The 288,358-nt window shown below is 41.1% G+C and overlaps 3 protein-coding genes and 1 long non-coding RNA gene across 5 annotated transcripts; 1 reads left to right on the top strand and 3 right to left on the bottom strand.

The window, feature by feature from the left end:
• Positions 1 to 12,602: 12,602 nt before the first annotated feature.
• ABCD2 (ATP binding cassette subfamily D member 2) lies at positions 12,603 to 61,685 on the bottom strand. Its single transcript, XM_062638311.1, has 10 exons — positions 60,189 to 61,685; positions 58,640 to 58,820; positions 54,204 to 54,325; positions 50,883 to 51,051; positions 47,682 to 47,776; positions 46,171 to 46,316; positions 28,413 to 28,558; positions 20,044 to 20,128; positions 19,193 to 19,318; positions 12,603 to 16,948 (listed from the first exon to the last, which is right to left on the bottom strand). Exons 1-10 carry the CDS (start codon positions 61,122 to 61,124, stop codon positions 16,738 to 16,740), a joined length of 2,217 nt encoding a protein of 738 aa, XP_062494295.1. The 5' UTR covers positions 61,125 to 61,685; the 3' UTR covers positions 12,603 to 16,737.
• An 8,084-nt stretch (positions 61,686 to 69,769) lies between these two features.
• On the top strand, positions 69,770 to 87,602 carry REDIC1 (regulator of DNA class I crossover intermediates 1). Its single transcript, XM_062638309.1, has 13 exons — positions 69,770 to 70,981; positions 73,167 to 73,206; positions 75,272 to 75,407; positions 76,249 to 76,381; positions 76,862 to 76,928; positions 77,925 to 78,125; positions 80,100 to 80,206; positions 82,731 to 83,263; positions 83,506 to 83,578; positions 84,243 to 84,300; positions 84,862 to 84,922; positions 85,967 to 86,049; positions 86,912 to 87,602. The coding sequence occupies exons 1-13, from the start codon at positions 70,959 to 70,961 to the stop codon at positions 87,497 to 87,499; spliced, it is 2,103 nt and encodes a 700-aa protein (XP_062494293.1). The 5' UTR covers positions 69,770 to 70,958; the 3' UTR covers positions 87,500 to 87,602.
• An 8,219-nt stretch (positions 87,603 to 95,821) lies between these two features.
• Positions 95,822 to 259,587, bottom strand: SLC2A13 (solute carrier family 2 member 13). Of its 2 annotated transcripts, XM_062638327.1 has the most exons (11): positions 258,810 to 259,587; positions 227,962 to 228,121; positions 221,164 to 221,372; positions 184,907 to 185,015; positions 141,657 to 141,820; positions 136,875 to 136,995; positions 125,519 to 125,644; positions 103,561 to 103,682; positions 103,275 to 103,427; positions 102,054 to 102,182; positions 95,822 to 99,417 (listed from the first exon to the last, which is right to left on the bottom strand). In XM_062638327.1, exons 1-11 carry the CDS (start codon positions 259,357 to 259,359, stop codon positions 99,398 to 99,400), a joined length of 1,863 nt encoding a protein of 620 aa, XP_062494311.1. In that variant the 5' UTR covers positions 259,360 to 259,587; the 3' UTR covers positions 95,822 to 99,397. The 2 variants fall into 2 exon arrangements, with proteins under 2 accessions (XP_062494311.1, XP_062494310.1); XM_062638326.1 differs by having other exon boundaries at positions 95,822 to 102,182.
• Positions 259,588 to 278,140: 18,553 nt separating this feature from the next.
• LOC134173888 (uncharacterized) lies at positions 278,141 to 287,804 on the bottom strand. Its single transcript, XR_009968434.1, has 2 exons — positions 285,576 to 287,804; positions 278,141 to 278,616 (listed from the first exon to the last, which is right to left on the bottom strand). It is a non-coding gene; the product is annotated as an uncharacterized LOC134173888 (long non-coding RNA).
• Between the last annotated feature and the right edge of the window lie 554 nt (positions 287,805 to 288,358).

Here is a 288,358-nt window from a genome sequence, read left to right as displayed (position 1 = left end):
CAAATACAGTATTGCAACTACACTAAATTAAATAGCCTGTGTACTTCTGGCTGGCAGTTATGAGTCCATGCTTGTTCTCCTCAGGAAACAAACAAACTCCTGAGAAATAAAACCAAAGCCAGCAATTCAAAGCAAATTTATACTTCACTATGATTAAACCAGGAGCAATAAGAGACTCTGGCAACTACACAAAGATCAGGTTTATGGCCTCATGGAAGGAGGAGAGTGTGTATCCATAAGCAGGTAAGATTGCTGCTGGCACCAAGGGCCTTCTGCTCTGCTCTCCCCAGTCTGGCACCTTGTTTTTCTGTTTTAAAAGGAAGCAGAAGTCACCAGCCCTACCCATCAAACTGACTAGTGCTGGGCTTCCTTTGCACCAATGCAAGGAGAGAGAAAGCTTCACTCAGCTCCACCTGGCAGCTCTTCAAGCCTTCTCCACCTGCTTGCCCCACACATCAAACCAGAGATGTCACCAGGGTCTAGGGAAGCAAACCCCCGCCTATTGGAAAATAGAGCTGTATTACTGCCAGTTTGGGAGGGTCAGGTTTCCCCCAGGGACCTCTTTCTATTCCCACACCACCTTGTCGCTTTGCCCACTCTTGGGAAAGTTTGGCAACCATGGGGCTAGTTGCGGGCAAGACACAGGAGTCCAGCTGTGTTTAAGGATGGCTTGTGCAGGAGCAAACAAATGGCATCTATTTAAAAACTGTTAGAGACCAAAAATTATTTTTCCCAGACTACTTGTTTCTAGTTATGGTTTTGTTCTGTGTTTTCAGCAAGCATATAATTACCATGAATTATATAGAACAGGGTGTGTATAAGGCACACCTTGAGCAAGCTGGTTCTCATTGGCTTGAGCAATGGTTTGAAAGGTGCTGTTTCCCAAGCACAGCTTCCAAACCCACAGTCTGTGAGACCTGTGCAGAAAGCTGGCTTGATTTAAAACTAAAAAATTACTTATAGTTGCTCCTGCAGTGATACAGCACTCTGGACTGGATTAACTAACCATAGCCAGCACCACCCCCCCCCACCACCCCCAATAAGAAACAGGAACATTAATGATTAATGTTCACAGATTAGAATTGTATTAATGCAGATAGAGAAATTCACTGTCAATCATCTTTAGGAGATGTCTAATAAATCCTTCTTTTCATGTTTGGGCAGGGAAAAGTACCCATCTTGCAGATTTTGAGCCATTGCCATATTTCAGTTTAGCCCTTAAGATTATTCACAGAATCACAGAACAGTTTGGGTTGGAAGGGACCTTGGAAGGAAGCTCATCCAGTTCCAACCCCCTGTCTTGGGCAGGGACACCTTCCACTAGACCGGGTTACTCCAAGCCCTGTCTTTGAACGCTGCCAGGGATGGGGCAGCCACAGCTTCTCTGAGCAACCTGTGCCACTATCTCACCACTCTCATAATGAAGAATTTCTTCCTAATATCTGTATTTCCCCTCTGTCTCATCTTAAAGCCATTCTCCCTTGTCCTAGCACTACATTCCCTCATAAAAAGTCCTTTTCCAGCTTTCTTGTAGACCCCCTTTAGTGGCTGGAAGACTGTGGTAAGGTCTCCCCTGAGCCTTCTCTTCTCTGGAGAAAAACAAGCCCACCTTCTTTGGGCTGAACAAGCCCAGCTCTCTCAGCCTGTCTCCATAGCAGAGGTGCTCCAGCCCCCTGATCATCTTCATGGCACTCCTTTGAACTCACTCAAGCAGGTCCATGTCCCTCTTGGTTTGGGACAGAGCTCAACACAGTACTGCAAGTGGGGTCTCACGAGAGTGGAGCAGAGGGGCAGAATCACCCCCCTCGACCTGCTGGTCACACTTCTCTTGATGCAGTCCAGCACACACTTGGTTTCTGTGCTGCAAATGCACACTGAAGCTGTCTCATGTTGAGCTTCTCATCAATCATCATCCCCAACTCCTTCTCCTCAGGGCTGCTCAATCCATTCTCTGCCCAGCCTTTTTTTGTGCTTGGGATTGCTCTGACCTAGGTGCAGGACCTTGCATTTGGCATGGTTAAACTTCATGAGGTTTGCACAGGACCACCTCTTCAGCCTGTCCAGGTTTCCCTGGATGGCATCCCTGCCCTCCAGAATGTCAGCTGCACCACACAGCTTGGTGTCATCGGCAGACTTGCTGAGGGTGCCCTCAGTCCCACTGCCCATGTTACTGACTAAGATGTTAAACAGTGTTGGTCCCAGTACCAACCCCTGAGGAACACCACTCATCACTGGTGTCCGCTTAAGATGTCAAGCTGTTGACCGCAGTCCTTGAATTCTTTGCCCCCAAGACAAAAGGGATGAAAACCTGCTCAAGCAAGTCCAGAGGAGGGCCACGAACATGAGCACCACTCCTATGAAGACATACTGGGAGAACTGGGCTCTATAATCCTACTTGATACTCCTGTTACTGATTCTGTTATAAAAGTCTTTCATGAAGGCATCCTGAAGGCTTCAACATGCAAGGTGGTTTTAAAATAATGATGCTATAGAAAACTAAAGTGAAGAGCAAATCATTAACCACATGCTTGGTAGCAGAGCGTGCTGATAGGCTGAGCTCACCTGACTGGAAATCAGTGCTGCGCAAGCCAAAGTAAGAGGTAATTAATTGATTGTTGTTATATCATTATATAGGCACAGAACTAAAATTTATGGGGAATATATGTTGATTCTTAGTCCTCCTCTGTACTTATTTCTGCATAGCCCTGCTCAATCTAATTCCCCAGTTAGACTGATACAGAAGTGATTTAAAAATTTGTCAGAGAACGTGTTAGAGTTACTATTTGTGCTCCCTGCCGACAAAGCAAAATGCAGTAAATTGAACCTGCTGCCTACGCAGTGGTTAGCTTGAGTGATAGGTGGGGACGGGATACGAAGACGCTCAGGGCTGTTTACAAAATATCTGTAGATTCATTTCAATGTCAGTACCTTTCACTACTGGAGTTAAGGTTTTCAAATTGAAGACCTGAAGACAGTTTTTGTGCTCTGAATTAGCGTATTTAACTGGTAAAACAATGACCACATTTTACTGCATGATGAACTGTGGGACAAAGTCCTACCTCGCTTTCCATTTTGTTCAAGCTGAAGTGCATGATGTACACACACGCCTGGAAATGGGAAATGTGTCCCAAGTGAACTGTGACACTCCCAGTCACAAGATAACCTCAGACCAAAACCCCAGTGATACTCAGAAGAGACCAAGACCTTTCAGTGCCCTTGTGCAAGGTGCTCCTTCAGTTGTACAAGCAGCCAAGTGGTGCTAGTGGCCTGTACTTTGCTATGCAAAGTGATAATTAACAATGATAAATAAACCTTTCACATACCAAAGTCCAAGCCACGTAATGAATTACTGGGATTAGAGGAAGCTGCCCTTATAAGCAAATTTTCACATAACTGTCCACTGCGAGCGCCTGTCCATGCAGCTCCAAGCTGGCTTTCAGATTCAGCCATACCACTCAGATGACCGGTTCAATGCAGCAGCTCATTCACCTGTCAAACCCTCTTGAGATCCACAAAAAGTCTGGTCTGCAGTTGAGTCAAACCCAAAGGAATTGACATAATACTGCTTTTATCATAGGAGACAATTTCTGCCTCACCTTGCCCAGGCAGAGATGTGGGCAGTCGTTTCATTAGAAAGACAAGACTTGTCATGAAACCTTTTGTGCTGCCTTTTCCCTCAGACGCCTAAGTTAGGAAGCAATAAGAATAATCAATGAGTTCTGCCTAAGACCCATAGACGAGGAATCCAGCTGCATACTGATACATCCTTACATTCATCACTATCTAGTTCACCATTCTGTCTTTAGCATAACTACATGTATTTCTCTAGAATGCTCAATTAAACATCCTTGATTATACAGGTTTTCCTGTATATTTTCTAACTGAAAACTTACAGCAAGTCAGTTTTACATAGAACTACTATTTACAGTATCTTTTAACCTGTGGATCAGGTTCTTTCAAATGAATCTGAACTTTAACCTGTGTTATTATCACCAGCCAAATGCTGAGCTGTCTTCAGTTACCCAATATGCTGTATAAACTGATTTTTGGGTAGCAAATGCATGATTTATGTACTATGACACAAACCGCTTTTTATTTACTACATAAAGTCTTGTGACACTTTTTCGGAAGGGACTGAAATTTTCCAGGCTTGACTCCCTTCAAAGGTATATGCATAAAAGAGAAAAATAACCTTTTGGTTTTGGTTTGGTTTGGTTTGGTTTGGTTGGATGACACAGATAAAGACAAAAGATAGATATTTTTTAATTTTATAAAAGTTTTTGCCAGTTTTTGTGATTTTATCAAGAATTTCAAAGATTTGAAGTTTTCCAGAAAGCCCAAGCTCCTGCACACCTATAATTATGCAAGTTTGCCAGATTAATAAGAAAGTATCCAGCATTCATATTCACAACGGAAACAGAAAAACTTAAATTAGCTGTGTCCCAAAGGCTCAGAAAACAGAAACACAAAGATAAGAACAATCCAGTAAATGTTTTGTAAAAATATCTCTATTTTGAAGCAAAGCTTAAGGTGAGGTGTGGCATTAGTGAACATGAAACCTTGCTCCATTCTTCTTCATGCAAGTAGCAGAAAAGTTTGAACTCCATCGTTGGAAACAGATTGTGCAAGTCGTCCCCAGCGCGCAGCACCTAGTTTTGAAGCGTGAAGAAACAGGTTTTAAATCACTGAGGAGGTGGTACTGAAATATCTCTTGACAAGAACATGACGGGAAGCATTTCATCACATCTGTAACTTGTAGGTCCAGTTGGCTGTGGCATGTGCACTCCTCAGAAAACAAATTTCCTCATCTATTCACACAACACATGTGGAATGACTTGACAGCCATATCTAGGCAGTGTCCACTGGGTGCAGAGAGAAGACTATGGTGAAAAGGCACAAACACCATAAATCTTTATCCATGTGTTTCCCAGGCTGCAGCAACCAGCAGTTTAAGAACATTCAGGTCTTGCCATCGCATCCAGGACACATGTTTAATAATCACCAGGGGAAACACCTAAAGATCTGATGGGTGCAGCTCGGTACTGGCAACATTGAGTGGTGCTTGCATCCACGTGAGGCTCTCAAAAGTCTTGATTATAGTGGAAATAAAGAGTAATTTCACATCCATGCCAGCTGGCTGGTGATCCACCAAGAAGCTTCACACACTGCTTTGTGTCACACACACAGCAGCTGCTCACTGTGTTCTACTCTGGGAACACAGTCCCCTCCTCAGGGCAATGGGAGCTGTTTGCTGTGGGTACTTGTGTCAGTGTATGCCACACACAAAGCATGAGGTGGCCCTTGCAGTCTGCCTTGTTTCCCACATGCTCATCACACTTACCACTGGTGGGTGGCCAGGGATGAATGCCTTCTAGCATGACAAGGATACTGGTGTCCAAGCAGAGAAACCACACCATGCAAGAAAGGCATTCCCTTGGTCATGGTTGGATGTGACCAGAGGTTCCTGAAGGTGTCTGGTGTCCCATAAGGACCAGAGGTAGAAAGATGCCCTACAAACGGGTTTAAAAAAAGCAGCATTTCAATGTAATTTGGCCCAGGCAATGCTGCCTTCCATCCTGCGGTCCAGGGGCTTGAAGTCAGTCTGGGCCTAACAATTCACTAGAGGTGGGCAGCAACTCTCCTGGCTGTAGGCAGTCTCTTCTGGGGTGGGAATTGGTCTCTGCAGTGGGAGGAGTGGTTTTCCAGCTGCACCACCTCACCCTTGCGATTGGGTAGGGAGCGGGTTTCTGGCTGGCAGTCCCACCCCACTGCTACAGCTGAGGAGCAGCTCCTCAGTCTCATTCTTGGTTGACTTCATGGCAGCCCTTGCACAACCGCTGGAACGATTGCCAGGCATCTCTGTTATGTGAACACCCCAGAGCTCTTACATACTCAGCTTGAAACAGACTTCAAAGATGCGCTGCTTCTGGCCTTCAAAAGCAAGTTGCTGCTGCCCCCAGAGGGGAAGCATTCCCTGGCTCCCCTCCGCCCTGCTTTCCCTTTCATCCACTACACTGCTTGCCTTTCTCTCCTCTGAAGCACAGCTGCCCTTTCAGCCTCCAAGCCTTTAACCTCACTCACCTCACAAGCATGAGATAGGCACTGATGTATTCCTCCTTCCCAGTCATTCCCACTACGGCAGAGGGGTTTCGCAGAGAGACAGGGGCACTGCAAGGTTTCTTCACCCAGGGCACCCCACTATTGCTGCTGGCCTGAGCCCTGCTCCTTTGCTGGGGCCAGGAGGATACAGCGTCTAGGGAAGCCAGGCTGGCAACTGTGTTTGCAATACAGAACAGAGCTGGAAGGGGTTGGGGACTGAGCTGTTTTCTTGATAAAGCCAATTCTCACCCTTTTTAGTGCAAATCTCCCAGCAGTTTGATTCCCCCCTGCCCAGGGTGTTCCAGTTCTGTGGAGGTATTCCAGTCAAGGAGGGAAACCCACAGCTTCTTTAAAAAATAAATAAATAAATGAACCCCCAACCTGTTTCTGGCATCACAGCCAGAGAGTAAAGCCTGAAAACATGAACCACAAGCAAAGCCAAATGTGAAGCAGTGCCATGGGTACACACACGGGTGGGGTACTGCCAGCACTGTGTCCCAGGGACAGACAGGCAGCACCAGTGATCCCTGCAGTGGAAACCTGTTTGCAAGTGAGCTCTGACAGTGTCAGATCTGCTTTCTCAGGAAGCCTTTCCGGGCTGCACTCTTCAAAGTGCAGGAGGGAAGTGCCATCTGCCTCCCAGATCACAGGGAGAATGGATGAGATTTAATTAAGATGATTTTGCCCTCCAGTCAGGTTGTTTAAAACATAATTGTAGCTCTCCTACCCCTTCCATTGAACTCATAAAATATAGGGAGCAGTACACCCTGAAATATTGAATCTGCCTCTCCGATGGCAGTGACCTACATTTGTGGGTGCTCAGCCCATGGGCCAGTGCCCAGATTGTTGTTGCCCCGCTGCACTGCACACAGGAGGAAGGATCAAGGTGCTGCTTTGGAGTAGAGGCAGAGTTTGATGTGAATCCTTTAATTTATTTTAAATGCACCATGATTCATTATCTCAGGCAGGATCCCATATCAGGTGCATGAAGAAAGCTTTGTGAGAGACAAGCTGAGGTTGTTTGATCAAAGCTGTGCCCTAGGCAATGTGAGAGCACTTCCCAGCCTACTACAGCTGGTTTCTGTAAAAGCAGACAGCACCAGTTCCAGTGCTGGAATTGACTGAAAGGAAACTTGGACATATTCCATTTTTTTCCCCAGTATTTCCCCACCTCAGCTTATCAGCCATGTCAGTCCTACCCGACAAGGAATAACTGAAGGCCAAATTCGATTCGGCTTTCATCTACACCTGCAAAGCTTACATCATCTTCACCGAAGGCTTCTTGAGTGTGGCAGATGAGTATTTGGCTAGCAGGATGTCAGAGATAAAGCCATGAAACTCTTGGGAAATGCTGTGGTTACTGAGCCCTGCCCATGGCAGCACCGATTCGGATGCAGATCTGCTCCAATTAAGTCCTGCAGCATGCAAACAATGAGGAAAAGAATTCAGGAAGGAATTTAGGACCTGTGAATAATTTTGACTTCAACTCTCACCAATTACATGTTCCATGGTGCATTGCATAGTTAGTCACTCCCAAGAACTGCTGAGCACCTGAAAATTATACTAAGGCGAAACAAACCCTTAAGTGCCTTCATAATGTTAAGGGTCATGATGCAGGTGCTGGTTTATGTGCTCTGCTGGAAAGTAATGCAATTTCTTAGCCTGCTAACAGCAAAAGGAGTTGCATTTGTCGTCATCAGAAGATACTCATTATCAATAATCTTTACAGGAGATGCTTGCCAAAAGAATTACTCCAGCTCCCCTGCAAAGGAAGCAAGCCGGGCCCAGGAGCAACCCTTGACAAGGTGTGCTGATAGGAGCCTGCAAACTCAGCAGTAATGTGGGTTCTCGCAAGATCCTCTCTAATAATCTAATCAGTGTCATTAAGGAAACCTTTTAAGAACAGCTAGAGGTGCCTGGTGACTCTGAGCTTCACAGACCAAGCGTTTGTCTTAGTCAGTTTCCCTGACATGCCCTGTGTTTCACTGGCAATGCATTTGCCTTAACTACCTAGCATGGTGCTCAATTCAGCTCACCTTTCTTCCCTACCAGAAGCCCACTGGACTGGAGCTTTGGCAGCACTTTGCAAACAGGATTCCTGAGGTTTAGCACTACACATGGAACAGGAAATCCAAGCCTATACATCTGCACAAAAGCTTGTGTATTTGTGCCTGAGCCTGGTGCTCAGCCAGCTGCAGGAGAAACCCTTGCGGTAAATGGAGCAAGACATAGGTGGTGAAGAGCTCTCCCAGGTCTTAAGTATTGCTGCATGCTGATGAAGTGCATTTGTAGTGAAACCCTGAGACTGAAAGGTCTCCAAGGCACTTGGCTGAGCTGTGTTCTCACCCCCACCCAAGCCCACTGTGAGGACACAGATTCAAGTGCAGCAAAGCAAACAGCATTTGCTCACACACACCTCATTCATCAGGACAGCGGGCACCGTGCCTTTGGCCTCCACCCACAAGAAATCCAAAACCCTTGAAAAGATCATGCCAGTCAGATGGGATTAGAGCACAAACCCAGATTATGGCCAGCGTGTGGCCTGTTTGGGCAGGTGGATGCAGACAGCAGAGGGCTTCTGCCTATGCTCCAGGCTGGCACGGCAGGAGCCTGCTCTACTCTGGAGGCAGCTTAGTGCTGCTGCCTTCAGTGCAGCCTGGCATCACATTCAGCCCAGCTCTGGGAAATGCAGGGCACCTCCTGAATGAAGAAATAAATGCCTTTTCAGGGTGGGCAACGCTGGCTAAACATGCTTTTATGGGTGCAGGGCAGGGCAGCTTGGGTCTGTCTGTACTTGCCCACCTACAAATGCAGGGAAAGAGCAGGAGAGACTCGTTCTTCATGGCTCCAGGTCCTCAGTCCTTTCCTCCCAAACACACAAGGAGCTTCTCTGTGCAGTGGAGCTCAGCTTGGTGGCTGAGGTGTCTGTGAAAGCACAGGACCCTGGAGCCCTGTGTACTCCAGCAGCACTGCAGTTCCCACTTCATGATCTCCCATTGGCCAGGAGGGGCTGTTTTGGCACTGCACAACACAGCAGCAGATGCCATCAAACAATGCCCTCTGCTAAACAGGCACTTTCTGCTGGAGCACCCCAGCACCCATCAGAAGTCAAACCTGTCCTGGCTTCAGCTGAGCCTGAGTTTACCCACTTCCAACTTCTGCATCTCACTTACGCCTTTTGCAGCAGCAAAGATTAGCAAAGTAACCACGCATCTTTAAGCTTTAACAAACCAAACCCAAATGCTTCCATGGTGTCCTGCAGGGAGCAGGGCACACGGCCCTTGCCAGCATGGCTCCATCCTCATGGACCAGCCCAGCATCAGAGCAGGACAAGCAAGTCACAGGAGACTGACAAACCCAGATCAGGCTGATGGCGCGAACACCAGGCCCATTTTTTAGAATCAGACATTTTTAAATATCTTTAAAACCGAGGATGCCACTGGGGTTTTTCCTGGTTATTAATTAAAACCTCTCCAGACAGAAATCTTCAGCCCATGACTTGAAAGAGGAAGAAATTGAACCTCCCTTCAGAAGTCCCTGGAAGTAAGTCCTAGCAAAAGCAGCACAGGCATTCTCCCAGGCTGGCATACCTTGACTTCGCTTTCATCTTGGCATGAAGTGCATTAATCGCTCTTTTTTTCACCCATAATAATCTAAGCAAGTCGAGTCTAATTAACAGAGTCCTCATCCTCTGATGCTCAGCAATCAGCCATATGGCACACATGTAAGGGAACATTAGCGATTAGACAGGGGTTGGTCTCTCCATAACATGATTACGGTATGAAAACAGGCTACCGAGAGTCTGCAGCAGCACCTCCTTGTATGCTTGGTTTGCACTAGCAAGGAAATGGGGATTTTTGCAGTTTTGCTTCTGTGGCTGCTGTTTCACCCTGGTTATAAAGGGATTTCTCATTGAACAGCATTGCTTAGACAAGGCACATCACTATTTAAGAATGGATTCTATTTATGGGTTACCTAGAAATACTCCAAAGCACATTATGGAAGGCAGTTGTGTGATTCTGTGGCCACTTGCTAGGATTAAAAGAGGCTACTTGTTTTCCACAACCATAAGCTGTGTACCTTTTGAATCACCCTGGATTGCAGCGATACGGATGTTTGCTCAGTGCATGAGTGTCCTATTACTGTGCGTATGCATCTGGCAGAGCCCAGCTGTATCACCACTAGCTGTTGCACTCCAGCACCTCGCACTAGCACCTTGTCAGCTACTGATGTTATTTCTTAAGGCTTTTCCTACAAGTATTTGCTGACTGCCTATAACAAAGCAGATGCATTTGACAGTACCCACCCCCTCCACTTGCACTCTTCCACCACTTGCCCCCGTGGTTCCAGCCCATGAGGACGTGGTCTCTCTTGCTGGGAAGCATCTGCAGAGTCTGTCTGTGCCGTGCTTGGAGACCTCTCTGCTCACACACGTTTGTGCAGTGAATTTGCCTCGGGGGGAAGGCACCAGCACCCCTATGTCCCAGCACTCCACCCAGCCTGCTGGGGACAGAAAGTGAGCCAAGAGTGGGAAGGAAGACTTAGTTCAACCCATACAGTAGAGATAGAGGTCTCCAAACACACCAGCACAGGGAACACTGATAGAGGAGTCTCTCATAAACACCATATATTTATAGCACAGTGTGCCTATAGTGGAGGAGAACATTTTAACTGAGCTACAAAGGACAAGAATATTCGAACTATTGAATGCAATTTTTTTGTTGCTTAAATATTAAATAGGTTGTGTTTGCTTCACTATCTTGCTTATCATTTATGGTTTCTACTTCCCAAAGACCCAAATCTTTAGGAAAAGCATTATGAATCGGATCTATTTGAAACGTAGCTCTAAATCACAACAAGTGTAAAATGTCTTTCAAAGATACTTCAATCTAAACAACTGTCATGACAATTTCATGCTAAAATTGATCAATAAATGAACATTTTGTTTCTCTTCTCTGTGCTACCCCACAAATGCTGTGTCAGGGCCAGCTTGTCTCTGTATGTTTGATGAAAAGAGAAGCAATGTGCTACTGTATAATTACTTTATGTCCAGGACAGGTTTCATTCTTCCCTTTTTCCAACGCCCGCTCCTCCCATGGTCTCTGTTGGACTGGTTTTTCCCAGGCCTTACCCCTGGTTTCTCACTGGGGACTCAGCCCTGCACCATCACAAGCTCTTTCTCCCGTTTGTAATTACCTGTTTAAAACCAGCTCGTTCACTGGGTGGGTGCAGTGTTTTCACCATGTCCCTGTTACCCTCTCATAGATGGTCTCACATGAGGTTAAAGTCACTAATTTAAAATACACAAAGCAGGTGCTGCAGAATAAGCCATAGTCAGAAATGAGGCCACAGAGAGACAGCAGCAGGTGTTCTTCCAGATACACCCCATCTACTAGAAAATTCAACCCGTGGGAAGTCTTTAAACACCTCTGCTCCCAATGTTTCCAAAGTCCTTTTTCCTCCCATGATACGAGCCCTGCTGTCCCATCTCTTTTGGGAGCACTTAACCCTTGAGCAGAGGCTCCAGCACTTCATGGTGCCAGTCCTCTGGTGACCTGGTCAGAAAGCAGGAATGCTCTCCACAGAGCTGACACCAAAGCACTTCTTACCAAAGAAAGTGAAACTCAAATGCAACCTCTCAGCTCACCTCCTGCTCCTACAGTATAGCCTTTCTCCTCCTGGTCTGATGCAGGAGCCCCAGCATGGTCCTACAACCCTCCAGAGACCCCCAAAAATGCATTTCTCATGGCTCATGTCCTGCTCTGTCGGTGTTCTGCCTCTGAGTGGGTGAGTGAACTGAAGGGAGGCACTGGGACAAACCTTCCGTCACCCGTAAGGATCTAATTATCAAGTGACCACCGTTGCCGTGGGCTCCTCAACTGCATAATCCAGGTCCTGTTCCACCACCCAGTACCTCTGCCACACAGCTGGAAAGGGGCTAGACACAAGCCAGCTCTGGGTGCCAAGGAGTCAACCAATACGCTCATACTCCTGGTAGTCTGAAGGGCTAAAGAAATTGAGGTTTTTATCCCAATCCCTAACAAAAACCCCTCTCCATTTCTAGGCCAACATGGGCACTTGCCTGCAGTATTTGTGACACTGGTGCTTTACTCATAACTTTATCTTACAAAGACCATAGTAACAACCTTTGGGAGTGATGTTGCTGAGGCCACCTGACGTTGCACTGCTGACACTGTTCTCCGGCACACTGCTTGGTACCCAGTCTCTCTGCAGAGCTCCCCCACAACTGGTGGCAGCTCTTGTCACCCTCCTGTCATGAATCAGGTCCATGCTGAAGTGGAAGGGCACAAGACAGAAGAAAACAGCAGCCTTTGGCAGCAGCCTGATCTAGGAATGAAGCACTTGTTTTAACCTGCAAATATGCAACATCCACCCCAAGCTTTCCTACCTCACTGAAGAAAGGAGGGATGGGAAGGGGTTCCCAGAGCACATGCAGGCAGGTCCTGACTGCTTTGTGAATAAGGAACACAAGAAACTCAAAGTAAATGCAACATGTTTTATTTGAGGTTGGAATAAATTACAACTGTAAAGCATAATTTATTGCTTTATAAATTGTCTGCTCTTAAAAGGCATTAATATCAAACATAAAACAAAGACACATTCAATTAGCAGTTCAGTTCTCTTAAGCTTCATGAACAGCTCAGTAGGGGGATTTCTATATACAATTCAAATCCCTGATCACAGGCTCATAAACTTCACTTTGACATGCATTATCATCATTCAGACGTATTGAAGGGAATGTAGATGTGTTCATTTGCTTTAGGATATAATTCTTACTGCAATTTTCCCTAAAATATCCCATTGAATACCCAGTCCTTCATTTCTCACTCAGCTACAAATCTCACTGATTTAAAAAAACTCTTTTAAAAGATATGTGGGCTTTTCTACCCCTGCAGAAGGAGGACTTCCAGGTCTAAAGCAGGAATGAGTCTGGTCCCAAAACTAACTGAAAAACAAACTCCTCCTAGATTAAAATACTGAAATCCCACTCACAAAAATGTCCTCCCATTTTTGCAAAAAATCCCAGCATTATCTGAAAAACAAAGTGGATAAGTCATATTTTTACTGTACAGTACTCCATGCCGAGACTGAATGTTGCTCAGCACCTGTACTCCTCCAGGATTTAGACCCAGGCAAGTCCAGTCCGCACTGAGTCCTGGGGATGGATGAGAGGGTGCTCAGAGGAGGCTACATGCACAGGGCACTTTGCAGGATCCAGCTCTGAACGCAGATGCTGTGACATGATGAGCTGGATCTGACTGGCTCTAGCTAGATAGGACAGGCAGAAGGAAGCTCAAAAAGTCACTTCCTCAGCCCCGGGGGAATCACAGCTCCTGAATGCCAGAAAGGGAATAGACATTGATGGGGAGCTCTCAATGCACGATGGAAAAGGATTGCACCAAGGCGTCCTGCCCTGCTCTGACCCGCCCACACCGCAAGGACCAAGCGCTCTTTGCACCTTGACTCCAGAACAGCATCTCCCTGAGCTATTCCCTGAGCAGGGAGCGTGCACCTCTGCTTTGCTTTCCCAGCTGGGTCCAAAGCAGCACAAAATGAGCTGGCTTATGCCTTGTATTACATGAGAGATAGAACTCTCCGGAAACAGAACCAGAGACTCCTGTCTCAATGAGCCCTTGGAACAACTCGGGAAGCCTTGCAGAGAACATCTCCAGGGCAGCTTCTCTTCTAGTCACAAATCTAACTTCAAATATAATGATCCACCAGTGCAGAAAATCCTTCCAAGACTGGCCTGGTATTACTCAGGAAGTTCCTATTTGGAGAAGGGTTTCTTCTCACACCAGCCTCTAGTGTTCTTGTCACACCTACAAGAATGTAAACAGCTGAGTGAGGTGCTAGGATAATTTACACTACATTACTGAATGGGAACGGGCAAGTCTATTACTGGATCCAGGAAATACATATCAAACTTGAAGAAAAATACCATTACATTGATCGTGGTGCGATTTCAGTTTTCATTAAAATTTCATCAGTAACGTACGTATCTTCTGTATGTTTTATACATAATCTCATGAAAGAAAAAAAAACAGCAAACAAACTTTCTTCTACTAAGCATGATTCCCTCAGAAAATGTGTTTCTGTGTGCTGTGGCCAGCTGCAATCTCTGTACTGCGTGTGCTCATAATAGCTCCCAACAAGCCAAGTGCCACGGCAGAGCTCTGGTGGGAGGCTGGGCCATACCTGGCGCTGTGCTGAACTGGGCCAGTTGTTCAGCACTTTTCAGTGTCCTTCTCACTCAGGGACTGGACAACCCAGGTTTAGCTCCCAGCCACATGGTAAAGTGCTTAATGGAGGGGTGGGGAACAGTAATGGCTCTTCCCCCACCTCAGCTCCTGCCTTGGCAGAGGCTCTTGGCTAGCTGACTTTGTGGGCGCTTCGCATTAGCAGAAGGATACACTGCAGCTGGGACAAGGGCATGCCTGATTCACCGTCATTCTTAACTCAGAAATGTGCAAGCCTTTAAAACCATCAGTCATCTCATTCATGCTCACCGAGAACAGATTCTTGGCTGACTTCTTTTTTTCCTTAGCAGTTCTGAACTTTGCTTTGAAGATGAGAAGGAAGAAACAGCCTTTGGGGAGAGGGACAAGCAGAGACTCTTGCAAATCAAACTGCAGGCACATGTCATCCACCGCAGCAGTGACCTCCAGATTGCACTTTACAGCACAACATCTTATTATCTTGAACCTTAATTTCTCATCCCTTTCAAAAGCTCCCAAGAGCATTCCTTTCTGTATTAGTGAGATGTCCCATGGGACTCTACAGAGAAAACTCAGTCACCAGGACAAGTTACAGGTTTACACTCAAGCACAGACTCTGAAGAGCAGGCCAAGGAGCAGACTTACTCCATTTTCTGGTGCAAGTGCTGTACCAAGCAGCAAGACGAGCACAGAAGAAGGAATGAAGAAGAAGTGAGAAGGAAGATGGACTAATGGTTAGTGCACTGGGCTGGGATTTGGCAGATGGAGTTAATTCACCTTCCCTTGTTCATGAAACAATCAAAAAAAGGGAACAGTTTATACTAACTTCAGGTTCCTCAAACATTCCCAGCTCATCAAATACCACCAAAATATTTCTCCTCTTTTAACAGTTCTTAACAGCTCTTACACATTGCCCCTCTCGGATCAAGCACACCAGGCAGAAATGTCCTAAGCAATCACACTTCTAGGAAAAAAAGGATCAATAAACTTCAAGATTGCTACATCTCAGCTAAGGCTCATTTACTCATCTGCAAAGCCTCTTATCCCTCCTGAGCTGCCCATTTGCTGGGCACTTGCAGTCAGAGAGAGCAGATCAGGACGTCTTCAGTCCATTCACATCTTATTTCTCATTCATTCTTGCCTCTGGCAAGGCACTGAGGCCAGCACTATCTTCAGGGTTTCTGTTTAAAGCACCTTCTGACTGAGTGGGACCAGGTTCCTACTGAACGGAAAAGCAGATGGGACAATCAGTGAGTGCATCTGAAAGCACACTAGTTAACTGGTGTGTTTGTTCATGAGTGTTCAGCCACTCTACCAAAATATCACAGGCATATTAATTAGTGGTTACAAAATGCTCTGACTTTTCACAGACCTTTATAAGTGCTGAGCATTTGAATTGGCAGAACAGCCATGCCTGAGAGTTCAGTGCATTGTTAGAAACTGCCGTTTTCCTCTCCTTCAGTCCTTCCCCTCACAAAGTGTCTCATGGAACAAACAAGTGTCTATACTGTGGTTTTACCAAGGGAGGAACTGGGTCACAGATGGATGTCAGCTGGATCAGACCCATGGAGCAGATGAATGACTTAGTCAAGTGAAAACTAAGTAATTTGAGGCCTGGCCCAGTGCTCCATGCCCCCTACCAGAGGTTACTAACTAGGGGACATAAATAATCCCCCAGAGGAACTCATGTATCATGAAGGGCAAAGAGCCTCTGAAGCTATGCATAATGTCATAAAGTACAGCACAAGTATATTACATATTTAGCTCTATCACTCCTTCTCTGTCACGAGGCAGTGGGTTGCTCTGACAGTTGTCTTCTGGTCAGCCTATTATGTTATTTCCTATGGAAATGCAGGTAAAGGTGTGTATACGATTCAGTAGTAGAAGAGGAGTTGGGTTTTACATGGGCTGAAAGAATGTTTCTTGTACCCAAATGAGATTTTTGCATGCATCTGCATACTCACCCAGATGCTGCCTCTGCAGCGCTCCATGCCTGAGTTTCATGCCAGGTTTGCTCTGCGTAGCAGGCATATCATACACACACAGTGACCCGGTACAAGAGCACATTCTGCAGGCCAAATCTCAGGCAAAAACCCACCTACAAAACCTACGTTTGTTGGGAGTTCTTTGCAGTGAATTGGGCTTTCACTAGGAATTAACATAAGCTGCAATGACGAATCTTATACTCTGTGCACTTGCTTATTTTCTTTTCACAGTTCAACCACTTTCTGCCTTAATACTAAATCACTAAAGCCTTACATAGCATTCAGAGCATTATTTTCTGCTGGCTGTGTTTCTCTATGCTCTAAGCCTCTATCACAATGCATGCAAAGGATAATGGCTGAAGTCATAATGCTTTTAACTAAAAAAATACTTTTAAAAAATAAACATAAATTATTTATTCCTCTTCGTCCACTGTTTTAAGCACTGAGTCTTCTCCCAAGATTTTACACAGTTCATTCAGTCTCTGCTGCATTTTAGGAATTCCTGCAAGCTGGGATTCCAGTCTCTGTTTTTCCTCACTCAGTGTTAAGCGGATAGCAGTGTCCAACTGCTCGAAACGCCAGCCGCCTTGTCCATCAAACTGCAGCAAGTGACTGTGGTACTTCCTGCATTAGAAATTAAAACATTAGTGATGGCTCAGTGAACAGATGGTTCATTTTTGCACACACAAATTTGGATGCGTGTGTCTCTTTTCAATGGTGCCTCTTGGGAAGCTGAGAGTTGTCCAGTTTTGCATCACTGGCTAAGACATTTTCAGTGACTCATAATCCCAGGACACTCTTTCCTAACAGTACTGGGTATGTCAAGCCTATCACCAGGACCCCCCTGTGGCTACAGCTGACTCCACCAGACTCCTTTTTCTCCAGGAGTTTAAACAGCAGCAGCAGACAGGGCTCCCTTTTCCCCCAGGAATGCTAGCCCCTAGTCTGAGTTTATTTTACTTACTTTGCTTTATGAGAGATGTTTTACCTCCACAGCAGAAAATACATTCAGGCAGGCACAGTGCACCTGATGCTACTGATAAAACTCTAATTAGTTCAAATTACATCTCAGTTTGTTCCCCCGCATCTCATAAGGTTGGATAAAGAAACCTCCAAGTCCTAAAATACAGCTCAGTTTGCAAGCGGGCAAACTAAAAAAGTCTGTGTAGGAGTCAGTATGAGGGTGTGTGCATTGAAAATATTCAAAGGTGTACACGTGGGGTTTGCCTAGGCCTGACAAGACATTTATCAGGAGGTACAAGAGGAAGAGCAAAGAGTTCCCTCAGTGTAATTTATCACTATAAATTATGGAAGATGAGACACATCATAAAACAGTGATTATAAATCCCATCCAGGGAATGTGACAGTTTAATAAACTCAATAGCTTATGACATGGGGCTCAACAGAGATTCAACTCCAGGCTTATATTCATCACTTCTTGCATATTATTCTTTGTGACACCAAAAGCTTAACCTTCCCCTCTAAAGTAGCCAGTATTATGATTAAAAGAGCAACTATTTCCTGGTATAATTCTGAGGAAAACAGCCCATGAACCTGGTTTTTGTCTATGTAGTGCACTGTCTGCAGAAGCATACCCGAGTTAAAGGCATTTAATGCTTATTTCTAAAGGCTCAGCACTTCTGTTTACTTCTCCAGATCCCTATAATTCCAGTAATACTGTGGAGTTTACAAGAACAATCCCAAACCTTTCTGAATAGCACTGGTACTATGAAACAAGAACTACTGGTAGGAAACTGAACGCAAAAGGTCTTTCTCACAAGTTCTTCAGTGCAACTTCCCTCTGCACCACCATTATCTATAGGTGAGGTGCTCTTAAATACCTGTGTCCTTGAGCAATGGTTTTAAGAATAATGCCAAAATTTAAAAAATGTAAATGCTACCTTTTTTTTTTTAAAGGGCAATTTAAATTATTTTCAAACCAAATGTCTATGTGACTTTTGTCCTACCAGAATACATTTTTTTTCTTAACATTTAGGTCTTGATCCAGCAAAAGCTATTTCCACTGTCACCCTCTACACAGAGGAAGGAGGAATGCTGGGGAAAACATTTTTTTCAGCGAAGCAGACACTGATACAATGTCTTTCTTTTGAGGCAATGGATGATAAAGGATTTTTTTGTCACCAGTTTAAAAAAAAAACAATAATTGGACAGTAAAGATCAAGGAGTTCAGAACAAACAGTCCCTGCTAAAGTTAATTCACACCTTCTTGATCTCCATTTGTCCTTTAAAGTATTTCGTTGTTTTATGTGTTCAGTAACTACATTTATTTCCTTTGAGGGACTCTTCTAGATGATTCTCCTACATCCCTCACTAGAATGATGTCTCTCAGGATTCCAATATTTGCTTTTTTAATAGACAATCAGATTTTGAAAGCTCTCAAACCTTGCAGAGGACACAACTGAAGTTAAACCACCAAATGTGCTATTCCTATGGAAGAAAAAACAGTAGTTTAACCACTTGCCATGTTTCCCATTGTCTCCCTGCACTGATAAAATTCCCCAGGACAGCTCCTGGATCTTGTCACCGTTACAGAATAATGTGGTGATATCAGTTGTGGCTGTGGTGTGATGGGCTCATTAATTGCTCTTAGGTATCTGCATGTTGCTATTAATACTTAATCACTGGAATACATTTTAAAAAAAACAAGAGGGAGGAACAAATACATGTCAAAGAATGAAAAAGATCAATACCAAATGCATTTACATCACTATTACTGTAGACAAGTTATCTTAGAAAGAGCAGTAGATACTGATTAAACAACTGCCCTCACACGAAGAGTAAAGGCCAATCCATTGCCTGTCAGAAAGCTATAAGCAAGGACCATGATTAGCCCCTGAACATACTTACCAAAGAGAAGGTCTGTGTGTAATAGAAAGCAGGGATATCCCAGCAGCTTTTGCAGCTTGGAATATTTTTCCTTCAACATCAATGCTTACAGCACTCGTGCATTCATCCAGCAATGCGTATTTTGGCCTTTCAAAAGCAGATAAAAACCATTACTCTTCTATGATTTTTATTTTCATGTACGATGTTTAATTGAAAGAACAACAGAAAGGAGAGATCTTTTTTTGCCAGACAGCTGTCTCTCATTTACAGCTGTAAGCTGGCTAGCAACAACATAAAGTTTCCATGTACTATTCAGGTGCAGAGACAGCTTCCAGGAAAAATGGATTTTATTTCTTGGTCCATTTGAGTACACAGTGATCTAACTTTAGTGCTCTAGTTTGACCTAGTTTTATTCTGTCCTGTCATCAAGTCATGCAGTAGCTCAGCCAACTCAGAAACTTTCTATCCACTGCTATGTATGGATTAGGCTGCCTTTGTGTGCTTGCAGTCTCCAAGACCAAAACGGTTTGGAGCCTGGCTTTCACACTTCCACAGCCTCTGCAACAGTCCACAAGACTTCTGCAGTATTAGTAGGACAAATGCAGGGAAGATGTTTGTGCCTGAGATATTAAAGAAAGGAACATCTGGAAAGTGTATGCTATGTTGCCAAAAGCAAAGCTGAAGTAAGAAGCATTGCTCCAACTAAAAGCTTGTATGAATAAACAACAAGACCTGCGGTCCCATGCGACCATCTAGCTGTACTGCATATTGCATGGAGATTAAAGTCTGCTACTGGTCAAACTACAACTGGAAACCCACAAATCTCTTTCTCCTTTTCAGATGCTACTTAGAGAACAAATTGAAATGCTTACTTATGGTAAAACATCCGAGCCATGCCCATCCTTTGTTTTTCTCCTCCTGATAAGACATCTTTCCAATCCATGACAGCATCCCAGCCTTTAAAAAAAAAAAAGCAAACAAAACCCATCAGGACAATGTAAGGTTATGGAGAAAATGCAGCTTCACTTGCAATATCTCTGCAACCAAAATCACAAAGGGCATTGTCACTGCAGAAGAGACAGCTCAGTGATCTGAATCACATCTTCTGAAATACCTTAGTGCCTTTCTATGGGCACACAATTGGAAAAATGTCCCAAACATCATCTCAATTCCAAAAGTAGAATTTAACCTTTTTGGCCATGTAGGAATTGTCAAAAACACTTTACTTCTTTACTTACGATCTCTTTGGAAAACCATCTTTTACCTCTGTATAACTAAGGAATTCATTCTGTCATGTCATTCAAATGAAAAAAGAGGCTTATAAAAAGTGGAAGCAAGGACAGGCGGCCTGGGAAGAGTACAGGGACGTTATCTGGGAAGTTAGGGACCAGGTTAGGAAAGCTAAGGCCCAGTTAGAATTAAACTTCGCTAGGGATATTAAAGATAACAGGAAGGGATTCTACAGGTACATAGCAAATAAAAAACAGACTAGGGAGAATGTGGGCCCCCTCAGGAAGCTCTCGGGAGAACTGGCTACACAGGATTTGGAGAAGGCTGAGGTTCTGAATGACTTCTTTGCCTTGGTCTTCACTGCCAAAGGCTCTGACCACACCACCCAAGTCTCGGAAGGCAGATGCAGGGACTGTGAGAATGAAGACCTTGGGCCCACTGTAGGAGAGGAACTGGTTGGAGACCATCTTAAAAATCTGAACGTGCACAAGTCCATGGGACCTGATGAAATCCATCCGCAGGTCCTGAAGGAGCTGGCAAATGAAGTTGCGAAGCCGCTGGCCATCATATTTGAGAAATCATGGCAGTCAGGTGAAGTTCCTGACGACTGGAAAAAGGGAAATATAGCCCCCATTTTCAAGAAGGGGAAAATGGATGACCCGGGTAATTACAGACCAGTCAGTCTCACCTCTGTGCCTGGCAAAATCTTGGAGCAGATTCTCCTGGCAGGCGTGCTAAGGCACATGAAAATCAACAAGGTGCTTGGTGACAGCCAGCATGGCTTCACTAAGGGGAAATCCTGCCTGACCAATTTGGTGGCCTTCTATGATGGGGCTACAGAACTGATGGACAGGGGTAGAGCAGTTGATGTCATCTACCTGGACTTGTGCAAAGCGTTCGACACTGTCCTGCACGACATCCTTGTCTCTAAATTGCAGAGACATCAATTTGATGGATGGACCACTCGGTGGATAAAGAACTGGCTGGATGGCTGCACACAAAAAGTTGTGGTCAATGGCTCAATGTCCGGCTGGAGACCAGCAACGAGTGGTGTCCCTCAGGGATCAGTGTTGGGACCAGCCTTGTTTAACCGTCCTGTTGGACGAGGCCTCGCGTGACAACGGTTTAGTGTGAGGTGTCCCTGCCCATGGCAGGGGGGCTGGAACTTGATGATCTTAAGGTCCTTTCCAACCCTAACTATTCTATGATTCTATGTTTGTTTTACAGAGCAATTTGCTATTCTTTCTTGAAAGGTGTGAGTGAGAATGATAACAAATTCAGAGAAATAAAGCATAAAATCCCATAAAGAGCACTGCCAGACTCCACTCACTACTTCAGGCAAAGAGTAACTGTCATCAAATTCAACAGAACAGAGGGATGTGTTCTGTGTGCACAGGCAAGTAGCTGGCATACAAAACTGCATACAGACAGGAGGGTTTTCTACACAAAGTTCCCACTACCTTGCATTTAGAAATGACCCACAACTGTTGTAACCCTGGCTATCCTTATTGAATATTCTGCACAGAATCTAACTGATTTTTTTCTTGATTGCTTTCAGATACATGCAACAGAAGTGTGATGCATTCTGTCTGTGATCTGGTACTCCTGTGAGAACTCTTGTATGATTGATGCCCACTACTAATGAAAAACTTCAAATACCAAATTACCCTACTGAAAACTAGCTTTCAATCTAACTCCATCCAGATGGATGGAGTAGCAAAATGAGTTTTGAAAGGGAAAGCGTGGAGGTAGAGAAAATCTGGTAAGACATTTCTCTAATACAGCATCTATTTATGATGCAGCTGGAGCAGGCATGAGAAAGTAAAAAACCAGTTTCCAAATCAGCCCAGAAACACTATAGCTAAAAAATCAACAACACAACCTGCGGCTCTGCCACTGCCCAACTGAAAATAAACATTTGCCAGAAAAAAACTATTAGCAAGGTAAAGCAAGGAGGGTTGGCTGTGTCATTTCTGGTATCTGAACAAAGGTGAGACAAGTGGGGCTTGTGAGGGTGCAGGGGATTGGGGAGTGCTCTGCCCATGCTTGGTTGCTACACCAGGGCTTGGTAAGTCTGAGCAAAACCTCAGTGAAGCACCTGGTGAGAGGCTGTGTGACTGAAAACAGGAATTGATAATGCTAGACACTGAATTCCAAGGATTTTCTCTATGTAAAATTGTAAAATACAATGTAATGACTTTTTAATATCTGTGTACATAGTTAAGATTTAAAAAAACATGCATGCACACTGCAGAAAGACATCACCTTTAGTGATCCTATTGTTTTTCCCTAGTTTCTTTCCATTCTTGCTTAAGGATCCCAGTGGGCACCCCCTTGGAAGCACATGCTTTCTATCAGGAGGCTCCTAGCAAAGAAGGAGTTGGGTAAGGGTTAACTGAATCACCAGCTGGATGAATGCTGGTAAAGGGAACAGATAAAGAGGGGCTGCTGCTGAGCAGTCCCAGTGCTGGGACCACACAGTGAGCTGGAGTGATGCTCTAGTCGACACTTTCAGCTTCCAAAAAAGGACTGTAAAATACCTGGAGCACCCCTTTTTGGCAAAAGGTTCTAGGGACAAGAGATGGGAATGTCCTTCAAGAAAGCCATAGAAACAATGATGCTTCTGAAGACAGGCTACTGATCATATTCTGTTGTTTTTAAGCTGAGAATATAGATGAACTGAAGGGATCTGGATCTGAGCTAGAGTGTGGGTTGGTGTGCATGTGAGCACATGTGCCTGAGAAACGGCACAGGCATTCATAGTTTTTTCCAGATAAGCTGGTTTAAAAGACCAAAAGAGAATGAAGTTCAAGAAGAAGCATCGTATTGTCAGCAAAATCATTCTATTACTTCCCTAAAGGTATAAGATTAAGCCTCCATTTACCGGCATACAATGATCATCTCTGTGGTCACTTCTTACATTCTGAGTATTAGTAGTGCATCTTGTCTCTTCCTGCCTAGCTCCCTCTTTTAATTTTCCTATTTGTCACTTGGAATGTCTCAAACAACAGATAAGGAAGAATCCATTTTAATACTGTAACTTTTTAAAATATATTTTCTAATGTCTGAACAATTTCCTCTGAACACTTGGGCACAAGAAACTGACTCCCTACTGTGCGTTAACAATAATGCACCTACAAGTGTTTCTCTTTTCTTCCTGTTGACATGGCATATGTTAGTGAAGGTCACCAGTGTTCTAAAAATATCAGCCGAGTCAGTGGCTTATGTCACCCATAGCTACATCCACTTCACAGATGAAGAACTGAAACAGCTTGTCCATGAATGCAGAACAAACGAAATGGCTTGTGAATGAACACAGCACAAACTTCTCAGTAGGTACAAACATAATCTTGGCTTTCAGAGTCCAAAGTCCTTGCCCAGCTTCTTGTTACACATAGCCTTTGGTTGCACGTGACATGATGTAGATGTGACAAACACTGGATGTCACAGAAATGCCTTTTGCAACCAATAAGACAAAGACCATGTGCAATGTGTTAGGGCAGAGCAACAGCAGTAGAAATATATATAGCTGTCAGCAGAAATTAGTGATAGCCTCGTGATAGCAGCATTTCATTTTCTTGCATGGCTTCTTTTACAATTCTTTTTACCTCCATTTTCTCAAGGGAAAAGCAAGCTAAAGTTGACAACAACAACAAAGGGCTACATTTGGGGTCTGTGGCACAGTGTATCCTTCATCCTTGTAAATCCTCACACTTCGCATGCAAGACAGTGTTCAGCTGCCAAAACAAGATAAAAGTTCTTTTCCAGATCTACACTGCAGTGTCATCAGACATGGGCTGGAGTCTTACAGCTTCATGACAGAAGAAAGGCTACCACAGCGAAGTACAGCCAGAGAGTCCTCCCCTGGTGAGTTTTTTAACATGGAGGCCTCTTGCACAGCCTATGTCCCCAGGCAGCTGTCAAAATGGAAGAGAGCAGAGCCCGGGAGCTGTACAGGATGAATATGCAAGGACAATCCTTAGCTGAGGGAGGAACAAAGAGATCATCAATTGCATGAGCCCCAGCTCAGCATGACACTGCAGGGATTGTGTCTCTGGATTTCAGAGCCACTGGAAAAGCCAGCAGAGCATTCCAGAGTTCCTGCTGGTGCCGTAACAAAAGCAAATCCAGAGCTAAAATGCTCAGATGAAAAAATTTGGGAGAGAGGAAATGTGCTTGTCTGTGTGTTTATACGTGGCCTAGCACAAAGGTTCCCTGGACAAGACCCAAAGATATGACAAATGTGCAAAATAATGAGGAATAATTATAATCTGGGGTGCTGAGAAACCATGAACAGGTTGAACTTGTTTAGTAATGTCATCAGCTCCAACCTGACAGGTCTGGTCATGCACTGAGCGTGCTGCTACACGTACCCATGGCTCCTCTCATGTGACAGACTATTAGGAGCCCAAGGCTGCATCCCCATTGACACTTGTTAAATAAATATACACAGATTTTCAAAGCAGGTTAAAAAGGAACCCCTTTACGCATATCTACTGCATATCTCCATGCCATTACCCACAATTTCTGGACATGCCTTTTCATCACCCATGCTGAAGACAGCCTTCTTTGCTATCCTCATTTTGTATGAAATTATTTTTCTGGTAGAGTTAGCAACTCAGCAGGTGTTGATGGGGGCTCCTTATCGATAATGTAAAGGTAAGTAACAAAATGCATTCCTGTAATATCCAGCAGGTGAGAAAAACATTGGTGTGGGCCTCAGTGGGAAGGAAATTCTGCCCCCACCAGCAAAGAGGGCTACTATCAATAGCAATTGTACTGGGTTCTTCTAGGGCTTCAGCTCAGGGACATCTGGAACAGTGATGGTGGTGGAGAGAGGGACAGTTATTCTGGTGATTTTGATGTACTCTGTTGCTACCAACTGAAAAAAGTTTCATGAAGATAACACAGAAGCTAAATGCCAAACTGGGCTAATTATTCTTCTAACCATTCTATTTACTTCTAACTGGGTCAAACCTTATTGCTAGAAAACTGGAGGAATTTCTGCCATTGGCAGCAACAAGAACATCAGGCTCTTGTTGGCTACTTAACACTTGGAATCTGGTGACCCTTGTACTGACGCAATGTGGAAGTAGTTCAGTCAAAGACAAGAAAGCTATGCCAGGACAAATAAACTGAGTCAGAGTTGCGCACTTCTGGCTCCATCTGGCTTTGTCATGACTGCCCACAGGGAGCAGAACACAAAACTGCAAAGCATCATATTATACACACATGACATTCTTGGTCAATTAAAGCACAACTGGGTCATGCCCTAAGGAGCCTGCTGTCTAGTAGAGGCTTAATACTGCAGGGGATAGGTGAAAGGGGATGAGACAGAAGTAAGCTTCTGAAGGAATGAGACAGAAGTAAGCCTCTGAAGGAGAAGAGGCTCTACAGACAAAAATACTGAAGAGCTATGTTAGATTTCTATAACGCAATGACTGACAGATAGTTAGCTCCATTCTTAGGATGGTTTATGGAATCAGTTCAAAATAGTGTGGACATACCTGCTATACCCACAATAACTGGAATAACTAAAAATGGTTTCATTGATTTTTTTTAGATGTATTAAATTTCCAGAAGCTGTATATAGCATATAATAGAAACTGCCTGGGAATTTTTCAGCAAAACTTCTTTTCTATTGGAAAATGCCAAGGTTTGTCAATCATCAAAGCAGTCTGCAAGGAAGAAAAAGATGGCTTGGGGCAAGCCCCTTTTTCTACAAGCTTTATATGGAATTTTTCATTATTTTGCAAAGAAAAAGATCCATAAAAATTATTTTATCTCAAAAGTCTGATTTTAAGAATAAAATAAAATTCAAATTAAAAAATAATTCAGCTACCTATAAAAAAGATTTTCAACTGCTCACTTTCAACAAGTATTTCACTGGCTTGCTGATTCAAAAAGAACAGAATATGAGTCTTTGTCCCAGACTGGGAGAGCTCTAATGAATATGTAATCATATGAAATCCACGTAACGTGTCCAATCATATGTCATGGATTTTGTCTCTGCTCCTACCTCGTCACTTGCCTCCTGCAAATGCCCAAGGGGAAAAGAAAACAAGTAAGTGTATTACAGACCTAAAAACTATCCTGGTATGTGGTAATCTCTTCCCTGTTTTCCAGCTTTGCCCACTTCTGTCATTTTAGATCGGCAAGTACCCAAGACACTTTTTTGGTAACATTTGTGCAGACTTTTGCACAGTGTGTCCTTATCCCGACTGGAGTTTCAATAACGCACAAGTGAACATTAACAGTTTTTTATAGATTGTGTGTGTCTCACATACAGTCAGACAGGCAGAAGAGCAACAATGGGGTCAGCAATAAATACCTTCTTTGGCTCAGAAAGTAGAGTGAGACTGATCCAAACCCTGGGGGTTCAGTTTGGCAATACAGAACACTGACCCCAGACAACGGTACCTCTTGTGTGGAGCACAGTAACTGCCCCATCACCAGTTACGTGCTCCAGCTGCAGGGCTATAAACCACAACTATGCACATTCAGAGACTGCTGGGGATATGGTTTTGGCCGCTGAGGGTCATGTGTTAACGAGTACATCTACAAGTACCAGCACGCTATGAATGCACACTTCACAGTGGCTTCTTGCCACAGACAATTTAACTGCTCCTCCTTTTCCAGCTCCCCATTCTAACACATCTTCTTGTTCTTCTGAAATCTGCAAAGTGACTCAGGAATACTGGCAGGAATAGGTACAATGTCAGTGTAGGAGTAGAGGCCTTCTCTGCAATTATTCCAGTCACTGAGTTTAGCTCTCTGCCCACTTTTTCAATCCTTGTGTCATAGTAGCAGATCTGAATAATTATCTGAATCAGAATAATGGCAGATTCTTATTTTCTCATGGAACTTGAGGCCCAGCTTGAGTCATTCTTAACAAAAAAGCTTTAACCCTGAGAAAGGTAAGAGTCTCTTAACAGGATTGTGAGGTGGAGAAGTATGTGTAGGTATACAACTGCTGCTGTAAATGCTTACTACTCCCCACTTTAAAATGTGCAGAAAAGACAGCAGATGAGTCTCCGTGCAGGCTTAAAAAAATTAACAAAGCAACAGGCTGCCATCCAGGAATGGGAATTTAGACATTGCCTTGGGATACCCAGTGGCTAAAGTCCTACTTTTTGCTGACAGAATGATCCTGAGAGACACCAACCACACATATCACAAGGCAACACACCTGAAATACCCTCTCTAAAAGTAGAACTGACAACTGGCAGAGAGACTCGGGGTACAAGCTCTCTGTTACCAACTTTGTCCTATGTCTGTTTTAAAAGCATAATGGTGGGGAGGAAATACAAACTAGAGATCAGTGGCTGGTGGGAACAAAAGGACAAAAATTATTGCTTTGCTTGGGAAGAAAAAGCCAGGAAATGCTCCAATTTCTTAGACACAAAAGAAGCCTTTAGCATCTTGACATTTACTGTGCTGGTGTATTTACACTGTCCCCTACTCTTAGGACAAACAACGGTGAGAACACATGGCAACTTAAACTGTAAACGGTAGCTGGTAACAGATCTACTGCCAGCCATTGTCCTTTGGTTATTTTTGACTTGCTCACTCTGGTGGTGTGGTATCAGACACTCCTCATGACATATAGTTCTGCTGATCCCATTATCCAGGGGGGTGAAAGAAGACCTAGCTCTCCTGTTCGCATGCTTTTGAGTTGATGCAGTCAGTGACATTATAGGGTTTTAAGACAGGTTACGTTTTCTAAGAAGATGAAGGAAGGTCAGTGATCTCTCAATACCACAAAAAGACTGGCCATTACAAGAGAACAAGGTTGCTCAGCGTGGACATGGATTTACTGGGGAGAAGAGGAACACTTCGCTCTTCTACCTCCGTTAGCATCAGAAGCAACAATGATGTGGTTGAGCAGCTCCCACGACCACAGAAAGTCTGGATCCAGTTTTGCCAGTTGCGTAAGTAAAGCTCAGTCACACTGAGACACACACGTAAGGAATAGGTTTTGTAAAGCTTTTTACAGAACTATGCAATTTACCTCCTTCTCTTTGAACTATGTGGTACAGATGAACCATGTGCAGGATAGACTCCAGATCTCGATCTTGGTAGCCTTTCTCATGCATGTCATCCACTGTGTCTGGATAGATGACTTGATCACGTAGCGTTCCAATGGACATGTAGGGCCTGAGAAATACAGAGAAATCAGTCAATCTGGAGCTGGCTCCAAGCGCGTGCATCTTGCTGATACTCTGTAAGCAGAGTACAATGCTTTAAACACTATGTTGCTAAAACTAGATTTATCTGTGGGTGCATTGTGGGAAAACATTTTTCTTAACTTCCCTTAAGGACAATGTATTGTTTCCATAATAGCTGATGACAGGGTAGCACCAGGGGCAGTATCATGCATGAAAACAAAATGATAGGTCAGGCAGAATAAACATCCACTTCATAGCCCCTTCTCACTGCTTTCACTTGGAACTGGGGAAACTCTATGCTGTGTTCAAGGTTTGGTACGCTTAGAGATTACACACTGAATTAAACACTCACATGTTAAAATCAAATGGTAACAAAAATGTTGCAGCTCAAACTTGGGTAAAATTTCCTTAGTGCAGCAGGAGATGCCCAAGTAAGGCAAAAGAGCACTGAAAGCCTCCTTTGCACACTATTAATTTGGACTGCAGTACTGGGACTGGGTGTAACTTATCTGGCTCCAGAAGGCAGTGTAACACTTCTGAATTGCAAAAAAGCACACATTAGACAAGCTGATCAGCTTAAACCTCCCAGTGCCAGCCTCCCTCTGCCAAGCACAAGGCTGAGCTGTATGTGAAGCAGCTTCTGAATCACCACATTCCCAGACAAGGTAATCCCATCCATTTTACTAAAACAAGCTGTGTCCACCTTGGAGCCAGAGTCCGCAATCATGGCCATGTCCCTGCAATGGCTATGGACGGTCTCCACAATGTCACAAGCTGTTCCCGGCCTCTGGTACAGCCCAGACCCCATAAATCCTCGTAGTCTCTAAACAAAGTCAGCTCAAAGAACAATTGTACACCTCTCTAAAAGACACCAAGCCATTCAGGCTACGATGGCAAAGGCAGCCTAAGAAACACTTATTTGACCATCTCTTTTGCTGCTCTTCTTCTAAGGATTTCTTGTGAAGGACAACTATCTATCCAGTCCCACAGACCCTGCTGATACTCTTGGAAGCTGGAAACACCCTGGGGATGATCTGTAAGATTCTGAGTTTGGAAGAGAAGGCCAGAGCTGAAGAACGGTCAGGTTCCAGACTCTGTTCTGCTTTCTGAGCCAAGAGCTACATTAACATCCTCTGAGTTCACCCCCCAAAACAATGCTAATCTTATTAAAGCTGTGGTACCAGGGGATGATGACAGAGAGGAGCAGTTAAAATTGGGCCAGCAATGAAGAGGTTTCCAAGAAGCTTGCCCTTACCACAGAGAAATGCTTCCAACAACTTCACAGTGTGTTGATGAGGGGTCAGTTTTCTTCCCTGACAAGCTCTGGACCTGTGTGGTGGGAAGGTCTCAGCCATGATGAGGTTTTCCCTGACAGGTATGTGTAATACCTTAGCAGATTTCTTCTGTTCCCTTGGAAGTTTCTCTGCAGAAGGGGTGGCTCTACCCATTGTTATTCTGAGAGTCCCCAAAATACACCACAGAGTACTTTGAAGGAATTCATAATGCAACAGATGTAGAATTATAGAAGTAAAGCTGCAACATGAACTGAAAGTCACATTCAAGCTGGCATCAGAGGCATTGGTTTTAGTGCTGCAGAAATCCATGGTAAGCCCATCTGTAACTGCCTGAACTACTTTCATCCCCAGTTAGGTGAGGGTGGGAAGGGCAGGGGATCTGAACTGCTAGCAAATATCGGCCATCTCCCTGCTGTGGGCAGGCACCAAGATGGAGCCAAACCAGAACTGCAAATCAAATACAAGCACTGCTGCTCCTCTTCGCTCATTGTTCTGCTTTCTGTTAATTGTGGGAAGAGTGCTGCTCTGGGCTGCTGCATGAACACTAGCATCAAGTGCAGTGAACCATTTACATTAATGGGGATATTGCAAAATATCAACTCTAAACATTATGTAACTTCATGAAATAATGATATATTACATTTCCATGGTGCTCTCCATCCAAAATCCCAAAGGCCTTTACTGCTTGCATATGTGGAAATTATTTCACTCACTCCAGGCTGCTGCCATCTCTGGGACGGAAGACAGCAACTCCACCTGAGCTCAGAGAATCATAGAATCAAAGAATAGTTAGGGCTGGAAAGGACCTTAAGATCATCTAGTTCCAACCCCCCTGCCACGGACAGGGACACCTCACACCAAACCATGCCACCCAAGGCTTTGTCCAACATGGCCTTAAACACCGCCAAGGATGGAGCATTCACAGCTTCCCTGGGAAGTTTAAATCAGGCTGGGCTTAAGACTGTAATACAGGTGAAGCTGCAGGTAAGGGCAAGGAGGACAGAGTTACCTATCATATAATTTGGCTGGGGTTTAATACTTCACTCTTGTGAAGCGTGATCCTGTAACGACTACCAGCTCCTACCTCACAACTTGGAAGACAATGCTCACAACAACTGTGCCAGGACACTTGTTGCCATGCCATTTACTGAGTCACCAGCACCACTCCCTGGTACAACTGGATTTGCCTTGTGGCTTCCCATCTAAATCCACCAGTACTACCAAGAACACCTCCCCACACCTAGTTTGTAAAAATTAAAGAAAAGCCCAGCCTGCAGTGGAATAGCAAACCCCATCAATTACTGACTAACCAGCAGGCAGGAAGAATGGCTTATGGTTATGGGCCTGTCTAGGGAGATGGGAGAGCACATTCTGCTTTACCCATCCTACAGGGAGCCATTCGTGTCCCTGAAGGAACACATCATCTTGTCTGGCATGTGATGTCTTGTTTGGGGCTCCATCTCTTGACAACAAAGAGGCATCTCTGTGGTTGGTTTATCCCATTTATTTTAGGGTGGGGATGGATTGCCTCCTGGGGGTGTCTTGTCCCTCAGTGGGGGTTAGAGCTCAGACAACTAACTTAGCTAACTTCTAAAGTGCTAAAGTTAGATGAGATCTCATCTAACTCACACTCTCAAAAACTCATAGTAAACCAGACTTCTCTGTCTTGAAGACAGTAACCTCCTTACATACCACAGGTGCCACAAATTCTAATGCACTAAAACCTATTAAACACCAGATGTTATTGTAATTACAGTTACTTGTGTGTGATAGTTAGGCATAAAGTGGTAAGAAGTAACTGGATGCAGGAACAATGAAATTTTGGCTTTGACAGTAAGCTCCTTGTTAGAATACTGTTTTCATTAAATTCTTAGTTCAAACAACAAAACCAGTCTTTTTGTCCTGAAGTAGTACTCCAGTTTAACTGGCCTTGGTTGATTTCTGATGGAGTTTTTATACTCGGCCAGTGTCTGGGTTCCAGTCTCAAAGAAAGCACTCTTACAGACTCTGAAAGCAACATGTCTGCTGTGTGGAGGTCATGTCTTCGATGGTAAGAGCTCAGCAATTGTATTCTTTCTCTGCTCTCTGAAAAAAGATTCCTACAGTGGTTTTGAGAGACAGGATTTAAGATCAGTGATCCCTTTTTAAAGCTTTGGTATCAGACTTCCAGAAACCTAAGAAAACTTACTGATTCTTGCCTGGTTTTCTGGAATTTCAAGACATTTATTGGAAGAGACACTTTCATTTCTCAGGAACTGATCATTTTTTCAGGCAGTTTGACAGTTTTATTGTATCACCAATTTGTGTTTGGTGCTTCATTTTGCAGTGTTGTAACTTCATCCTGCTAGTAACAAGCCATCATCCCTAAGGCTTTCAGCTTCCTCCTTGTACCACAGGCTTTAAAGAAAAATGATATAAAGACATGCTGCAATCTGAAGCCTGTGGTACAGACAATTCCCCAGTGCCCTATTGACACATGACATTGTGTACAATGCTGGCAAATTACTGGGGAAATTATACTGGGAGGAAGAGCGAGCGTGGCCAATGATACAGCTTCTTTATTGTGCTTTGCTTTGGGAGGGAGGTGCTACAAAACATAGAATCATAGAATAGTTAGGGTTGGAAAGGACCTTAAGATCGTCTAGTTCCAACCCCCCTGCTGTGGGCAGGGACACCTTATGCATATTGGAGTACACATCAGTAACTTGTCTTTCCAAACAGAGGGCTTACACGCTGAAGCTGTTAGGCATAAGAGGGGTACAATGCCAATTCAAAGGTTTTGTAGATTAACACATCACACTGTTAATGAGGCAGTGTTAGCTATAACTAACACTTAGTAATTCTCTGATATCTTGAAGAGCAGAGGGCTTCACTCTTCTGGGTAGCTAGTTAAGGGAAGATGATTTGCTTAGATGTCAGTAAATTTGTGTTCCCAAACCAGAACAAGCCATATCCACTTGAAATGTTTACAAATGAATGTATTCAAAGGTGTTTTCATCTTCCATGTAAAATAAATTGTGCTGACAGAACTGATAACCTGTTCTGACATCCATAATAATATTTTAAAGAATTATAGCAACTAACCAATACGCACTTTGAGAGGCTATAAAGCAATCAGAATGGCCAGAGTCTTAATTAGAAGCACTCTGGAATAAGAAAGGGACCAAAAACATATCTTAATTAAGAGCTGACATCAGAAGTTATGGAATATTAGTCCAGTGTAAGTGCCCAAGAAACAGCTTCCAGGTACAGGCTGTGATTAATACTTCCTCCATGAAGGGTAAAGTCTAAAAACATGCGGCTTGTGATTCTGGAACCCCAGAATCCCATCTGGATGTCCCCAAGTGAGCAATCAGGACCTGACTTGCCATTTGATGTCCAAGTGTATTTGCAATTATTATTGCACTATTATTCTCACAGTCATGCAAAGTTATGTGGGAAAATTATGTGTAATGCGACTATAAATTCTTGACTGATCCATCCTTTAAGTTTCTGTCTCTGGCTGACAAAATGCCTCTCTAATATATCCAAGTGGGAGAGAGAAAGGAGAACACTACACCTAGAATTCTCCTTTTAATATAAAATGCAGTTTGCATTTTCAAAGGAAATTGGGATGGTTTCAGAGTGCAATTCAGAGTGCTTCCTTTGACATCTAAATAAAATGTATTCCAAATTTAAGCACCTCTATTTAAGAAGATGATTCTGGAGCCCAAACTCCAGCCATGGAGGTGTCTTCCAAGAAAACCTGGAAGATTATAAGGAGTCAGTGCTTGCACTGAAGAATCTCCAGTCCAGAAAGCCAAGAGCACTGCTCATACCTACAACTGTGCTCAAATGCTAATTCCCCAGAAGGTCCAGTGCAGCATGGAATACAAAACCAGCATCTTTAAGTCCAGCACAAAACACTGCAGCTACTAGAGATGCAAGAGGAAGGACTGTATGACAAGCTAATGGTTAGCTAGAGTCCAGGCTAAAGAGGAGTCAAAGGGAGGGCACATTCTGATCTTCCCACTGAAACAAGGAAACTCCTGCTAAGAGACAGGAATAGTGTGTCAGAAGAGAGTTACTGGAAAGAGCCTAATGATAACTACACTAGTGAGAGTCTTCAACTGGAAAGAGGGAGACTTTAGTACTAGTTCCTTGTGACATGTTATTTATGCTATTCCTTTTCCTCCCAATGCTCTTTAATATAAAAAACAATAACTACCCTAATCCCTCAGAAGCACTGTAAAAATATATTAAAGGGGGTTCTAATCTTATTTAGGTGCCTGGTGTCAGGAGAGAGCTTGTTATAGATTAACAGTTTAATGTTTAGTACTCAGTTTGGCACCCAAACTTCAGTAAAAGGCCGAAGTTCAGGTATACATTTATATTTAGAGATTCCTACGGATTAACTCTAGGTGGCTCCCTTTACCTACTACTTTTCCTTTTTTTTTTTTTTTTTTTTTTTGGCTCGTTTTCCCAAAGCCCTAAACCTGTGCTTGATTATCTCGGGGCTCCACCTATACTTACAACTTTCCATCACCTTGCTGGTGACAAGATCATCACTTTCAGGTGCTGTAATACCTTGGCTGGAATCACCTCAGCAGAACTCCAACACTTGCCAGGTCAATAGTAAAACCTCCATAGTTTTCAACAGCAGCCAAGCTTGATGAACAGTGATGCTCAAGAAACGCCAACCTCCACTAAGTGTTCTGGGTTCCTCATAGTTCTTTGATATCAGCAAGAAAATAAACAGCAAGAAAATAATGACGGCACCACCTCAACAACTTTCAGAAAATAAAAGGTCTTGAAGAAATAAGAATTAAGTGCTCTTCTTAACTAGCATTGTAGCTCTCATAAGAGCATTAAGTAGCTCTCACACAGAAGGTGGTAGTACCAGACAGTTAAAAAATAATAAATAATATAATATTTAGCAAAATGTTAAAAAATCCGCAAGCTCAGGTTACCGTGCTGTATCTAGTTCAAGGGATTTTAGGGCCCGCTAAAGTTACAGCAATCCTTCTAAAGATATAAATAATTGATCTTTCTTTAAAATACCCTACATTGAACTCTCCTCTACACTCACACAGAACTAGCCATGATCATCCTCTAAATATTTCAGACAGATCAATTACCAGAGTGGAATTCAATCAGCTTATTATAGCCATTAACTTAGTTAACAAGAAATGAAATGCACAGAATGAAAGGCTGAATTCTCAATGCACATAATTAGAATCTAATATCAAAGGCTGAAAAAAACCACCACTGTGGTTTCCTTTGCAAAGAAGCCATGCACATCTCTGCAAGAAAATAATCTGGGAGGAAATAAGAACCAGAAGGGTAAAAGAAACCTTTAATTTAAAGCTCTCCTCATGCTCAGGTATCATCTCAGCTCATGATTTACTTATTCACCATTACCAACATGACTTATAATAAAATTAGAACTGGTAAAATTGCGTAAAAGTTTAAGGTGAACAATTCACAAAATTATTCAGTTCAGTCAATTTGTATCTTGTGATAGACAGACAACAGAAAAGACCAGAGGAACATATATATAATGAAAAACAAATCCCAGAATATTTCTACAAAATACAAGCAGCTAATGGAATCTGAAATAATTATATGTGCTGCAATGAATCAAATCAACCAGGCAGACAAGTAAAGGAAATATACTCTCCTTTTCTTAAACATCTGACTTTTTCAGGCCCGGCCTTTCCATACCTGTGGCAGTCCTGATGATAAAAGGATTATTTGGATGGATGATCATTAAGATTAATGAAATGCAAAAAAAGAACAATGAGCTGCTCCGGACAAGAGCGCAGCCTGCCAGTCCCACCAGGCATACCCCAGCCTAAGAGGTGTTCCTGACTTTTATCACAACAATCTAACACAGTGAGCAAGGAAGTTTCCCTCTTTTAGAAAGATCCCAAATTATTTATGGTTTTGCAGATGAGAAGTGACTCCTTACTTCACAGGGAAGAGGAAGTGCAGACAGTGAAACCTCTACAGCTGAGGCTGCTTTTGCTCCAGGTTTCTGTAATGCTTAGTTGTCCATGGCATAGTTTTTTTTCCCATGCACTGCCATATGAATATGCAAGTAATACTGGGACAATAGCGTGTCTCCAGCGAAACACCCTGACAACAAGTGAGAACTCACACACTGCACTCACTTCCCTCCCTGATCCTCTGTGAAACAACGCGTTACACAGGACAGAACATGACAGTGCAGAACACAAAGACACACCATGTATATGGATACATGGAATATTATTACAGCCATTTTACAAGCATTATAGGTACCTGGAGTCGCCATAAGAGAGCTGTAGTAATCTCTAGCAGAAACTAAAATTGATAGGGTATAATTAATGCAAAACATTAGGCAGATAAACAAGCCTGGAAGACTCTTTCCTCCTGGGAAAGACATGCTTCCATCTAAATTAGGCTACATGCTGAACTGCAGAAAATATTCACCTGCTACATGCTCCCATGAGACCATCATATAATTAATGACTCAAGAACAAAGAACTGAAAATTTAGTGTTCTCAGGACTACTCAGCATTATTTGCAGAAGAGACTCATCTCACCTAAAAGCTACTCATCCGAGTCTGAGTTAATCACCCCAGACTCTCTTTGTAGTCAACAGAGTCCTCTATTAAACTGGTACCTCTAGTAGGTCCCATGTATCTTAGATGTTTGTCCTAGGACACAGGATGTACAACTGCAGTGATCTGAACTGGAAGACTATTGTGTATTGAGGGGTTAGGGATCCACAGAACAGTTGACCTGAGTGGGCATGGGCATGTGCTATACTTTGCTGCACTGTGTTGAGCTGTGCTGCACATATAACTTGGCCTTCATGCCAGTGCTCTGCTGTACTTATCACTTGGCTGCAGAATAAATTTTGCCAGCTAATCACAACGAGGGAGCCTGCAAGCAGCTCCCACTTGGCACCAGCAATTACACCACCTGTGTGTGCTTGTCTTTATCTTGAACCAAAGCAGCATGTTCTCATGCTAACATCCTTTGTTTGACAGTGGAAATGATAAATGGAACTGTTTACTGCTAAGAAAATCCTATCAGAGTGCTAAAGACCATAATGCCAATGAACTTTAGTACAGACGGAATAAAGTGCAGCCTGCCATGTTCTGACTAGAGGTCTGTCTGGTGCTGCACAATGCTGGGCTCCTAGCATCTGATGAGACATAATTGCCACAAAGGTGATAAAGGCACTGGCACATCTCTCCTATGAGGGAAGGCTGAGAAAGCTGGGACTTCTCATCAATGTATATAAACATTGGAATGAAGGGTGTAAAGAGGAAAGAGCCAGGCCCTTTTCAGTGGTGCCCAGAGGCAATGGGCACAAACTGAAACACAGGAGGTTCCCTCTGAACATCAGGAAACAATTTTTCACTGTAAGAGTGATAAAAGCATTGAAATAAGTTGCCCAGAGAGGCTGTGGTGTCTCAATTCTTGGAGATACTCAAAAGTTGTCTGGACATGGTCCTGGGCAAACAGCTCTAGGTGGCCTTGCTTGAGCACAGCGGTTGGACAAGATGATCTTCAGAGGTTTCTTCAACCTCAGCCATTCTGTGATTTTGTGATTATCTACACTATCAACTTATTCCTTATCTCCAATAAAAGGAATTTTAATTAATGCATTACACAGTTTGAATACCTTTCTTACTGGCATCAACAAAGAATGTCTAATTTTTAACTGCCTAAATGAACAAAGACAAATTCTACTTTTAGTGTAAGAGTTGATGGCTTATTGCTTTAACTTGATGTGTGATGATGGAACACTTGCATAAAAAATGGCTAAGTCTTCTCCCTGGAAGGTGAGCAGTTACTATGAACACTGCTTTGTCTCCAAGAAATGCAGAACAGAATCACCATGCTGAATAAAATTTACATTTCCTTTTGAAACCACAGTGAGTTGGAGGAGGGAGGCAAACATAAGACTAGACCCTAAGAAACATGTCTGAGTGAGCAGACCATGCAGAGGCTGGGAGAGTACTGAAGGTCCAGTTCACCCTGGAGCTGGGACACGGTTCTGGAGCCCAGGACACAGGGGCAGGCAAAAGGCAGAGCCTATACTTCATGGGAAGGACTACCACCTTCTCATCAAGCGGGAAGCGTTGGCTATGCCTATTATTTGGATATTTAAAAGCATAGAGCACTGTAATAAGAGTTTCTGATTGAAAACTATATTAAGGAGGAGGAGAAAGGACTTCTTTCCAGAGAAAATGGTACAGTTCTTATAAGTTATCAGAAGTTTGAGCTGACCTGCTCTCACAAAAGCCAGCATCCTTTCAGTCTTTTCATACCAAGCTTTTTCATGTCAGGCAGGTTTTGTAGTTTACTTTTCCTAGTGTTAAATATCCAAGGTGTTTCTCATAATTTGACACAAAGCTTCTGAAGCATGTTTTCCCAAGTAAAACTTTACTGAAATAGTAAACATTTGCCATCCTGCTCATCTGTCAAAGATCCTTTGTTGCACAGCTGGAATGTAGGGCATTAAGCTTGGAGGTAACTCCCCAAGCTGGACACAGTAATGGCACATCTCTGCAGAAACCAGGTCATATAAACACAACCACCAGATTACTCCCTAACATGCAAGTTTGTCCATACCACTGCTAAGTTACACAGCGGTCTCAGTGGACCTGGAGGTGAATTTGTTCCCTTGGCACTGCTATCACAACTAAATTTTAAAGGCAAGAGAGCTGTTTGTCTCAGCAAAATGAACCTAGAACAGATTAAATGGACTGTCAAGTTGCTTTGCTGGATGCATCCTATAAATACCAGCCACATATTCAGTGCTTATAATCTATTTAGTGACTTCACATTTATAAAATGTGAAGCTTAACCTGACAGTGTATTTAAAAAAAAAACAACTTCAAAGCCTACTTTTACCAGCTTTTAAATGAAGTTCCATAAATAGTCTGGCACATACATGGATGCCTGGAAAGGTGGTACAGGCAACATGTAATTATTGGTGCTAAGAACTTTTGATATTCAAAATCCTATCAAAAGAAGTAAGTGGGGGGTGGAGGCATTGCAAGCTCATGCTAGCAAGAACATGGTGTCCAAAATATATTATGAAACATGGAGCAGCTGATTGCCAGAGATCCTAGGAGAAATATTCCTGCAACTGGACATCCTCACAGACAGAAGTTTAGCTCTTGAGGAAAACATCTCAAAGGAACATAAATGGAGGAATTAGTGCCAGAACTGAAACAAGATTTACATGCTTAGTACTGAAGCAGTACACAAAATAGGAAGGATGCTGCTTTGATTACAGGAACGGATTTCACTTTTTAGTGGCATATACATCAAGGTATTTAATCAGACATGCAACTGATGGCACTTCACATTATATTTCTGTGTATCTTCGTAGGAATGCAATGAATTAGGGAGTGGACATTAATCCTTTGAATGATCAAGTTCTTATATGGATCCCAAACAAAAGGGGCTTGTCTTGTATCAAATTAAGTGACCACATTGTGCTTTAAGTGAGACATCTTCATGAGAGAGAATGACACCTCTCCATCCATTTATACAGAAAGTGATAATAAGAGAACCTGCTTCAACTGGAAAGGCCACCAGTAAGTAAGAGACAATACTGAAATCTCTGTACCAAATCAAGCCTGGACTTCCCTGGTGATTCAAACTTGTCAACAAGGGTCCGTTTGTAACAAGTGTAGTACTGGCTTCTGTGCTTCAGAAAACTGACCTCTAGGAAATGCACTAGTCTCTATATGGAGTAAAAGCTGAATATGTATTAACACATCTCAAATCCTCACCCCTGTTTAGACATGGTATCTCCCACGGCCATAACATGCTGCAGACATGACACCAGTCTGAAGGGACTGAGGGACCACAATGCCAGAGCATGCTGAAATTCTTCACAAACATCAATTTAGCTGCAGCATTTCAAATTGGCACTGGATTTATGTAAATACATTTTAAATCTAAACTGAACTCCAATGAAGCAAGCTGAGTAAAGCTTCGGTCTGGGATTTCTGCAACACTTTTCCTAATAACAGAAAATATGTGTAAGCTGTGCATGAATTACCTGACTCTTCTGTCTGGCTGGTAAGGAAGGCACCTGGCTTGAGAGGCAGTAGCAGCTAATCAACAAAGCTATTTTCTGTCTCTGACTATAAGCGTAGGTTAATCTTGTTCATAATCTGCTACCAAGAGGTACTGTCAATACCTGTGATCAGTCAGCACACAGACCTAGTGAAAAACCTTCAAACTTTAGAGCTGTGAGTAAGCCTTCAGTGGAAAAGGAGAGGTCTCTCAGTGATCCTGCCAGGCAAAGCTTCAGCTAACCTGCAGGGCAGCAAGACAAGAACTTTTCTGTTCTAGGTGAGACAAGACAGGACTTCCTTCAGTCAGGAAGAAGTGCAAGCATTTCTAGACAAGTCCCAGTAAGATGAATCAGGAAAAGCTGTGCCCTGGCTGAGAGGATAGCCTAACAGCCCCGTCAGATGCCAGGCCACACTTTTCAATGAACACAGAATACTGAGTTAACCTGTCTTGAACTGATTCATTTTAAAAAAAGAAAAATGAAGATACAAGTAGCAAGCCATTTGTTAAAGCCAACCTACATCAAAACAGTATGTGCAACTGAAGCATGGTATATTTTGTGATAACAGTCTACCACATACCTTTTTCTCACCTATCAGATAAGTGGTGAACTTTGGAAATAAACATATTTAAAAGGAACTCGATAACAGTAAGTATGACAGATAGATGCAGTGTGCAAGGGAGTAGATATCTATATAGCACAATATGAACTGTATGAACTGATGGCAAAGTACTGAAGGAACAAGTCAATGTGGTGGTGTACTATCAGCAAAGTGCTGAAGGGCAGTGATAATGCTAGTGCGGTGTTGGCATGAGCAGAGTACAGTTTTACTCTAGCTGACCCAACTAAAGGGATCATAGATAAAGACAGGGCAGTATGAGCTGACAAGAAATTAGGATGTGCAAAATAAACATATCACAGACACATCTGAGCCAATTTAAATGGGATGAGGCAAAAGAACTCACACGGGCCTATTTGCCTGGAACTTAATTTGGGCTACCCCTCTAACCGACCACAAGCTAACGAAAAAGTAGTGTAGTACAGAAGAATCATATATATACACCTACTGCACATGCACATACTTTTAGATATCCTGTATTACATATGAAAGTAACACAACTATATTGCAAGATTAAATTGTTTAGGTAAGCAAGAATTGTCTTAGGAAACAATCGTATTTTAATGACAGTGACCACTACTAAACTACCTTAATGCTTAAGATAACATTTGAATCATGCTATAATCTTCAAAGTTTCATGTGTTTAGAATGTAAAAATTGTTTTTATCTTATCACTTTATTATTTATATCACTTAGAACCAAAATGCTCTTGCTTGGTTTCATTCACATGATGAACATTCTTGGACTACTTGAGACAAACAAGCTTCAGACATTTGGATTACCCAGTAGAGTTAAGGAGAGGAACTATATTTTCATAGCTGATGCAATTTTGCTTAGTAGCCAAGGATATTTTTAGAATACAGAAGGAAAAACACCAGACAGGAAGAGACTTGTAAAGGAACCCCAGATAAAATACCAGAAATAGAGCTGATGTATGCAAAACCAAAGAGCTTAGGTGGGCCAGATAAACCCTTAAACTGTTATGTTCCATACTGTCCTAGCATTAATAAAGGGCAGCAAGGCATAGTTAAATAAGTCTTAAATGATGAAGAACTGATACTAGTGCAACTTCAGTTGCCTCCATTTTAGAGCACATAAGCATGGTGTTGGAGGAAAGAAATATTAGGGATCTACTTGAATGAGCAATACAGAGAAAGAGAGAATACAGAATTGGACCACCACTATGACCACTGAGAAAGTGTTCAGGGCTGGTCTTCTATTAAAATGGCACACAGAATTACAGAGAAAGTATGCATACTACTGGAGAAACACACCTCTCACAAAAATACCCAAATTACAGTAGAAACAAGCTAGAGAGAAAAAACAGTAACAATGGACCAGGAGAAAGAAGTACAGTGGGTTCAAAATTACTCTGAGCTCTTTGAAAGTGAATCAATGAATCAGTCCTCAAGAAAGACAGAAAGAATTCTGGGAGACATTTTAGATTTGTGCTGTGCTAGGAAGACTCCAGCTGTGATAGAAAGTTCTGGAACCAACAGAGATTGCACAAGACATTCCTCCACACAGACAGTAAGACAGAGCTGCCAGAAAACAATTAATAATTTATATCAATAACCCAGTGGTGATTACAGCTTTACTGTAGTTTTATGGTGAAGAGACATTAAGGAGTATTCCTGTGGTGTTGCCAAGGTAACCTGCAAGTATGTAAGTGTGCAATTCTGCTTGGGTTTACATCAAACAACAGACAACTAAGGAAATGAGAGCCAACATGTGCAGAATCTGTGTTTCCTTACAACTCAAAAAGCTGAGACTTTCTGTTGGAGAACAAGAAGAGCTGGGGTGTTAGAAGAAATTGTATGCTAGAGCTCATTAAATCATCAGAGATGGAGTGTCCTTTCATGTTTAAGACCAACCAAGGAGGAACAGGACAGGAGATAGCAGGCTACCTTCAGATACACTGCTGATACACTGCGAAAGGATTGACTGCTTCTTTAATTCCGTAAGTGCAACATATGAATCTTGTGGTCACATCTTTAGCACCAGTACTCATGCTACTCACATCATGGTTTTGTTATTCATTATTTAAAAAGATGTTTCTGAATTCTGATTTAAATCATGATTAGTTACAAAGTACAGCACCCACAAACATTTCTTTTTTTCATTTATGCTACCTTCTTGGCCAGTTAATTAAAAGAGGAATGCAAAGAAGTGGTTGATGAATTTTACTTTGCAAAAGAGGGACAGAGAAGTAGAAGGTGCAAGAGCACACACTCTGCCAGTCACTGAGGCTCCAGTGAGATGCAACAACTTGCTGAGCTGTGATAAGTTCCTAGCAGTGACCCATCCCTTCAAACAAGCTGCTTCTGGCACCAATATGATGCTGGACTGTTTAAAGCCTCTTAAAGCACCCTCCTCTTTTACAGGCCTGAACAGACAGTGGCAGAGCCACACTTGGAGAAGAAATCCCTGGGCTTCTCTCTCCCTGCCCCCAAAAGGGCAGTTTGTCCCATCAGCATCCACCAGAACTGTGACTGATTAAGGACAAATTCTTCACGGCCTGGCACTACATAAGGGGAGAAAAACGAAATCTCACATTGATTCAAATAAAATCTAAAAAAACCCTAACATAATGATGCTAAGCAATCAAAAAGCATAAAAAGATAGATATGCCTAAGGCTCTGTTTTAAAGCCTACATACTGCCTACATGCTGCTAAATAAAGCTAACTATAAAGCATTTGCAGTGCTGATGAGATTTGGAGTATACAATGAGATAATTCACTTTTGATAACTCATACTTTTGTGTGTAGCTTTTCAGCTTGGCAAGGACACAGTATTTCCCCCACATTTCTGGAATACTACGCCAGAACATTACAAACAGAGATGAAAAAAATAATCTTTTCAGTGAGCTCCCATTTACTGTGGGGTATTTTGTTACTTAGTAGTCACAGTATTCTTCACCATTCACTGTGTGCATATGAAGTTCCTACATTTGACTCAGAGAGGACTGATGCAGAATTCGATGCAGCCACAGGCATGCAGGAGTAAGCTCTTACCAGGCTCAATGGTAACTGTCCACTCAGAGAGCTGTCTACTATGTTCTTAGACCAAAGACATAATGTACAAACTTAAACACAGTGATGTCATTCTAACTGACTGCTCTGATGGACATCCACCAATTCAAGATCCTTCTGCTATACCACAGTTTTCACCTAACCTACTACAAAAGGGTAAGGTGGGTTGAATCCAGGTGATACTGTCCTACCACCTCCCAGATCTTCTCAGTCCAGAATGTAAGTTTACCCTAAAGTTATGTTGAAATACATATATGATGAAAGGTAGGCAGGGCCCTGCCTTTTCACCTGAAGTTTTAGACTTATGTCTAAAACCAAGCAAACAGAAAGTGATTCTGACCAAGCAGCAATTTGCACAGGGTTAATAAGCAAAATGGTTGCAGCAGTTCATTTTCGAACTTCAGAACAATTTACAAACCACTACAGAAATTCCAAATCTATTCTAGGCCAGCAACAGACAAAAAACCCCAACTGAATGTGTAATGCATTTAGCCCATAAATGAATGAACTGTTAAAACACTCAGAAGTGGAACACAGGCAGAAAATAAAATGCCTGGACCACGTAAGGCAAAACACACAAAAGCCCTAAAAATCCAACAGATCAGTTATAAATCAGGTCCAGAAATATATAAAATTCAATTTTAAACTGGATCTCTTTCAAGTCATTTTTAGTGCCTCAGATACTCATCTAAGACTGTAAGCCAAAAGAACAAATGTATTGGGCAAAAAAGCAAATCAGGATCCACCACAAGGACATTCTAACAAACAAATCTGATTGATTGCTGTCCTGAATCAACCCCTTCAGGCATGTTCACCCACAAATCCCAACAAGAAGCAGTCTCACAGTCCCTTTCCAAATACAAGACACTCACTGCTGACAGGCCACACTTCCAAACCTACAGAACCCATACTGACACAGGTAAACTGTCTCCAAAAGCAGATTTCAAAATCTTCAGCCACATTCAAATTCTAATGCAGTTTTGCATTAGTGCTCTGTGTCACACTGTTGTCCCATTTACCCAGACTCTGCTCTGCCCCTTGGGAAGGGAATACCTCTGTGCTGCCTTAAAAACCCTTCAGGAGCACAGAGCTCACACAGAGCCACAGAGCCAAGCAATGGCTACATATCTTAGAGGTCCCAAAGACATCTCTGCAGCACCCTTTATCCTGGGAAAAGCTATTAGGATGGACTGCATATGAGTGATACTTTCAAGGTACACTGCAAAGATGATATGCCAACCCTTACATGGCTTTGGTCACAGAGGGTTGCAAAGACACTGGCTGAATCTCAGACTCTGACCAAAAGATTTGAAATATTCCAAAGAAGAAGTCTGTTGGACAATCTCCCTCAGCTCTGCAACATTAGGAGAAACAGCTAACAAAGAACTATGTTTATGGAAATGAAAACTCAGCAGATGTGATTCAATCCCCCCAACAAGCACTCTGGCAAATCTGCCTGAATGCAATACGAGCCTGTTCACTTTACCAGAATAAAGGGACATAAGTAAAGAGGAAGGGCTGTAGACAATCCAGCCTCCAATGTGGAGCTGAGAAGGGGTTGGGATCACACAGAAGACAGAAGTGGCTGAAACTCAAGATTTTCTGCAAGAAAAAGATTCAGAATAGCTTTTGTTCTGCCAAAGAACAAAACTGATTCTAAGAATGTTCCGCACAATGGGAATTCTGAAATGCTCTTTTGAAAAACATTTAATAAAGCATTTTGCTCCAAATTCCTGAATGGAACCATTGAGTAGCTCAGAAAAATGACAATGGCCAGCAATAAATTATACATATATTTGAAAAGATTACAGATTAATATTCTGTATTACCTTCATCTGTAGCAAGGAAAATCTACTCATCAGTTAATATTTTCCATTCAGCTTAACAGCGTGTACTTTTTAAACACAACTACAAACTGTACCATGAACTTTTCTTTTGCCCATGGGATGCAACAAACTATAGAAAGCAATCAAAGATCCTCAGTGTTTGAATTTGCTTTTGCAAAACAGCCTAGTTAGAAGTCTCTAAGGAGATACTCCAGAATCAATTGCACTAAATGATGTTCTGATACTCCAACAGCAGGTCAGAATACAAACGAAGCACAAAAAAGCCATGCTTCCCTTAGTGAAAAGAGGACACATTATTAAAATGGCAATCTGTAGTTAATATTGAATTAGATTTTGTTCTTGTAGTGTAAAAGTTGAAGTTCTGAAAATTATTTTGTATAATTTAGCATTTAGAAATCAAAGCACTCTCACTTGTTTTGATCTTTAAAGTGAAGTCAGAATAAAGATCTATTAGCTCTACTTAAAATTTCTATCAGATTCTAGTCCATCCCCATGATCCCAATCATCCATCAGGGAAGCATAGGCTCCACCTCAAGTGTGAGCAAGCCATTCCCAATGACTGAAGATTGGATCAGGGGATGTAAAGAAAGTATTTTTTCTTTAGCACTCTCCACACACCTCAGGTTGTGCTTAACACCTTTTAACTTGGCTGTACGTATTACAGATGGAAAATGAGAGAAGCAGGGTCAAAATTCATATATAACCAAAAAATATCATCTTGAGCAAAACACATACCTTTGCGGTATATAAAACATATGCTGTGGAGGGGGTTTGTAGAGAACTCCTCCATACACAGGCCACAGACCACTTAAAATTCTGAAGAGCGAACTCTTTCCACAGCCATTGGGTCCAGTGATTAAAAGGTTCATCCCCTCCTCAACCTACAGTACCAACGAAAACACAAACATGTTACCATGCTGTGTATGTGGCACAAGGTAGTTTAAGACCCCTAGAGGGAGTTACAAGTCCATTTGTATCAAATTATCAACCCATTTCGTTAATTACCTGCATATATTTATGCAGCTATTCTAGAAACAGTGGCATCAGATGTGGGTTGAAATAATGAAAATCATTTCTATAATGTCTGAGTATTTCTATAAAATACACTGATTATATCACAATGTTCATAAACCACAGTCAGAATCAAATATTCTAATGCAAATTAGGTCCAAGGGTGTTAACAGCATACAAAGCATGCTATTCCCATCAGTGCCATTAATTCAAGCAATGGGAGACAAATCAAACTATTCGGAAAATTTACTTCACTTTGCCCTTTCCTGCTTAATCACAAGTGTTATTTCGGCTGCAATGGCCTTGGTTTTACTCACTGGAATATTACCCTGTTTATATATGTGTGCATATTTATGCAAAATCACAATCTCATTGTCCATGCTTTACATAACTATATTGACTGTTATATTTTCTGTTGGTTATGTCCCTTGAGCAAAAATTCATAAATATTTCTGCCTCTTTGACCATACAGTTGTAACTTTACAAATTTGAAATCCCTCACTGAAGCCACTGCAAGTTTTGCCAGAGCTAGGACCCTGTCCTCCTGGTTGCTCACTCTTATACCAACAGAGGGGGCAAGAGGAACACTCCATTCTAGCTAAATTAAGGGACCTGCTAGAAGTACGCATGTTAAGTGTTGTGATAACTCCAACTCTTTTTTAAAGTGATATCATCTGCACTGATACATAAGATTAGGATATATATGTGAGTAATTCAGTAAAGGTGAGCCAGCAAAATTGTGAGCAGGGACCGAGTGGTATCTGGAATAGCTTTTTAAAAACAGTGCAAGTTTTTACTGAGTAAAGACTCCACAGTTAGGCTTGTGAACTATGCTGTCAACTGTTAGTTAGTACTGCTCTTTGTGGTGGCAAAGCAAAACTACAGATTCATTTTTTTTCACCAGTGCTGTGAATGCAGACTTTTAAAGGAGCCTGTGTGAGTAAAGCATCCAAATTTCATTGAAATTAAGAATAGATGGATGCAGACTCCCATATGCACCTCTGAAAATCACAGGTCAGTTTTCCCTTAGTCACAGCACCAGAAGTCCTCTCTTCTCTTTCTTTGAGCAGGATAAACTACATATGTCTGCCTCTGTTGAGATACTATGCCTACCTTTCTGGACTTGCCCTTCTATCCATATGCTTCTCCAAGTACTTAACATAAGGTACATGAATTCTGGGCTGTTTATGTTAATGTGATGGCAACAATCAGAAGATTCCTGCATATCATCTTACTTTGAAGTTCAGTCTGGAAACCACCACATCGCCATTCGGAGTAATAATAGGAACATTTTCACAAATAATGCCATGATCAACATCAATAACTTGCCCTAGAAAGGACAAAAAAAATAGTTTGTGAAACCCTTCATTAAGCAACAATATGTGACAGTCTCAGTGCATAGCTGAGAAGTATAACTTGGTGAGTTTCAAGCCACTCTTTCATGTGCTCCAGGTTCCCCTAGTGGAAAATCTGGATAATAAATCTCAGCTACTCAGAAAGACACTGCCAGCAGTAGCCAAGAGTGTGCAATGAATTCTAAATTTGACCAAAATATAATGCACAGTAGGCATCATAAATACAAAATGCACTATAAAGACATGTTTATTCACAATCTACCTGTATTTACTGTATTTTGTTCTTAATAGATAGTTAATATCAACCAGTAAAAAAGTTCAAGGATAGCCTAGCCACAGGCAGACCAGTTTACTTTCTCTTGAGGATTTAATTAGAAAATGCAATCTACTTTTACTAGCAGGTCTCAAACTTGGAGCCCAGCTCAGTCTCCTTCAGCAACGAGAGCAAAGGAGAAAACATTTAATGGCTCACTTCCATGTCTTTTTGAAGCCACAGACACTGTAGACATGTCTTGCAAGTATTTGTGGAAACCCATATAACATTTCACTGTAGTAGCTACACTTACTATTTGGATTTCTGGCCAATTTAAATGTACAATCTCCAGCAGACATTTGGATACTTTGTAACATAAAGACTTTGAAATAAATGCTTCTGGAACAGAAAAAAAAAAGAAAAAGAAGGCAACTCTTCGCCTGTTAATGGGCTTTTCTAAGAGAAACCAAACAGCCAGGCTCCTAGATGAGTATCAGAAATTACCTTTACAGACGAGATGCAAACAAAAGAAATTTCTCTTTGTATTAGAAGGCAGCTTCTTTTATAACTTAGATTAATCTGAACAAATAAAATGGAGCTACGGAAAAGTTGAGTTTATTACAAAAGCATATGGTAGCATTTCCTTCAGTTAAGGCTAGTTTTACATTTTCCATTAAAAGGCTCTCTGTTTAATTGCTTCTGACTTTGCCAAACTATAACAACCTGGCAAAAATTTCTGTGCCATGTATGAGCCCAAGCATTCCTTTATTCCTAAATCAAGTTCTATTTAAAACAGTTCTGTGGTGTCCCACATGAGATTATGGGAAACAAGACAGTTTTGCTGTTAAAAAAAAATAAAAAAAATATTTGGATACAGTGCAGAAATTCCAGTTAAAATAAATCTATGAGAAAAAATATTAAGCTAAGTAAGTATTAGCTAAACTTAATTCTCATTTCCTAATTGCACAGTGTCTGAATGCATTTAAAGCATATTTATGTGTAATCAGAAATACAATTTGGCAGTATTTGTACAAGATGTACAAAATTCTATTTCAACTTTAAAATTTGGAATTATTAGATACACCATGTAAAAGGCAATAATATTATCTGTTAAAAATATTCTAGTTTTCATATTTTCACAATGCTGTTATTGACAACAGTAAATGCAAGGCACAAAATAAATATCCCTCAGTTACATAAACTCATAGTGGATATTGTCCCGGTATCAGCACCATGACAATGATCCAAAAGCAAGTAAGTAGTATGCTTTCAAAGAGCCTTTGGGGAAGCTGAATATTAAGATTTTTATTTTCTAACAATGTGGACACATACATATATGTGAGCACATGTACTTTTATCCACATACAAATCCACTTTGCAGGGATTTCTCAAATATCAAGACCAAAAGACAATGGAACTTGTCACAGAAAGTGTGCAGCCTGTGGCCTAGATTCATCTGGCCTAAATTCTACTTAAGTCCATGTGCACAATGCTTGAGCTTGGCTGGCTGCCTCTGAGAGCCTACAACCACTCAGGAACAAATGCTAGTCACCATGACTTAGAAGGAATTCAGGCTGAATGAAATGAGTGACTGTAGTAGAATCAAGTCTTGGGAAAAGGCTGCAAAATAAAAAGGAATGGGGTATATGTATACTAGACCCAAAGGGAACATGAACAGTATGCTTACATAGCTGAACTGTATTCGGTTTTGTTTCCAAGTCAAATACAGTTCAGATACGCAAGCGTTTCTAAAAAGAGCCCCCAGATTACTTTGTTGCTCCAGGAACCGCAGACTTCGTTTCTTATACATGACAAAATGTAACAGCTAGAAAATGCCATTTCTTTTAATGTCAGCCAAATATTACCAAGATCTACAAGATTAAGACATCAGCTATTTCCACAGCTAACCACCATGATGCAGTCAAATTGTTTGTTATGAAGAACCTTTGACAAATCTAAACTGAAGGGCAGGACTGTTGAAATTGCTGAAAAAAAGTTATTTCATAAAGAGCACTTTGGTGCCTTCAACTCTACTGAGGTTTAAGTTTTCAGAAGAGTTTTTTCAAAACCACAGAGGGAAGAAGCAGAAGGGATCTGTTGGGAAAATTAGGAAAAGCCCACTGCAAAAGCTGCCTTTAAGGACTTCACATTGGACGCAAAAGGAAGACAGAGGTGACACATAACAGAGCACAATAAGGAACGGATGTACACAGAAAATGCTTTGGGTAGGGTAGAGACAAATATTAGCATCAGAAAGATACAGGACAGGGACAGCAAGGATAAGGTATGTATTAATCAGATCATTTGAGTGGTATGGGGAAGTGTAAAGTTGTTAGACTTTCATTTTCAGTTGAAAATTCCCACTTAATCATGAAAAAATGAGCACTGGCTGATTTTTAGTCACTGAAAACAAAGTCATATTTTTGTCAGAAACTGCTGAACCAATGTGTTTTTCCCTCCTATCCCAAAGTAATGAGGTGTTTGAAGACGAAGATCTTACAGTCTCACTTTCTGAAAAAAAAAAAGAGGTGTCTGAGAAAAGCAGGCACTGTCCATGTAAGAATAATATCACCACCAACTACAGTATAGTTGAAATGCCTTTTTCACTGAAAGATTTATAGAAAACACTTGAGCAATTTTGTGTATTAGAGAAGCACTGCATAAACAGAGTTACGAAATAGCAGGAGGTTAAAATGGAAGGCCACATGGTCTCTGGGGTATTAAGCCTGAGAGGCTGATTTGCTGCAGAAACAAAACCTCTGTTCACCTCCTGTCCCACTGCACAGGCCCCACACACAGGGAAATGCACACAAATATGAATTAATTACCTTTGATTTCTAAGGGCCCTTCAATGTACAATTCTGCTTTATCTTCATTCTTGCTGTTGTTTTCAGACTCTTGAATAACAGCATTTCTTCTGTAAATGCCTCTCTTCACCTCATCAAAAACTGAAAACATGTTGTAGACACGGGCAGTGTAGCCTGCTAGCTCAGTAACCTGAGAAAGAGCAAATGCCTCATTTCAGTTATACTTCAAAATTCTGGAAATTAAATTTTTGGCCAAGGATTCATGGAAAACATTCCTAGCTACTCTGTGGTGACAATTCTCAAATGCTGTTCTGGAATGATCAATGATATGTCTTTGGACACCTCTTTTCATTCCTTGAGATTCTGTGTTAAACCATTTCCCACTCACAGCTCCTGCCAGCCTGAAGACAGAGACAGTTTAAAGGGGACAGATTTCAGCCAATGTAAGCTATGACAGCTCTAGTAAATGAGGAGGTTGCAGTGGCTGCTCTTTTCCATGGATCAGTAGAGACTTCAACAAGAGAACAGCTGCTAGCATATCTAAAAAGAGAGAGCCTATCATACATGAGAAAAACAAATCTCTGCATTTCCCAGAAAAATAAAGGTCCACAGAAGAAAAAATGGCATCTATAATTATTTCTTTGCTTCTCTGTATTCATGAAACCTTCTGTGAGAAAGGTGTGCTTCTCTGTGTAAAGCATGGCATACCAGAGCATCCTAATCTAAAATATGGAACAAAAAAGCAATTACTCTTCAGTCAACTGCGCGCCACAGTACCCGAGCTACATCTGAGATGTCAGATTAGAACAGGGCATTTTTAAGAAGGTAAGGCCTCTTAAAAGGCTTTCTCCCCTTTATTTTTTGGTCCTTTTGTCACAACTTCCACTTGGTAAAGACAGAAGCAAGAGACCTATGGACCCGATAACTTCCTGTTCATGGGCAGTGACACCACCAGGAGTTCCCAGAGAACTGCCTCCATCCACTAGCAGGAAAGAATTAAACCCTGGCATCTTATTTATTATACATTATTATGTTTTTATTATTATTTTTATCATGTATTATTAGATGTTTTTTAAAGGATGAATTTTTACACTAAATGCAGACAGCAAGACAAGAGGAGCAGAGTGTAAGATTATAAAATTATTAGGTTGCTGTGGTTAAACACATACAGCTCATGACTGGTTCACCTGTGGTGGCATACTTAATTCCAATATAAAATCCTAAATAAATTTCACTAGTTGTGCCAGATTTAGAAGTGAGTGCTGGTTCTGGTCACATGGTCATCATGCCACTGGAGGTTAACAAATATGAAACATACTGAAAAACTCAGTTAAAAAAGGGTAGTCACTCAATGCTTCAACTTCATCAGCTGTACACTGTTTTGCATTATTGGTAATTGCATTAACCTCTGTGAAAAGTATAGAGCTAACACCACTTGAGGCAGCAGGTAGCATACAGGAGCTGTAACATCATTCTCCACACTGGAGTCTTCCTATCCGTTTCAGCAGGAGCTCGTGCTAAGACTGAGTCCTTTGCACAACATCAGCATTAGCATTTGATGGAGAGAATCCTGCATGTGATGGACAAAACATGTACCACTGTGACCCAGAAGAAACATAACTTGTAAAAAGCTTCTAAACCACGACCCTACAAACTCACTTTGTCAAAACACTAAATATTACCACCTGTGAAAAAAAGTTGAGCCCACCTCATCTGCATGCTGAATTACACTGACTGGAAGAAGGCTGCTTTGGTGGGTCAGGTGAGGAAGAACTGGAAATTCACTGCCATTTGAAGTGGATTGAAGTACACTGACCTTTGGAAACTGCCTGAATCAAGAGATATGAATAACAGAGTGGTAAAAGTACCACACTGTCCCTTGAAGGGAAGTATATATGTAAAATTAAGATGGAAATTCACAGAACCGGTCTTTGATCTCATGCCGTCTGGATTAAAATCTCACTATGTGAGATTCTACATCTCACAAAGTGAATTTGTTCAGTTGTTTCTACTTCTTTGTGGGTATTTTTATTTCCAAAAATAAAACCACAGTGTTTGCAAGTCCTCATGTACATTATATAAATTACGTCAATGTTGAAAATAAAACAGAAATTGCATCACTGTATAATAGGTTATCTGGCAGTATCTTGAGAGCAGAAGCCAAGCAGGGGAACAGCAAAAGAAGCATAGGTCTAAATCACAATCCATTAGAACTCCTTGAAAAAAAACTACTGTGGCTTTGTGAGAGTGAGTCCATACCTGAAGGTGCCAAACTACCCCTCCTCCTCCAATTTACAAAGTTGTAGCTATCATGGCTGGACTCCAAGTAACAAAATCCATAGATTTTTATTAGCTGCCTAAGCTAATGTGTGCCTCCTTGCACTGCACTGGGAAAAGGAGTCACCACCAAAGGGACAAGCATAAACCAAATAAAAAAATGCATAAACAAGATTCAGAAGGAAATGTTGAGGAGAGTAACAGCACTGCCTCACTTTTCTTTTGCTTAACAGCCAGCACTGAGAGAAACCCCAAGGAGAGACCACAGATGAAAGCCCAGCGTTACTGCCATTTGGGTAAGGACCTGAAACAACATCTCTGATGTTCCAGATTAACTTCTTGTACTTACAGACTATTTGCTGTCCTAAGGTGGATTTTATTTTTTTACTGAAATTTCTCTACTTTCCAAAATTACTTACAGTTTAACAGGTTCGCAGGATACTGAACAGGCCCTGTAGTTTAGATGGCCAGAAATAAGTATTCAATTCTCTTTTTGTTTCATACAAAACATGACTGGAACATGTTGCCCAGAGAGGTGGTAGATGCCCCAGCCGTGGTAACATTCAAGGTCACGTTGGACCGGGCTGAGCAACCTCATCTAGTGGAAGATATCCCTGCTCAGTGCAGAGAGGTTTGGAACTAGGTGATATTTAAAGGCCCCTTCCAACTCAAACCATTCTGTGACACTTCCAACAGAAGATTACCCAAACATTGTAGGCAGACAGTCTGAATTCAGGTCTGTGCTCCAAACAGAGGAATTTGAACCTTCATCATTCACATTCCAGGAACTTCTATTGCTCTCTGATGGTATCTGAACACAGGTATTAAAAATTATACTTACATGTTGCACCATGATGGCAGCTGTGCACTTTAGACTTTTGTCAACTTAGCTCTAAAAATCAAACTACCTCAAACTATTCAAAGATCTCCATGGATTTAATTGTAATGGAATCTGCCTTTAAAAACAGCAAATTCTATTGGGCTATTTTACATTCTATATTAAATGTAAATTCTTTTTTACTTTTTTTTTTCTCTTCTCTTTCATGTCTGACAGTTGTACAGTACCTCTTTGTATGAAGACATAATCCTTTCAATAGCATCTGCTGCAGAAATCAGCAAGTTTCGGGATGTAGTAAAAGCTTCTGTTCTTTCACTAACCATTGCCTGTTTCTGGCCATCTTCCAATTCTGAAAGTAAAAAAAGTTTTCTGTTAAAATATTAATTTTAAAATTATCTCTACAAATTAAATTATGATTCGAATGTGAGCCAGCATAGAGCAGCTTTTCAATTAAGAAAAGGTTATCTCTACAAAGACAACCTTTCAAAAAGAATTGGTGAATGTAACTAGCATAGATAGCTTAGTTACAAAGAATAAGTGGGAGGATGTGCAATTCATCTTCTTATGCAAAAGATCTAATCCTTTTATAATATTTGTCTACCTAGATAATTTTCTTTTTAATATATCATTAGTCAACCTGAATTTTTCAAAATAAGAAAAAAGTGAAACCTAAGCAATGATCTAAAGAAGACTTTTAATATCATTTTGACTGTTTTCACCATTATTCATTTTCAGCCTTACTTATTTACTGACTTCATCTAAAAGGAAACACTCATACTGATAGAAATTTGGCACCGTGATTATATTTCTATAACAAGCAATAAGCTCTTTTATTATCAAAGGCATGGTTTAAGTGGGATGCATCTCTCCCACAGCACAGTTTCTCTTTTCATCTGACCCCAGAATAAAGTTATGATGGTTTGTTTATGACATTGTATCCTATTAGCAAGAAAACTCTTGTTTTAAAGAAAGGAGCTGTCCCATAAGAACATGTCAGCAGCATCAGAGAAGCAGAAAAGCACAGAAATTATAGAAGATACATGTGAAATAAATACAATTCCTTTTAACATATATATATGTACTCTTGCTACCATGTGACCTACAGATTTATACAACATAGCTAACTTGCAAGGTTTGCTTCTTGAACTAATCAAGATTTAGAAGTGTCTGAATATTTTAAGAATGATTTAGAATTAAGTGTCTGAATATTTTAAGACTGAATGTTGTTTAAGTGTTAATAGTTGCATCTACAAAAATGAAGAAAACAATGTGTAGTAAACAACTCTTACAGATTTTTCACATGCAATATTTAAAATGAAAGGTCCCAAGGGTCTTCTGCATCACATGACTTCAGACATATCTTTGTATCTTGCTCAAGTCTGTTGCAGAACAGGGTCTGGATTTTTTTTTTTTTCCTTACGTTTGTAAAGTTTTTTTAAGTTTTTGAGGGTTTTTTTACACTAAATTGCTGCTAGGCACCAAGCTAGGCAAGGTAATAGGTGGATCCAGTGTTGCACCTCCTGTATTATTATATATTAATATCCTCTGTGATGTTTGCACAATGCTGCTGGTTAAGAAAATCTGTGAGGAATTCCCTGCAGGTGTAAAGCAATTGTGAATTTTATGGGTTAGATCAAGCAATGCAAGAGTATAGCAAATGGTACTTTTTTATTTGGTGAGTGACTGTTCCAACTCCCTGATAAGATTAGATTCTAGAAAACTGTTGTCTATAAATCTACATGCAGTATCAAAGCCAGATGTATCTGTCTTTATTATTTAAATCTAAATGTTATGCTGTTTTCAGTTACACACCCATAAAGGTAGCCCTACATAATTACATCTGAATTGCTGAACTATACTATGGATAATTTAGGAAAAGCTTTTTTTATTAAAAAAAAAATCTTACATCATGTTACTCTTTCTGGCCTCATATGGGTTTTTTTACAACAATTTTAATGAACTGACTCTACATCAGTACACTGTCAACTGGTTGTATGCAGTCTAGCCACCCGAGACACAGTGAGATGCATGAGTTAAAAAACAAAACAAGAAAAGACAGAAAGCCTTTTGCAAAGAGATTACAAAGTTCTTGCTTGTGTAGTTCCCACTTATTTAAAAAAAAAATCATTTCCAATCCAAGAAGAATAAAGTTTGAGAACAGAGAGAATTCAGGTAATTCATTAGAAAAAAACAAATTGAAATTTGCTTATTACTTCTCAGAGAAGCAGGTTTTGCTGATCTTTCGATGGCTTCACCTTTTGATGAACCACCACAGTTAAATCTTTTAGGAATCAGGTATACTACTTTTAGGAATCAGGCTACACTAAAGCAGCATTCCTCCTGTATGTAAATGCAGAATTTACTGAGGGCTGCTTCCAGCACCCAGGCTAGCTCATCTAGCAAGAGTTTAGGGAACTCTACAAACTACTTCCTCAGTCATTTTAGGGGTGTTTCAAAAATTAAAATTACATAGAATTTATGAGGATTTCACTGTTCCAAAACACAAGCTCTTATATTATATGCCTACTCCACCAAGATTACTTTTCTTTAAGTTGTCCAAAACATATTTTTTATGGCTGGCCTCCTGTGTTTGAAGAAGTGGTGCATTCTAGCAGAGCAGACAGACTGTCTCCATCCCATACAGAATCTAATATTTCCCTTTTCATCTTCATTTATGCAATTGATAGTCATATACTTGTTTTATAAACAAAGATAAGTGTTCACCCTGTCTAGAGAAATCAAAGTCTTGCTTCCAAAGATAGTTGTTTTCCACAAACTGAAGAGAGACACGTTTAGAACACCAATGGTTTTATAAAACAGGAATGAGAAATGCTATCAAATGTGAATCTTGGCCTTGTTAGTTAATTTCTTCCCTGAAATACGTAACAGAATTAGCAAATTTCAGTCAGAAATATCACTGTCATTTCTTTTTATTGCAGGATTAGTCTTTTTTTTTCCTCTGAAGAAATGAACAAAACCTATTGCTTTACACCTTTCATCTCCAGTCATGGTACCAGTTTTTTGCATATTCCTGATTCTGGTGATTTATCCTAAAGTAATAAATCCACCACCTCTTCTGTCAGATATGAACATACTTGCATCTGACCTGCTGAGGCACAAAGCACTGCTTTCCCACTCAGGCCAACGGTAAGTTCAGGTCTGCTTGATTCTTTGAATACCTGTTATACTCTGAACTGGTCTTGACAATGTTGATTTTTATTATTATGTTTGTGATCCATGCCTCAGGACTCTATAATAATCCCCCTGCTTTAACAGTTTAGGTTTCTGGCGGCAAACATTCTTCTGCTTTACAACATGAGCCATTGCTGCGTCTTGCTTTTCTCCCACATTTGAAAAGTATTTCTCAAAAGAATATTCATGAGTAACAGGAATGTTATTTAGCTTAGCATGAATACACATTTTTTTTTTTTCATGCTGTAATACCAAGAAGATATTTACAGTTGTGGTTAAATGATCTTTTTCTCAACTGTACTCATTCCTGTCTTAGCAGAAAGACTCTTATCACATTTTCTGTTGTGCTGATAACCTTCACAGTGAGGTGAAATGGCTTTGCACAAGTTCTTCTGTTTGGAATAGGACCTCCTGATACGGTGAAATGAGCTTGTACAAACTCTTCTGTTTGGAATAGAACCTCCTACTTTTAAGCTGCTACCAGGAAGCCAGCCAGGGTTCTGATACAGTACTCTCCTGATCCACGTGCTGGGCAGTGGCTCAGACAGCTGAACACCACCCATGTATCAACACAACAGCAGGTAAGCTAAACCACGTGGTGGCTGCAGGGTGTCATCCTACAGATCAAACCAAGCTTGTCCAGCAGGACAACCCTGATTTGGAATATAACTAACAAGATCTGCTCAGAAAAGAATTCACTTTTTCCTGATTAAATATATCCAACTTGGAAATGATCCTTCTACGCACATTGTAGGATCCATGCTTAAAGAATTGTATGGAATTTGTAACATATTGTATGGTATGTAATTGGGCATAAAGAACCCTGTTGAGGCAAACTTCCCCACTTACTTTCACTATACCTCCTTAATTACCTTTATCTCTGCTCTCTCCCTCTCATTTTATATATAGCATCTGCAATAACAACAATACTTGAGCCTTGTTTCACTTCCTGGAAAGTTGTGATAGGATGTCAAAGATCATACATCCAAGCCTGGAGTCTGAATATTGCTTTCTCTTCTCCCAGCAAGTCAGGGAAGAACAGAGGTTCGTAACAGCTCAACAAGAGAATAATTATTTATAATTACACTATAGTTTATGGAAGGAGGAGATAAGCAGTACAGGGAAGTTAACAGCAACATTTTATAAGGTAATAGGAGATGCTGCAAAAATCAGCCTGCCATCCCAACAGTGGCTAATAAAAATAATCTGCAGTTATCACAATCTCATATGACATATTGATCCTTTAAGTCCTGAATTCATGCTGTTTATCAGGTTTATGTTCAAAATTGGATCTTTTGTGTGGCTCTTCCCTCAGCTGACTTGCTGTGCTTGAAAGTTACACACAAGACACGGACACTGTAACAAAGTCTGTGAAAAATAAATAAATATGAATAGCATTCAGGGGAAATAAAGTCTTTTGTGAACGTAAATTTAAAGAAACATTTAGAAATTAAGTGAAAAATGGTATTACCGCCATCTGCAAATCCTGTTGCAGTGATGATGGGCACAGCGACCATAATCATACCACAGCTACTCCAAACATACTTCATCAGGAACTGCTCTAACATGATGTACCATAAACGTTTGGACAAAATGAGATTCATTTGATCAGCCAAAGCTTTGTAGCTTTTTTGCAGTTGTTTCATTTCTACCTACAGTTAAAACAAAACAGAGCAATTGATAAAATGCAAGTAAGATGCACATGTCATACAAGACACGTTCACACACTGCAGGAAATAACTGGGTACCCAGAGCTGAGACTTCTGAGCCACATCTGCTATTTTCACAATGCTGCAGTCTCACAGCAAAAGTGCAACACCTTTATGGAAGTCAGTGGATCTGCTTCTTATTTATGCCATCATCCCTTGATAGAACATTGGCAGGTTTTCAGCTCTTTTAAGATCTCTGACATATACACAAGAATGCCATACAAGACAGTCACAACAGCTGATTCTAACAAACAAAATAAGATTGATGCCACATCCTTTTAAGAAAGCTGCAGCTGTAGAGTTTCACAGCAAATGAAACTCCTCATACTGGAAAGTGTTTGGGGATCAACTATCTCCAGTGACTTAAAAGTTGCAGAGCTGATTCCTGAAATGCAACACTGCTTGTTTTTGTAAGCAGTTTGGAGGAAGAGAACTATCCCAAGAGGTTTAACAAGTCAAAGACAGATGCAAGCCACTATGATATACTACATTCAGTTCAAGCCAGTATATGTAGGAATTGGGAGAAAAAAAAAGGTTTAATTTAGATGCACTTAAAACATGACTATAGGCAGCTTTTGGGAACAACTGCTTCTACCAAAATAAACCATTTACATTATATAACCACTGCTTGGACTGAAAGAGTAATTCTTCAGGCTGATTTCCAGCTTCCATTTTCACCTTACATGAAACAACTTGGTTTTCTAAATCGTGTTTGAAAGGTGTTACATCCAAAATTAACTTCTAATAAAAATATGAAGAGTTCCTTAATAAGGCAGCTTTAAAACAAGCTATTAGTTTATGTAACTGTGACTGTTAGAGTACTGTAATTAAGCTATTTTAAGACTCTGATGACTGCATCTTTACTTAGCTATGTAGAAGAGTGTCAAAGGTTGTACTGCTCCCTGTACTATCTACTTTTCTGCTAGACTTTCTGGTGTGCCCTGGTTGCTATTTCTGCAGCATTAAATCTGGTAGTTCATAAACATGGGTGAAAAATCTAAAACAACAAAGCCTGGAAAAGTTAAGCAGAATGAACTGGGTGGGGAAAAACAACTGAGATTAGCTCTCCAGAAAAGAAAAAGATACAGCTGCAAAACAGGAACAATGTCAAAGCACAAGGGAACTATGGTCTGCTCCCCTCTGATACCGCCTGTGAGACAGCATTTTCCTCAGAAATGGGAAGTGCTTGCTGTAAACACGCCTAAATGTCAGAGGGGCCCAAAGTGCTCGGGGAGGGCAGCAGGGGAAGTACAGGTCGGCTCCGGCACTGCAAGACTGACCCCAGTATCCTCCTAGTTCCCTCCTTCCTACCTTGTGCCCTCGGTAAAAGGCGATCTCTTCCACGTTGGCAATGATGCGTGAATGCATGAAGCGCAGATAGCCCTTCTTGTGAGCCTCCTCAGCCACCAGCTTACCAAACTTGGGCGAGCAGGCTTTGAGCACACGGGCCGTAGCATAGACGACAAGCCCGGCCAGGACTGTGGGCCCAATGGGGTTAGCCCCCCGGGACCGCGCGGTGCGGATGAGGGTGTAGGAGGTGAGCACGACGTCCAGGATGGGCTTGGTGAGGTTGGAGTAGAGATGTGCCACGGATTGTGAGAACATCATGATGTCCTCGGTGAGGGACTGGTCAGGGTTGGCCAGCCGCCCATCCATGCTGATCACTCTGTAGTAGGTCTGGTTGGCAAAGTAGGTCTCATAGGCGTGATCCACTAGGCGCGTGCGGAAAGCAAGGGCCAGCTTGCACTCCAGGTACCGTATGGTGCTGTTCACAAAAGTGGCTGGGATTGCAATCATCAGCCATTTGATTAACTTGAAGACAAAGCTCCTGGGCTTTTTTTCCACGATGCTCTTCACAATCTTCCCATCGAGGGCGGCCACATAGATGGAGAGGAAGGTCCTGGAAACCAGAGCGACCGAGTGGAGGCAGAGCAAGCCCAGCTCGGAGCTCACCAGCTTTGGGAAGAAAAGCTTGCGAAGTTCCAGCAGCTGCTGGAAGAATTCTGCGTCCACTGCCGGGGAGGCTTTCTCCCGGCTGCCGGCGCGGTGCGGCCCCTCCCGGCCCGTTTCAGCCCGGCCGGCAGCCTGTGGGCCGCCCTCGCAGCCCGCCCGCTTCATGCGCCTGCGGATGATGGGGTAGAGGACTCTGAGCCCATACGCTGCAGCCACCAGGCACGCAGCCCTCTTCGCAGCGCTGGTCCTGTCCCATTGCACCCGCCGGGCCGCCGCATGCAGCATGTGGGTCATCCTGCCCCGCCGCAGACACAGCTCCGCGCCGGTCCTACCGGGAGCGGCTCACGCCCAGCGGGAATGTCGGCCCCGCCAGGTCTTCATCGGGCTGCCGGCGTCCCCGGCTGCCCGCCACCCGCCCTGCCGTGACAGATGCCGAATGAGCCCTGCCTCCCAGGGGCGACGGGAGCCTTCAAAGCGCGGCGCGTTGCACAACGCAGCCGGGCACCGCGCAGCCCGCCCCGCCGACCACCATTGGCTGCGCCGCGCGGGGCGGCTCCGGCAGCGGCCCGGCTCCCCGAGCCCGAGCCCCTGCCCCTGCAGCTCGGACAGGGCCTGGGCCCGGTCGCAGCAGCGCGGTTTCCCCGGCACTCGGCCCCGGGTTCACAGCGGGTACCCCGGAGCGCGGCCCAGCTGCACCGTTGATCGCCCAGAGCTCGGCCCGACAGCGCCCCGGCTCGCCTCCGACTGCCGCCGGCCCTTTCCTTCCGCCTGCCCTGCGGAGCAGGCACCGCCTCCGGCCCTGGCTCCGCCAGCGGCGCGGGGGGGCACGGGGGACGGCGAGGACGGGGTGAGCTCAGGCCTTGCGGCAGCCCGTCACCCGCCCGAGCCCTCCCAAGGGGGAAGGGGGGGAGGGCTGTAACGTGGCCGCCGGTGGTGCTCAGTGGGGTACCCCGGGGCGAGGGCAGCCTGAGCCGGAGGCGGGCTGCGGCGGGGCCCCACAGCACAGCGCCTCCGGGGTAGCGCTGTCTAAACACGTGTAATTTATTTCCTGTCCTCTCGTCAAAAGGAAACCGGTATTGTGCTCCTGAAGCATTATTAGACAAAAACAACCCCGACCGAATCGCACGGCCCCTGCGGCAAAACCAGGCTAAATTTGCGCGAAGGAATTAACTGTAAAGGCAGTTGTCTCGCTGCTTTGATTTTCTCTTTTCCTAATTTATTATTTCTTCATTGGTACGGAAAAGGTACTGTATTTGAAATTGCAGGGGGAAGATCAGAGTATTTAAAAATACGTTGGATCCTTTCACACTTTGAAAATGAAGTAGTTAGGTTACTGCATCAGCTGGCGCATCATAGAGCCTTAGTTTAGGATCTGTGTGTAAAAGCAGGTTTGAAGAACGTGCTAATAGGCATTTCCAGGGGTGCTGAGGAGTCCAGCCTTCTCCATGGACAGTGAGGCCACATGCCTCACTGCAACTTGGCATTAGCAGAGTTAAGTCACATTACTGTTACAAAACGGCTGTCTTTGGACAGGGTGTAGTGATGTTTAGATAGCCACCTAAGCTTCAGGATGAAGAAATAATATCTTTGATTTGAGAGAGCTTTGCCTCTAAAAATGAGGCACCACTTAGCAAAACATCCAGGTGTCTTCCAAAAAGCTCAGTGAGCCAAGATCAGCAAGACGTGACCAAGTAAGATCTAATTCTCACTTCTTCCAAGGAGGTTGCACAAATTGTGTCCACAGTGGGCTCAGCAGTTGCATAGAGAAGATGTGGGGTAATCTTCGAGCTTATTAGACTTTGCCAGTGAGGGCAGGCTAGAGATCTGGATAGAGGTCCATCTAGTTTGGGGTTGTTTTTTTTTTAATGCACAACTGTAAAGCTAGGGAAATATTGTCAAAATCTGGATGTTGGCAGTACAGCTAACATTCACTTTGTAGGCAGGCCTGTATTAAAGGCATGTTATTTTGTCAATAAAATAGAAAGGTTTTTCAGCACACAAAGACACTGACAAGATACACTGGCTAAGAAATTGCTTTGCCGAGGGTTTGTTAGTCATGATCTCCAATTGGATACTTCCCATTCTGGCTTGTGTGTATCACAGCATGCTCTTAGATTTTGCCAAACCACAGTTATTTTCAATATTCCATTACTGTAGCATTTTCTTACCAAGGGGAAAGTTCACAGACCTCTTTCGGTTCTGCATATCTGCTGACCTTTCACTTCACGATACGGAGGACTGAGGCTTTTGGTGACTTGGCGGTAAGCACAGATGTACACCCCCCAGACAGATCTGTGGGAACATTTAAGCAAAGTAAATCTGTCTGTGCAGTGTCTCAGTCAATAAAAGCAACACATTTTCTTCTTTTGAAAGCATGGAGAAAAGCCTAAACTGTTGTTTTCACCCTTTCTTCTGTTCTTGCTGCCTTGAGGGTTTTGTTCTGCCACGGTTCGGGGCTGTAATCCATGCACAAACTCTTTATGGAACACGAAGTGGTAGGTTTTTATAGTTTTTAGTGGTGAAGGAGGCAATTTTACTACACTTAGTCATAATAAAATTTCTCAGCATTACTGGAAAAAATAATTACCAAAGTTGCAGTAATACTCGTGCAGCATTTAGTGCTCTGTTGTCTCCACAATGTCTACTGACTTTGTTTTAAAAACTTTGTAGGATAAGTGCAGTCAGAGAAGTTTGAGTAACTGAGGCTGTGGGGTTGGGGGGATGTTGGTATTAGAACCAGAATATTTTGGGGTTTATCCTCTTAAAGAGGGCCAGATACTTTGTTTTCAGTGCCAAGTGATTATTTTTTTATTATTATTATGTGGTTAGTTTTGTTCAAACATATTGAAATAACTTGTGTGTATTTTTTGAATATAAGCGCCAGGAACTGAGGAGGAAGGGTAAGAGGTGCTTATCCTTGTGTTATTATTATTTAATATTCTGTAATAATTTTTCAGTATTGTAAGTCACTATTCCAGCAGAAAAAAAATGACATTATTCTTCTCCCAACTAAAAAAATTAAAATTGTTTGTTACCCAAATGGTGCTTCTCTGATGACTGAAGTAACAGAATCGCTGTCTATAGAAATGATTTCTGCCGAGATACAGCTACAAACCAGAAATGGAAACAATGAATACCAGACTGACTAAACTCCATGAAACACGAGGGAACTGGAGTGTAATCACGGCAATGCTGATGCCTCTTTTTGCTCTTCTATTTTATGCCTGCTGGCTCCCACTCCAGCACTTTGTCCTTGCACGACTTTGTGACTTTGTTGGAGATGATAGTGGAATTGGAACATGCAGATTATTATGTGAAGGGTATCTGTTAGCCTTGCTCAGTGATAATTTTTTGTTTGAAAAAATAAAACGTGCAATTTCTGAAGCAAAAGGCCTTTTACGCGATGTCTTACATGCTCCTAACAGTGTCCAATGGCTGTAACATCACTCTTTGCAGTAAGCTGGAATTTCCTTGCTGTTTGTGGAGTTACCCACTGTGCCATAAAGACATACAATATAAAAAATAAAGGTACTGAGAAGTAGATATAAATGATGCATTTTGTATCATCGCTATTTGGGATATTTAACATTTAGATACTTATAGACCATGCATAAAGTACATAGCTGCTTATATGTGGATAAAATATATGTGAAATGTGTAACATAAGAATCTACACTGTGACAGTTATTTTCAATTACATACTAATTCTGAACTATAATTAATTTCTGAAATATGTAATATGGTGAGCTAGGAATGTCTGTTTTTTTTCTGGTATTTTGAACTGTATGTTTACATACAGGAGTAGTAGGACTCTGAGCCAGATTCAGCAGAGGGAGATCATACAAGCCATTATTCATGATTATTCAAGTTCATTATTTATGATTATTCAAGTATCATAGAATCATAGAATAGTTAGTGTTGGAAAGGACCTTAAGATCATCTAGTTCCAGCCCCCCTGCCGTGGGCAGGGACACCTTACGCTAAATCATATCACCCAAGGCCTCGTCCAACCTGGTCTTGAACACTGCCAAGGATGGAGCATTCACAACCTCCCTGGGCAACCCATTCCAGTGCCTCACCACCCTAACAGGAAAGAATTTCCTTCTTATATCCAATCTAAACTTCCCCTGTTTAAGTTTTAACCCATTAACCCTTGTCCTGTCACTACAGTCTCTAATGAAGAGTCCCTCTCCAGCACCCCTATAGGCCCCCTTCAGATACTGGAAGGCTGCTAGGAGGTCTCCACGCAGCCTTCTCTTCTCCAGGCTGAACAGCCCCAACTTCCTCAGCCTGTCTTCATATGGGAGGTGCTCCAGTCCCCTGATCATCCCTGTGGCCCTTCTCTGGACTTGTTCCAACAGTTCCATGTCCTTTTTATGTTGAGAACACCAGAACTGCACACAACACTTCAGGTGAGGTCTCACAAGAGCAGAGTAGAGGGGCAGGATCACCTCCTTTGAGCTACTGGTCACGCTCCTTTTGATGCAGCCCAGGATATGGTTGGCTTTCTGGGCTGCAGGCGCACACTGAAGCTGGCCCATGTTCATTTTCTCATCCACCAACACCCCCAATTCCTTCTCCGCAGGGCTGCTCTGAATCTCTTCTCTGCCCAACCTGTAGCTGTGCCTGGGATTGCTTCGACCCAGGTGTTAAACTTCATAAGGTTGGCATCAGCCCACCTCACAAGTGTGTCAAGGTCCCTCTGGATGGCAAGTAAATACCTTACCTCTGAAATACTTCCAAAGTTTTTGTTGACGTTAATATCATCACTTACATAAGAATTAGTTTGCAACATCAAGGCAAGCCAATGACAAATTAAACCTTTTCATCAGAAAAGAGTGATAAGATACCTGACCTTTGATTTCAAATTTGTAGCAGCAGAAATTGTCTGCTTATTCTGGCTGTTATAAAGAAGCTGTTGGCTATAGTCACATACCTCAGTAGAATATCCAGACACTGTAAGTTGTTTAGGATCTGGAGATGTAAGCCAAGCAAGAAGCTGCAATTTTAACGTGGCACATGTGGAGGCTTGTTGAGGAAGGGTCGCTGTGGCGAGACTGGCATAAGCCTACGAAGCAGCTGGTTCCAACTGTTCCAAGACTGTATGCTACCCAGGCAGGTAAACAGGATGATTCTGTTCTTTTGTTTGGCTCCTGAGCCTAGGCACCACAGAGATGGTGTGAATGGGGGGGTCATCCTTCACCAGTCATCCATTTCCCCTTACTCTGTCTTAGGGAGATACACATTTACTGCTGTAAGTTTAAAGCCTTCATGACTTGTAGGCTATGAGAATTTACCCATGAGGGATTTGAGTAATATGGCTGGTGGGAAAATCAGTAACAAACTGATCACAAACAGTTCTGAGAACAGTGATTCTACAGAGAATACTGTTCTAGAGAGAAATGTAAACAAGTTGTTTCCCCTTTACAGAGAGGGAGAGGGAAAAGGCCAAGGGTAGAGATCAGCTGCTCCAACCACAGCAAGCTGTTGACTAGTGATCTCAGAAAGAGAATTACACTTTTCGTATTTAGGCTTTAATACTTAAAACCTTTCATATCTGGATTTTTTTAAATTTCTGTTATTAAATCTATTTCTTATTCCATACAGATAACTCAGCTGAAAACAGCAATTCTGGAAAAATACAATTGTCTGGTTTACGCCTTCAGAAGTCTCAAATATGTTACTTCTGTTTTTCAGTTTCTGTGAGGGTTTCTATTCTCCGATCATTTGAAGAAAATGCTAACATTACTTTATTAATCCTTTTCTCAAGTGAATTGGAAACATTTAAGCAAGCTATATGCCAAGTGCAGTAGTACAGGTATAAGTGGTAAGATCACGTAGCTGGTATCAATAAGCAATGGTTATATTGGCACTGCTTGCAGCAGAGACAGTGTTGTACTCAGAAAAAGTGCAGGCAGGAATGAATCCACAAAAATAATCCATCCTACTCCCTCACCCCAAATATGAGATCTGCTGCCATCCTTTTGTCATGCTTCAAGAATTTATTTGAGGGTTTGCAGCTGGTAGGTATGACAACAAAAAGATTGACTGTTGCAATTTATTCATTAACTCTTACTTGGGAGACTTGTAAATATTAAGAATAAGCAAACTGGGTCAGGCCAGTGCTCCACTGAGCACAGTAGTCTGTCTCTAACAATAGCTCTAAGCAGATATTCAAGGAAGAAAAAGAATTGCAATTACATTTGATGCTACCTCCCAACCTCTGGCCATTTTCAGCTGTGAGAATTTCATGAGACTGAGAGGTTTCGCTGTGAAACATTCCAGTCTTCCAAGTACTTTACTTGTCCAAGGCTTTCAAGCCTTTCTTGAAATCATGTAAACTTACAGAAATAACCTGATGATTTACCTTTGCTTTGCTGTTTTCCACATTCTTTTTGGCCTAATTGTATTTTTATGTTTACCAAAGTTCTTGTTCCTTTCTGTTATCTTTGAATGCAGTGTAGCTTTTTGCTATAGTTTAGACTGTCTCTGGTTCAAGTCTGGTATCCTTCAGCTTTCTCCTAGCCACATGTAAGCATTTAATACTTTTAGCCCCTTCTCTTGCTTTGTTTTTAACAAGCCTCACTGTTTTCCCTTACTGGAGTTTAGCACTACAGATGATTCTTTGGTCTTTGTAGCTCTTTGCAGCTCTTTGCAGAAATACTGCTTTTAAAAAGTGGTAATTCCAGTGTGAGATTGTTCTCTGTCAAGCTTGAGGGCTTATTCTGTAAAAAAATAATTCCATCTAAATAATGCCACCTAAGAATGACATCTGCTTCATATAGCAATGTGTTAATAAACTGTTGTCAATGATACTGTCCTGGCTGGTGGTTTGACAGGTAGAGCTAATCCCATGTTTTTCTCAACTGGGCTTTGAATTTCAACCCATGTAGGTCATGTGCCTCTCCCTGAGGTGGCTGGTTTGCTGTGTTTGGAAACTATTTAGCCTCTCTGCAGTCTAGTCTTCTGGCTAATGGCATCATCCCTTTCCACTTATGCTCACTCTTAACTCCTTCAGACCTCACGTAATGAATCCAGTTCAGCAAGGAGCACATATCAGGAAAAACAACCAGAAAAGGTGGTATCTTACCACACTGTTTCCAGCACACCAGGAGCAAAACTGATCTATTGAATGCATTGTCATTGATTTCAATATATGTTGTAGGTATTTAAACTGGGGGTTCATACCAAATGAATGCTAATCATCTGATAGAGCAATTTTTCTGATCTAATACTGATGCCTTGTACATAAACATAAGGAAGCCCGCTGTGTTTTTTCTTTAGCTGTTTGGCTGAAAATTATTTTTTTTGTGGTGAAATATAAAAATCCTTTGGCTTTCTGAAATTTCTAGAATTTTGAACTGATGCCCTTAGGGTAAATAGGAAAAAGGACTCTGCCCTTTAAAGGTGAATAGAGAAAGGAATTTCATTAAATTAACTGAAAGAGTTCTGTCTTTTAAGGGGAGGTGCTTTTTAAATGGGAAACTTTGCTTTTAGAAAAAGTTTTGTCTTTTGTTTTAGACCTCCTCAGACTCTATCATGACTTTGCAGTATCACAGCTGTCTTTTAAAAAGAACTCTTTTAGGGTGACGCCACCAACCAGGTTAGTATGTAACACCATAAGGACAGTATTACTTTATTTCTCTGTAAGCTAGTCTCTCAAGGAAGGGAATGGGCAGAGGAGCATTGACTGGAAGAAGACGATGCAACTCAAAATGGAGTTTAAGTGTTGGGTTTGCCAAACAAAAGCTTTCACTTGGAACAGACTTGTTTTTTTTCAGTCACAGATTCCTAGCATTAGATAATTAGGTCAATATTTAGGCACCTAAATAAGCGTATCCTGGCATTTAAAAGTACTAGATATTCCCACCCTGATAGAGGATTGAAAGAATTTCAGTTGCTCTGAAGTTTTTGGTTTTTACTACACATTCATCTGTTTGACAATCCCTTTCTTTGTTCTAATGAGCATTAGAGGAGGACACTTGCTGTGAAGTGGAAGATTCATAAAGAAACATGAGAACCATTTGCAGTTAGTTCTAAGTAATTGCTTGGAAATACATCTTCTCTCTTTTTCTCTCTCACTGTCTCCAGTGAGTATAAGACTTTACATAAGCAGTGTACATTTACTCAAGGGAAAGACTGTCCTGCTTACAGAAAGAAGGGTGTTCAAATCCTGAGGGTACAATAATGCTGCAGACAGTGGCACACTCTTTCACTTCACACAGTTTCACTTATCAAACTTAGCTGCTTCCTCTCTGGATGTTGGGAAATAGAGTAGGAACCTAACCTAGGTACTCTGAATCACCCATCAGAAGACTCTTCTCTCTCTTATTATATAGCAGTTCTGTGAGGACTTACTCAAAGTTGAGTGCCAAGAGTTCAATGATCAGTGTGTTAACACTAGCCTTCCTGGAGGAATGGGGTTACATCAGATAGATAGTAACACTGCTTTGAACTGCTCTGCTATGTCATTTGTACCTAGAGCTGATCTCGTAAGAAAAAGCATGTTGGAGAGGAAAACTCCTGAGGATTGCTGAGGATTGGAAAACTGTTCTGAAGAAGAGCCTGTATAATACTTTCTTAACAAAGGGACATAAGGCGTAGTTATTCTGATGAATGAAGATTTCTTATATTGAAAAAAAGAATTAATTGAAGCTGCCATGCCATATCACTTTTCCTGGATTCTACAAACTAGCAGATTCAATGAATCAAACACAAAGAAAAGTACAGTGTTTTCCTTTAAATCCAGATAATGCTGTGCAAGAGTAAGAGTAAGGGTGGTACAGAAAATACCATGTTAGAAAAACAAAAGGGGTTTGATGATGTCATGCCTCAAACTACCTCTTAGGCATAGTATTAACAAGTTAAACATTTACACTAGGTGGAAATGCAAACAAAATAAAGAGAATTATTTCAAGTGATGACATTAGTTAAATAATCTTTCAGTTTGATGTCTGTCATATTAACTGCAGAGGCACACACACTTAAAACAGATATATTTTACTATGAAGATTTTAATCTAGTGTTACTACAAGAAGCAGTTATGCATACGAATCAGAAATACCAGAGGTATCTCAATGGTAAAACATTCTGCCCAATAAGTTTATTCAGTTTAATTCAGTTTAATTGGTGATATTTTAGAGAAGCAGATCTTTTCACTTCTATAATCTCTTAGCCATGGATTCTATAAACACACTAGCAAAATTAAAAGTATTAGAAAAAAAAGACTCAAAAAAAAAAAACTGGGGTAGTTTTTAATATTGGGCTCATAACATCTGATCTGAGCACTCTTCATGTTGTTGTACTAATAGCAATCAATATTAGCACCCTGGAAAATGTTAGTGTAAAGATAACTCAGTAAAGAAACAGCACAGGAAAAGATTTATATAGAATTTTAATGATTAGTTTGTAAATGGGTGCCTTCACTTGCTGAAACAATGGCAGTGTCCAAAGGAAAGGAGTACAGGGAGCTGAGGTGCCCCAGGAGCACAGGGAGCACCCGTAGTTCTGCATCCCTCCTCAAGGGTTTGTCTCTAGTTACACAAAAAGCTCATCAGGCAGCTCCAAAAGCAAGGATGCATATTAGAAACTTCTCACTGAATTGAAATACTGAAATACCTGAGAAAGAGCAGGATGATGAAAAAGATGCTTCTTGCTTGCACCTAAATTATGGTGATTATAGCAGTGACAAGCTGGGCATGAAAGACAAAACATCAGCAGCTGTGTAACCCACTCAAACAACTGTGAATTCAGCTCGCTTACGACAGAAGGGGGCTTGTGATTCCTTTGCAAAAGGGCAATGGCTTCTGGCAGCAGCCTCTGTGGGAGTGCCAGTGGTAGAGGAAGGATGGCAGCAACCAAAGCATCCGCTCTTGCCCTGCTTGGCTTCCTGCGTGCTTCTTCTGCTGTCTGTTCTGGTTTCATCCTCTCCCTCCTGTCTGCCAGCACCAGGCAGCCCCGGGGCATGGAGAGCAGCTGCCCCAGTGCTCCGAGGGAGGAGGCGGCCCTGCAGGAGGGCCCTGTGGCGCTGCTGGGCAGTGGAAAACCACACCTGTGGTGACCATTGCCTCTGCTCTCTATCCCCAGCGCCACACTTGGCAGCTCTCCCTCCCTCCTCAGCAGCAGAAAATGAACTGGGTCGGCGGGAGCCGGTAAGTGAAACTTCAAAGGCTGCCAGAAATGGCTCCGTGCTGAGTAATTGTCCCCTCACAGACCGGGCACAGCCATGGTGGGTGTGACAGCCCCGGTGTCCCCTCACAGACCAGGTTCAACCATGGTGGATGTGACAGCCCTGGTGTCCCCTCACAGACGGCTCAGGCATAAGTGGATGTGATAGCCCTGGTCTCCCATCACAGACCAGGCTCAGCCATGGTGGATGTGACAGCCCCAGTGTCCCCTCACAGACCAGGCTCAGCCATGGTGGATGTGACAGCCCCAGTGTCCCCTCACAGACCAGGCTCAGCTCCCTCACAGACCAGGCACAGCCATGGTGGATGTGACAGCCCCAGTGTCCCCTCAGACCAGGCTCAGCTCCCTCACAGACCAGGCACAGCCATGGTGGATGTGACAGCCCCAGTGTCCCCTCACAGACCAGGCTCAGCTCCCTCACAGACCAGGCACAGCCATGGTGGATGTGACAGCCCCAGTGTCCCCTCACAGACCAGGCTCAGCTCCCTCACAGACCAGGCACAGCCATGGTGGATGTGACAGCCCCAGTGTCCCCTCACAGACCAGGCTCAGCTCCCTCACAGACCAGGCACAGCCATGGTGGATGTGACAGCCCCAGTGTCCCCTCACAGACCAGGCACAGCCATGGTGGATGTGCAGCCCCGGTGTCCCCTCCTGAACCAGACTGTGTGACAAGATATCGATGTCCTCCCATACCAGGCAGGGTGGGTCATGTTTGGCCCTATGTCTCTGCATACTGGGCCTGTCCTTAATGTCCTCACTAATGACAGTGATTACCACTGGGGAAAAATATGTGTAGTTCTTGAGATTCACTGAAATAGTAAAATAATCACTGAGTTGTAACATTAAAAAAAAAAAAACAAAACAAACAAACCAAGGTTACCATTCAGTTTCTTTAGGTGCCTATCTACTAGAAATATAAACCCTGCAGATTTTGTCAGCCATTTGAAAGCAGCTTTGTGAAACACAGCTTTATAGTCATCTTTACTCCAGAATCAAACTAGAAGGATGCCTTACCCATCTGGAAGTCGTGCCAGCAATATGAAGTTTCTGGAATTTGCCCCTGTGAAACAGGTGGAAGGGACAGCTTCAGTTTGAGAAAAAACCCTGACCACCCCAACTTCATCCTAAATAGCTATCATGCTGCGCTGTAAGGAAAAGCAGTGTGTAGGAGTGTTGCACTCAGCAAATAGCAAATCACCCTGCTGTTTTCTGCTGCTGTTGATTATCTGCTGGGGTTCCTCAGTGAGGCTGGGATTTACATTTTAGGTAAATGTTATGCAAGGGTAAATGTTACATGCATATGTTTGGAACGTGTGTTTTAACATTCAGCACCATGAAAAAAGAAAAAAAAAAGTAATTCCAAGGGGATAATCCTTATTTCTAACTCTGAAAAAAACAGCCTTCATCTTACCAACCCAAGGTCTGCAGCCATGCTCACCCTGCTCACAGCAGTTACCCATAGCTCCAGTTTTATGCAACACCTCCTGTAGGCAATGCATTTAAGATTATATTTAACCAGTGAGAAATGTAGTTTAAGGTATAACTGTCTTTTAATATTGCACCAAGAACAGCAGCTTGATAAAACTTGTAGTGACAATCAATTTTTCTTACCTTTTCTACAAAATGTTTACAATATTCTGTGAAGTCCCCAAAGGTAGAAACTTGTATTGTGCTCTTTTGTTTCCTTTGCCAATATGGTTTTGTAACTATGTTGCAGCATGACAAAGAAAATTAGGAGAAATTAATATATTGACAAGGATTTCTGACAATTTTTTAAGAAATTAAGAATTGATTAAATGCTGCATTACAGGTCAAATGGCAAAAAACTTTTCATTCTGAATGTTCAATGTATTTGGTAGCTCTAAGACAGAATGTGGTCCTGTACTTACCTGAGTAAACCAGTATCAAAGTGACTTCAACAGACATATGTTGACTTTACTACCTGAAGGTTTGATCCATCATAACATAACATAACATAACATAACATAACATAACATAACATCAACATAACATCACATCAACATAAACATAACATAAGGGAACATAATTTGTGTCCTAAATTCTCAATGCCATTGATGAGAAATTCAAGCCATGACTCAGGATTATACTTTTACAATTAAAACAAAATTTATTTGCATCTTTCAGGAGCAGAATAATACTAAAGCAGGAAAGGAGAAAGCAAAAGGTAAGCAGTTCTAGGTATCTTAGATTTTACATTGTTACTTAAATGCTTTAGTTGATTCATTTAGGCAAAAACTTTCAAAGCATTTGGAGTGAGACTCAAAGCTATAGCATAACAGTTGTAATGGTTACCTAACTTCATGTAACTTTTAGGACAGAAATCTTGTTCTAGGATTACTACACTGAATTCCAGCAGGAAGGGGAGGGAGTAGGAGAAGGCATGAATGAATTAATTCATCCAATTTAAGTTGTACTGAATTAATTCTGTTACTATATTTTGTTGGTATGCGCTGACACATGGGATTGCTTGAAGCCTTACTGCGACAACTACATGGTCAGCTGGCCTAATACTTACACATAAACACAGCTATTTCCTGGGCTACGTAAAAGAATGTTAGGCTCACTGAAGTACTTTATTTGGCATTTGCAAAAGTAGGCCAGCTTATTTGTATTTTGAATCTGGAAGTGAAGTGATAGAATCAAATTTATCCATGGCATAGCAGAAGACATTTCAAACAGGAAAGAGGAAGAAAACAGTACAATAAAGCAGTTATAACTGTAGTAAAGATAAGTCAATTTCCTCCCCAGCAGCAGGGAAAAAGAGTATAGGGAATCTCCATCACTGTGGCTGACCAGGGCAGGTGCATTGGCATATACAGCAGGAGGAATACTAGGCTGACAGTATGGAGACAATCTCAGAAATTAAAACCTTTACCAAAGGGAATGCAGGAGCAACCAGCAGCTTGTTGTTCCTATAACTTTCCCAGTCTCCTGGAAGCCTGTGAGTTGTCAAAAGATCTGTTTTTTCAGGATTCATTTGTCTGAACCACAGAATTTACATTAGAACTATGTAATTTGCTTCAGTGTAGGAAAGAAAACAAGATAGATAGGATTGTTTTAGTAATTTTATAATTACTGAATTACTAAATACAGTGGTAATTACACAATTAGTAGCAATTTAGTAAATTAGAGGTAATGCGAAGAAAAGATCTGAGATACTGAAGGGGCATGGGTACATTTTGGGCGAGTGGACTCCAAAGCAGTATGAATTTTGAAGTGTTGATGTGTACATAGGCTGAATTCACCACATTGCAAATAGCCTTCTTAATTGAAGAACAGGTATTTTCCATAGATGGTAACATCTTAGAATGATAAATATTGTGATATAATAAAATATATGGGAAAATAGTTACCAAGGGGCAAGCTGGGTATATTAGTTATATGTAACCTGCAATAATGGTAGGAATTACATTTCAGAAGAAAAGCTGATGCTGTTTTGTGTTTTGACATAGCCTTAGGTTTTCAATATCCTCCTTGTGATTAAAACAAAGAAATCTTACTGGTTTTATTTATTCATCTGCTGTGCTTGATGCCAGTGGTTGTAGGATGATTATTAATAGTCTCCTATAAAATGCAGATTTTTTTGTTTCCTAAAATTTCTATAATCATCTGCTTGATACATTCAAAGTGTCAATCATCTCTATTTATTTCTTGCAACAAAAAGCCTTTCTGGAGTCCCAGTCATAGAGATTTTTCTTCTTTACTCTTTTCTCTTTTTTTTTTTTTTTTTTGGTCACAAGGTTATTTTCTGTGTCAAGAAAGACAAATTTGGAGAACAGTAAACTCTTTATGTCATTAGAGATGGCTGTGTGTATGTAATCTTGCTGACTTAACTTGCCTACAATCTTGTAAGCTGCCTAAAAACCCAAGTTTAATTTTTTTCCAACTTTTTCCTTGCAGCATTTCATAAGTTTTTTATTTTAAAGAAATATTTTTAATGATCATACAAAAAGTTTGAGGCATGCGTGTTTAAAGATCAAGCTTTTGGCATTAAGAGAACAGTGTTTAATTTTGAATATGACCAAATTATGCTTGCAGTCTTTCAAGGTAATAAAAATAAAATAAATAACAGTAGGCAGTGTGTGAGGATTTAGAGATTTAATCGTGTGCTTTTATTGTTAGGAATGTTTGCTAAGTCTTGCATGCTGTTTTCAAAAGGATTATATATGCTGCTAACTTGTCTCTGAAGCTTCTATCAAAAAAGTTATTCTCTCTTTTAAAAAATCTAGGAATTCTTTGAAAAGAAGAAACTTAAATCAAAGATGAAGCTTCTGGGAGTGTCATCTCCTGAAAGTTCAGCAGTCAGTTTAGATCTCCTCAATCTATATGTTGTGAATCAGATATCAACCAAAAAAGACAACTCTGGTGAGTTTAGTATAGTTATCATTCTGACTTCACTGCTGACAGAATCCGTTGTCCTTAAGTATTACTGTTATTATGTCAGGTCTCGTTCTTCCACTTGAAACTTCATGCTCAAATAAGTGTTGTGTTATTTTTAAAATAAACAATTGTGAGTAAATATAAAAATTATGATTGAATAAAAATTCAGTACATAAGAGGAATCAACCAACTCTGGCTACTGCCTACTTCACCTTTAAAGCCTTGTATACTTGTGTACCTTCCTCATTCCATTCATCAATTTTACCCTACATACATTTGTTTTTCCCTTTGCCATTGAATGGGTCTATTTGTATTCCACTTCCCTTTTCATAACTTTTGGGGGGCATTTGGAATAGTCTGTCAATTCTACCCAGAGTATCTTCCTTAAAATCCATAACTAAGCTCCTAAAAAGCATCTGTGCAACGTGATTCCTAACTCTTTGTAACTGGTGCTTAGGGACATGGTTTAGGGTTGGACTTGATGATCTTAAAGGTCTTTTCCAACTTAAATGAGTCTATGATTCTTATCCATTGTGACATATTCATAAACCAGATTGTGGAGAATTTGTTGTTGTGTGCTTAGGAAGATTAAAAGGTGACTGAAGAGGGCAACAAGGCTTGTCTACACACAGCAGCTGACTATAAATAATTTTATAATGCCATTTAGAATAAAGCTGTTGCATTGCTAGTAAGAAAGAAAGCAAAAATATGGCTTTAAATTAATAAAGATAATCTAAAACAACAGCTTTTGTACTTTAGTGAAAATTCAGAAAGCTCAAAACTTTCTCCAAACCCATCACTGACATTCCAGATACTTTCATTGCAGCATGCATGAGGAAGCCAGTACACATTGATATTACTGAAGATGTAAAAATACCTGCTAGGAGGCACAACATAGAGCTTCCCACGTCACCATTGCATACACAACGTATGCCTAACTTAGATGACATCCAGAACAGGTACTTTACAGGCTATAGTTAAGTTATAATAAAGTCCTGGAAAACCTATTTCTTCTTGGTGTTATATCTGTGCTATTAAGTAAACATAAATACACCATTCTAAGATGAAGAAGTTTTACAATCACTCCTGGCATTCCTGTGATACTCTTTCTATGACAGAGTAAATAAATGTATTCTAAATAAAAAACTGCACAAAACTGAGAGATTAAAAAAAAATTTCTTTACTTAATGTCAGATACATACACTAAGTTTATCTGACAGAGCTGGCTATTCAAACAGCCTTTTCCACTTACACTCTTTTCCCATTCAACTTCAGACACCCTAAAGTGACTGACTCACACAGTGACTGCTCATAACTGCTTAAGAATCAGGTCTGTTTAAGATGTGTGGAAAAATATATTGTTTTGAAATTAATAATGGTTTTAATCTTATAGATCTTATATCTCGTATATCATAGGCTGGTTTTATTCATTTTACAAGGTTACAAAAGCAAGTTTTGGACAGCAGAAGGCAGCATCTCTCCGAGAAAATAAAATGCCAGCATAATGTGAGTATATCATTCTCACTGATGTAAAGCTAAAAATGTGCAGCAGTGACTGTATTTTTAAGTGATTTTTCAAAGAGTGACCCAATCTCATGGATGCTGAATTGTGAAGTCTTCTTTAAGGCTATATTGATATGTTATTTGCTAGTCATGTTTTATATCCATTCCTGCTGTTTCTTATGTATTTCTAGAAAAGCTCACCTTTGTGCTCTAAGCTAGTCACAAAGGACAGAGACTGTGGGAAAGAGACTGAGGCCAACAGCAGAAAATTAAAAACAATATGCAGAAATGTGAAATGATGAAATGTAAACAGCATAGACAAAAGTTGAATCTTTAAGAGGAACTTAAGTACAAGTCTTAGTGGATACAATTGAGAAGTTCATGCAGTCATTGAGGTTACAGTGAAAAACATTCTCTAGATGGATTTTAAGTGGTTTTTTTTAAGACCTGTTCCACTGTTGCATAAAAAAAACAATTAAACAAAAAAAAAAATCCCCAAAACCAAGCTAGTAATTCTGTTAGAAAACACTTAGTTTGCGTAGCAATGTAGCTGTAGATACAGTAACATTTCATGAGTTTTGCCTTCAAATTTCTACTTGTGCTCTGATTTGCTTGAAATAGCATTGTTGGTTTCACAACATGTTGGAGTTGTCTCTTCAATGGAGTCAATTATTTTCGTTTTACTATCTAGGAACTAAGTCAGCCAATCATTTACCTACACATCTAGTGCTAAATGGATTTATACCCATCTGTCCTCAGGATAACATTTGTGTACATACTTCTGCTTAAAGTAGGCGCTTAGGTGTTTCCCTGAAATAAGCCCTTATTACTGTATGATTTCCATGAAAAAATCCTATCAGAATACATGAAACTTTTCTCTTGCTGTTGTATATGTGCAGAGATGTAAAAGATATAAAAAGTTTTGATTACTTTGAACTTTATGCTGACATCAAAACATTTTTAGGTAAATAAAATGTCTCTCTGCTATGTTTTGTCTAGTTACCACAAGTAACAGAATTAACATATGCTGACTCTAGTATGGAATGTGAAGACAGCACAGCAAGTGCTTTTAGTGCCTGTCCATTGTCTTCTTCTGTTTGTTGGTCCTCTAATTGTACACAACTTTCAGAAGAAAATTTGAGCACAAACCTAATGGGTCACACTTGGGAACAGACCTATGAAGAGAAGCTGCAAACCCAGGTTTTATGAATATTTTGTCATTTCCACAGAATTATTTTAAACTAACATTCATTTATTTGAGGTGTAAAATTAGTGTAGTGGTGAAGATAATTGTAAACAATCAGCATTTCTTGTAGGCTGGTATTGACAATGAATATTCTACATATAGAAATGTAGTTCTGCTATTGTTATGAAATGCACTTGAGCTTTTGTTCACTGAGCTTCCAGTATTACCAATATCTGCAAAAAGAGAGATAGTCACATACCACTACCTTGCTTTTGTTTCTGGCTTGTAAAGTTGCTTAAAGAAAGCTGAAATGTATTACAATTATAAATACAGCTTTCTTAACTGTACAGTTAGTGTAACTGGGTATAGTTATAATCTCAGGTGATCACCGTGACCTAATCTGTAGTCATGCAGTGAGTAACATAGCTCTTACAGTATTCATTTCTGTCCATGTAAGGCTTATGGAGCTAGACCTCCCAGAGGCAATTGCAAGGTACATAAATATCAAGAAGGTGACAAGGAACGGCCATCATAGATTTACCAAGGCCATACTATGCCTGTTGACCCTGATTGCCTTCTGTGATGAAATTACTAGCTCTATGCATAAGGAAGAACAGCAGATATTTACTTTGACTTTAGCAAGGCTTTTAAAAATGCTTCTCATGGGATCCTAGTAGCCAAAGTGGGGAGGTATGAACAAGATGGGTGGATAATAAGATGGGTAAAAAACTGGCTGTAACAATCATGCTCAAAGTAGTTGTCTACTGGCTAAAGTCTAATTGATAACAGGTTAGTAATGGCAGGAATCCCCAGAGATTAATACCAAGTCCACTACATCTTTATTCGAGACTTGTACAGTGGAACAGTGTGCACCCTCAGCACCATAACAGGTTCATGTGTCACACCAAATAGGCAGACTGATCATTATGTTAACAGGGCATCCTGACATTATGTTCAGTGGCATCCTGACAAGCAGATGTCCACCATGAACTTCATAGAGTTTAACACAGAGAAACCCCACACATCAGGTGACTGATTGAGTAGGTAGCAGTTTTGCAGGGAAAGGCCTGAGGGTGCTGCTGGGCAGAAAGTTGTCCATGAGTCAGCAGTGTGACCTTGTAGCAGCAAAGGCCAACTACACATAGAGGGCTGTATTAGAAAGAGCATAACCAAGCAGTCATAGGGAAGTGAGTATTTCCCTCTGAGCAGCGTCTGTAGCAACACATCTGAAATGCTGTGTCTGGTTTTGGAACTGCCAGTACAAGAGAGAGATCAACAAACTGTAGCAAAACCAATGAAGTGCCACAAAATTTTTCAGGGCATTGGAGCACGTGATGACTGTGGAGAGACTGAGCAAAGGTTTGTGTGGCCTGGGAAAGAGAAGGCTATGGAGATGTGGGGTGAACTAACTGCTGTCTTCCACAGTCTAAACAGTCTTATAAGCAAGGCAGAGCCAGAGGTACTCAGCAAAATGGCAAGAAGTAAAAGTCACAAGTTTCAACAGTGGAAATTCTGTTTGTATGGGAAAAAATATGGTCACAAAAGTAGCTAAGTACCAGAAGAGGCCATCCAGACAGGTTGCAGAATCTCGGTCCTGAGCAATCCTGAGCAATCTGGATGAACCTTGAAGCTGGCCCTGCTTTGAGCAGGTTGGACTAAACACATCTGGAGGTCCCTTCCAGACAACAGCTTGCAACGATGAATTGATCTTCAGTGGAACTTCAGCGGAACTTCAGCTTGTTACAGGCTATCAAGCTTGTTCATACCATGGGAAGATGGGGTGCTCTAAAGACATTTTGCATAATAACAGTAATACATAAATATGGAAAAGTATGAGTTATACAGTACTCAGGCTGTAAGGAGATGTGGGCTTCTACTGTAAAAAGAGTAGGAAAACATGTATATTGTTTGCAAGCCCAACTTTAAAGTTTTAAACACTGTAACTACTAAACATATTCAGATTTTGACAGCTTCTACTGTTTTCTCAGCCAGGAAATAGTTCTGATCAAGACCCTTGTGTTACAGAACCTCCAAGCCAGTGTATTTTCAGAAAGTCTGATACAGTGCCTCAGGAACTGTTAAAGCCATTGCATAGGTAGGCCGTGTTTTTACACTAATGAGAGAAATAGCAGTCAAGTTCAAGTAAGAAAAATACTAAGATAATCTGAAGATTATTACTACTTGATTTTTCACTGATTTTGGTGCTTTTCAAATAGAAATTGAAATGAAATGAAAAGACTGAACATGCCAAGCTATTTAAATTTGCTAGAAGCAGAAAAATATTAATTTTAAGTAGGCCCTTAGCACCATGATCTATTTTTTGCAACATCACAAACATGATGGTATTACAGGATTCACCCCAAGCGAGAAGCATGGATTTGCTAAGAAGCCACAGGCAGGGAAGCTGCCCTGCTCTCATTAGTTCTGGCCACTTTTGTTGATGACCTTGATGCTGTAGTCATTAGCAACTTCTCCACCTACATTGTTTATATACAGGATTCCATGAACACAGCATTTTATTTTTTTTTCCCATATGTGATCCTACTGTAGCTTTTTTAAAAAAAATTCAATTGTTTCAATAATACTTTTATGAGAATATACACTTTGTTTCTGAAAGAATGGATAGAAAACTAGAATACATTTGTTTTTGTGTATGCTTATTAAAAATCCTTTTAATCACAGAGGATTTAGGGCCAGACTTGTTTATACAAAACATTTTATTTTAGTTTCTTTCCAGGGCCTTTTGCCTGGGATCTAGGGGTCTTACAGGGCTCATTTTTCTTTACTCTTTTTATTCTCTAAGTAAATCTGCTGTCTGGTTGAAAGTTCCTGTCAATCTCTAGCTTTGGCTGAATAGAGCCATAAAAAGGCTGTGTGTTATTTTGCTGTTCTGAAGTACCTACAGCCTGTTTGCCCAGGGAGTCAAGTAACTGATAAACTCACTGACCACATGATAACTAGGTGAATGCATCAGCTTCCAGTCTTAGCCACCTTAACTTTCTCTGTTCTCTTAGCTTCTCCCAGCTTTCTCCAGCAAAACCTAAAATGAGGATAACCTTCACCTTGCTATGTATCTTGACGAATTCCTGATGAATATCTTTACATTAAACCCTATACAACCTCATCTTGCCTACATCTCCCCTTTCATTTCTCCACAGGCCCTCAGACCTGCACTCATCTGCTTATGGCACTTACATTACTCCTCTGCCCATTCATGGCTCACTAACATCTTTCCAGCTGATCTTCAAATCCATTTCTTTGCATCATGCTTGATTTGTTTTCATCCATTGTAGCCATAAATTCTATCTCAAGAGCTGATAGTTCTCCTGCAAAGGGAGTTCCTTTCACTGTATATGGAAAGTAGAGTACAAGTTTACACAATTGTTTAATGTAATTGTAACATACCAATGATACAGCCAGTATGCATACATGAGAACTGTGGTACCTCAAGATGATTAAATATTAACTAAAAAATTTAAATGTCGCATTTCTTCATCTGCTACCAACTTTTATTTAGCATTACAAAATGTTCTGCTGGAATAAAGAAGGAGCCTCTGAATCACTTCACAAAATGGTTTTACCTTCCTCATGTAGATCTACCGAGGTTTCTCCAGAAACAAACTCTAGGGTGTTTTGCCTTTTAAAACTGTTCTGGGGAGGTTTCTATATGAAGAGGACACCACTTTCTCATTTAAATTCTCTAGGATCTTCATCCAGTTCCAAGTATTCACTGATCAAACCATTATAGATTTTTTTTTTCCAGTAAGAGTTTTCTGTACCTTTTATCAGTTTTCAAGTTCCATTAATAGCATTGCTCCATCTATTTTAAAGAAAAGTCATTTTTTTTGAATGGCCTTTGCCAATTTTCTGTGCTTCAGATGCCTCTCAATTCTTTGCTGTGATTTTCTGAAAGGTCAGTCACCAGATCAAGCCTAGACAAAAGCTGTGAAAGTGTTAGGAGCCAAGTAAGTGAAAGCATGACAGCTTTTGTGCTAACGATGCTATGGCAGCATCTTCCAAACCACTTCTATCAGGAGTGGGCAAAACAAAATGTCTGACTGGCCTCCTGACACAGGAACAGAAAAATCCCGTGCTGAATTAGGATTACTGCCCTCAAGTACAAATGGAAGTCACTTGCTAAGGAGACCAGGATTCAAGCAATACACAGAGTTTATCATAGGCTTCCAGTACAGGAGAGAACTGTAGTATTGAAGAACAAATTATTTTTGTGAAAGGAAGAAGCTGTCTTCCTCTTTTCTTTCTTTTTTTTCAAAAGTGGCCTTCTTTGGTCAGCTGGTGGAGCAGCAGTGACATACTGTGGCTGATTTTATAAACCACACTTCCGTACTCAGGAGGGTGTGCTCCATGTCTTGGTGTTTGGAGACATCATGAAGCAGAAGCCCTTTTAAATCAATCTTACTATAAATTAGAAGTAAAATACAGGAAAGTTTATCAGTTGATGTAATGTACATTTGGGACAAAAGTGTGGTGGTCAGTAAAATCTTTGAGATTTTTATCATCAAGTTATCATAATTTGTCAACTGTAACAGTGTTTTGCTTATTTATGTACTGAACAAACTGTTTGTTCTTTTCTACTCCCCCTCCATGTCATTCTGCAGGCTAGACTATATGAATTTTTCCAGGAAAAATCCAGTGATAATGACCAAAAATGAATCAGAAGACAGTGAAGGAATAAAAGACACATTGTTTGATGTTGTGAAAGAAACTTCAGAACTAAAACCTGAACAAGATGGAAGTGATTGTTCCTTTCTGGCACTGTTTGAAGATGAGAGCAAACCAATCAATATTAAACGTCCCACAAAGCATTTTAATCTTTTTGTTAACCAAAGCAGCACTGGCATGTTTTTCATGGATCCCGATGACAGGCATGAAATGACCAATAAAAATTATCCTTACTATGCTAGAGAAGCTTATCCTGCAATCAATGAAAATAATAATTCTGTAGACAGACACCTTGAAGGCATTTTCACAGCTCCAGAAAAGGTTTTACTTAAAAGTAACAATGTCTTAAGTGCAAGCTGCCAGAAAAGCAGTGAACTTCATAACACTCACCTGCAGGACTGTCACGAGGGACAGCACTACTTCATAGCCTCTGAAGAGAAAGGAGCACCTTCAAACCTTGAGAAAATTGGTGTGTGACAGTACTTTAAGGACATATATTCTGGGTTTCATTCTCCTTTTAAAGACATACGTTTTTATAACCAGAGATGTGTCTGCCCTGACTGAAAAAAATGTCATGAATGTTCAGGATGCAGTAATTTAATTTTAAATCAGTATTTAAATTATCTTTTGAAGTTCACAGAAGCATTTATTTTCAAATTACATTTATGCATTTTAAAATCAAAGGTTACTTTTTTTATTTATTTATTTTAGAGACTTCTGCTTATCACCATGATCAGTGGATTAACTTACAGGAGAGTGTGCAGAACTATTCAAGACAAAAAAGGTGAGTGCCACGGAAATTATCAATCCCTTAACTAGTGATAGCTGCAGAGATGTTGCTGAATTGAAGACATCCTAAGAGGACATGAAAGCAAAATTCTAACCAGTATTACTGAGGACTAAAGTTTTCTCAGTGGAAATAGTTGTGCATAATGTGAATAAATTTATGCTCAAGTAAGCCCTTTGTACCACTGTTCATCTGCCTATAAAAAGTACAGAGACAGTCTACTTTATGGGACAGTTTTGAGACTCTGAAGCTAAGCTGCTGCTCTGACTTGCTCTCTGAAAGCCCCTGTCTCCTTCCACTGACTGCAGTGGAAGCTAATGTCTACCGTCAGCTGAAGTTAGCAGGTGTGAGTGCCCCATGTTTTACAAAAGACTTTTATCAAAGACTTTGATCCATAACACCTTCCGTTTTACAAAGCAGCAGCACTATCTTCTATCATCTCTCAGATTTGCATTTCAACATAAACAAATTTTGTAAAAAACAGATGCTTGGTGTTAAATCTCGGGCTCAGAAATAAGTGCAGTGATTTCGATAGTGGGAAGCATTTCAGACAAAATACAATCTGAAAGACAAAAAAATCACCAGTAATGACCTTAATTCAGAAAGAAAAGTACAGGAGAGGAAATCACTTACCAGAGAACTCTCTGTTTGCATCCGTCAGTGACGAGTCTGTGGGAGAATCAGCCTGGAGACAGAACCAGCTCTTTGGATTTGAAAAGGTAACTTTTTAAAGAAAGAGATACATTCTTTATCAAACCTATTGTTTGCACCATTAAAAAGAATATCCACAATAGTTAGTAACTGAATATAGCTTCACTGGATTAACTCCTGTGGAAGCTTCTTTTCTGCCATGGTGTATATAAGGAATCCAGAAAGAACATCTTCTTGTTAAGATAGACAGCCCATATGTCCGTAATTCATGTCCATAATTTACATGTCTTGATTCATACCTAAGCTCATATCTGAAATACATTGTGTAAGTAAGTTACCCATTAACCCTTAGGATCAGGTTCTGCAGGCAGTGCTCAGATATTATATGCAGGACACTTCAGGATTATAAAGGAGCTTTATGCCAGCATACATATAAGTAGTCTTTTAGATATTTTGCCTGTAGAAGTCACTCAGGTACATACAGTGTTGCTCAGGTGTTTTGTAGCTCTTAAATTAATTTGCAGTACAGTACAGTGAGTCCCTTATGTACTACAGAAACTGAATGTTTCTGCACTTAAGGTGCTGATCCAGCTGAACCCTCACTATTAACACTTCATTATTTTTAAAAGTTCACAACAGCACACGAGAAAGAGTTCAGAGTGAGTTCCAGTCTCCGCCAGATGAAGAAGGGTTAGTACTATTTATACATTATTAATTACAAAATCAGGTTTTTCTCCACATGTGAAACTGAAACAGTGACTTGTAAAGCCAGGGAGAAGTGTTCTGATCTTTTCAGGATGTTACATTTGATGAGGGTTTGTTGTTTTGATTTATGCAGCACTGTATCAAGACAACTAGCATTACCAGGTAACTAAGAACTGTGTTTGCTTTTCCTTGAAGAGACAAATTCAGTTAACTAACTCCTCTCTGGTGAGTATTACACACATATTTATTTTACCTCTTCCCATTTGCTCCAGAGTTGTCTGCTAAATAGAAAAGCCAGCTCTGAAAGTAGGGGTAACTGCTAAAACCCCTATGAATTAATCCAAAAGAGAGGTCAAGAATGTTGATTTGAGCACCAGAGCTGAACTTTACTAACCACCATATAGTGAAAGTTCCAAGTGGATGCTAGTAACTTTCTATTCCTGAAGGCGTCTGCTGATTGGAAGAAATCTTGGACATGTTTTCTGTATTAATTATTATCTTCATTAGATGTTTGACATGTGCCATTTTACTCGTCATTCCACATGTGGAAAGAGTGAGGGGAGTCAGTAGGGAGATCCCATGTTCTTTTTTGCTCCCTCCATAGCAGTAGGGGTCAGCTGTCCTGCTGCATTTCGGAGCTGGTATATCCCAAGGGCCCCCAAGAGAAAAACATGTAACTTGTATAGCAGCCAACCTGTGCAGGGAGTTTGCTACATTCTTTCCCTGGCCTTGCTCTGCAGAGTCCTTCCTGCTTTTGAGTTGCACAGTCCTGCTGCTGGTGCAGGTTGCTAATTAACAGCATGGCTGAAGCTTTGGGGGACCTATCTCACACTTCCTGTTAAGATGTGTTGTCCTGAAAGAAGAATTGGCTATTGTCAAGAATTAGACTGACCTCAATAACACTTTAAACAGTTTCTTGAAATGGCATCAGATGCAGTAATGTTTAATTCTACATGCTGTACTTGGGAATTGGATGCTTGGAGAAATTTTTGGCGAGTTGGTAACCTTTCCTTCCATCTCATTTTTCAGATGTGGAGTCATCACTCAGCAGCCAGTCTCCCATTTACTCCCCAAGGCAGACAGAGAGCTATTTCAGCTCCAGTCCTGACATGGTGAGTACTGCCCCTTTATGGGTTTGCAGGGGTTCATTTGAATAATACCTGTATTTCTGAGTTCATCTAAGGGTGGGTGTAACTGGAATGTTATTTATGGTTTTATTTTGTACAAAACAACTTCATGTGTGAGGAAGACAAGAAATTATAAGCTGTAAGTTTTCCTAAATAGTTTACCAGACATGTGGTCTGGCTCTGGATAATGCCAGGGCAAATTACAGTAATATCACTGTGGGAAGACGCTAAGCAAGCTTCTTGATGTACAGCTGCCTTACATTATGTGCCTCAAGCTGCACCAGGGGAGGTTTAGCCTGGATATTAGGAAAAATATCTTGATTGAAATAGTGATCAGGCATTGGAACAGGCTGCCCAGGGAAGTGGTAGAATCACCATCCCTGGAAGTGTTCAAAAACCGTGTAGATGCCTTCAGTGACATGGTTTAGTGGTGGACTTGGCAGTCCTGGGGTAAAGGTTGGACTTGATGATCTTCAAGGTCCTTTCCAACCTAGCTGATGCGATGATTCTATGCCTGTAAGGTAGGAGGATTTGACACACTCTGTGTTTTCACCCATTCTTGAACACAAACGTAACACAATGTAAGTTCTTTGTGAGAGTGAAGATGTGCCTTACCCATTTTCTTCTTTCACAAAGGCCAGAAACACACCCTTGGAGAAAGAAGGGGGGGGGGGAGGGAGATAGGAGAGAAACAGAACCAAACACAATCCAAAAGGCAAACAAACAAAAGCAGACAGTTCTGGCCTTTCTGTATATTTCATGAACTCAGTTATTAGTTAGTCATTAACTTAGTCCTTAGCTATTGAACTGCTTAAACAGTTGCATTCACTCAATTCTGTTCATACAGTCTGAAGAGGAAGACACAGCCCAAAAGATGAAATATAGGGATGAACAGTCTTTGAAGAAAGATGATGCCAACCTAGCTTCAGCAAGCACAGAGCCGCCTAAGACTTCTCACACTGGAACTGTGCCTCTCCAGCCCAGCAGTATTTTGACTAGAGAAGAAGCAAACCACCCTCATGAGAAAAACTCTACTTTATGTGCGCCAGAGGAGGAAAATAAAGCCCACACTGCCCCATCTGAGGGCAGCTCGTTACATCAAGCCCATAAGGGAGAGCCTGCCACTCACAGTAGCAGGCGCGATGTCTGGGTGCAGACGGAAGGCTCTGTGACACAAATAAGTAAGGTGGATGCTGCCACCCAGTGTGGCCCTACACCGGTGTGCAGCTGTGGGCGCTCCATCCCCTCGGCCCCTAGCACCGCTGGAGGGCACAAAATGCCAGCGCAGGAGGAGCTGCAGCCTCCAGGCTCCGGCACCGCGGCAGCACCCGCCGCGTTTTCTCCTGAAACCGAGTATCTGAGTTTAGCTGGCAGAACGACTCTAGAGGTTCTGAACTACATTGATATAATGAAGAGAAAAGCAGTGACAAGCTAGGACAGCACGTAAGGAATACAGAAGTTTTGTCCTGTTCTCAGTGTGCTTCATTTAACTGGCTTATTTGGGGTTTTCCATCCTGTTTGGACAAAATGTTTTTTTTCTGTTTGATTTTTATTAACTATGGATTTCTATCTACCTCCCGCTATCTTTAACTATGAATTTCTATAGATCTCCAACTATTAACGTAGGATTTTACAGTAGCTTTGTAAATGTAACCTTAGGAATTATCTTGGCTTCCCCACCATGTATCTGTAAGATTCTGTAGTTTGGGATTGACTTTGCTTCTCTTGAAGGAAGTGGAAAAGTTCCGTTTCACTTCAGAACATATTTATTCTTGTGGCTCTTAGTTCAGAACTGTTGTCAGATTTTTAGCCATTTTAACAGACAAATTAGCCTTTGCTGCTTGTTTGGACTAAATACAAAAATGGAAAACAACAGAAAATGTACATCTGCATGCATAGATTAGAATGTGATTTTAAAAGAATTGATTAATTGATTTTTACCAAAACAAACAAAAAATTTGATTATATTTCCTTCCATAGCAGCTCTATTGATTCATTCTCTGGCTGTTAATACTGGCAGATCTTGTATGTGTTTCTGTATTTTCCCTGCAGGTTGAAAATCTGAAAAGCTTTCCTCTTCAGTATTTGTATGAAGTTAGAAATCTCAACAAATAAAGGTTACTGATAATACTGTTTCTAGGTGTTATTTTCTTCTAAAGAAGTTCCTATTAAAGGCAGCAGGGAGGCTCACTCTATTACTGACGTCTTATATATCCATACACCTTTAGTTGTATATACATCATATATGTGGGGAAGTGTCTGTGTATATGCTGTATTAGTCAGCTGGCTGCATGCAGGGATCCTCTTCATTGCAAACTGGGCTTAAGCAAAAGCTATGCTGGAGACTACTCCTTAAACAGCACAGATTTGTTTTTCCAAGCAAATTAAGAGGTGCTTTCTCCCTTGGAGGCAGCTGGTGAAAGAGTCACTGCTTTTTCCCATCAATCAGGTGGGTTTCTTTTATTTGTATGTTTTGTAATAGAAGGTTTGTGAAGCTGTGTGTCACCCATCCTTGATGAGACCCATCACCATTCTTTGTCTCTGTTCTCATCATCGAACTACTGGCTGTGTTTTCTGCCAGGTTTTATTTTGGAAGCTAAACCCCATTTTTAAAAGCAGGTCTGCATTGCTCAACAGTTTGCAGGTTTATGGGTCTGCTACTTTTAAAATAGCATCTTAGAAATTTCAGGGGACTTTTCTGTGCTTGGAAGAAAATTGTGTTGTCTTTTATATATAGAAATGGCATACACGGGAAGTGGTTTACACAGCCAGTCTTCTGAAATGTGTAACTATCATTTAGCCAGTTTGCTGCCCACTTCCTAAGGCTTGACATAAGCAGATTTTCTTTTTTTAGGTTGCCTCAATTTATTGCCAAGGCAAGCTCCCTAGTGATTTATTACTTTTTTTAAATCTGAAACTGCAATGTTCTTCTTCTTTTCAGGAGCTATAATTTATTTCTATAACAGCTGTGATTTGCTGAAAGCTCAGCCATTGCTGGCGGTTTGTAAGGCACAGTCATTCACTCCGCATTGTGAAGTCCATTCAGAGTGTGCCACACCAGCAGCAGCCCATGCTGGCTTCAATGAGTCCATCTCCAAGGTCTGCACTTTCCCAGCAATCCCTCATGCCTGGTACATACCTGGCAGTCTTTCCAGTGCTGCATGTCCCATGCCATGCCCTTTCCCACAGCCAGTGCTGCTCCAGCTCGCTTGGGCTGCCAGCCTACTGCCATATGATACAGCAGAGGGCAGTGAACACACCTTAGAGCTAAAAACACTATACTTTGGGTTTGTGTTTTTGTTAGACTGTCAGATGTAAAATTGCCACATAGCCAGAGAGTTCTCTGGTGGCTGTACTTAGAGAGATGCTGAAATGACCCAAACCAAGGTAAGCTGCCATTAACTTCAGAGAATCATAGAATGGCTTGGGTTGGAAGGGATAATCTAGTTCCAGCCTTACCTGCCACGGGCAGGGACACCTTCCACTAGAGCAGGTTGCTCAAGGCCCCTGAGCAACCTGGCCTTGAACACTGCCAGGGATGGGTCGTCCAGAACTTCCTTGGGCAACCTGTTCTGATGCCTCACCACCCTGACAGCAAAGAATCTCTAACATCGAATCTAAATCTCCCCTCTGTTGGTTTAAAGCCATCTTCCCCTGTCCTATCCCTATATGCCCTGGTAAAAAGTCCCTCTCCAGCTTTCTTGTTGGCCCTTTTAGGTACTAGGAAGTTGTTATAAGGTCCCCCCTGAGCCATCTCTTCTCCAGGCTGAACAAATCCAATTCTCTGACCTCTGAGAATATTTGTGGCCCTCCTCTGAACTTGCTCCAACAGCTCCGTGTCCCTCTTGTGTTGGGGGCCCCAGAGCTGGATGCAGGACTGCAAGTGGGGTCTAATTAAAGTGCAGTAGAGGGGGAGAATTTGCTCCCTCACCCTGCTGGTCACACTCTTTCTGATGCAGCCCAGGACACGGTTGGAGAGTGGCATCACTTCTGAGAATCAAGAATTGTGTTTTATTTTACAGTGAAGCAAGCTACCCGAGTTCAGGTGGGTACTCCTGATCTGCAGAGCTAGCCTCTGACTGGGACATATTCCCAGCCTGCTCTTGGGAAGCTATGGGTCAAAGAGCGCAGGTCAGAACTGGGAAAAGAGAGCTCATTGCACCATGTGGGTGTGTATGTGGGAGGTTTCAAATGAAGCAATACCACTTTATTAAGTTCTCTCTCATATCTCTCATAATTTAGAGCCTTTCAGTGGGTATAGCTGATTTTACTTCAGCCACTAACAGAGATGCTCTCAAAATCTGCCTGGCTCCAGCCAGGTTTCAGTCAAGACTGCACCATTTCTCAGTAAGGGCTGAAATTACACAGCTCAGTGCCAAACAGACATTTTCTGACTGACTGTACATACGTAAGAGGTGCATCCACGTCTCTAATGCAATAATTCACCACTTGGGATATGTCAATCACTGTAAATAATCATGTTTCAAACCCTTTGGATGAGAGCCTGTAAAATCCAATTACCTTACAATTTTTACCTGTAATTGCAAAGCAATCAGAAGAAAGCAAGCTATCTATCTTTGTAGTGGCATGTGTGCTGGCAATGATGATAAGGCAGTGAGCTCTTTTTAAGTCACTAGAGAGGTATTTTAAAGTATTTATGCTACTATTATTGCATCAGAAGAGCATCGTGCTTTCTCCTTAGCACCAGTCTCCACCTCTGCTCAGGTGATTTTTTCACGTGATTTTTTGGTGACCTTTGGGAAAAGCTGAGTTTGGTGTAGTAGGAATCTCCTTTCTTCCAGTGGTAGCCTCAAATCATGTTTTCTTCAGGTGATAATTCAGCAGCTGATGCTACTAATCCACCAATATTTGTAACCCACAGTAATGACCGTCACCCCACTATTACACATCCAGGCACCACCAGCTCTCTCTGAGGCAACAGCACAGGCAGAGATGCTCCTTTTCCATCCACATTAATCTTCCTGCAGTGTGCTAAACCACTGGGCAGGCCACAGAAAAGTCTGTCTTATTAACTATTTTAAATATCAATAATAAGTTGAGTTTTGTGGGGAACATGACAGAAGGGTACCTGTGATTAACCAAAACCCAGAAGCACTGGTTTAATGGTGGCACCCGAATGCTTCTAAATACAGACTCTTCTCACTGACAGCCTCTGATAGGTTGGAAGTGGCAGTCCCGGTTACCTGAGCCAGATCCTGCTTCCCAGGGCTGGTGAGATCAAACCCTAAAAAGGTTCATAACTCTGTGAACTGAATACTGAATGCTCACCACCTCACCTAGCCACAGTGTAAGTCACATCCTGCATCTTGAGGGGCTTGCTCTGGGTGCTGTAGTTCTTTGGGTGTGAAAGCCTGCAGTGAGCTCCCATGCAGCATGCAGATGGCTGCAGGGGACACTGATACACCAGCTCTGTGTGAGGTGATAGGGAAACTTGAGCTGAAAGACACAGGGTGGAGGGTCAGTGAAGATGAGGCAGAAGGCTTCAAGAAGGAAGTTGTATTATTTAATAGAGCTGAGATGAAACACTTCCAAATCAACTGTGCATGCTGGCAGAGAGAGAACTGTGATTTACTGCTGCTGTGTCACACTCAGCACATGGGGGCTGGCTGGCCAGAGGGCCCAGAGCTGTGACCAGTCAATAGGACAAGCCAGTACATCACATTGCAGATGATTTACTCTATTCCCTGGAGTAAATCCGTAAGGAGATCTCTCCAGAGAAGTTGCACTCCCTGCAAACAGATGAATTTTGGGGAACCCCAGGCCAGCTGAAGCTGGCTGGGATCTTTGAGATTACCCAGTACAAGACCTGCTTGAAGCAGGATGCTCCGGGCCATGGCCAGCTGCTATCAACAGACACCTGGTGTGGGGATGGGGGGAGAAACTGCCAAGGTTAGGTGACCCCAGGGAAGCTGAGCCAGCTCACAGTGGCTGCTGCCTGCAGCACTTTCCTGCCTGTGCTGGGCCAAGGCAGGAGGGAGGGGAGCTCCAGGTGAGCAAGGAACAAGGCTGGGTACTGCTGTTCTGCCCCCACCTGCCTCTCCTACCTCTGCTCACCCAGGTTTCCCTCAGCAGTGAAGAGCAGCAGTGTTTCACCCCAACACCAGCTCATCCCCCAGTGCCAGCCCCAGCACCTCAGGCTAGACTCGGGGCACTCAGCACTCTCCCAGCAGGGACTGGCGTGCCCTGATGCTTTCAGTGTCCCCCTGTGAATCCCACCCACCACAATGAGACCTGACATGCAAAGGCAACCCTGGCTGGTACCAGGCTGCAGGTGGCACTCAGCCACTACCCAGCTTCAAAAACTTTGCTGCCCTTGTTTTTTTCCCACCGTTTTTGGCAGCCCATGAGAGGAACACAGCAGGGACACCTGCTCCAGCCCCAGCTTAGCTCCAATGCTGTGTGGGGCAGCTGACTCCCCTCTGACTCCCCCCTCCCTGCCCTTCCCAGCCAACTTGGGGGCTGTGAGTACCCCAACACCAGAGAAGCCACATCAGAGGCTGGCTCTGATTGCAGTCACATCTTGTGACAGCCCCGTGACAGGGCACACTGCTGTATCAGACATCAATGTGAACGTGGGATGTGGTGACAGATGGCTGGGGACGTGGGGACCAGGAGCCTCAGCTGTGGAAATGGCTTTGGGAAGAAGGAAAAGCTGCAGGGAGGGAAAGCTGCAGATGCCACAGCACTACCCAAGGGAACCAGAGGTACATGTAAACAGGTCAGGTGGACGGCATCAGCTCTGAGCATTGTAATACAAACCCTGTACAGTCTTGAGGAACAGGACTAAAACAAATGCGGTCAGGGGTTCTGAGGCCCGGAATGCCATGACAAGGTCTCACCCTGCTCCCATGCCTTGTCACCAGGGACAGGGTGACAGTGCGGGTGATTCTCTCTCTTTGTCTCTCGATAGATTAAGCAGTGAACAAGCTGCAGTGCAGTGCCCCAAAAATGTAAATGTAAAAGTAATTGGAGAACAAGCCTGTGACTATCTGAGATCCTGGGGAAAAAAAAAAGAAAAAGAAAAGCCAAATAGAAACACCTTTAGAGAGAGATTTAGACCATTCAGTCTGCTTAGAAGATCAAAAGGAAAACCAACTTCTGCGTAGAGGTGGCACCATAGGGAGCAAATACTAAGGGACTCCAGTGCCGTTACCTACCAGAGGCTGACAGTGCTCAGCACCTGTCTTCCTGCTGGTCTGCAGGGTGAGACCGCCCGGCTCTCCTCTAACGCCGTGCTCTCTTGCCATGGCTCTGAAAAGCACTGCTGCATCCTGACTTGCTACACAAGGCAATCCTGTAGTGCTTAAGCAGGAGCTGCTGCATCCTCAGCCCAGGGCTCCTCTTCTGTCTTTGCTTCCCTGCATCCAGGATGGCCTGACACTGTCCCTGTCATTGTGTAGTGGTGTGGCAGAGGCACCATGTCCCCACACTAACTGTCCCCTATACCGTATACCCTGCTTCCTTCCTCCAGCCCCTCCTAGGGATTTGCTCCTTGCTCTTTCTGCTCGTGTTTCCTTGGCAACCTGAGCCAATCTCAGCTCCACATGTCACCTTCATTATGAAGTTTAACAATATCCAGCCCCTCTCTGCCCTCAAACTGCTTGTGCATCTCCAACCACCTCCCTGATGGGCCCCAAAAACCCACTGCTCCTTCAGGTGTGGACCTTCCCCACCTCTCCTTTCACCACCTTTGACGAGATTTAGGCAAGTACCACGTTTGGTGACATTTATATTTACACCTTAATGTCTTGTAAGACCATGGGCAGGTCATTTTGGATGTGTGCTTCTCTTTCTACATACACAGCTTACTGCTCTGTAATAAGACACCCTGCTTTTCTTTTTGGCATTATGGATTCTATTAGCACTTCCATGGGATTTCACAGTACCCAAAATCATTGTGTGCTAGCTAAGGCAGAGGTCTCGCTCATCTGAAAAACAGATGGATCCTTATATCCTCCTGAAACTCAGACCCAAGGTCTCCCATAAAACCGTCTAATCAAACAAAACCCACACGTCTCTCTAGAGGCCTCAGAGGGGATTTGTTGCCTCTTTTTCTATCAAAATCAAGATGCAGAAAATATTTCTGGTACTCCTGCAGTTAACTCTCAAAAGGCAAAAGCTTTCTGAATTTCAGCTCTATGCAGAGCTTCTCAATTACTTACATACACGGGTACAGGGTAGGTCATGTATGTCAAACAAGTGAGTGTAAACCTGCCTTGGTGACCAGCTGATGAACAGGACAGCCCCACGCCAAGGCCGGTGGACTGGCTTATGGCAGATGCATGCGACTATTTCCCCACAGATTTCAGCTAGTTGCTTGACGGGCTGAATGCGTTCATCTCTCCATCAGGAGAAGGGTTGAGATGCCGTTCATTTTGGGTCAAGTGAAGTGCTGGAAATGAAACTGCAGCAGCTGAAGAGCCTGAGTACGTTTGTGCAGGGAGCTCTGTGTGGGCAGGGGCTGGAGGGACAGCAGCTCAGGAGATGTTCCCTGGCAGGTCTCTTCAACCAGTCCAGCAGGACCCAGCGGGGGATCACCAAGATCAGAGAAAAAGCACTTTCTGTTTAAGCTTACCATTAACTTCTCACCTACCTCCTGTGAATTGTAGCAGCCTTGAAAGCAAACACTTCACACTGTACACAAAGCTAAGGCCACGCAGCACTGTATGGATGACTTCGGGTAGGATGCAGCATCACCCGGCCTCAATGCCTTGAGGGCCTGGACCTGAAAATGCTCACAAAGATGTGGGAGCAAGTACTGCTGCTGCCTGCAGTTCAATTCTGCAGGTGGCAGAATCTGTTCAGCAGAAATCAATTCATCAGTAGGTGTCCTGTGATAGTAGCTGGAGCAGACGGAAATGGGAGAAGGCAAAAAATTGAGTGCTTGACAGCAGAGCCACCAGCTTTTCATTATCCTACAATGCTGTTATGAGGATTTGGTGACAAGTAATCTGAACTGCAGCCACTCATCACCTTTACAAGCAATATCAGCCAGAAAGCTAAAACCATAACCTGTCAGTGCACCATGATTAGCTCCCTCTCTCCTGTCCTGGAAGTAAGCACTGCCACAGACACACATTTGCTAAGCAGTCTCCCTCTATCAGCATCTATCTCTCCATCAGCTGTACTGCTGCTGGCTGTGATCTCTTTGTGTCCCAGACCAAAAGGCTACAGCTCTGTCAGAGGCAACTCTGGATCTCACAAGGATTCAATCATAGTACCTGCAGTAGGTCGGGGTAACAGGACCAATTTCCAGAGGATTCAATTCCTCTGCCACACTGGGAAGCACAGCCAGAGCAGCCCCCAGCATGGCATGGCCATGGTTCATCATCAAACTGGCTTTAGCCAGTTTACTCGAGTTAGGACATTTCCCCATTAGAAAATAGCAACTTCTTCCTTATCCCCAGTTGATAATCAAGTCTGAAGGTATAACTTGTCACAAAACTGGTGTGTGTTTGGGCAGGGGACATTGAGACAGTTGGCAGCTCCGTGTAGCTGCATTCAGCTCTTCAAACAAATCCTCTGGAAGAAAGGGACACTTGCTCAGTGTGCCATCATCACAGAAACGCTCTCTGGTTTCAAACACATCCTACTGAGATCATATTCAAAGTTATCCTCACCCTTCACTTATTTCAGGCAAGCCCATGGGCTATTTTAGCTCATTTTGCTAAGCAATGCAATTTTGCAGCTCTAAAAGGTGACCCAAATACCCGAACAAAGGAAACCTTGAGAAAGATTCTGTTATTAAGTATCTCACCTTTTATTTTGTTCATTTACACTTCTGGCACTGACAATTCTTTGAAGATATTTACTTTCATGTAAAGACCAAACTTCATTAAAGCAATCAGAAGTCAATTGAATAATTTTACATCACTTAAGTTCCAGAAAATGTACACCACTTTCATACATTGTAGGCTTGACTGGTTGCAAAAGGAAATGGCACATGTTTGACATGGTTAAGAAGTAACTTGGACAGCCCAGCGATTAGTTTTGCCAAAACCTGTTTTGCACTGAATACCGTAACATGCACCCAGGGATTTCAGTATGCCTGATGGCACCATGTGCATGTTCTTATTCAATATGGCATTATTACTATCCATTTGGTCTCTAATAATGTCTAAAATATTCTACATAGACTAAAACTGATTGGTGGTTTTGTAGGGGCGTGAGATTCATGATGGAAAGCAGAGATGTGACTTGTGCCACTTCCCAGTGATGCCCTGGACCAGCAGGACATTGAACGCATGGAGAGTATCAAGCATATGAATAATCGTATGGATTTCAGGGGGACTACTTGAACACTTAAAATCAAACAGCTGGCAGGCATGCCGGAGGCAGGGTGTGTAACGCAGCATCCCAGCACCACAAAACTGACTCGTATCACAGCTGCTGAGGACCCAGGAAGTTTCTCCTGCAGAAGTCACGATGATGGTTGTACATTCAGTCCTCTCTAAAGTCTGTGTAATGTTTAAGGCAGTGAGAAACAATTGCCTTTATTTTAACATCTCAGAAATGAATGTTTCCCTTAGAAATAGGTGGACAATATTCCTGATTAACCAGTGTGCCCCATACTGACATAAACACGATGGAAAGCCAAATCAAATTTTGACAAACCATATTTCAACAGAATAGAGGACTACAACTGGAGTTCAAGCTTTATAATTACACATGCCAGATCATTCACATGTAACAAACCACCTAAGGACAATGTGAAAAAGTGGGGATTTAGATGAAATCTGTATTCTTGAGGCCTGATGGTGGTCGAACTTCCCCCGGCGTGAGTGAGCTCTACTGAAGCTGACGAGTGAGTACCTCTGGTGAAGAGGCGTGAGGAAGGTTAAGAACATGCTGCTGGTTCACACTAACAGGTATTGTGGCTAGAGTATATTCTCATATACAGAACTCTGGAACACTATTAACACCCATTTACAAAACACTACAGTGATGGTTATTGGCACATAAAAAACTCCTCTATATGAAAACATACACAAAATAGATAAGAACTGCCATTTTTTCAGACTTTTAAAATCTATATATAGTTGCCTTTAAGGAGTTTTGACCCCCAGTATCACAAACAACAATATTTCTTTAACAATGTTCACCTAGATTTTACTGTGCTGACATTTGTAACACTGCCACAACCTAGACCACTTTGTGGATTATGCTTAACTGTACTGTACACAAGGTGATGGAGATCGATAGAAAACCACTAAGATTTTTGCACAAAAATGTGACTCATTAAAATCCAGAGAACGACTGAGTCACTTCATAGGCAGCAGCTACATGTAAGCTGTAAATGGTACCCGCAATAAAAACACATTTTGCCATAAAGCACATATTGTGGCATTGTCTGCTTCTGGCCTGGTACACAAAGCTCGATTTTCTACCCAACGCAGAGGAATGGGTTAGGTTAGCTTGGCTCTCTCAGAAAAAAGTGCACAAACATCTTACTCTTTAAAGTGCTTTGCAGAACTGCCTCTTCTGCCTTGATTTCTACCCCGAGATCTCTGTACTGTAAAGACTCTGCCTCCTTCTCCTTTTCTCTATCTCTCAGGTAACAAACCCTTTTACATAAGTACAAGTAAAATGTCAAGAAGACCATGTTAGAAGAGAATTGATGTTAAGTAGAAAGCTGGGTATAAAGCTGACAAATACAGGGTCCATCTTCTATTAGCCTACTGTGTACCTGTGGGACTGTGCCCAACACCCTCATGGGTGAAGGAAAGACCCTTGCTCAGAGCCTGTAGCAGCCCCTGGAAGTCTAAACAGTGCTCAACACAAGTGGCTAAGAAAGGCAAAAGATTTCACCAAGGTAACAAGCACTAGCTCTGCAAACTCCATTGCCACATTCTCACCTCTGTGTAGGCAAGGGAGAAGAGCACTTGTGTGCTTCTCCCCCATTAGTCTGTCAGTGTTCCTGCTCCCATCCACAGGACCAAGGACAGTCCCTTGTTCCCACCATCCTTCTCCCACATGGGAGACAAGCCAGAGACTGCTCCTCTTGGCTATGACACCAATCTCTACTGAAACATGACTTTGTGCGGCTTTTAACACATCATCTCTCTCTTCTTGCCTCCCAACCCTAACTCCTGCACCAGTGAAAAGCTAATTTACCAATTCACGCCAAAATAAGTCGGAACGATGATCCTCAGGATGCATCTGCTCTAGTCCCAAAATTTCTGGCAGGGCTGTCACTGCAACTCACAAGGTAGCAACATCTACCATCTGTCTCAGGTGCACGCATAGCAATGCAGTTCAGCTCTCCAAATGAGTCCTGGGCCTCGCTTTGTTTCTGTGTCTATTTTGCAAACAGGTTTGTTTCTCTTGTTAAAAGATGACTCTGATCAGCAAAGTGACACAGGGAAGAAAGAAGTGGCAAATTATCTCAACGCCCCCCCAACACTTTGAATTTCAACATGGTGAGTGAACTACTATATATGAATTAATGTGAAATACATTTTAAAAGATTAAAAATGCATCAGGACTTGTTTCCTTTATCCTTGCTGTTAGATGACAACATGAAGAGTCGGTAGATCAATCAGAACTGAAATATCTCAGTGTTGTCTATAAATATGTCCAACTCTACCAGCATTACTCCAGCACTCCTGATGCACAGAATACCTGAATTAAGTGTGCTGTCCCTGTGAAGAAACGAGCGCACATCTTCTGCAGAAAGCTTTCAATAAAATGATATTGTGCTTAGACACGATTTACTTCATAAATTAAAATCCTGTCATAAGAAATTATTCAGCTACACTGTAGTTTTATTCTTTTATCTGGAATGTTACTAAGTCTACCTTTAGCAAAAATCTCTTAAAACTTAAAATATGCACAAATATAAAAATCTCTGCAAAATAGAAACATTTAATTTTCTTGGTACACTATAAATTTTCACAGATTTTAAAAATAAAACCCTAATTGCTAAGACTGATTTGCAGTTATTTGATCTCATTTGTATTACACAGGATGCTTCGTACTAGGTTCAGCATTTCTAAGGTATGGAATATTGTCCTGGTGTAAAGCAACCCTAAAAGGAAGACTTAAACCCAACTCTGCAGGCAGGAAAGGGGGAGCGAAAATCAAGAACCTAATTTACTTTGCACCCTCATAGCCAATAGCAATGACGAATAGAATGAATGAGTTTCAATCATTTTGCCTTGAGAAAAAGGGTAAAGGATGCAAACCTTCAGGAAACTGCTTTCAGTAAGACTGAACGCGTGTGAGAAAATGAGCCCAGTGCTGTACACAACCAAGTGCCACTTCTGAGAGCATCCGTGAAACAGGGCTGGCAGAGAGAGACGGTCTTCTGCTGCTAAAAACCCCCAGCACTGCCTGCAAAACAGAAAAGGCTGATCTTGTGATAGTGATCTTTCCAGTGACTTTCCTTTGGTTACGCCCAATAAGTGCAGTGGTTTCCTCTACCTGTGGACACAAGTGCAACGAAGCTTGGGGTCAGCACTAATACTGTGCTGGCACAGGGACAATTCCCAGCTTGTGCCCTGCTCCAGCAAAACACATCAAGCAAGGGAACATTCATAGGTGTAACAGTGAGTGTGGGCTTGTGAATTTTGGGGGGATCAGAACCAAAAGTCCCTATTCTCAAAAACCGTAAACACTTACATAAGCCTATCAACCATATGAGCGCAGGTTGGGTGTTACACACCTATTCATGCTGTTCTGGGTACAAAACTGTTCCAAAATAGGATCTTCAAATACACATTTGTTGGATTTAGAAAGAAACAAATTTGCCCTTAAAACTGTGCCAAGTATCCCTTTTTCTCATTTCACATACTGCACCTTCTGTGAAGGTTTCAAAGTGGTGACAGCCTAACGGAGGCATCCCATGGCGGGTGCATTTGTAGACAGGTCTGGAGACCTGAGTGTTTGCAACACCCTGTGCTCTCAAGCACAGAGATATTGTGCGCTTTAAGGGGAGGCAAGATGCAAAGTGTGAAAATCCAGCCCCTCACTGCTCAAGCTGATGTTTAAGGTTGAGCCACTCTTGGCAGCGATTCATTTGAAATTCCCTCTGTCCACTATGTTTTTCCTTTTTAATCCCAGTCAAGTCACAGAATGCTTTAAAATGTTTTCTCTCCAAAAATATTTCCTCAATGAATGAAGTAAAAAAGACAGTAACATAAAATACAGCCAGTTGCCGAAGGTCAGTAACTGGAGGGTAAGCACACCCCTCACAGAAGCTCAGATAACATAATGTCAGAGTTCTTTACAACAAAACCCAACGTTATCCAATTAAAGTAATTTAGTAACAAATGTCCAGTCTCAGTTTTGATAGTAATCCTACATTCAAAGTGTTTTTCAACCGAAGACAAGCCCACAGAGCAGCTCTATAAAAGCTAATGAACCAAACAACTTCTTTAACCTTTACACAGTGAAAAATGAATGTATTTTTACCAAATGAATGGGGGGGGATGAGGGGCAGCCCACAGGCAGAGAAGGTTTTCCACATTCTTTCATGAAGCAAATGTTTTGAAGATAAGAATTTGAACTGCTGATGCTTTCAAACTCGTATCTCTGAAGGCTTAAAGCAGCAAGGGCAGGGCAAGGAAAAAAAATAACATCATATTTTTATGTAACTGCATAAAATTCAATTTTCCAAGGCAAGCAATCATGGCAGGTGAATAAAAACCCATTCACATTTTCATTACCATGCTAAAGGCAGCCCAGTTGATTTTTGTGTCTGACATTTTCTTGACAATTTTGCAATGCTTCAGTAAGGCAATTAACATGAGATGTAGGCTTCTGCCCACTGCTAATACTTCTCTTTAGATCCAGCAAGACACTGGTTGACTAAGGGCATTTGAAAGAAGAACGTACTGGGATTCGTCTACTCTGCACATATGAAGATAAACTGAAGGCAATGGGATTATTCATGAACAAAAGGTGCAGGAGGGATGACCACTGTGCGTTTAGCAGCACAAAACACCTCCCCTCCTTTTCTTTCTTTCAGTTCATGATATTTTGTGTTCAAAGCCAGGTACAAACCCAAATGTCCAAATGCAAAAAGGAAAACAAAATTAATTTTTTTCCCAATTAACTGAGGCCTCCATGTTGTACCCAGCCATAAACACCAGTCCACTTGTACATGCAGACACACGCTTAGCTCTGTTTTCCTGTTGTTAGGTAGTTAATTTTGGCAGCTTCTCTCACAAACACTAACCCCTTACTGCAGTGTGTACTTGAGAGCAGCAGTGGCAAGATAACCTGGTGTAACACAGATGTCTGCTACCCTAGTGAAGCTCCCCTCAGGCAAGTATAGCTCTCTACTTGTTATCTCAAATAAATGAAAATGGAAATTCTCTTGGGGCAAATCTGGTAAGCGTTCCCTCCACAGACATAGCAGGTATTTGTATGTTCTTAATCAGTTACACCTTTTCAATGGTTACCACTGCAGCAGCTTATGCACTCGTCATCTGTTGTATTGCACAGCAGAGCTATTTCCCAGGCTGCTCTGGGGTGGGGATTCAACAAACGGCTGCTTTCTGATTAGCCACTCTGTACCCCTTGTCAGTATTGGAGATAAGGACCACCACTGACCATGTAGGATAGCCTTCTTTATTCGTCTGGTGCAGTGCACCCTACTAACTACCTCGGGATGGTGCAGTGTTGCACACACATGGTGAATTCACGTAACTGTAGAATTCAATCTCTTTTGGAAGCCATTGCTTTGAGTTATCAAGAAAACATTAGCATTTTGAATATCCTCCCAAATGGAGCATTTTTGAACATGAAGGCATTTTTAACTAGACAGTAGAAAGGAGAACCAGACCAGAAGCAGGGCAGTGAGGTCATCAGAGAGCTGCTTTTCCCCCAGAAGGCTTTTAAATGATTAAATACACCAGCAGCTGAAAATTATTCCACATCAGAAGCATCATTGTCAGAAAGATGGTAATTACTTCCCTTCACCCGAATATATTCAATATACCTCCCTTCATCAGAATCCGACATACCACATGTACATAGCCTGTTTTCAAACAAAGACTCAATTTCCTCTAGTTTTTTCCCTTTAGTCTCAGGAAGGCAGCCATAGATGAAAACCAGTCCCAAGGCAGCAAACCCTGCGTAGAGGAAGAAGGCTCCTGCAATGTAAAACAGTATGCACGGTCAGTTTCAGAAGTCAGTTCCTATCCCTCCCCTGCTCCAGAGCAGAGGGAGCAGCAGAAGCAGCAGGCTGCAGATATCCAACGAGTACGTAAAAGCAAAGCTTGGAGCTTTACTGCATTGTTCCGTAAGAGAGTAAATTAACAAAAGCAATTTTATTTCACATGGAATACACACCTTTTCTGGGCAATTCATCCTGCTGTTAAAATAAACAGCAATTAAACAACTACATATCAAGTCAAGAGCTCAGTTTATCTTAAAAGTGAAGGACACACTCAGAGAGCCCCCTAAAATGAGAAACTTTAGCAGAAAAGAAATGGCCAGGATTAAAATAACACTTGTGACTCTTACATCTAATTGCTACTTACAACTCCTCTGCAGGGACAATTAGCACTGAGAAGGAGCTTGTTCCCACCCACAACCCAGCATACCTAGGGGGGCAGAGAATGTACTAAAGGACCAACAAACATTTATCTGCCATGTGTTTCTAGACTGATGACTCAAAAGAATGACAAGTAGAGCTGAAAGCTCTGTACTAGCAATGATGTGAAGGTCACAGCAACTCCCTAGCAGTTTAATGTAATTTAAATGACTTGTACCGGAGTGGCTGAGCAGTAATCTGACAAACTCTCTGCATGCCCCAGCAGAAAAGACTTAATCAAAAGCTGGGAGCGGGGCCACAGCATCTTAGAAAGGTAATTCTGCAAGGACCCTCTGATACCGACCTTGGATACCATAATGAACTGGGAAAATGCACATGCTGTCTCCTGAGTGGGAATTGGCATGTTTCATCAGGTCCAAAGCAGGGTTTTTTCTAGCTTCCCAGTTTCAATCAACCGTTTAGGTTCCCAGTTAAGAAATGTTTCTCATGAAAGCTGGACCAAACTCTATGATCCAGGCAGCTCATATCTTAGTAAGATGCATCTCTAGTCTTACTAAACCATGGTGGGTTGAGAACACTACATTCACACTTGACATTTCACAGCAAAACCAACTAAGCGACCCAGAATCAGCAGAAAATCTATGTGCCAATGGTAGTGCTGCATGCATGGACTCACACTGTTTCTTACCATAGTATGTCAGGTATTCAGCTGTATGCAGAAATGTCAGTGACACGAGCACATTGAAAACCCAGTTGACTCCAGAGGAACACGCATTTCCTGTACTCCTAGCCCAAAGTGGGTAAATTTCAGAATTGACAGTCCAGGGCATAGGACCCATCCCTGAGAATCAGAAAAAAAGGAAAAACCTCAGTTTAATGGCTGGACCCAAAAGTAAATTTACCACAGAGCCTCAATATTTGACATCTTACTTTTACATTTTTTAACTTGTATGTGAAAACAGATGTTTGCTTACCAGGTGCAAAGAAAACCAAGTACAAAATAAGGCCCAGAAGTGCTGTCCAAGAGTATGGAGTGGGGCAGAAATTGTATGCCCAAAACAAATCTTCCTTTTTGAATGCTGTTTCATTTGAACACCTGAAAAATAACAAAAAAACTTCATATTAAATAATTTTCAAGGAAATAGATGATGTTTCAATATAAATATGGCTAGTAATAGAATCATAGAATCACAGGATGGTTTGGGGTGGAAAGGACCTAAAAATCATCTAGTTTCAACCCCCTGCCATGGGCAGGGACGCCTCACCCTAGACCTCATTGCCCTAGGCTCTGTGCAACCTGGCTTTGAACACTGCCAGGGATGGAGCATTCACAGCTTCCTTGGACAACCCATTCCAGTGCCTCACCACCCCCACAGTAAAGAACTTCCTCCTTATATCCAATCTAAACTTCCCCTGTTTATGTTTAAACCCATTACCCTTTGTCTTCTAAAAGCTGACTAAGGTACAATTAAGATGAAATATGTAATCCCTGCTATTTTATCAAGGTCTTTGAGCCTAGACCAACATACAAAAACATGCTTTTTCCCAAGCCTGGTCTTTGGAAGCATAACCAGCAGAACACTCCAGAATTTGAACACCTGCCTTTTATCTACAGATCTCCTCCAAATGACTAGTCTTTACCACACATGAGGTCGTAAAAAAGCCAAGACCATTCACATGAATATCACACAAAGCAAAAAGAGCTGCAGCAGCAGGGCTTCGAGCTAAAAATGCTGCATGCAAGGATTTAAGGTCAAATAGAAGTTAGTCCTTACGTCACTGACGAATTAACTATATGCTGCATACTTTGGATGTAATCAGTAATGCCTATGGAATGTGCCAAGGTCAAGTGAAGTTATAAGGAGAAGAAGCCTATGCTTTCTTTTCTACACAGGGAAATCATTTAGAAGAAGCATTTCTAATTAGACAGTAAAAACAAGAATCAGACCAGAGGTGAACCAAGCCTGAGCTACTGAAAGAAAAAGTGTCTCTATTTGCAAGGACTTTGTGGAAATGAAATATCTTGAGGAATAGGTATAACCCCAGGTACTCAGTTTGAGTGCCAACAATATTTTAAATATTTTAAAGGAATACTGGCAACTTTTTTTTTCTTTTTCTTTTCTTAAATTAGCATTTGTTTAAAGGGACCACAAGTCACAGCTGTACCTAGAGAACCTTTTCAGCTGCAACCACATCAATTGCAGACATCACCCTCTGATATGCAAACAATGTTATTTACTTGAGGAGAAGACCTCAAAGAGAGATGAACATCTGTCTGGGTTATGATTTACAGGTCAATTGAGTACTTATGTGAAGAATATGACCCTCTTGACAGTAGAAAAAACAGAATGAAGATGCCTACAATGAGTGACAGCTTGGCAACAAGTGGCGAGATTGTGGAGTAACAGATACCCTGGCATGTTTCAGAGGAGCTACCACCACTGCAGTTGACTTTCAAAAGCAAATTCAAAGAACCCACTTCTCTAAATGTTCTGCTAAGAAATAGCCAGCCAGCCCAAGGTTGAACAGGAATATGCTAAGCACTGATGGCCAACCCACCACCAGAAACCTTCCCTATGGATGTACCAACAGGACAACACGTAAAGCAGGATATCACTGTGAAGTCCCAAACCTGATCTCAGGACAGCTGGAAATCCAAAGTTCAAATACATTTAAAAGAGAGAGATTAACCCAACAAATACACCAAACCCCAGACAAACCTTAATGCTGCCTTGATGGCAGTAAGCTGTAAGATCTGCAGTTCCACCTTGCACTTGAGCAGCAACTGACCATGTAGAGTCAGCACTCTGTGGAGAAATGATGATCCCTTGATATGTTGCCAGCAAAGCAGCCAGTGCTAGTGCGCACCCTTCCACCCTGCTGAAGCCCTGCCTTGCCAAGCTACCCCACAAAGCCCCTGTCATCCAGTGCATACAGATTCACTTTCAGTCTGGAGATGAAATACACATAGAAAACAGGCCAACTGAACATCCCTCTCAAAGATGTGTCCCTCAAACCCAGACACAACCAACCCCTGGCCTCAGCTGCTGCCTGGCCACTGGAGCACCCATCAGCCTAAGACACTAGCATCTTCCATGAAAGACCTTTTTCACCTTTTCTTAGCCAAAAGTACTTCTGCCATCTTGCCACTACTGCTTCTAAGTATCCTCTCAGGTTCCTCTTTCTGTTACTTTGCTCTTTAATAGCTCAGTTCTACATCTCTTTCTATGCTGAGTGCAAGACATGGATCATTCCCTGTTAGCGTCCACCCTGATGCTTCCCTACCACTCTATGTACTCCTCACTGTGTGCAGGTTAAACCATATTTGAGCTGTGTCCCAGGTCTAAGATGTACAGAAGACTGAACTGTGCAGGAGAGCCATCCCTATGTTTAAAACAGAAGTTCCTTATATGTTAAGGAAACAATGTTTGAAAGATTAATTACTGTAGACTCAGTAACCCTGTTTCCACCTCCCACTCAGCCCTGCTCTGCACCTGCACCACTGCCAGATCACAGGATTGCTCAAGTTTGACACCATTTTCACAACATCAGTTTCCCTTCTATCACTGTTATTCTAATTTCATTTGCAGGTGTTTGGTAATGAATACATGCTGATAAGCATTTTAAAACATCTTGATGCTGAGATTGGTTCCTCAATTCTGCCCAGCCAGACTGGCAGCTCTTCAGAGAGGAGCCTTATGCTTTCTCTCAAATGCTACTGTAAACAAAGATGTACTTGGTTTATTATCTTGCATCTATCTCCACCAGTGCAAACCACCCTGCTGATTCATACAGACACAACCACCGAGAGGTCTGGATTTTTCCTTCCCTACCATGTTTCCCCAGATGCATCCTACTTTGATGGAGTGGAACGCAAATGATACAAGGGAAAAACAGATGTCCCCAAAGCCTCCTATGGCTCAAGCCACACGTCTATCCTCTGCTGTCTGCCCATAACTGAGAGGAAATTCTATTGCAAGAAAGCAGATTCGATGCACTGAAACAGGAAAAATAGCACTGGAGACTAGATTTATCAGAAACTTTGTAGTAATTAACTGCACTTTGCTTATCCTTCAGTAGTTAACCAGCATGGTACACAGAATAAAAGCAAAGATACTTGCATTTGCTGGCATCTTGCAGTGCTGGGTATGTTAAAAAATAACACTCTCCAAGGCTGGGGATCTGCTCAAGCTCTGTTACTGTGCTAAGTCTATTGCTATACTATTTCTACAAGATCTATTATTTTGCTGAAGAATATATTAATAATTACTGAGCAATGTGTTACCAGATAGATAAAATTCTGACTTTTGTCCTGCCTGAAGGGATTATTTACAATGGAAAGTGGACAAGCAGCTACCCAAGCTGAAACACACAGAGGAAAATGCCCTTTAAAGAGCTTACAAGTGTAATGATGCAGTCAGGTACCAGTGCAAAGAGTCTGTAAATACCAATATGCTGAGCAACAGTCACATCAGTATAAACAGTGAAGACACACCACATCATTTCCTCTGAAATTACGGCCAAAGTGAAAACATGAAACAATACACTGAAAATCTTTGCTGTGAATTTCTTCATCGTGTGTTCTCCACAGAAAATTTCAGATGAACATCTGTTCTCATTAGTGAGAAGCTGACCTTCCAACAACTGATGCAAACAATTCAACTGACTGGAGGTAAATCAGAGCAGCAGTAGATTTCTAAGTTATGGGAATTACAAGCTTGTTTCATAATCACAGAATCCATGCTTTATCAGATATGGTTCAGAAGATCTAAAGCTTTGCTCCCCACCTCCTTAAGTTACCTTCATATGGCACATAAAAGAAAGTAAGAGAAAAAGAGCTGCTGCAGGCCATCTAAAATGTTACTGCTAATAGCAAGAGGACAAAACAGGATAAGACCATTTCCTTGACCATCAATCTAAATTTTCCTAATATTTGAGCCAATTTGGCTGTAGAATAAGTCTCAAGTGCAACACTGAAAACCACAGAGAGGGAAATGGCTAGTAGCACCAACAAGTGAGCACAGCACAAGGCAGAGACCAAATTGATTTTCTTCTCAAATTTCCATAAGTTTTGCTTTGCTGCAGAGTGAGGACTGTGTAGCTTTTGTGGATTAAATGTTTTATTCTGAACAGTTCATATATCTTTAATGTAAAAGCTGCTGACTTCTCATTGTCTTTTATGCTCTTCAGACACATCTTAAATGGATTTAGATCAAAAGTCTTAAAAGGTCAAAATTCAAATCAAATTGGGCTAAGGAAATAAATTATTTCTAACGAAAATCACCAATGTGATCATTCATCTCCTTAAAATGCTTGTAAGAACAGGCGCATTGCAAAATTACACATTTTGCTCCGAGATAAAATTTCACATCAGGCGCTGATGGTACAGAAAGATTCCAGACCTAAATCAGTTTCCCTAATTCCCCACTTCTTTGTTGTAACAAGAGTAAAACCACTTATGGACTGCTTTTGCGCTAGATTTTTGTGTCTGGGTTATCCAGATGAAGATAAACTACAATTCATCAACTTAGTCTCTAGTTTAACACAAATACACTGGATTTTTAAAAATCTCCTTTAAAGAGATTTTTAGTCTCCCTTGCAGAGTGATGACTTTTATATCATGCCAATCCAACTGAACAATATAGATTTATGCCAACACTATTGACTCATCTTTTCACCTGAAGCCTGGTAATGGAAAGGACAGAAGACCAAACATTCATAATTCAGAGTTGCTGGTGTTTGGACTGAGAAAGACTTTTGTGGAAGATGCTTGGGAACAACTAAGATTATTTACCCACAAGCAATTCCTCATCGTGTGGAAGAATCTGGACCTTGACATTTGGGTTAGTTCTCACAACTTCAAGCCCCTCTTTTTCTGCTATTTAGTTGTTCAAAAAGACCCCTAACTATCTTTAAATTACTTACAAGACAGAATTTAGCGAGGTACCAGATTAACTCTGTAATAACTTTGGGATATACATGCATCTAAGGAGAACTTTGGAAAATGCCTCTATCCTGTCCATCAAGTGGCCTCTCTAATCCACCCATATACATTCAAAATAATTTACATTAGCACAACCTATAGAAACCAGTGAAACTGTAAGGTGTAGTGTTCACTATAACTCTGTGTATTCTGATTTAAAGAAAAATCTCTGCTCCATTCAGTGCTTAATTTTTATACACACATATGGCAAGATGCAATCAGGAGTATCAAGCAAAGCATAACTGTTTCCTGAAGGCGAACAGATTATTTGAACTTGACTAATGTCTGAATCAATACTTCCTAAGCTTTCTCACAGTTCCATGGTTACTGGCTTCTGTGCCTCAGAGAAGATGTGCTGTAGCTTCATGCCTCCCTGGAGAAGTTTGCATCTACCGCTTTGACTTTGTAGTTTACACAGAGAAATAATTCATCCATTAAACCAGATGCTGCTAAAAATACGCAGATGAAGCTTCTTTCACCAGATGATGGCAATTGAAAAAAGCAGAAAAGCACAAACAGATGCAGCCTTGAAAAAATGTACCCATAAAATTTCCCAGTATTCAGCTAGACATTGCTTAACCTTTACTACATTAAAATACCAGCGTGTTTTGGGACATTCATTGAAGCCTTCTGCTGTAAGTGGCAAAGACTTCTTAAAATATTAGCACACACTTCAAAAACTTGGAAAAATACTTTTGTTCACATCAAGAAAGCAAATTTCACCTCAGCAGATTGCTGATACATTTGCACATGACTGAAAAGGAGTCTTTATCATGCTGAGGCCCCCTGCTATAGGATTTATCCATTATACCTATAGAGCTGTGGGTGATATCCTGCACAAAGAACAGAAAGCAGGGCACTTTAATGGATAAGAGCTATAGTAATTGCTGCTGCCCAAGATATATAAAAAACATCCTTAAACTAAAGAGAGAAAGCCAGTTCCTGTGTCTATGCAATGCTTTCCATGCCAAGGAAGTTTAGTAGCAGCTACTAAGGCTAGAACAATACCAACAGGAAAATTATTTTCCTCAGACTGAATGACTGGCACTTTGCACTCTGCATCTGGGAAATTAAAAGCACACATTCAAACATCAGTTAAGAAAAGAAATAAAATACCAAAAACCCAAGAAACCAGAAGCATGCTTGCTTTGCCCATTAGAGAGCCAAAGAGTTTAGAGATGCCTTTTTTATTGTGTGCTGTAGGGTAAGAATTGGATTCCTAATAAGGTTTTGCATTTAAATCATCATTACTTACAGATCTGCTTGGAGGCAGCATGTTACATATACACAAATAACTGTCAATTATTCACATGAAGCATCATTTCCCTAACTGGCTGTTATCTTCTGATCTCTCTCTTATCTTCTTTCTTACAAAAGAAACAGCCTCTACAGACTGTTAAAATCAATCACAAGCAATACTTCACTATTGTTCACACACACTATTAAATTAAAACATTACTTAGTATTTCATTTACCCAATCAGAAGACCTTACTGGAATAATCCCTTAGAAATACCTATCTCTAAGACATGACTGCCTTCCACTATGCTTGGACATGTGTGCTCTCTGCTGGGTAAAAAGCTGACCAAGCCCAAAGAGTGGTGGTGAATGGAGTCAAATCCAGTTGGTGGCTGGTCACAAATGGCTTTCCCCAGGGCTCAGTACTGGGGCCAGTTCTGCTCAGGATCTTTCTCAATAATCTGGATGAGGGGATCAAGTGCACCCTCAGTATGTTTGCAGACAACACCAACCTAAACCATTCTATGATTCTACAGTTTTTAGTCATGTCAGAATTCATACCTGCATGAGACTTAGTATGCTGTTCTGATCATACCTCTGTTCCCAGCTACCCAGTCACAGATGAACATAATCTTTTCTACGTTATCATTTAGCTAAAAGTCTTTAGAGTTTGAATTCAAACACTTGCATTTTCCCAAGCTGAGAAATTTTAGCTTTGCAACTGCATCTGAATTTGCCCAATAGAGTGCTGGAGCTGTTATTCAATCTGAATAAACTGAGCAATAGACTACCAAATGATAGAAAACAGGAGCAATTTTTCCTCATGAAAAATAGTTCTCCAATATTAATCACATCAAAGGGGCTCTTAACTGTTTGCCACTCTGGATGTTTCAGTGTTTTTGTAACCACACATTAGTGAATTCTGAAGGTTGGACAACACAGTTGCTGTGTCTCTTGACAGAGGAAGAAGCTTGGATGTCTGACAGAGCCAGTCAGGATGCTCATTAGCTATGGGTCTGTGCAAGCAGCTTTCGTGTGATTAGGTAACTCTAATTTCCTGATGAAAGATGTTCAATTTTGGATTGGTTTCTGGATTGATTTATCCTTCATATTGCCATATCCTATTCCTGTCCCCTCAAAGGTGAACCTGCTGCTCCATTAGACTTCTTCACCCTATGCTGGTGCCATTCAAGTCCTGCTGGCCACCTCCATGCCACTGGCTACAACTTCCAACTCCACTGTCACACCGCAAGTGTTTCAGGCTTCATTTTATCATTGTATCTACCAGAAGGGGAGAGAGACAAATCTCTGCTACAATCAGAACACAATCTGACAAGCTTTGCCATCCTCTTTCACACCCTCCTTACCTTGAGAAACAGCCTCAAACCAGGAAAAGGCAGAATTACTTTTATACCTTATGTTAATACCCAACCATCTGAGATTTCACAGCACCTGTTGGGTATACATGTTCACCAGCTGCTACAGCACACTTGAAAACTGACAGCAGAAATAAGGAAACACCTTTTTTGTTCCAGGACATACAATTATCTTAATCTCACTACACATAGATTGAATGATTTTCCTTCCTAACATCTCTCTTACTCTTCCAATACATCAAGTTGTAATAAAAGTATCAGGAAACATCTGACATTGCTGTGCCCTACAGACTGCCTGATCCTTGTCCTAATTCTGATCCTGACTGGATACACTTTGTACCCCAGTACAAATTAAAATTAACTAGTAATAATTAAATTATATGATTTCATAATCATGACCAAATCATAAATAATTCAAAGATATTAATAATGCATAAACTTGTGAGAGATCATGCGATTATGAAAAATAATCATCTGTTCACTTAACAAACAACTAGCAGTCATACCTACAGAATTTTAATGGGCAGGATGCAAATTAAAACCTGATCAAAATGCAGTATCTTAATTAGTTTTGAGCATAAGCATCTTAGTTGAAACCAGCGTCCTTCATGCATTTCTACCTATGATCATTTAAACTAATCTAATCAGACAATAGGTCACAGTTTCAAAATACGGTATTTTGTGTTTCCTTTTAACATTGGACACTTTCAGGTACAAAATCAGTTCTTCAGTTAAGGGGAAAAAAAAAGGAGGAATATGGCTTCTTTCTTTCTTCTCTTTTTTTATGAAAAACTTCAAGATTGCCCTGAATTTCAACAAAGACATGAAAGACAAAAAGAAAGGAACAGAAATATTTTGTTTGATTGTAATTCTCATACTGAAATATTTCATATACTGTAGTTTTCACTAAGTCTTTCAAGAACCATCAACTCTCGAAGAACTTCACTGAGGTGCATATCAGCAAAGAATGTTTAGAAATGTGGTTAAATACAATGGAGATGACACTACCCAACATTTTGAAGCCTCTGTCATGATCAACAGATATGTTAGTACTACAGTAGCATCAAGAAGCAGAAGAAAAACACTGCCTTCTACCACACAGAGTGGAAAAACCACCATGATGTGGTAGATGGCAACACCCGCTGCTGTAACACCTGGAGTATCGCATATTTATGGCAGGTCTGGATGGGACTGTGGCTTAATGACATGACTTGCACACAGAGCAGCCAGTGGGATAAGAATTATTGCTGCTACCACCACCTTGCTGATTGCTGCAAATCCTCCCTTCAATCCTATTCACAGCAGTCAAGCACAGACTGAAAAGAAACACCGCACGCCACAGCCAGGGTGCAGGACAAGGCAAGCCCTCGCAAGAGATGGAACCTGGAAATACTTAATTCCTTGTGAAATAGATGCCATTTCACAAATCTTAAACACATGCACAAAGCTACCTCTGCATGACAAAGGTGTCACAGAGGCATTCGGTAAACAGGACAAGATATTATTTCCCTCCTGGCAGGAATCAGGGTGGAGAAAGACTCATGGACTCCCTGGGGCGCCAGAATGTGCTTCCGAGTTTGTTTAGTGGCTTGTCTGTGGCTATGCAGAAATAGTTTCCCTTTGGAACAGTGAGCTTCAGCAAGGAGCATGCATACACACCTCTGCCTTCATCCAGTCACTGCTGGCTTCCCTTGTTTCTCTGAAAGGAGGGAGTGCTCATTAATAATTTGGCCGTTTCTTTTTACAGACAGACCTTTGGGGGATGTCAGTGAGATGAATATTTAACGGGAAGCTGGCTACCAGTTACCCCAGGGGGCTCCCACTGTGAACCTGTGCTGCACCATGCTTTCCACTGAAAACCAGACAGATTTGGTCACTCACTATTACTCACAGGTGCCTGCAGGCAGGCAGGCTTCATTTTCTACAAGCTCTTTTATGACAAAAATGCTCATAAATACAGCACTCACGAGTATGTTCCGTTAAAGACAGGCTGGCATTTAGCATCCATGATGGGCTGGCATGTGAAATATTTCACTTGTGTGCAAACCCCTCTCTGTAGCTCAGCATTCTTGGACTTTCCCTGGACTGGAGCTGCTGGTTCTTCTGTTCCCAGTGATGTGTGGAAGTACTAGGTCATCCCACTCTGACATGTTTGAGAGCTGTCATGAATAAGAATTACTGCTACCACCACCCTGGTGACTGCTGCAGCATGTCAGAGCACCACGCTTCAATCAAATTACAACCGGAGTACCTGAACTGAAGAACTCCTAGCTTCTCTTTTGAGATCTAAAAGTATTTAGTTTTTCTGATTGTATCTCCTTGCAGTTTGAATACTTAATTAAATTACAGAAACAAGCTAGTCTGAAGATTATGACGTCAAATGGAGCATTTTACAATTTCAAGCAAGTTTATTATAAATCTCACCTAATATTTAATCTCATTTGGTTTTCTTTTCACCTAATTTTACATTTACTTAATAATTAGCATTTCGAAAACTCAGAAATATGAACCAAGCTGCCTATTCATTGTAGAAGCATCAATTCACCCAGGAGATACCTCTTTCCTATGTTACATTAAGACATATCTCCTCAATGAATACTGGTGGAAAGGGCTAAGTATAGGGCTCAATGACAGTATCAATATCTTAGTATTAATTAAAGTATTATTAAATGAACAGCATGTAAGAATTGCTGGCATGACTTAACAGTCTATTCTATAAAATACAGACAAACGCCAGCTGCAAATAAGGAACAAGAAGGAACAGCTTCTTCCATCAGTCAAGAAACTGCAAGACAGCTCAAGGTCAAAATTTCAATCCTCTGAAGTTGAGTAAAACAAACTTTATCCAGATTTGTATTCCTACTTGCACTTAAAAGTAACCTTTATTGAGGCTTGTGCTGTTCACCAAGTGTCAGAAGTATTGTTAAAAGAATGTCATCAGCATCTCAAAAGCACCACTTGAGTTACAATTTCCAGAAGTAATTCTAAGCCCATGGCCAAAAAGACCAAAGACGAAGAAAGCAAGGTTGTCGTTTTTGTAACCCAGAAAGAAGGTAACTCAGTAGAAATATTCACCGGAAGTTTGATCTCCAAACAAAATAGGTTCTATATCAGTGTCATAATCTTGTTTTTCTTACAGCTTCCAAACACTCCAGAAAACAATAAAGAAACAGAAAAGAATGTATTGCTTTTAATTACCCCAAAGTTTTAATGTACAAAGGTATTGTAAAAAACATACTTCCATGTCAAAATCCAGTATATAAAGTTCATAAAGAATAATGAGATTCTATAGTTCAATTTAGAAAAACAAGGCAAATCCCACCCAAACCCTAAATTCAAAACACCCACAGATGGGACATGATGACAGAACTATGACAAGTTACCAGATGTGGCACTGAATAGTGAGCACAACCATTTCAATTCACCATCCAAATAACTTGTTTGCCAAGTTCCAGTCCCTAAGCCCCCGAAAGGCTGCCTTCCCTTCAAGCAGAGTGCCTGGTGTTAGCCCTGGTCCGGCTCTCCTGCTGCAGGCACCACTGAGGTTTTAGAGTTAGTTCATTTAGTGTTTATGGCACACAGCACTCCCTCCACCTTACAGAGCCTGCTGGGCCACCACTGTGCAGAAATGATTTCCCACAGAGCTATTAAAACCTTAAAATCAGTATCAACCACGTATTCCAATGGGAAGCGAAGAGAGAACAAAATATTTATCCTTCTGACTTGCCCACTGAAATCAAAAGGAAAGTGTGAGCAAGTAAAAGTAATTTTCTGAATTTGCTTTTTCTTTTGTTGAACCTGAGACAAAAAACCGTAAGGATGTGGACTTTGAAATATAGATCAATATTACATGTATCAGCATACCTTCTTCAGCTCTTCTCTGCTCTATTAGATTTCCAGTTATTGACATACATGCAAAATTTATATTTTAATAGTTCTAACACGATCTTTTGGCCAACTTAGCGTTCCATCTGAAGTACTGAACTATTACATTCAATTTCTGTAACAGCAATTTAGACAAAAATACTACATTTCAACTACTGCCAGTGACTGTCTGTCTGCTATTACAACTGAAATCTCTCCAGACTGAAAATTTGAGATCTTGCCTTCATTGCGTTAAATAGATGATGGGAGAGTATTTTTAGAAGGAGCTTTCGCCTGATTCCAGTAGGCGGCAATAGCTCTGCCCTAAAAACCTCAGAAAACTGGTGCTTCAGAAGGGGAATGAAGCACCGCATCCCTGCCCACACCTGCTGCACTGGACAGGCTCTGAATGAAGTCAACCAACAGAGCCATCCAAAGAGTGATTCCTCCATTGTCAGCCCTAAAATGCACTGGAAACCATTAACATAGTAACAGAGACCCAAGGAGATTTAAATAATGCTCTAAGACCACTTATAACAAGATAATTATTTCACATCTGATTTGTGAGAGTGAGCACTTAAGAGTGTTGCTCTGCCTTGATTTGTGCATGCAAATACAACATCTATGACCAATCTAAGGAATTCAATATAATACAGAAATGTTAAGTGGTTACACTATCTCTAGTTTATGACATTTATAAACACTGGGTACTAAAGTCTTAATTGTTACATGAAACTGTAAGTTTGGGATCTGGCAGTAGAAGAACTCAGCAGAAATCAAGTCATCATCTACTTTCTATGGTCTCAGACAACTAAAAAGAACTTTACATAAATAAATGCTTTAAACAATAGCTATTTTACCAAGAAAATAAGCTAAATGGGAACATACATCATCTGAATCACAGGTCTGAAGAACTAAATCATCATGCAGAACCTCAAACTCGTCTCTCATTGTCATTTATGCAAAGCTAATGTGACAGCTGTGGAAAGCTAAAGGAAAAAAGAAAGCCTATACATCCTACAAGCAAGAAGAAATGCCCAAAGTGCTGCTGTTCGGAAGTACGACCTGACATTGAACAGACTGTCCATTTCTGAGCCCGTACTAACCGATGAGCTCAGCCTAAGTAAGGTCACGACTTTAAATCAAGTGAATCAATAATTCCAGCTCACCCTGTGCCAGTGAGGGATTGATGTTGCTGCCTCCATTCTCAAGGAAATTAACTACACATGCAGGCAGCACATACAATAATTTATATGAATTAAATTCATCAAACACACTGAATTATTCAGCAGTCCTAATGCAGAAATGTGTTAGTTTGTTTTTCCTCAAAAAGAAAAAAAAAACCCCAACTCTAAAATCTTCAATGTTTTAAGAAGGGAGAATATCACAGTTTTACTCTATCAGATGATGTTATTATGGAAGAGTTACTTATTATGGAATAAAGATATGTAAGATTTGGATTAGGGACACTGTTAAAGGTACAAGCTCCTGTATGGAGGAGCTGGGTTTGACCCTGCTGAATGTTCTTTTTCAATAAAAATCCCCAACCACATGCAGCTTTCATAAATATTTTCTGTCTGCAAAACAGAGAAAATGTCAATTTAGCAAATCCATTTCAGAGTGCAAAAACCTAAAGGACTCTGATGAGACAATTTTCACTGAGGATTGTTATTTCAATCCAAACTTTAAATCCTAACCGAATACATGTGAAAAACATACTGGAAATATTACCCCCCTCAAAAAAAACCCTCCTCATGCTCCCACATATGAGTCAGTTCCTTTTGCTTCGTCTCCCAGGCAAAGGCGAAATCCCCAGCTCTCTCCCAGCAGTAGCTCCCTGCATGCCATGCTCTCTGGTCAAGCATCCTCCCCTGTCCCTTTCTCCGATCCCCTTGGCCAAGGAAAGCACTGGGGTCATGCACTGGCACCATGCTCTGCATGACACCACTCTGGGAGAAGCATGGATGCCTTTCAACCTATCCCTGAGAAGATGGGCAGCTGAAGAAGCTAACTAGTAACAGGCTCCTATGGGCAATAAATGAGTCTTTTTTTCAATGTACATTTCATAAGAAAAAGGGAGAGAAAAAAAAAGCTGCAGGAATTATCCATGTGCTCTAAGCACACTGACAAGAGACTGCCAATTCTCTCATACATGTTGGCATTTTTTTTCCCTTTGCTTTCCTATCTCTGTCAACTAGAAGCAAACATGTTTTTTAAATGGGAAATTAGTATTTTCCTTCTAATCCCATCTCAGCTGACCAGAGAATGACTGAAATGAGCAGAGAGCTTGCTCCTTCAGCTGGATGGAAATCCAAATTTTAAACACCACAGCATCTTCCTTCTTGGACCATGCTTAAGTGGTGAAGAGCAGTGACTCAACACAACTTCCCATTTAAATAACACATTTTTTTCCTGACACAAACCAGCACCTGGAAATGTTTTAGCTCAAGGACCACTTCTGCTTTTCTTTTCCATACCCCAATGCTATTGCACCTGAATGTGTTACAACAAGTAACCCAAACAGCTGTCAGCATCCGCCCCTTCAACACTCTTTACCAGACGGACTTTTAAGTATTAACTTACAGTAAGATCTAGAAGCAAAGTGCAATACAAATGTCAGGTAGAGAAGAAATGTACAAACAATGTTTAAAACTAACCACTCCTGCTTTAAAATCCTGGTTTGTGCTGGATGCCTTCAGCTATAAACTAAACATTTCCAAAGTCATTATGAAGTCGTTCACTTCATAAGAAGACTGACTAGGAGTATATCTTGTCCTTTTCAAGCATCCAGAATTTGCCACTGGTTGAGCAGATATAATGAGTAGAGCTATTAATAGTGATACCTAAGTAATTACCCTAAAGAAATGTAAATAGTTTCAATTTTCATTATCATGTCACTCTGCTCATTATTTTATATCTAAACTGCAGATACAATATACAAAGGACTTTAACTGTTTAGGCATAAGAGTCAAAAATAAAATAATAAAAAATGGGGGTTTTCCCCCTTGAACATAAAAAAAAAAAAATTCAAAAGCCTGTATCTTGTGTTAAAGTTACAACAAAATTTCACACTTAATTTAAGTAGATATACAAATTTTACCATATTTTCAAATGCTTAAAGAGATCTTAACATGGTTATCATACCGAACATGAAACAATCTCCTTTTGCACTTACAGCCCAGAAAGCAAAACATATCCTGGGCTGCATCAAAAGGAGTGTGACCAGCAGTCGAAGGAGGTGATCCTGCCCCTCTGCTCTCGCGAGACCTCACTTGGAGTATTGTGTGCAGTTCTGGTGTCCTCAACATAAAAAGGACATGGAACTGCTGGAACAAGTCCAGAGGAGGGCCAGGAGGATGGTCAGGGCACTGGAACACCTCCCGTATGAAGACAGGCTGAGGAAGTTTGGGCTGTTCAACCTGGAGAAGAGAAGGCTGCGTGGAGACCTCATAGCAGCCTTCCAGTATCTGAAGGGGGGCTGGGGGGAACACTCTTCATTAGGGACTGTAGCAATAGGACAAGGAGTAATGGGTTCAAACTTAAACAGGAGAAGTTTAGATTGGATATAAGGAAGAAGTCCTTTACTGTAAGGGTTGTGAGGCACTGGAACGGGTTGCCCAAGAAGGTGGTAAATGCTCCATCCCTGGTGGTGTTCAAGGCCAGGTTGGACAGAGCCTTAGGTGACATGGTTTAGTGTGAGCCGTCCCTGCCCATGGCAGGGGGGTTGGACCTGGATGATCTTAAGGTCCTTTCCAACCCTAACTATTTTATGATTCTGTGATGATTCTCCAAAATAACTTAAAATTGTGATGTCTCAAAGGTTTGAGCAAGAAGATTAGCTCAGAGGATCAGAACATTAAAATTGTATTGCTACCTACTCATCACTAATAACACAGGCTTCATCTGTGATTGAGGGGACAATATTCTGCATTACTTCATCCTTCCATTCTTCCTATTTGCTCCTTCTAGTTAGCAGAGATGGCATTACGATATGTGTAGATTTCTTAAGTTCCTCTTCTACCTCTCTAGGTGTTCAGAATCACATCAGCATATGCACCATTAGACTGTGATTACACTAATATCCTCCCCACAGAAAAGAACTTGTGCCTTAAAGTTTGGGCTGACAAAGACTGTAATCAGTTTCAGATTTTTTCATTTCTGTTTTTGCATATCCCACTAATGTGTATCTGATATCATTATGCTGAAGTACGTACTTGTAATCAACTAGGACAAATAGAACTGTGTCCTGCCACCCGGCTACTCCAGGTTTCTACACTTACTGGCAATGGTGAAGATAATCAGAATTTAATTGTATTTTAAACTGCATATATTTTGATTTTCTTTCCAAAATGGTCCCTGAGAGGAGACTGGGAATTCCATGTTCTGATTCCTACTGAAGTGATGAAGATCAGTAAACATTTATGTATATGTTTGTATGCCTACTGTCCAGAAAGAAATTTCTCTAAGACTACTGGTTGTAATCGCAGCTCTTCTGAGTGCTGCTGATGCACATGCAGATGTCACTGTTCTGTAGATTCTGCTACTTTCCTGAGTCATTTGCTCCCTCTACTTTTCTACTTTGCAAATGTGAGAACCGTAATTCTATGCATAATCTTCTTATACTCATCTGAAGAATTACTAAGAGAAATACCAGTTTCTCCGCTAACTGCTGCTAAATTAAGCAGCATTTCCTAATGCAGGCGCTTGTACCAAGATTCCAAATCATCATTTCAGCAATAAAATCTTCTACCAATACTTCCTGCATGACAAAACAAGCAATGTCTACCCACAGAGAGAGGAGTACTTCATTCCTGGAAGGCTGCTCTGGTGCTAGCCTTTGTGTGGTAACAGGAAAGGTCTGAATACCCGTTCCCCATGACACACCGAAAATAACTCCTCAGCCTTTAAATGTGTGAATACAAACATACATTTTTTTGGCATCAGTAAAGCAGTCACAGCAACTTTTACAAACGTACTTGTCACACTGCAAAAGCATCTCTATAAGACAGTGACTAGGAAAACAAGTGTAATGAGCTTAAATTTGTCTTTATTTACAAGCAGCACAAGGAACCTGACATTTCTAGAAAAATCTAATGTTGCTACAAAGAAAAAGTATTGTAATCACGTTCACAGTCTCACCTGCCATGCATTAGAGTACAAGCGGCACTGTACGAATGTAAAGCTCCCCAGAATACTCCCAAGGCTGTGACAGACACTGGCATGTCCCCTGTTGGACATAAAGCAGGCTGTCGCCTGGGAATCTAGCTAATGAACTCCCATGGATTTTTTTAACCACTGGAATGTAGTTAGAGTCCAGGCTCGAACACCAAGGTCGTCAGGCACATTCCTGCAGTGGAAACCCTCCTGAAGCTGGGATCCAGGTCTGACTGCATCCCTGTCCTGCTTCCTCACGTTGCCTGGGCAGTTTCAACCCACTGGTCCTCAGAGCAGGTTTCCAAGATACAGTGAAACTGCTCAGCAAACTGACGGGTACGAGCAACAGGCACACAGTGACACCAAACAGCATTAACGAGCATCTGTAAACATGCCATTAATCTCACACAGAAAGACGGAGCTCAGGAGCGCACTGGCCAGAGGAACAAGAAGAGCTTTGCAAAAACAGAGCTCTTTTTGCGCTTGCCTTTGCCCTGGATACCCTTAGAGAGGGGAATGCTTGTTTATATTGACGAAAGCAGGATTCTCCATGAAGCATGAAACTCCCAGGGCAGGGAGATGTTCCTATAATGAAGTTAATAAAAATGGCTGAAGAAAGCAAATCACTGAGCTCTTCTTCCTTTATAGATTTCTGTTCCCAATCATCCTCCTTCAGGGACTGTGGAGACCTGCCAGCTAATTTTGTGGACAGGATGGATTTTAGGCTTGTCTCTGATCTGCAGATGATGTTATTATTTCTTCATAATTGTTTACTGTATAAAGTCAACATCTTTTTCTCCAGAGGGAGATTGCTCAGAGTCACTCTGAGAGCCTTTTAGCTTGCAGTTGTGGGCCTGCTGTCGTCTTGACAACATACTCATGTCAAGGTTAATGCCATGTCAAGGCACTAATAGTACCTCCTTCCCTTGTGCGGTTATTCTTTCAACTGTAAGAATATTAATGCAATTTGAAGTTACTTCTAGAGCATTCCTGGCTGGCCTTTAGAGTTATAGCAATTACAGGGACAGAAGTTTCAAGGTTTCTGAGAGTACTGCGGGAGTAATTGCAATTGTAGGGAAGAACTAGATTTCAGTTTGTGCCCTGAAAGCACAGAACTGAAAGCAATCACCTCCACATTCAGTCCTGGCTGAGAGACAGACTCTACCCATGGCTTCTGTTGTGCCACCTGAGCTTCAGATTGGAAGCTTCCCATTGCATCCCTCCTCCCCCCCCCCCAAGTGACATAATGCTTTTTATCAACTTCATGGGGATTTTATAATTCAATGTTCATGAAGAGAACAGAACTGCAAGCCTGTCTAGGCTATTGGTAAATGCAAAACTTCCCTAAATATTGGAGAACAGTCTCCTAACACAGAATCCTCAGAGCACATTGAGAGAGAAGACACAGCTGCTCTTCTTTTATTACAAAGTGAATAATTTAAGAATATTCTTGCTCACTGCCTTGAAACCATCCTTTATATGTCCCTGGGTAGAGCTGGAGGCAGCAAGGTCTGCATGTCAACAGTTGTTTTGTTACCTGGTTCGGTAATACCAAGGGCAGCAAAGCATCTGACTGTGCTGACGCCTGGGCAGGACGCTCCTCTCTGTGTTATTCCAACACCAGTCAGGCTTATGTAACTGACTAAATAATAAAAATGACACCTCCATTCTTTATCTTACATACATGATGCAAGTGTACCCACAGCACATTGCCCATGCTGCTTCAAGGCCTGCCTCGGACTCGATCAGATTTATTCTCGCACAGTGTCCCTCCCTCAGGGCTGCTGCTGGCCACCGAGTTCCCCAGATTCAAAAGAACCCAAATGCTATAATTCTCCTTGAAAAACATTTGGATGCTCTCATTGTGTCCCTCAGTTTCTATGACAACCACAGCAACATACACAGCCTTGCTGGCAGCCACAGGAGACTGAAATCTCTGCTCTCTTCCCTCCCCTCCCCAGAACTTCTCAATGTAGAATGTACCATCACCGAATAAATAAGATTAACAATAAACAGAGAGGGGTGGTGTCTAGTACACCAGGCTGGCATTGGGGAAACATCTTGCAAATAAAAACAGGTTACAGTATTTTATGATAACAATCAAAACCTTGCCTGCTATGTCAGTGTTATTGAGGTACCCTGGGACCAACCATGCAAAGAAGAACAGTGTAAAGCTAGGAATACATAAACAGGGGGGTTTCTATGCCAGCTTGGATGGCTGCAGAGAGCTATAAAAATATATAACAAGGCCTTCTCTGTTGGTGCCTCTTTGTACCCCTCACCTTGCTGGTAGATCAGGAATAGATAAGCCCCTGAGTGAATGCCAGGACAGCTGGGGCTAAGATGCCCCTTCCCCCATCCCTGGCAGTGTTCAAGGCCAGGTTGGAGGGGGCTTGGAGCAACCTGGTCTAGTGGAAGGTGTCCCAGCCCATTGCAGGGGGGTTGGAACTGGATGAGCTTTAAGGTCCCTTCCGACCCAAACCATTTTATGATTCTATGAAGATGGCTACAGAGCTATGTGGCTGCACACACATCATACGATGTGACCACAGGCACATCTCCATGGCTGCAGCTCACAGCTTTCTAGTGGGAAAATCATAAACCAAATGTGATTGCAGCAGCAGTGAAATTATCTGCACGGCACCATCGATCTGAGTCCAGCAGAAGCCATTTCTCTGAACCTCCTGCATCAGGCAGGATAGTGAGAGCTGCTGCTTTCACTAACGTTCAGGCAAACTGAGGTCCAACAAATCCCCAAAAAATAGCTCAGGTCTTCCTTCTCTCCTGAGTGAAATTAATGGCAAAATAAATTTGCCATATAAGGCCTCCAAGTCTGGAGGTTTTATGCCATTTACTCATTCAGCCAATACTGGATGGCATAAAGCCATCAGAACACAAAGAAGTTACAAAGAGGCCACATGTGGTAACTATGGTTATAAGCGTTCCATAGATGACAAAATCACCTTTCAAATTACTAAACCAGTCTCTGATTGTTAAAATATCACGTATTTTTAACATAACTACCACTCAGCGTCTAGCTTGTGACAAAGTGACTTTGTGAAACAAAGGGCTGCATTTTTCAAGCATCAGCATGGTCATCATCTCTTCACCACTGATGTTAGTTTGCCTTAGCACTGGTTCTCCCCATGCTGCCAGAAAGATACAGAAAATTCCTGCTGTTCTGAGACACCACTGGGGATGTAACCACACCATTTTCACCACAGCACTTCTTTGCACTTGGTGGGGAAATCCTACAGCTTTGTGGGGCTGTTTTGCTGTAAAGCAGACTGAGGATTTGAGGAGGCAGGGGGCAGGACATACAAGAATGTAAACCCTTGGACACCAAAATCTGTGGGGATTCCCTCTGGACAAGTATGCAAAAATACACGTATCTGTGAGGAGGAGGAAGCAAAACACTTCCCTGTTCTGCAGGGCTTGGAAGGCACAGAAGGTGCCACCTGACATTTCACAGCTTGAAGGAAGAGCTTTTAGAAAACTGCCTGATTACACAGACCAGGGGGAGGTGGGATTAGAAATTAATGAAATAAGCACCAGAAGTGGGGATGAACATTTAATCTTTGGAAAAAGAAATGTGGATATTTCATTGGTTTTCCATCTTAAGGCAGAACTCTGGTGTCTACCAATGTAACACATTTAAAATTGTTTTGCTCTCTCTTGAAAGATTTAGGAGTCTTTAGGCTATGAAATTATTGTACAATATGGAAATAGTATAGTTTGCAGTATGGAAAGGAAACACTTCTTTCCTAATTTTCTCCAATAGGCTGTACAGCAAGTAGTGCTATGTGAGAATGAATCACGACTATAAAAGGATTACTGATGCACATATTTACTATGTTATACAGTAACACTGCCTAATAAATAAAGTTTTATTTTATCTATCAACTACTCATAACAAGTTTATGTTTCTATTTATGTCTTCCTGTGTGCTAGTACGATGTTGCTAACCACAGACATGTTACTTAGAAATAACAGCATATATGAAATTAAAGTTTACTTGGAATACAGAGATATCTGTTACCTTATGAATATGACTATGAGAGTCCATCATGCAGAACGCAGCAGGATATTAGATAATATGCAAGATATGTTGTATGATGCAACATTGAAGAATAAGCAAGAAGGATGAGATTCTGTAGTTTTCAGAGTTACATATTATTAAGCAGTAATAGCCCCCAGATCACAGTGCTTTTAGATGAGGATTCCAAAGAATATGAGCTATCCTTTCCTCCATCTGGAATGAACTGCTAGGCATAATATTCTACCAGTACTGTAATTCAGAGGAGAGCAATTTTAGAGTAACTTTAAATTAATGATTCTACAATTAGTAGATATTTCCATAGCTTCCAACCTTTGTCCAACATGACTCACTGACACTAAGGCACTTGGTTTAACTTCAAAATGGCAACCCCCCCCCCCAAACCATCACACAAACCTTTGCCTATTTCCAAGTATGTTTATGGCATGTGGGTGGCACAGCTGAATTATGGTGAGGAGGTTTTATCAGCAGTAATTACACATTTTATCAGCAGCAACTATATAATTCCCTTGTGGCACTGAACCATTCTAAACCCTAATCCAAGCCATAATCATTATTAAAGTATTGATGAAGCCTTTACAGGATGGTGCTCCAACTCATAAAGCCATTCCTTAAGAACAGTCAATACTTCAGAAAACCTGAAGATTGATGTGGTGCTTAAGAAAAAGCACCTTAAGGGGTATGATGCATTCTGGAGTTGCACTGGGATTTACCTACAAATGCACACATTCTTGCACACCAAGTGCAACATACAACATAATGTCAGTTTTAAGCACAGGAACAGAGTAATCTGTGGCCACAAACTACGCTTTGATAATTAGAAGTTTTCAGATTTGTATTATTTTACATTGTTCAGCTGAGCAACTCGGTTTCTTTAGCAGGCCAATACCAGAAGTGTGGTTTAATTCAAGCCTTTAAAAAGAAAAATAATTCAGAGGGCTTTAAGTGTGCACCTAGGGAATATGCCACCTTAAATGAATGAAGACAATTAGGAAATTTTCCCTTATTTCCCTAATTGCTAGCGTACTTTTGCCATAGTTTCTAAGTGCAGACTACATCGAACTGGCTGCACATATCAGGTCAAGGCTTTTATTTAGAACAGCTTTTAAAATGTAATCACCCATTTTTGACAATGGCAAGTTATGTTTTTTTTTCTTCTAACATCCCAAGAGTAACACTTTACATAAAAGCAAAAGTATTCTCAATAGCAAAAAAACATCAGTAGAACACAAGACCAGAAAACATTGAAAAGGGACATACCTGCCCCAAGCTGCTTTCGTTGTAGAATCTTTATCAACAGGAACACATGAGGACTCAACAACACTTGATTTATTCAATTTGTAGCAGAGACCACAGTCTGGATCTAACATACATCCATTGCAATAACTGCAAGAGAAAGAAATAAATACATAAGCAACACTTTATTCATTTGTACATGTCAAAACCGACAGCATCTCCTAATCAATCTTGGGATTCACATAGTCAAGTTGGCAGTGTTGGAGACAAGACAGTAAAAACTGCCAAAAAAAGCTAATACAGATGGTTTTTGCCTTCAGTACCACACTTTGGTGGCCCAGTTGCGAATCTCCCAGTGACACCTGATCAGGCTGTACGGGAATTCACTCATGGAATGAATTTTAATTAAAAAAAGACGTATTTGGGTTGAAGAGGAAGAATCATACATAATACCTAGTAATCAAACTGAGATTTGGGCACATACAGATCTGGAAGTCAGTTTCACATCATCATACCATGTGTCTCCGTGTGGGAACTCGGAGCCTGAGTTCTCTTTATGTTCCACGGACACAGTCAGTACGTCAATGCAGCCAATTCCCATACAAGCATCTAGTGCCCTGAAATGTCCTGCCTGTCCTTCACCTGTCACTGTAGAGTGTGCAGTGCTCTTGCACATCATTCCAGTGCAGCAAACTTGCCAGGTCCATACAGACCTTGTCTCTGATTTCCTTGGGAGTCTCAAAGAGCATGAGATCTTACATTTAGGCAAAGTTTCCTCAATGCAGTCTAGCATATTCAAGTGACTAGACAGTAAAACTGTTCTCTAGGCTCCACTGGCTGTATTGATCACATCCCCACTGACTCTACTGGGAGCCCAGACACCAAATGCCCTACAGATCCTTCACTTAGTCTAAATCGCCAATTCAGAGATACATCCTCATCAGTAAGGCCCCTAATATATTCTAAGGGATAACTTTAGGAATTAAAAATAGGAGAATGAGAAGCTGTAGAACATGGAGTAAGCCTGGAAATCTGAAGTTGAAATTAAACTTTGAAATGTAACACCTGGAAATGTGTAATTAAGGTGACCAAAATAGCTACAACACATATCCCTGTAATGGAAAAACCAAGGAAATAATCCTTTCCGAGCAGGTATTTTTATCATAACAATGACTTAGTGAATGAAGAAATAATCTGCTCAAGCTACCATACCATTATAGGAAAAAGTAAAAGTAACTGTATAACAAAGTCCCAAGAAACCAAATCAGTAAAGCAGATTATATGGATTTTAAAAGTTTGAAAGTACATGCTTCAAACCTAGTCATTCAAACTCTTCTGACTATGATGATGTTTCTAAAAGAGCTATAGAAAGATCAATTCATACAGTAGTTGGCCAAAAAGAGGGCTGGGAAAATGTAAAAACCAATGTGTTCATTTGCATTTTCCTACTTCTCCCAAGTTTCAGAAATTTGTGCTCTTTGTTATTGTGTTCTTTCCTTGGGCTTTACTGAGTATCACAGAATCGTTTAGAATGCAAAAGACCTTTAAGATCTCTGAGTCCAACCAATACTCCAGTTGGCATTCAACATAATAAAGGCTGCAGGATTTCATGTCATGCCAAATGCCAGAGGTTGTATTACTCATAACAGTTTAAATAATTTAAAATTAATATTTTCCACAGCTTTTCTGAAGCTTGTCTTTCAAAATTAAATGACAAATACTTATAAAGCCTTTATCTTTCAGTTAGCATTGTCTGTCATTAGCTATCTAGTGAGTTCATACACCGTCTTTGACTTTAGGTTTTAGAGACAGGCCCAGTTCATGTCAGAGGAAACCCAGAAATTCAATATATAATACTTTAAACCCTTTCAAATCTAACTCCCAGCAGACTTCAGAGAGGCAGCTGTTGCTCAGACCATCTTGCATTCTTCTGTGCCCCATTACTGACATAAAATTTTTATAACACTGCTTTTTTAATATAAAGATTGATGGGCATTTTCCTGCAAAATTCCAACATATATACATTACAACTGTTTTGTAACACAGTAAAGAAATCTGTATCAGTTAATAAGGACAAATGATCACTGAAGATGCAGCATGAAATAAGCAAGGAAGATTTTTTTTTTTTTGAGAAGCAATTTGAAAACAACCAAAAAAATTAATGTGTTCAGGCTGTTTACTCCAAACTTCTCTCTCAAAAAATGGAAATAAAATATATAGTAGTTTCAGGCTTATGCTCTTCTTCACTCTAGCCCCATTGCTATTTCCTAAAAAAATTAATGTAACATTAACAATGTAAAATTGACTGCATATTCTCATGTACCTGCTCATATTCATGCAAATAAATTAGGGCACACAATATACCAGGAAAAGAAATGCACAATATAATATTTACTGACATGTAACTATCCACTATTCACATAGAAGTATCAATTAGAGATCTCCTTTCTGTCCTCTAATGTACCTTCTTATCAGCACTCCCCATATATACCCAAATATATGTCAGAGTATATATCTATAAAAATACTGATACTTCTTCAGATCTACACCACGGATCAGTCATGGCCTTTAAAGCTCTATACCAGAATACTCTAGCATGTCTATTTAGGAAAGGAAACTTGCATCCAATTATAAATGGGAGACATGTTTCCTGTACTTTATAATGAAATATTTATATTTGTGATAAGGTTATGAACTAGTGTCTTGGAAAAAAGTTCCTCTGTGAAGAGCCAGCTGAAAATTCCCAGGATGACTGCTTATCAGACTGACAACTTCTCAAGATTGAAATACCTGAGAGAGATTATCTGATCTTTATGAAAAGAGGCAGCATTACAGCAGGAAGGTTTTACAACATGCCTAGTTCTCTCCCTGCTTACCAGCTGGGCTCCTAGGCAACCCAACAAGAAGACAAGCGTCTAGGCTTCAGACACTTCAGCCCATGTAGCAGAATAACAACGAGGAATGTGAAGCTGCAGAAGTCCAAAGATTACATAATTGTTAATGTTGGAAGGGACCTCTGGAGATCATCTACTCCAACCCCCCCAAGGCAGTACCATCTAGAGCAGGTTACACAGAAATGTGTCCAGGAGGGGTTTGAATCCAGAGATACCCATCTTCTTTGCAGCTCAGTGTCATGAAGTCTACAGAATAGAAGTCTCAGTAGCCTGGCCTCTCAGATTATTTGAAACTGCCAGGGAATGGGATTTCTGGGTTCCTACTTCACTATCAAAGCATATTTACTGACAAGCAGATGGACCTTTAGAACACCAGATATCCCCAAACCTGCAATTCCTCCCTCCAATTCTGCTAACGCAGTCAAGGCTTCCATGCTCTTACAATCTCTTCACCTGACTAAATGGGAACATATGTGTCGGGAAAGCCTGACAGCACTAACTTCAACGTCCGTTGCTAGCAATTTCTTGCCAGTCTGAGTACCAGCAGCTTTCAGAATGCTCTGCTCTGGAGCAGGCTGCCTGTTGAACTGTTCCTGAGGTTACAGGTGCACCACAAAGCTCACAGTACCACCTTCTTTCACAGGGAACTTAAACTATAGAGACAAATTAACTGGCCAGCTGTGCACATTATCTTGAAACCAAAATTACTGTTTTCTTTCTTCTTCCTAATGGTGTAGTTTACTGCCTCTACTGCAGTCTCTAAAAAGACTGAATAAAAATACTGACACGCTAACGTGATTCTCCAGATGCCAAAGAAAGGTTTACAATTGCTTCTCCCCCTGCTTTTTCTCTGCTGCTTGAAATACTTGGTAGTTGCATTTGGTTTGTCATTATATTTTGTGCTTTAGATTTGTAAAATGACCTTGTAAGCAATGACTTTCTTACAATTCTCTTAATTTGAGCTGCAAGTTGCATCTTACCACTCTTTGTCAAGTGCTTTTGCAGTAAAAGACCTTTGCCCAGTGCCCCTGTGTCATGGTTTAAGCCCAACCGGTAACTTAGAACCATGCAGCTGCTCGCTCACTCCCCCCTTTCTTCCTCCCCCAGCTCCTGAAGGGATGGGAAGGAGAACTGGAAGAATGTAACTCCCACAGGCTGAGATAAGAACAGTCCAGTAACTAAGGTATAACACAAACCACTGCTGCTACCACCAATAATAATAATGATAAGGGAAATAACAAGGGAAGAGAATACAACCACTCACCACCCACCGACAGATACCCAGCCCAACCCAGGCAGTGATCTAAGCCCTTCGGGTAACTGCCCCCAGTTTATATACTGGGCATGATGTGCTGTGGTATGGAATACCTCTTTGGCTAGTTTGGGTCAGGTGTCCTGTCTTTGCTTCCTCCCAGCTTCCCTGGCAGAGCAGGAGACTCACAAAGTCCTTGGTCAGAGTAAGTATTACTGAGCAGCAACTAAAACCACCGGTGTTATCAACGCTGTTCCCAGGCTGAAGTCAAAAACACAGCACTGCACCAGCTACCAAGAAGGAGAAAAAATGACTGCTACTGCTGAACCCAGGGCACCTTGCTCTGCAAGTGACATTTCTCTTTTTGTCACACTATTCTGTCTTTTTTTAAGCTGAACCTCAATTTCTAAATTGCTCATTAGAGCACATTTCCTCAATTTCACTTTTGCCACATTTTAAAGAGCTTTCAACTTCATCTTCCATATGCTGTTATCCAATTATATAACTATACCAATATGTTCCTGTCATCCAGTTACAGAAATACAAACTGAGCTTGATTGTATATTATGGACTCTGCAGTCCTTTTCCAGAATGTAACACCTGATTTCATAATATTCTACTACATGGGCAGCATAAACACTCAGAGTATAAAATCATCCACAAATACAGACATTTCTTGGGGACAGACTCTTTCCATCTGTTTCGCTTTCATCATCTTCACTGAGCACATGCTGCACAATGTATGTGAAGTAGTAGTCATATGTGAAAATCCAATACACTCATGGCATGCAAGTGGACTTGTATGATCCTAATGGGTCCCTTCCAACTTGGGACATTCTATGCAAGACAGTTTGTCCATGTCTTGGTCTTCAGCACCACTCTGGTTGCATTTGTGGCTTGCCGAACTAACTGCTCCTGCTCTGTCTGATGCAAATACTCATATTCCTGAAAAAAAGTTTTCCTCACAGAACCGTAGGAAGAATAAAAACCATCTCAGGTTTACTCTTTGCTCTCAAGACCGGTTATGCACCGGTCTTGCATCCTCTATCTCCCTTAGCATGTGGTATAGTTGCTTTCCAATTCCTTATAGAAAAATAACAGACTGGAATCAAGTTTTCCTTGTTTCTGTCATTGTATTCTTATAGCCAGAGAATGCCTCTCCCTCCAGCCCCAACTGAAAGAGCTAAATTACAGTTACATTCAAATATGATCAACCCTTTCTCATCTTCAAATCAGGCTCTTGCTCCATCTAGTCTATTGAAACTATTTTTCAGTGACTCCTTCCCAGGTAAGAGTTCCAGACCAGTACTGAATCCTTGTCCTTCTCTATATGCCAGCCACATACAAATGCAATAAATCTTTAAACTTTCCTTAAACCTTCTTTTCCGAAGATTCACATACCTCAAATAAACAACACAGTTTATATGTACTTAGAGCGACTGTTTTCAGCCTCTTGATGTTTGCTACTTCTGCTTTAGACCTGAAGAGGACCCCAATGGCTCATCCATTTTTCCTACCTACCATAGTCCTAGACAGGAAACTACTCTCTATAAACCTTGCATTGCTCAAGTCCTTAGATCATCATGGCTATACCACTACTACTATAAGCTCCTTGACAACAGACTGTCCTGGAATGCTGACATCACATGAAAAGTACCATATTCACAGTCTACTTGCATATAGGTATCAATTATCTCTTGTCCTTGATGATCTTTTTCTGAATTTATATAGCCTCCAGCACAACACCTTCCTGATTTCTGCCTGTAACTGATTAACACAGATAATAAATAACAGAAACAACTGTCTTACACGTGGCTTTATTTTGAACATAATGACAGTCTCTGTAAAATGCTTGGTTTTAAAAGTACTCTTCCAAAGAGACCCTACACATAGATAGACTCTGAGCTTTTAGGCAGATGAGGTACAAACCTTGCTTGAACTGGATTAAAATCATTCTTGTGTGACTAAAAGCTGCAGCTCATATAAAGTATAACACCATCACTTTGGAAGATTTTACAAAATAATTCCATAAGCATTGTTCCAACTTTTGTTAAACAGCAAAGTCTTAGAAATATTAGCAGAGATGTGTGTGTTAATAGGTTACTATATGAATGACATCTTGTTCCTTCAGTAATGCAGAGCTTGATTCAAAGAGAAAGTGGAAATGTTAACAGTGTCACAGCATATGCATTACACTCACAGATGTTATAGTTCATGAAAGTCACTTTTTAGATCTTCGTGTTTTAATTTGATGGGAAGAGTTTTTCCTCATTCACATTAAAGATGCTTACTACATAGATCTGATGTATTCCTTCCTATCCCTTCAAACTTTAAATTGAATCACAAGCTTTGATTCACAGGAGAAACACGTCAGCAAACGGAAAATTATTACCAAGCAATATAACCTTATATTATCTACTTAATAATTTCAAGACTATATCAAGGTCATTTTACAGTTCTAGAACATAAGCTGTCCATAAGAATTTGAATTACATTTTGTAAGAGCCAGCAAAAGTATCCTCAAACACTCTTTATCTTTTTATATAACCAAAATTTTCTGACCTTAATAGCAGAAACACATTACTATATTTATTATTGGAATTCTGGGTTATCAGAATGACCAGTGACTCAGTTACTTTGATATTAGAAACAAAAAATGAGAATGATAATTTAAAAAACACTGGTTCTATGATACAGTAACAGCACGAAGAATACTGATGTCCAGTTTGCAGATAAATCAGATTGCTGATGAGTTAACTCAAGTAAAATAACGAATATACTTATCGGATGGATCCTAAGGCTACTAAATACAACAAACCCATCTTCATTTACTATGTTAACTAAGGTTTTCAGGACTGAGCACAACCTTACACTTTTGCTAGATTTACAAAGAATTCTTGCCAATTAGCTATCATGTAAAACTGCTATGTAAGAGTACTAAATATTGGTGTCTTTATCTCAGTAATGTGTATTTGTACAATAAGCTTAGGAACACTAACCACGTGAGAGTGACTAATTCAAAGATGAACAACAGAGCCCTTGTGTGTCCAGCACAGCTGGCACCGCCTGTATTATTTTAATGAAATTCTGCAGATAATCAGTTTGAGAAGGGACTTGAGAAAATTCTTGTGGACAGGTACCATTTCCCTAAGATTAACACAAAAGTTACCATTTTCACACAGTAACTGAGGTGAAAAATACTGCTTAAGCAGAAAAAATTCACTGCATGTTTTCTACAGCTGACCAAGTCTCAAGAAGTGCAGTGAGACAGACATGAATGAAAGGAGACAAAAAGACAAAGAATACGTAGCAACAGGACAATGACACTTTTCCAGAAACGGGTGAATGTCCCTGAGAAAGGTCAAGTGGGACAGTCACACCCTTGATTCTTTGCAGACTGGGAAAAGGTGGTAGGGTAGCTAGTGCACATGCCCTGATCAGGACCTCCTTCCAGAACAGGCAAGTCCCTGGTAAAAGCAGGAACATGTTCATAGAGTCCTGAGTAGTCAGAATAATAGGAACGGCTACATCATCTTTTCATTTCAAAGATGACAAATTTGGGGATGGTGGTTTTGATTCCTGAATTTACCTCTGAGCTTCTGTGTGGCCTTGATGAGTAACGGATTACAGCTGCTGAAAAGATTAAGATCAAAGTGGTTGTCACACTGCAAATATCTGAACAATCTCACACGGGCTGAGTATGAAAATGAAGTTTGATGTAAGGATGGCACACAGAGGAGTGTTCACTTTGCCTTTCCTCAGCAAGACACCCACCCATTTCCACCTATGAGGAGGCAAAGTGAATTTCAGTGTTCAGGTGTCCTGCTGGATTTGCATTATTTCCATGACGTCCTTGTGACACATAACTTTTTTTTTTTCCCCTGATTTATAGATTATCTTTTGTCTGTTGATCAACTACAATATTGTACATCTCTACTCCAAATGAAAATATCTTACTTGACATTTGCAGCATATCTTACTGGTTTGCTTTCTGCAAACCACATACAGGCTACTTGTAACTCCGTTTGCTCAGCACAGCTCTTTCAGAATGCAGTATTCAAGCCCTAGGTGCTTTTTTGAATTAGGACTGCGACTGTGTTCTTTATTTGCTAGTCTGTTCTATCTTCATTGTTATGGTAGAAGCTGGAATTATTCTGTGCAGAGGAACATGGATCTGAGGGAACAACAAACAAACAAACAAGACTGCAGTAGCTCTAAGGCTTCCGTAATGGACACCCACTCTTAGTGTATGTAACCCAAAAGATTTGCAAACATAAAACCCATTTCTATGATACTACACAGTATCAATGAAACTTCTGTCAGCAAAATAAGTTTTATTGATGTTTTTATAACTTATAGGTACACTTTGGCAAAGACAACTATATTTAGGAAACTGCCCCATACTATGAGATGGCCAAGCTGCAAACAGATTTAGACTCTTAGGTATACCTCACCTCAGAGAAGCACTGCATCACCATTTGATAAAGAAGACTATGAGCTGCATCTGTGTAGACACACATATTTAAAAGAGGTTACAGTGGCTACAGGGATATGGCATTATGTGTGGATCTTCTGAAGTCCTGCTGTCTTTTGCTTTTCCAAAACTTTCTGAGACCTCTTTAAGGCTTGCAAGACACAACGCTATGCCGTATGAGATATCAACACTTATACTGAAGCAAGCTAAGACATGGATTAAATAGTAAGAGACCACTGCTCTTACGTTACTTTATTTTGATTTGATCAGATATTTTATTTGCAACTAACCCTACAGTAACATTTGTTACTCATAGCACTATCTGTACAGCTCCTTTAATGCCTTTAGAGTAACATAAAAAATATGCAAGACTGGAATTATGCAGAGTAGTTTTTTATTTCCAAATCCTCAGGTTTGAGAACATCTGACTCAACTCCGTAACTGCCATGGGGAACACCTCCAAGGCCACAAGGGAGATAGAGGTGAGCCTAGGCATACTCCTATCCTGAACAGCTACTTTTCCAAGTCAAATATAACGTATGATTATATGTCAACTGCTCCAGAAATAATTAAGATAAAAGAACAAATTGATGTATATTCTCTATGTGTAGCTACAAGATCTTGGCAGAAAGGCATGCTGAAACTGAGCTCCTCTAGAGACATCACTGAAGACAAAATGTTTAACAAACGTGTTTTTTCCCCTTGATCCTTGCCAAAGGCAGACAGTATTTCTTGCACTTACTTCTGCCTTGGCTGAAGACACCTGGAATTTTAAGGCTTCCTGCTCTGGAGTCAGTGGTTGATATCACCTCTCATAATGAACACTAATATCCATGCTGAAGGAATATTCTTCCTTTGACTCTAGCAGGGTCAGGGCTTGGTGATGTTTTGAAGCATGAAAATTGATATCCCAAATATAGTTTTAGATACATAAGTGTGAAAATACTTATTAACTGCATCAATCCCTATGTTTTTTAATCCTTTCAAACAGCGGGGTGCTGTAGCCTCATTCTGTGACTTGTGGGCAACTGCATCCACTTATTAGTTTCAACTCTCCTAACTTTTGTGTCTCTTAACTAAGGTACAGTAACAGATTAAAACAGTAACATCTAAAGACTTCTCATGCGTTGCTCATCATTTCACATGTTCACTTTAATCTTTAAATAAGAGAGCTCTATTTCAAAATGCTCCCAAGTGAATACACTTCAATTCTTTTGCTGCTCTTTTCTAGACCATTTGTATTTGACCAAAACCATACTGTATCTGGTTTTGCTCACTTCATGTCTGAAATAGAAATAATGACAGATTAAAAGTATTCCAATAACTCACGAAACAACATATATCTTTGCTAGAACTACCTGCTGTAACTGTTCATGCTTTTGCCCAGAAGTGCACACCAAACAAGCTGCAGCAAGCCTGAATTTCCTTCCTTGACCAGCTGTGGTTAACTGGAAAATGAAAACTGTGTCAAATAATTTTTCATTACTTTTTAAGCTGGACTACCCATATTTCTTCTACACAGATTTCATACTGTTTCAGGTCCTACAGTAACCTAGATTTATTAGATAACACATAATGAGTTCTGGTGCATCCAGACATCCTTCCCAAACAGTTAACTGAAGTCCTAGGCAAATCATTCTGACATCCTGCTATTAATGTTAACATATTCTGAGAGGAGAGCATTTGGAAGCTCTTTCCCCCTTTGCAGCTTTTAACCAGATTACTTGTCATTTGAAAGAGCTGTATAGGCACATCTTAAAAATGGCAAAATATAGTTGACACTGCAGTAGAAAACAAGTAAAATACAGGGGGTTGCATGTAGGAAACCTCATATCTGGTAATATCTAATGTTGCAGTTATTAGTACCTATTTACACTCTTTTGAAGGCCTTCTGCCCCCTCTCCAGGCATCTATAACCCTTCAGACCTTCAGAATCTTTCACCTAAAACATTATGCTGTCATATGAAAAGCCATGAGCCATATTTTTAGCCAGTATCGCTCAGAAACTGTAAGTGTACCTCTCATTTCTTGATATGTATCTGCATTGCAAACACATGTAAAACAGATTTTGAACATAGACGATAATTTCTTTAGACATTTAACCAACCTCTCAATATGGAATTTTCTAGTCTGCCAGCTAAATGAACATAAGAGCACTCACATGTGAATAAAAACCCCACAAAGTACAGGGAATACACATTCTGAATACTCCAGAAGTAATGTTATCTAAAACTATGATTGCTTATGAAAGTGCATCCTCTACCTACTATGGCAAAAAGGTCAAAAAAATCACATTTATTTTAATAGTTACTTGGTCTGTAGTTATCTGAAGATTGTATTTTTCCACTCAGGAAAACAAAAGGCAAGAACACATCTCCTTGAAGAGTTTACAGCTGCTACACGACAAATGCTACAAGTAGATGAATAACAGCAAGCATTTTTATAAATTAATAAACTAATTTATCATCAATTCCTGACTTTGTGTTCACTATAGGTTGCAGTAGGTGTCATATAACAGAGGGGATCTCAAGTACGGAGTTTGCTGCTTAGCCACCTTATTTAGACCAAGAAACTCCAAAGAATTATTCAGAGCATTTAAGCAAAAAGTCTAATTTTCTGTATGGAGGGAAGGTAGGATCTTAACTTTAGGTATCTAGCTTAGCTCCTTTTACAAGACTGAGTCTCTTACACTAGTTTGTAAAACGGAACTAATTGGACACAATCTTGAAGAAGACTGCACGAATGATCATGAAATCTCACCTGTATTTTGTGCAGGTAGAGTTTTGATGTGAAGGATCTGATGGATTAAGTGTGATCCTTGGCGAGACCTGAGCTGATAGCAAAAATCCCGAAGCTAGGATAAGGATTGCTACAGCAGTACCTAAAAATACAGATAAAGAACAATGTGATACTTTTCTTCAGAGCACACAAAATAATTCTCTGTTGAACTGAACTATGCTTGGGAAAGCAAGGCACTCCATTACCATGAATACAGCATTCACTAAGGAGTTACGATGAGAACCTAAGAAAAATACCCTTTGTTACATCCATGCCTTGAATTGGGTTACATGTGAAAGTCAAGTGCATCAGGTTTAATATCCAGATATTAAATTAATACACTGGGACCTTTTTTCTATAAATATGGAACTTAAAACTGCACAGATGAAGGGATTTATTCTTTTTGATGTTGAAAATAATCCCGCAAAGGTAAAATTTATGGTGCCTTTGAAATCACCACATGACTCCCCTTTCCCACACCCAGACTTGCAGTCTTTCCTATAAAACAGAAAATAGCATCAGCCTTTTCAGTGACTCTTCTTGCCTTTGTGAAAAGAGAGAAATTTGACTTTTCATAAAAATACCACAAAAAAGCCCAACGGCAATTTCTGATCTTGTTTCAAAGAACACACATAACATCTGCTAGGAAAAAGGCCCCTTCTACATATTTGCTCTTGTCCCCCCCCAGCAAATTCCTTGTGCACAAACTGGGCAAAATGACAAGAGGGAAGATGGCAAAAAAGGTTCATACTTTGTGCAGTAGGCCATCACTAGAACATAGCTCACGCTTTTCCTACCTTAGTTGTCACACTGTATTATTTTAATGAAAATTTATGTACTTCAGTACTGCAACTATCTCAAACTAACTTATAAAACCTTTACATCTTTCCACTTGATGAGGCATTGAGTGCTGGATCATATAAAATACCCTGTATACCTGTTTGTATACTATTTATGTGGTATGTCACATGTAACATGTATAGACTGATCTAAAATACAGAAATAGTAATAACATTATTTGTGAGTTAGTTACCAATAATCTAATTAACATTACCCTTACCATACAAAACCCAATGCACAAAGCACTGAAGCACATCCCAGGCAATACACATTTAGAAGTGTGCAGTGATTTAGCTAAATGACTGACGGCAAATTAAGGATACTGCATTTGGTGGGTGAAGGGCAGAGGGGATGTTTTGATTGACAGTTTCAGGGGTGGGTTTGATGGTGTTTTTAATGAGAAAAGCAAGAGTTTTCTAGGTGGCAAGCCCACGAGGTACATGAAAAACTTTTCCTGAGATATAAATAATATCTTAAGTACCAAGAACGTAGTAATAAAATCATTCATAAATGTGTCTGTGCAGCAGTCATGGCTAACAGGCATACATACGAACTACAGGTGATTGGACCACACATTTGCCTCAACCGAGGCCACTAAAACTTTAAACTCAATCACAAACTATATGTGGAGAATGCACCTACAGACCATAAAAAGTGATTTCATCTTATTCTAGATTTGGCTTTGTACTGCTATGGCTAGTAGGTACGGTAATAATAATCTCAGTTTTTTGGGCAGGCTGGATATTGCACTAGATTTACTGTACTTTCAAAATGCCATAAACTAGACAGCAAATGTCCTTAGAAACGGCCTATAACCTTATTTATATTCATTCTATATATGCTTTGTCTGTCTTTTAAGTTAACAAAATACACTAACACTTCCAGCACCTCTGCAAATGTCTTATTTCTTTGGAAAAAACCAGCATATTTAAGCTTGGCAAATGAAGTTTATTATATCTTTTCATTCTGTGGCAAGTTTGTCTATGATGAACAAAACCATGCAATTACAGAACATCATTAGCTGAGATGAAAAAAAAAACAAACAAGAAATATGGAAATATCTTGAAGATATTTTAGATCCTCTCTGTTACAAAAAGAAGAGATACATTTTGTTTAAGTACCAGCATGCTTTCAAACTGACAATTTCTGAAGTGGAAAAACACAAATAAAATGGATCCTGCACTTGTCAAAATCCCTGCATGTTTCCCAATTAACAGCTTAGAAGAAAGAAATTAACTGAAGAGAAGAAGAAAGATAATGAAACACTGCCAAGACATAAAATGGATGGCAAACTAAGAGGAAACGGTAACTGTAGTAAAGAGAACTAAAAAGATGTGGGGCTTTTTGGTTTGCGTTTGTTAGGGGTTTTTATGCTTCTGCACTGACCTGAAAGGCTCAGTTTTTCAAAAGTTGCTAATAGTAAGGGTACATTAAATTCAATTTAAAATAGCTCTTCCCAAATGTTATCAGAAAGCAGGAGAAGCTGCAGGAGTTCACAAATTAAATCACAGTATGTTGGCTTTTAATAAAAATCTTAATATTACTCTCTACTGATTATTCTTGTAAGTTATCATCTAATAAACATCACATCCATTAAGTTTTACAAAAAAACCAAACCCAAATTGTTGCAGCTTTGACTTATTTTTATGTAACAGGAGACTGGGGCATACATGGCTTCTCCAAAGACCAAAGAAGCAGCCAGCAATAACTCTGCATGAAAGTTAATGTCCTTAGAAACATAAACCAAAGTAGAACAGTCAAATATAAGCTTACCCCATGAGAAAACTCATCATGCAAAACAAATCCATCAGCAGATTTAGTAATCATTTTATTAAATAAAATTGCTAAGGAAAACACATCGTATCCACTACTACGTAGATCAAAGTATCAAACACTGCATTAGAAACTTCTAAATAGTACAGACAAATGAAACATGATTTCATTACTGTCATTGTTTGTATATTCCTTCAGGTGGGACCTGTGATAAAGACCACAGCAAGCAATGCAGCACGGCTCAAGCGATGCTGCTAACAGCCAGACTGACCACAGAAGACAGATGATTTTTACCAATCCCTTTGTGTCTAAACATCACAAACAAATAACCCTTGATTGTATTATACCCCTTCGTTAATTCTGTGACCTATTTCTATATTCTCTTTTATTCCATGACTAATATGTTTTGTAAGAGACATACCTATTTTTCAAATGTATGGCCTTTGAGTATGTTAACTAGAGCCAAAAAGCTAAGAGTTCTGTCATTGTGTACATCCACACAGGAATCACACCTATACAGCTGGGTCCAGAAGAGTAACAAAGTCCTGAGTGGCTGGCCAGAGTTCTGCGGTTATTTGGGCCATATATACACACACATATACATATATATACATACATGCACACATACATATATATATACATATATATATATAAATACTCCATCCCAAGAGATTATAAAGGAGAGGTAGTACCAGAAGTGCCAGTGCACTGCCAGGAGAGATCCGTTTTGCAGGAAGACAAGCAAGCAGATGAGTACCACAGGGGAAATAAGGCATTGAGCATAAGGAATGGTACAGAACTGGGTCTTTCCTCTCTGAAAAACTTGGCAGTGCCTGGGGGCACAGAAGAACTTACAGGAGAGATGATGTATTTTAACTGATCTGGAGGTAGACTGTGATAAAAGTAGTGATTTGAGATTTTGTCTCTTATTTTTCAAAACATGATAAATGTGCTTTTCCAATCTCCTCTGTCATGGGTACATTTCTAAACTTGGATCATGAAAAACACTTTATGTTTCTTGACTCCAAATCAAGATGGTAACAAACAAACATAAATTTATTATAATTTGGAGCACCAAGCTGCATGTTTTGATTTACAGATTTGGGTAACTGTATCAAGCCAGACACTGCACTGTGCCGTCTCTGTTCTGCCTATATAAATGCATTCAAATACCACGAGTGTTGATTAACTCCCATCCCTTGGGAACTGCAGATGGCCAGCGACTTGGCAGGTGGTCCCCCACTCTGCTGTGTTGCATTAACTGGAAGTTTGGATCCCTGACAGCAACAACAGAACAAAATACGGAGACATTAAACCTTTTCAGCTGAACACTTGTGAACGCTATTTCAAGAGGAGCAGGAGCTGTTCTTGGAAATGTCTGAACCTTTCAGTCAGAGGCAGGTATCAGTCACAGATCACTTATGGCAGAATAAGAACATAACGCAGTAGCAAACAAGGACTTACTGGTAAATAGCAGAACGCAGCTGAGCGTGGGCAAGGCTGTTTGCTCTGCCTTTTCCTGCCTCCAAGAGATTGCTGCCTGATGAGTTTTCAGTGTTTGAATATTTGGACAAAATCTACAATTCTAGAATTCTCTCTTTTAGTATGAGATGAGTTAAAACCACATTAGTGTAAGTACAGAATTTACTGTATTGTATTTGAGACAGTTCTTCAAATAACTGCATAATTTTTTTAAAAGGGCCCCAATGGCTATGTGCAATGTGCTTTCTCTGGTAATTCTTGGTAAGATGTTCTGAATTCCAATTAATGAGCCAGAAACTACGGATCACATACACACATGAGATTTAAAAACTTACCACATCTGAGGTTACAAGTATTTGAGTACTTATACTATAACAAAAAAGTATTAACAAGCTAAAGAAAAACTCTGTCACCCTTGGCTTGAAGGAGAAAAACTGCACCTGAAAAAATTACATGCTAAACCTCTTTTTCAAGCTAGCCTTTAGCTGTGGCGCTATACTAGAGGTCTTGAAAAAGCCATATGATTTCAGAGAGAAGATGGGATGAACATTGTTAGTTTAAAGAGGACTACTTTGAAAAAAAAACTTTTAAATTTATTAGTATTTATTTGGCATTACTTTATTTTAATTTTATTGATGATAAAATACCATACACTAATTAAGCACTCACCTGCTAAGCTACCAAGTGTAAGTTTCCGGCGACCCATTCTTTCAACGAGCCAGACTCCCACTAGAGTAAAAATGAAGTTTATAAATGCTGTCAGTGCAGCCAGCCAGATTGCAAGCCTATCGTCTTCAACTCCTGACATCTGCAAAATGGTAGCACTGTAGTACCTGCAAACAGAGGGAGAGACAAACCAGCACCGTTAATTTCAATCTGGCTCATGTTATAGTTCCTGATTTTAAATCAAAAAAGATCATAACAAATATGAAGTGTGACTTCCTGAATAACGCAGCCACAGGCTGACACCCAGTTACCCTGGAAATCAGGCATAACCTAGGTATAACTTGTGCTTGAATAAAGCTTTCACTGGAGGACATCAGGAGACAAATTGCCATTCTTTTGGCTGGTTAGATTTTCAGCGGTCAATCATATCCTGCCAGAAATTGGGCTTGTGTTTTTATCTTACATTAATCCAGCTTTCAAACCCAGCTGTTGCTTCATGCTCGCTCTTCTGCCAAAACGTGGGATTTTAGCACTCTTGTGCACTGTCTAAGGAAACACAGCTTGAAAATCAAATATGTTTTCATTAAGGTCCTGTTAAAGGTCAGGCAGAGCTAATCTATGGCATCCAACATACTGCAAGTGACACTCACAACCTCCTGGGTTTAGGTTTTGCAAGTTTACTTCACTGCCACTGATGCACCTGCAACCCTCTCTCTTGTACTACTTTTGTCTTAACCAGAACACGATTGCTTTGAAACGCCTTGGCACCATGCTGCATGGATACGAATCTGCTCCCAACAGAAGGATGTCAGAATTTTCTACCTCTCTGAGAGGAATCAATCATTTCACGTAAACAGTAACTCATAAATAAATCAACTGAGCAGAACGAAAAGGGAAGAAAAAGGAAGCCTTCTGCCATTTTTCAGAGAGCTCAAATGAACACAGATATTGTGCCTATGTTCTCAGGGAGAGCTAAATAAACCTCCAAGAAAACACTTGAGTAGTTTTGTTCATGCTGTAGAAGCCCTTTTCATCTTGTTCTATTAATTTGTGCTGATTGAAATCCTGATATTCAAGCCCTCAAATACCTATCAGCCTACAGGCTATCACATTAAAAATGTCAAAGCTCACTTTTTCCCTTCTTTTTTTTTCCTGTTCAAAAGGTAGCTTGCTTTAAATGTCCCTTTGTTGTCTTAATGCCCAGATGTGTTATCCTCAGAAATCTTAGCGGTCCATGTTTTTCTATTCTAAGCATAAACCACTTTTTATTTCAAATCAATAATCCATGATGGACAACATGCTCAAGTGACTACTTGCAAAAGTGCTTGAGTCATTTTAGATGATGCCAGATGTAAATGATTGCACCTATGGCTGGATATTACCACCTTGCCCACTGGCTAAGACAAGGTATTTGGATCCTCCCAGCTCCCTTCCTCTGCTCCTCTTCCCCATTACTACAGCCATTTGAGGCCATGCCTACACAACTTGTGGTGTGGCAGGAGAGGACTTTCAGAGGGAAACTGTATGTACTGAGAACTGAGTATCTACATACACATGGGTTTTGAGCCTGGCTCTACGGTCTGCCTGCCCAGTAGTAACTGTAATGCCTTGTTCAGGCTCAGTCCATCTGAAAGAGCTGCACGCTGAGATCCAGCAAGGGTGCAACTCTTGGAGAGAAAAGATTCATAAAGGATAGACATCATCTGAATTAAAACACTAAAGTTAATGCATCCTCACTTCTTAAGCCTCTCTAAATTAAACTGCTAACTGCTTGTCAAAATTGTATCACATTGCTCTAGTCATCAGAATCATCCAGTCCCTGATCTCTCAATACCCCTTTCTTTTTCTCCTTAAGAGTAGGTAAATAAAAATCAATTTCAAGTCTTGGCCTACTGAAACCCACTATGAAACTCCTATTTACTTCCACCAGGCAAGGTTTCAGGAGGCCATGTTTAACTGCACACTTCTAAAACTTTCCAAAATCCCATTCTACTGGCAAGTCAAGAAATCGTTAGTTGTCAGCAGCAACATGTAGTGTATGGATTCTATATGGTTAAAACCCAGCAAAGAATAAAGAATAAAGGCACATAGATGCTTACAGTCTCACATATACAAACAGGCACCTTCTGCCCCCAACATTCCTTATGGTTGCTTATTGCACTCACTGGTTATACATTCTCAACTAGAAGCTTACTAGCTTACTGCTTATCCATAAATAAACAACATATTTTATTTCTCTGGAAAACAAAACAGGGAAATCTAGATTCTGCAAATCCAAATGCCAAGCTACCAAAGCCTGGGTGCTGGGCAATGATGCTGATTTTTATTATGGCACGGCAATCTAATTTCCAAAAATTAAAAGAACACTTGCATAGATTCTAACTACTAAATGTATTTGCTTACGTTTACCTATTTTACTACGCCCATTTTTTATACCAACCTGTGTAGCCCTAACTGCCTAGTAATGTAACAAGATGACAGGTCTTTTTAGTTTCTGCCTGGCAAGGAAAAAAACTGTATGTGGCAGGAAAAGGTCAGCTTGTGATATTATACAACCACAGTGAATACTGCAGCTCCTGAAGGGAATGCAGTTTCAGTGACAAAGTTGTGCAGTCCTGGCTTATTTTCTAAAATGTAAGGAAAATGACAACAGCACATGTGTGATCTCGGAATTTTTAAGCAAGTCCAGTAATTTAGTAAGCAAATAAATACAGACAATTACAAAGCCACACAAAGTAAATGAGTGGGATACATACAAAAAGATCTTACTATTGCTCATTTTCTGAGGATTTACAAAGTTGCTCTGTTGAGATCTACGTTAAAACATAAAAAAGAAAAGAAAACCTGAAACATTTCCACATTCAAGAATCCTCAGACTAATCTTTTCACCATATAACTGAAAATGCACAGTATTGGAGGAAATGAAGCAACCCCAAACACCTTCCTCCCTCTTCTCCTTTAAAAAGTCAGGTTTTTGAAAGCAACAACATCCAATGTTTAAAGAAAAGGGTAATTTCCCCCTTCAAGCAGATCTTAAAGACAGTTCCAGATGCATCAGGGTTCCCAGGTTGGCTCACTCAGCAGAGAGAAGCAGCCTACCACGCCAGGCTTTGCAGCAATCAATCCCCCCAAAAATGCCTGTCAGTCACAGCTTCGAGTGCTCCCATCTTTCATAAGGGGCTGCTCCAGCCCATCTGTTACACCAGGTTTACTCCAACAAAATTTCTGTCCAAGAATATCATCACTTTCGGACATAATCTGTAATTCTCATGAAATTAGTGGATAAATCTCAGTAACCCAGAAGTACCATTCAACATCTTGAAAACATTTACCTTTTTGCTTTTAAGAAAACAAAAATAGAGCACTCTGGCACTGTTTTGCAAGGGTTTGTTAACATTTTCTAGCACAATGCTTTGGAAATTACTGCCCAACTACTGAAACTACGCAGTTCAAGAAAATTAGTGCCTAGAGATAACAAAACCCTCTATCTTTTTTTCTCAACTCAACTGAAATAACACAAAATGAAATGGCAAGTAACGCAATAGCCAGTAAGAATATTATTAAAACCTGAAGAAAATCCGAAGTGGCAGCAATTTTAACAGATTTACATGCTCATTTTCTGATACTGTGCATGAACAAAGATCGTCACCTTCTCCTCTACCACTTTATTATATGTTACAATAATTGGACTAAGATGGACAAAAGTACCCATAATAAAACATGCTCCACATTCACAAAATTGTATTTCATTTACACCTTCAACCTGTTTCTCTGCTCTGTTAGGAATTACTAAAGCTTATTCCCATCAGGTTTGATGATTTCCAGCATGGGAACTGACCCAGATGCGTCCAGGCTGGGCCAGGCGTGTAGTGTTACTCAGCCAAGGTGCCAAGGGTGCTGCAGCCCCCCTGACCTGAGCAGCAGAGCTGTTAGACCAAGGGAACCTCAGTCACTCCTGCCCACAGCCCTGACTCACCTGACTCCTGCTGCAGAGCATTAGTCAAAATGCAGTTATTTTAAGAAGAGAAATATATTACAGCCCATATACACATGGAATATAGAGTCCTAGTGACATCTATCAAGCCAGGGAGCTGCATTAGGAAGAGACTATGCCAATGCCAACAGGGATGCTGGACAGACACCATCTTGTAAAAAAAACCAAAATATCCGAGGGACTAATACACAATAATTCAAATTTCACATTGGTTCTAACAGAAGTATCCCACTGAACTTACAAGTCTTCAAATTTGGTTCATGTTTCCCTCCATTTGCAAACTATCCCACATCCCTGTAAAAACAGCTGTAACATAGCTTGTTATGCTGACATATGCTTTGAATACATATACCTTCAAATAACAACAAGGAAAATGGGTTAAAACATCCTTCACATTTCACCTTTGGGTGATAAAAGATCACAGTGGTTTTATATTTTGTTAATCTGAACAAAAGCCCAACAAGTGGCATTGCCATGGTGGGGAATACAGAACCCCTGCAGCAGCTCAGCCTTGGCAGGCTTAGCTTGCTGCTAAAGGGCTGAGGAAAGGTCCCATGCTCCTACATACAAAATCCTGAATCACTCCACTTACTTAAAGGCCTGATGTAAATTTGTACATAATAAACTTTTCCTGAGAACTGAAAATTAGTTTTTGTAATAGTAGTGTTGCTATTGACTGGTTTTAATCCTGCACGCATACGCTCCTTCCTCTTTAGTTTTTCATTTGCAGCTTGAACACAATAATCTTATCATGCCTGGCACTTCTGAAGATTCAGAGGTGCTGAAGAAACAAGAACCACAAGCCAGGAAACTCCCACTGGTATTAACACTGCTGGAAAGAGGCCAGGCACATCATGTAATTGCAATTTACTGAAAGATGGACTCTACAGGCTTGAGAACACCTACAGCAAAGCAAGCTTGTAGACAGAGCACACTTGCATCTGCCTATCCCACCCATTTATACCCACCTTATGAAAGGATTTAATCAAGACAGCTTAAGTTGACAGAGACTGCCTGCAGAATTACCATGGCTTCACCAACATGTTAAACTGTGGCAGCTCATCTGTGCAGAATGAGAATGAGAGAGAGCAAGAGCAGCACATAGGAAATTAGATGCCAAAGCACTGTAAATGAAAATAAGATAGGAAGAAGTTGATATATCTGGAAGGAGCCAAAGGCAGCAGATGCTCCAGGTACGGAGACTTTCTGACAGGTGGGATGCTATTGCCTTGCGAAGCACCACAGGAAGCCTGGTGCTGTGGTGATTTAAACCCAGCCAGTAACTCAGAACCACTCAGCCACTTACTCAACCCTTGCTTTCTCCCCTACCCTGGGCAGGATGGGGAGGAGAATAGAAAGATTGTAAACCCGACAGGCTGAAATAAAATCAGTTCAATAACTAAAGTACAATACAATACTGCTACTATCAGTAATAATAACAAGAATAATGATGATAAGGGAAGTAATGAGGGGACAGAATAAAACACTGAAAGGGGAAAAAAAAAAAGCCACGATAAACCCAAGTGATGCACAATACAATTGTTCACCACCGGCCGACCAATAACCAGCCTGACCTGAGCAGCGATTGGTGCCTTCTGGGTAACTCCCCCAGTTTATGCACTGGGCATGATGTGCTGTGGCATGGAATACCCCTTTGGCTAGTTTGGGTCAGGTGTCCTGTCTCTGCTTCCTCCTGGCTTCCTGTGCCCTCCTCACTGGCAGAACACGAGAGACTGAAAAGCCCTTGATCAGAGTAAGCATTACTTAGCAACAGCTAAACCCTCGATGTCTTATCAGCATTGGTCTCAGACTGAAGCCAAAAAACAACACTGCACCAGCTACTAGGAAGAAAAATAACTGTTACAGCTGAAACCAGGACAGCTGGGGAAGGGAAAAAAGCACATTGGCAAGGTGCTGTAGAAGCAGCAAAGTAAAAATATCCCTTGGTTAGACTTGTTTGAAATAAATACTGAAGAGCAACATAGCAGAATTTGATGATACTATTGGAGTGTTGGATAAAGTGGTTCAATGTCCCAACGTCATGATCTGCACACCACAGTGATAAGGAAGAAGTGACAGTTTCCACCACAGAAGCTGCATTCAGACCAGACATCAGTTTGGAGACCTGGGCAGCTATTAAAACTCTGCTGCTTCCCTGTCTACATCTGTAATCATGTCTGCCTTATCTCTTACCTTGCTTTTTAACCCGTGTTTGAGCAGGTAGATTGGACCAGATGACCTCTAGAAGTCCCTTCCAACTACAAGCAGTCTGTGATTCTGTGAAACACAAATTTGATGCCTCCTTTCTGAAATGCTATAATACATATTATTAATACTAATATCAATAGGACCACTGATATTATGAAATATCTGAGCATAGATCTACTTTTCAATGGGAATTACCTTTGTCAGGGAAAACTTTGCTCATGCTGAATCTCCATTAGCTATGGATAATGAAAATGTAAAATCACAGCAAGGATAAGAACTAACCTTATCTTTGGCATTTGGCATATAATAAAGTTGATTACAAAAGCTGCAAAGAACCATTTCTCCACTGTGATTCAGCATCAGTCCCAGGACTATCACATTGTCAGTTTATAGCCTTCAGATTCCTCAACCAGCCTCTGAAAACCAATACAGTGACTGACTGGGCAAACCTGTCCAGCCATACCAGTTCTGTCAGCTCTTGTATGATTTCCTCACAATCTCTGCTCTCCTCTGACCCAACTTAACTGTAAACTTCCTAGTCATCTTTCCATTTAACTTCTGAAAGTTATGCAGACAGCCTCTTGCTTGAAATCACACAACTTGATTGCTTTCCCTTTTAGCATGTATACTGCCTTTCTTCAATTTGCATGTTGGAAAAGTACCTCAAGCCCTATCACTTATGCCCTACAGACTGGCAGCACCCAAACCACCACAATTAGCTTGTCTCAAGGTTCTGCTCTGCACAAGACTGCTTCACTGCTAGTCCCTCCTGTAGGACACTGCCATTCTCTAACACAGGATCAGTTATTACGTTTCAAAAATATTAGGAAACCTGGTTCCGTCTTCTGCACTTAAAAGTCAGAGTATGAACAATGATATTTACACCAAAAAAGTACATTTAATAAATATGACTTCACATGCAATTATATACCCATGTATACACACAGAAACTTTGTGGCTAATACCATTCTGTTAAGCACAATACATCTTGTTTCATTTCACATGATGAATCGCTTGAGCAGGGCAGCAGGGAACATTTTGTTATATCTACTGTTGTATTCCAAAAGATCAAGTATCAGACATTGCTGTTTGCACACATCAAAAGCATCTCTTGTGTTAGAGATGAGATGCGCCTGCATGACAGTGTACAAACATCTTTTATCATCTGTCCACCGGACATCAATAAGAACCTTCCAGCTCATTAGGTTCTAAGGTAAGTGGACTTCAGCTGTTAAACAGGGCTACTGGACACATGTACCTCTATTTTCAGGTTAAGAAAGCAAAATACCTAAGGACTAGATCCTGAAACCTCACTGAAGCCTTCCGATTTACAGCACACTGCTGCTTTACAGGACTACAATGTTAGACCAACAGTTGAATATTCTTTCCCATACTTCTACTTTTGAAGTCCTGAGGAGCTCTCCAAGAAAAAATTTGCTATCATCTCAAATCTATACCGAATTTGTCAAAATGAGTGCCTGAAAAGCACCCTGCAGGTCTGCCACCCTACACTTACTGCAAATACCGTCAAATCCCCCATTTAACAGTAAAGATGCATTGTGTTATAAATGCTTTCAGCACAGAGTGAAATGACATAGTGAATGCCACTTAACTACAAGATTTTCATAATAATGGATTTTAAACCCAAACACTTATTACTGTTTCACAGACAACTCTGCAGACCCAATAGGTTCTCTGATTCACCACACATTATCCACGTGCAAGCCACATGCAAAGGTTTTAAGGATTACCATTTATTTATGCTAAGAAAACATGGGTTTTATTTTAGAATCCAAAGAACCTAAATTCTCTAGCTATTAATCAAAGTGTACCAGTGTTTGACAGGGATAAAAAATACCTTTAAAGGCTTAAGATTACCAAGATACACAAGGGAATTTGCTTTCCTAATTTAATGGGATACTGTCACACTGCTATTGGATCATTTAAAAATACTGTTGCAGTATCTGCTGTGAGACTGGAGAGAAATTCCTTCTTTTTTCTTTTTTTGCTTATTTGCAATGTTCCAGATAGAGGTGGGCTTTCTGCACACAGCAAGACTGCTTTTCACCCGTTTATGTGAGTCCTTCACAGGTCTCACCTGAAACTTGTGGGGGAGGGAAAATTATTTCTTCTTCATAAGAGAAAAACAGTAAAATACAAGGAGGGGTGTGAATTGTCAGGCAGAAAAAAATACCAAACTCCGACATAAGCCTGTAACAGACAAAGTCCTCTGCAAGGTCAAGGACAGAACCCTGTAGTTAAACCCATTGAAGAAGTAGGTTGAATATAACTTTAGCAAAGAATGGCCACGTTCCCAAGTCAGCAAGTGCCTACGTGCAGCTCGACATGAACCGAGGATGAAGCAGGACGTGGGTAAAGAAGCAAAAGTAGCAGTAGCAAAAGTAACAGTGCAAGATAAGAAGACGCTGGACTGTGCTAAGATAAAAAATAGTTGACTGTTAGCAAATTTTAAAGGTTAAGTTCTCATATGCTTATTGTTACTAGTTGCTGTGTACTGCAAGAATATGTATTGTTTCATTTGAGGGAAAGGATAGCTATTCAGACCCTGTCCCGCAGGGGAAAAAGGGTACCAGGGCAAGAGTTAGCAGAGCTCACTCACAGAGCTTTAGGTTAGATTCAAAGTGCGAGGGGGTTGTTAGCTGGGTTTGAACTAGTGGGGCATTGTTCTAGTATGAATGAAGACCAGAAGGTCTCCCGCCTCCCAGGGGTGCCACTAGTGTGCTCTGCTCGCTCCCTGAAATGCCTGTACACCAATGCACGCAGCATGGGGAATAAACAGGAGGAGTTAGAAATCTGTGTGCGGTCTAAAGGTTATGATCTGGTGGCAATTACAGAGACACGGTGGGACAGCTCACATGACTGGAATGTGGCCATGGCTATGGCTATGACCCTTTTAGGAAAGATAGGTCAGCAAAGTGAGGTGGTGGAGTTGCTCTTCATGTGAAAGAGAGACTAGAATGTATTGAGTTCTGTCCAGGGGCAGATGAGAAGCAAGTGGAAAGTCTGTGGGTATGAATTAAGGGACAGGCTGGTACGGGTGGCACAGTTATGGGGGTCTATTATAGACCTCCTGATCAGGATGAAGGAGTTGATGAGGCTTTCTACATGCAACTGAAAGCAGCCTCACAACTACATGCCTTGGTCCTCATGGGGGATTTTAACTACCCTGAAATTTGCTGGAAGACTTACACAGCCAGTCATTCACAGTCTAGGAGGCTCCTCCAATGCATTGATGATAACTTCTTAATGCAAATGGCGGACGAACCAACTAGGAGAGGAGCACTGCTGGATGTGGTACTCACCAACAAGGAGGGTCTGGTTGAAGCGGTGATGGTCAATGGCAGCCTGGGCTGCAGTGACCATGAGATGGTGGAGTTTAGGATCCTGTGTGGGAGGAACAGAATACCTAGCGAGGCCACAGTTCTGGATTTCTGAAGGGCCAACTTTGGCCTCTTCAATCAATTGCTAAGGGAAGTCTCATGGGAAAGGGTACTAGGTGGTAAAGGGGCTCAAGATAGTTGGTCAGCATTCAAGGACCACTTCTTCCAAGCTCCGGATCAGAGTATCCCAATGGGTGGGAAGTCAAGTATGGGAGCCAGGAGACCAGCATGGTTAAACAAGGAACTGCTGGGCAAATTCATGCAGAAGAGAATCTATGGATTATGGAAGGAGGGGCTGGCCACTTGGGAGGAATATAGGACAGTTGCTAGAGAATGTAGGGAGGCAATTAGGACAGCTAAGGCCTCCTTGGAACTTAACCTTGCAAGTTGGGTTAAGGACAATAGAAAGGGCTTCTTCAAATACATAGCGAATAAAACTAACACAAGAAGCAATATAGGCCCACTGCTGAATGAGATGGGTGCCCTGGAGACAGAGGATATAAAGAAGGCAGAGGTGTTGAATGCCTTCTTTGCCTCTGTCTTTACTCCTGCAGACTCTCCCCGGAGGACCCAGATTCCTATAGCCCCGGAAGGAGTGAGGATAAAGGAGAAGTTTGCTTTGGTAGATGAGGATTGGGTTAGGGATCAGTTAAGTAATCTGGACATCTATAAATCGATGGGTCCAGATGGAATACACCAGTGGGTGCTGAGGGAGCTGGTGGAGGTCATTGCTGGGCCACTCTCCATCATCTTTGGCAAGTCGTGGGAAACAGGTGAGGTGCCTGAGGATTGGAGGATGGCAAATGTCACGCTGGTCTATACGAAGGGCAAGAAGGAGGACCCGGGTAATTATAGACCAGTCAGCCTTACCTCCATCCCCGGAAAGGTGATGGAACAACTTATTCTTGACACCATCTCTAGACATATCAAGGATGAGGGGGTCATTAAGAGCAGCCCACATGGTTTTACCAAGGGGAAGTCATATTTGATCAACCTTATAGCCTTCTATGAGGAAGTAACTAGGTGGCTGGATGATGGTAGAGGGGTAGATGTGTTTTTTCTTGATTTCAGTAAGGCATTTGATACTGTCTTCCACAGCATCCTCATAGATAAGCTAAGGAAGTGTGGGCTTGATGATCAGGTAGTGAGGTGGATCAAGAACTGGTTGAAAGGAAGAAGGCAGAGAGTTGTGGTCAGTGGGGCAGAATCCAGCTGGAGGTCTGTGACTAGTGGAGTCCCTCAGGGGTCGGCGCTGGGACCAGTGCTGTTTAATATTTTCATCAACGACCTGGATGAGGGAACTGAATGTACCCTCAGCAAGTTTGCTGATGACACTAAACTGGGAGGAGTGGCTGACACACCAGAGGGCTGTGCTGCCATCCAGCGAGACCTGGACAGGCTGGAGAGTTGGGCGGGGAGAAACTTAATGAAATTCAGCAAGGGCAAGTGTAGAGTCCTGCATCTGGGGAAGAACAACCCCATGTACCAGTATAGGTTGGGGGTTGACCTGCTGGACAGTAGTGAAGGGGAAAGGGACCTGGGGGTCCTGGTGGATAGGAGGATGACCATGAGCCAGCAATGTGCCCTTGTGGCCAAGAAGGCCAATGGCATCCTAGGGTGCAGAGAAAGGGTGTGGTTAGTAGGCCAAGAGAGGTTCTCCTCCCCTCTACTCTCCCTTGGTGAGGCCACATCTGGAATATTGTGTCCAGTTCTGGGCACCACAGTTCAAGAAGGACAGGGAATTGCTTGAAAGAGTCCAGCACAGGGCAACTAAGATGATTAAGGGAGTGAAACATCTCTCTTATGAGGAGAGGCTGAGGGAGCTGGGACTCTTTAGCTTGGAGGAGAGGAGACTGAGGGGTGACCTAATCAGTGTTTACAAATATGTAAAGGGTGAATGTCAGGATGATGGAGCTAGGTTTTTTTCAGTGATGTCCAGTGATAGGACAAGGGGCAATGGGTGTAAACTGGAGCATAGGAGGTTCCATGTGAACATCAGGAAAAATTTCTTTACTGTGAGAGTGACAGAGCACTGGAACAGGTTGCCCAGGGGGTTGTGGAGTCTCCTACAATGGAGATATTCAAGGCCTGCCTGGATAAGTTCCCGTGTGATGTACTCTAGGTTACCCTGCTCTTGCAGGGGGGTTGGACTAGATGATCACTTGAGGTCCCTTCCAACCCTTGGGATTCTGTGATTCTGTATCAAAGCATAGTATACTGAGCTATTGTATATGTATTCAATCATCATACAACAAGCTATTGAACATATATCTAATTATACTACAGCGAGCTATTGAAGATGTATCCGATTATAATGCAGCAAGCTATTGTAAGCCGAGGCAGAGAAACAGTATAAAAAGGATTGATACTCTATAATAAATGGCTTTTGTCTGATCACACTGATCTCTGACTGGGTCCATATACATTCTGCAGCATATAACTGTAGAGTTAAACTGAAGATTAAAAGGCAGAGCTGGAAGTTAAATGAAAGCACCGGAAGGAACAAAGTCTTGACCATTCTCCTCCTCTTCCCAAAAGAGAGTTGCAGTTTCCAATAAATAGGTTGGCATCTGTAACATCTATATGCTTAGCATTGCAACAAAAACCAAAGTAATGTCAACTTTTTTATCTTGTCTTCACCTAATATAGAAATGCCTAACTCTTCAACAGACTCTTTATGAAAGAAAATCATCACCATCACTCCTATTTCAGCAGTGGAGATCATGAAGGCTTTGGGGAAGTGGAGGAAGATGGATGACTACTTGCAGTTATCTATCAGTATTACCTGGTGGTAATTCTGCAGCAGAATAATGAGACTCTAGAGTCACTGCAGATAAGTGCTCCCTGCAAATCGATAAGTATTAAAACAGAGAAAGGAAATTCCCCAGGTGTTTCACAAAATATATCTCATTCAGTTATTCATTTATTCTGACAACTTTGGTTTAACTTATGTTTAATATTCCAGGGTATTCTAACACTGGAAATCATTAATGCCTGCTATAAGCTGTTTAGGATCCCCCAAACCAAAATCAGTACTCATTGAAATCAACAGACTTGCTAAATGTATATGGAATTAAGAAAATAATAAAATAATCAAGCTAGCCCCTTTGTTTAAGCCAAGATCAGCAGCAAACAAAGGGACTTTATGCACTATAGTCATACAGTCATATAGTAAGAGCCAGGAGTTAATAAGCTAGGAGTAATGGGATCTCAAGGTAATGACAAAAAATTGAAACAGGCTTTCTTTTGAACATTGTTCATGGATGCTTTATGAAGAAATAGCAAGCTCCTGTGCTAAAGATTTATTTATCTTTGGGGAAAAAAAATGTAGTACTTCTAATTTTTGCTTATGAATAATAAGACGATAACACCACAATTTAATCTTCACTTTTTCATCCATGGCTTAGCTTCTGAATGAAAGCCTGGTAAATGTCCCAAACTTCTCTCCCAGCAGGGGGAAGGAAAATCACATGTTAATAAATGCCCTATAAAGTGTTTTAAAAAAAGCAATTTCAGTGTTCCTTACAGGATCTGATCTTTCAGTCATGTTTCATTTAAGAAAAAAAGAGGGCATTTTTTCATGCACAGCAAGGCAAAGCGTTCTTCCGTTTGCACAGCTCTTCTTTTCAGAAAATACATCTTCAGAATATTGCACCTCTAGTTCTTCTATTGACCCCAGCGGGGTCAGGTTCCCCACATAAGTTCTGTGGAGCTTTATATAGGACAGCTTTGAGTAACCCTGTTGGTGGAGCTTCCCATGGAAACCATTTCAGATTTTATTAGACAGTACTGAAATAACTGCTTAAAGGTACCATACCAGCACTGAGCTTTGTTTCCATTTTTCCCAATTCTAAACATATGAAAAATACATATGTATTTAGAATAACAATTTCAATATATACAAATGGGAGCTGCATAAAAGATTCTGCTTAAAAATAGCCCTTTCCATGGCAGAGATATATGACAATCCTGAGAGCAGCAGCCCCATCATTCCCCCAAGCAACAAATTCACTAATACTCATACATACATCTTCTTCAGAAGGACATAAACACAGCACAACTGCTTGGGAGAATGCAGCTAGTTCAGAGCGATTAGACAGGACGAATAGCTCACAAACTGTATTTCTTACCTCTAACATTTTCTGGCAGTTCTTCAAAAACCACGGTACTGGATACACTAGAGATGGTACTGTACCCACACAGAGAGGACAGGTTGTATATACTTACATGCTGTAGAATACACATTATATACATGAATTTTACAGCCACAAAGCTGCAAAGCCCTAATCTGGCATTTACAGATGTGACCACATTACTGCCCATTCACTCGGGTATTGATTCCTGATTTCTGCTCACTTATCCCCATGCTGGGCTGAGCCCCCATGCTCAGGCCAGCTCCTGACCCTTTTCTTCCCTCCCAGCAGCTCTGTCAGGCTCCTGCTTTTTACCATCATATCCTACCATTTCACTCCTTGCACAGAGTAGACTCTTTCTGAAATTTCCTTCTTTCTGAATGTTTCATCTTGCACTCCTGTTTTTTACTTAGCAATTTTTTAATGTGTAATTTAAAAAATGACACCATCCCCAACCCAAACAAAAAGCCCTAACCCCCTTTCCCCTACACTCCTCCAATTCTTGCATTTTCAAGTGCAGAACTTTATTTTCCATATAATAAATCACACAAATGATCAAAATAATTCATATATGGCACGTAAAAAGTAGTTAATATTCCAGTGACACTGTATTAATTAATATGTAAAATATGATTAATATTCCATCCTTTTCAACTGTAATTAGAGGATGCTGCATTAATGTTTATCTTGCACAGCTTTGCATTTTTAGAGCTCAACCCATAAGAATGACTAATGAATTCTTTCTAAGAATCAAAAAAATTGGTCTAAAATAATGAACAGGTCATTCTGATTGCCAAGGAAAATTTAATGAAGACGCAGTAAAGCCTTTTGGCTACCAAACTATTTATTTATTTAAGATGCTGATTGACCTTTAATATAGATTTCCTAAGAATTTTTAAATCCAAGTATTGCCTATTTCGTAGAAGTCATTTATTGCTGTATCAAGCCTCCTTTGTTAAGTCTCTGAAATGCATGCTAGTGTCAGTTTTAAAACCAAGGAAGGCCACAATTGCCCTTCAGCTTCCTTCCTACTTGTCCCAGTGTCACAATTACCAAAGCCAAGTATGCAGCAACAACACTGCTCTTAAGGATAGAGCAACTAGACAGCTCAAAACCAAACCAAAGTCCTCTCCCATCTTACAGGCTTTAGGTTTCTTTTGATGAGGTTTCAAATACTTGAACACAACATCCTGGTCCCCTCAGAAGAACAAGTGTCAAGCCAGACAACGAGCTGCACTGTGGGAAGGCAAGGAGATAAAAACTAATTTAACCAAAAGTTAGGCTATTGAGGTGACTGACTGAAGGGATTCTAGCAATGAAAAATGAAAACAGAAAGAGACGTAACTGATAGTAGAATATATTGCTGGGGATATTGGGTTGGACAAAGGATAGCAGAAATGAGAAAGTCGACAGTTAACAAGTCAGTGAGGAAAATCCCATCTGCAAGGTAAGTGAGGTTGACAAAGGCTCTGGCACATGGTGCAGGATGGCAGCACCCAAGCACACAGCAACACAGCCAGTGCCATGACACAGCAGCCTCTAGCTGTGATGACCCTAACACACACACACACACACACAGTGGTGATGGAATAACTGGTGGAAGCCTACTTTAAGAACTTTCTTCTCTTTATGAACTAATCTGTTGCAGCATCACACCAAAACAAAACAAAAGCCACCCCTCTATTGGCATCAAGCCCACAGTCATTCAAGGAAAACTCCATGATGAGCAATAAGAAATAACAGCATATGTGCGTATGAGTACACCATAGCTGCAGTCACTACTGGGCACAATGCCCTTACTAGTAACGATTTTAAGCATATGTCCTATGTAAGGAGAAAAAAAACAGTTCTGGAAAATAACTGGCATAAAAGTCTTCCCTGGGCTCAAATGTACAGATGCACCCCCTATTACCAGCAGTCATCTCAGGACTCTTTAAATACAAACCTAAAAGAGTAATTGTAGCGTGACACCATCTGAGCTCATTATTCGTGATGGCAGATGAGATCCCTTTTTGGAGTACTGCTTTTGGCAAAAATATCCTAAGTTGACAACTTCAACTGACCGTTCTAAATCTGCATCCAGGAATTTATATTTTTGGATGTTACCGGCACCAAATAGCAAGAAATGGCAACTGTTCAGTATCTTTCAAATTCATGCCACTCATGCTGCTTTGATTGCGATTTCTAAATCAAAACTAACATTTTAATATTCATAAAATCAAATATTACTTTTGCAATACGTTTCAGACATACACTGCACATAGACTAGATCTCAGCAGACTTGTACTTTCCCCTTCCTTAGAAAACAAAACTAATTGCACAGCAAACTTAAATGACTGCAGTGTGAATATTAATTTGGCAGTGTCTGCTTCTATTACACAGTCTTTTCTGTTGTCTTTCATCCCATCTGTTCCAGCCAAGGAAGGAAAAAATCATTAAAGACCCCCAAAATTCCTTAGAGTGATATTACCAATGCACACATTTTTTTCTTCCATGTTCAGGATAGGTAAAACCATATAACTAATGTTAACATAGCATATAAATGACAATCAGAAACCCAAAGGGTCCGATTTCTTATGTTTGAATGATTAATTTACCTGAATGCAGCATCTAGCTGCTGCTTTTGACATGTCCTCTTTACTTTCAACAGTAAAAATTGCTTAACAGCCTTCTTTGACTCTCACTTCCTAGAAAGTAATCTGCAAGTATCCCAATTATGTGTTTCTGCTTTTCTGCCAATAAACAAAGCACGAGTCTCAAGTTCTGCTGCTCTAACCTGAGATTCTCAAATTAGACCTCTTCCAACCCATGTTGTTTCTCTCTGTGCCCTGGATATGCTTTGTAGGATGCTCCACATACAGCAGAGGTGAGAAGAACTAGGTTCTAATTCCAAGTCAAGTAATGTAACACCATCAGCTAGAAAGACCCGGACAAGCTTTTAGTATCAAACCTAGAAAATCACTTCCACAAGCTGAACTCCTCTGAACAAGTGTGCCTCACCTAGTGCCCTGTATGTCCATATCACCAAGCCCTACTGCACTTTAAAGCGACCCTTCTGACTTCCTTTTTGGAAGACCTCCCCTATGTTTTACACTTGAAGGAGATTCATGGCTGAAAAATGCAAGAGGAGGCAGGTATGGCCCTGCTCTAGAGGGAGCTATTTCTCCCTTTGTTATGTCCCACAGCATGGCCTGCTGGTCCTCTGGTCAAGCCACTGACCTCTGTGAATCCCCTTCACAGACACCTCAGTCCACTCATGTCCTATGGGAGGACATCAGGAATTTTACTTACAGAAACTGAATCTATTTACTCCTCCATGGATTTAGCTCTTAGCCTGTGCTTCCTTACTTGTTACGTGGTTGCACTCAGTTTTACCACTGCTGTGAAATTTGTGACTTCTGCACCAGTTGCCATTCATAAATGCTAAGCAGAACTATCATCAGTCTTTGGATGCAGTGAGAAAGTTAATGCAGCTACAAAACAGACCTCTAACAGAGGACTCCAATATGTTCCTAATGTACTGTGAAAATTAAAACTGTACTTAGGAAAGCTCTGAATGGCTATTTTGGGAAGGTAAGTTTCAACATAGCCTGCACAATGAAAGCAAAGCAATGTGCCATGAATGCTACCTGTTTAAAAAGACAAACACATTGCTGTCTTCTTCAACATGAAATGTGGCAATTAAGCACCATGTCAAAATTATTAGAGCTATATAAAGCACTGTGAAGTCTAATGTAATAGAGTTAGATTCTCTACAGTGCAGAATGGTAGCCTTTTATTCCATGAACCATATGCTAGGCAGCAGATTTGTTTGATGATCTCTAGATGGTATTACACACCATATACTTCTATTTGAACATGAAATTCTGTTCTAAATTTACATTGACAGCTTTTAAAATGTTCTTACATATGACTTAACCACATAGGCGAGAACTTACTATTTATACCTTGTATCTAGTTCAATAGTGTGCATGCCACTGTTTACTGCTATATGTTATGTATTTATATATTCTTTGAATTTAAAATTCAGTGAAGCTGCTAGAAAATACACATAAAACAAAGTTTAAGACAAAATTGCATGAAAATTTCTAACACAAAATCAACAAATAGCTGGAAAGATTCTATGCTAGGTATTTTAAGAGTCCCTTTCAAACAACATTTTAACTTCTCTCTGAAATAATCACTGCTACTTGTGAACACCTAGTGGATGATAAATACAGAATGGTCTTTGTGTTTAACTGTTTCCACAAATCTGCTGTCTGTTTTCCTGCATTGCCTCTGGGTAAAGATCACTTTCATGTTTATCATTTCCTTGCGACTAATTAAGCTGCCAAGTTTTAAATCCCTGCCAGATAATATTATCCAGACCGATTATTCTATGTGCAAGGACAGCTTGACTACATCCAATCTATGGTCTCTGTCCTGCAGAGTTCATCATATGAACTCAAGGCCAAGATCAAAAATCTAAATTTTAATCCCAGTTCTATACTTTGTAACCTTGGAGATTCCATATTATTCCTTCACGTTTGTTCCTCCTCTGCAAAAGCTTTTTAAATACATTTTCCACACTTACTGTGAGAAGATTTGAATGTGGATAATACTTGAAAGCAACTGCAAAAGAGAAACAAAGGTAGGTGTTGATCAGTTCCAATGCTCACCAGAAGTAGCCCACAGAGGTCTGCATTAGAGTTTAGGAATATGATGAACAGCACCAGTGATCTCAAAAAGGGGGTGGTGAAGAGTGAGGCTGTTTTTCAGGGCAATGAAGATGAAATCTCGATTTTTCTCATAAATTGTTAAGAAGCTTCAAGTGATCTTTTGCTCCCTTTCAGACTCCATGAGAGAGTTCTGTCAAGATTATCTTCCACTCCATATGAGGAGCCTCTTCTGCAAAGAATGACTAGAGGGACTGGCTCTACTTTGAAGATAGCGTGCAACAATCCTCAATGAAACTTCAGCACCGATGTGCTCCAGTGACAAGTACTTGGAAAATGCTTCAAAAGGCTACTGGTAGCATCAGCACTAAGCCCTGCACTTGGCAAATACTAATCACAGAAGCAAAGTGGAGAAAACCTAAGGTATTCTTTTTTAATTAAAGAAATCGAAAGATATGAGGACAAATAGTTACATGTGTACTAATTCCATAACTTAAAGAAAATTAATCTAATCATAACCTCAATACAGAATCTATTTTATATCCATCAATGTACTACCTTACTGAAAATCAATTGAATGTACCAAATAGTAACACCTTGGCTTACACAATTCGCAGGCAGTTACAGAACAAAGGGCCTCAGTGGGAGTTAAGAAAAATATGCTGCTGTAAGAAAAGATTTATTACACATACCTTAATATGATGACAAGATTTCCCCTGGCATTTTCCACATTACTTCTGCTCCACTCTATCAGGTGTACATTTATAACAATAACAAAATTTAACAGCACTGAAAATTAAAACTTTAAAGTGCAGATAGCCTGCTGCATATTATTGTAGGAAGTTATTCTCTTTGAGCACTAACATAATTTTAAAATATAAAAGATCTGATTTCTGGTAGTAACAAACTAGATGAGAGCTCTGAACATGGCCATGGTGACAGGAATAAAGCATAGGAGAAGAGGCTGAGGGACATGGGTTTGCATAGTTTGGAAAAGACTACATTTATTTTCTACAACCTAAGCAAGGCTGCTAACGGAGTCAGTCTCAGGCACAATCATCACAAGCTGCAAGAAGTGAAGAAGAAATTCAACCAAAAATATGGGAAAAAAGCTCTTCACCATGAGACTGGTTAAGGACCAAAAAAGGTTGCCAGGAAAGCTGAACCCATCCTTAAAGAGATTTAAAAATTTCAACTGGGTAAAACCCTGTGCAACCCAATCTAACTTTGAAGGTACCTCTGGAACAGTAAGGTGGACCAAATGACCTTTAGATGTTCCGCCTAACTTACATTACTCACTAACTTACATTACTCACTAAAAGTTAACTCAGTAGCTGAAGGCTGTTCAGTCATTTCCACAATCAGACATTTAAGACTGCAAAGACCATTTCTAACTTTCTTGAAATTCATCTAAAAGAAAGGATGAGAATGAAATTCCTGACCCAATCCGGCACTATTGCAGGAAACCACAATGCACTTCATAAAATTAGTTAAGTTTCACCTTACATTATGCTTCATTACCATCCCCTTCCAGCAGATAGAAACTGTCATCTGATTTTGAGCCCATTTTTATCACCAGTGGCAATGAATCCTAACTTTGCTTAAACTTCATTAGCAAAAGGAAACCTTTTGCACTAAGGTCTGTAACAAGAATACTAAATAAGGAGAGATTAATTAGTCTTTCCAGTACAGTACCTTTTCTCATAACCTTCTGTCAAATCATCTTTGCTTAGACCTTTACTCACCTTACAGTTCTTCAGAACAAAAAATTTTTCATGTGAAAAAAATCAAAACTAACCAGATAAATGAATTTTTCCACATTTTCCTATTCTAGTAAACCCACTTACTTGTTCAAAGAACAGTATCTGGTTGGTGTACAGCTTGTTTTTCTTGATTTTTCTTTGTTGAATCAATGCATTTTATCTTATTTGTCCCATTTTACTTTATGCAATTACTTTTTTGCTTGCACTTCTTCTGTATTCAGCTACTACTCTATCAGAATTTTTAACTGCAGTCTCTTGGTATAAGAGCTGTCCTTCTTCTCTGTATTTCTGTACTGCCTAGCGCATCACTGTCCTGTTTCACAAGTAAGGTTTTAAAATGCTGCAGTTCTATTATGTTTTATTACACTTGAGGCTGGCGACCACAAAATTGCCTGGGTTTCCCACCATTTAATGAAATAATTATATTATTATATTAAAATTCTATATTCCTGTATTTATATGCCATTAGTAAAGCTTGGTGCTAATGGTTAATATGTTCCCTCTTTCTGAAACTTGCTATGATTCAGCTATTAAGTTTATGTTTAGCTATTAAGTTATTAAGTTGTATGTGGAAGGTAAAATCTCTGCTTTCCTAGGTATTTATGTTCTGATGCAGGTACTGCAATTGAGACAGATTTTCACAGCAAGTGCTGGATTTGTTTTGTGGACTGAATTCAGCTAACATATAGCTAACATGAGCTGCTGTTCTTAAAGAAATGCATGCATTTCTTTACTGTAAGGGTGGTGAGGCACTGGAATGGGTTGCCCAGGGAAGTTGTGAATGCTCCATCCCTGCTGGTGTTCAAGGCCAGGTTGGACAGAGACTTGGGTGACACGGTTTAGTGTGAGGTGTCCCTGCCCATGGCAGGGGGGTTGGAAATGGATGATCTTAAGGTCCTTTCCAACCCTAACTATTCTATTCTATGATTCTATTACTGGGCTGGAGGAGGAAAAAAAGTACACTTTCAAAACTTCTATGACACACCAGTTATTGCTATTTTTTTTCTTTTAAACAATACCAAGTATGTAAAATTCAACACAATGAATGAGGAAAGCCCAAAAAGTCAAGCCTTCAAATTCATGGAATTAGAGAAGAGGAAAGAAAGTCCTATTGCCACAGTGTGAACAATGAAGATGACTCTGCCATCACCTTATTCATAAGATGAATTGTGTTTTACACAGAAATTGTTTTCATATATTTTTTTCATCACTCAACCCCACTCAGCAGTAAAACAACAACAGGCAACCTACACAAGATTTGTTTGGATAAAACTTTAGGGGGTTATGTTAATAATGTGGTAAATATTAAACAGCATAATACTGCCTGAGTTATCTTATGCAGGCAAAGATAATTCACCTCTAGTACTTCTAGAAGAGTAATTCCTCCACTTGCTTGAGTATAATCTAAGAAAACAAACAGAAGAAATGCATTACCAAAAATGCACAGAAAAACTTTGATTCTTCCTTCTGGTCTTTTCTGTTTCTTTTTTAATAAGGATGATGATGATGATCTATGTGCTGCTTTTAGACTGTAATTAATGTCTAAACAAACTCCTTCTGGTTTATATTCACACTTCATGCAGTAGGTTCTACTGAACTGATTATCTGGTGAATACTTATCATTAGAATGATATTCTTATTAGAACAGGCTTCATGGAAACCAGAATGAAGGTTTTATAAGATAAAATAATAGAATTGCATAAAAACTCCAGCGAGAATAGGGATGAAATTCTGTTATCAAATGCCTTGTTAAGGTCTCTAGAGAAAGCCAGTCTTCTTGACAACTTTAATTTAAATCCCACAACTGGGATTTTGCTTAAAAATGTCATCTTGAACAAAAATTTACTTCACATTTTAGAATTTTCATGACAGGTATCTAGAGAACTCAGGGTCTGACAAGAACTTGAACTGAAATATTTTAATGAAGTAGGAATTACAGTGCAGCTGGCATCAGCTTTCAAGACAAAGTCAGTTCTCCCCAAAGGTGGTTTTAGAAATGGCAACCTTGAATAAAAACTGCACCTTGACCTGACAGCCCAGCTGATGGAAGATGACTGCCTTCATGACGTGCAAAACAGATGATTTACTGTTTCACAACTGATGACTGTCACCATGTGCCCTTGTTGCACCAGCTTTCTTGGTCTGCTAAGTAGAACTCTGGAAACAGCATTAGAATAAAAGTCCTTTTCGTCACAAAGTGGACAAGATAAATCAATCCCAGGCAGCCAGGAACAGTGAAACCAGGAAGAAAAACCCATCACACACATGAAATTTTTGTGAGTTTCATTGGCACAAAGGAAAGGTCTTCTTGCCTGAGGACATTCAAATCAGCAGTCCTGAGAGCAAGTTTTCATTTACAAGAGCAGAACAAAAAGACAAATCAAAGACACAAAGCAGCAGCAGTTCACTGAGCAGACACACAAAAGTTATGGGGCAAGGGAAGAGACATTATCTCCCCAAGCAAAGCTGTTCATGAATAGGCTTTTCCTCTTCTTGAGGGGAAAATCCCGATTGGACATAATCTGCATATATGCTGGAAGAATGTTCCCACATTTTGCACTGATTGCCCTGGCCATATTAACTTCATCAGCTATGGCCTAAGATATTGGAATAAACTACTTGTGAAACTTTGTACTGGAATTATTGTATATATGTATATACATACATTTATTATAATATTTATTTATGTAAAAGTTAACAAACATATTGTAAGGACTAAAATCAAGTAATTTAGCTTCTCATCTACTTTTTTTCACCTCTTTTTTTTAAGGTCAGGCAGAGCTAAATTTGTCAGCAAGTGACTGTGACTAGTAGAATGATACTGCCTTTGTTCTGCTCATTCCCACTCAGAGAAAAAGCATCTCTGCATGCAAGAAATCTGGGTACCCAATCATTGAATCTTAATGCTATTGTTTTGTCATAACCCACCTTTTCTGGTTTGGAGTGTTTCACAAGATTTTAAAATGTACAGTCAGATGCATGGTAATGCATTAGTCACACACACGGTCACCCGAACAGTAACTGGTTGACAATAAAACTTAAAAAAGTTAGCAAAACGTAGGATATAGAATAATTCCTCAAAAATTCAATGGTCTACTACTATCTGATATAAAGATACAATCTTATTTGTTCTGAAATTTTCTCATGCCAATATAATAGTAGTTAGACAGACAAGCATGCTAAAACTCCACTATTCACCTGAACTCTCGCTTGTGCTTCTGCCCCGTTTTCCCTGCTGACCACTCCCTTTGTCTTCTCTCTTCTTGACTTTTTATTTGGTCTGAATTCCACCCCAGAATCTATTTATGCATCTAGAAAGATATGCAGGATAAAGCCAAGTAAGATGTGTCTAAGAGAGATTGATTCTCTCAAACCGAAGCTTTCCTGGGGATCCTCGCCAAGAGAAGAACAATACCTGTAAGTACCATAGCAAGACTCCCCCATACACAAGCGGTTTCACTGCTCCTCATAACCGTGCTTCTGATAACATCACATACCTGCAACAATGTGTTTTACTATTTCCACATCTTAACATGCAGAGTTGTTAACATGCTTCTTGAAATAAAACTTCCGCAATGGTGATGTCTTAAAGCTAAGTTGCTATTTTATTTTCTAGTTCTACAATACACATACTACATGTGCATTCTTTTGCTTATAATTTCACCTTTTACTCTCTAGTCTGACCTCCAGCCTCAGCCTTGAACTGTCTGGACCTCTTTACATCATGCAGCACTTGGTCTTGTTATTGTCATCCCACTGTGACTGCTGGGGTTTCAGCAGGCCCACAGCTTCTGACCAGGGAAGAGCCTGGCACTCCTTGTGTAAGACTGACTTGTTGATCTGCACAATAGTTTAACACTGAGAAGACTGAAGGCACTTTTGCAGTTGTTGGCATAATTACCATTATCTGGCAAACAATTCAGATTACCAAGGTGCTAAGAGACGTGTAGTATTTAACATAAGACAGTGTATCAGAGAGACTGATAAATCACTATGATAACTGAACTGACAAATACTCAAATCTAATCCTAGGTGGTCAGGTATGTTCTTCATTTAAATATTTCACTGTAAAACAAAGCATGCTGCAATATAAAATACATGCATTCTGTGGCTGCAAAGTTGTGACAACTATTGTACTCTCAAACACCAACACCAACATTGTAACTGCAAGACTGTACTTGCACTGGCAAAAAACCAAAGGGTGACATCTAACCATTTTCTAACAGAGAATGTAAAGTCTCAGGTTCATTTATTAAAAAGGTTGTCATATCTCATCAGTAAAGGTCCTTTCTCTCACTGCATAAACAGAAAGGATTATCTATGTCATTTTGTTGTTGGTTTGTTTTGTTTTTTTTTCTTTACATGAAAGACTATTTTTGTTACAGAAATGAGATACTTATATCCAGTACAGAAGCTGGTGCCTGTGACATTTGGAGGTGCAAGTCTATGACCTTCCTTCTGGAAGGGAAACCAGGATAAGGACACAGCAAGCATTCCATCTGCGGGCATTTATGAGAAGGAGGAGGAGAGAAATCAGATCATTAGATTCCACACTAGGATAAAAACAATTACTTAGAAGAGAACTGTCTGCAACATTACACTGTCAGAAGCAAAACATCACATAGCTTCATTCCTAAAGGTTGACTGCATTACTGAAATATCTGTCTCCACCACTGGGAAGGACTCAGTGTGCTAAGTGCTGTACAAACACAGAACAGTTAAATGAGCTCTCCCAGAAAGCGTGAAATGTAAACACAAGGCAAAATACCCCAAATGGCCACTGACAGACGGGGAGAGATGGGATAACGAGGATGCACCACTTAATGCCTGACATGCAACCATGTCAGCACACTGACACCATGGACTGCTCATGGAGATTGTGCATTGAGAAGGTTGCTTTTGGTTTTGTTTTTAAGAACCAGGTTCAGGAAGAAAACTTGCCTTGCAGAAGAAAAGAAAATTAAAGGTGAATAAATTAAAGGTGAACCGCTTCCAACAGGTAACACAGGTAAAATGCCTGGACTGGAGAAATACAAGATTGGTACAGCAAAGAAAGGAAACATCCATTTTCCGCAGTGGTCAACTGCACAGCATATCTCCCTGACAATTTCATCCTTTAAGGAGTAGCAAGGAGTAAAACAAAGCTCTTTACACTCAGCTCAGTCACTACAGTAAGCTGTTCTGCCCATGGGGACAAGTCTAATGGGTAGAGAACTGTGTGTTGAATAAACCAGAGCTCCACATACTGTTCTTAATCAAAATATACTGGAGCAGCCTAGCTGAGAGTAGCTGAAAGCCTGGATAACCCTGGCATCATCACGTTGGAAAGAAACAAGCACACAACAATTTTTATCAGGAATATTCTGAGAGAAGCCAAAAGGATATGCTTTGTCTTTGAATGCTGATGATCTGGGTACCCCCTGAAGGTTAAGGCTGACATGATGCTCTTCCTTTAGACTGCTGCCTCTCCTTACTAGACTCAGTAACATCTTCTCCAGACAGAAACCTTAAGCCAGCTGCCTTTTCATTCAAATCCTTATCGCAGGCTGGCACTTAGAAATCTGAGCGATGTTAACTGTCTGCATTTGATGGGAACAACTGTTGAGCTGGGAGTTGTCAACATTTATTAGAGTCATAAAGAGACTGCCACGTAACGGGAGACTGGAGGAAATCAGAACTTGTATAGTTTTGAGAAGAGGTGAAACTCCATGAAACAAGTACAGTTCTGAACAGGAATACTGACAGAATGTTAGCTTTTGCTAATTGTACTCTCATACCAGTGAGAGCATGGAAAAATATCAGAGACAACATATATGGAAAACAGATTGAAAAAACATCTTAAACAATACTTATCTGGCAGACCTGTCTATGTAGGTTGCAAGTTCAGAAATTTCACAGCATTTAAATATACTGAATAGTAATATGCATACAACAAATAATCATGCATTTTAGCATTAGAGTACACCTCTCTTCAGTGTTCTTCACAGACAGTTGCAGATATGTTACAGAAGAAAATTTCCTCAAAGGCTGTGTCACAAGAGTTAACTGCATAATTCACAGAAAAATTAGTTCACTGTTGGGCAAGTAACAAAAGGTTACTATTATTTGACACATTGCTCATTGGTGGCTAACAGTCAGCAGATTAGAAACCAAGCCTTCCTTAATGTTATTGGGAAGATCTGACCCCATGAGGTGGCATCTCCTGAAGCAAAGGTCATGCTCTCCCTGTCAAATCATTCTTCAAGTGCGGTGGACAGAAAACATGGGTTTAGAAGACTACAGGTTCAAAACCCTTGAATGGTGATGGACAGATAAATACTTGCTCTAGTGCATTCTTACTATCTGGTCACACAACTTTTCAGTCTTCTCCAAAAGCTGGTAAATCCATGCCCTTTCTATCAGTCATCAGTGCAATCTCCTCGATTTCTTTGATGAAGACAGTGCCACACTACTATTAGTTGGTTCAATTTGGCTCAGACATACAGCGGTCGCTAAGATGCCTGTGTTCACCATATCTAACATATATTTTGTAAATCAATTTTAGTTGCAAACACTCCAGACAGGTAAACACACAAAACACTTTTATCAGTATCATTAACATGTAAGATAGAAATGTTTTATATGTTTATGTTTATAACCACACATTGCAGAAATAAAGCAATCTATTTCTATATATGGGAATAACAGCTTATTTTAAAACTGTTATGTCTTCAGCCTTTCTCTACCTAGAAAGATCCATGGACTTTCCATTTACCTTTTACCAAAAATTTCCCATTCTTTCCTCAGATCACTAGAATTGCTCAGACATGACAAATGCCTACAGACTTTAGATACATGATGTACATAATTGTGGATACATAACAACTAACACAATTTTAACATTCATCCATTATTAGATTTATAATGAATATAAACAAGAATTACTTATGCCCACAATATCATTGGTATTGTTATCTTGAGAAGAATTACGAGGTGACTATCCCAGCACCTTCCTTCAAAAACCTGGAAAAGCAGTACAGGTACCTAAGCAAACGAGAGGACAAACTGGTGGGGAGTCTGTTCTTACAAGTGAAAACCTCAAGGCCAGAATGAAGCAGCAGCAGATTCAGTGCTATGTGTTGCTCTGCTTTATTAAGGAGAGCAACTAAATTTCAGCATTATGTTTTGCTCCAATTCCCCCCTTTCCACTCCTCTCTCCTCATAATACCTCTAATTTCACACAGGTAAAGATCCCACTTACAGAGTGGTTTCTGCCTGGTCATTCCCTTCAACAAATACAAGTTTAGCTAGGTTTAGATACCTCTGTACAGCTCAAGCAAGATTATATCAGGCAGCAATGTGCTTTTCCTGACTTCAATAACATGAAATAGCTGCTTGTTTAAAATCTTGCGTATAACTAAACATTGTTCTAGACACAGAAAATAACCAATACTTTGAATTTTCAAGAAAGCTAACTGACACAGCTAAACAGCCAAGCCATGTCATATTGCTGTACTCCATCATTAATTAGTCTAATGAACACTGAACCCCCACCAGATAGGATGAAGTTGTGACTCAGAGGAGCAGATGTGATTCTGATCTGAAACCTCTGGGGAGCATCTGTGACAGGGAGTGTAGCAGTCCGTCTGAAGAGCAGTGCCACAGAAGAAGACATTTCTGCCATGGAGGAAGAAATTAGTCCTTCAGTGGCAGTTAATTTGTTCCAGACAGAGAATTTTGCTGTTAGGAAAGGAAAATGTCTTTTATGAAACTTGGATAAATGCCCAAACAAGTATGTTATTTCAACTCTACATAGAATGTCTAGTTTAGAAAGATATCAAAACCAACAGTTGTTTATAACCTCTTTGTAAGTATATTTAGAGACAATCATAGAATCATAAAATCAGAATGGTTAGGATTGGAAAAGACCTTAAGATCATCTAGTTCTAACATCCTACCATGGAGAGGGACACCTTCCACTAGACCATGTTGCCCAAGGCTCTGTCCAACCTGGCCTTGAACATTGCCAGGGATGGTGCATTTACCACTGCTCTGGGCAACCCATTCCAGTGCCTCACCACCCTCAGAGCAAAGAACTTCTTCCTTATACCTAACCTGAACTTTCCCTGTTTCAGTTTTAACCCATTCCCCCTTGTCCTATCACTATAGTCCCTGATGAAGAGTTCTTCTTTGGCATCCTTGTAAAATAACGAGCTAATGCACAGAACCTGAGACATACTTACATCAATAAAAATGTTAAAATGCATGTATCAAATTAACTTCAGTGCTTCTGTACATGACGGTTTATTGTGCAGCAAGCACAGAATCACTGCAAGACTGTGTAGTTAGGAAAAGCCAAAAGCTGACTTACTGAAAAGATGAGCCACAGATCAGCTTTGATACTGCAAGACAAGATGAGAGATCTTGGAGCTGCCCAGGCCAGTGACAGTCATACAGTTTTAGCCACCCTGCATGACCCCACATATACAACTCTAAATGCTAAAAGACTCAGGGAGACCCAAGACCTTTACGGGACCTAAACTACAATTTCTTCCTACCTAATAGCCCAAATGAGTTTCCTGACCAAGTTAGAGATGCTCAAAAGTATGAAATTGTAACACTGTGTGAATACTATTGTAATGTGCACACTACAAACACACCACAGGAAGCTAAAATATGTCACTCAAGGTCACTTAATTGCCAGCATGATTTAGAAAACATGCTTAAAGCTCCTTGCAAGCATACAGACCAGTGTGTTTGTAAGTCCTTATAAGAAGGACCGGGCACAAGATAACATGTTCTTTGCAGGAACTGTATTTCTACCTTCATACCTTTTATTTTACTACAAGAAATCCTGTTTCTGTTCACAATTCTGGCAGTGCCTGAGTACATTTGCCACAATGTGACAAGAATCATCAATATATATATATTTGGTTTTTGCTGTATGACAAAAGCCTTTAAAATAGGACAATATTCCCTGGAAAAGACAATGAACCAAGTCTTGCTAATTTTACTTATTAAAAACTCTAATAAAGCATGTAAGATAGGAAAGACTACTGTAATGTATTGATAATTTTCAAACTATAAATGTTTTAACACAATGAATATTTCTCTATTATTATATTAAACAGAAAAGAAAGGAAAATTACTTGGAACGAGTATGTTTCCCTTAAGAGCTGCCCTATTTCATTACTAAGTCATTCTCCATTCCCATATGCACCAGAAAAAAACATTAGCCTGCATCCTGTCTTTTATTTCCACTGTAAACAAATGACATTATAGGCATAAATCACAACCCAACCCAAAACTTAAACTTTGTTCTCAAATATTAAGGTGGTTGCTGGAAAATATAAAATTCCTGGAACGTGAACTGAAAAAGTGCCATCACTAACAAGCATAAGTTACACTTCTCATTCTTATAAGATCCCTTTTCTTCTGTTCCTGTGTACAAAATGGATGGAGCTGCTGACTCAGCATAGTGCTAAGATTTCTTTTAGTAGTTTGTATCTCACTGTGATATTCAATTATGATTACATGCAGTTTCAGTCCCTTGTTCCCAACACTCTGTTAATGGCTGAGATATAGGATAGGGGGAGGTTTCAGAAGGTTACATTCTAAACTTTGTTAAAAAACAGCCAAATGAGTCCAAGTTTTACTGAGATCTTACTTCGTTCCTTACAGCGCAACATGCATTTCAGTACCTTTTCCAGTACTTCTCTCTCACCAACATACAAGGGCAATAAGTATTTCTTCAGTGCACAGAAGGCTTTAGTTTTTATCAACTTATAACTGTTTTCAAGAACTAATATCCTTACTTTTGTCCTAAATCTGAGTTAAAAGACCTGAAGTTGAAACCATTAAGTTGCCACCTTACAAAGTTCAACTGCTCTTTTTCTAATCTCCTTCCTCAGTCTACAAACGTACCATAGAAATAATATAACCAAGTAGGAACAGGGAGTAGTGTGGGTTAAGAAAGCCCAAAATGTCTTAAGTGATTATTTTTCTAGTGCTTTTGTTTTCCTCCTGTCTTCTAACAGGGTTCTCCCTCTTTCTCATTAAAAAAAAACCCTCTTCCACACATAATTTTGACCAAAACCCTTAAGCTCAGGTGAGAAAGGGGCCTTCAGCAACCAGAAGTTTGAATCAGCAGTCCCTTTTGGAATGCAGGAAATAATTAGCCACCTCTGTAAAACACATGAAAGTCTGCTGATGTTAATGTACTGTCAAATTTCTGTTTCCAGGATATCTGTAAAACGTTCTCTGGGTGATTGCAACATGCAAGTGACCATTAAAAGGAAATAAAATATCACAGAAGAATTTTGCTCCCTCAAGAACTTCCAGAATCACTCTCTGAATTATTATTTGCTCCCTTAAACTTACTACCACCCTGGGAAAAACACCCCAACCACTTTAAGGAGTCACAGATGAGTCCCCCCTCACCTGTAGGGGCTCAGACTCAACTCACACACCTCCAGGTCTGACAACACCAGGTCTTGGAAGACACTCCAGGAAAAGAGCCAGCTCCTCCAAAGATGGGAAGCCAAGCACTGTTTAGTTTCCCTGTCCTGAGATCCTGCTCCCCCCCCGGACACCCCCTGTTATCACTCATTGTCCTTGCTGGCCTTAGAGATGCATTCTTTCTCACTGTGCTGATGAATTAAGAGTCTTTTTGGTGATTTCTTATTTTCTTTCAATGTGGTGTCTGCACCCCATACCACACTTTCTATATGATTTATTTTGACCATAGTGATCTCTTTGTTTTGTAGACTGCTGACAGTGCCAAAGTCTTCATTAGCCTTCAGATGCCATGTTCTACTTATGACCCATTCCTGAGCTATTTTCATTAATATTTGCATTGCACATAACCTTCCAAGCTTTCTTTTTGTGTCTCAGCCTCTGTGGCATTTTGACTAGCCTGCGGCAGCTTAATTCTTATTGACAGACTCCAGAGAATCCAATTCACAGAACTGGTTCCTACGCCCTTAAAGTAAAGGTGACTAAACAGATCTAAAGGGCATCATATCTCTTACTCTGTATTTGAATGTGATCAGTAATATACTTCACTGAGGTTGTTTGTGTTGCTGTAACAGGCAGCATCTAACCAGGTGACCTTTTACACTTTAATTTTTGTGTCTTTAAAGGTTGGTTATGTTGTGTGCTTTAAATTATTTCACGCTTTCATATTCCTTGTTTTTCATCCAAGAGACTTTCTTATTGCTACGAATACGGTCCATTATTTGAACAATATGTGCCCTCTAGGTTTTCACAAGTGAGCAAACCTACAACACAAACAATATCCTCTCCACTTATTTCTCTACTGTACTTAAGGAAAAAAAAAAACCACCAAACCTTAAACTGGTCATTGATTGGTACCTGATTTCCTGATAGGTCTCAAAACAAAAAATGGCCTTCGCTAAAGATAACTAAAATGTACATATCAACAAAATGAAGCATATTAAACATTAACAACTGCATAAGAATGGGATTTCTACAAGATAATTAAAGGCAGTAACACAAGGAAAACTGTTGAGACTTAACTGTGCTCCAGGAGCTTTCTTGACAAGCAATACATTAAAACAAACAAACAAACCAATACTGCTATTTTGGGATCTTCCTGCAGCAATCATTCATGAATGATTTAAAAATAACATTGCTGCTCTGAATTCGTTTTATTACATGGCTTTACATATGAGCAACATGAATGAGATGCATTTAACTTACTTAACAGCTATACTGTGTATATATTAGATACAAAGTAAAGACATTTTATTTCACGCTATTGCTCTACCACAATTGCTAATACCCCAAGCCATATGTTTTGGCAAAGACTTTGCTCGCACCCACGCAGTTCATAGATTACATCCTGTACGGCCCTGAAGTTAATACTGGATTTGTGACATGAGAGTTATTACCAAGGCAACAAATAGAAATCAAACAGTATTACAATTTCACTACAGGCAAAAAAGAGAGCAGAAGGCAAAAAAAAAAAAAAAAAAAGGGTAAAAATCCTATTAAAGACAAAAATTCTTCATTAACATAGAAAGAAATGGTAGAAAATACTGATCTGAATGCATTTTTTCTTTAAATAAATTACTTTGGGTTTAGGTTTTCTCCAAAGTGAGAGTGTTTCTCTAAATATGCTTTTACAACCCAAAGAACTATAGGAGCAGATTTTATGATTTACCATGTAAAAAATCACATTAAGGCAATACAAAACAAAGTACTATCAGGAGGCCTGTTGGCTGTTTTTCAGTGTTTTAATACAAATGTCACAACATTCTGGCGGGGTTATCACTGAAGACACATGAATTTGGATGAAAACCCGAGGGTAAAAATTGTGCACTCGTGCACACAGTCCCTGCTGATCAGATTTCATTAAAAATAAAAAGATGTTTCAAATGAGAAGACAGCAGGATTTCCTTTCAAATAACTTGGTATGTTAACTGCTGTACAGCTCTTTTAACACATCTTTTGAGTATGTTATATAAATAAACATTAATATTTCCAAATTAAGATATTACAAAAGCCTTTGTATTGGCAACATACAACACAAACCTTAAAAGAAATTTACTTCTGTGAGAACATGACACTGAAAAATGGTGATTTATTAAAGACATTTGACTTTGGGTTTTGTTGGCGGTTTTAATTTTTTCAGTGAGATGTCAGTTACTGCTCAGAAGAATCCTTTTTAATACATCAGCAGCATTTAAAAATAATTAAGCAGTTCATTAGGCAGACGCCCTAGTAGATGGGTTGAGACTGCGATTAGTGATTTTCTGGTGTTATATCCTGGGGTTTACTATTACACATGCTATTCTACCCCTCAGTATTTTTTCTTTGAGCCAATAAACCAAGACAGAACTCAAAAAAGACAGGAAAAAAAGCAAAATATTTCACGTGGTTGTTCAGGTCATCGAATTAAAGGTCCAGGTTTGGGGAAGAAAGAAAAAAAAACACCACAACCCCCCCCCCCCCCAACCAAACAGGCTTTCAGCACCAGAGAAATAAGGAGAAGACTAACATTTAAACACTTATGAAATGGGAAATGTTAAGTGCCTGTTACAGTACCCCACATCAGCACCTTGGACATGCTTCCTCTGAGATTTAAAAAGGTTTTTTGTTGTCTATTTTTAAACCTGAGGAAAATTATAATGGAAATAAACATCTACTTCAAGATCAATTGATGGTTTTGGCAGTCTAGGGGTTTTTAAGTCTGTCTTGATTTTAGGGGTTTGTTGTTCAGCTTTGCTGGTTTATTGTGTTTGTTTTTTTTTTATAATAAATGGATAGAGTATAAGAATTATTAGAAGAGAGGTGGGATGTAAAAGTTTAGATTAAAGGAAATCAGCCTTTAAACTTACATTCATCTCCTATGGTATGTCTACTAATTTCAACACCAGAACCGCCTAAATGTGTTACTTCTAATACATTCTCTATTGTTGTAACAGTTTAAGCAAATTAGAAATGATGAGTATTTCTATTTCCCCTGAGACACTCAATCTAATATCTCTAAGCATAAGCACTAAACTGTTCTGATAATTGCTCTATATTTTACTTAATTTCATCCCATTACTCCCCTTATATAATATCTTGAAGTACTTCCCTGATCTTTCTGATACCCACACCTTCAAAACTTTAATATCAGAATTACCTATTCTTTGATGGTATACTTAGGACAAGGATGTACCTGTAAAAGCCATCTTCCAAAAGCTCTGGCTATTTAAGACTGACAAAGCATGCAGCTTCTTAAATAAGATAAACATTTTACAGCTTTAATCTAGTTAACAACGCCATCCTGATTCACTGGTTTGTTTTGCATCTTTTTGTTTTTTTTTTCCTTGAAGTGGCTTAGAGCTGTGATTTTCCTTTTCTATTATTTCAAAAGGAATGAGAACACAAAATGGGCAGAGAACTGGGATTAGCAGTGAGAAAGCTTCAGCCTGAGAGGGAACCTTGAAGTCTGGTGTATGACACTGTCCGAATAACCCAAGCCCCAGGTTTTTGTTTGTTTAACAGTAAATTACAAATCTATGCCTTTAAACTGACTCGGATTAATTTCTGGCCATCACACAACAGGAGAAGATTCACTTTCTTTTTAATCTTACTTTTTAAAGGGGGAACAGCAGAGTGTGTTTGTAGTGCTAGCAGCACTGATACACAGGTGATTTGGCTTTAATGCAGATACACTCTCTTATTTGTATCCTAAACACCCTCTTAGCAATTATTGCAACTGAGAAATTAACAGCCTGTGGAGCTAAACCACCAAACCCTTAAGCTGGTTTTGTAGGTCATCTCCATCAAGCACATGCAAGGGTACCTGTGACAAAAGGTTTACTCTTTAAACAACAGTTCTAAAGCATCAGAGTTGTTTAAAACACAGCAATTGATACATAAACTTTAACAACAATGTCACAGCCTTAAAAATGTTCAAGTTTACTGAACTGCCTTCTTGTGCGTCTAGGACATGTTACATGCATCTAGATCACTCAGCCCTGCACTTTGCTGGCTAAGTGCAAAAGTAAAATGAAGGCTAAGGTTTAACTACTCCTTATAGCTCTTGCACAGGTTTAGAGCTATTTCAGATGTCCAGCATCATGACCTGCTAGTTCCTCTCCCCATGACTCCAAATACCAATACTCACTACCACCCACCACCCTCTTGTTGGAAGGGTGAGGATTTGTGCAGGCCATGTTAATTCACCCCTGAGGCAGTTAAGAGCCTGTTTCCTCCCTGTAGAACAAAGGGTTCTTATTTTTTTTCCTCAGACCTGCTGCAGTTTTCCTTAGGCCAATGTTTTGTTTGCTTGTTTGGTTTTAGTTCTTGGATATAGCTATTGGCATCCTGGCGTCACACATTTATATTTCAGCCACTTCCTAGCAGATTAACTGAGGCAAACTCCCATTACCAGGTAATATTCCCTTCCCACATTGGTATTTTGTGCTGATCAAGAACAAACATAATCAGAGCAGGGTCTGGACAAACTATGGTCAGACTTATCCTTGACTGACACTGAGGGAGAGGTGAAGGCAAACAGAAAGCGAGAGTGGGAAGGATTGACTCTCTTAACATGGCCATTTCCCAGCTGTTGTAAATACTGCCTGTGGCTCCTGCAGACAGCATTTGATCAAAAAGTGTTTAACATTTCTGTTATCTACTCCACCAGCACCTTAACGGCTGGCTTGTAGACTGTTTCTGTTCAACCTGAGGCCCAGCGCTTAAAGCAACATTTTGATCTCCAACTCAGTTTGTCCTTGGTCACAGTTCCAAAGACATCGCTCTTCTCTTTAGGCTGTGTGATAAATTTCCAAACTTAAGTGGACAGATTTCCACAGAGAAACTAACTGTTCAGTTCAGATCTGTCAATTTACTGATGGGGGGGGGGGGGGGGGGTTAAGAGGGAGAATCTATGCTCCAGGGCTTGGAAAACTTACCATACAGGCTGGTTTCTATGCAAGAAACTAGTGTCCAATAAGAACAAGTTAGTAACTACCAGCTGTTTGGAGCTCTTTAAGAAATATTTTCTTTTTAATACACTCTTTATTTTAAAAGAAACAGGCTCAGCTGTGATAACAGTACACTACCTATGGAAAAATGGTTGCTGAATATGCCAACCTTTCAAAATAACAGGGTTTCATTGTACTTCAATGAAACTATGTTTAAAGTATTTCAAGTACTATGAAACTGATAAAGGCAGCTTCCATAATCTCTCATTTAGAATGTTTTACACTGAGTAATATGAAATTAGTTTTATTTATTGACTACAATTTGTTTCTCTCAAGAGCTGTTGTAAGTTATATCACATCATTTCTGTATAGCAGATACAACAGAGACATCTGGTATAAGAGGAGAATCACCTTTCTTAGCATGACTGACTAGACTTCTGTCTATCTGCTTTTCAAAACATATTTGCAGTCTATCAAAAAACACCTGTATGACATACAAGTCCAAAAATGCATCTCTTTACTGAAGTTTTTTAGATTCACACTTTGCAGTAGTATATAAAGCATCCTGAAGGAAGGACAGTATCATGAAATGAAGGTTCACTTCTCAAAAAAGGAAGTTATTGGAAATATTTATTAAACCTAAAAAAATATTTAATGGACTATTATCTGAAAAGCAAGTGGACAGGCAACATATGGTTTCTTTTTGTTTTATTAAACATCTTCTGAAGCCTAAGGGGAAAATGCAAACTTTAAGACAAAGCCATAAACAAGACAGTTTACTCACAAAAAAATATCGAAGGATGAAAACTTAAGCAAGAAGCAGCCTCAGTGTTATGGAGGCATCAGGGAACATTAGACCTGTCAATTACCAAGACTCTTCAATTATCTTGACAACGTTATGAAGTTCATATCTGAAAAGACATTAATGTAATTGTCTCTCCTTCAGTCAGACAGGAAGCACACTTGCTTCTGAGTATTCAAGAACAAATGAGGTGAGAAGTTACTGGCCATGGAAAGGCTACATGACCGTCTGCTTGGTAATTACTCTGGCACAATTTAAATCTAAGTGGAAATTACAATAAAAGATATATTGTTCCTCAGTAACTGCTGTGGCTCTTGGATGACATTTTAGCATTGTGTAAGTTTTGGGTCTTGCTTTGTCCTGTTTGCTGTTTCATTGGGGGGTTTTTGTGTGGTTTTTTTTTGTTTGTTTGTTTTAAAATCAATTCTGGAATACAAAGCGCAAGGAGAATGTGACCCACCATTACTTTTTGCCAGCAGAACTTTTGTTTACAGATCTCAACAACTATTTTCCAATATTCGAATCAATAGCCAATGCTATAGCAAAGTCTCAGTTCAATGACTAACTTACTCATTATAAACCTGTCATAATTTGTAAATACATTAATGATAAATCTCTCCATGGCTGCTGATGCTGAAAGAGTAGAGAAGTTTGCTACTGTGTGTGCTGTAATTCACAAAACAAATTATTTATGTAAAGATATTCAACAAAAAAAGTTGAAAGGTTTATCTGCAGTCACTGTCCTATGCTACCTATTCAGTGTCTCATTTCAGGAAAGTTTAAAAATTGGAACTTAAATTCAAGTGTGTCAGTTTGGATTTTCACCATCCCTCTGGGGTCAAGTCACACAACCCTGTAAAGCAGAAGTATCAAGTGCTGCTGCAAGCCTTGCTCCCCTGTTTGGCTCTAAGGTTGCAGAGGTACATGCTGCCTCATGCTTGCTTCAGCAAACAGAAGCAAAGGTTTACAGCTCCTCATGGGTTCCAGCTCTGCAACTGCTGCACAACAGACGCAGTGATTAAACCTGTTGGGAAATGTGCTTTGCTCCCATTAAACTCCTCTCTAGCCTCTACTAAACTCCAGAAGTATCCTGGCTTCTTTCCAGTCCCACTCCTGTTCTCTTTCATTCTGTCATTTACATTCAGTACAATATCCAATCACTTTTCATGTTAATTGTTTTAATATTCTTATCTTCAAACCTTCAATTTCCACTTGTTACATAATCTCCTTTTGTCCCCTTTTGTCTTTTCCTTCTTTATTTTATCCAGCTTTTTTCCCCACATCTTATTACTCTGAGCTTACTTCCTTTTCCACCCAGTATTTTCTTCCAGTCACTTTTTCTTGACAGCTGAAAAAAATGTTTCTTCTTATCATCTTTTTGTTGTTATTCTTTTGTTTCCTTGCACAGATTAAAAAAGCAAGACTGTTAGAGCTCAAAAGCATCTGTGAAACAAATTCAAACACCAATACATTTTACATGGGGATTCACTCAACTTTTAGGAGATGCAAGGATATCTTAACAATAAATAAACATTTTATTAACTAGGAATAACAGATCACATATACCAGCAAACAGCTTAACAAAAATGGTGAAGGCCATGAGCTCTTCCTGTTGACATATTATACTGCTTTTCTGCTGCAGAAAGCTTTTCTAACACAGTGTGAGAAAATAATGGCAAATTACGAAACTAGCATCACATCAAGCCAGTATTTCAACTGCAGAACAAAATATTTTGCTTGGCTTTCAACAAGTCCCCTGAAGTTTCATAAGAATGAGAATAATCAAGATGATACAGCTCTCTCCTCAATCTTATCTCAGATTACAGTCTTGAGGGCACAGGCAGCCTGTGTGAACAGCCATCACCTCAATCAAAACTAGCAAGCCCCCAAAAGAGCAGCAGGAACTCCTGCACAGGCCACATTACCTGTGAGCAGTTCTGACAAGACAATACTGAACTCCCTCCAATTATGGCTAAATTACTACTTACTATTCAAAGTAATTGAGGATTTTTCCCAAAAGCTTTCTTCCCCATATTTGTCTGGGGTTTTTGACTGCAACAAAGCTGCAGAGTACCAGAAATGATTCCAGAAGTCTTTGTCCTGCAGGAACATTAGCGTACAGCAAATACATCTATGTACTCTATTTGTGTTTTTCACCAATTTGAAAAAGTCAAATCCTTCAAGTCTCCTCTTCTTCCCACCCCTAAAAGGATTTTCTTCTTTTTTTAAAAAAAAAAAAAAATATTATTTTTTTAAAGAAGAAACTGATGTGGAAAATCAGCTTCGAGTTTTGACTTAAAATTGGTCCTCCCTGAAGGCTTAACTATGGGCCACTGTGGGCTTGAAAATATCTGCACACCACTGTTTCAATACAATCCTGGGATATGTTTCTATTAAAAAGCTAACTTGTAGTAACTGCTGTCCTGGAATATAATTTCCTCCACAGGGTCTTTTTCAGCTTCCTGTGAGCCAAATTTGTGACTCCAGGCCGGAAACACCGAGCTTCACATTTCAAGATGAGAAAACACCATAATGATAAGAAACGAAAAAGTTAAGCCATTTCAGATCTGCTCGTACCAGTGTGAGACACTCACATCTGAAAACGTATGACTTCATCTTTTACAGGTCAGATAAGCTGGCAAAAGCCATGACAAAAGGGAAATGTTTTTTTCCTGCTTCAGGCTCTCTATCGAACAGCAGTGGCACACTTGTTTTTAAGAAAAAAAATGAATCAAAGCAAAGGTCACTGAGCTTTATTCTTTTACTGACTAAATTTATCGTGTTAGAATTTGTTCCTGTGAGAGTCAATCTCCTTAGCCTATTTTTAAATTTTGCTCCTCTTTTAGATCCACCTCCTCAATGCAGAGGTTGCTCCACATGACGCTCTCACTAGCTCAGTAACATCCTCTACATGATGAGAATTCCTGGTTCCTCGCGGCTGGATGTTATATACGTAAATGGCTGATTCAAACACAATATAAAACTACTTCTGTGCAAAAACTAGATCAGTTTATCACACAGTGAAATGGACAGATGACAGTCTTCAACAACTCTTACAAAAGTTCTTTTAGTTTTCCTCTCCCCATCTTCAAGAGGAATCCAACTACAGATGGACTTTGTTGCTCTCATGGGCTTCAATGTTGATATGCAATTTTTAATCAGAAAACACAGAACAGACTCCTTAATCATGAGAGCTCTAGATTTTTGTTGTTGGCTCCATGTGTTTCTTGTGGGTATTATAACGCTTTTTAGGATCTCTTCTACTACTGGGTACGCTCAGTCATTATTTTTAGACCCCTGCAAAATTCCTCTACATAATTTCCTACATATAACACTCGCACTTTTTGATTCAAACACTTGTTTTCTTAAATAGAAGAGTTACTCAATAAAGCATATACAAGTTGGGGAAGTACTAAATAATTTTGTGTTTTCTTCCTCATATTTTCATTTTACTTTCCTGCTTTGTGATTTCATCACAGTCTGTTTTCTAAAAAACCAAGCTTTTCAGACACACAAGCTCACTCCTGCGGCCTCACTTTCTTACAGTGAAATACAAGATTTAACAAATACTTTCACAGCAGAAATAGTGAAAACCTCAAGATGGAAGATTAGAACAAGTCAGGGCCCATCACGGATGCTGCCATGTCAGCTGGTCACAGTGTAGAGTTGTCCCATGGAAACACATAAGGAGAAAGGGAACCAGAAGCTAAATTCTCTGCTAGGGAAAGCCAGGCAACAGGAAGTCAAGGTCATCAGCCTCTTCTCCTACAGCCTAGAAAGGGGTATACCAAGAAAAGGGGATTCACAGCAGCACCAAAGAGACAGTGAACACCAACCATCAAACATTTTTTGTGACTGTTTCTGGAAAACAAGCTTGCAAAACCACTGAAGGAAAGCCAACAAAATCCTACAACCTCCAACCACAACCAATGCCTGTTTCCCTACTGCAACGGAACAGCAATCCCAGAATGTCATAACTTAACATTACAAAGAGGAAAATAGTGCTTAGAGAGTTAATGCAATCTGACAGTTCCTTAAGGTACCATTCAATTACTGCATTAAAAAGCAATCACCAGTTTCTAAGTAAGCAAACCATCAACAGACAGCTGCTTACTTACATTTGAAAAAAGTCCTTTCATAGAAGACTGTTTGCCTTGCATACCTGATAACTAAAAATTTAGTTATACTGGATTATTAAAAAATACTGAATATTACAAATGGCTTACAAGCCAGTCGTTTAACAACAGTGCCTTCCTGTGTTTATTATAGGCATTATTTTAAAGCTAAGATTCAACTGGTTTATAGTTGTAATTCTGTCCTCCTACACATCCGCAAGCAAATTAGGTCAATCCCAAACTATTTGTAAAACCTCCTACACAGAAAGGAGTTTGAGATTTTAAAACATACGAAGTCTAAAATAAACAGTCAACCTACCAGTGTCTTAAACCTTGTGAACTGCCAATTTTTTGTTCTAGCCTAATAAGGTATCCTAAAGTAGTATAAACCAAGATGTGAGAATGACTGTCCTTGGCCATAAGTGGCAACCATATCACGTTTAATAACATTTTAATAATGTTTATTATATAAATTCCCCCAGTTAACTTCTAAACTTACTTCTACATTTGGCATCTGTAGCATCCTGTGGCAATGAGCTCCACTGTGCAATTATGTGCTGTGTGAAAAACTGTTTATTTTAAACCCACTGCTGCGTAAGAGCTAGAAGTCTTTAAAACTGTTATAAGAAATGATGAATAGTCATGCTCTGCCCATCTTCCCCATAACATTAGTAGCTTTATAATCCTCTTGTGTTTCTTCTAAGCCCATCTGTTTTCCAAGCTGCAGAGTCCTAACCATCCTGTTCATATATAGGTATCTCTTTCCCCATATAACTTGGTTTATCCTGGTGTTTGCAGACCAGTTTCCAGATTAGTCATGGATGTCATCATAGAATTATAATGCAACGTCAAGATCTCTTTATTGAGTAGTAACAATTTAGACTGCCATGCATGTTAGTTAGCCAGTTCCCTCCTGCAAGCATTATTGTGTAACATTGTATGGTTAATGCACTTGCCATTTTATTAATTTGTTATCTTGTATTATCTTCCTATAACTGTTCATGCTCACAGATTTGGAGGGAATCATGAATGGTGCATGAGTACAAACTGTTATTTTGCTGTTTAGCCCTTTCACAGACTTATTAAAGCAGCGAAGATCTCCACATAGATCCCTGTAGGAGTATACTCTCATTTTATGATAACTATCCTCTATTCTTACCTTTTCTTTTTTTATTTCCCTATCTTAAAAAGTCATTAATCTGAGAGGGCTTCTCTCTTACCTTTGAGACCATCTTGTTTCTTCAAGAAGTATTAGCAGCAGCTGTCTTCAACTAGGATGGTTAGTTCATATGGAAGATACACTTCTAACGTGACCACAAACTTGCACCCAGCTAGTTAATAATCTGTTTACAACAGTCATATTTGCTCTTCATATTTTATATTTTCCATGTACACGTTCATTTTTCTTATTTATAAGCACGCATCTTCTCATTTGATTCTATGACAGTTTTAATTAATTTTGATAAGGACAGAAATAAAACCTTCTGGGGTGTAGCTTCATGCAGATTATGTATTTGAGTTACTCCAGACCTGCTGGGTGTACCCTGATGAGTCCAGGCAATTTGTTACTAATCATTTTGATCAGCTTGTTCTAAAAGTTCTTCCACTAACACTTGAATTTGAAACAGACCATCTGAGACATCTTAAGTATGGGCAGGAAGCCGCATACACCTATATAATTACCACAAATGCAAAAAGACTCTTTGTAAGATTTGGTGCTAAAGATTTATTTTCTGCTAGTGTTCTCCCGCCTTGATCCTTACTGGGCCTGGAGATTATTAGGTCTGTTGCTTCTGATGTGCCTGAATAGTTTCTCAAAGCTCTTTATGTGCCTGTCTCCTGGTTTTCATGCAACTTACCAGTTTCGCATCCAAATTTGGTCACAACTTCTACTTTATGAAGTCTCTCTTCACCTGCTACAGACTTCCCTCCTTTGTAGTTTAATAATGCTGAATTTGAATTTTTTTTTTCCCTCCTTGTGATAGATGGCAGATATTTATCACTTAATATGGTAGCTCTCGATACCACTAAAAGCTTTATTCTTTCAGGTGTTCCTTTAAACAATTTCCTAACAAGCTTGCTCCCTTAGGTGTAGTTCTCTCTATAAGATATTACTGCAATATATTTTACACTTGCTCTTAAAACAGTATGGATATCTTATTCATTACAGTTACTCTTGTAGGAGAGCTCAACAGTAATTTCACCTCAAGATGGGTCTTGTATCAACATATTTGTCAAGAGCTAGTCCTCTTGTGAGCTGACAGCTTATCACAAACCCCAATATATGTTCTTCACTTCTACCTTTACTGAATCCTTATACACGTAACAACCACGTAAAACAGGAAATGTTTCTTCCCTCAGCATCTTACCTCTTTTAGCACGTCACAATAATGTTCTATCATGGTCAACAGTCTAACCCTCACCGTATTTTGATATAGTTGCACATAAATTCAAACCATAAGTGTACCTTCTTGTCTTGACATACATAGCTTTGACTGTAAACCCTAACATAGAATAATGTATCTCCAAGAGTACAATTTGCATTCTCATCTCTCTGTAAATGTTTGCCCTCACGCTAACACCCTCTTGTACCAATTTTCTGAGACACCAAACACACCAATATCTAGATTTCAAACCAGCATTCCAGCTCTCACACTCCATTTTTCACATTTCAGGTTTTCTCCAGAAGCCCATGTACAACTGCTACTGGTCTGTCTTTTTCTAATACTTTATAAAGAGAAGCAAGCAGTAAATACATACATGATGGTGTTAATCCCTGACAGTTGTTGAAACATCTGCAGACCACAACCCACAATTAAGGCTCTTCGAGTTGGAGGGTATGTTAGCATTCTGCAGATCACAGGTCCAGCTTAAAAACAAAACAAAACACACACAACAAAAAACAATATGTGATAGTTCTTAAGTGATCGCTCTCAAGTCAACGTTCCCAGGCAAAACAGGCTTTGCACCTTAGTTTCAAACACACTTGGATTATTACAATACTTTCTGAACAACTCAATCATTTCACTTCTGCTTTTCTGCATGGTACTACAAAGACGATTTTCAGGAAGCCCAGGCAAAAAAAATGAAACTGCTTTGTACACAGTGCATAACTCTCCTATATCATACTAACAGATTGCACATCTGCTGCAATTGAAGGTACTCAAAGTTATCACAGAATATCATTGTTGTTTCCTCTCTTAAAAACTCTCAGAGTTATTGAAAGGTTATTTCAGAAATGCTGTGACCCACTGCTCAGATCTGGATCTTGCAGATACAGTGCTCTCCCTAGTCCTCCAAAGACCCAATTCCCACAAATCAACTGCAAGTGTGGGTACTCTGAAGGTATGGGGTAGATCTATTCTGCACAGCTGTAAAGCCAGCAGAGAGAGCACAAATGATTTGATTTTTTCCATGCTTTTGGTAGCAATGGTATGAGGCTGTATTCAGAAAAGCAGAAAACGGTTTCTCAAGAGAAAAGCAAAAATTTGTGGCAGAGAAAGTTCTGTTCCCTGTTAATTTTGTTGTTTTGTTTGTTGTTTTTTTTTTAAAGTAATATATCAGGCAAAACTTTAAAATACTTCACTTCATTATTTACTTAAATTTCTTTCTGTCCAAAGTGGTATTTGGGGCAAACACAGTCTGGCGAAAAATTCTATGTTTTATACATCTTACCACATCTACTGTACCCACTCAGAACACCAAACATAGATCACAATAGCAACAGGTCAAAATAGTTGAAAAAAAGGGAGATGAAGAGGAGATTTTTATATTTTCAAAGTCTTTCCTGAACATACAGAAAATATTAAATGTATTGACTCAGTATAAAACCTTGTATGGGTCTGTTAGCAAAGAACCATTTACATGCAAAGAGCTTCAACATCAGAAAGCTGATAATCTGTGAACAGACTCAAGAAGGGGGGTTTGATAATATTTTCTTCATTGAAAAATAATTAGACCTACCTAAGGCAAAACTTAGTTACATAAAAACCATTCTGAATTCATATCCCAACTGTATCATCACTGAGCTTTGCATCTTTATTAATAACAGCAGAATGCAGTCTGACAAATTTTCCAGCTATACATTCAGACAGTACATCCCACCTGTCTTGCCATACAGCCCCATCACTACCTTCCAAATGTCTTTGAGAAAATCAAGTAAGTAACAGATAAATAGAGCCAATCTATGTATCTGGCAATATATTCTCAAGCAAGACACATGGCACTGCTGGGTAGACAAGTATATCAAAAGGTTTAGCAGTCAAATTGGCAAAGTGGAAAAACAACAAACCGGCACTGACTGCTGGTTTGGAGCAGTTCGGACCTCAGACACACTCCTGGATTTCTAACAAATGCAACTGTAAGCCTTTATTCACAAACAACAGCCCTCTGGTTTCCACACTTGGCATCACACCTGAGCATGGAGGAGTTGGGCTTAAAACTCTCTCTGGCAATTGATACTGCAGCATCTGTCATGAACCCAGGCTGCTGAATGCCTATGAGAGAGAGATCGTCTGTTCTTCATAAACTTTATATGTTTATGAACACTTAATGGAGTTCAAAATGCATCTTTATCTCCAAAGGACCTTACATCCAACCTAAATCTTCAAGTCCACCATCAATGACTATGCTCACTGAAAAAGCTGGAACGCTACAGCAGAAGCTGTTAGGAAAGGAAGCAGAAATGTCCTAAGGAACTGATACAAGATTTCTAACAATTCCTGAGCCACTCAGCTATTTGATGAAAGTTATATAAAACTCTACTCACAATACAGCATTGCACAAAACAATTGGAAAGGCGGCATTAGAATGAATAGCTAGAAATTAAAGCAGCTGTTCCCAGACAATGCTTGCATCTCAGAGGGAGTCATGAACTCTCAACAAAACTTCATCACAAAATCAGTTTGTATGCCTGAAGTGGGGTCCTGCAGAAATTTTTAGACCATGTAGTAAAGTTTAGACCTTTACTTTAGATCTTTAGAGCCTCCAGTCAGCTAAATGCAGTACATACTTCAGAATTTTTCAGACTTCTGATTAATTGCATCAGAAAAAATTATGCTAAAAATCATCATAATGGCTCAAGTCAGAGATTTAAAAGTTTTACTCTAAATCTGTACCATGGCAACTGCACATATCAATAGGCATACAAAAAATTAAAGGATATTCTTTCATAAGATTCACAGCCCTCAGGTTTGCAAACCAATAAACTGAATGAAAAAAAACAGAAGAAATCGTTAATCTCTACATTAAAGGAGCTTTACAAACTCCACTAAAAAAACCCAAAGGACTTTGACTGTGAGGTGGCTGTTTTTAAAGCAGAAAATGAGTGTGAAACTTTTTTATTAAAATTATCTAGCCCTCAACCCAACTATACTATTTTTTTTTTCAATTTTCCTATCATCAAGCCTGCCTTCCATCTTTTGTTGTGTTCATATATTACAGCCTTCTTACAGGTTGTAATATATGAATACAGCAAACAAATAAACAACTCTAAGCAAAACACGTTTGTTATCAACAGAGAATGTGTCGAAACTAAAATTATATACGTATGTATAAATTACATACATTTTTCTTCTGAAAAGAAGTCTTCCAAAAACTGAAATTGTACTTCAGGCGTTTCTGATAACCATTAAGTCTGCTGTTGGTTATTACAATAGATTAAAAAGGCACAAACCAATAAATCTTTTAAAAACTGAAATCTTTAAAAAATGGAGCAATTTAATTGCTCACAGAACCAGAGGGAAACAGATGAGGCAAAAGATGCATCACAAAAAAAACAACATTTGACAATTTTTATGACGGAAAAGAGATATTTGCCTCCAGAAACCGGTAGTTTTTTGCTTATGATAATTCAGCCTTAATTGCTGTTGTTTTCTCTTCAGACAGGAGATTTAGAAACATTCCTGCATTTGAACTACTCCATTTGAACTTGAGAAGCCACCAAGATGTTTGTTTTCCTTCTTCTAATCTATGAATTAAAATGAAGTCAAAAGGATGAGACCCATAATCATAATGTCATGATTAATTTAAGGAGACAAGATTTGGTTGGACTTTCTGTGCTGTGGTTTCAGATAATTACTTTATCTGAAGTAAATTTCCTTAATGCATATGTTTACAAGGGTTCAAAATATGCGACAGTAAAGGGCAGCTGAAGCTTGCTCTAGGAGTACAAAATGGCAGCAATAGCTAAAGAGTAATGGAAAAATAAGGATACTGCTGCTGTAGAAGGTGACATTACATGAAGTGGTGATACATGAAGTGGACTGCTGTGGTATAACTGGCCTTTTCTTATCCTGATCTAAACTGTCTACCTAACTAGACATTCATCCTTCTAATTAAAGGGCAAAAATAGGATTTGGAAGTCTGGCTTCACATCCAAAAAAGCCTTAGCAGGTTACACTGAGCTAAACAGGGGCAGAGGAGCTGTTCTTGTCAAATCATTGCTTCTGGAAAGAGAGTGATGCTTTTCAAATGTTTTAAGAGTGTTATATGAAACTTGTGACTCCAGCTTCCTCTATTTTAGCTGTTATTCTTGTTAAAACCCATAAGAAAATTAGGTTTAGAAACTGTGAATCACCTGTAAGGCACTTTAATTTTCCTCTGTAGGTAAAATGGATTGTAAGGCAATCACAGGAGTCTGGGTGTGATCCACTGCCAACTACAGATTGCTTTACAATAGAGATGCTTTACAATAACAACAAAACAAACCCTAGTTCTGAAAGGAATTTAAATAATGAAAGCTAAAAAAGCAGAAGAATGGGTATTGATGATGTCTCCACATCTCCTTACAAAAATCTACTGTATATACTTCCAGGGAAATAAAAATATTGTAGATAGACATAAAACCAACCTAAAAATCTGCCAGCAAATGCAGGCAGACAGTTGGTGCCTGGAAACCTCATGATCCCCCTTTCCTCAAATTATTAGTACAATACCTGGCAAAATTTATAGCCAGCAAAATATGGTTAGAGACCAGGCTCTGCCAAAGTCATTTGCAGGTTCAAACATTCTTTTGCCAGCTAATCTAGGTAACAGCTTGTAGCAACAGCTTAAAACTATGTAGGACTCCTGCCAGCATTTTGTGCTCTTGCTGTAGAGGATTGTTTCCAAAAAGGCAGGCTTAGCCAAGCAACAAAGCAGTCACTAATCAGTTTAGCATCAATTAAACTCAACCTTCAGATTACTTTCTCGGACCTATTCTTGTCCTAATGCCAGTCAGCACTCTCTCTTCCATCCAGCTAAACCTTCAAAGAACCAGTCTACAGTTAGAAATTGGACCAAAAAAAAGAAACTTCGAGCTGGTGATCTGGATAACAGAAAACAGATATTGGAATCTTTCCTATTTTTCCTTTCTTTACAAAAAGACAGCTTCCAGTCCAGCTTTCTCTGGATCATCTACAGAACATTCCTCCACCTAAAACTCCTCCTCTAAAGCACTCAGAGCTAGCTCATTTTCTGCATATGAATGACACACTAAAGCAAATACCCCTTCTGTCCTGGACTATGACATGAATATTTTCTAAAAATATCAACTGTATTCATTTTTCCTTTCTGTAAAATTTACCAAATCACAAGATCAAAACTGCAATATTTATCCTAAGAAGATATAGAACAATTTTACTTAAGTACCAGGCTCTTCCCCACTGTCTCACAATGTTTCCAGAAACACTGGAAGAACCACTCCTAGTAAGGGAGGAAACTTCCTAACTCATATAGTTCTCTAATCCTCTGAGAAAGCTCAAATAAAGGTTGCTTGCTTGAGTCCATTTCTGTTTGTTTGTTTGAGGTTTTTTTTGGTGTTGTGGGTTTTACTTATGCATAGCCCCCGATCAGCCAAGAATGAGAAAAGACTGTCAGCTTGCTTAATAACTCAGTGGTTTTAAGTTTTCCACAGCAAATATATCCAATGGTATAATAAGACACCCTGCTCTAAAAGCAAATAAAAGCTAATTAGACATAACCACTTTGGTTCTAGAGAATTAAGTAGTCCAGGGAGTTTTATCATGCCCAGATGAACTGAAAGGTTGTTTTTTTTTCCTCAGGGAACCTATATTTCAAATAAATAGTCCCTCCAAAAGATCTTTTTAATCCACACACTGAGAACAAAACCACTAAGAATAAAGATTTTTAGGGTTTGTTTCTTTTTGACAGCAAGTTGAGCTGGTCTTTTGGGAATCCTGAAAACAAAGCAGCTTTATCTGTAAAGGGAAAAAAACTATCTTTCCCTTGATAATACATTCTTTGATATAAAGCTTTGGTGATGGAAAATCTATATGACTGAGTACTTGCACAAAGGCAGCAGCAGTTGAGAATACCTCTGAATAGGACAAGAAGCAGTGGCAAGTAGGGAAGCAATAAAAGGAGCTCATTTTGGCTCTGTATGACATGTTCTTTATAGAAAGCAGAAAGTACTGTAATGAAGTCCTTTAAAACTGGAGAAACCATGATAAAACAGAGAGCAAACAGAGAAGAATGGGTATGTAGATGATGCCAGCAGGAGCTGAGAGGCGGCACAGATAAGAGTCCATATGGGTGGAAAAGGAACCCCAGAGTGGTACTGTCAGACCTCTGGAGTGGGGGAATGAGGAAGAGGAAGGCTGACCTGTTTCTTTGATAAGGAAAACAGGGGTAGGGACAGAAAAACAAGGATCACATTGTGCTTTCCTTCTAGCTGTGGTAGGCACCTTAGAAACAAAGCAGTAAGGTATCAAGGTAGACTTCTGCATACCTGCAGTCTGCAGTGTAGTTTTAGCAAACATTTCTTCACATGGTCTGCTCTAGAACTGCTTTACACAGGAAGCAGTGATGTGACCCTTATTAAAGAAAGCAGGTGAGGAAAGATAAAGTGATGTAGCATCACACAGACACAACCAAAATAAGCCAAGAGTTGTAACAGCCTAAAGAGCTTCTCTCTCTACTCATCAAGCAACGAAGTGCAGTGCAGAACACTTAGCAATCTGGAATAAAAAAGCTTTTTTTTCCCTTTGAGTTAAGGAAAGATGCCTAAAAGAAAACTGCAGTAAGGGCCGTTTCAAGAGTGCTTTTGGGTTTTTTGCCTTTTTTATGTGTTGGTGGTGATGTTGCTGTTGTTTTCAATTAAAAGAGCACCAGAAAAACCGATGACTCTGTTCCCTCAAACCCAGTCAGTAACCTACTCTCAAGCTGATCTTCCCAACTGCTCCTGTATTAACAGTCATACAGATACTGCAGTTTATTTCCTGGGAAACACACTTCAAACCCTACATTTTTTAGGGTGTTTTCTGCCCAAAACCTTACTTCAGTGATATTACTTTTCCCCCTCCATCCTTTGCTTCATGCCCTAAGCCAGTAGTTTAACAGTGAAAACAGATTTCCAGTCTTTGCCCTCCAAAAGAATACGACACAGGGACACGTTCCCAGGAGGGAAGAGGAGAAACAGGAAATTTAATAGAACTGCGAAAGGAGCCTGGCGGTCAGTGCAAGTCTCCATAGAAACTTATGGATGCAATCTGTTGTGTGTTACTCTTTTTTATTAATGGCATATTTAGTTTATACCATCTCCTTAAAAAGTTAAAAAAAAACCCACATTTATCTAAGGGCCCTGAAAAATTCCTCTCACTTATTTAAAATTCAGATGCCATTAGCAATAAAAGCTTCATTAAAAATAAAAAGAAAAAAGTTAAATTAGAGATGAGATCCATATTTAAACATTTGAAAAACCTGTTTTGAAATCAGTATCATTATCGCACAGCTCAGTTAGGTTCCAGAACGATCAGAGAGGAGAAAAATCAAAAAATCACTGTAGGTTAAAGTCAAAGAACTTTCAAGTTTGGCTTCCTAACAAGAGAGCACCATCAATGGGTGCACAGATGACAGAACAGCAGACCAGTTTGAAGTTAAAATAAGTCTTTAGAAACTGCTTCAACACTGTTTTACACTGAAGCGTTTAAACTTGAGCACAAAGTTGAGTTCCACTAAAGACAGAAGGGCAGATACACACCCAAACAGTTCACTGAACTACAGCCTAAGATCATACCTTACCTAAAAATACTAACTAATTTGCTACCTTTTAGTATTAACCATCTACTATCAGAAACACACAGGACTCTAAGACAACCACTGTCACTCAACCACAGCATGTTCTTCAGCAGAGAAGGCCAACCACATCCTGGAATAAAGAGCAGGCACATTGCCAGCAGGCAGTTCTTCCCCTCTACACAGCACTTCCAAGACCCACAGCTACAAGGAGCACAACACCTTGCTTCATGAGCCTGGAGGAGAACCAGCAAAGGTAGACATGGCTGGAACTCATAACATACAAGGAGATGCTGAAACAATTGGGATTGTTCAGTTTTTTAAAAGAGAATTTAAAGATTTCTGCTATCTACAGCCACCTGCAGAGGGCCAAAGAGAGGACAGACTCAGATTCCCCAGAGGTGTGCAGGGGTAGGACAAAAGTCAAAAGACAAGTTGGAATGCGCAAGATTTGAACCAGATGTGAAGTCTGTTTATTTGGACCCACAGAAGTAGTCAAACACAGAAAGCGATATGCAGACAGCTTGCTGAAGAACCTGATGCGATTTGGCCTGATTTGATCAGGGATTGGATTAGGCACCCATCAGAGATCCATGATTCTTACATGAAACTTACATCATTCTAAAATTTGTGCTGGTACTGGTTATTACAACCAATAATAATGAAAAAGGAAGTTTGGTACTCGTAGTCAAAAAATACCCCAATAAAATCCCACCCCACCCCAAAAAATCAAACTGAATATTAGGAATTAATGGACAATCATGACACTGTATGATAGCGCACTTCATTCTAATCCTATTAAAACCTTAATGGCTTTCCAACATTTATTACAAGTACTATTTTCACAGTTAACTTAAAGAGTGACTGAAAAGCCTCCTTACATACGGATCCTGTGAAACTCTGCCATCTCCCTACTGACAACAGTAGATCAATCCCTTTTTGCAATTTTAGTCCTAGGCTTCATTAATCAAGAACCTCTCAGTCACACTGGACTGACAGCTTTTACCCTGAATTTATAACTTCTACAGAGAATGCAAACCAATATTGAAATCAGCAAGTGTAAAACACTTGACTACTGGGCCTATAAGGATGCTGGGGATGGACTCTTCATTAGGGACTGTAGTGATAGAACAGGGGGTAATGGGTTCAAATTTAAACAGGGGAAGTTTAGATTGGATGTAAGGAAGAAGTTCTTTACTGTAAGGGTGGTGAGGCACCGGAATGGGTTGCCCAGGGAAGTTGTGAATGCTCCATCCCTGGTGGTGTTCAAGGCCAGGTTGGACAGAACCTTGGGTGACATGGTTTAGTGTGAGGTGTCCCTGCCCATGGCAGGGGGGTTGGAACTAAATGATCTTAAGGTCCTTTCCAACCCTAACTATTCTATGATTCTATAACTGGTATGAAATATGACATAGCAATAAGGGAGACCTTATTTCAGCCTTTCAGTATATTAGAGAGGGCTTAGAAGACAGATGGGGAGAGACTTTGTACCAGGGTCTGTAGTGACAGGACAAGAGGTAATGGTTTTAAACTAAAAGCGAGTAGATCAGCTTGTATAGAAGGGAGAACCTCTTCTCTGTGAGGGTGGTGAGGCCCTGGCACATGTTGCCCAGAGAAGCTGTGGCTGCCCCATCCCTGGCAGTGTCCAAGGCCAGGCTGGACACAGCTTGGACCAACCTGGTTTAACGGAAGGTATCCTTGCCTGTGTCAGGGGGTTTGGAACTGAATGATTTAAAAGTCCCTTCCAACCCAAACTGTTCTATGACTGATAAGAGCTGTATGCAGTTCTCATCCCCTTTGCTTTCTCACCTTCATCTCAAAAAAATAGGAATACAGTAGAAATGGGGGAAGATTAAGAAAAGGACAAAAAGAACAATCAAATCAATGGAATGGTTCCAACACAAAGCACTAATAACACTATTTTCACAAGGCCCCTGCGTACTAAAATGCATATACAATTATACTATATTAGTATACTTATGTCTGGATTCACAACAAGCTAGTATTAACAGTCTGTTTAGTGTGATTCTGCCTTCATTATCATAATAGACCTCTGCTTTAGCTACAGATGAAAACAACAAATCAAGTACACCGTGCTCAAGCTGGAGGAAAAAAAAAGATTAGGAGTGGGAATGCAAAAATGTTGCACAAAATCAAAAGTGCCACAATGAAGGCGAGCAGAGAACATGGTTGCTTCAAAAATAAGACAACAAAAGTCCTGTATAAAATGTCAGGTGCAAAACCAGAAGCATAGGTGTGACCCACCATGTGTTGGCCGCTATCAAAGCAGAATGGTGGCAAAATAGGCTTTGTCTGACATGGCACGGCCATTTTTACCAAATTGTCAAAAATCCACAGTGTAGTGGACACATGGTTCATGTCTGGGGTCCACGGACAACAAGCAAAATATATGATCTACTGTAGATCATATCTTGCTGCAGCAGCAATTCCAATTCAACCACCTGCTTAAGTATTAGCAGTGGCTGAAGTAATAATTTACAATATAAAAAGTCAGAGAACAGATAGGAATCTCTTGGGCTTTGATCCTAAGAAATGTTTTTATCACAAGAACTGGGGATTATGAAAAGCTGAGGTTCATAACATCTTCCAATCTTCCAGTTTCTGGAGGATTCTCATACAGCCTATGTGAATTTTTATGTTCCACCCACTCTGGAGTTTCAGGCATAACAAAGTAGATCCCTGCAGCACTGAAGAACACAAGGAGAACCTACCCTAGTCAACAAATGAAGTCTAAATAAAAAATAAGTAAAAGCTAGATAGGCATCAAAACAATCCTTTCTTTAGAGTTGGTCTACCTACACCCTCCTGTAACAGAAAATCACTATTATAATAGAATCAGCATTAACCATCTACTAAAAATACATCCACTGCAGCAACTTGCTTTCAGATCCTCCCAGGTATCCCTAAAGATGCCACACGGGAACATGTTATGCTCAGCTTCTTCTTAATTTCCTTTGTTAACGTTCATTTTTGTAGGGAGACAAAAAGCAACGATGGAAACAGTAAGCACCAGGGCACTTACAGCAAAATCAATAAATAACCTTCTATATGTAAAATACACAAGAAAATCCATGCTAGACCAACTGCTGCACATGGAAGATGCTGTTACAACAAGCTATTTAAATAGTTCTGGTCTGCGCAGGTTCCAGGCCAAATCTATTGGCGTTAAGAAGTAATACCTGGAGAAAAAACCATCTGCATTACCACCTTGTTGACATTTTTAAGGTTTCAACTTTAACATTATGACTTGCAAAAATGCAGCGAGCACTCTCAGCTGAAACACTATTAAAAAAGAAAAATACTTAAATTCCTTTCATAAAGGCAGTAAGAACATAAACTGCATTAAGGAAAAAGCTGATTTTAGGACCAACATGAATTCTTACCTAGGGCTTCAGAAGCACATGTGCTCTACCTGAAGTCAAAGATGACACAAGGCAAAATTCATAGAGCAATTCACAGCATCCCAGTGGAAGTATCTGGTCAGCAACTAGTGGTTACTGATTAGCATTTCAGTTTCCCCAGGAGCTCATGGTTTTCCTAGATTTGAGGGTAAAAATATCACTAGCATAGCTGGAATTTCAGGTAACCTTCCTGGCTTCAGGGCAAACTGGAGACTTCCCACTAATGATCAGTTGTCACTCAGAGAAGGGAGAGAATTCTACCCAGACATGAACATCCTCTCTCATACACAAGCTATTTTTCCAGAGGTGAAACAACTTCTTCTGAAAAATAGATGTTTCAAGGATAAGCACTAAAAAGAACAGAAATTGTATCAAGTCCTACCTCCTGTTTACCAAAAAAACAAAAGAAGGGGGCTATTACTCCACTTAGAATTTGTCAGTGTGCAGAGTCTGACAAATCTGAAGGCATCAACAAAATTGCTTCATACCGTCAGTGAGTTACAACAGTCTGGTTTGCCACTGGACTGGGTCAGGAAACAATGAAGTTAATTTTCAGTGTCAGATATAAGAAGCATCTGCATCTTAATTTGGATACCAGGAAAATATTTTCATGTCTCTCAGTAAAAGCATCATTGCCCAACCGTGCCTCCTGCCAGCTGTCACCAACCTATTATGCAGGCTGCAAGGAAAAATTCTTGGGCAGGAAGTCTGGGGGAAACTTGTAAACAAAAACAGAGGGTGAGCAAAGCTGGAAGAAAGCTGCAGTGTTTGGACCACCTACGTTTCAGGGTGGATTTCCAAATAATCTCCATTCAGTGACCTCGTATTTCCTGCTTTCACTGAGCTGACACAGTCACTGACAGAAATCACTGCTGTTGATCATGCAGGCTGTGAAGCTAATCTGAGAAGCTAATTCATTTCCATTCTCCATCTATACACTTATTTGTATGTTCTCTACATATCTACATCTATATGTATTCTGCACCTACACAGGTAGGATGAAGGTACAAGCACACAAGCATGGCAGAAGGTGGAGAGTGGAGGTAAGAATGACTTGCCTGATTACAGCACATAGGGAAAAATAAGGCAGATAGAGAATCAAGTTTACAATATAGAAATGACACCACCTTTGATGAACTGACAATCTCAGGCTGACTTTGAGCAACCAGACAGAGAAAGATTTCAGCTTTGGAAAGAACTAGGGTAATATATGCTACATAATGATGATTTTTCATAGAAATTGATGGATAAGAAAAAAGCCAACTATGCTTACAGTCATAAACTGGTTTCTACAAGTTTTTTTTGCCAGATAATTAGCAGCCTACAAATGCATGCATGACCTAACATTCATCTGGAGGGAACAGTAGATGTTTAAGATCAAACACAGTAAAACTTGCAGAGTAACGCTGAGATATGAAAGCCATGCGACTTGATGCACATAGCACAACTAAATACAAACTGATCATCTGCATTACCAAAAATTACTCAAGTGTAAATTCATACTTGGTATAATACACTAAGTGCAAGCTACAAGAAAAGTTTAGCCATGGCATGGCAACTTTGAGATCAGTTCCACCACAAAGAAAAGTGATTTCCTTACGGACAGAAAATACTATGAAGTCCTCCCCTCCCTGAAGAAGTGCTAACTTTGACTGGGGTAAGGGGAGGATATACATAACCCACCAGACTCAATTACCTTCAGGTTTAATAACATGCTCATACCCTAAAATGTACAACAGATTTTAACACAGAAGCTTCCTTATTTGTGTCAAAAAATGAATTCCTCTGGGCAATACGCAATTTAAGAAGCAGTATGACCATGTGCATCTTGGCAAGTAAGGCAGTGCAGTAGGCAGGGATTACTGGGTCAAAGTTGTTTGAAGCAGAGGTCCCTAGATGTACATGACATGCTATTTTATGTCAGATTAGATTTAGCCTGGTCCCCTAGGCAGAACTTCACCATGCATGGGGCTGTTAGAAGCTGCCCTGAGACTCTCATTGATTAGAACTTTCATATCTCCAAAAGACTCCAAGCCCATTGAATGCATCCCTGGAGCGAATCTCCAATTTAATTTTCCCCTCAAGGAAGTTACTCCATGGGCCTAACACTGTTTTGCAGTCTGAACAAACAGTACATGAGGGTGACGATCAGAGACAAGAAGAGACTCACTGAAGAACTATGCTGCTGTTCAGAGCCAAAATGTTAATGCAGGTGCAGTTCAATGCATCTTTTAGTAGCTGACAGCAACCAGAATGGTTCTGCATAAAACCACAGTAGGAAAAAAAAGCAATATAAACTGCTCCTATTAAATATTAGGTTTTATTTAAAATTCATTTAGAAGACATATAGGACAAAATTAATTCAGTATTTTGTAATGCTAGCATAATGTATTCAATCGTGGAGCAGCTCCCTGGAGGTTTGAGTTTTATTCTTTTTCCTACCTATTATTTTTCCCCCTCCTCATTACTAGTTTTGCAAGTTCATCCTAAAATATGAGAGTCACCTCAGGTCCTTTACCACTGTTGTCAACAGCTTTTGGCAAGCAACAGAATGCTTTTTTATTTTCCTGTAGGTTTTATTTTATTTCTCCACAGAATTGTAAGGTCCTACTCCCTTCAGCAGGGCTGTACAGCTTTTTATTAGACAAGCCTAGTATATAATGATAAAAATCATGGGGGTTGAGGAAGGAGCAGGGGAAAAATAAAGGCAAGTCCTGAGAGCTGATTATGTTCTATGCCCTCTTCTTGCATACTGGATTTTTAGGAACAACCAACACACAAGGGGAAAGGAATTTATAATTTTAGAATAGATTTGCCAGAAGAGGTATAGGAACATGGAATAAGTTGGCTTTTTTTTTTTTAAATTAGCTTGAAGAAGTCCTTACCATGTTGCTACTGAAAGCTGATAGAAACTTCAGTTCAAATAACAACCAAATCTTGTCCATTAGGAACAAATTTAGGTAACTAATCCAATGGAAATGTGAACACCAAAGAGATTAATTTATCAATGCTACTGCAGTGTATTTTCGTACTTCCAACTTCAGGGAAGAATTTCAATTTCAGCGCATTTTAAATTTCATACTTTCAGAAAGAAGCCTTCACATCAAACACTTTACTTTCAGCTGTTCCATGACAACACCAGCTTTTATTTGGGTCAAGCTGCAGACACCTTCGGACCATTTAAATGAAAGTGTCAATGCAGACTTCTCATCCTCGCAGTCACCTGAAGCATCCTATCTCATCTCCTGCTTGCCAGCCTTTCCCTGCAGATCACTGCTGGCCGTTCTGCAGCAGCCAGGAAGGTCTCAGCTCCTATGTGGCTCACACTTCCCTCGCAGGTCAGTGCCAGTTGCTTAGAAACACTGCAGGAAGGGCATTTTGCATTGGCTTTAGATAGAATCATAGAATAGTTAGGGTTGTAAAGGACCTTAAGATCATCAAGTTCCAACCCCCCTGCCATGGGCAGGGACACCTCCCACTAAACCATCTCATCCAAGGCTTCATCCAACCTGGCCTTGAACACTGCCAGGGATGGAGCATTCACAACCTCCCTGGGCAACTCATTCCAGTGCCTCACCACCCTAACAGGAAAGAGTTTCCTCTTATATCCAATCTAAACTTCCCCTGTTTAAGTTTTAACCTGTTACCCCTTGTCCTGTCACTACAGTCCCTAATGAAGAGTCCCTCCCCAGCATCCCTATAGGCCCCCTTCAGATACTGGAAGGCTGTTCTGAGGTCTCCACGCAGCCTTCTCTTCTCCAGATAACGATGAGCACAATTGATAGCAGCTGACTGAAGATGCTTTGAACTTTTTCCATATTTCAAACCAACCTTTGCAGTATTAAGAGAAACCCATGACAGATTTGAAGAAGCTGAGCAAGGTCAGGATTGAATTAGGACAAAGGGAAGCAGAAAACTGTGGTTGAGAGTCTAGCTAGAATTTACTGAGAGAAAAAAAAAAAACATCAAACTTCTCAAGAAGTAGTTTTGAAGAAAACTATTTGCTGCTCTCAGATGAGAGGGCTTAGGAGAAAATGTTTACTTGTGCCACAAAAATACAACCCATCTCAACCACATTGACTCTAAGTACATCAAGTCATTTAGAACTAGCACTTCCAGGTGCACTGCAGACCTCTGAAAAGGAATGATGGCTTTTTCACTTCCAGTCCAAACCAGTGGCTGCTTCTGCTTGGGTCACTCTGTGTACTGTGGGTAGCAGCTGGCTGACAAGGTGATCCAGTGAAACTTGGGTGATGGAATGGAACATTTTACAGGAACACTACATGCTACATTCTGCATCTTTAACACATGAAAATGGAAGTGGTCCAGTAGCACTCACCATTAAAGGAAAGGACACGTGTTTCCCGTGAGAAATAGTGAGGCTAGGATCACCAGACACAATGGACAAGGGAGAAGAAGCAAAGATGTGGGACCCAGCAACATTTCTATCAGCAAGAAACACCCAAAATTCAGAAAAACAACAATCTCTACAAAAGGAGCTGGGGGAGCAGCAGCCTGTGGGAAAGGAACAGATCCAGAAGGGTGAACCCACACACATGCCAGCAAAGGAGAGCAGCACATGTTACCCTTACGCAGAAAGGACATGTGAGGGTGGGTAATCTGCCTCCAGCGACTGGAAGCTTCGCAGCCGAGTCAGGCGACTACTTTTGCTTCTGCACTCTCTACAGATAGCTGCTGCTGCATAGCCAAGCGTTCACCTCAAAAACACCAGAGACCCTTCGCCATGCGGCTCAAACCTTCCACCAGCAGCCACCACAGCTACAGAGAAACAGTGGTTTAGGTAGGGAGTGCATGCCTCCAAAGATGTGATACGTGATGCTATTTATTTTAGAAGAGAGAGCAAATTAAGTTATTTTTACATTGATTCTTCCAGGTAATTCACTCTGTAAATTAACCTGTAAGCATTAAGTCTAGAAGAAATTAAAGAAATGTTGTCACACTGTGCTGCAATATAAGAATTTATAATTTAAACAAGCGACCTTTCTCAGGAAAGAACAGCAACTCAATTCTGTGACTGAGAGGAGTATTTTTCTTCACTATTCAGGTCGGATAGATGGCATTGCAATACCACTGATTTAAAACAGGAGGCTTTTCTATTCTCAGTGGACAAAGACAATGATCACAAATATCACCTACGTGACACACTTCTTCCCAGGCCTCAAATAAAGAGAAGCTCTCAAAAGCAGCCAATGTGACTTAACAACAGCAAAAACATATGGTTCTGTCTAGAACAGTGACGTCAACATTTAAGTAATCATTTCAGAGGACCAGCATACAAAATGAGCACCATCATCCCCCTTCTCCTGTGCAAAGTGACAGTGAACCACCCCGACTCTTCAGCCATGAAGCTCTAACAATACACACTGCTGTAGGAGAAAAATCCCCTAACTCAGCATTTGTTACATGTAAATCATGTAACAAATCATGTAAATCAGGCCTCTTAAACACCCTTCCTAGCCCCCACACTCTACATACAATTTGTTCCTCCCAAAGGCCAGGTATTTGCTTTAAAATCTCAAAGTTCACTAATGACACCAACACCCTGTATCACTTCACCACAAGGAACAACTGGAAAGATTGTACAGATTGTGACTTCTCCACAAACTCACTGCCTTACTTTTAAATCAGTAAAGAAAGTCTTTATACCAAAAACAATTAAAGTTATTCCAAGCTCAAGCACTGTGACACAGACCTAACATCTGCATCTCAAACATCTTCCCTTATTTTACAAGGATGGAAAGAAATATTTAAGGAGGTGGTAAACACATTAATCTGTCACTGAACCTGACTTTTGGTTGTTCACATTTGGTATGTACTGGAAGGCAAGTATCAAAGACATACAGATACTAAACAGCAGAAAACCAAAATGAATTACATGATAACAGCTTTTCAGTTAATACGAGGAGAACAAATGTTTGTTTATTTTTGCTTGCTCTTGCTTCCTCAAAGAGCAATACCACGATGCAAGCAGTCTGGCACCAAAGAAAAAAGCAAAGTGAATAATGCAAGACTTCTCAGAATGAACTGTACAAATAATTCAGGTGCTCCTTAAAGTGCACTTCATGTTTTATATAGAAAATGGAGGGGGGTGGGAATCTATGGACTGTATTTTAAACTATTTTTTTATATTCTGTGGACATATTCCATTTCAAGAAGTGAAGAAAAGTAAATTTAACCTGGAAATGTACACAGATACATACTCAGAATGAACACTTCAGCCATCTCTTCCAGGTATACCAAAGTGTACCTGATGGCCTTGCTTGCCCCAGAAGTAACAAATCTTTCTGGACTTGGGTAGCCGAAAAAGGTTTGAAGAGAAAGATTTGTTAATAATTTATCCTTGAGGAGGAAGAAGGGGAAGTCACACAGTGCCATTGAAACACTACACTTCTAACAAGTGAGAATGCACTCCCTTCTCCCTGCTCTCTTTCAGAGTCTGCTTGTTCACACTAACATTATAGATTGACAGAATCATTGGAGAAACCTTTATAAGCCCGTCAGTTTCCCACTCCAGTATGGCAACACTGTCATGATGTGTGTAAAGTGCCCAGACTGATCTTTTGGACAGTACAAGAACTTGGGGTAGGATATTGCTGAACTGCACCACTCATTAACAAATGATGCACTACACTAAATGGAAATTGTTACCCGATGGCATAATGCTATCACAGAAAGTATCACATATCCATCCTAACCCACGAGGCAACCACTACTTCCTGTTAACATACAGGACAAGTACAGAACAGTTTCCAAGGACTAATGCACAAGATTCTGTATCCTCCGGAATATGACATTCTCAGTAAATAAGGTACAAGAGAAAAAAAAATGTCATTTAAGGCAGGCTGACAGGACAGATACAGACCAAAAGTAAGCATGGGCAGAATTTCAAGTTCTGATTTCCCTGAAGCACATCAAAACCTGTAGTTGTGAGCAGCAAGTCTCAGTTCAATATTTCCTAAGCATTCCTTGTAGATATCATTTCATTAGCCATTGTTATTGAAACAGTGGAAGAAACAAGACGTACCTATCCCTATAAAGTATCAAAAGAATTAAAAAATCAAAAGACAATGGTACACCTCAAGAAGTAATAAAAACAGGTTAAAGGTATTAGGTAAACACAAACCAACTCAAAACTACAGGGCAACAAGGATTTCGCAGAGCTCATCATTCAGGAGGTCTGTACTTCAAACACATCGGGGATTAATTTGTGACTCCTGTTTCGACTAGAAAGCCCTTAATACATATATATGTTTTACTCTGGAACCAGACAAGATATAATGCAAGCAGATTGTCTGCAGCTGTCTTTGGGGTTGCATTGACCTAACTAGCTATCTATCTAAATGCAATTTCTAGTGATCACTTCTTAGTTTTCGCTTTGTGTTGTTTTTTTAAGGACTGTGAGAGTGTTACTGTCTGTGCATGGCAGCTCAACTTGCATAACAGCACAGAACAGGCTCTGATGGCGTTGGGTTTCTAAAGCACTTGAGAAAAGCATTACAGCACCCTAAGCTAGTGGGAGAGCAAGAGTCAAGCATCAGGCTTCAAATACAGCAGTAATGCCAACTAAGGCAGATGTCTGACCTACAGGCCACAGAGAAATCCTCCTCACAGGCATCTAGAATCCCACCACACAGTGATAAACTGTTGTTGTTTTACCTGGACAAAAATTACTCGGACCAACCTCCACACAAGGATATACAAGACAATATGACCCTGAATAAAGTGGGAGTCTTCTCAAGGACCAAGGTGCTTGAGTGCCAAGGTGCCAAGATGCCAAGCCTGAACGTTTGCTTGGTTTAGCAGCACTCACATGGCATTTAGCATAAAATGTTGAGGATGGTCTAGTATTGCTAGGGGTAGCAGTGGCAGCTGAATCCCATCACAAGCCTCATGTAACCCTTGGAAACCTTTTGGTGCAAAGCCCTTGCCTGCTCTCTGTGAAGTGGGATTAGCAGAGCTTCACTGCAGTAAGGAATTTGAACATACAGTTATTTGGAAATCAAGACAAGAGGTGTACACTTTTTAAATGGAACCATTTCCCAATCAGATTGCAAAACAACTACTCCCCCTGAAAAAACCCAAAGAACTTTCTTAACAGGAGGCAAATTCTAGGAGCAAATATATAACAACTAGAAGATGTCATGTAACAGTGAAGAGTAAATGCTCTAAGTATATTTCATAAGTGACATGTACAGCATGTGAACCATACTGCATCTCAGCACAGTGCTGTAGCCACTTGATACCTTGGGTCTGTTCTCAATTCTAACAGCAATTAAGTCACACTGCCTCAACTATTCCTCCTGTAAAAGAGAAGGCTGACCTTGATCTCTCATCAATGGAGCTGTGTAAGGACCACTACATACAGGTTATCCAGTACCTAGGCTCTTAGTCACTGAAGAACTGTAAGAGGAACTGAGGCCTTTATTCCCAGTCCAAATGAAGGAAAATGGAAGAACGCGGTTTTCTTGAGTTTTAAGGAGTCTGGGTCTATGCTGTGCTTCCCAGCAGCTCATGAACACTGCAGTGTTTACACTTCAACAATAAATGCCTTTTCTGAAAAAAAGAAGAAAAGGCAAAATTTCCTTGTTTTCAGGATCACCACTAGCCCATAACTACAGGTTACTTTACCAAGTACGGAAGACGTTTGCTAGTATATTATCACAGGAGAGATTCAGTTACTGTAGTAACAGATGTTCTTGAATGCCTTTACTGAGGAATATAGCAAACACAGAAAAAATACACACAACTCCGACAGGCTACACCTGATGTTTTCTGCCTTAGCTACAAAGAAAAATGAAATCACTGAAAAACAAACACACAGACTCTCCCTAAAGACAAATAAGAACCTGCACTCCATAGAATCAAATCCTTCAAGTAAATCATTTGCAAATTAATTTTTGGTTTTTTTTTTTCATTTAACAACCACATCTAAAACCTCCTTGAACTAGTTGAATTGTTAAATCCAAGTTTGGATATAATGCATCCAGCTCTGGAGTCCTCAGCACAGGAAGGATATAGACCTGTTGGGTCCAGGGGAGTGCCACAAAAATGATCAGAGGGATTAATCATCTCTCCTGTGAGAAAAGGCTAAGACAGTTGGAGTTGTTCAGCTGGAGAACAGAAGGCTCTGGGGAGACCTTATTGTGGCCTTTCAGTTCTTAAAAGGGGCCTATGAGAAAGATGGGAAGAGGCTTTTCAGCAGAACCTGTTGCAATAGGATGAGGGGTGATGGTTTTAAACTGAAAGAGGGGAGATTCAGGCTGGATGCAAGGAAAATATTTTTACCATGAAGGTGGTAAAATCGTGACACAGGCTGCTCAGGGAGGTGGTGGATGCACTATCCCTGGAGACATTGAAGGCCAGGCTGGATGTGCTTCTGGGCAACCTGATCTAGTGGAAGATGTCCCTGCTCATTGCAGGGGGGTTGGACGAGATACCCTTTGAAGGTCCCTTACAACCCAGACTGTTCTGTGATTACTACAACTCAGGCCCTAAAGGCAACTTACATTGTAAAAACAGTTTACAGTTATTCAAGGTTTATATTTTCAATGGAACTCAACATGTAGATGACACTTAGTAGGCACTCCAACTATTATAAGCTGCTGCATAAAATCCTGGAAAAAAATCTACCGTGCTTATAACTATAGCAACAATATACTACACTTCTGAGTATGATGTCATACAGGATTTACACCAAATCAATTAGTACTTTTCAATGGTCATGTCTTACAACTAGCACTCATAAATTTCATCTAATATAACACCAATGTCTCAATATCTTTACTACAAAATATAAGTAAAAATTAGGTCTAATGCTGACACCAGCATAAAACAATATTCAAATCCGCAAAAACATTAAGAGTGTAGAGGGAAAATTTTATCGTCAAATAAAATTAATACATTTAAGAATTACAGAAGAAAAAGAGGATTGTCCCAAATCATCCAAGTCATGATAAAAGAAAACTGCTGAGCTAAAACTGAACAGCACTCTTCAGCTTCAGGAGGTTCCAAGATACAACGTGGGAAAAGGCACATAACAGGTTCTGCAGGTTAATCTCTGCCTCTACTGGAGTTAGAGAAGAAAGGAAGAGAAGTTTATCAGCAGGGCAGAAGAGTGCAAGCTTATTAAAAATACATTTCAAAATAACTCTCAGTTGACTCTGAAAACCAGTTTCAGCTGATAAGAAGAAAAAAATACTCCAAGCATTAGAAGCCCTTATTTCAAAGTATTTTTGCAATGCAGCACTTCCTAACATCCCCATGATACAATTCACAGTCTATGAAAGACCTATGAATGTTTTCCAGAATTCACCTTTTTAATGGATCTGCCTGCACCTGAACAGAGAGTATGTTGACCTCCATCAGTCACATTTTGGGGGTTGTCAAACACAGCACTATGCAGACCAGCTGATATTTTGTATTTTGAGGCAGGCTCACACAGCACAACAGACAAGTGGCTGCAGATGGTAGGGAATGTTTCTCAGATGAGATCAGAACACTAAACTGAGCGATGAGTTCTCAAATTTGTAAAATACAAATAATTTGCCTCAAAATAACTAAATAACAAAAAAAAATTTCTACTTCTTCTGTAAAGCTGCTGGGTTACACTACAGTGGCATTCAAATACAGAATAAATTGAGCTACATTTAAAAAAGTATCTTCCTGTTTATTTCAAGGATTTACATCTAATACAGCATGTCAAGAAATATTTGAACTCAAAACATTATCGTTATGCAGCCCTGGAGTACATATATTACTTCCAGTCTTACAACATTATTCATTAACCGTAATTTGGTACATTTATACATAGGTTCATATTATATAAAACTGGCAGGTTTTCCCTGATAAAGCATTCAATACCAACAGCTTCACTGGCTCCTGGCAGCTCAGATATCCAAAGCCCTTTCCTTATGTCTCAGCTCTTCCTGTCAAATGGCAACTGGAGCACTCAAACCCACCACCCCAGCACCACAAGAGCAGTCAGCTAGCATAGACAGTATGTCTTTTCACGGTATTTCATCCAAGGTCTTTGACAGAGTAGTTAACACCGTTTATCTGAATTACCAAAGACAACAAAGTCAGCGTCCACTGCGATGAGGGAAATGAATGTGCATCTCATAGGTAATACTAGAATCTCTGCAACTTTAGGTTTATATTTTTGCATTAAATATTTGCAGGTTATAACTTTAAGAAAAATCTTGACTATTGCTGCAAAAGAAGACTTAATGAAATCTGACATGACCTTGGATTGGTACCACATGTTCCCACCCTGCCAAATGCCAAATGAACACCAACAGGTACCTGTCAAGCTCTCTCTCTGTCAGGGTGTGGCACAACAAATCAAACTGCACGAGTGACCAAAAAGATACCATTTGGTTTTTACGAATGCACACACTACTTTTAAATAACAGCAAATTTTGGCTGCAAGACATCATCTTACATATGAAATAGGCTGCCCATACTCCTTTCTTAAAGGAACAAAAGCAAATCCCCACAGACACTGAATCCTCAGGTCCCTATATTCAAACCTACTGATTTTGGGAAGATGTGGGGACCAAAAAAAGTAAAGCTTGAAGGATACCAAGTATTTCAGACAAGGGCAGGATGATTAATTTGAGGTCATTCACTCACAAACAGGTGGTATTTGGATATTCTATAATGGATCATTCTTCTGGGAATGTGCTTCCAAGGGCTGTGAAGCTCTAAACAATGCAATCTAGAGAAGAAATGGTGTCTCAGACCTCTTCCATTGTTATACTGCACCATAATTAGAGTAAGATAAACACCTCTCACTATATTCAACCCTATTTATTTGCAACCTGTTATCCCCTACCCACCCCACCAAACCCATGTTCTTTGGTAAATATCGTTTAATTTACCTTTCCTTATACAACATTAAAGTGTTCTTTGGTAAATACTGCTTTAATTTATCTTCTGTTCTAAGACCTTCATGACTCCTCTCTGTGAGTACTACTAAAAATAATCATCACTTAAACAAAACATTGAGAATTTAAAGTCCCAAAAAATATGAAGGATGCAAAGGTAATACAAATCACCATGAAAGTTTAAATCTACTTGATAATCACAGAGTATTTGTATAACATTTATATGCAGACTCCTATTCTTGCTACACGCAGTGAAAAGCAAGCAGGAGAAATTAAAGGAAGGGAAAAATAAACAGAGCTTATGATACAAAAATATTTAAAATTAAGTATGAAGCAATATAGATGCATTTTTCTTCAATAAAAATCTCAGTTCCCTTTGGCTATGAAATGAACTATTCTGCAACTGCCACCTTTATTTTAGACTAGCAACAGTCAGAACCACCTACATTTTAAATTTGCTTTTATTGCCATAGAAACGTATGTTTGCTTTAACTAAAAAGGAAGTCTCCTGGCTCATAGCCAATCATCTCCTTTCTATAAGATGCACTACAGAGACATCATTTATTCATCTATATATCCATACTTGTACTCTCTTAAGTAAGATACATCCACCTCAGCTACAATGAAAATCATGTTTTGCATTACATGTTTATAAATTTGTATTTAAATGAAAAAAAAACTAGTGCGATCTAGAAAATCATAAAGGAGAGAATTACTTCAAAATTATTTACACTCTTAAATGAATCCAATTTCAAGTATAATTTAGCTGACTTGTGCTTCAATAGTAATTTAATGCTTAGAGCAGTCATGCACCATTTCATTAAATATTTGTAATTAATCCTTCCCATGTTCAATAAGTGATAGCAAACAGGTCAAAACACACTGAAGAAAATGGTATTTGTTCTCTATAGCCACTGACGCCAAGGAGAATGCACATAAAAATTAAAGATGTTGAGCCCTGATAAATATATCCATGCAATTTTAGTACCAAAAGAAAGACCTACACTCTTTCTGTCCTGTAGTACTGTTCTACATGGCGAAGTGCCTGGAAGTCCTGACAGCCCCAGTTCACACAGGTTCAGACACACGGACACCCCATGAATGCCAGTGGGTTCCTACCAGCCCTAGGCTCACCAGTGCAGAGCAGCTGGCAGAACAAGGCTATCGTTTGTTAAAGCAAGGATGCTTGTTTGGCAACCTATGATAAAAACTGTCGTTTCACTATAAAAGGACAGAATAAACACGGAGCATGTTCAATTAAACCTACAGCAGCTTGAACTCTCAGCAGTTTCTTAGCAATTCTACAGCCTTCCTTGCAACCAAAGAGGGGGAAATAACAACAATCTTAAGTGTGCCGACACTTAATATTGGCCTGAAGTCACCTCTATAGGGGGGGATTTGAATGCTTTCTAAAGTATGGCATGTAAAAGGACAAATTTTTCAAGCCCTTGCAACCTTTAGTTACAGAATAATTGTAAAAGTAACTCACAATATTGGAGAAAAGAAAATATTTCTTCATTCATAAATCACCACGGCTGCATTGTGAGATAACTTACTTTGATTAGATAACATTTTCCATGAGAGTTTTAGTAAATATTTGAATATTCGTAAATACTGAACTGGTTTTGGAAACATTATTTCTTATTCAACAGAAAAAAATATTCAAGTTTGGCCAGAATCAGAAAAAATAGTTCAAAACCACCTTTATCCATAAGTGCAGTATTTAACTCTGAATGTTCACAGAAAACATACAGAAATTGACCACTGCTAAAACAGTGGAATGATCCTTTCCTCACAGGAAAATGTCATTTAACAGAACAGTGGTTTCCTGGGTGGCAGAGGGAAATGCTAAACATTACAAATGGCGTTTGGTGAAGGAACTGTGGGGTTTTGCTCTTTGTTTGTTGGGGGTGGGGGCTGGTTTGGGTTTTTAGCAAAAAACAAACCTGAAACCAGGGGTGGAGAGGGTCCAGTCTAACTGGTTCTTTCAAAATGTTCTTGCTTTGTTAGCTGAGCTATCCAGAGCTTTATTTCTACAGATATTTCTAGACCATGGTTGAAATACTGCTTCATATTTGTGAAAACCACAATTTCCAGAGTTTATACTAAAATTTAAAGTGTGCAATGCATTTGTTACAGCTTCACTTTAACACTTCCAAAACAAACATATCTAAGAAACTGCAGTTTCCCCACAGACAACTGACAAGCAGAAAGTCTAAATTAATTAGATAAATTATTCATTGTGAATTATTCATGCAACGTTAGCTATCTTGCACACACAGACACATGCTTCAACCATAGAAAGCCCCTCTAATCTACGTGAACATTCTCCAAAAGACCAGTAATATTTTAGAATACAAATTAGTATTATAAACTTCCTAGAAAGTACTTCACTTACAGAAACACCACATGAAAAGCATAAGCCCACAGACACACTCATCCAGATGATAAAAGCCGGTGTTCACCCTTCCTATTCTGGAGTGAAACAATATGAGGAGGAAGATTTTTTCCTGGGGATGTGGCTCTGTAGCAAAGCTAACACACTACTACACCGTCACTGGGTATCACTAATGGTTTAGGGGATATCATTAGAAAAACAACCATAAGCGAAAGCAGAAATCTAACTTTTTGCTGACCAAAAAATTATGAATGAAACACAATTCTGAACCTGTTCACCACTTGTAAAAATTACAGCCAAACAAAAGAAACTGTTTCTTATCTCCTAGCTAAAAGCACTAGAACAAGATACACATTCTGGTCAAACAGTCAACATGGAAGTACTACACCATTTTTCATTTCTTTTAAAAAGGAAGAAGTCCCAACAACTTGCTTTCTTCGCATAGGGAAAGTTCAAGAATATTTGTATAAGGGCGCATTTGATATGGATACTTTGGGAGTCACAGGAGCAACGTACTCAGCAGTCAACAACATTAATGCATTCTTTCCTTTTTCTATTTTCAAATCCATCTTCTGTCAAACAAAACACAATGCACACATGCCAGCATACCAACTGTGACAGACTTCACTTTGGTTGACATGATTTACTGAAATGCTCAGTGCATGAATATTGTTGATAAACTATCAGGTGTGCAAGGGTAGCTGCTTATTCTGAACCAAACCCTTCAGGTTCGCTAAAAGAATAAATTTTCTTGAAAACAGAAGAGATTGGGAAAAAAAAACAAAACCCTACTGCTGTTATTTTAAAAGGCAAGAGAAAAAAGATGAGCACTAGACAAAAATCAGGCAGACAATACCTAGTTGAAGGTCATCAGAAAAAATACAGCCTTACTAAACTGCACAAGCAGAATATGGCCTTACACAGAAGTAAATGCATACACTGCTCAAAATCCTTTTTCCTCCCTAATGGTTTCTTCCTGTTAATAAAGTACTTCAATTTAAACAAGCTCTATAAACACTGTGTTCACCTGACCGCAGAGCCAAAGTAACACTACTGCTGCTGCAGAACCATTAATATCTGATGGGGGGACTGCCCTTGTGCAAAGCCTGTCACCCTGGAGGCAGCAGCTGACGATCAGCTCTGCACTTATGTGGTTCTTACAACACTGCAAAGCAATATTAAGTAAAAGAATAAGACAAGAACTTTTTCAATTTTAATCATTATGCTGATTAAGGCTAAAATGGAACCAACAGGTAAAGTTTGCTCAGTTATGTGTCGCTGGTACTTCCATATAGATATTGTTATTAAGAACTTTAAATCTATTTTAGAGTTTCCACTCATCTTCACAAGGTCAGAGAGCAAAGAAGCTGCAAGATTATCTCCAACTTTTGCCACAGAACATGCTCCAAAAGCTAAATAATGAATCATATTACAAAGCTCAGTGGAGTGTTATAATTATTCCTCAGTAGTCTGAAAAAAAATTTCCCCCTATGCCCATTAACATTTTCACACAACACTGTATTTTGTCTGAATCCCTGCTGCATGAAAGCAGGCAGCTCAAGTGGGAACATTCAGCTTAGAATTGTGTATTCAGTGCAGATGCTGGATCCAGTGAGGAAACAACGAAGAACCAGGCCTCTTCCTCCCCCACTGCCCCTTCTTTTTTAATTAACTGAGCCCTTGAATACCATTAGTTGCTCTTGAGATACCATATTTTTATTACTTCTTACGAACAATATACATAAATATAAAAAGTAGATCTGTAACTTCAGAGGAAAAACAAGTACACCAGTGTAACCATGTCAGAGAAAAGCAAAGGCTCAAGGAACAAATTCTGCTGTGAAGGCAATGTGAAATTCTAAATTACATTTCCCATTTCTAACGCAATCAAGCTGCCACACTCCAGGCATTCTGCCGCAAAGTGAACCTGCTCTCCAGCCATGTGACTCCAACGCTCATGGTCATGGTTTGGTTCATTCCAATCAAAAAGGAAGGAGCCTGGCGATATGACAGCAGCAACAAATCCTTGTGCTGCAATTTGGAAGAGTTGATTGCACCACCATCCCTGGCAAGGCCGGCCCAATGCCAGATGGCTCAAGCCATTTCATTCCTACCCTGGCATTAAAATCTGATGACTACCTTTTAGCCTGAAGACGGGCTGAGGAAGTTGGGGCTGTTCAGCCTGGAGAAGAGAAGGCTGCGTGGAGACCTCCTAGCAGCCTTCCAGTATCTGAAGGGGGCCTATAGGGATGCTGGAGAGGGACTCTTCATTAGGGACTGTAGTGACAGGACAAGGGGTAACGGGTTAAAACTTAAACAGGGGAAGTTTAGATTGGATATAAGAAGGAAGTTCTTTCCTGTTAGGGTGGTGAGGCACTGGAATGGGTTGCCCAGGGAGATTGTGAATGCTCCATCCCTGGCAGTGTTCAAGACCAGGCTGGACGAGGCCTTGGGTGATCTGATTTAGCGTAAGGTGTCCCTGCCCACGGCAGGGGGTTTGGAACTAGATGATCTTAAGGTCCTTTCCAACCCTAACGATTCTATGATTCTAACACAAGCTCCCATGTCCACCCCACTTCCCCAGGCTCCCTTTCCATAGTAGCAAACTGTGTGTGTTACAGACAGTAACAGTTACAGGTGTCTCCCCCACTTTATCCCATTTCCCCACTGACTAAGGAACAAGCCTCATAGCTGCTGAGAACAGATTTGCCTCCCAACAGTGCAAGAACTACCTCCTTCATTTCTCCCTGCCCCACCTTCCTCCTATTTCTTGTCTTTTCTGCTTTCTTCACTCCTTCACTATTACTCATGTTATGCACATACATTTTTCTTCTTGTCAACCAACAATACTGCCCCCGTGTCCTTCAAGTTCAGTTTTGCTAAGAATCTTCAGTCCAGCTTTAGTCCAGCTTTCCCAAGATCCCACCATGTCACACTATTTTTGTGGATTTCCCCTGGACTAACTGTGAAGGAAGTACTGCAAATACATACAGTTTCAAATGCTGTTTAAAGTTCATTCTATTACATAGCAGACTTATAGTAACAGACCAAGTTCTACAGCTAAGCACTACTTCCAGAAAATCAAAGGAATGTGTCTAGCTTGCTGTCTTCTCAAACTGAACTGAGCTCCTAGAAGGCATGGAAACTGGGGCCAGAAGCCAATAGCTTCCAGAAAACGATGTAGTCCAAATCAGATAGATTAGCTGGTTTAGACACACACACACACAAAAGTAGGGTTTGTGCTAAAAGAAAAAGATTGGATTTATATGTAAATTTTCTGTAAATCTGAGGTACTGTAGCTAGCCCTAACATACTAAACATGAAACAGAAAGAATAACACCCAACCAACCAGCCAAAAATGCCTGATTTTGGCTGTTTGTAAGAAAGAAAAATATGAACTATTCTAGTTAAATTTGCAGGGGTAGGTGGGTGTAGGGATTTGTTTGATCTTTAAGCCCAAGTTACAAACTCCTATTCCCCTGGATACAACTTAAGCAAATCATGCTATCCTTACAGGCTCTTCTCCAGTGTCCTGGGTTCAGCAGTAGCAGTCATTTTTCCCCTTCTTGGTAGCTGGTGCAGTGCAGTGTTTTGACTTTCAGCTCGGGAACAGAGCTGATAACAAGGATGTTTTGGTTTGGGCCAAGGACTTTGTGAGCCTCATGCTCTGCCAGGGAGGAGGGGAAGCCGGGAGGAAGCAGAGACAGGACACCTGACCCAAACTGACTATTCCATACCACAGCACGTCATCCCAGGATCCAAGGGCTGGGAGACGGCAGGGTTGGAGGTTCAGTTTTTGGGGGGGCGAGTTATCGGTCGGCTGGTGGTGATGATGTATTCTCTTCCCTTGATTTCCTTTATCATTATTATCATTGGTGGTAGCAGTAGTGATCTGTGTTATACCTTAGTTACTAAACTGTTCTTATCTCAACCTGTGGGAGTTGCATTCTTTTCGATTTTCCTCTCCATCCCTCCGAGAGCAGGGGGAGGGCAAGAAAGGGGGGCAAGTGAGTGAACGAATTACCTGACTGGGTTTAAACCACGACATCCAGTCAGGTTCTGTTCTTCTTATGGAAGGATGTCAAGCACTACTCTTATTCATCCAATGGTTTTTTTTTCCATGCTGAAATACATATTTTCACAAAACAGATGCCTGTTCCCAAGCACAGCATAGGGATCAGCTGAATGTTCGGTGGTGCACTAATACTGAAGTGGAAACCAGTACTGTTTCCAGACATCTAGTCCCACAGGCAACCTCAGATGAAGAGCAGCAGTTAATATTACCTGAACACCAGTGAATACAGCTTTAATCTGTGAATAATGTCATTTGGCTTAAAACAAAATAATTACACCCAACTTTATTTTTAAACCAACAGAGATTAAGTCATTTTAGTTTTATTTTCCAGACTTGTAGCTTGAATTTTCTGTAGGCTTCAAAAACTGTGAACTAATATAAAGCCAATAATGCTGTGATTGGAAAGCTAATTTTGCTTCCAGAAACTTCATAGCGAAACTGAAGTGGGGAAAAGAAACAAAACCAAACAAAACCATCCTCCCCCACAGTGCCTCCCTATACTCACATGAAGTTTGTTTACAGGGTTTTGCTTTTTCTTGTCCTTTAGGACTACTGTACGTTAAATCTGTCTGGACAAAAGAAGAGTTTGCTCCAAAACATACAACTGAAGAAGTGTACCCCAAGGAATTTTATCTTCAGATAGGCAATTAACCACCATTTCCAGATAAATGTTCAATTTATTACTTCTTCACATTAAGTTAGCCATTGAAAACTAAGATGGAAGATTAAGGGCCAGGTTTTGTTCATAAGCCACTGAAGCAAAGACAACTTGAAACGCCCTGCCATGTGAACACACTAACACCAGGATTCCAAAGTATACAGACATTTCCAAACTCAGATGCACAGACTGAAGGTATAAGTAGAGCTCTAAAAAATAAACTATTATTTTTTAAAACATAGCACTCATATTTCTCTACAAGGCAGAAAACAATCACGTACTTTATGCACTAGATTTCTCAAAGGTCATATTTGCAAGAATAAGTCAGCCTTTTAACAGATTTTAAGGATAAAAGGAGAACCAAAAATCTTCTTATCTCTCTGTATCATTTGTTTAATGCATAAATTCATATTTCCAATATTCCTTGCCAAGTTTTGTAGAAGGATTTTTCTTGTTATCAGATCGTGCACTGAACTGGGTTAGTTCACTTTCTCAAGATCAAATGTCTCCACGTTTTATTTACCTGCATTGCATGAATTTTAAATTATCCGGAGGAGTGTGGGGTTTTCCTGTGCGTTCATCTCAAAACAAATTCTAATGAAGACCTACACAGGAATAATTTTTGTTCTTAAGAGAATAAATAATTCTACATGTCAAATGGTTAAAATACAAGAATGAAGATACACCTTTCAAGTACCTCTTGCACTGGCCACACTTCCCACAAAACCCAAAGGCAAAACCCGCCTGGAACTGACCCTGGCATTTTGTATTGCCACAGGCAACAATTTCAGGCTGACATGACCACCAACCATGTTGGATTTGGGATTTTCTTCAACAAATCCTTAGCCAAACAACTTCTGCCCCAAGATTTCCATATGATTTCATGGTTACAGGTAACAACAGCCACTTAATATTGTAACTTCAAATAAGGATTTGAGTGCCTGGAAGTGGGATGATTCAGAGCTCTGCACAGCCCTACCAGAGCATCGCAGTATTACCAAGTTTCATTAAATAACATTCCAGCTGATGTCCAATAGTAATAAAACTGTCTATAATTTTCAACACCAGGCATGTCGGGAGGCAGGCTAGGATAAAAATAACTCCCAGAAGTTAGGGGAGAATTATGATAAAGAATGAAACCATTGCAAGTTTCCAGCATCTCCCTAGAAAGATGCATGTCAAATGATTCCAGCCAAAGGCATAGCCAGGAATTCTAACAAGCTAAAATATTACTTAAGAAGAAAAGGTGCAAGAAATAAACTGGACCCATGAAGGAGTGAGGGTCCAGATCTCCTGCCTAATACTATCCTAACTGACAGTTAACTGGGCAAAGTTATGAGCTGAAACATAATGGTAATGAGCTGATTTTACCTTCATACCATAACACATTTATCTCCAACATGGAAATACAAAACCTAAAAAGGAGACTGACTCACTGATCCAATAGGAAATACAGCAAAGAAGTGAGTCAAGCCTACAGGAGTGAAAGCAGCATGGATATGTTTTTCTTGGTCTCACGAAGAAAAAGCTAGGCTATTACAAAAAGAGTATTAAAAATAATGAAAACACGAGAAAATGCCTGATCTAGAAGCAGTGCCCATTACGTAACATTCTGGTACAGACACAGAATGGCAAGTTAAACAATATTACAGAGTAATGATGCATTTTCTAAACCACTCAGTGAATTTCACAGAAGCAGCATGGTTTCCATGCACCACTGAGCTCCCAGCAGTTTTACACGGCCAGAATTACTGAGCATAACGTGTGCAGAAAAAACATCTCCATGATCAGAAGGCGACACAGATACATAGATAAGAACAGAAAATAAAATGCAAAGGTCCATAGGCAGAGCAGATAAGGTCAAGAGTCTCAACCTTTGGAAAAGTACGGGATAAATATATATGGCCAAGGGATATTACACTGCTCTCCTAGTGTAATTATGATCCACGGTGACATGTCCTTCATTTACACAAAAATAAAAGTCTAGTTTTAATGCAAATGATGTTCATTTCACCGAGATGCTAAGTTAGTAGTATAGTCATCATTACAAATGTCACATGAAATACCATGCATCCTGGCACATCCCAGCTCAGTACTGCTACAAAAGGGGTGTGAGGAAAAGCCAGGCAGTTTGTAGATGCTTTCACCCAGAAAGGCAGTACAAGCTGGCACTTTTCTGTGATTTGCTTTGACCAGTGGAGTGTTGTCAAACATACAGCAAATTAATGATCTATTTAAAATGTCTCCATTGGATGTCATTATGATTTCTGTCCAGTCTGAGATGACCACTAAACTGGCAACCTGGAAAACTTCTACCAAAGGCATGCTAGTAGCTTTATTCTTATGCACAAAATCGACACATTAAATTCACACTGAAGTGCTTACTCTAGAACTAGCATTACAAACCCACACTGTAATTCACTTAGGAACACAAGCAATTTCATCTGTACCTGTGTAATTAAGCCACTGTGCTTACCTACTTGCTGTGATTTTATTGCCTGTTTTTAACTAACGTGCAGTACAGAATCCCTGCCCTAACTGTACTAAAAACTACAATTCAGCAGCAGTGAAAGTCAGACATGTTTTGCTGTGAAGAGCCCCAGAACACTCTCCCAGCAATGTCTTTAATTCTTCACTCTGTTGCATCCAACTTCTGACTATTCTCTTCCTTTAGGCTTCAGAGCCTAAGCTGAGCACTGGGGAATCCACTGGGGATCCACAGCATATTTGATGGGGAAGTCCACTTCACACCTACAAACTACCGTCTCCACAACTCTTGGTGAGCTCTCTTAACATCTTGCTCATAGTCCTTTTACCCCTGATTTTCCTGTCACTAGCTCCCTTTTTGCAGTACAGCCTCACCAACTGAGAGGGAGATGATGTTAACTGATGATGATTAGCTAGATTTGACCAAGATTCAACTCATAATGTTAATGCAGAATGTGATGCTCTCCCATTCAGTTCTTGAAGTGTGTCCTGGGTTCAGCAGTAGCAGTCATTTTTCACCTTCTTAGTAGCTGGTACAGTGCTGCGGTTTTGACTTTCAGCCTGGGAACAATGCTGATAACACCAGTGTGTTTAGTTGTTGCTGTTTACTCTGACTAAGGACTTTGTGAGCCTCATGCTCTGCCAGGGAGGAGGGGAAGCCAGGAGGAACCAGAGACAGGACACCTGACCCAAACTGATCAAAGAGGTATTCCATACCACAGCATGTCATGCCCAGGCTGTGAACCTGGGGGCAGTTACCAGGAAGGGCTACTTCACTGCTCGGTCGGGCTGGGTATCGGTCGGCAGGTGGTGAGTGGTTGTATTCTCTTCCCTTGTTATTTCCCTTATAATTATTATTATTGGTGGTAGCAGCAGTGATTTGTGTTATACCTTAGTTACTGGACTGTTCTTATCTCAGCCTGTGGGAGTTACATTCTTTCGATTCTCCTCCCCATCCCTCCGGGAGTGGGGGGAAAGAAGGCAGGGAGTGAGCAAGCAGCTGCATGGTTCTGGCTAGCGGCTGGGCTTAAACCATGACAACGCGCAAGGCTACAAAACCAAAAGTCAAACTGGGAGTGTAGCACAGAGCATGCAAAAGCAGTATTCATGACTGCCAGAATAAATGTCATTTGCATAACCAGTCATTGGGAAAGCATTTGTCAAAAAGATACATCCTTTTCCAGCTACCAATCTGAAAATGCTAATATATAAGCTGCTAAGCAGTATCAGCAGCAGTGAATTGGATGAATGTATTGGAAAGGATAAAGAAATGTGAATCATTTGCTTAACAGGTATTCAACATTGATACAAAAGACTTCTGAAACAGAAGTTTCTTGCTGAGGGCATCTTCATTATTTTCAAGACAGAAGCTGCTTGATGACCATGTGGAAAAAGCAATGGACTTCGCCGGTTTTATGACAGACACTACAACCAGACTTTGAAGGAAGTAGTTTAAACAACACAGATGAAGTTCCCCTGTGATTCATTACTTCCCTGACACGAATAGTTGATGAAACAGTCACAAAAAGCATTGCAGCTTTCAGTGTGGGACTGGAGAACACGTTACGGTTACATTCCGTTACTCCCTTCAGAAAAGGAGTGAAACACAGACCTATTTTCACTTAGGAAATGATGCCCTAAGAAACTGGCAAAGATGCTCATATCTCAATTAATGAAAAAGAACATCTGTTCTTTTTCAAGAAAAGAAGACAGGAAAGGAAAAGGCCCTTCTAGGCAAAAGTAAGATGATTTTCAATCTACAATCTACAAAGCTATCTTTCCTTGAATGCCACATACACACACTGTCAGCTCAGGGCCATTTAAAGCTTTTTGTAAAACTGGAATGATGTCCAAAACTGATAGGAATTGCTACTATCCTTTATCATTGCTATTGACTAGTGTTTTAAAACACTGTCTGCCACAAATGGCAGAAATGAAAACAAAACGTACTACAGCAATATATATACTAAAAAAACCCCAAACAAAACCAAAAAAACCCTTTGCAAATACACATAAAAAATGAAATGCAGTCTTTACAGAAGCACACATTTTAGTTGTCAATACCTAAACACCATGTAACCAGGAGCAGTTGCTCTTACCCTATGCATGCGGAATTCAATACTGAGGATTCAGACAACTCCTCAAGAAATGGAAGTAGTTACAATTTAATACAATTTGTAAATACAACCTGAAAGTCGCAGAAAGGTGATAAATATAATGTACATCTTGATGCTGACATAAAACATACCCTTTTGTAACAATGAAGACTTTGGGTTGAATGGGATGAAGTGCAATACAACCAAGTTGTAAACAAAAATGAGAGCAACTATATCTAACGCCTATTTGCTAAACATTTATAACAAGTGGGACAGCATATACTTGTAACTATTCCCACTTTTTTAATGCCCTTTGGTGACAAATCTGAAGCTGTGGACTACCCGAGAAGAAAACACTGATTCTGTGTAACCAAGCTTTCTCCTAAAAATGTGCTTGACTTACCTAACCTTCAGGACCACAATAAGTTTTCTGGCAAGGCAGAGGGAAACCAAGAGATCTGCACATTCTAGAATGCCAACAACCTCACAATCAGTGTGCCAGTCCAAGTTATCAATGTATAGAAGACTGATTTAACAACTGAGCTAGAGTCAGTCCTAATGCAGTCTTACAACAAACAGTGAAACAGCAGCATGAGGAAAGATTTAAGCAAGAGAAACAATGTCACACCCCATAGTCCAGTGACTGGAAATAAGCGACTGGATGGGGCAAACATCTGCTCCTTTTCTTTCTACAAAGCATAAAAACTTTAATGCTACACATTAAGTGGCCTTTCACAGAACTGAACATCTAAATCCCTAATTAGGATTGAGAACCTCAGCACAGGACTCTAAGATGTTCTACGAACATCCACTTCAGCTTTTTATTGAATCAGCTTCAATGAACTTTATTTCCCATGCTCCCCCATGCCCCAAAAACTGGAAAAAAAATATCCAAAGCCTCAAAAACATAATGAGAGTAAAAAAACCCTTCTTCACAACAGTGAATATTTTGAAAATCCCTTCACTAGCATGTGTCATATGACTTTTTCCAGATACTCAGAATCATAGAATCATAGAATACTTAATTACTTATTGTAAGGCTCAAAGCCAAGATCAATGAGGCAATGTGATTAGGCATTATAAGATGTTCAGTTTCAATTTACACAGACGTAAGATAACTTGCACTTGTCTCTCCGCCAGCTTTGAGAAGTTACAGTGTTTTCCTATCAATGTTTACGGAAGTAAGACAAGTCTTAACTTAAGAGCCTTACTTGAGATTCCGACTATAACATTTTGAGCACAAAGCAAAGGATAAGTATGTAGAGGACAGAAAGTCAGTGGAATGGTAATCTTGCTTTTAAGTGCACGTGTTGGTACGTACATGAAGTTTTGAGCAATTATGGCATAAGGATAAAAAAAGAGTAAAACAACCAGATTTTATTTACATGCCTTATTTTCCTGGGGGCAGTCAAAAAGGACTGTCAGAGGTTGCATTTACTGAAAAAGCATTTCTGTATTGCATGCCTAGTTTTGTGAAGGCTTTCTAAACTTTCCAAAGGCTGCTTGTCTAGAATCCAGTTGGTCAGGATATGGTCTGGATATGGCCTCTGGATATTACAGGCATGTAAAATACCTTCGGACCTCCCTAGTGTCTGTTTGGTCTTTTCCACTGATGAAAGAAACCAAACTTTATTTTAATTATCTCCACTCTTCATGATGTGCATTCTTAAACCAAGCGATTTTTTGAGAGCACTTCTCACATAAGTGTAGGTGGTATAAACTTAGAATTTTACACAACTTTACTTTTTCCTCACTTAGAAATCAGAACCTAATTTAAAACTGTAAGATCATAGAAACATCTGTTCATTTTTGAAGCTACCAGTATATGAAATATTTCAAACAATAGCAAAACAGACAAGTAAAAGCAAAACATCATGTTTCCACAGGCTACAACTTCAAAATTCCTTCTGATTTTTATCTCATCATGGATAGGCAGAGAGACCAACAAGTATTCAACATACCTGCTCCAACTTCTTTTTCTTCTTCTTCAATGTTGTTTTTGATACTGTCATATTCTTCATCAATTGCCTGGTTGCCACGCATTTGAGACAGGATTCTCCGTGCTCTCTGAGTCTGGCCTTTCTGAATGAGCCAGCGAGGACTTTCAGGAAGAAACAGGAATCCGAAGAACTGTATAACTGCTGGAACAGCTGAGAGTCCCAGCATGTACCTGGAAATAAGTAAACAAAGAAATAAATGCCTAACATTTGCCTATATGAACATGCTATGAGAAGACTTGGTTGACTGAGAAATATGCCTCTTGTGTAAGGAGATGCCAGTTTTACTTTTGAAAATGTCTAACTATAAGCAGAAACACTGAAAAAAAAAATCCATTTTACCAACACAGTGCTTAACACCAGCTCTTCTGGAGACTCTGCCCTTAACTCTTCAGCCAGCTACAATGTTAGGTTTTAAATCAAAACTGAATTTGAGATGCCAGGGGCAGAGGAGGGGTTACTATATTAAGGATAGTTCTCTACTCAACAAAGAATTACCACCAGCCAGACAGTCATGCTTCCAGGGATTAGCACTGACACCTCTGACAACACCCACAGATATGGTTCACTCCAGCTAACGTGGGGGAAAAGACTCTGGAAGACAAGCATACCACCAACATTCATGGGTTGTTCTGGTCTATACACATCAAATTTTATATTCCTGAAATAAAACACTAAGAAAATTAACTATATAAATTAACATATAATTTTGTTCTGTTCTTTAAACCTCACCTTTTCCCATTTGCACTTCACTGAGATGTTTTTTCATTTCCATTAAAGACTTTAAATGGTGCTGATGTTACCTGCACATTATTGTAGCTATCCCAAGTTTCACCATCAGTGGTTATAATCATTAAAATACCTCTAAGAAAGTAGCCCTCAGACTGAATACTGAGGTGGTCTGTACTCACAAACAGGTTCACACCTTGACATCAGTCAAAAGATTAAGGAGACATGCTAATCTCTCCTCTAGCTCCTCTCATCATGCAGGCTTTCACAGAGACGATTCACCAGTCTCTCACCTCTGTGTTTTCATAAAGCATGCTATGGATGAGACTGCTAATGGAGTTAGGAAAGAGAGCACAATGATCATGGAAACCTTGTTTCGGGGCAACAAAATCGAATGTTTCTGTCAAATCCAAAAACATTTTGGATGAAAACAGAAAAAGACTTTCTTTGAGGCATTTGCAGATTTAAGAAAGACAAACATGAGCAATACAACAGGGCAGAAAACTGAAAAATGAGAACAAGAACACTCAAAGGTAATGCAAAGAGGATGGCCATCCCAGGACAATGTGCATGCAAGCCAGTCTTCCCATCCCCATGTTTACCCCTCAGGTTCTTCTTAAAGACAGCAAAAATTTCCAAAGGTCATATAAGTAAATTTTGCTCTAGAACCTGCTCTAACACTCTAACATCTCTTATTTTCTAACCCTTCAAGAATGGTGTAGCTCATCATTAGTTAAAGCATGTGGAAGGATTATTAGTTGAGTAGTCTTCAGCCAACATATCTAACAAGTGTCACTCACTTATGTTTCCATTCCTCATTCACTAACGTTCTCATTCATTAATAGTCCTCATTTCTTCCTATGATCTTCCCTCTCTACAAACATTTTGTAGCTGTATACAGAATAACCTTTACACATACATCACTGAAGCTCACCAAATTGTATATTCAACGTCTGCATTAGAGTAGTATTTAGAAAGCTCTTTCTATTTCAAATGAAGAGTAAAACAAAACCATGGAGATTAAAAACACAATCACTGTATTCTGTCACACTGCAAAGAAAAGGACCTTTTAAAGCATAAACAGATTTAGTCTTTACACTCATAATACCTAATTTCTGTTCCTTCAAAGCCCTTCAGTCCCTTATATGCAACAGAGTCTCCAGAACTAAGCAGCTGGGTGCCTGCAATCATCTTGGGAGGCAAAATCAATTGAGGCCCCTGAAAGCTCAATCTAGACTGTTAACGCTACCAGTTGGACTCTATTGAAGAGATGTTTATCACAAGCGAGACAAAAAAGAAATGTACAGAAAGTGCTCACTCACTCACGTCAGCTTCCAATTGACATACTTCTCATCAAAGCTGAGAACAAGGAGCAGGCCAGAAGGAAAACATTCAGTTAAGAGCATACATCCACGGCAAGTTCAAGAGTTGATGCAATTTTCAGATCAAGCAATTTTGATCTAACCAATTGAAAGTAAAAGCAGGCAATTTTTAGACGTCTCATGCACTGAGCCAGCTTTCAGAAATCTAATATAGTTCTTTCCTATACAGAGTACAAGACTTTGCATTTGAAGGCAGATGTCTAGCAGACCTGAAAAAATCCAGCATGAAATTCAATAAGTCTGCTGTAACATTTCTCCATCTCAGACATACTGCTGCAATACTATTAAGATGGCATTAGCTAGGTTTATAAAGCTAGCCTGACATCAGAGTAAGGTTAAATATTTGTTTTCTTTGGTTTATTTTTAATTTAATATCCAGCATTCCCTAGAACAAGCAGAGCAAAGAAAAAGTAAAGTTCCTTACTCTAACTGGAGTGTAGCACTACAATACTTATCCATTCAGTCACTAAGAGCTACAGTAATCACTGTAATTTTCCTTCTTATATGTGATGCCTCAGGAGCAAACATCTATGATTTCTTCCCATGCATTCACTGGCCACTCTTCCCAGGTGACATACCATATGTACTGTCATGGCTTAAACCCAGTCAGGCAGCCTGTTCACTCACTTCCCCCCTTCTTGCCCTCCCCCTTCTCCCAGAGGGACAGAGAGGAGAATCGAAAAGAATGCAACTCCCACGGGTTGAGATAAGAACAGTTTAGTAACTAAGGTATAACACAAACCACTGCTGCTACCACCAATAATAACAATGATAAAGGAAATAACAAGGGAAGAGAATACAACACCTCACCACCAGCCAACCGATAACTCACCCCCCCCCCCCCAGCCCGACCAAGCTCTGACCGATACCTCCTCCAACCCTGCAGTCTCCCAGCCCTTCCGGCTAACTCCCAGTTACCTCCTGGGCATGACGTGCTGTGGTATGGAATACCTCTTTGGCTAGCTTGGGCCAGGTGTCCTGTCTCTGCTTCCTCCTGGCTTCCCCTCCTCCCTGGCAGAGCATGAGGCTCACAAAGTCCTTGGCCAAACCAAAACATCATTGTTATCAGCTCTGTTCCCAAGCCGAAAGTCAAAACACAGCACTGCACCAGCTACCAAGAAGGAGAAAAATGACTGCTACTGCTGAACCCAGGACATGTACTCTTCTCTGCTCAGTGTTTAGGCTGCAGAAAACTAACTGTGGGCAGACAAGTACACAATACCCAGTTAACAGCTCCAGCATTGCAGGTAAGAATCCTTGGATAGCTCACCACTACCATAGCCTCAGCTTCTGCCCAATGAATCATCAATGGTTTCACTTCACTTAATCCAGCGGAACACTACTAAAACAGAGCATTAGCAAAAGTTATCCAGCATGAGCCATCAGGCTGCAAGTAACAATTGCTCCTCACTACTCAACATACCATGCTGAATCTGGAAGACTGGGCCCACCAATCTGAGAGAAAGCTATAAACCAGGAAGCAATAGATCACCAAGACAGTCACACAACTGTAGTGTATGGCATAAAAGAGGCTGAGAGAACTAGGTTTGTGCAGCACAGAAAAGAGATGATCAAGATGAGATCTAATTGCATCTTTCATAACTGAAAAGGAGCTCATAAAGAAGATGGAAAAAGATTCTTATGTGCACTGTGAAAAGACAAGAGTCAACAATCACAAGCTGGAACAGGAAAGTTCAGATTAAAGAATGAGGGAAAACAATTCTTCACAGTAGGAGTAACTGAACATCTGAACAAGCTGTCTTGAAAATTGACACGTCCGTTGTTGGAGATTTTCAGAAGCCAGCATCTCACACAGCTCTGATCAAGCCTCTGTCTTATTCAATCCACAGGTTCTAGATTTTACTTTCATTTTTTTTTAGTTCAGCTAGGTTAAAGGCCTGAATTATGCCAGAGTAGAGGGTTTTCAGTTCTAAGCAGAAGAAGCTACACCAGTGTGGAAGTCCTCAGAGGAGTTATGCAGTATTTCAGTGGATGGGGCCTATCTAAGGTACAGTGGCATCAGTGTTTTACACAAAGATGAAATCTACATTTGACAATGATTATTGCCTTCCACCTAATCTTCTACTGTAGCTAAATATATCTACAAAGTAACATATCAAAAGATGGTAACTTGCATGGGTGTAACAAACCGGAATGATCTTTTTCCCTTAAATAATCATTTACCTACTGTCGTGGTTTAAACCCAGTCAGGTAGCTTGTTCACTCACTCCCAGTGAGTGGTGCCGAGCTGACAACAATCGAGGTCCGTGTCCGTCTCCCCCCCCCTGCCTCCCCGCATATCCTACGGGTTGAGACAAAAACAGTCCAGCAACAAATCACCACCGCTACTATCAGCTACAACAATGATAAAAAATAACAAGGGAAGAGAATCATCCACCCGGAAAACCCCTGTCCTTCCGGGTCACTCCCAGTACCCCTCAAACGTGCTGTGGTATGGAATACTTGCATCCCCTCCTCCCTGGCAGAGCATGTGTCCTTGGTCACATCACTTAGCAACAACCGAGAACATCGGCTTCACCAACACTGAAACTTTGTACCAGTTAACTGACTGCTATGCGGAATCAGGACACCTACAAATGTACTTGTCAATCCTGTGTCACTGCTTGATTTGAAAACTGATATATGCCGTATCACAATGCTTATCTTTTCCTAAGAAGCCCAGAAGTCTGCTTTTGTGCTACAAAAACTGAAGCTAGGGAGTATCTTAGTTTACCTGAACAATTAAACAAAAAACACCAGTCCAATAAGATCAATATCTGACAGATACTTTGTTAGCTTGTATTTTTCTTCCAGTGTGCTAGTATTTACTGAAACACACAGGTAATGAACACATCTTTACATCCTATGTGTCAGGGCACTGCTAAGGAAAAAAACTCAACAGACATACATCCACAAAAGCTTCTCCCAGCTGAATCCCAGCTCGCTGAAGTAAACTGAAATTGAAAAATCTGCCCAAAGTGCACAATGCTTCTAACAGCACCAGGGACCCACAGCTCCACTTCTAAATAAATATCTTGTCCATTCCTCTCACCCAGCCCCATGCATAAGGGGCCATAACATTCACAAATTATTTAGTCTAAAAGGTAATTAAAAATAATGACACAACTACTGAATAATTGGCATCAGGTATCAAATACTTCCGTTTGTATCTTACTTAGAAAAGCATTACTGCATGTCATTAACTTTCCTCAAAATTGAGCGCATTTCTTTACCTGCAGAAAGGGATTAGCAATCCTACAAAACTAAGTTTTTCTTTCAGTGAAGGCTCTTTCTTAATTCTCCGTAAGTGGACACGTAGTCTGCAGAGAATGCAAATGCACTACAATAAAAAGGTCGTGAAAAGCTTCATGTAAAAATGCAAAATGCTATTTGCATATGAGCCAAGGTAACCACTGCATTTTCAGAAAGCACAAAGCAAAGCTAGAACTTAAAATTAAATTAAAATTAAACTAACTCATCATTAAGTGACTATTTTTTAAGATCAAAATATTACATCTTCTTATAAAAGAGGCAAAGGAAACAATCGCATGGACAAAAATGATATACCTCAAAATTCCGGAATCTTCAAACATACACAGATTAAAGCACAGGTTAATTAAGAAAACACTAACTTCTTATTTTCACGCATATTCAACATTTTAACGTGCATTTCTTTACATATTACAGAAAGATCAGCTTCCAAGTTCTTCTATGTACCAAGTCCCAAATGAATTATTCCTAACTTAAACCTCCAATGACAGTGCACCTAAAAATGGAGCTATTTAGCTCCATTACAAGCCAGAGAACCTGATATTTAACTTGCAAGGTTTTGTGGGTGGGATCCTTCAAATTAAGATTTTGAAATAGCAAAATTACTCCAGGCTGTAGCAACAGAAATCAAAGGCCCTACAACATGTGTCCCTTTCCCGAGAGTGTTTGAAGACAAGAGCACACATAATTAAGCACAAGTTTCCAGAAGTTAGAATGTACAGTGTAAGTTATTCCTCCTACACATTTCTGTTAATTATTTTTTCAAGTCAGCAAGTAAAATACCAAACCACTGAGATTTCTCATCGCTCTCAAATGATACACCATTATAAATACAGTAGGTATACAGGTACAGTCCAGAATCACTTATCATTGTCTCCAGGGAGAACATAATATCCAGAAAGTAGAATAAAATAGATTCATATAGTCTATAACCTAAGCTTTCAACTAGGAAGTCATGCTACAATAATCCTTCAATAGTGTGCTCAGTTTAAGAATACTCAACATACACCACTATTTTGCAAATAGAGCATCACTCTTCCTGGAAATTCGCTTTCTGAAAAACCACCATGTAATTACTCTAAATGCAAGAGGCAAGTTACTTTCATAAACATGTCAACCATTCAAGCTTGTTGAGGCATATTTATTGCTCATCCGTTTTTAAAGTTTTGTAAAGTCAAAACACCTAAGCATACTGTGACTATTAAGCCTAAGTGAAAGCAGTATGGATATAATTTATTGAGACTTAATTATTAAAGTTCCATTTCAGTATACAGCTTTACCACTTTATACATAAACTCTATTTTTCCAACAAGAACTATAACAGCTGTCAACCAAATCACAACCCCGCTAGCTTTCCTTTTAGCAAGGAAGATTCACAAACCTCCATCCATCCTTCGCGAGGTAGCTGAAGATTCCATCAACAACACTTGCAAAAAACTGCCCTCCGGTGATGAACAAAGTGTTAATGGTGACTAATCTGCCTCTTAAGTGTGGCGGAGCAACTTCTGCGATGTACACTGGCACAGTCATAGATGCTACACCTACAAAAATAAATTCAATTACAATTATAAAATAGAAAAAGATACTATATCTCCTTTTCATCATAAAATAGACCATTTTGTGCTGGCTTGGGGCTGGACTGGGGTTAATTTTCTTCATAGTAGTAGTATGAGGCCGTGGTATGGATTTGTGCCGGAAACAGTGCTGATAACACAGGGTTGTTTTAGCTAATGCTGAGCAGTGATTACACAGAGCCAAGGCCTTTCCTGCCCCTCACACCACCCCACCAGCAAGCAGGCTGGGGGTGCACAAGGAGCTGGGAGGGGACACAGCCAGGACAGCTGAGCCCAACTGACCCCAGGGATATCCCACACCACATGGAGTCATGCTCAGCATGTAAAGGTGGGGAAGAAGAAGGAAGGCGGGACATTTGTAGTGATGGTGTTTGTCTGCCCAAGTAACTGCTACGTGTGATGGAGCCCTGCTGCCCTGGAGATGGCTGAACACCTGCCTGCCCATAGGAAGTGGTGAATGAATTCCTTGATTTGCTTTGCTTGTGCAGCTCTTACTTTACCTGTTAAACTGCCGTTATCTCAACCCATGTTTTCTCACTTTTACTCTTCCGATCCTCTCCCCCATCCCACCGGGTGAAAGTGAGCGAGAGGCTGTGTGGGGCTGAGTTGCTGGCTGGGGTTAAACCACGACAGGGCATGAGAAGCAGTGGCTGAACCTGACCTGGCTTTGGTGCCCAGTAACTCCATGGAACACCACCTCTCCTGCCCAGAGTGACCACCATAACAGGCAGAGCCCAAAGTCATGGATTAAATGAACTCAGTGGACATTTATGGATATTTTAAAACTATTTCACAGGGATAGTCCATAAAATAAAGGAATGATATCTGTGTAAAACATGGGAACGGTGGTGGTGGGCAATACAAATGTACTGGATAGTGTAGGACCTGAGCATGATGTAAATGGTATGGAATAAGGGATGGAGAATGTGCTGGTTTGGCCTGGGATAGAGTTAATTTTCTTCATAGTAGTTAATATGAACTATGTTTTGGATTAAAATTAGGACCTATAGTTTACAAAATTAATTCTATCTCAGCCAAAATCAGCACACATTTAAAAGGAACAAGCTGGAAGAATTTGATTTCCAGGTTCCAGAAGATGGACGAAAATACACTTAATGCAAGAGACATACCCAGAGCAAATGAGCAGACACACTCTGGTTGCTACTGGCTGTATTTGCAATACAGTTCAAGGTTTGATGTAATGACACCACAAATAACACTCTTCAATTCACGTGGCATGTATACTAAAATTACTAAAAAGCATAAATATATTTATAGTTGTGAAACAAGGACATGCTGTGATCCAAGAAAGCACATGTGAGTCAAAGTGACCAAAGACGCCAAGCATTCACAGCTCCAAGTTTAAACAGGACTTTAGCATGGTTTCCACCTCCAAGAAAAAGCATGGTCAAGCATTATTATCCTTATTATTATTATTATTACCATGTAATTTCATTAGTGTTATATAGAACAGATTGTTTCTTGAGTTTTCTAAATGTTTAAAAGCATTCTATATGCAGTGTTAAGAACTCTTACTGCCATAAAAAAGCAAGGACTGAAGCTAAAGCACAGCTGCCTTTTATTCTGTCACACACTGGTAGTATTTCCTATGAATTATGCTGTTGTGGTTTGGACCCAGCTGGTAACTCAGCACCACACAGCCACTTGCTCACCCCCCCTTTCCCTACCCTGTGCAGGACAGGGAGGAGAATCAGAAGAATGTAAACCCCATGAGTTGACATAAGAACAGTTTAATAACTAAAGTACAATATAATACTAATACTAATGATAATAATAATAATAGCAATAATAGTAATGGAAATAACAGGGGAAGAAAATATAAAACTAAGAGGAGAAAGGAAAAAAATAAATCCAAGTGATGCACAGTACAATTGCTCACCATCCACTGACCAATACCCAGCCTGACCTGAGCAGCAATCTGGACCTTCCGGATCACTCTCCCCAGTTTATACACTGGGCATGACATGCTGTGGTATGGAATACCTCTTTGGTTAGTTTGGATCAGGTGTCCTGTCTCTGCTTACTCCTGGCTTCTTGTGCCTCTCCTCATTGTCACAGCATGAGAGATTGAAAAGACCTTGATAGGGATAAGCATCACTTAGCAACAACTAAACCATCGGTGTGTTGTCAGCATTGTTGTCAGACTGAAGCCAAAACACAGCACTGCATCAGCTACCAGGAAGAAAAATAACTATCCCAGACAAAACCAGGACATATGCGATGGCTCTACATGATCCATTTGGGCAAAAGAGAGAAACGCCCATGAGGAACACACACAGAAGCACACTCACACACACAGACTATAAAACTAGGGGTTCAACAGCATACAAAGAGCAGAGCTGGGAGCAGTACATGTTTTGGTGGTGCAAATTCACCAACAAAGTCACACCATTTAAAGGAAATTTATATCCCTATTTTCTTAAGAGAACCAAAAGTGCCAACCAACAGCAATTTCTTTTGTAGTTAAAACTAGCAGTACCTTGGCAGCACACACACAAAAACACATTTCAGCTGAAGCCAACTGACATACAGCTTGAGTACGGCCAAGCACCAGCACAGACATCACACCTTCCAGCTTGGGGCACTTCTACTGGGCCCACACCAACAGCCCTATGCCAGCATGGACCACTGCCACACCCCCAGCAAGAAATGGGGTCACCAAAGGGTGTGCATGTGGCTCCTGAAGCACGCCTACAGCTCCCAGCTCGTGTCATGACAGAAAGGCTTTGTCACAAAATGGCTTTGGCCAGTGCCTTGCTGCCTGACTCACCAACTAAGAGCACAAAATCACCTTTAGTAACAAGGTTAAAACTGCTGGGAGCCTCCAAAAGCCTGAGCAAGGAATATAGATTGTTTAATAATCAAATGGCATCAGCAGATCTGTTGTGAGGAGAGGTAAACACTCACAGCAGCCTCTCAGTGTGATAACCCAGTTCCCGGCAGAGCCTCCCAGGACACACTAATGCCTCCTCCTCCTCTGACCAACTGAGCAACCCACGCAGAATAATAAAAGCCACAGAAAAGTGTCAGGGAAAAATAAAATCATTAAAAATGTATTCAACCATTTCTCAAAGCCAACCAGAATGCACCATGGAAGAAAGCACTCACACAGCCCGCTGCGCGTTTGACAGAGAGGCAAATTTTCAAACAGTCCACCATTAGGGATATTTCTCTCACATCCTTCACATCGGCATTTGAACTAATTACAATTGAAGTGATGGATATAGCACACGTATGAGGGAAAGCCTTTATGGGAAATCACAGCAGCAGGTCTGCTTTCTGAGGAGCCACATGAGGCAGCAGCTCACGCCGAGTGGAAAGGAACGACTTTACAACAGCAGCAGCCCTGGCACAGGGAGGCCTAGCCTTCCCACTCCCCAACCTCCCCTCTGCCCCCAGCATGCCACCTCACACCTCATAGCTACCTTCCCACCACCAGGACTGGCCTGGCAGGATACCCAGCCCCATGGAGCCAGGCACAAAGCCTGGTGTCACTGTCTCTCTATGCGAGGGACAATGGAGGGCTAGGAAAGGCTCAGCAGAAAAACAAGCATAGAGTAATTCCCTTGCTACACCCTAAACAAGCTTCTGATAACCACCAGCTTTGGAATTCATGGACCAGATCCCTGAAGGGTTTTCTTAGAGGCCATTCATTCTTTGACTCCCTGCTACTCTTATTTAGACTAATCATCACTAAAAAAGTCAAGGGAACTCAAAGATGGGGGAATAAAGTCTGCTTTCCAGTGGCTATTTTATCATTTGCCCCACAAAAACTTTCCCTGCTGTTTGCAAGTGTAACATGGAAATGAGAAAAGATGATTGAATGCAGAGCAGCAGGAATGAAGAGACCAAGTGCTCCAACACAAAGCTGACAGGCATAGAAATAGAATAAGGTCTTGCAATAAATGCAGGGAAGAAAAATACAGTTGTGTTTCTGTCTTTCAGGAGGCACAATGAGAAAACTGACCTTACATCTTTCTTTTGGAAGCTACTGAAGGTCAGTCCTCGTTAAAAGCTTTACTAAAATAACAGTCCCAAGGATATCTGTATGTGGATTTTACTGGAAAGCAGTTAGAAAGATGTGCACAACCAAAACCAACATGTGCTCTGTAAAAAAGCTATTTTTTCTCCCATTAAACTGTTAATGAAGGCTGATTTTACACAGGATCTGCAGAGAAATCTTGTTCAAAACATGCCAGCCAAATCTGCTTGTTGGGCATACAGAACACAGAGCCATGTCACTGATCAGATCAACAGCTACGGCTAATGTTCAGGGCACACCATCAGTCCTGAGACATTGACAGAATCACCACTAGCCCCGGATAACACAGCACTTGGCAATTACACCTAAAATGAAAGCCTGTTGCTGTAACGTAAGGGTAGCATGAAAATTAAAATGTGTTTGCCTTGAACAAGAGGCACCATGTAGCAGGAGATTTACAGTTTCTGCTGTGTTCTTGCCACAAAGTTAAGACTACAGGAATTAGCAGAGGAAGGGGAAGCTTGCGCACCTCAACAGTCCTGTCACAAGCTAGCCAATGATACCAGCTATTCAGTTGGTATTAATACAATAGCTGAAATTATTTATTATCAAGCCTGCAATGAACAGGACATGATTTCTCAGGAAAACCTAAGGAGCTGGAATATTAGTTCACAATCACACAGAATCCTTTAGATTGATAGGGATATTTGGAGGTCATCTAGTTCAACCCCTGTTCAAGTAAGGTCAGCTAGAGCAGGTAACCCAGGAAGAAGTACAAATAGGTCTTGACCATCTGCGTAGGTGGATCTCCAATCAAAATGATTCTGTGATTCTGCAGCTTCCACATCACCTTTCTCACCTGAGACTTTTCATAATGTTGCTATCAAAACCAGCCTTTTTGGCTTTGTACTCAGACCTTACTTCCCCTACTAAGATTTCTAAAACCTATAGGTTCAAAACATCAAAACAAAAACCTCAGTTCAGATGATAAATTACGTTACATATTCCAGTTATCATTTAGATATGAAAACATACGCTTTGCTACTCCAAGTCTGAAACAGAGTGTGGCAGGAGGTTTGGGGAAATGGGAGGAGGGAATAAGGAAAGCCTCCCCAGTTTGGCTGCCATCTTTGAAGCATTCACACACAAAAGCAAAGTTCTTTCTAAAAAAAATCACTAGGAGTAAGTTATTCTGAAACAGATCAAAATAAGGAAAAAATCATACCACTTTAAGGAAATAATGGCTTAGATTCCATAATGTTATTTAAATTACATAGTTGTTTTCAACTGCCTTAGAACGCATCAATGTTCTTCAGATTTTTCTCCTCTAGTTTCAATTTAAGACACAGGAGAACATCAGAGAGTAAGTTCTTGTGAAAAGGCACAGTTGGATGCAAGGCATTAAATGCTAATCAACTACAAAAATCTCAAATACATAACCAGTATTCATTATTTAGTTATTTTAATAGTTAGATATTAAAGTAATCTGAAAACAAAGAACAGCTTTCCTAGCAAAATAAATATGGCTACAATGGAATCTTTCATTAATCTTTCATATGAGAATGCTTTCATTTACAGTTAGATGACATTTTATAATATGCTTTCACTGTTAAACTTCTCACACCAAATAAAAGATTCTTGCTGCAGGCAAATATGTTACTACCTAATAAAGCTGATAAGTGACAAGGCATGAGGAAAAGAAAATGAAACAAATTAACTGGAAATCTGTCAGAGAAAGTTTAAGCTCTATATTGTGCACCAAAGCTATGAAATCTGAGACAAGAGAGCAGCAAAGCCCAGTCTTTACCCACTTGAGTAACCAAGGCATTAACCTTCTGCCCTTATTAAAGAATACAGCTTAAAAAAAAAATAATAGAAGGTTCCTTAAATTTAGACAACAAGATGCATCTAATTATTACATGGGAAGCATTAGAGGACAGGATAGACTGAAATAATCATATTAAATGTTTTTTCACTTCCAAGATCACTTATGAGAGTAATTATTAGAACTGCTACTACCATCTGCAGAGTTCCACTGGAAAGCAGAGACAAGAGTGCACAGCTCAATTCTAAGACAATCAATAGAAAGCAGGTGTGAAAAGGCATCTTAGAAACACATTACCCCCCAGAAAGGTACTTTCAGTATGAATATGTAAGCACTATAAAGCAGTCTTTAAGAAGTTCAGGATTGAAGTCAACAAACCCACTCATAGGAGAAATAAAAAGGTCATGAAGGAGAAATCCTATGATAATTAGGAGAAAAAAAAATAGATTTTAAGAAATGAGGTTAAGGTAGCAAAACAAGAGGCCTAAACCAAGAATCCTAGTTCTTGTTTATAAAAAACATTGGGGAATATGGAACTAGGGAGATGGAATATTTTTAAAGACTTTTTTAAGATCAGATGGACAGAAACGTGGCCTGTAAAGACCAGGACTTTTGCTACAGCTTCAGTCATGCGTCTAGCAGACATGAGGGAAAGTGCATCATAAAAACACATGAGCAACAAAAGCTGGAGACAGGATATTGGACGAGATGAGCTTTTACTCCTAGCATAACAAAAAAAAAAGGCTCTAACACAGTTGGGATGTAAGTGTTGCTCATTTCACTGGTGTGAACCAATAAGCAGTGTCAGCATCAGCAGAAACACTGGAAAAGATTCCTGGCAAATTTTTGTTGTTGCTGTTTAGATTCCTACCCAAAAGGTTCAAAAGCATAACTTTAAAAAAAAACTTACCCATTGCCATCAACCTTTCATACTTAGGAATAAAGAAGACTGATGGTAACTAGAAATGCTAAGGAGACATGCCCAGGAGCTGGTGTGGTTCTCTCCCCTCCTCTGTCCAGCTCACACTGACCCTTTGCATCAACAGCAGGTAAACCAGGGAATTCAACCAGCTAAGGATATCCACCTGCCCATTATGGGGTCTGTACCACTTAGGTCCCTTAAACAGTTCAGAATGAGTTCAAAAGCCTGTACTGGCCCCTAGGCAGGACTCTCTATGATAATGGAGAACTGCCATGGGACTCAAGACTGTCCAACTAAAATCAGGGTGGGAAATAATCACCAAAAAAACCCCAAACATAAAGATATCCCTGATTCTATTTCAGAGTACAGTCACCGAGCAATTAATCTCTATTAACTAGAAAGAACACAGCTTATTACGGAAATATGTATTTTTAGGAGTTCTAAATGAATAGGCAGAAACACGAATTACTAAAACATCTCCTTTCAGGAGGATACTCCTGGGAATGAGGCATTCTTCACTAACATATAAAGCTGTACTGAGATACTTAACCAAGGTAATAGTTTTGTTTCTTCACGTATCTTAGAATGAACTTGTAAGAGCAAATTTTCATTAAATGTTAAACTTTAATGCAACCAACTTTAAAGTTCACTTAATTAAGAAGCTGTGCATAGTGGTATGTTCTACTTGTAAAGATTCCAAGCAGCTTTAGCAAATGATTCCACAGGCGGAGGAGGATTTGTGGAGGCAACCTGACGAAGCAGCAACCTGATGAAGCAGCACAGAGAATCGGGAATTAAATATTAATAAACAGCTTAATAGAGGTTGTTATGCTATGAGAAAGTCTGAATATGAATTCAAGGCTTGGTTGTTTGGCTTTTGGTTTTGTTTGGCTTGTTGGTTTTTTTTTTAATTAAATAGTAAATTCCAAAGAGGAACAGAAGGAAATCTGCCAAGGCACAGCTGAACACCAGGCTAATGCTTTCTTCCAGCAACTTTGCAGGAAATCTGATAAATTTCTTACGTCTTGGATACTGGACATGCAATCTAAATTTAGTGCCTTGAAACACTATTGATCCCAGAAGTACATCAGATTATACAGAGAAAGATACTTTCATCAAGTATTTTGTTCCCAGTTGTGTTCCCACAAATTATGCTCCAAGGCTTTAACTTTACTTGTGACAAAAATGGCATTCTTGCAACCGATAATTTTTGAACACTGCTCACATCTGCGTAGTAAAGTTCAAGAGGGTAAGGGCAACACACTGGGTAACTTTTGGAAAGTGACAAGTTCCACAATAATTGCATATTCTTTACTGTCAATCTAAAGAAGAACCCATTTAAGTACTTTGTGGAGAGAAGAATGTCTATCATTGATAGAATGGGTGCATTTTAACTGCAAATGATATTTATTTTAAAAGACCATTAGCATTCACGACGACAGGAGGTGTTGGTGGCTGCCAACAATCAGCCACGTCTGCTCTACAGACAACTCCACAACATACTTTAATTACATGGCTTAACCTAAATGAAAATGAAGCCTTTTCATAGTCTTGTAGAGTTCTTTTCTGCTCTTAGAGTTAACACTTCAGCTTTCAGTAATGACAGTCAGCCTAAGGGGATATTAGAGTGCCTTATTAACCACATTAATAGGAAATACTTCAGAAAGCAGTTCATTTGAAAACTGTTCTAGTACACTAACCACTTCTGTGCAAAAAAGCTAAAATTGCCATTGAAACAGCTTGGTTTTGAGTGTGAACATTAGGGGAAAGCTCAAGTCCCCTTTATTACCTAGGCTTCCCACCCACTGCATGTATTTAGCAAAAGGAATATCAGCAGTTTATAACTGGTTACTGAAAGTCATTTCAAGGATGATTGGCAGCACACTTCCCATTTCAATCTCGCCCCTACATCAGATTAGTAAAAGTCCATTTCTTAGCAGTGGCACAACTGTACTGTGCTACAGAAGAGCTGAGATACATAAGGGTAATGGGGCAAACCACTAGCACTAAAACCACATTGCTTTGTGAGAACATAAATCACAGTAAGAGGCAGATTTAGGTGCAACTCCTTGAGAATGGGGGTCCAACATCAGCAGACTTCATTAAAGTCTTGTATTTTCTTTAAACACTCATTTATTAAATCAGAGAGAGCTGGTTCATCATAGTTAAAGAACCTGTACACTGCTGAACATCCAATACACTAAGTAATTGCAGATCTTTATGTTCCTATCTAGCCACCAGCTCAAACTATAGTGAACAGTATCACAATCAGTGCCAAAACCCTGTTACTATGTGGCATCCAACTGTGAAGGAATACAAGGACAAGAAAAATCTGAAGAAAAGTAAATTAAGCTCCTCTCTAGATGACACTGTTTCAAATTTATGGAACAATCTTACCTTAGTGAGTCTGGATGAATAATTCCCTCTGTTGACCACAAGAAAATTTTTCACTGCTGTATGCAGCAATAAGGATCAGGCACACAGACTCTTTCTTCGACTAAAAAAATCTCGAATTGCATCTACTAGAAACAATCACTACTGTCACACTGTAAATGCAACACTGAGAAAGATAGCATTAGCCTTTGTGGACTGCATTTCCAAACTCACCCTTGACTGAAAGATACAGATGCAAAATCAGCTCATGAAAAAATTAAAATGCTTACACAGAGTACAATTCCTGTGTAATGAGAGTGCTAAGACCTTTCTCTGATATCTTCAGGGCAGCATCTTGTAAGAGGAGCATAAGGAAACCACGTATCATAGTAGAGAGATATGAATATTCAACAAATTGAGTAATCAAGAAGGGCTTATTTATCACAGTAGTTGTTTTCCTACATTGAAATTCTGCAAGGCAAGGAATCTTTTTAATCTGGAAACTGGATGGTTATGCAACAGGAAAAAGTAAGGAGGCATGACAAGAGGCAAGACAGTCAAGAATCTACCATGTACAAGCTAGAGTGTGAAAGTTTATTAAAATAACTTACTCAGTTTATTAAAGAAAACTTCATTTAGCAAAAACTTGAAAACCTACAAAAAAAGTTGCAGGAATCTTTAATACCACAAATGCAGCAAATAGGAAATACTACCCAGAGCCAGAAAACTGCAAGCATTCAGTTCTACCACATCACAGTGTAGAGAGGGATACAAAATGTCCCAATCTATGGACACCAAAAGCATAAGCAGGAGACCTAAAGGGCAAAAAACGTTTCTTCCCTGGGAAATTTGAACAGTAGGAACCGAAAGAAAACTCTACATGAAAGCAAACAGAACTGAGGAAGCTTTTAAGGTCAGATGAAAGTAACTATTTATAACTGTTAGAACCACTTTAACTGTGGGGTCCTATTCAACCTCAGCCTCAACGTTAGTACTATACATAGAACAGCTCATTTTGTGAGGAGAATTTTTGAAACAACCAGTTTTTCTGTCCAAAGTTATTTTCAGGTTACCCAAGGTTACAGTAATCCAAAAACATGTTAAGAGGAAATTTATTTTGAGTGGCAAAGTCAGGAGAGAATGCGATTTAATTAACCAGACACAACATAATCAAGCTAAATATCCAGAAAATTTGAAGCGAAGATCTTCACTACTGTCCAAAGCACAAGAGCATGCCTAGCACTACAGATGTCAGGTCACATTTTACACTTCCCAGCAAGCACAATTAGTTACCCATATTCAGCCTTTCTTTATGGCCAGCATATATTCCTTTTACTTCAGGTTGTGAAACACCCAATCAGACATCTCCCCGCACAACTGCCCTAGACTGTGGGTATCCTACTGAGGGACCGCCTTCTCACAGTGAGCCATACTGGGAACCTGTGCTTGTAGTTCATGGCTGTAAATCCCATTCCAGAAAGCTGGAATGTTTAAAACAAGTTACTCCTTTCAAGATGCTCCAATCTGTCCACAGGTCTAGCTTTAAGATTTACCCTGGTTCAGGTTACTTCAAAACATTAATTAGGATGATGCCTAAAAGAAATCCAGCTAGCAGACAGCATCATAAAAATGTAGGAATTGAACTGGTAACTTATCTGGCTAACTCATCAGTGACACGTTTCTTTAAAATATATAGGCTGCTAACCTACAATTACATTTTCAATAAACAAAAGAGTTTAAAAGTCGTTTGTTGGGTCACCTACACAGCTATCAATTAGCACCTTTCAACACTGAAATGGATTTGCTCCTTTTTCTAAAGTGATCCAGGCAGGAGCAGATGAATTATTTCTGGAGCAGCATTTTTTGGAAAGCTGAAATAGAAAAAACTCTTTCTCCAAAAAGTATGTGTTTATGTGTGCAGAGCTATTAAGAGGAGGGAATATCACTAATTTTCAATACCGAATTTGCCTCTGAATTTCACTGTTGGGTATGCAGAGCAAATCTACTTGAAAGGTACCACGAACTGTAAAAAAGTGCACTTCTGAAACATTGTAACACAAGATTAACAATCAGCCCTAAAGGTGATTAAAAGCTAATAAAAGCAACTAGTAAAAAATCCTATTTTTTTTTCTTTCTGAATTAATTTTCAACAAGCACTATCTGCAAAGACTCCATGAACTTACAAGCTACAGAAGGTTTTTCATTGTGAGAGTGAAGCAGCACAGATTTTTATCTAAGGGCTGGAGCATCTCTCCTATGGAGATGCACTGAGAGAGTCTGGCTTTTTCAGCCTGGAGAAGAGAAGGCTTTGGGGAGACCTTAGAGCCACCTTCCAGTACCTAAAGGGTACTAGAAAAGCTGAAGAGGGACATTTTGCATGTAGGAATAGGACAAGGGGGAATAACTTTAAACTGACAGAGAGGAGATTTAGATTGGACATTAGGAAGAAATTCTTCACTACGAGGGCAGTGAGGCACCAGAACAGGCTCCCCAGAGAAGTTGTGTCTGCCCCTCCCTGGGCTTTGAGCAACCTGCTCTAGAGGAAGGTGTCCTTGCCCATGGCAGGGGGTTGGAACTGGATGATCTTTTAAGGTCCCTTCCAATCCAAACCATCCGATGATTCTATGATACAATTCTATGATTTATACTACTCAATGCAACCTTTATTTTTACCATGTCACAAAACTTCAGAAAATGAGCAGTTTATTTTTCTTTCACTTGAAAATTATAAATACAACGTAGTAGCTTGCTTTATGACAGCTTGTATAAACAGGTGAGACAAACACTACTTAATCTACTTTAAAAGGGAAGCTTTTAGTTTAAATAAATAGTAATTGATGTAAGCAGTGCTTTGCTGTTGACATTCTTTAGCACATGCAGGCTATGTGCTATACATGCTTACTTACTTACTATATACTATACATATATATATACTATACATACTTACTTACACCCAGGAAAAACAGGAGGATGAACCTGGCCAAGTCCCGAGGAGTCACAGCCAAAGACAAGGAGTTGCTTCTCCAGCCAGTGGCTCCTCCCCTTCCAGCAAAGCAGCATAACAGGATGCATATCTGTATCTCATACTCCCTCTCCCATTCGAGACTCCTGGTCTGGTGGTTGACACAGACTTGTGCTAACTGATGAGATCACAACAAGCACTAACTGAGCATCAAAGGAGCAGCCATCCAGCTCTTTCTGCTGACCCAGCCAGCAAACAGCCATTTCCAGAAGGGAAGTATGGGTTTACAGCTAGCCAGGACTCATCTGCACAACCATTCATATATACTAGAAAACCAGCATTCTGAACACTGCGCAACCTTTACACGGTAAGAAAAAAACAAAACAATCACACACACATAAAAACTCCCAAAACAACAGCTGAGTGTTCCATGGAGTAGCACAGATGTTCTGTGCAGAGAAATTTTAGTTTCAGAGGACTGAAAGCTACACATAAAATGAATATTCCTTCTGAGATCCACACTTTTGTTTATAAACCTTTTCTTCCCTAGTTCTACTACAGTGATCCTTCAACTTACAATAATTCTAAGAGAAGTGGCTATCGGAACAAACATGAACAAGCTTTAGTAGCTAACCTATAGCTCAGCTAAAAGCATCCATTCAACTTAGATCTGAAAGCCCTCTTCAGCTAAAAAGTAATTTAGTTTTAACAGTGCCTCTGTCTACCAGTGCAACTATTAAAACAGATAAACCAGTTAACTTTTCTGTAAACTGCTTTAGGTTCCATTGAGTTAACCAAAAGTCCAGCAACTGACTCCAAACATGCAGCTTAAGATGAAGACAAGAATAATCCATTTTCCTATCTACCGCTTGCCATTAATTTAAAAAACTAATCTAGAAAGACATTGCAAATTTAGTATTTTAGAAAAAAAATGTAAAGTAACATTGAACGTGTTCATTCGCTATTCAGGAAAGCCATTTCACTGCCTAGTTTACATTCCCAGTAATTTTGTGCTTGCAAGGGGTAAATACATTGCAACCATCAATGCAGAAAACTGCACTTTTATATTAATTCCTACATTTAGTTACCCACTTCTGTGAAAAACAGTATGATTTGTAGGAAGCCAGGTATCTGTTATATGGTTTTATAACTATTGCTCTAAAAAATAAACCAGAGCCCTGTAAGCCTTTTACAGCCTAAGGCCTGATGTTAAAAAATAAGTTTCAATTATATTATTATAATGCAAGTAGCATTCATGACAGTAATGTAACTATAACTATCATTATAATGAAAATATACGAGTCACAGTGACTGCTCAGTTTCCTTCCATACTAGAGGTTTTATACACAAACAAGGTTATGTCTATGAACACAAATGATCCATGTTGAGATAATAAGCCAGAATTTTTTGACCATATGGGTAAATAAATGGTGTCTATATTTGCAGTACTGGAGGCTGGGGGTGTTGGTGGCAATCTGCATAGTACTTCTTCCTCAAGACACCTCTTTCCATGGCATGCATGTTTTGCATACTAGGAAGAGTAAAGGTATTCTCAGTGCACATGGGTTAAGTCAACATCTGGAGTCTACAGTCTACGTGCTGCACATTTCTTTGTTTTATGAGAAGCAGCTCAACTTAAATCTCTAGTTTCCATGCCACTTCTCCCCATGGTCTGGAGTTTCCCCACTACCATTTCAATAATAGCTGCTGGGTGCCAGTGGAATGCAACTGCAATAGGAAAACATCCTATGGGAGAATCCCAGCTAAAGAGCTCCCAAGGAAAGCCTTTCAGTCTAAGAAAGGGTTTTGACTATCAGGACATGGATCTTGAACTACACTGTCTTTAGCAGAGGGACAAACCAGTGGTGAACTTCTTTAGGCCACGTAAGTTTACTCCTTGAAATAGCTTGTGATAATCTAGATCAGCAGTTGCAACGGCAGGATTCCCGGTGCAATAGTCAAGCTGTCAAGGGATACAAGGGTACTTTAATCTGTTTCGGTGTGTATTTACTTCCATCAGTTGCTTAAACCGACAAAAAGGAGATGTTACAAGTGAAGAATGAGGCTGTTGCATTTGTGGAAAAACCCAAGACAGTGGCTATCAAATGCTAAAGGGAAAAAAGGAACTGATAACCACTCCATTACCAACGTCTAAGGGACAAAAAGCTGAGGCAAGTCTCAGCTAATGAGGAGTGGGTGGATGATGCAGGTGGGAAGAAATTACTGCTAATTTTTATCAGGTAAGCAGACTGCCAAAGAGCTTCCTAAAAACAAGGCTGCAAATCTCAAAGCCTCAGGGAAGAGAATGGTAGAGGACGGAAGAACCCAGGAAATCCCAGGGGATGCTGCTCTCACAGCTTTCAGCTTTTGAAAGCTTGAGTCCTACAGATGCACTGTAATGGACAGCCATCTTCCAAACAACAGATACAGTTCTGCTAACGGGGCTGCTTCAGTCCATCCTTTACTTGCAGATCTCCTTATAAATAACAGTGCTCAGAGCAAATGGATGGGAGAGCCACAGATCAGATGAGCACAGCTCCCGAGGCCCCTTCGCAGAACGGCTCTTTCCTGCCCTGTTTTTATTCTCTGGGCATGTTAGTAGAGGAGGGTTCAGGAAGAGCTCTGGGTCATCATGGAGTGAAAGCTGGGCAAACATTGTGAAGTCCTCAGTAAATCTCATTTATTGGTACAAGACCCTGGTAACTCCAGACAACCTAAAGATTAAAAGGAAATAAAGATGGGTATCTAAAATGCCCTTCTGTAACTCAGAACACTGCACTGATTCTTTCATCCAGCAGTCTGCTGTGCTCCCTCTATCCAGTAAGAGAATAGTGGTGAAACCAAGAAATTTTAAGAATTAGGAGCTGGCATTTAAAAAGGTGTATCTGACAGCCCCATTCTACTTAATACAGATGCAGCAAGCATCCTTGTTAAGATAAAATATGCTTTTCCTGGGACTTGCACTGCACAAGTTGCAATAAATCACTGTAAGATGACTAATTGGGCAATGAAATACCATGCTGTTTCAGTTCTCTGTCCCCAGGTCTCTAAGTCACCCAGCTTTTTTGTACTCTTACAGAACAGTTACTACAGAGAACCTCCTGCTAATTTTATTTACCTCCTATCTGCCCCCACAAAGAAGCAGATTCTGACCTTAAAACTGAAAGGTTTACAGTTCAAAATGAAGCCATATTCTCTTTTGAAGTGACAAGATATTCTCAGGTCAGGCTCAAGTTTTAAGTAAAAAGATTCATGCATAAACTACCACCAAAAAAAACAACTCAAACCAGGATGTCTCTGAACTACAAACTTCGCAAGTTTGCACTTACATCATTACTTTCACAGGGTAAATTTATAAAGAAATTCTCATATTTGAGGATAAGTGAAGATCCTCACACCAGCACGGGGAGGGAGGTCCTAATCCTTACAGCACTCTTTCCAAAGAAAACCTACAAAGCAATTACTGTCTTCCATATTTTTTTTTTCCTATAATCTGGTCACATTCCACCTAATCTTTTAAAAGTAAGTTTTCATAAAGCAAGATCTAATTGAAACATCAATTACAGTAAAACGTAGCTACATATAATTGAATTTTCACTCAAAAGTTAATTACTTTTGAGTAATTTTTAAATTATTCAATTAATTTAATTAATTTTAATAGTTTTACTCAAAAAAAAAAAATTACTTTTATTTACATTTTAAAACCAACTCTGGTCTACATCCTCTTCCTTATTTCCCAAAACAAAAGGTAGGGACCGTTGACAATACTGCAGGAGGGCAGCATTCAGAGGCAGAATTAAGCACTCACTGGAGAAGAATCATTAAACTGAACACTAATACAGTCACTGTGAGTAGGAAAGAAACCATTTGTGATAGCTTCTAACAAAGCACTAGGAACCAGCAATGAAGCACAAAACACTTCGTAGGTTACTTCACCTCTGAATTACTCACTATCCACTCCTACTTGTCCAGTTAGTACCATTTAAACTTGTACGCACTAAGAAAATAATAAGCCCACAGTATTTTCCACACAAAAATTTAACAATCCACGTGTTAATGACAGGTTTACATGTAGATGAGGTTGGGAAGAAGCCTCTATTCTAGCAAACTGCTACTCTTCCTGCCACCAAAGACAAATCCCTTAATAGCAGAATCCCCTTCCTTAACACTTGTGACCTACCACAGTAATAAACAGCTAGAAAAACTTTCCACAGACGTGCTTCCAATGCAGTGCATGCTTACAAATGTCTATTGCTCATTATCTTCAGGTGCAAAATAACCTTTCCTTTCAAAATACTGTTACGTTCACATCCACATTCACCTGCTCACTCTGAGTTTACACTGCTCTCATAGTTTAAAGAACTTTTTAATTACTAAGACATACAGACCCTTTGGGCAATGTTTCAACTCACCATATCAGAAAACTCCATCTTAGGTAGCGACTCTTGTGCCAACTGCCATTTAGTAGCAACTCTTGTGCCAACTGCTTGTGATGTACCGAAAAGCTTCATTACAGTAACTGAAGAATAAGCATAGCTACTGACACAATATGTCAGATTACATTCTGGAAGTTAAGTCTACACCGAGATACATCTGAAGAAATCATTTACAAGCATTTCAGTAAGATTTGAACATCAGGCTCCCCTGAGCCCAGGTCTCTCTGACAAGTAGCACCACCAGCACTGCCTGTCTAAAGGCCAAGCACACAGTGAGGAAGGATAGAGGAGAAATCTGACTAGAGGAAATTATTCAAGAAACTGAAAATGAGATTATGAAATCCACTCACAGAAACTGTAGCGTTGAACAGGTTATGACTGACAGACTTACGATTACTCTTTGTTTTTAAGAAGTCCAAGAATGCTTTTTGAAAATGCAAGCAAACATCAACCCTACCTTACAGAAGGAAAAATGAAGGCACAAAGTACCACTGTCATTTTAAGGTCAAATGGCCAGGAAGTAACAAATCTGAGTATTACAGGTTGGTCTTATGTTTACTTAGCAAGAGACAGATGCATCAGACATTTGGGGTCTCACAATGTGCAAGTCAGACCTTTCAACAGTACAACAGGCACTTTCTTATTCACAGAATCAGAGAATCATTAGGATTGGAAGGGACTCTGGAGATCATCCATTCCAACCCCCCTGCCAAGGCAGTCACCTAGAGCAGGTTACACAGGAACACACCCAGGCGGGTTTTGAATGCCTCCAGAGAGGGAGACTCCACAACACCCCTGCACAGGCTGTCCCAGTGCTCTGCCATCTACAATGTAAAGTTCTCCTTCATTGAGTTCACACTCAAGTTGAGGTGAAACTTCTTGTACTTTAGTTTATAGACATTTATTGCAGTAGTTAAAGTTAGAAAGCCTTCTGCATGGAAAAATAAAACAACCAGGTGCATGTACTTAAGCTTGCTGTAATTTAGTTTTAAGACTATAAAACTAAAATAAAACTAAATAACTTCATTTTACGGCAAGATGAGTTCAAGGCTACGTGTCCCCAGCTCTTTGTACCAGCGTGAAATAATATCTTTTCTTGCAATAGTGTCTTTGCTCCTATTGCTTCTACAGCACATAAGCAAACTGTATGGGTTCCAGCTCCTAGGATAGGTAACCCTAATTCGGATTTGCATTGGAAAAATGTACCATGACTTAGAAACCCAATGGCCACAGAGCCTGTAACAGGATGAATTCACAGAGTACAGAACACATGGAGCACTTGTGAAAGTGAAGTGCATCAGACCAGACAGTTCTCAGTCTATTATTGCTTCAGGGACATACGTATTTTTGTGACTGATAATGCATGACAAATAGAAATTCAAACCAAAGAACACACAGAGCAGCCGTGAAAAAGAGACATAGTGGACCAAACACTTCTCAACCTATTACTGCCTTAGGGATACATGTATTTTAGTGCTGATAATATACGACAAATAAAAACCTAAATAAAGAGGGCCATACATTGCTTCTGGATGATTCAGCTAGATTCAGAACATATCAGCACTGAGAAGTATGCACACAGGCACTTTTATGTTTTACTACAACTAGCTGAATCATTTGCTTTAAGCAAGAAACAGAGCACTGCTGTAAGCAAAATATCATAGAAGATTAAATAAGCACTTACGAAAAAATACGGTGTGTGTCGTCTTCAAATATCAGCTTAAAAGTTTTCCCCTCTAACAAATCTGCCTAGAGGGGTATTTTCAGTTGTAGCTCAGCATGACATCCATATCTCCCTTACAGACTTAATTTTATATGAACCTGCAACTACCTGATGACCAGATTCATATCTCCTTTATCTCTGTGCTATTTAGTAGTTTATCAAGGTCACGAGGTAAAGAAATTAATGTTGCTGTAAGGTCAGTGGAATCACACTGGATTAAAACTGGCGAGAGGGCCAAGTCAGGCCCCTTGCTCACTGCCACAGCACCGATGAAAACAAGTCACCCTGTGTGAGTGTCAGACCATACAAGTCCACATTATCTAAGTCAAGAAACATACATCCCCACTTCATAAAAATTTAACAAAGAAGAAAGAATTGAGCCAAGAACTATATATTCTCAATTGATTAAAAAAACCCTAAAGCAGCACAAAGAATGGCTCCATACCCCAAAGAAGTTCTTTGTACCTTCTCCTGTCCTCCAGAGCACAACTGTCCCATCCATTCCCAACACACTAATCCTGAAAATCTGTGCAACTGTTGTACAGTCTTGTCTTGCATGGCCACCTTCAATCCCATTTTTTTGCACCACAAAAATACAAACAACCCCTAATTAAAAAATCCACTAATATAATTCTATTTTAATACTCAATTCTTCCTTTGCATGTGCACACAGAGTTCTCCAGATGTCTGGATTCCTACTTCCCAACATGACTCTCTAGGAGGCCTGGATCAGACATTCCTTCTCACCACCATGGGGCATGAAAGGCAGGAGATGAGTTACTGAGCTTCAAGTAGTGCTACTTCAGCACTCACACTTCCAGATCCCCCTTCTTTGCACCAGTGTAAAGAGTGTGTCTTCCTATATCCCAGTTCAAATTAAGCTCCCTCATAAGAGAAACTTGGGAGTAAGAAGCCATCAGAGCTAGACAAATTGAGAACCTGTGTAGTCTGACAGCATGCACAGTTTCATTTCATGTATCCGGGAAAAGAGCCTCTGTGAAGAAAAGCAGAATCAATACAAAATCTTGAGACAGCACGCCAAGCAGCAGGGCAGGCTTGCCCTCATCCAACCAGCACACAGCCATAGGGATTTATGCCTCAGCAACCCATCTGAAACAGTCACACACACAAATCCATACTCCTGGATGAAAGATAACAGTATGTACGACCATCAGCAGGCTCTATTAAGCCAGACAGAAATAGGTTAAAATTCTAGGTGAAGAAAACCAGAAAACAGGCACACAGTCCCTTGGAAGTTTCACCATTACAGGGTGAATTACTGAGAATTAACTTCTGAACAGAATAAACATAACTATTCTAAAAGGTGGCTGACATCTTGCTGAAGATACAATTGGTATTACAGAAGAGACAGGCCTGCTCTCAAGCTATGTAGAAAAACCTTCTCTGCACTGCTGTGTTCATAAGCTCAGAGCACTCTTCCCTTCTGTGCAAGGGAGCACTCCACATCTAAGAGGATAATGATTAATCGCCCAGATAGTACTTGGGTGTCAGGCAAAACAATTAATTTTGAATCAGTGAGAGGTCCTGCAGAGTGTTACAACAGCTTTTGACTCCAGGGAAGGAAGACTCAGAAATAGGTGAGAACAGGCAGAATCAAAGATAAAACACAAGCTGCATTTTTTTCTTCCTTTAAAGTCAGGATCAGCAGACACAAAAGAAAAAGGCAAAACAAGAAATCTTGACCTAAAAATTATGCCTTGAAACTACAGCTCTTTCAGAAGCACATACAGTGTTGAACATGATAATATTTTGTTTACCCTAGCTAGTAAAACTGCAGACAAGGGTCAGGAGAGGAGGGAAGCCCTTAACCTGCACAGCAGTAAGATGTGCAGAAGTAGAGCATACAGGAGTTAAGTGACTATTGTGCCCTGCCCCAGGGTTAGATTTTAAGATAAACAGTACCTTCTTGTCCAAATTTTCAAAGAATTTAGTAAAATATAGTTCCCACTAAAAGGGAAGTTGATGTTATTTGTGTAATGCTCTACTCAATGTGTGCCCAGATTTCTGCTATATGCACCAATGATTTTTTTCCAGGAACATGCCAGTCAATCATCACAAGAGAAAAGATCTACATTCAGTGCCTGTTTCTCCTCCTACCCAAGAACTACATACAGCACAAACCCAGACCCTGGTATTCAGCTCAAAATATTACCACAGTGGTTGAATTCCAGGGCTAAAACATCTTGAATGCCTATGTGCAACACTTAATCTTTTCCACTCCTGCTTCAGGATCCTGAAGTTATCCAGGTAGCTCTGGCTTTCCATCTGCACAAGCTGTTCCAATGTGAGTTGGACTGGTGAGGTCAGCAGTGCCTGTGATTAATGCAGGAACAAGGAGCCTATGAGGCAGAAGGCTTAGCTGAACTCCATGAATAAAACTAGACTTACCTTTTCCCCCTCAGGCAGATTCCCCTTCCTGTGCTGACATAGCTAGTACTGACCTCAACAGTCCGATAATCAAGGACATGTGAACAAACAAAAAAGGTCACTTATATATAAACTTTCACTGAAGCGCATGCTTAACGTACACACGGCTTTGGCCTTAACCAGTACTTCCTCCATGCTTACCATGCTCTAGCTTGTCTATTACCATACTGTCTTTCTCAGATGTTAGACTCGCCCCAGGATCCATCATAGCTCCAACCAACAACCCTAAAAAATTTAACTAACCAAATCAAAAGAGCAAGTACTTAGTGACGAGTCCCTTTGATTTTAATCTTCTTAACCTCACAGTTCAACAAAATTTACAATGTGGGCAAATGTTCAAACATTCCCTGTTCCAACACCTCACACTGGCTCTGCACTTCAGTTATCTTTCCAGATTTCTGAAGTTGCCCCAGCCTCATTACCACAGCTTTCAGAAATATGTTTGGTTATCTACCATTTTTCCCTTAAAAAGCTTGGGAATAAGTAATTTATTAAGTATATTTGGCAGCTTCAATATACAGCTTTCGCTTCAGCTTTCTCTTTCACCTTTAAGATAGTAGCTTTTCTTTTTCTTCCACAATTCCCTGGTGATTTTTGCTGCTGAATGGCAGAATGTGAAGCCCATGCTACAACTGCCGGTTCAGCAGCACAAAAGAAAACTGCAACATGCTTGTAAGATAGTTTCTTCAAGATCATCCAACTCTTCCCTAAAGAAATTACTGTATCCTGACTGCCTATCCATTTGTGAATGTGCAGCTGAAGAGACAGTAAATCAACAACTATATTTTCTCCAGGTTAAATACTGCCAGCTCCTCCAGAATTAGAGACATAAAAAAGTAATGGCCATACTGTTTGAATCTTTCATAATATTGGTTTAAAACCCCACACAATCACAGATACCTGCCCAGTACTGTAGTACTATTTCATGTTTTGGCCAAGAGTCAACAGTAATTGAAGGAAGGAAAAACAAAGGGATGGGAATAGGATCTCCCTGTTTCCATCAGCACTGGAAGCTGAACTGAACTGCAGGGCATGGGAATATGGGGACACTGGTACTCCTTCCTTCCCACTCCTCTGGGCACAGCAGCTTTGCTCTGGTTCTGCACTAGGGAAAAGGAGGAACACCTGTAGCTCCGCTCCTCTCTTGCCCTTGGAAGTGGGACAGATGTCACAGAAGGACCTGGCTGAACTGCAGAAGACAGCTCAGAGCAGGACAGCAATCAAGATTATTGCCATCATCTTCAAGTACCAGCAACACCTAGATTGCTTTTTTCGGTTTCATTACAATAAATGTGCTTGATTGATTATGAAATTATGTTACTGCTCTGATAGTAATGCATCAACCATAACAACATGAAGTCATTTAATGACACTTCAGGTCACCTTAATGTTTTTATGACTGTCAGCATGAAGAAAAGATGACAGTCAGACAGGAACAACCAACAGGTTGGATAAACCCAACACAAACACACACAAAAAAGAAAAAAACACCAACCAAACAAAACCAATCCCCAAATCCTACATCCACCTATTCACAAGGGGCAAAATCAGTTCAAGATGGATTTAAAATTTTAATCGTTGGTGCTTTCAAGTGGGCCTAAATTCAAAGTTCTTATCTGGTGAACCAAGAGCAGGAGTGCTAAAACTATAAAGACACACCTGCAAAACTACCAGAAGTTACTTAAGCAAGGTAGATGGTTCAAGGCTTTGTAGGGTTACTGTGCCCTTCTGCACAGAACAAGTGTTTGGGAGAATGAACAGGAGAGAATTTCTTATGAGCAACCAGAAATTAAAGCCTTCTTCCACAAGCACGTGCCAGTGATCACTACAGTAATGTTTCTGTCAGAGCAGCACTCACCAAATTGCATTCCCAACTTAGGTGACCACATGCCCCACAGCATGGGCAATACAACATGTGTAATACCAGGGAAGCTCTTTTCCAACTTGGAACACATTCCCCTGTGTTTCCAGACTATAACAGGAAAATAGAAGAACTGTGGCATCCTTAATACTTCCTTTCAGCTGCTGGAAAATAATCTTCTTTGCTAATGTGATTATGTCCATAGGCACTTTAAAACCACAATTATTGGATCTGCTTCCCTGAAAAGCTTGCAAGAGAAGCAACAGTGGAGAAAACCATGCACATGAGGCTCCTGACCAAAGGAAAAGGGAAACAGAAGGGCTGTTATCCTTGCTTCTGTCCAAGACAGAAAAGGTTAGCCTGCAGAAACTCCCACTTCTGGGAAAAGGCTGCAAAACTCTTGCCTTAGGGCTTCCACTTACAGTATAGATTTCCAAAGCTATTTAAATCTGTCTAGACAATGAAAATATGAGCAATGCCAGGTGACTCTAAATTTGGATACGTTTTTGTTTATACAGCAGGTCCTCCATCAGTTCAGGCATCTTCTGGTTTTGCATCTATCATCTGGAGTTGAACAATCACTTCATTACTGCCTCAGAGATAATTGAGCGTGCAGCTGCATGGGCTTGGCTGGCTGTTGATTAGATTAGAAAGTTCCTCAATGCTACCAGTTGGCATGAGCCCTATGAAAACTCAGACATTCCCAAATACATGGGGTTGAAAAGAGACCAGAAAGTTCTAGATGTGAAGCCTGAAGCAATTGCTTCCTAGGGAAACCCCACTTCTCCCTTCAGTCTCACTGAGTGCCTGTCAGCCCATGTGCTAAAAGCATCAGCTATTATCAGGGTTTTCCACACTGCCTGGAAGGGGGGGGGGGTTTGCCTTAAAATTGTCTCATCACTCAGGAGCACAAGTAGATGTAAAATGCTCACTAGCAAATTACGTGCCTTAAGGTTGGTGACAGGTGCTTCTGGAAAACATGCTCTAATGTGAACCAAGAAGCCCTTCATATTAGCCACAGAGGACAAACCTCCAGAGAGCTGCTCCCTTGCTGAATTACACTTGCAAAAACAGGGAGCAGAGAAGAAAAGTTCAAGTAGAGAAGCTGGGATGAAAGCTCCTTAATATACACAACTGGAAGACCTATCTTTAGGGGATGGGGAGAACATCCCTGAGACATAAAAGTCCAAGGTAAAAAGTTGCCTATATCAATAAAAATACACTTTTTATTCTTTTAATTCACATGGCTGCTTCAGTGCCCACTAACACAACATCCACAGGCAGAGATAGCTGAACTCCCAGGAGAGTCAGCTCAGGAGTAATCCCTAGGGAACACATGGGACTTCAAACAAGGACTTGATGCTCGAATGTAAGGAACGTGAGAAGGACACTGTCCCCAATTGCAGAAGAGGCAGGCACCCTTGCTATTTAGCCAAAAAAGAGAAGAAGGGGGAGGTGCGAACACATTTTGTGGGAACACATCCCATGGCCTATCCACAGCCAGCCAGACGTGTAGGGGGCTCTGAGGTCACGGCACGATGATTCACACATGCAGACAGCACATCTGTAAGGGACTTGTGAAGGAAGAAGGGACATACACCCTGAGTGAAGAAACCCAGCTTCAGTGGCAAGGTATATAAACAAAATGAGAAACCACCCATGAAAAATTCACCTTCAGAACAGGCACTTGCTTTCAATAAATCACTAATAAAACTACGTCTCAAGCTTCCAACAAATCAGAGTATCAGAAATGCAAAGAACAGGAACGAGTGTTTTTTAAAACTTCGTATCTTCAAATATCACGAGCATTAATACATTTTAGAAGAGTTTGCATCAAGCTGGCTAAGCTACTATGAAGTCATGGCAGCATAGAAAAGTTCCCACTGACTGGAAAAGGGGAAACGTAACACTCTTTTTTAAAAAGGGAAGAAAGGAAGACCTCAGGAACTACAGGCCAGTCAGTATTACCTCAGTGCCTGGCAAGATCATGGAGCAGATCATCCTGGAAACTAGGCTACGGCACATGGAAAACAAGCAGGTGACTGGTGACAGCCAATGTGGCTTCACTAAGGACAAGATCATGCGTAACCAATTTGGTGGCTTTCTACAATCAGGCTACAGTGTTGGTGGATATGGCAAGAACAACTGGCATTATCGACTTGGACTTGTACAAAGCATTTAACACTGCCTCACACAACATTCTTGTCTCTAAACTGAGAGGCCTGGATTTGATGGATGGACTGTTCAGTGGATAAGGAACTGTCTGGATGGTCACACTCAAAGAGTTGTGGTCAACAGCTCTATGTCCAGTGATGAGTGGTGTTCCTCAGGGTCAGTACTGAGACCAGCACTGCTCAACATCTTTGTTGGCAACATGGAGTGGGACTCTGTACACCCTCAGCAAGTTTGCCGATGACACCAAGCTGTGTGGTGTGGTAGACATGCTGTAGGGCATGGATGCCATCCAGAGGGACCTTGACATGCTTGAGGGGTGGGCTCAGCAAGTTCAACAAGGCCAAGTGCAAGGTCCTATATATGGGTCAGGGCCAAGCACAAATACAGATTGGGCAGAGAATGGATTTTGGGTAGCTCAGAGCAGAAAGACTTGGATGTATTGGCTGATGAGAAGCTCAACATGACCCAGCAGCCCAGAAAGCCAACCATGTCTCAGGCTGCCTCAAAAGGAGCATGGGCAGCAGGTCAAGAGAGGTGATCCTCCCCCTCTACTCTGCTCTGGTGAGACCCCACCCAGAGTACTGCATCCAAAGTAAGAAGTACATGGAACTGTCGGAGCAAGTCCAGAGGAGGGCCACAAAGATGCTCTGAGAAATGGAGCACCTCTGCTATGAAGACAGGCTGAGAGAGTTGAGGTTGTCCAGCCTGGAGAAGCGAAGGCTCAGAGGAGACCTCAGAGCAGCCTTTCAGTGCCTAAAGGGGCTGACAAGAAATCAGGAGAGGGACTTTTTACAAGGGCATGGAGTGACAGGACAAGGATCTTGAATGGCTTTAAACTGACAGAGGGTATATTGAGATTAGATATTAGGAAGAAGTTCTTTCCTGTGAGGGTGCCAAGGCGCTGGCAAAGAGTGCCTGGAGAAGCCATGGCTGCCTCACCCCTGGCAGTGTTCAAGGCCAGGTTAGACAGGGCTTAGAGCAACCTGGTCTAGTGGAAAGTGTCCCTGCCCATGGTACAGGGTTGGAACTGGACGGTCTTCAAGATCCCTTCCAACCCAAACCATTCTGTGATCATCCACAGAACAACAGTTTGGCTAAAGAAGTAAAATGACTACACACTCATCTAGAACAAGAACTCTACAATGTATTTTATAATTTGCTATGAATCCCTGGATTGAAAATTACAAGCATCTGCCAGAAGCAGCGCAGCATATTTGGGGGCTGAGGGTGAATTCCCCCTCCAAAATGTACTGAGGTATAAGCTCCTTTAAAAAAATCTGGTAGACACTCACTTATAAAACCTTATACAGACTGAAGCTTTCGAGCTTCCCAAGGGAGGGGTGGGAAGTGGGGGAGACTAATCTGTGATTTCTTCCAAGATAAAAATACACAGCACCTGAAAAAGCTCAGCAGTACACTAAAATAAAATAATAATAAAAACTCCAAACAGCATACATAGCCTCATCTTTAATAGCCAACATGTCATACCAGGTATCCTTCACTATTTTCACAGAATACATGGTAGTGCAGCTGATACGGTGCACCTTTACTTAACCACTGTACCTGTAAAGGTAATACAGAGCTGGTACTATGTGATGCAAGTCCTCTTGTTAAACTTGGTTATTTTTGTTATTTGTTACTGGACCTTACTGTCAGTAGAAGCCAGTCCCACCAGGGGAGCCCTGAACAATATGCCAGCACTTTTTACTCCTGCCTAATTCTGTGCAGTCTTGTTTTCTCTGCTCAGAAAATGACCTACATACACAGTATAAAGATGCTACCAGGAACACTACATATGTCACATCCAAATACAGCCTTCAAAATAAAAATACTACAGACATTTTGAGTACAAAGCTCACACTGTGAAGATACATCATGCACTAGCAAAGACGGACATCAGACAGAAGACAAGACAACCAGCCAGTTAGGTCCATCTCATTGCAGACCTTATAAATAAGTGCATGCACACACAGTCATCCTAAGAACTGGTTTCACCAGAGCTTGGGTAGTGTGTGCAACGCCTAAGCTGCACGTTGAGTAAGAAAACAAAACACTGAAGAACTGATCATTAATTGAGCACCATCTATTCTGCATGCTGAACAAGGCAGGGGAATCTAATCATCCAGCTAATGACTGTACATTAAGATAGAGATCAACTTTGCACAAGCAAGCTTAATTCTGTCACTTCCTAAACACTGTGTAGCTCAGACAGCTTTCTTTCCACAGCTGGTACCCCAGTGTTCTTGAAAAAAGTGATCTGAACAGCACACTACCTGAAACACCACGTCAACACCCACGTACATCAGCTGCAGGCTGAAAACCTTCAGCATCCTCAGATGACAGAAGATAAACTGCTCCCATTGCAGATTGGCAAACTGTTGAAACCCATCTGGCTGATGGGTTCAGACAACTGACTGCAAAATTAGGACACTGGGCTGATCACAGTCTAAGAAACAAGTGACTTTGCCAACATAGGTATTTATTATAATCCCTTCTTAACATTTAGTTCCAGTGCGTGCTCTCCATCTCCCTTCTCTCTAATTCAGTAGAATTAGCTCTTATCTTTGCTGTCTCAGTTTTGACTTGTCCTCAGGCTTTGGTAGGACAGGTCAAAGATGAGCCAAGTGAACGTTTCCTACCAAGCATGTGAACTACTGCAGCCAACACAGGGCAAACCTATGTTGGCACTCAATCCCGTACCAAGAGTGACTGGTCACCTGTCAGCAACAGGGTAAGGCCTTCAGCATTATCAGAAGCAAAAGGTCCATATATGCTTTGTACCAATGACAATTTTCCTAGCTAAGCTCATTGTAACACACAACTGAACACGTGATCCAATTTCCTACATGTCTGAATTTTACCCACATTTGCATTCCTGACATGAGGCTCAGTCAAATTCCTAAAGAGTCAAGGACACCAGAGCTGCTTGGGAAGGGGTGGGTGTGGAGGAAGGAATGATGGCCATAACCTTTTCTTAAGCCATTTTGCCTGATGTTGTCACAAACTGCGTATTTAGAAATTCAGACCTGAAAAGGTCTCAGCATATCCTAAACTCATGCTGAATGTGGCTTCCCTTTCTTTTTTTTTTCTGCACTCCCTATATTTTGTATTTACACTAGGGAGGAGAGCATAACTGGTTCCAACCATAAAAAAATATATTCTACATTTGCAATAAAAGAGGACTTTGGCTTGTCCTTGAGGGAAGGTCTTTATTTTCCAGAAATATCTCCTTCTGTAATTGCTGGGGAGAAAAGGTTTTCTATATCAAAACAGCTGTATGGTAAGAAATAGACAAGACAGACAAGTGACAGATGTTCCTCATTTCTGCAAATACCCTGTGGTTTTCATCCTTGAGAGTTTTAACTGTAGCCCTCTATAAATCACACTCATGAGAAAGATGGCTGGTTTCTCACATGGACACTGTTAGCGCAGATCCACCCTGTACCAGCGAAGGCAGATCGAAGTCCCATAGGTAACCATCACTGCATCTCATCTGCTTTTACAGCACCACAAAACTGCTCATAACACAGTAATTACTTTATTAAATGCAAGCAAACACGTATTTCTGGAGTAGATCCCTTGATGTGCAACTGGCAAAGAGCTACAGGAAAGAGACCTCAAAAATGTATAAAATTACACACAGCTAAGCAATTTTTAGCAGTTTGCAGACAGGAAAGCATTCTATAACACTACACCATCACACCATTGCAGCAGTTGACACTGTCTCTGAATTGTCACATTACTGAGCGACCTCCTTACACCAACACTAGGAGGTTCTTGCCCACTGTGGGCTGTAAAATGACAGTCAGAGGGCTCCAAGACAAGAAAATGAAGAAACTGGTTAAAAGTTCCACCAGTTTCTAATGCTTTCATTAAATTATGCAGGCTCCCTCTGGTGGGGGATTCAATGTGGAGATTGTTGCAGTTTGCTGTATGTGAACAGGTTTGAATCACATTTTTTCTTTTGTAAAATGAACCTTGTTAGGATTGGACTCCACACTTCTTGGAGTCTCTGGTGATGCTTCAGTGACAGCAACTTAAAGTAATGCTTTGTTTCTGGTAATGCTTTTTCTCCATCCTATAAAGAGCAGCAACCTCTGATAAAAAGGAGAAAATACCGTGTTTTTTAAATCAGTGTCTCTGTGCTCCAAAATTCTCAGAGCATTTCTCAGTCTTGCTTCACCCTCTGGAGCCCCAGCAGAACCACCACCTCTTTCCCCAGTGTGGAAAGAGGCCAAAGACAGACCCAGAGCACACAAGATCTATGGCTGTACGGAAGAAGAAACCCTAGCTCCCAATTTCCATTTCTGTGGTCTATATATTTGTTATATTAGGCATCGAGTCTCAACTCCCTCCAACACCACCAATGCCATTTATTTGCACACCTATAAGACAATCCCAAGACTGTCTTATGCCTTATTGTCTTATACCTATGTATCTCTCTACAAGACACACACACAAGAGAGTCAAGCAAACCACCCACCTTTTCCTTTCTCTTCCCCCAGAAGTTGTCAGTGTAACCAGTTATAGTCACCAAAGAACATGAGAGGCTTTTAAAACACAGGAATACCACAAATTTGATATTTTTAGTATCCAAGATTAAACACATGTGCTACGTATGGCCATCAAAATACCTGTTCTGCTAGCTCATAGTCAAATTTAGTTTTCTTATCCCCTGAACATTATAACAAATGTTACCAACAACCTGCAGTCTCAAGTATTGATAAACATAAATGCAGAGAGGCAGCATTTAAAAAATTAAAAAAAGCACACTCCCAACTCGGGGTAGAAAAACTGCAACCTGAAGATGTCTTTTACTGCACAGGAAAACCAGCACAAGCCCTTCCAAGGACGGAGAGTTTTATTTCTGACAGCCCTTGTTATGAGTCACTAACTTTTCTTCCTTAATAAGACCACAAAGTGCATCACAGCAAGCATGCTGTAGCAAGCCAGAAAATTCAAAAGATTATTCAATACTAAGAAGCAGAACTTTGTTACGTACAGGTCTAATTCTCTCTAGACCAAGTCTAATTCTCAATTTGTCCTCATGCTTTTAGATAGGAAGGGCTGCAAGATCACAATAAGGAAGACTTACTTTCTTTTTTTTATACAGGGACTCTGAATAACCTCACACAGCGCATCTTTGCGGCTGAGTGCAATTCAAATTACTGCCTGACAGGATGGCAGCTGAAGAGCAACCAAAATTCAGGGTATATTTAGGATTTAGCCAGCACAGAAACCAGTCTCAAAGGTGAGAGAAAACACTCCTCATCACTTCCAAGTTCTTTGGGACGACTATAAAGTTATACCACAGCATACTGCTTGCAAGTTATGCAACGCATGTAGGAAGACAGGTTAAGTGTAGCGATTCATGTTCAGTTCTGTGGAATGCTATTAATGCAATCCAAAGCAGGTGTCATCTCATTTGACCAGAGACTGCTACCTCGTTTTGTCTCAGAAGCATTCCTCTAGTGCCCAACGGAAAGCAAAAGATGTGCAGGGAACCAGAAGAGAGGTTTTTACAGTTTAAAGAGACAGGGATCTCCTCGCCCCTGACTTCCCAGAACCCCCCAACGCAAAGCTCACTGTGAACTGCTGACACCTACAGACCACCCTACAGATGAATTTGCAGAACGCATGCCAGACCTCCTCATAGTGAAACCAGACGACTCTCCTGTAACGGGCCCGAGCTACACCACCTGTAAGCAGAGCCGAAGGAGGACAAGCACACACACACCACTCACACTCTCCCTTCCCGCACGCCGCCGCAGCCCCTTACTTGTAAGGCAGTGGGGGCTGCCTTACATAAACGGGCTGTGGGCGCGCAGGGACCGGCGGGCTTTAGGTTCAGTTAAACCCGTCGGGGTGTGTGCCCCGGCACCGGGCTGCAGCAGGCGCAGCCCGGGGAGCGCGGCGGGTGCACTCACCGATGCCCAGCCCCACCACCACGCGTCCCCCCAGAAGGGTCTCCTTGTTGCGGGCGGCCGCCAGCACGCCGGCCCCCGCTATGAAGAGGCCGCTGGCCAGCAGGATGCAGGGCCGTCGGCCGCACAGCCCGTTCAGGACGCCGCCGGCCAGGGCGGACAGGGCGGCGGCGCCCACCGTGCTGGAGACGAGCAGCTCCTGCCAGAGCGCGTCCAGGTTGAGCTCCCTCTTCAGGAGGAGCAGGGCCCCCGACACCACGCCGGTGTCGTAGCCGAAGAGGAAGCCCCCCAGCGCGGAGAAAACCGACACCACGTAGACGAAGCCGGGGGTCTCGTCCTGCTGGAACTGCCGCCGCGCCGCCCGCTCCAGGTCTCCGCCCGACGCCGCGCTGTTGAGGCTGGAGCACGACTCGGCGGCGATAAGGCTCCGCTCGCCCGCCGCCACCGAGCTCGAGCCGGCGGACCCGTCCGCCTGCCGCCGCCGCTTCTCGCCCATCAGGTTGCTCAGGCTCCGCAGAGTGTACTCCACATTGTCACTGGCCTTGCGGGACATGGGACTCCTGCCCCGGCCGGGGGAGCGCAGGGGGCTGCGGCGGGCAGCTCTCGGGCGGCTCTAGCTACGGCGGCGGGCTGCTGCTGCTGCTGTTATTGCTTCTGGCGCCGCCCGCCCTCGCCCCGCCCGCCCGTGTCGGGCAGCTCTCAGCCGGGTCGCATAGTGCCTGCGGCCGGACGGACCGAGGGGAAGTTACCCGCCGCGGCTGCCGCTCCCAGCGCCCGGGCGGAGCTGGAGGCGGAGGCGGGCGGGGACAGCGGAGGACGCCAGAAGGCGGGTCCGGTCGTCCCCTCCCCGCTCCGCCGTGGCGCGCAGGACTGCGCAAGCGCAGCTCTCGGCGCCTGCGTACTGAGCGCCACGACGCCGCCAGCTCCGCCCGCTCACCGTCAGCGGTGCTGGCAGCTGAGGGGCCCGGAGTTGCCGGCCGGAGGAGGCGGAGGAGGAGGAGGGAGGGAGGGAGGAAGGAAGGGAGGAAGGAAGGAAGGCAGGCGGGAGGAAGAAAGAAGGCAGAAAGAAAGAAAGAAGGCAGGCAGCCAGCTCCGGGCGGGCGGGCGGGCGGGCATCGCCAGAGCCGCCCCGCGAGCCTGGATGCAGCTCCTCCAGCCCGCCGCGGAGGTGCTTCTGGGACGGGGCGTGCGCTTGCGGGACAGCCCCGCCACCAGTTCAGAGGGGGTTTGCTACCTATGGAAGGGAAGTTTGAGCTTGCTGTCGTGTGTGTGCTTAAAGTAAAGACTAGCGGTTTGATAATTCCATCTTCCAGACGGGACTTCCACCAGGATGAGGACGGAGATCGGGCCCGGGGGTGCTGCCTGCAGGAGCGGCGGTTCCTGGGGCCGCGTTCCTGAAAGCCAGCCCGGCACCCTGGGGACGCGGTGGGAAAAGAAGTGACATCAGACGTTACCACTTGTGCTTCACTGTATGTATAATGGCACACCCCGAAGTAAACAAAACTTTCCTCCTGGATTGACGGTCTTCTGTAAAGATCCCTGTAATGAAGCCAGCTGGTAGGTGGAGAATTGCGGGAATTCAGTTATCCCGGCCTACACCCCTGCGAGCAGGAGTAGCCACATGAGTTTAAACATCAGAAGAGGGAGCAGTCCAGCGTGGCCAGCTGCACACAGCGGCTGCCTCAGAGAAAGTTGTGCAGCGCCAGTGTCCGGATAGTGCCGAACAAAAGAGTGAGCAGTAGTTACTCAAATGAATGGTAATAACAGTTGTTTGTGGAGTTAATGCAGTTAGTTACAGATGTAGCAGTGCATTTATAAATACAATATTTATGGTCAGCTTCCATGTTTGAGCATGTGAGAAGCCTGGACTAAGTGAAAATTAAATACAGATTAACATTTAAATGTTTTTAATCAAGATTTGGATATGGTTTGACTGGCACAAAGCGTTCCTTATCCCTGTAAAGACCATTAGGGCCCGACCCCCTACTAGAGCAAGAAACAGTTTCAAGTTGTAGCATCAGCAATGAAATTACCTTGTGCTACGTGGAACAGTCCCTCAGGTCCCTTGGCTCCCCAGGATCAGACTGGCTTACTTTGCTATGCCATCAGGAGAGGGTCTGATCTTTCAGAAGCCTCCAGACTTGCCCAACAAGTGCAGCAGCACTCAATAGTTTTTATATGTAACCCCTAAACGAAAAAAATGTGGGACAGAGTGCATTAAACACAGAGTATTCACACCAAATCCCTAGCCAGCTAGAGGGAATGCTTTCACAGAATGTTGTCACAACAGTTGGCTGTCACAAAAGCAACCTGTCCTTTTAACAACCAGCTCAGAAGCTGGAGGCATAACTGTGTTACAGTTAACAGACTCAAGAGAACTAACAAAAAGCTGCTTTCTCCCGCTGTTCGTTCCCCCATTGCAGGCCTAGCACAATAACAAGCAGATGTCATTTCTCATCAGATCATGCATCAAGCTTCTCTCTTAAAAGATTCCCTGAAGAAATACAACAAAGAAGTTCAGCTGTGGGATACATTCCACTGCAGACTGACTTAATGATAAAGAGGGAGGATTTGTTTGGCTTGTGTGTGGTTTTTCATTATTGTGGTCAACTCCCCACAGTACTGGATTTCATTATAAGAGCTGAGTTATGAATGATTTCACAGTAATGCAACATATAGTTGGTATCATTAGTAGCTGAGACATGGGGACCAGATCCAACAAAGTATTTGGGTAGATTTTAGGCATGATGTTACACTTTCAAGAGATGACATGTTTAATTGAAGCACTGTTTAGATTCACAGCACTGCCTCATTCTCTCCTTCAAAGTGCATTTGCACAATTGTTTGACAGGTGATGTTGTGAACTAGATCAAAGAACTGGTCCAGCTTTAAGAAACTCAGTTTCTTGTGGTCCAGCAGAGAGCAGGAATGATTACAGAATTTTACTGCTTTTATGGTGCTAATACAAGGTATACATCAAAAAATGTCTTCCAGAAGCTACTGAGTGATCTGTGCGTGTGCCCAGAACTCCCCCAGACCTGAACAGCTCCTGCTCTGTGCTGGCACTGAGAACCAGGTGGATGAGTGCCTGCATCTCCTGGAGACTTCAACCGAGGCACATGCTGAGATGCTGTAGGTTTTTGTGTGGTAGCCTGATGGTTGATAGCCTCAGCCAGTAGGCAGGAGGCCCAAGTCACAGACTTGCTTCAGCACAGAAGGATTTACTTCTCTTTCTTGCCTCTCAAGAAGACTGTAGGTTAAATGGGGAAAAGATGGATTCTTAACAGGAAACTGGGCTTTAGCAATACTGTGTTCACAATCTTGTGTTTTTAGGCACCTAAACTAATTTCTTCTTAGTGTTATGATGCCTTAAACTCTGATAAGCAATCTGCCCTGATACATTATTCTGCCACAAGCAGAGCTGCTGTGTAAGTTGAGTAATACCACTATGCCGGGCTGAGGGAAACAACCTAGCTGAATATGCAAAAAAAAATCAGCAAATCCTGTTTATAGCAGCAGTTTGTATAGTGTCTGACATCTTCTCTCTACACAGAATTACATGTTATCAGTGTGCTGAGGAATATGGAATACAAAATGTATTTCTTCCTTCTGACCAGACACAAACCCTGATCCTGGATCATACCCATTTCTTGAGCAGGTATGTACTGGTAATGCAAGGTTGGGACTGTAAGGAGCACTCTAGTTTAAAAAACAAAACCAGAAACTGCAAATAGGAATTTAACTCTAGAAACAATTTGAAATAAGTGTGTATTGTCTGAAAACTTCCTGTTGTTTCATAGTTCATCCCATTCTTGCAGCATTGTTTGGACTCTTTGGAAAGAGGATGATTTCAGATACAGTCCATGGTTTTCTGATCCTCATATGACATTCCTCCTCCATCCGTTTTCACTAGAGCTGTTTTGTTCACTTATCTGCATGTATCTCTCTCAGCTCCCACTGCAGTTCAGATGTTTGTGATCCTTCCAGTGTTTGCATGGGTTCTCCTTTATACACACAGATCCTGATCAAACCCTATTCCAGTATCTCAACAAAAGTCTCCCTTCAGATACATAAGCTCTCCGCAATTGGATGCTGTTACGTGGGACTTTAAATCCTGCCTGGCCTGGCCTGCAGGGTGACTTTTAACCAATTATTTAACCCCTACCTTGGCTATCTGAATTTGTATCCTGGGACGACACTTTACCTCTGCTGTACTGTCCTTTCAAAATGAAAGTAATGTTGGAATTTATGAGTAAGGAACCTACTGACACCATGCATTTAATCCTACTGCTCAAGTGTTAGGAGATAAACTGCTTAACAAATAGGAAGTGTTACAGTATTAGTACTGGAAAAGTGTGAGGATAATGGTGATTGTAGAAAGCTGACATATTTGGCTCCAATGGGATTTGTTTGATTCTGGTGGTGCCCTGCCACATGTCACAGCCAGCGGGTACTGCGCTGCAGGGACTAGGACTGGAGCTGCTGCAGCTTAGGGCTGGGTCTGGGAAAGAACCCTGGGAAGGGGACAGTGAGCAGCCCTGGAAGCAAAGCTGAAGGATATTGGTGGCCCTACATGCAGCAACCAAGGGACTGTCAGAGCAGAGCAGTGCCCCCAGCCACCCTGGTGCTGCTGAAATCCATCCCCAGCTATGGGCACATTGGTGCAGCAGTTTGCTCGGATGAAATCTCTGGCACGGTCACCTCCATGGGGATGCCCCTGGGCAGTAACATCATCCCCGGTAGCAATATCCACCCCAGCAACCCTGCTGCCCTCCAGCCAATGCCTTCAAGTGACTGAGGAGCTGCTCACCCCCAGCTGCACTATCCCAGAGACCACCAATGCCAAACAGAGCCTGGAAGGATTCAACACCATCAGGATGGAGCCCCATGGGGGGTTGTGGAGGTGGATGTGGTGCTGTCCCAAGCTGCTAGAACAGAGAAGCTGGGGATGAAGCAGGGTGGGAGCACCTTGCCAAAGCCATCCACCAAGCACAGGGCTCTTGCAGCCAGCCCAAGGGTGTAAGGGGAGGAATAGACCAGAGCAGGGGTGAGGTGGGGATGGGGGGAGTGGGCGGAGGGCAGAGGGGAGGCATTGAGGGGCGAGAGTGTTACAGCAGTGTTAATGAGTGTTTTTTCTTGTTTCCATTAAAACATTTCCATTAAAAAAGAGTTCTCCAGAACCACTCTGCCTGTGTGTGTTAGGGAGGGAGTGCAGGGGGCACGGGGAACTGGCACCCAAGAGGTGCAAAAGCCAAGGCAAGGTGACAGCCAGGGGACCTGGGTACCTGCGATGCACCGGTGGCAGGCAACTGATGAACCCAGTTTTGACTCCAGTGGAATCTGTTTGATTCCGGAGGCTGTCGGTGCCCTGCCACGTGTCACAGCCAGTGGGTAATGTGCTGCAGGGACCAGGGCTGAAGCTGCTGCAGCTTGGGGATGGGAAAGAACCCTGGTAAGGGGACACTGAGCAGCTCTGGAAGCAAAGCTGAAGGATGTTGGCTGCCTTACATGCAGTAACCAAGGGACTTCAAACAAGGGCCTGTAATGACAGGACAGGGTGGAATGGCTTTAAACTGACAGAAAGGAGACTGAGATATTAGGAAGAAATTCTTTACTGTGAGGGTGGTGAGGCACTGGCAGAGAGTGCCTGGAGAAGCTGCCCCATCCCTGGCAGTGTTCAAATCCAGGCTGGACGGAGGTTTGAGCAACCTGGTCTAGTGGAAGGTGTCCCTCCATGGCAGGGGACTGGAATTAGATGAGTTTTAAGGTCCCTTCCAACCCAAACCATTCTGTGATTCTATGATTCTATGAATGCATCCAGGTGGGGTTTGAATGTCTTCAGAGAGGGAGAGTCCACAACACCACTGGGCAGCTTGTTCCAGTGCTCTGCCACTTTCAACATAAAGAAGTTCTTCTTCATGTTGAGATGAAACTACTTGTGTTTTAGTTTATGGCCATTGCTTTTCGTTCTCTTGCTGGGCACCATGAAATAGTCTGGCACTATCCTTCTTGCCCTTGCCTTTGCGATGTTTATCTGCATTAATGAGATTCCCTCTCAGTCTTCTTGAGACTAGCAGGCCCAGTTCCCACAATCTGTCCTCGTGAGAGATGCTCCAGACCCCTGATCATCCTTGTGGCCCTCCACTAGACCCTCTCTCCAGTAGCTCCTTGCCTTTTGTACTGAGGAGCCCAGCACCGGACACAGAGTTCCAGACAGTCAGTCCCCATCTGCTGGGTCAGGTCCCATCCATCGGCCCTCAGCCACAGCAGTGTCAGAAGTGGGAACAGGCATCTTCAGAGGTGTCAGTCATGGGAGCAGCAATGGGGCTTTTTTGGCTCAGGAGATAAAAAGACCTGAGAGCACGTCAGGGTTTAGACCAGCGATAACTCAGCACCATGCAGCCACTCACTCAAACCTCCCATTCTCCCCAGGCAGGATGGGGAGGAGAATCAGAAGAAGGTAAACCCCATGGATTGAGATAAAAACAGGCCAATAACTAAAGTACAATATAATACTGCTACTAATACTAGTAATACTAATAACAATAAGGGAAATAACAAGGGGAGAGAATATAAAACTAGAAATGGAAAAGAAAAAAAAACAAGTGATGCACAATACAATTCATCACTACCTAACCAACTGATACCCAGCCCAACCCAAGCAGCAATTGGTCCCTTGTGGGTAACTCCCCCCGATTTATATACTGGGCATGAGGTGCTGCAGTATGGAATACCCCTTTGGCTACTTTGGGTCAGGTGTCTTGTCTCTGTTCCCTTGCAGCTCTTTGTGCCCCTCCTCACTGGTAGATCATGAGACTCAAAAGCCCTCAATCAGGGTAAGCACAACCAAGCAACAACTGAAACATCAGTTCATTATCAGCATTGTTCTCAGACTAATGCCAAAACACAGCACTGCACCAGCTATTAGGAAGAAAATTATCTCAGCCAAAACCAAGACACAGCACTACATTCTGCTAGTGAAGGCTACATACTTACTACATACTGAGAGAGGACTAGCAGAATGCACACCACTGAGTGACACATCAGGACCCCTTATGCCCCGGGTCCTTTTTCCTCCTTCTGCATCACTCCAGCCAATGCAGCATGCAGAAGCACAGGCAATAGGCACAAATTCATTCACCATGTGGCATGAGTTGCTGCAGATGGAGCTTGGCCCCCAACACACAGCTTTGCTGAAGCAATTTTTTCTTCTCCCCACCTTCAGATTACTAAAGCAAAAGCACTTGTATGCACAGTGCCACCGGTAGGGCTCTTAACCCCTTCCCTTCCCTCCTGGGGAGTCCCTTGGGTTGGGCCAGAACACGAGGAGCCCCAGCATTCCATCCTCAGCCCTTTCCCTTCCCATCTCCTACTACTGGGGGGGGGGAAGGGGGGGGTGTTGGTGTGACATATTCCATGCATTCTGACAAGCAGAGCTGGCAGCAGTACCATTAAGGTTTTCTTGAATCCCAGGTAACTTTACCAAAGTAATTGTTTGAGCTCACATTTTGCATCATTGCTCTTTCTTTCATGCTACATATATGAATTCCAGCAAACCCCTTCAGACCCATTGAAATGCAATTGTAGGAAACACGTGTTTTTTTTAAGTTACATTTTTCTCTCTATTTTTAAGATCTACATCTTGTTCATGCTTCAGAGCAAGGACTCAATTTTTGGCAGGAGAACAATTCCTTTCTGCTTTTGGCTGTCAAAAGAAGGATCTAATGAGATTTGACTGAAACAGAGTCTCTGAGAGTCATCAGCAACATCTGCGAGAGCGAGCTGCTAAATCCAAGTGTGCCCTGAGCAGGGCTGCAGCCATTAAGCTGATAGGTGTGCACTAACCCCTGTGCAATAACCCTGTCCAGGGAGCCCATTTAGATGCTTTGCTTACAAAATCAGGGAATTCAGCATGTGCTGAAAGCTAGTGGTGGTGCAAAATGGAGACTTCTATTAGTGTACAATTTTGAATTTTATTTGTACTTTTACTGTACAGTTTGGAATTTTTACATTTGTGTACTTGAAAAGATGGATTGACACGTTACAGCCCTTCTCAAGTCATTACCATAGAATCACAGCATCATAGAATGGTCTGGGTTGGAGGGACCTTAAAGATCATCCAGTTCCAAGGGGCAGGGACACCTTCCACTAGACCAGGTTTCTCCAAGCCCCGTCCAGCCTGGCCTTGAACACTGCCAGGGTTGGGACAGCCACAACTCTGTGCCAGTGCCTGACCACATCCATAGTGAAGAATTTCTCCTTAAATCTACCCTCTCTGAGCTTAAAGACATTCTCCCCTGTCCTACCCCTACATGCCCTTGCAAAAAGTCCCTCTCCAGATTTTTGTAGGCTCCTTTTAGGCACTGGAAGCTGCTTTAAAGTCTCCCTGGAGCCTTCTCTTCTCCAAACTGAACAGCCCCAACTCTCTCAGACCGTCTTCACAGGAGAGTTGCTCCAGCCCCCCTCTGAACCCTATCATATCCCTCTTATGTTGGGAGCCCCAGAGTGAATTATTACCCTATAAATGTTATCATTTATTAGTTACAACACCAGCAGCATAAAAAACAAGGATTTGGCAGAACATTACCCACAGGATACCAGGGAAACACTGCATCTTCAAACAAACGTATGCAAACACAGAGCTGTTTGTCTGCCAAACAGAAGCCTCCTTAAGGATTGCAGATAAGCCCAGAAGAAGAACAGGTCATCTCTCAGTCTGCTCAGATTCCTTGGATCAGAGACCAGCCCTCTCTTTCAAGACCTAGTGTCTGGTGTATCTGAAAGACATGCAAGAAGAAAAGAGCCACATGAAAAAACATCAGCTTCTATCCAACCCACTTCATTCCATTGTTTCCTAAACACATTTGATTTTAGAGAGTCCATTTCTCTAAAAGGTGGACAGCACTTCTAAAGCAAATCCCTCTGGGGATTATACAAGACCAGCACATCAGGTGTCCATCATTTAATGAAATAAAACTGGAAAATAAATCAGAAAGGCTTTTAGGCTTATGTATGACTATGTGCTATTCTGCATCCCAGGGAAGTAACGGCTGGCCCAGCATGAGTTCACTATTTTATAAGCTCTCATCTCATCAGAGCAAAATCTAACCATCAAATTAAAGTCCCAAGAAGTGGAAACCATATGTTTTAAGCAGCAGGTTAAAAGCTGGCTTTGCTGTCAGCCCTGACATTGCATTGCCTCTGAGCAGAACGCTCGCTATACAAAAGTGCTTTATCCCCAGTTGCAAATGACTGAGAGGAATTCAGTTAGTGACTCATTAAGTTGGTCATCCCCTCTGGATCTGACAGATGGTGAATCCATCCAAATTTGTTTGGTGGGTTTTTTTTTGAGAGAACTGTACAATGAGGGATAAGCAAGTTTGGAAAGGAAATTGGACCACATGAATTCCCTGTGCAAAGGCAAAATAGGCACACAGAGAGCCTGAAGTCAACTGATATGTGCCAGGACATCATCCTGGCATGGGGAAGATGAAAGCCAGCACTTTCCATGGCTGGGAAACAGGATGGAGCAGCAGCAAGACAGGACTTTTATTTGCCTCCTTGCTTATTTCTTTCTGTATCTGTACTTCAGAAGCCCTACTTCCACCAATGTAGACAGACATCTTTCTAAAATCTATTTTGTTAGGCTGCAAGTATTAAAATCTACTACATTTTTTAAACAGGTCTTCTGTGAAATGTTTCATGGAACTCCCTCTAGCATTCTTAACAAATTCCCTGACAAGTATCACACTTGCCACAGTGACAATTTCAAATGTAACATTAAACACTCATGAAAATTGCATTAATAGTGATTCTTGACCCCTTCAAAGTAATTGATATGAGGGTGTGCTAATCTCTTGGGAGGTTAATGCCATTGGTAGGAAGTGTTGAACAGTGGCTGATATTCAGCACAAAGTAATGCCACTGACTTTTAAAAGGCCCTGTGGGTTCAGTGAGGACTCTGACACTACCAGGTGGTCCTGGATATATCTGGGAGGCACTTCTGACAGTGCTCTAGGTGAAAGAGAAAGGGTGGGAGCTAAACGCATGGGGTCTCTTTCTCGAGGCTTTCCAAGGTACCCGGCTGCTCGCACTGATGGTGGAAAATCTGTGCACCTGCTTCTCTCTACAGCTCCAAACTATAGCTTAAATAAGGCAGATTTGATCACATCCCATTTCTGCTTGCATCAAAAAGGCAGGCATTCAGAGGCTTCCCTCAGGCCCCTGCACACTGAGGTGCAGTGCCTGGCAGGGAGTCTCTACTATCAGTCACAGGGATTTTGTGGGGTGGTGCAGATGGCTGGAATGTCAGCATGGATTGATACAGGATATTTAGGAGGGGCAGGCAGAGTAGAGCAGAGGAGGTCATGCTTTCTGTTGACTCCTTGACTAAGCAGTGCCCCAGTATCAAACTGGAGACATGCCTACTGGGAGTTTCTGGGTCAAGATCAGAGTGAGGAGGAACCTGGGGTTGTGACAGATGTGTATTACACATCGCACATTATGAGGAGGCAGGGGCTGAGGCTTTCTGTAAACTAGAAGTCTCCCTGCTTGGAGCCCTTGTCTTTGCTGGGGATATCAAATACATGGAAAAGCAGCATGGCACTGGGCAGGCAGTCCCAGAGGTTCTTAAGGTGCAGCAGGGACATGTTCCTAATACAAATGCAAGAGAGGAGCAGTCATGGCCTTCTGCCCAATGCTGGCTTTACCTTCTGCTGAGGAGCAGGGAAGAGTGGGGGGCAGGAGCTGTCACAGAGCGCTGATGGGGCTGCAGTAGCCCCAAGGTGACAGATGCAGAGCAGAGCGCAAAGGTGAGCAGCAGTTCAGACTCTGGGCACACAGACTGACTTGTTCAGGAAAGAGCTGTGGGAAGCAGCTGTGAAGGAGAAGAGTCTCCAGGAGAACTAATTGGTTTTTAAAAAGAACCGAGAGCTCATGCATTAACTATCCCCTTGTGCAGGAGTATATGGAACCTCAGCTGACAGCCCATTTGTCTAGGCAAGGACCATCCTAGTGACCTAAAATACAGACAGGGAATATGCAGGAAGCAGTAGCAGGAGCAAAAAGCACTGCTCAGGTACTTGGGGTAAAATCAAGGAGGCTAAACCCCAGCTGGAACCAAAATTAGTGAGGGACATAATGGTTAGAAAGTCAAAAAGAGATACCTACAGGTATAACTTGGGTCTGCAGGAGGATGAGGGAGACAACATGATAACAGACAACGCAGAAGAGGCTGAAGTACCAGCACCTTTATTTGCACCAGTTGTCCCATGTGAACTGTGCTCCCCGGCCTTTGCACATATCAGCACAGGCTGAGAAAAGAAGGGCTTCGGGATAGCCACAGCCAGGGACTACTGAGACAACTTGCATGCATAGTGCTGGTGGGACCATGCAAGCCAACAACTGGTGCATGCTGCCAGCCGGGAATGGTCATGGGAGCACCTATCCCCAGTCATTCCCAAGCTTTCTCAGGCCCAGTTTGTCTGCTCCAAAACAGAGACTGGAATGAACTGAAATATTGCACTCTGGCCTATTAGGGATCAGCACTCGTGTGCGCTCATGAACACTGGTTTACCAGAGCAGAAAACCTTCTCTGCTGACTACACAGGGAGCTGTAGCTCCTGCCTCAGCACTTCTGCTTACATGCTTAAAGCAGATGGTGTGAATACCCACCTGCATGTAGGTGACTGGGCATGCTGCCTGTACTAAAGCATTTACTGCAGAAACAATTAGGTTCCTGTGAGGTGTACCCTGTGTGTAATACAGAGGTACATGTGATATATTGGCTTACAGAAAGCACCATATGGTATTGTCAGTAGAAGATAAAGCAATAGGCAGCTTATGTAGTAATGGGTTAATATGAAATATTTGAGATATTAGGTTGGTTTAGTATTCAGACTCCCTCTAAGACATTAGCAATGTAGTTCAGAATACATGCAGCTTCTAGCTCTGACAGTGACACAGGTAGGTGACACAAAGTGTGCAGTTAACACAGGAATGGCAGGTACCTACCGTCAATCAATAGTACCGGTATCCTGAATACAGGTATCCTAGGGGAATACAGCCAAACAGCTCACACAGAGGCATTTAAATGAAAGAGCTTGAGGAGATAACAGAACACATGTAATGACTGCATCTTGAGTTGTGCAATGGGACCGATACTCTTCACAATCATGTGAGACCATGGGACTGCAAACCTGTTAAGAAAGCATGAAAGCTTTGCCTAGGCTGAAATGTGCATGCTCATTCTTAACACTGAATAGTACTACACTTAGATTTTATTTATTGCCATTCTGCAGCTGTATACTAATTCTTATGATAACTTCAATTTCAGAGGGAAACACCTGATAAAGAAGTGGGAGTTTAACTCATCTATATTTTTCTAACAGCAATGAGGTGGAACATCTCTAAGTGAACAAGAGCTATTCAAGGAACACAATTTAGTGAATGTATTTACCACTGTTATCAAAAACACAGTTCTGTGAGCAATAGGGTGGTTACTGCTCAAGACCAATGGCAGCTATGAGGAAGCATCATTGTTATTTTATTCTTACACTCAGCTCTCCAAAACTCGTAATTAGAGAAGTTAGCATTGATAGCAACATGGAAGATAACAAAGTAAGAATGAGAGGGAAGAAAATAAAAAATGAGAAACAGGAGAGCATAAAAAGAGCAGAGGAGTCAAAACTCCCTGAAGTACAGTGGGAGAAAGTCAAATAAATAAACAGGCTTGTGGGCTTCTGGAAACTCTGGAGTAGTGAAGATGGAGGAAAAATGAGACAGGAAACTAAAAGACATGGTGAGTAAACAGCTGAAAATTCAAGTTTTAGACATTGGTTCCAGATGGGTTGGGTTAGGTCAGGAGAATCAATCAACAAGCAGCAGCTTTTAACGCAAAAAAAGTGTGAATAACAATGGTCTTTGAAGAAAAAGAAGAGGAACACATAAGCAATCACTTACGGCACAATTCTTCCCTATGCTCCCTCTTGCTGTTGGGGTTGACCTTGCTTTAGAAGTCCAACCATATATGTAATCAGATGGTGAAGCTGTGTATCAAAGAATCCCCAGGCTGGCATATAAGAGGAGCTTCTTCTGAAACACAGGTGAGCAGGTTTCTTTGCAGGAAGGTGTAGTCCAGATGGGTGTTTCTCAGACCTGCCTGCAAGTGTCAGCCCTACACCTGGCTCTGCCCACGATTCTCCAGCAAGATCTGTTCCAAGCCTTCTTGTGAGTCAGGCCCTTTGCAAGGCACAACACTGCTGCTCACTTTCTAGAGCTATACCCTGATCCTGCCTTTCTATGAGGCAGGGACAAGGGGAATGGATGTGCTTCCCTTCTACTTCGAACCTTCTTTCTCTAAACATCACCAACCTTCACCAGCTCAGCTAATAGCCTGCCTCAGGAAAAGCATTTATTAATGCCCTGCCCACTTGAGGTTTCAACCCGTGCCTGAAGGCTGCAGTGCTGGAGGATGCAGCCTGGCCCAGGACACACATACCTTCTTGCCTGGAGCCAAAGCAGGGCACACGGGAGTGGATGAACTATACCAGCAGCCACCTCTGGGTGAAGACTTCTCTTTTCTCACATCACCTCTTAATGTGGGTGTGTTCAGAGCCCACTGCAGATGGGCTGCTCATCCAGTCTGTGAACATTGGCATCCTACCTGCCATTTCCAGCTCTCCCTTGCTGCTGGAAGAGGGTAAGGAACCACCAAAACCACACACAGAAGGGCTTGGGTTTCTACAACTGTTGTTATTCACCACAGACACAGAGATGAAGCCAGGATGGGCTTGTTTGTCAGGAAGATGGCTGTGAACGGGACCCTGACTCTTCTACAAGGATCAGTCTCCTCACTTCGCTCAACTGCAGTTCACTCCCTCTAAGCCCAGTGTACTTTGGTTCTTGCAGACTAGGCTGCCTGCTACCCTCCATGCAGAAATGACCTTTCTGACAGTGCTGTTCCTCCAAGTAGTACATTTTACACAAACTGGTGTGCTGACAAGTTCTGTTTGAACAGGAAAATTACTTCAGCAGCACAGTGATCTTTCCATTTTCCCCAATAATCTGGCCGTGTATATTACATTGTGCTTTGGGGCCAGCAGAGTCTCAAAACTATGTTAGGTTTTTGAGCAAACAGCAATATTAAAAAACAGATCCTACCCTGAAAGTTTGTAGTTTAGACAAAACCAGAGATAGGGAAATTAGAGCTGGCATATAAAGCAAACAGAGTTCACCGTTATGTTAGCTGCATTGTCCTCCTTATTCCCCACCAGGAAAAAAGAAGGGAAAGTAGATAGGCTGTGGGGTGGATTAGTTCTTACAGGCATGTTGATACCTCAGATTCATTCCTAAAAAGCAAAGAGGGAAGGAAGGCAGGGCACTGCAGCACCACAAATTACACTGAACTTTCTGTAATATTAGTGCATTGGTGCCTGTCATTCGTAATTCCTGTATCCATTATTTGGGAGTTATGTGAAAGGACAGAAAAATCCCATTTAATTCATCACATTTTCATAACTGGTTGGAAAATAGGGTTCATCCACAGAGATCAAAGAAAGTATCTATCTGAGACTTAGGGTAAGAGACAAGATGAGAGGATCCTCCAGGATGTGTGAGATCCACAAGGAAAAGAATTACTAAGGAAAGAAAAGAGACCTTTTAAAATAGACCATCCATTTGTTGCATGGGGGAGGACCTCAAATGAGCAAAGTTCTCTTTGTTCTCTTTTGTCTGTGGCTATGAAAGCTGCCACTGTCAGCCTCTTCCTGACGCTGCCTGTGATCACCATCCATTAACCCAGGGCAAAGGCATCTGGGACTGGACCCCTGGAATGGGACCTGCTTCTATTCCCTGTTATGCTGGGTTTCCAGCTGCAGCTCTTCTGGGCAATACTTCTAGGTACCTCTGAGCCACCTGTGTGGTTACACCACTATTCCCTGGAAACCTCTGTTCACTCTCCCTTTCTGGTGCAACATTAAAAACCAACATCCTTTTCTAGTTTTATCTTCTAATCTATTGCCTTGAGGAGCTGGACTATTGATTTCAGGTCTCTTCACTGCTGAAAGCGATGAACTTTCCATTCTAGAGAGACTTTGGCCAACCCTCTGAGGGAATAAATGAGCTTATGAAAAGCACCAAAGCAGACCTGTTGCTCAGGAGGAATACAAATGCCTGCCTGAAGCCAGACTTTCCAGACTGGGGCATACTCACATCAGGTTCACCTTCTGAGCAGCTGAGAATCAATCACAAGTGTCTATTGAAATCTTTTTCTCAACCATTTTTTTTATCCCAGAAAAGAAATCACATCTGATTATAAGTCCTCTTTTCTACCCAGCAATCATCATCTCCCAAGTCCAAAGCAAAGACATAGCTGGCCTTCTCAGCCCCAAGAATGTAAGAATTAGGTATTTGGTTACTGACATGGTCAAATCAACATGCTGCTTCCATCATTTGCTCTTCGGAAAATTTTACTGACATTGTAAGGAAAAATCCAGACTGAGACAAATTACAAACTGCAGTCTCATAAAGTTTTAACCATGTCTTATTTCCAATGGGAAGCACTGAACAGCTGTAACTGTGGCTGGCATCTGAAGAAGTGAGAGTATCTCTGCACCACATGCTACAGGTTCAAGCATGTATATCTGAACTGGAGCAGGGTACCCTCTAAGCTCAAGGTTGTCCTTGGGCTAACTTGTCATTCAGACTGAGATCTTATTAATGTAGTGCTGATCACACTAATGAAGCCATGTTGAACAGGTAGCACGGGTACCACTGAGACCCTGATTATTTAGTAGGTTGTCTGCATTGTTGTTTGGCTAATGGCCTTCCATTTTATTGCACTTAGTGTAGCTACTCACACACTGCAACTTCATAGAGGCAGTATAAGCTATCTTCTATTGGTAGGCTGTGCCTGGAGATGGTAACAGCTGGTCCTCAAATTTTCCATTAATTCCTTTTTTATTCAGTCACGAAGAATGTTGTGTCCCCAAACTGTCCACAATTGATGAAACAGAGTAAACTGGTTGCCTAGTAGAATAGACTACATCTGTTGTAAGCAGCGGTCTTACAACAGGAAACTGCCACACCAGACATGTTCTGCACCAGGAATTTATCTTGGGAACTGATCCTTAAAAAATTGAACCAAGAAGTCACAGTGGCTTCCAAGGATTCTAATTATGTACATAAATATTTAAAGGTTCAGATCTGCTCATACCTGCTATCCAGCTGGAAACAAGCTCTGGGCTTTTTGGTGAAGCTTGTAGATGTTCAGAAATACACTTGGACGGGCCAAATAACGGGTCAAAGTAGATACCGCATTAAGTTATTTCATAAGATAGACATTTACCAACAAAAACTAGAAATCAAGGCATTACTCTTATGCTGGGAGAAAAATTATAGCAACAAATCCTGGGGGAAGGGAAGACTGGACCAGAGGGGACAGCAAGGCATGGTCAGTAATGTCATTGCCAAAGGTGCTGTCCCACAGTACTTGAGCAAGATGAGCAAAGCAGGTTGAGTGACAGTAACCATGGTCACCCAAGGGTCCATGAAGCAAGTCAATGGCAATAACACAGGTCCAAGCAGGAAAAGCAAGTCAGCAAATCATGGTCATGATCAGGTCCAGTGAGGTAGTAACCAAGGCAGGCAAGAGCCACTGACAAGTTCATAGTAACAATGCTGACCCAAGGTTATGCCAAGAGGTCAGGTGCAGATTGAGGTTACATGGGCATGGCTGCAACAGAGCTCAGGTGCAAACAGGGCATGAGTATGAGCTGAAATGCAGCTCCAGAGTGAAGGAGCTGCTTCTCACAGCTTTCTTGCACAACTCACCTGACCAAGGTTACCCAGAGGCACCATGTCAGAATCAACCTTGAGCAAAGGCAGACAACCCAGGAGTGGGGAATGTGCTCCAGGCCTGACAACAACAACAACAAGATTTAACAAAAATAAAAGTGTAACTGTCATGATTTATACCCTAGTTGTCATTTAGTCTAAATACAGCTGGAAAAAGAACTACTTGAACATCCTTCAGATGGGACTCAAAGTGCCAGGGCTGAGAAAGGAGGAAGTGTCAAGTAAAGTGGAGACAGTTTTTGTAATTCAAATGCACATTCCTTTAGTTGCAGCATCTGGTAGGACCCTTTTGGCTTTCTCTAAGTGAAGTCAGCCGATGAAGGTAGCAATTAGGTTCTCTAGGATGATCTGAATGCATTTTTGCTGTTATGATCTGGTGTCTTAACATACCTATTGGTCTAAAAACCTGTTAAAGTTCATCTGACCAGTGGTTTAAATTTACCTCTACTTCTGATATTAAGCAAGACTATGTCTCAATGTCAGTTTTTGGGGAGATAGGCTTAACCTGAACAAAATGCTACTGGCCTAATACGAAGTTAATTATCCTCCATCATCCCAGGCTACTAAAACAGACACAAAAGCATGGCAGCAGTTTTATCAGTTAAGTCTTAGAAACTGTTTCGTAAGAGGTTTTGAATGAGGAAACTGCTATAGATCCCATGTGCTGCCATCCATTTTATGCAAGGCTGGAAAAACAGCAACACCAATCTGATGAAAAATGGTTATGAAGTTTTGACTGTAAGAGGTAACATGCCTTTTGCCTAAAAATGTTGACACTAAAGTACTACTAATCCTCAACAACAGCATTTTACTTCTTGGGTCAGTAGAAGAACGTGGTACTACAGCTGCTATTTTGATATAAACATCTGTCCATGCCTTATGGATATTATGACTTTAAAAAAAAAAACTAACCTAGCATATGCCAGCTGCTGGAAGGTATAGATTATTAATGAATGAAAAAGCATTAAAAGCTGATTTAAATGTGCAACATATGAAGAATGAGAAGTGTCAGGTGAAGTAATTAGCTAAAAGAAATGCCATGGATTTCTGAAATGTTATTTACATATAGCGAATTTGGAATACAAAGCCCCAAGACTTTCAAGTCATGGATGGTTACATAAGCCATGTGCAGGTGTGGTGGGTAAACTGAGCATTCTTAGTTACAGAACTCTCAGATAGAATGCCAGAAGAGACAACTACTTTTCCAGGCTTCCCTGCACAGAGCAGTCTAAGGACTTCCACATAGGATAGAATAAAATAATTTTTTAGAAAGCTGCCTGATCTCATTTTGAAGTCCTTAGATGGTGCAAAGAGGTTTACTCACATGTGGAAATCCCGGTCTACTGGATTGCAGCTTCCAGCAGGAAACTTCACCTGCAAGCTATTATGCTTTTGTCTAAAACTGAGAAGATTGTTACTTCTCATTCCCACATGTAAGCATTTCTACAACATCATCAATCACCTTCAAAGCTGAAGAGATCCTACTTCTTAAATTTCATAGTGGAAGGTTTATTTTACAGCTTCATATTTTTCTCCAGTTTTAGTCATGGGCAATGACGCAACTTTCAACTGATACACATGGATGCATTTCTTCATGTATAGCTGTTTCTCTATTACACACATTTTTGGCTCAAGGTGACATGTAGGAATTAAAGCACTGAAAACATGCTGAGAGTCAGAATAGCCAAAAAGTTGTGGATAGGTATATACTTGTAACCAACTTTTAAAATTATTTAAGTATGAAGTAAAGCAGTAAAACCAAGAGGATCACATAGCCCTCCAGGTATTCTGGAGCATCTGTCCAGCAGTTTGAATGCCCTAGTGAAAAAACAGCATGTGCACAACATTGTGTATCACACCATCCTGCTCAATAAGAGGCACCAGACCTTAAATCTTCCTTCTGTGTGCTTCGGTTCACCATTTAAAACACATATTTTGAATGAAAAGAGTAAAAAATAATCAACTGAGGTCAGAGGTAATGTTTTCACTATCAGTAATCAACACTAGGATTTGAAACCTTCAACCTCTATCATCACAACTGACAGATTGGCTTTGAGGTTAAAAAAGGATATACTCTACCTATAAACCTTTGCCCCTATAAACCCTTGTCCCTATAAACCCTTGCCCCTATAAACTCTTGTCCCTATAAACCCTTGCCCCTATAAACCCTTGTTTTAAAGAAGATCTCTTCCCCACACTATGGTTTTCCTTCACCTCATTCTGTACAGCTGATGGGCTGGGAACAAGGGACTCTGAGCACTTGTGTGAAATGGAGCGTTCCTGTGCAGTTGCTAAAATTATCATGAGGACTGAAAGAGGGAGAATGGAAATAGAAATTAACAGCTTATAGCTCCCCAAATGCTGATCAGAATTCTGTGTGACGCAGAAGAGACACTGGTGAAGCCCAGTGCATCTCCACTGCTGGACATCAAAACCCTGTTTTAAAGTTATGGGGGCATCTTAAAGAAAAGGCAGCAGCATCCCTTAGAACTGAAATTTATTGATGATACCAGTCTTCCCATCTTCACTACTCTACCTTCCCTAATAAATGGTTTAAAACATTTAGTATTTGAACATATAAAGCGTTACATTTACACTGAAGTCTCTAGGATTATCCCCTTCTGTCCAGTCAGTACTTCAGCAAAGACTCCTTGGTAACAAGTGTTCAGACACCAGAGAACTCTACCCACAGAATACAAACAAAAGCACCTTCACAGTACATAAACCCTCTTCCTAACTCCCAAAGGAGACTTTATATTGTGTTCTGATGGCAGAGATCTATTTCTTGCAGGCAATCTGACAAATCTATTTCAAATCATAGGACTCTTATAGAATGACCTACTGTTCAGTCTCTTTTATAGCAGGTAATTTCTAACTCACTGCTTCCAATAGTGGTTTATCTAAGATCTCAAAAAAGGTGATTTCACAGAGAAACATCCTCTGTCTGGTTTGCATTCTTTCCAGCTATTCAGAGTTAACACTTTGCTGAACTTGCAGTTCACATGTGTCGTGGTTTAAACCCAGTCAGGTAGCTTGTTCACTCACTCCCAGTGAGTGGTGCCGAGCTGACAACAATCGAGGTCCGTGTCCGTCTCCCCCCCCTGCCTCCCCGCACCGGGGCTCTCCCCTTCCCCGCTCCCGGAGGAACGGGGAGGAGGATCGAGAGAGTGCAACTCCTACGGGTTGAGACAAAAACAGTCCAGCAACAAATCACCACCGCTACTATCAGCTACAACAATGATAAGGGAAAATAACAAGGGAAGAGAATACGATACCACCGGCCAAGAGAAACGAGCTCCACCCGGAAACCCCTGTCCTTCCGGGTCACTCCCAGTTACCCCTCACCCCGGGCATGACGTGCTGTGGTATGGAATACCTCCCCGGCTAGCCCGGGTCAGGCGCCCCATCTCTGCTTCCTCACAGCCTCCCCTCCTCCCTGGCAGAGCATGAGCCTCACAGAGTCCTTGGTCAGGGTAAACATCACTTAGCAACAACCGAGAACATCGGCTTCACCAACACTGTTCTCAAACTGGAAGTCAAAACACAGCACTGTACCAGTTAACACAAAGGAAAAACATGACTGCTACTGCGGAACCCAGGACATTATCCACCCCTTATTCCATACCATTCACGTCGTGCTCAGATCCCACATTTTTCAATACACCATCGCTCTCCCACATATATACATCTATATACATACAGACCAAGAGGAAAAATCATTTTCTTAGTGCATGGACCAATCCCTATAATGCTGCCGAGTCCATTCGGTCCATGATGTTCAAAGTTCATTCTCTGTTGGGATGATGGCTGGAGGGAAGTCAGGGCCAGTCGCTGGTGACCTGGAGACATCTAGTTGATGGGCTATAAAAGCATTACACAGCAGGCAACAGCATACAATTGAGTTCACTGGCTGTTTTCCCCTAAAATCAAATCCCCTTGAGGTATACATCGGACTTCCCCATCTTCCCGCATTACCCACCAAGTATATCCAGGTCCCTGAGCAAAAGCAATCCCACGAGTGGGTTTGCCTTTACCTGAAGCAGGAATTACCCAGACTGTCTTTCCCAGCAAATTCTTCATATGCACCACGGGAACTTTGTCCCCCTCTACAATATGTAACAGTTCTGACTGGGCTGGGCCAGCCCTGTTGGCAGATCCTCTGGTGTTGACCAACCAGGTGGCCTTTGGTAAGTGTGTATCCCAATGCTTGAAAGTTCCCCCACCCATCGCTCTCAGTGTAGTTTTTAACAGTCCATTGTACCGTTCGATTTTCCCAGAGGCTGGTGCATGGTAGGGGATGTGATATACCCACTCAATGCCATGCTCTTTGGCCCAAATATCTATAAGGTTATTCCGGAAATGAGTCCCATTGTCTGACTCAATTCTCTCTGGGGTGCCGTGTCGCCACAAAATCTGTTTCTCAAGGCCCAGGATGGTGTTCCGGGCAGTGGCATGGGGCACGGCGTATGTTTCCAGCCACCCGGTGGTTGCTTCCACCATGGTAAGCACATGGCGCTTGCCTTGGCGGGTTGGTGGCAGTGTGATATAGTCAATCTGCCAGGCCTCCCCATATTTATACTTCAACCATCGTCCTCCATACCAAAGAGGCTTTAACCGCTTGGCTTGTTTAATTGCAGCACATGTTTCACACTCATGAATAACCTGGGCAATAGTATCCATTGTTAAGTCCACCCCTCGGTCACGGGCCCATCTATATGTTGCATCTCTGCCCTGATGGCCTGAAGTGTCATGGGCCCACCGGGCCAAAAATAATTCACCTTTACGTTGCCAATCTAAGTCCATCTGAGCCACTTCAATCTTAGCCGCTTTATCCACTTGTTGGTTGTTCTGGTGTTCCTCAGTGGCCCGACTCTTGGGTACATGGGCATCTACATGACGTACCTTCACCACCAGGTTCTGCACCCTGGCAGCAATATCTTTCCACAGTGCAGCAGCCCAGATGGGTTTACCTCTGCGTTGCCAGTTGCTCTGCTTCCACTGCTTCAACCACCCCCACAGGGCATTTGCCACCATCCATGAGTCAGTATAGAGATAAAGTACTGGCCACTTTTCTCGTTCAGCAATGTCCAGGGCCAGCTGGATGGCTTTCACCTCGGCAAACTGACTCGATTCACCCTCTCCGTCAGCAGTTTCTGCAACTTGTCGTCCAGGACTCCATACAGCTGCCTTCCATCTCCGATGTTTTCCCACAATACGGCAAGAGCCATCAGTAAACAAGGCATACTGCTTTTCACTTTCTGACAGTTTATTATATGGTGGGGCCTCTTCAGCGCACACCACCTCCTCCTCTGGTGACATTCCGAAATCTTTGCCCTCTGGCCAGTCCATGATGACTTCTAGAATGCCTGGACGACTGGGATTTCCTATTCGAGTTCGTTGTGTAATTAGTGCAGCCCATTTACTCCATGTAGCATCGGTTGCATGATGTGTAGAGGAGACCCTGCCTTTGAACATCCAGCCCAGCACGGGCAGCCGGGGTGCCAGAAGGAGCTGTGCTTCAGTGCCAATCACTTCCGAAGCAGCTCGAACCCCTTCATAGGCTGCCAGTATTTCTTTCTCAGTTGGGGTATAGCTGGCCTCAGATCCTTTATATCCCCGACTCCAAAAGCCGAGGGGTCGACCTCGAGTCTCCCCTGGAGCTTTCTGCCAGAGGCTCCAGGTAGGACCGTTCTCCCCAGCTGCAGTGTACAGTACATTTTTTACATCTGGTCCGGTCCGGACTGGTCCAAGGGCTACTGCATGAACTATCTCGCGTTTAATTTGCTCAAAGGCTTGTTGCTGCTCAGGGCCCCATTTAAAATCATTCTTCTTCCGGGTCACATGATAGAGAGGGCTTACAATCGAACTGTAATTTGGGATGTGCATTCTCCAGAACCCCACTGCACCCAAGAAAGCTTGCGTTTCTTTCTTATTAGTTGGCGGAGACATTGCTGTTATCTTGTTGATCACATCTGTGGGGATCTGTCTACGTCCATCTTGCCATTTTATTCCCAAAAATTGAATCTCCTGTGCAGGTCCCTTGACCTTACTCCGTTTTATGGCAAAACCGGCTTTCAGCAGGATTTGGATTATTTTCCTCCCTTTCTCAAAGACTTCTTCCGCTGTATCGCCCCACACAATAATGTCATCAATGTATTGCAGGTGTTCTGGAGCTTGCCCCTGTTCCAGTGCAGTCTGGATCAGTCCATGGCAGATGGTAGGGCTGTGTTTCCACCCCTGGGGCAGTCGGTTCCAAGTGAACTGGACACCCCTCCAAGTAAAAGCAAACTGTGGCCTGCACTCTGCTGCCAAAGGGATTGAGAAAAATGCATTGGCAATATCAATCGTGGCATACCACTTGGCTGCCTTTGACTCTAGTTCATACTGAAGTTCTAGCATGTCCGGTACGGCAGCACTCAATGGTGGTGTGACTTCATTCAGGCCACGATAGTCTACTGTTAGTCTCCATTCTCCATTAGACTTTCGCACTGGCCATATGGGGCTATTGAAGGGTGAGCGGGTCCTGCTGATCACCCCCTGACTCTCCAGTCTACGGATCAGCTGATGGATGGGAATCAGGGAGTCTCGGTTGGTGCGATATTGCCACCGGTGCACTGTTGTGGTCGCAATTGGCACTTGTTGTTCTTCAACTTTCAGCAACCCCACAGCAGAGGGATCTTCTGAGAGACCAGGCAAGGTGGACAGCTGCTCAATTTCCTCAGTCTCCAAAGCAGCAATACCAAAAGCCCACCGGTACCCTTTTGGGTCTTTGAAGTACCCTCTCTTGAGGTAGTCTATGCCGAGAATGCATGGAGCCTCTGGACCAGTCACAATAGGGTGCTTTTGCCATTCCCTCCCAGTCAGGCTGATTTCAGCCTCCAGCACAGTCAACTCTTGGGATCCTCCTGTTACTCCAGAAATATAGATGGGTTCCACCCCTTGACAGCTTGATGGCATCAGGGTACACTGTGCACCGGTATCTACTAGAGCCTTATACTTCTGTGGGACTGATGTGCCAGGCCATCTGATCCACACAGTCCAGTAAATCCGATTGTCCCCTACCTCCACCTGGCTGGAGGCAGGGCCCCTCTAACAGTCGTCACAGCATTGGACACTTAAGTCATGTTGAAAGGGATTATTCTTCTTTATCACAGGAGCTGGAGTAAAATCAGCTCTTCCACTCCATCTGGGAAACTGATCACCAGAGACTGAAGCCGTAGCTCTCATGGGACGATCAGTCTTGGCCCTTGCTCCCCTCTTCAGTTCACTCACCCGTTCCTCCAAAGCTGAAGTAGGTTTTCCATCCCACTTTGTCATGTCTTCTCCGTGATCCAGCAGGTAAAACCATAGGGTACCCCGTGGCGTATACCTCCTGTATCTCCTCTCTTGAACAATAGGACGCCTTTTGTTAATAGCTGAGACGTGTGTTGGTACACGTGAGGAGCCGGATAAATCAGATAGATTGTCCTTCAATTGTTCGATGTCCTGGGACAGTTTTTTCACAGCTGAGATGATGGAAGGGGTGAGATTGTCTTCGAACTCTCGGAGTTTATGAACCATTTCATCCACTGTTAGTGGTACTATGTCATTCCAGGTTACTGTTGCCAATGAATGGGCATATGATGACGGTGCATTCCGTGTAAGTTTTCGCCACATGGGTCGTGTACATTCAACTTCATCTGGATCTATAGGTGTATCCCCGTTATTCGGCTTGATGTGATAGATCATCTCTACGATGGCCGATTCCCTCAGAGACTGGATGCCTTTGTCTATAGTATTCCACTTGGCCGAACGACTCGTAACATCGTCCTTGTACGGAAACCTTTCTTTCACAGCTGCCAAGAGCCTCCTCCAAAGGCTGAGGGACTTTTTCTCTCTTGCAATTGCTTTGTCAATTCCCCCTTCTCTAGCAAGTGATCCCAGCTGCTTGGCTTCTGTACCTTCTAGTTCGTGACCATCAGCCCCATTGTCCCAGCATCGGAGTAACCAGGTGATGATGTGCTCCCCTGGTTGACGGGTAAAATCTTTTCGCATATTCCGCAGCTCGGTTGAGGTCCGAGGTCGAGAAGTTACCTCTTCTTCTTCTTCTTCGTCATGTGATGATGACTCCTGATCAGATTCTGGACCGGGTGGTGAATTCATTGGTTCTTCATCTCGCTTCACCCTTTTTGCCTCCTTTTTGCTTGTTCTCTTGCGTACAGGGGCAACTGATATTGGTACGAATTGGTCCTCTGGTTTGGCTGCAGTGATTATCACTGTGGTTTGAGTAGCAACTGTACTTGTTACTGGGGGTGGTGTAGCTACTGTGCTTGGAGCTGGGGTAACCGCGCTGTCTGTTGCAGTTGAAGTTTGAGCAGCTGCTGTACTTGCCACTGGGACAGCTGTGCTGTTCATTGCAGCCAAAGTTTGAGTAGCGACTGTTGCTTTGCCCTCAGATCCGCCGACATTCTTTTCCTTTTGAAGGTGCTGGATAGTGTTGAACAAGGCCCTGTAAGCATAGGCCAAGCCCCAGCACGTTGCCATGATTTGTCCATCTCTGGTATGGCCAGAATGACCACACACCTCATTTAAGTGTTTTACTAATTCTTCTGGATTTTGCAGTTGTTCAGTAGTGAAATTCCAAAGTACTGGAGGGGCCCACTGACCTAGATACTTGCCCATACTATCCCACACACCCTGCCACTCATGGCTGTCCAGCCTCAGGGAAAATCTCTCGGTCCTCCTACATCGTCGTTTGACCCCAGACAAGACCCAAACCTGAATCTGCTTAACTCTTGAAATCAGTAGTGGGTAAAACACACTCTGTATGCGTGTTAGCATGGTGATTCCCATCACCATCAGCAAACAAGTCTCAACAGCATTAAAAGGCCATTCAAAAAATTCAAAACTCTCAAATGTAAATGGTCTGGGGGGACGACTAGGAGGGTAAAAGGATGTCTCCTTCCCAGGTTGAGCACCTGAGAAGGAGAAAAAAGATGTGTAATTGCTAAGCACCTCCATCATATACCTCCCAAAGTATAAAGGTGGTGACCACACTGGGAACATAAGCCAGATCAATTTCATGATCAATGATTCTATTGTATTACAAGTCATTACCATAAAGTACAATGGGATAAAAACCTTAGCCCAAGCCCCATACTTGAAAAACACTAATACAGCAAGTACCGGATGGACGTAAGATATCATATACTGAAACTGTGAGATCAAGAGGAACAACCTTGAGAGCCAATAAATCAGCATTGTGACGAGTGACTATCAATCCAGTCAGATCTGTTCTTATCTCAACCCTTCGTGCCCCACGTTGGGCGCCAAAAAGAACTGTCGTGGTTTAAACCCAGTCAGGTAGCTTGTTCACTCACTCCCAGTGAGTGGTGCCGAGCTGACAACAATCGAGGTCCGTGTCCGTCTCCCCCCCTGCCTCCCCGCACCGGGGCTCTCCCCTTCCCCGCTCCCGGAGGAACGGGGAGGAGGATCGAGAGAGTGCAACTCCTACGGGTTGAGACAAAAACAGTCCAGCAACAAATCACCACCGCTACTATCAGCTACAACAATGATAAGGGAAAATAACAAGGGAAGAGAATACGATACCACCGGCCAAGAGAAACGAGCTCCACCCGGAAACCCCTGTCCTTCCGGGTCACTCCCAGTTACCCCTCACCCCGGGCATGACGTGCTGTGGTATGGAATACCTCCCCGGCTAGCCCGGGTCAGGCGCCCCGTCTCTGCTTCCTCACAGCCTCCCCTCCTCCCTGGCAGAGCATGAGCCTCACAGAGTCCTTGGTCAGGGTAAACATCACTTAGCAACAACCGAGAACATCGGCTTCACCAACACTGTTCTCAAACTGGAAGTCAAAACACAGCACTGTACCAGTTAACACAAAGGAAAAACATGACTGCTACTGCGGAACCCAGGACAACATGCTTCTGACCTTGCTCAGCTTCTTCTAGGCAGGTACTAGTGACAATTGGTCCTTGTCAGCCTCAGGCATAGACACAACACCTGCCATGCATCCAGATGCTTCCTTGTGCCTTCGTGGATGTTTCCACCTTCTGCCTGGTGCTGACAGACACAAAAACTGCTCAAATCATGTAGCTACAAAAATATCTCAGGAAGCAAAACAGGCTCTCAAGTACCATGTCCACATTTTGTGAATAGTGACCTACATGAAGAGAAATATTGGGTACAAAAGAAAAGCCATGTTTCTTCTCCCATTTTCAGTGTAATATTTTTCTTCAATATCTTCTTTTCATCAGCTACAACTTACTAGCAGCTAGCAACTGGAAAGAGCATGCTTTTAACTTTGCAGACATAGAGGCCTGTCAAAATGAGAAGAGCCACGGTATCACTTGAGAAACTCAGAACTGAAAGGACATGAAAAACACGAGTAATGTTTTTGAGTCACAGAGGTACTGCATGGGGCCCGTGGCTTCTGAGTGTCCATCCTCAAAAGAAACTGGAACCAAAACACTCCATTTTAAGATTCATTCTTATCCTCTTTTGCTGTGATTTACTTAGGTTGAAATTTCACCACAGCAATGCCCACAATGAAATGAGTAACTTTTCAAATAACCACTTGCTAAAAAGCAGCACAAGCCTGCCCACAGCTGATACCTCAGCCTCATTCTCAAGTTGGAAAATTTCCAACATCTGCCTCCATGCCTTTGACATGAACAAAACTGGACCATGGCAGGGAGGGGAGAGAAAGAACATGTCCCATGTTCTTTCATGGAACTTGGGACAAAGAGCCTCAGGGACTCCTCCTCAGCCCCTCTAGGAAGTATATTCTAGCTTTGCAGTAATACAGCTCTGGGAATAAGATGCTTTTCTAAATAAAATATCCATAGCTATTTGTGGATAAATGTTAATAAAAATCTTGCAGAAATGACTGAGAATCTTAGGTTTCAGTTTCTGGTCACATAAACTATTTCAGCCTTATTTCTCAAAATCTGACAGTTTCAAAAGAAATTGGTATTAAAGTGAATTGCTAATGTGGAAAATAGCCCGTGATGCAAAGAAATTAAACATTTCATGAAAGAACATGTGGAAATCAAAATAAATGGTGGGAGGAAAGTCTTCATTGCCAGACATGAGAAATTTTCCCTCCCTAGCCAGCAGTGTGAGCAGCCACCTGGCAAGAGCCACCACAAACAGGATTCTGGGGAGTATTCCCTGCACCCATGTGGCTATGCTAACATAACCCATGGGGGATTATCCTGGTCAGTTAGCATGCCATGAGGAAAGGACATCAACCTCCAGCTGCCAGGAGTAAACCCTATTTGCAGCTTTCCAAAAGGAGTAAAAATTCACATGCGGAGTCAGAATGATCCCCCCCAGGGTATTTCAGTAGCTTGTGCTTATTGCAGTTCTGGGGAGCACCATAAAAACATGGCCTCAAGATCAGGAAGATGCAAAAGGAGAATGGCTGGGACAAGGGTTTGCACAACTCAGCAACAAAAAGCCGATGATGCAGTATGTCTACTGTAACCAGAAGGGCAGTAAAGCAAGACACAGGGCACCATTCTGCCTCCGTGCAAATCCTTACCGAGCTCTCATCTCAAGCACCATTTGCAGTCCCACTCTCCACATCTCAGGAAGGAAATAGCAGAGAGAAGGAAGGAACACAGAAGGGCAATTAGAATGATGAAAGGGAGAGATCAGCTGCTTTGCAAGGAGAACTAAAAAATGCTGAGGGGGCATATAAGCAAAGCTTACAAAATCATGAAGGCGAGGAAAAGGCAACTGCACAACTTACCCACTAAATCCTTCAAATACCAGAACTATAGATCACCCACTGAAAATAGCAGGGGATCAGTTTAGACCATGTAAACTGCTTTTTTTTTTTCCATGGGTTGTAGTGAACTTGTGGAATCTGTTGCCATAGGAAGCCATGGAGGCAAAAGGTTTGAGCAGGTATTGTACCAGTTCGTGGACAACAGGTCCATAAGCAGATACTGAAGGAACAGACCAGACTTTCCCCTCCAACATCTCTGAAACAATGAATGTGGCTATTAGAGGAGCACAAGAGGCATGGATGGCAGAAAGCAGCTAAATTTGTGTGCTCTGCCTACCCAGCATTTCCAATTGTCACCATCAGGGACTAGTTTGACTACACAGGCCATTTCTTGCATTCTTGGAAACCCAGTGAGATGAAGCCTGATGGAAATATCATGGACAACTGATTCCCACACAGCATCCAATAAACAGGCAAAGCCTTTGCTGGTGCAGAACTCGAGGGACCAAGATGTTCATAACTGGTGAAAGAGGAACAACCTCCTTACAGACAACTTCAAGGACTCTGTGAAGAAAGTCACAGAGGGGCACAAGCTCAGCAAAAAGCAGGATTAGGGAGATAATTATGTATTTGACTTGTGAAGGGTACTGAAGGCTGGGGATGGCTCTAAAACATGAGTCTTTGAGACTCAATGTGATACTTTGAAACAGGATAAAGCAGGCTGCATAGTGGCACAGTCAGAAAATTGGTACAAATTTCAATTTTCTCTTAATTGGTTCAAATAAAAAGAACAAAGTAAACACATAAATTAATAAAATAGAGTTACAGCTTTCCCCTGTGCACTTGGCTCCTCCTGTAGTCTTAGGTCTTTCCAGGTATAATCCCAACACTGCCACAATGCTTACCACACTAACCTTGCTTACAGACCAGTGTCCAGTAATTTATACAATATGATAACAGCACTTG

This window comes from Pezoporus occidentalis, unplaced genomic scaffold (assembly GCF_034315485.1).
Source record: "Pezoporus occidentalis ecotype Australia unplaced genomic scaffold, CSIRO_AGI_Poc_V1 ctg56, whole genome shotgun sequence".
NCBI classification, from domain to species: Eukaryota; Metazoa; Chordata; class Aves; order Psittaciformes; family Psittacidae; genus Pezoporus; species Pezoporus occidentalis.
Note: the sequence above shows the minus strand (reverse complement) of the source record. Positions and strands in the feature narration are given on the sequence as shown.

What these genes read in the sequence shown, in the direction of transcription:
- SLC2A13 (XM_062638326.1), bottom strand. Translation starts at nt 259,359, where the DNA reads ATGTCCCGCAAGGCCAGTGACAATGTGGAGTACACTCTGCGGAGCCTG. An exon ending in CTCGCGAAGGATGGATGGAG is followed by an intron (nt 221,373 to 227,961) that starts GTTTGTGAATCT and finishes ACTTATTTCCAG; the next exon opens with GTACATGCTGGGACTCTCAG. An exon ending in TCTACCTGCACAAAATACAG is followed by an intron (nt 125,645 to 136,874) that starts GTGAGATTTCAT and finishes TTTCTCTTGCAG; the next exon opens with TTATTGCAATGGATGTATGT.
- REDIC1 (XM_062638309.1), top strand. Translation starts at nt 70,959, where the DNA reads ATGAACTGGGTCGGCGGGAGCCG. An exon ending in AACCAAAAAAGACAACTCTG is followed by an intron (nt 75,408 to 76,248) that starts GTGAGTTTAGTA and finishes CTTTCATTGCAG; the next exon opens with CATGCATGAGGAAGCCAGTA. An exon ending in TCTCCGCCAGATGAAGAAGG is followed by an intron (nt 84,923 to 85,966) that starts GTTAGTACTATT and finishes CTCATTTTTCAG; the next exon opens with ATGTGGAGTCATCACTCAGC.
- ABCD2 (XM_062638311.1), bottom strand. Translation starts at nt 61,124, where the DNA reads ATGACCCACATGCTGCATGCGGCGGCCCGGCGGGTGCAATGGGACAGG. An exon ending in GCTCGGATGTTTTACCATAA is followed by an intron (nt 19,319 to 20,043) that starts GTAAGCATTTCA and finishes TGCTTTTGAAAG; the next exon opens with GCCAAAATACGCATTGCTGG. An exon ending in ACACACAGACCTTCTCTTTG is followed by an intron (nt 16,949 to 19,192) that starts GTAAGTATGTTC and finishes TTTCTAATGCAG; the next exon opens with GAAGTACCACAGTCACTTGC.